The 281,720-nt window shown below is 46.5% G+C and overlaps 19 protein-coding genes, 2 long non-coding RNA genes and 19 other non-coding genes across 41 annotated transcripts; 19 read left to right on the forward strand and 21 right to left on the reverse strand.

Annotated features, from left to right (window-relative positions):
* Window positions 1-5,623: 5,623 nt before the first annotated feature.
* On the forward strand, window positions 5,624-5,730 carry TRNAL-CAA (transfer RNA leucine (anticodon CAA)). The gene is made up of 2 exons: window positions 5,624-5,661; window positions 5,685-5,730. It is a non-coding gene; the product is annotated as a tRNA-Leu (tRNA).
* A 1,737-nt stretch (window positions 5,731-7,467) lies between these two features.
* TRNAL-CAA (transfer RNA leucine (anticodon CAA)) lies at window positions 7,468-7,574 on the reverse strand. The gene is made up of 2 exons: window positions 7,537-7,574; window positions 7,468-7,513 (listed from the first exon to the last, which is right to left on the reverse strand). It is a non-coding gene; the product is annotated as a tRNA-Leu (tRNA).
* A 7,662-nt stretch (window positions 7,575-15,236) lies between these two features.
* Window positions 15,237-15,309, forward strand: TRNAT-CGU (transfer RNA threonine (anticodon CGU)). Its single transcript has one exon. It is a non-coding gene; the product is annotated as a tRNA-Thr (tRNA).
* Window positions 15,310-34,286: 18,977 nt separating this feature from the next.
* On the forward strand, window positions 34,287-34,380 carry TRNAI-UAU (transfer RNA isoleucine (anticodon UAU)). Its single transcript has 2 exons — window positions 34,287-34,324; window positions 34,345-34,380. It is a non-coding gene; the product is annotated as a tRNA-Ile (tRNA).
* Window positions 34,381-44,679: 10,299 nt separating this feature from the next.
* On the forward strand, window positions 44,680-44,752 carry TRNAF-GAA (transfer RNA phenylalanine (anticodon GAA)). Its single transcript has one exon. It is a non-coding gene; the product is annotated as a tRNA-Phe (tRNA).
* A 2,412-nt stretch (window positions 44,753-47,164) lies between these two features.
* On the forward strand, window positions 47,165-47,238 carry TRNAI-AAU (transfer RNA isoleucine (anticodon AAU)). The gene has a single exon. It is a non-coding gene; the product is annotated as a tRNA-Ile (tRNA).
* A 1,361-nt stretch (window positions 47,239-48,599) lies between these two features.
* On the reverse strand, window positions 48,600-48,672 carry TRNAR-ACG (transfer RNA arginine (anticodon ACG)). The gene has a single exon. It is a non-coding gene; the product is annotated as a tRNA-Arg (tRNA).
* An 816-nt stretch (window positions 48,673-49,488) lies between these two features.
* On the reverse strand, window positions 49,489-49,570 carry TRNAS-CGA (transfer RNA serine (anticodon CGA)). Its single transcript has one exon. It is a non-coding gene; the product is annotated as a tRNA-Ser (tRNA).
* A 1,591-nt stretch (window positions 49,571-51,161) lies between these two features.
* On the reverse strand, window positions 51,162-51,234 carry TRNAV-AAC (transfer RNA valine (anticodon AAC)). The gene has a single exon. It is a non-coding gene; the product is annotated as a tRNA-Val (tRNA).
* Window positions 51,235-54,671: 3,437 nt separating this feature from the next.
* Window positions 54,672-54,745, reverse strand: TRNAT-AGU (transfer RNA threonine (anticodon AGU)). Its single transcript has one exon. It is a non-coding gene; the product is annotated as a tRNA-Thr (tRNA).
* A 2,073-nt stretch (window positions 54,746-56,818) lies between these two features.
* On the forward strand, window positions 56,819-56,892 carry TRNAI-AAU (transfer RNA isoleucine (anticodon AAU)). Its single transcript has one exon. It is a non-coding gene; the product is annotated as a tRNA-Ile (tRNA).
* A 3,176-nt stretch (window positions 56,893-60,068) lies between these two features.
* On the forward strand, window positions 60,069-65,427 carry LOC128315792 (uncharacterized). Its single transcript, XM_053223412.1, has 4 exons — window positions 60,069-60,084; window positions 61,898-62,275; window positions 62,807-62,955; window positions 64,255-65,427. The coding sequence occupies exons 1-4, from the start codon at window positions 60,069-60,071 to the stop codon at window positions 64,357-64,359; spliced, it is 648 nt and encodes a 215-aa protein (XP_053079387.1). The 3' UTR covers window positions 64,360-65,427.
* Window positions 65,428-75,288: 9,861 nt separating this feature from the next.
* Window positions 75,289-76,639, forward strand: LOC106976333 (uncharacterized). The gene is made up of 2 exons (XR_003414217.2): window positions 75,289-75,521; window positions 75,752-76,639. It is a non-coding gene; the product is annotated as an uncharacterized LOC106976333 (long non-coding RNA).
* A 4,838-nt stretch (window positions 76,640-81,477) lies between these two features.
* TRNAL-UAA (transfer RNA leucine (anticodon UAA)) lies at window positions 81,478-81,560 on the reverse strand. The gene has a single exon. It is a non-coding gene; the product is annotated as a tRNA-Leu (tRNA).
* Window positions 81,561-85,134: 3,574 nt separating this feature from the next.
* On the forward strand, window positions 85,135-85,208 carry TRNAT-AGU (transfer RNA threonine (anticodon AGU)). The gene has a single exon. It is a non-coding gene; the product is annotated as a tRNA-Thr (tRNA).
* Window positions 85,209-86,597: 1,389 nt separating this feature from the next.
* TRNAV-CAC (transfer RNA valine (anticodon CAC)) lies at window positions 86,598-86,670 on the reverse strand. Its single transcript has one exon. It is a non-coding gene; the product is annotated as a tRNA-Val (tRNA).
* A 20,847-nt stretch (window positions 86,671-107,517) lies between these two features.
* Window positions 107,518-107,589, forward strand: TRNAM-CAU (transfer RNA methionine (anticodon CAU)). Its single transcript has one exon. It is a non-coding gene; the product is annotated as a tRNA-Met (tRNA).
* A 4,912-nt stretch (window positions 107,590-112,501) lies between these two features.
* Window positions 112,502-112,573, reverse strand: TRNAQ-CUG (transfer RNA glutamine (anticodon CUG)). Its single transcript has one exon. It is a non-coding gene; the product is annotated as a tRNA-Gln (tRNA).
* A 3,049-nt stretch (window positions 112,574-115,622) lies between these two features.
* Window positions 115,623-115,694, reverse strand: TRNAQ-UUG (transfer RNA glutamine (anticodon UUG)). Its single transcript has one exon. It is a non-coding gene; the product is annotated as a tRNA-Gln (tRNA).
* Window positions 115,695-121,532: 5,838 nt separating this feature from the next.
* On the reverse strand, window positions 121,533-122,857 carry LOC113597270 (histone H2B type 1-C/E/F/G/I). The gene has a single exon (XM_027053026.2). It carries the CDS (start codon window positions 122,801-122,803, stop codon window positions 122,423-122,425), a length of 381 nt encoding a protein of 126 aa, XP_026908827.2. The 5' UTR covers window positions 122,804-122,857; the 3' UTR covers window positions 121,533-122,422.
* Window positions 122,858-123,085: 228 nt separating this feature from the next.
* LOC106976318 (histone H2A type 1-E-like) lies at window positions 123,086-123,559 on the forward strand. Its single transcript, XM_015073743.3, has one exon. The coding sequence runs from the start codon at window positions 123,126-123,128 to the stop codon at window positions 123,510-123,512; it is 387 nt and encodes a 128-aa protein (XP_014929229.2). The 5' UTR covers window positions 123,086-123,125; the 3' UTR covers window positions 123,513-123,559.
* Window positions 123,560-126,487: 2,928 nt separating this feature from the next.
* On the reverse strand, window positions 126,488-126,974 carry LOC128315746 (histone H3.1). The gene has a single exon (XM_053223314.1). It carries the CDS (start codon window positions 126,945-126,947, stop codon window positions 126,537-126,539), a length of 411 nt encoding a protein of 136 aa, XP_053079289.1. The 5' UTR covers window positions 126,948-126,974; the 3' UTR covers window positions 126,488-126,536.
* Window positions 126,975-128,009: 1,035 nt separating this feature from the next.
* LOC128315747 (histone H2A type 1-E) lies at window positions 128,010-128,508 on the reverse strand. Its single transcript, XM_053223315.1, has one exon. It carries the CDS (start codon window positions 128,465-128,467, stop codon window positions 128,075-128,077), a length of 393 nt encoding a protein of 130 aa, XP_053079290.1. The 5' UTR covers window positions 128,468-128,508; the 3' UTR covers window positions 128,010-128,074.
* Window positions 128,509-128,743: 235 nt separating this feature from the next.
* Window positions 128,744-129,247, forward strand: LOC128315748 (histone H2B type 1-C/E/F/G/I). Its single transcript, XM_053223317.1, has one exon. The coding sequence runs from the start codon at window positions 128,790-128,792 to the stop codon at window positions 129,168-129,170; it is 381 nt and encodes a 126-aa protein (XP_053079292.1). The 5' UTR covers window positions 128,744-128,789; the 3' UTR covers window positions 129,171-129,247.
* A 4,260-nt stretch (window positions 129,248-133,507) lies between these two features.
* Window positions 133,508-133,909, forward strand: LOC106976329 (histone H4). Its single transcript, XM_015073752.3, has one exon. It carries the CDS (start codon window positions 133,533-133,535, stop codon window positions 133,842-133,844), a length of 312 nt encoding a protein of 103 aa, XP_014929238.1. The 5' UTR covers window positions 133,508-133,532; the 3' UTR covers window positions 133,845-133,909.
* A 4,912-nt stretch (window positions 133,910-138,821) lies between these two features.
* LOC113593854 (uncharacterized) lies at window positions 138,822-170,127 on the reverse strand. The gene is given in 4 exon segments (XM_027040121.2): window positions 138,822-139,195; window positions 140,379-140,388; window positions 168,720-169,155; window positions 169,823-170,127. Coding segments are annotated over 4 exon segments (1,050 nt in total). The 5' UTR covers window positions 170,109-170,127; the 3' UTR covers window positions 138,822-138,877.
* LOC106976324 (histone H2A type 1-J) lies at window positions 145,199-146,373 on the reverse strand. Its single transcript, XM_015073748.3, has one exon. The coding sequence runs from the start codon at window positions 146,326-146,328 to the stop codon at window positions 145,936-145,938; it is 393 nt and encodes a 130-aa protein (XP_014929234.2). The 5' UTR covers window positions 146,329-146,373; the 3' UTR covers window positions 145,199-145,935.
* LOC106976313 (histone H2B type 1-K) lies at window positions 146,553-150,622 on the forward strand. The gene is made up of 2 exons (XM_053223316.1): window positions 146,553-147,053; window positions 150,604-150,622. Exon 1 carries the CDS (start codon window positions 146,650-146,652, stop codon window positions 147,028-147,030), a length of 381 nt encoding a protein of 126 aa, XP_053079291.1. The 5' UTR covers window positions 146,553-146,649; the 3' UTR covers window positions 147,031-147,053; window positions 150,604-150,622.
* Window positions 157,715-163,728, reverse strand: LOC128315749 (uncharacterized). Its single transcript, XR_008298817.1, has 2 exons — window positions 163,222-163,728; window positions 157,715-161,777 (listed from the first exon to the last, which is right to left on the reverse strand). It is a non-coding gene; the product is annotated as an uncharacterized LOC128315749 (long non-coding RNA).
* LOC106976326 (histone H2A type 1-E) lies at window positions 163,780-164,245 on the forward strand. The gene has a single exon (XM_027040126.2). It carries the CDS (start codon window positions 163,814-163,816, stop codon window positions 164,204-164,206), a length of 393 nt encoding a protein of 130 aa, XP_026895927.1. The 5' UTR covers window positions 163,780-163,813; the 3' UTR covers window positions 164,207-164,245.
* H1-5 (H1.5 linker histone, cluster member) lies at window positions 164,664-165,470 on the reverse strand. The gene has a single exon (XM_027040114.2). The coding sequence runs from the start codon at window positions 165,402-165,404 to the stop codon at window positions 164,724-164,726; it is 681 nt and encodes a 226-aa protein (XP_026895915.2). The 5' UTR covers window positions 165,405-165,470; the 3' UTR covers window positions 164,664-164,723.
* Window positions 170,128-183,080: 12,953 nt separating the features above from the next.
* Window positions 183,081-183,576, reverse strand: LOC113593970 (histone H3.1). Its single transcript, XM_027040460.2, has one exon. It carries the CDS (start codon window positions 183,550-183,552, stop codon window positions 183,142-183,144), a length of 411 nt encoding a protein of 136 aa, XP_026896261.1. The 5' UTR covers window positions 183,553-183,576; the 3' UTR covers window positions 183,081-183,141.
* An 835-nt stretch (window positions 183,577-184,411) lies between these two features.
* Window positions 184,412-185,031, reverse strand: LOC106976312 (histone H2A type 1-E). The gene has a single exon (XM_027040461.2). It carries the CDS (start codon window positions 184,993-184,995, stop codon window positions 184,603-184,605), a length of 393 nt encoding a protein of 130 aa, XP_026896262.1. The 5' UTR covers window positions 184,996-185,031; the 3' UTR covers window positions 184,412-184,602.
* Window positions 185,032-185,285: 254 nt separating this feature from the next.
* Window positions 185,286-185,751, forward strand: LOC113593971 (histone H2B type 1-C/E/F/G/I). The gene has a single exon (XM_027040462.2). The coding sequence runs from the start codon at window positions 185,323-185,325 to the stop codon at window positions 185,701-185,703; it is 381 nt and encodes a 126-aa protein (XP_026896263.1). The 5' UTR covers window positions 185,286-185,322; the 3' UTR covers window positions 185,704-185,751.
* A 4,659-nt stretch (window positions 185,752-190,410) lies between these two features.
* Window positions 190,411-190,482, reverse strand: TRNAM-CAU (transfer RNA methionine (anticodon CAU)). Its single transcript has one exon. It is a non-coding gene; the product is annotated as a tRNA-Met (tRNA).
* Window positions 190,483-190,870: 388 nt separating this feature from the next.
* TRNAG-GCC (transfer RNA glycine (anticodon GCC)) lies at window positions 190,871-190,941 on the reverse strand. The gene has a single exon. It is a non-coding gene; the product is annotated as a tRNA-Gly (tRNA).
* Window positions 190,942-200,633: 9,692 nt separating this feature from the next.
* On the reverse strand, window positions 200,634-201,575 carry LOC106976323 (olfactory receptor 2B2-like). Its single transcript, XM_015073747.1, has one exon. The coding sequence runs from the start codon at window positions 201,573-201,575 to the stop codon at window positions 200,634-200,636; it is 942 nt and encodes a 313-aa protein (XP_014929233.1).
* Window positions 201,576-230,884: 29,309 nt separating this feature from the next.
* Window positions 230,885-232,084, forward strand: LOC106976322 (olfactory receptor 2B6-like). 2 transcript variants are annotated; one of them, XM_015073745.2, is made up of 2 exons: window positions 230,885-231,803; window positions 232,035-232,084. In XM_015073745.2, exons 1-2 carry the CDS (start codon window positions 230,885-230,887, stop codon window positions 232,082-232,084), a joined length of 969 nt encoding a protein of 322 aa, XP_014929231.1. The 2 variants fall into 2 exon arrangements, with proteins under 2 accessions (XP_014929231.1, XP_014929232.1); XM_015073746.2 differs by lacking the exon at window positions 232,035-232,084 and having other exon boundaries at window positions 230,885-231,826.
* A 17,363-nt stretch (window positions 232,085-249,447) lies between these two features.
* LOC106976311 (putative olfactory receptor 2W6) lies at window positions 249,448-250,377 on the forward strand. Its single transcript, XM_015073736.3, has one exon. The coding sequence runs from the start codon at window positions 249,448-249,450 to the stop codon at window positions 250,375-250,377; it is 930 nt and encodes a 309-aa protein (XP_014929222.2).
* Window positions 250,378-260,146: 9,769 nt separating this feature from the next.
* LOC106976321 (peptidyl-prolyl cis-trans isomerase A-like) lies at window positions 260,147-260,763 on the forward strand. The gene has a single exon (XM_053223313.1). The coding sequence runs from the start codon at window positions 260,147-260,149 to the stop codon at window positions 260,627-260,629; it is 483 nt and encodes a 160-aa protein (XP_053079288.1). The 3' UTR covers window positions 260,630-260,763.
* Window positions 260,764-281,720: the final 20,957 nt, after the last annotated feature.

Here is a 281,720-nt window from a genome sequence, read left to right on the forward strand (position 1 = left end):
CAGAAATATACGAATAAAGAGAGAAAAACTAGACTAAATCTAAGTGAATATTCTGGAAGCAGTATGACAGAGTTTAAGAGGTGGAAAATATGAAAGACTAATAAAGAGGCATGGAAAACAGATTAAAAGGTTCAAACAAGAAAGAGAACAGCTGTGCTTTGATTGTAGAACCAGCCAGTGATGGTTTAATGTTAGTCGACAGATCCTGAGATTAAAATATTTCATAATAGGTGTTCTTTCTGTTAGCATAAGAAGATAGCACGATGCCTCTTAAAAGAAAGAAAAAAATATAATCTCCAGAAAGTTACATATTAAAAGCTAAAAGTGAAATAGGACGTGAGTATGTTAACGTAATTTTATGCAACAAAAAGACAAGATAATGAAAGGAAGAATAGTAGAATTACAAGCCAGTGAAATTTTGCCTCCAATTACCATAAAGCAAACTTTCTTTGGCACTGGAGGTATTATTTATATTTCATCGTGGTAATTGTTTTTTTTTTTTTAAGTTTTTTATTCATGTTGAGAGAGACAGAGACAGCACAAGTGAGGAAGGGGCAGATACTGCGGGTGGTTGTTTTAATCAACAAACATTCAATAAGTACAACAGGGGAAAATGTCTTGAGTCAACGGAAAACCGCATTCTCTCAAAGAATCCCCTCTGGGTTATCTAATTCTGATTCACTCGACAATTCGGAAGTAATTGCGAATACCTGGGAGCAATGGAAAATAATTCTTGTCTATAGACATACAAACTCTGTCTTGGACAGTAGAGGTTCAGATGACTTCCCTTCCCTGCTGTGCCAAAAGCTGGGGTCACATTTTCACATTTATTTCAGTATTCCTGAGCTATAAATATACCTACTCTTTGGATTATCTTTTAAACTGATAAAATATGCTGGATTCCTGTATTATGAGTTAAGTAAAGCCTTTAACGTACGGTGGTTCTTATATCTGTATGAGTTATGGCTTTACTTTTATTGAAACTCATCTTTTCGCTACTATGTGCCAGACACAGTTCTAAGCAGTGAGAATAAGAAACTAAACTTTTGTCTTCAGAGAGCTTATTTTCTAGTGACACATAAAGTAAGTGTTGAACAATGATTCTGCAAAGACCTTTTACATCAATGAAGATATTTATTGTCTCAGTATTGAATTAGCCTATTAACCTTAAAAACAAAAACTGCCTATTATTTTTACCAGCGAAAGATGGGTTTATTTGGGAATAAAAGAGAATTGCAATCTGGCAAAACCATAGGCAAGTCCAGGGAACAAAGGAGAAATGTGCTCTTTTAAGCAGTAAAGGGGTGAGCTGGGAAGGCAGTGCCAAACCAATGGTTTGTTGGAGCACACCGGAAGTTGAAGCATGGTGGCTTCTCATTGGCTGGGCTGGGGTGGGGGGGTGGACAGGAAGAACGTGTCTTCCCGGGGCTGGAATAGTAGAGTGGTGTCCATTTGCAAGGTCGAGTCTGTGCAAGGTTAAGTCCCTGTCTTCCTGTTGGGGCTGCAGTTGGCATGGTTGGGCTGAAAGTGGTCCCGGGTAGACTGGGGAGCCCATCCCCAGGACGTCCCCGAAGGCTCTCGGTCTTGTCACAAGAAAGCATTCAAGGACAGACCAGACACAACGGTTGAGGGGTGCAAATAGGAAGTTCATTAAAGTGGGAGCACACTAGAGGTTGAGAGCGAGTGAGCTCAGGGGAGAGCCACCGTCAGGGGCTGGGTGTCTAGCTTTTACTGACAGTTGTTAACTAGGGGATGGAATATGTAGGATCTTTTTGGTGGGGGGTAGGGCTTGGGGGGCCTTTTCTCCCTTATTTGGTGAGGGTTTCTGGCCTGTCTGGTGCCATCTGGCTTCTCGTGGCTTTGTTTCGGAGTGTGACCAGGACCGGCCTCTGACTTCCTTGCTGCTGGCCTCCAGACATCCTGTTAGAACCTAACTGACTGCTTACTCTACCAGTATGGAGTTAGTTCGTCAGTCAAATCGTGGAGTCTTTCATGACCTTGGCCATATCTCTGGTCTGCTAGGTTTTGACTGTTTCAGTTGACTTGTACATTGTATTGGGCTTGAGAAACAAATATTACATGCTGATTTTGAATTCCCTTCACACTGATGGGGGAATGTGGGGCAAGCTGAGGGCAAAGTACAGGCTGGCACACCCCCGCCCCCAGGTGGGATATGGGTGATGTTCCCAGGACACTCCCGGCTACTCAAGAACAAAGGAAAGGGGTGTAAGTGCTGGCCACGGTGATGTGGGAAACTAAGGCAGATGAAAAATTAAATTCCCTTACTGCCTACAGCCCACTAACATTCCTTGAAACTGGCAGAGTGACCTCCTGCTAGGAGCTCAGCTGCCTCGATGATGACACTTTGCTGGGGGCAAAAGAGAACCTTAGCTTAACATTATCCCAACCTCTAGGATCCTGTAAGTCTACTTCCTTGATCTCAACTGCCCCTAGATAGATGCTGGCAATCAGACTCCAAGCTTATGGCCCCTGGTATACATCTGAAGGGTCTCATGACTGAGGTTTTATTAAACGGCAGTTAGTGGCATTTCCTTAGCAACAGCCAGTCCCTCAAAGTCCTAGAAACCTTGCTTCCAAAATTCCTTAGAGACTTAACCTATCCCTGATCCCCTCCCAGCCTGAGGGTATATAATGAGTTACCTGTCACAACCCCATGCAGCTCTTCCTGCCCATGGGTCCTGTCCCCATGCTTGAATAAAATCACCTTTTTTTGCACCAAGGATGTGTCTTCAAGAGTTTTTTCTTGATTGTCGGCTCCGGACCACCCCACCATCACCCCAAAATGTCATCAACACTACATACATCTGATAGTTTAAATAATCAAATAGGGACGGATAGGAAAAAAAAAGATGCAGAACAAAAGAAGAAGAATATATTTGTTTTTATTAATTTTGGGAACACACGAGTCCATTAGAAAGTGTAGGGAAGGAAAAATTTTCCTTCTATCCTCTAGGTTCTTTTGGCTGGTCTGTTAATTAAATTGACATAGGACAGATCAATAGGAGAAAACACACTTAATTTCATACATATGGGAGCCCCAAAGACAAGAGACTCGGGGGCAAGTTGATTTATATGCCATTCTGAGCTAAGGAATGGGACAGGGGTTGGGGCTTCAACAAGAAGGAAGACGACTCACAGGAAGATGGGCAGAGCAAACGTTTGGAAAACAAATATCTGTCATGTGGTGCAAAGACAATGGGACACAGGAAGGACTTAGAACAAACAGGCCCTGTGAGCTCCCCCCAGCTCACCACCCCTGTTCCACACTTTTTACAGTCTTTTCTGCTAATTGCTCTCTTCCTGGGCCAGGCCTTCTATCTACATTTTTCAGGCAGTTGAGTCAAATGCCAAAGTGGCACACCCTGGGGTGGTCTATTCTGCTTCCCTGGAAAAGCATGTAAACTAAGGAAAGCATAAAAGATTTTAAAGTGTTCTGCCTGACCACAGTACTGAAATTAAATACATATATCCCATTTTATACATAGGTAAACTGAGACAAGAGTCAGAGCACAGTGACCTGATCAAACATGTCTCCCTCTCCACTCTCCTAATTAGCTTACTGTTAATCAGCTTGTATAAGATTTCGCATGCGTCAAAAAATCATCAGAGACGTAAAAATGGACAACAGAAATTGTTGGGTCCTTGCCTTAGTGAAGTGCTGGGCATGGTCTAGCAGACCCTCTGGGAATTATCCAGTTTTATAGGAATGGGCACCTTGGGCTGACTTTCTATTCACGAGGCTATTCTAGAACTCTATGGTGGTAGAGGTTAACTTATTAAAACAAACAATTTTGCAAGTGCTTCTTGTCTACATCACTGCAAAGGATTTTGCACGCTTGGAATACAATTCTGTCCAGGAGAAGAGAGGACCCCAAACACTGAGCTTTATTGTGCTATAGGATATTAACCAGTTTTGCACCTGTTAGAATTGACTTCAGCCTTTCTGATTGTGTGTGGTCTGTTCTTCTCATTCTCCTTTGAAACATTTCTAACTGTTTACTCATTAACTAGTGAGACATAGGAAACCTTTGACATTGTGTTCATATTATATGTTTAAAAGTCAAGTTTTCAGGTTTTTAAAAAAGGACTTTATTTGCCAAGTAACCTCCACACCCCACATCGGGCTCAAACCCACAACCTCAAGATCATGAGTCACAGGCTCTACCGACTGAGCCAGCCTGGCACCCCAAGGCCTTGCCTTTTCATCTGATTGATAACACCAATATATTGGGAGAGTTTCCAAGACAGAAGGAGGAAGAAGTCCTGACTGAGATGTCAAGGGCATCTTGAGAGAGCACACCGCCCAAGGTGGGCAGGCGAAGTCTGAAAACAAGTTCATTGGCAGAAAGGAGGACTCGGAGCACATTTTCTAAGTGTTTGGAAGATAGAACACCACAGTTCAGAAAGGGCAATGGAGCAGGGGATTGGAGTTGTTGCTGCACCAGCCACGTTAGCCAATAGAAAAGTGAAGGTGACCGGCGTCTTGAGCAGCGGCCACTTGTCACATGGTTTGCTGGGGTGGGGTGGGGCCCTACATGAAGTCTCCTTAATCCCTGGAGGATCTCGAGGGAGGACTTGTTCCCTAAATGTAGGGATGGAGGACACGTTCACAGATGGCCCGAGTCATGCAGAGCGATCCCACACCACACTTTTGTGAGTCACGGGGCTTCAGGCACACACATCTGATTCAAGACCTTCACGTTTTCCACTACTTTGCGTTGCCTTGGAGACAGTATTTGGGGTGCTCTCTGTGAAGACCGACACCAACCCAAACCAGACAACTATCCCCCCCACCCCCCCGCCCCGGCCCCCCACGGCCGTGCGCACAGACTAGGATCCTGGCACAGCTGTCTGCGAGTCGGGGCCTGCATGTTTCGGGGGTCCTCGTGGGAAACGAAAGGTTTCTGCAGGCCATTAACTGAGGGAACTGACCAAGAACGCTCCTATGGGGCAGCAGGAAAAGGGAACATTGATCGAGGCAGGAGGGATTTAAAAGACAACGTCTTTTTCAACTCAGGAGAGATTGTGAAGCCAGTCGTCCGTCCGTGCCCTCCTACTTCTCTCATTCTGCGCCCTATGATGAGGCGCGCCCCGCATCACATCCCTTTTCGCCCTGCAGGCCGAAGGAATGGAAGGGGAGAGGAGAGGGGAGCCAGGAGGTGGCGCCGGGGGACCCTGGGGAGGGAACCCGAGGGCCGCGCAGGGACGTTCAAGGCCCCCGCGCGCCCTGGCCGGAGCCGGTGAGACGCGAAAACACCGCTGCGCCCCGGGGCCGGCTCCCCGCGGGAAAGCTCGTGCAGATGAAGGCGCGGGAGGGTCCGTGACCGTCCAGGGAAGCCCCCGAGGCACGGCGGGCGCACCCCGGCCCCGGTGGCACCTGCAGCCGCACCCCACGCCCTAGACGGGTCCTGCAGGCAGGCCCCCCGGGACGCGCGCCTTCACTCCGCCGCCAGCGTGCAACTCCCCGCAACGCTCGTCCGCTTGTGCCTTCGGGTTTGCGGGTGCTTCGCCCCCGTACCTTCTGGAAACAGAACCCCGCCCCCTTCCTGCACGGAAGGGCCTCGGTCATTAATGGTACTTACCCCCCAAGACTGCACGGTTCGTCAGGATGGCCGAGTGGTCTAAGGCGCCAGACTCAAGCTTCTGCTTCCCGCGATCGGGGCTTCTGGTCTCCGCGTGGAGGCGTGGGTTCGAATCCCACTCCTGACAGCGCTCGTTTTGGTTCTTGCCTCACTCATCACCCATTGGTCCCAGGGCTCACTCAGAATGGAAGGAAAATTTTGCAAGCCGTGTATTGGGGTTAATATTCAAAGTTTGTAAAGAATTCATACAACTTAATAACAAAGTAGCAACCGATCTGATTTAAAAATGGGCGGAGGAACTAAATAGACATTTGCCCAAAGACGACGTCCGAATGGACAACAGGCAAATGAAAAGGTTCTCAACATCACTAGCTGTCAGGGAAATGCGAATCCAACCCACAATGAGATATCACCTCACACCTGTTAGAATAGCCAGCCTCAGGAAGAGGCTGTTGAAGGAAGGATGTGGAGAAAAGGGGGCCCTGGCTCACTGCCGGTGGGGGTGCAAACGGGGACAGCCGCTGCCCGAAACAGGGTGGAGTTTCCTCAAAAAAAGAAATAAATAAAAATAGAACTCTCATATGACACAGAAATGCCACTTCTGGGTATTTATTCAAAGGAAATAAAAACAGCATTGAAGAGACATAGGCACTCCCATGTTTAGTGCAGTATTATGCATAATAGCCCAGATATGGAAGTGACCTTTGTCTGTCAATGCATGAATGGATCAAGATGTGAGAGATACATATCTATACGTATATAATAGAAGAGTATTCAGCCAGGAGAAAATAGGGAAGTTCTGCCATTTGAATCAACATGGATAGACCCTGAGTATATTATGCTAAGTGACATGAGTCAGAGAGAGAAAGACAAATACTACATATGGGAGGTATGTGGAATTAAAAACAAAATTGTGACAGCAGAGAGTGGAGTGGTGGAATCCAGGAGCTGGGGGTGGGGGTGGGTGGGAGAGATACTCTAGGGTGTATATTTGCAACTAGTAGATAAATGAGTCCTGGAACCCTAAAAGAACCCTAAAAGACAGCACAGTGACAACAACAAAACTGTGTTATGAACATTAAACTTGTCAAGAACCGAGATGCTGATTGTTGTCAGCACTAGAAGAAATGATAATTATGTGGCCAGCTAAGAACTCTGTTGTACACCTTAAGTGTTACACGATATTGAGCTTACACAATATTGTGTGTCAGGTATCTCTCTATTTTGAACACAGAAAAAAAACGACTACAATGACTTTCCTAGGCAAGGCCAGCGGTGGAGCTGAGCTGGAATCCCACCGAGACACATCCCTGCCGGAGAAGTTGCTGGATAGTAATTCAGTAACAGGGGGACAAACTCGTATTCAATAGCAAAGCTGCAAACATCTAAGATCTGAAGTTTCCGACCAAGATGTTAGCCTACGCAGAACTTCATAGAATGCATTTTTTTTTTACCTTCAAAAAATGAATCACATAAATCACATAACCCTGAGATAAAATCTCAGAGGGAGCTCTTACTGTTAGTGAGCGTATTTGCACAGCGAGGCCACTTCTCCGCCATTGCTGACTTAAAGGTTTTCGCTCTCAGAGTTCACAGGCGGCACTGCAGACTTCGGGACGGAACTTTGGAACGGGTGCTTTTCCGCTCGCAGGTTCCGTAATTCTCTCCTCAGTAAAAACCCCTCGCGCCTGCGGATGACTCGCCCACCCGCGCACGCGGTTCCAGTTTCTGGGAAGAGGGAAGGGGTTGCGTCCAAATGTCCGTGAAAACACCCCCGTACTCTCTTTGTGGCCGGTTAGTTAGTCAGTCGCAGGCGGTTACGGGGGAGAATTTTGAATCCACGGAGAGAGGAACAAAACGGAAGTGTCAGAAGTGGGATTCGAACCCACGCCTCCACGCGGAGACCAGAAGCCCCGATCGCGGGAAGCGGAAGCTTGAGTCTGGCGCCTTAGACCACTCGGCCATCCTGACACCGCGGCGCGATGTCTGCCGAATCTGCTACTTGAGGTGCTTCCGCGCGTGCCCCGGGGCTCAGCGCCCGCGGCGTCTCGCGGAGAGACTGGGCGAGGCCCGGGTTCGGAACCCAGAGACGCGACCGCGGCGGAGTACGGCGCCCGAGCCGCCCTTAACCTTTCATCTCGCGGCGCATCACTCACCAGCGCTGTCTTCCGCCCTGCGGGGTCGCTTGGGCGCTGCAGGACAGTCCTGCCCCCCCTTTCTCCACGGCTCTCGGGTGCTTTTCAGTAAAAATGACCCACCTTGGGCGGCAGCAGCTCGTCTGAAACATGTTTGCCTTCGGTGGCTGGAAAAACACCAGCTGACGGTGAAAATGAAATAGCCAAGAAGGAAACGAAGTAACCTTGGTGCAACTACCGTTCTGGGACGAAGCCGTGAAAGAGAGAAGCACTTTAAAATTTTTAAAATTCCGACAAACAGGAGTATCGACAGGTTCCTGTAATCAGACCGCAAGGGTCTAGATCCATACAGCACATTTAAATTTGTCAGACATCACTTGTAAATCTGTGATTTCTTCATCTATTACTCTAAAGCTGCGTGGGAAATACCTTTTTTAAAAGGTGGGTTATTATTTGTAGATTTGACTCCTTTTAATGTGATTATGTTTCAGCACGGCAGTGACAACAGTATCGAAAATTAAGTGCATATCTTAATGTATGCATATGTTGAATTTTTGCACTCGGCCTATACCGGCTTGAGGTCTATGTATATATTTTCTGTGGAATGAAAACTTCTGCATACAGGTTTAAAATATCAGAGATACTTGAAAGTAGATATTATTTTGAATGTCCCGTCCTATGGAATTGCAGCAGAAAATATGCCATAATCCAACTGTCTTTCATAGATGGATTCCTCACAGCACAGTCAGTATGTCGTGAACTCGTGGATGGTACATTTCCTGACACCTCTCTGTTACATTGTATTTTACCCATTGTTTCCTTACCAGTTCAGGGGAAATTGCATAAGTGAAATCTGAAATAGTAGAGGCTTCTGAGTGCAGCCGTAAGAACGCCTGTGACAGATGGTATTTTCCAAAGATGGCCCTGCGGAGAGATGGCATGCCACGGGTTCTTCCTTTAATGCGATTTTGACACATTTCCGCCCGAGGGTGGGGGACTGTGTTGCATCGCATTGGATCTAGGTAGATCTGCGATGCTTGGAACCGATGCTGCTGGGCTCCCAGTGTTAGCTCACCACCGCTTCCAACAGGCTTCTCTCAGGACATTTGTCCTCAGAACCCAGCCACCACGCTGCCAGGAAGCCCGACCTGGGCCACAGGAGACCCTGCAGGGGGGAACTGAGGTCTCCAGCCCGCACCGGCAGCGGCTGCCTGACACGTGGGGAAATGGTCCTTCGCATGATTTCCTGCCCCCAGCCTCACAGTCCTCCAGTGGGGTCTCCAGAAACCAGGAGCAGAGACAAGCCATGTCCTCGGCGTTCTGCCCAGATTCCCAACCAAGTCTGGGAGAGAATAAATGAGAGCTGTTGTGTCAGTTAAGTCATCACGTTTCAATGTGATTTTTTACGTGGCAATAGGTCGGGGGCATCCGTCCAATCAGGAGAGAGACACCGTGCAGTAATTTGACAGGAAAAGGTGTTTGGTGGTTTATTTACTTATTTTTCACGTTGTATTGAGATATGATTGAGCTAGAACACTGTAAGCTTAAGATGGGCAACGTAAGGATCTGATATAGGAACGTGTTGCAAAACGATCACCACAGCAACCTGAGCCAACATCTGTCACCTCGCATTGTGACAATTTTTTCCTTGTGATGAAGACTTTTAAGATCCACTCTCTCAGCAATTTTCAAGTACATATTTCAGTAGTGCTAACTATGGTTGCCATGTTTCACACGATATCCCCAGAACTTGTTTATCTTATAACGAACAGGGCAAGTTGTAATGTCAAGAATTGGTAACTAAAGGGAGGGTCGGAGGAACAAGGAGTTGGCTAGGAACAAGTAAAGAGAACTGGGAAGACTTTAAGAAGAGCGACCCAGGGAGCAGTCAGCACCCCTAGGGCTGAGAAAGCACGGCCGGAAGAGAGGGCCGAGATAAAGCCTGGAAGGGTGAGCCCTCTGCCCCTCTGCACCCCTAGCTAAGATCCAGCCTTGCTGTGGGGGACACAGCCGTGGCTCACTAAAGACCAGAGAAATCACGTGGTGTTGTGATTGAACTTGCGATTCTGTTGCCAGAACTTGTGATCCCAGAGTCAGGGACGTTTCAAGGAGGGTGAGGAAAAAATGAGCCCGGAGAAGGCGCCCGGCTGGCACACTCAGTAAAGCACGTGAGTTTTGGTCTCAGGGTTGCAAGTTCAAGCCCCACATTGGCTGTAGATTTTAATGCAATCCTTTTTGCAAAGGCTGGAGGAAAGGAGAGCATTATTATCTAATGGCAGAAAGCTTAGCAGGACTGTTACTATGGTAAAGGTGAAAACATAGAAAATGCACCTAATGAATTTGGAGATTCAGCGAAAGACGTTTCCGGGCAATGTTCTGAAGGTGTCGCCTGGCTTTTCCTAGATGCCTACGGTAAAATGAGACACGAGAGGGACACACTACGAGAGACAGACACACTAAGGGAAGAATGGTTAATTATAAAGGAGCCAGGACTTGGTGAATATTCAGCAGTAAAACTGTTCCCCATTGCCAGCTTCTCCAGATGACAGACGATGTTACAATTAAGAAAAGTCTTCTGGGAAAACATGGTCTAAAGAGAAAGCCAAGGATGCAATTGTGAAGCCTCGGGTCAGATCCCAGAAAGATCTCTGCTGAGCCGCACGCAGGTGGACCTGCGTATCAGGGCCCTACACAAATTACATATATGTATTTTTAAGTCAAAACCCATGTCATACTTGTTTTAAGCCCTTGATTTGAGGGGTAATTTGTTCTGTAGCCATGATAACTGAAACAATAGCAAATGCAATCATAGGACAATTAAAGGAACAAGACAAAAAGGAAAAGACAAGAAATCCAGATAATGGAGCTCCCACCGCAGAGCAGACTTTGAGAGCTGGTATTTACCTGTATTTGACATTCCGTAGTGTATTCTATTCTGGGATCAGGGAACCAGCCCCGGGAGCCAAATCCCGCCCGAGGCCCGTTTGTACAGGGCCTGTGAGCTAAAACTGACATTTTAGAGTAGTTGAAAACGTCAAGGGAATATTTCATGACCTGTGAACATTGTATGAAATTCTAATTTCAGTGTTGTGAATGAAGTGCTGTAAGAACACAGCCCCGCTTCCTCGCTTATGTATTATTTATCTGAGATGAGTTTTGAGCCACAGTCTGGAGCTGAGTAGTGGCGACAGAGACCATATGCCCGCAAAGCCTACAATGTTTACCGTCTGGCCCTTTCCAGGAAGAGTTTGCCGACTCTCTCGCGAATCTGTTGTTCCGTGGTTTTTATTCTGAGTGCACTGGCAACTCTGGGCTCTTTGTTGTTCTTCTGGGGGAAGGTTAGGGCCTCCGTTTCTTTTCTGTTATCTGTTGTTCACGTCCTTTCAGAGGAGTGGCCCGACTCCAGGCTTCGAGGGCTAACAATTTCTCTCTACTCTAGATTAGCTGCCGCTTAGGGACACGCGTGACCTAGGGTGGGTGGGGGGTATGTCTGGGGTGCAGAGGTTTGCGAAAGGCAGAGACGTAGGCACGTTCCTTCCCCCGGTCTCGTGCTGGCGTCACCATCACCTTCTCCGCACTGGAGTGTGCTTTATCCCCTTTCTCCACTGCAGAGAGCGAAAAATCTAGCTCTACATTCCCCATACAGGTGGGCTGGGTGGACCAGATACGCTCTTCTGTTCTGTCTCTTCCCGGAACCAGAACAGGGTGTCTCATTTATGGAGCCCCCGACATTCTTGCCCGTGACCTTCTCTCCCAGGCCTCTTTGGGACCCAGTGACACTTATTTATGCCTAGCTAGACATGTGTGTGTACCTTCTTGGCTCCTGCTGCCCCCTTTCTCACCCTGTAAAAGAGGAGGCAAGAGCCTTTGTCTCACTAAATCTTACCCATGAGGGATTCCAAAGGCCAACAGAAGCCACACTGGGTATTAGTTGTAAGGAAAGGTGTTACGGATCCCAGTTGAGTCCTGTTGGCTGGAAAGGAGCTATTGCAAAACCAGGATCTTCTCTCTGCTTGTGTCCAATGGAACTAACCAGCTACCCATCAGCCCAACGGCACACAAAGGTGTGTGGATACTGTCTGCGGAGAGTCTGTTGAGGGCAAGTGACAAGAAGGACATAAAACCGAACACAGCCACTCAACGTACGGTCGGCAGACCACCACAGTCCATAAATTGTCTACCACCAGTCTTCTCTGTTCCAAGATAGGGAGCTCGTGCCAGAAAGAAATCAGTTGTATTGGTGAGCATCTTGTTTAATTCTGTTGATGGATTGTTTGTAGTGAAAGTTCCTCAGGGAAGGTAGGAGTGCATTTAATTACATTCTGGAACAAGCTTACCTCTCTGTGGACCAGAAACGGATGTTTCCTGACCAGCAACTTTGCACATTCCTGGTATTAGGGGAGTGTTCCAACACTCAAGTGTAGGGCAGGATCGTGCGTTTTAAAAAGATAATCCATGCTACCGGTATAATCAGAACGAGATTTCCAAAACATTATTTATGTAGCTCATGGGGTCCCCAAGAGAAACAGACTTGACCGCCTCTCGAGCAGGAGATATGACTGCAGCCTTAGGTGGTGTTTGGAATGAAACCAGAAGCCCCATGGCATGTTCTCCAGAACCAGCCTTATTTCACAGGAGAGCTGCCTTTCGCAGACCAGTCTCCCTGGGAGGCGTCTGCCAGAAAGGACTAGACTTCCTGCCTTCCTCCTCACCCGATGGCAGTGAGTGGCCAACATACTGCAATGGCTGTACTCCCAATATGGGCCAATTCAAGCTGTTTAGAAGTAAATATTATGTATCCACTGCTCAAGCGTCAACCTACCCTATTACCCAAGGTCCATCCAAGAATTTCACGACTCGACCAACCCTACCCTAACCCTATCATTGCAGTTACATTAGGGTGCTGCTCATCCTTCCTTTGCTCATCCAGACCCATTCTCTGGCCTGCGTTTCTTCCCTGGAAGGCTGTATCCCGTTGGGCTCTCCTGCCCCGCGACCTCCTATGTGGATTCAGCCCGTGGAAGCTACCGGCAGATGTGAGATGCCAAGAGAGAAGTAGAGGTCCCCGATTTCCTCTCTTGAACCTAACCCTAAATTTGGAGATCAATCCAATGCTCTCCGAAAACACCCGTTAAAACAAATTCTAGGGGTGCCTGGGTGGCTCAGTCGGTTAAGGATCTGACCCTTGGTTTCGGCCCAGGTCATGATCTCACGGTTCATGAGGTCAGGCCCCATGTCCGGCTCTGTGCTGACAGTGCAGAGCCTGGTTGGGATTCTCTCTCTCCCTCTCTCTCTCCCTCTGTCCCTCCCCTGTTCATGCTCTTTCTCTCTCTCTGTCTCTCAAAATAAGTAAATAAACTTAAAAAACGAAAACCAAATTCCAGTTAGGCAAAGATTTCCTACATCAGAAGGAGGTAAAAATTAATAACAACAGTAGGGAAAAGTGAATTGTCAAGGTTAGCATCACAGAATCAAAGGGCTGGGTCCTACATTTATGGAATTCTGAATCCTTTGGCTCCACAAATCACATTTACCGTAAGTAAGGCTCAACCAAACACAGAGAAATATTACTCAAGTATCTTTTAATTTGTATGATTGAACAAGCATTACAAGCTAATTATAGAGGGCTTTACACATAAATAAATTCAAAAGCCAACGGAGAGTCCCCACTGTGCTGACTTATTTCCTTCTAAGTCAAGGTGCAAGGCGTTTAGAATAAAACTGTGATCGTATCATGTAGTTTTGCACTCAGCCTTTTTCACTTACTGGTATTTTATGGCCTTTCCCCATATTGATATAGTTTTCTTCTAAAAATCTGTAAGAGCCACCTGATATCCTGTGTGGCTATATAGTACCTTAGTGCGGTGTTAGTGGAAGTGGACCAAAATTCAGAGTCCCACCTGGAGACTCGGGCCTGGGAGAGGGGTGGTTCAGGACCCCTTGGGAGTATTGGCAACAGATCTGGGGACTTGATGGAGGCGGGTGTCTATCTCCTACTTCCGTCCTTCCCGTCTCCCTCCCGACTGTGTTCTCTGCTTCCTTTCCCGTTTTCTTAAAGAGAGTTCTTTAATTCTTATGAGGGGGCCATGCCTCCATGATCAGAGCCTGGAGCCGTCTGTCTTCCTGCCCCTGAGGTCTTGAGTTCCAGGCAAGGCTTAGCTGACTTTTGGAGACTCGAGCTGGGAGAAGAGTGCTATCTGGGCTCGTCCCCTTCGAGAACTGTGGTTTCTTGCAGGCCTTCGCAGAGCTGCAAAAACGCTCTCAATATAACTGTATCTGCAGGTGAAACAGTCTGTCACACACACCGCGTGGTCGAGATTGGCACGCACGCCGCGCGGTCTCTACCTACTGAGGACTTGCCGAAAGACAAGGAGCCTGCACAGAATCCAGCCCAAGGGCTCATCGAATGAATGCATTTCAGCCTTTGTCTCTGCAGACAGGGAAGGGCAGAGAGCCCACTGAGATAACTTAAGATCATTAAAAAATAAAACACCCCCCCCCCCCAAAAAAAAAGTTCAAGTGATTTCTCTGGCCCTAACAGGCCTGTTTCACTGACGTTATACATTTCTTTAGGTGCTAGAAGCAGGAAGTGAACATTGTACACAAACCTGCAAATCACAGGCCGGCTGGGGACTTTCTGACCCTCCTCGGGCCTGCACCCCCTTCTCCGATACTCGGGCGTCGACGCCAAGCTTCGGAAGACAGGGCCCTTCCGCGCAGGCAAGTCGAGGATTTTGGAGAATGTGAACACACTGGCCGCTCCCGGAGCCGGGGGCGGACCTCTAATCCTAGCGGGGTCAGCACGGCGCGGAAGAGTAAGTGGTAACATTGAACCCCCTCCACTGACCTCGCTCTCACCTTCATGGACATGCCCACCCCTTGTTAGGTTTCCGGTCGCGTGCGTTCGTGAGGCCCCAGGGCACACAGGCAGTGCTGCGCCTGCGCACGGTGGTTGTCCCAGCTTGTGGGTCCCTCTGCCCGGCTGGCCGCCGGCCCTGCAGGCAAGGGACGCACGGCCTCTCCCCTGCCGCGTGGAGCGCGCATTCCGGAGTCCCGGGCGGAAGCGCCGCGCGGCCCCCCGCTTCCCAGCGCCGGAATCTTGCTTTTCCGGGTCGTTTTCATGACTCCTTTGGCCTGGCCAGCAGTCGAGGTGTGTTTGGGTTTGGTTCCTCCTGTTTCCGTGTAAGCCAGCGACCGAGCCGCGAGAGTACGGAGGGAAGCGGTCCCTGCCAGCTCCAGGCGCACCTGCTGCGGGCTTGGCTCGGGGGCCCGCGGCTTCCGGGCGCGTTTCCTCCCTGACCCCGGTCTCGTTACTTTGAGGCGCTGCTGGTCCGAGCCCGGTCCCCAGACAGCCCTTCTGATGTTGAAACTGTCACGGAGAAAGTAGGAAAGGGGATGAGGGTGGAACAAGGAATTCCCAGAACCTTAAAAAACGGGAACCCAGACATTTGAATATATAATCAACCTTAGGACAAGGAGTCAGAAGGGGACTCACCAAGGCTCCGTAGCTCAGGGGTTAGAGCACTGGTCTCGTAAACCAGGGGTCGTGAGTTCGAATCTCACTGGGGCCTCCAGTAGCTGGCTTTTTTTTTTTTTTCTTCATCTTTGGTAGATGATTTCAAAAGGAATGTTTCATTGACACCGGAATCAAGAACTAGAAATGAACCGACTGCATCTCTATTCTGTATTCTCAGAAAATTGCTGCGAACAAAAGGAGACGATTCTGAGATTGAAATTTCTCCTGATAAATGGAAATTGAGCCGCTGCGCCACCTGCATTACTGGTAACACCTGAAATTCAGGTGCAGAAAAAACCTGAAGAGCCACAAGTGTCACTACTGCCGATATAAGCCAGTGGGGAAGCTGATTTGTATGGAGCTTCAACCCCACCCTGGGGTCCTGCCTCGTTCAGCCACTGGAGGCCTAAAGGAATTGTGTTATAATCATGGATCTTATCGCACTTACCCAGTGGGCGCTAAACTCCCCCACAGACAGGAGTCACATCCGATTTACTCTTGTATCTCAGAGCCTGGCCAAGTGGGGACCCTAGTGTGTGCTCAGCAAAGGTTTGCTGAGTGAAGCCCAGCTAAAGACTGTACCCATAGTGCCGCGACTCTGCAAATACCTTAGGAGGCATAAAAACGATCTGAAGGTCAAGGAGCCAAGGGCAGCAAACCGAGAAGACCAAAGAGCAACTCAGCCCTGATAACGATTCTACCAAATCTGGGACTCCTCCTTCTGGCCTCATTTTGTTGTCTCATGATTGGAATTGGCTGCCCCCAACGTGAACACTGGATATCAGCTGAATGGCTTCCGTATGTTGCTAAAACCAATAATCCACACCAGAGATTCAGCTGATGGAATCTCCCTACACCACGCTTGTATTAAATAATTAATAATATAGTAATTATAAGTATATAAGCCACAGACATATTTCTCCAGAAAGTACTTTGAAGTTTTGAAAACAATCCAACACACCTCCCTTTGCAAGGTGTTTGGAAAGGGTACTGTAAACTCTGAAAGACACATTTGATTCATTTTCGTTAAAATCGGTCAGCTTTCTGCTGCTCCCAGCTAAGGACTCTGGCTGTTCCTCAGAGTCTCCAGGGTTCGTTGTGCTCTCGTGACTTTGTGGACGCTGCTCTCTCTGCTCGAAATACACCCCCAACCACCCCCAACCCTTGTTCTGGCAAAGTCCTCCCCATCTTTCAGGATTTGGCTCGTGAGTCGCTTTACCCTCAATCTAGGCGAGCGCTGCTTTTTCTAACACCATTTCTACACCTTTATTACAGCATATGTATAAGGTCCACTAAATAACTGATGGCTTTTTTTCTCTTTTTCTTACTAAAATGGCACTTTTTGGTAGTAGATAGGAAATTCCGTGTCCGTAGTTATCAGTCCTAAGGAAACTATTATAATTCAGCACTTTAGGGGAAAAAGCAACACTTTTTTGCTAAATATAACAAGCACTATTAATGATCTTTAACTTCTCTGTCGAAAATAATACGCCAGTGCGTTTCTTTCCCGATTCAGAAATAGCCTCTGTTCCAAAGTTGCTTGGTAAATGGGAAGCTACACTTTGCTGGCTGGGCCTCAGAGCGCTCTGGCGGTCTCCTGAGGGACCTGGGGGAGCAGAGGGAAGGGGCAGAAAGGAGAGCAGAGGGTGACAAGAAAAACTGCTCGTCAGAATAAGAAAAAGACCTAAAACACGGCTTCTCATTACGATTCTGAAACTCCAATCCATCTCACTTGGCACAGAACTAGAGAGAAATGAAGTGAGCCTCCAAAAAACATCTCTGGTGGAATGATAGCCCAGAAATCCAAATGAAAGACTGAACTTTTCTTTTTTCACATGAATTCCTTTTAGCCTCTGTGTGTATGAAGCAGACGATTTGAGGGCGTCTCGTTTTAGTCCCCAAGGTTACTGTTTCCCCTCGTTTTGGATTATATAAGCCAACGGCTTCCACTGTTTGGTGTGTGTGTGTGTGTGTGTGTGTGTGTGTAGCCAGGGTCAAGGCCCAAGAAATTGCAAGATAAAATTTGTAACCTCATGCACGGTCAATCAAGGTGTGAAGAAGTGTGAAAGATAATGAGGCCAAAAGAACAGACTTTGGAGACACGTCCACTGGCCAAATCTGGATGTCGCAATACCCACCCCTACTTCGTGGTGCTTGAGGCCAAATGTAAAATCCGTTACTCTGATGATTCCCTGACTTCTAGAATCCACCTCACAACACGCTCTTACTCGTGGGGCTGATGAAAGTGAAACTATAAAAACTAAATAGGCTGAGGGGCGTCTGGTGGCTCAGTCGGTTGAGAGACTTTGGCTCAGGTCACGATCTCACAGTTCGCGAGTTCGAGCCCCGCATCGGGCTCTGTGCTGACTGCTTGCTCAGAGCCTGGAGCCTGCTTCAGATTCTGTGTTTCCTCTGTCTGCCCCTCCCCCACTCATGCTCTGTCTCACTCTTTCTCAAAAGTAAATAAATGTAAATTTAAAAAAATTAAAAAAAACCTAAATCGACTGAAAGGAGGCTGACCTCTGTAGACGGAACACACATGTCACGTCTCCTTAAACCGTCCACTGAGCACAGCTAAGAATCCCAGGCGTTAGGTGTAAACCAAATGTAAGGAGACCCTGAAAGGTGTGGAGAAGAAAGAAGAGAACTTGGGACCCGAAGAATGGCATGATGGTGAATTCCCTGGGTTTTCATTATGGGGTGTCGTATTTTCGAGATTGGGTACAGTAGAGGCCTGCTGTGTGATATTTCATATACAGTACAGCATTATATACAAAGAGAGAGAGAGAGAGTTGACCTTGAACAATGTGGGAGATTAGGGCCCGGATCCCCATGCAGTCAAAGATCCAGAGATAACTTTTGATTCCCCCCAAACTTAACTACTAATAGCCTATTGTTGACCGGAACCCTTATCTATAAGAATTGACACCATTTTGTATACTGTATTCTTCTAACGAAGTAAGCTAAAGAAATGTTATTAAGAAAATCCCAGGGACTGACTGGCTCAGTGAGGAGGGCATTGACTCTGAAGCTCCCCGTGGGGCACAGAGATCACTTAAAACAAAAAAAAAAAAAAACAAAAAAAAAAAGGAAAAAAGAAAGAAATCACAAGGAAGGAAAGATACATTTACAACACCGTGCTATAGTTACTGAAAAATCTGCATATGAATGGACCCAACAGTTTAGACCGTGCTGTTCAGTTTAGACTGTGTGTGGGTACACAGCGGCCTCTGTCCCCGGTTCCTGGCACAGAGCTCCCAAGTCCCTTGTAGTTTCCCCAAGTGACAAGAGCACTAGGAGCGTCTTTTGTTCTAAACTCGGTCTTTGACCTCAGTTCCTGGTGCAGAGCTGCTAAACCCTTTGGAATGTCCTCGGTGACAGGGGCGTCTTTTGTTCCAAAGGGGCGACTCCGCGTGGGGTCCTGGGTGGGGGCTGGTCACCGGAAGACGGAGCCACCATCAGGAGCTTGGAATGTTCGGCTGCCCCCACCCCCATCCTCCAGGAAGGGAAGAGGGACTAGAGATTGAGTTACTGAGCCTCAGGCCTATGTGATGAGTCTCCCTAAAAATCCCAGAAGGACAGGGTTCAGAAAACTTCTGGGTTTATGGCTAAAAACATCTAGAAGCGCGAGCCTGAGTGGCTGCTCTGATGGCTGAGTGCGGAGGGAGGGACAGAGAGGGTGAGCCATTCTTCCGTGGATCTCAGAAAAAGGCGGGTGTTTCTTGGTGATGGGTATGTGTCTCCTCCTCTAAGGGACTGAGGCTTCTTTCCTGTAGGGAGGGGTGCCTGGGGGGACGTGTGCTGTAGGGAGGGGTGCCGGGTGGGGGGCTTGGAAGACACAGCCCAACCTCACAGCAGCCAGTCCGGGCGGCGTGAGTGAGGAGGGAGAGTTCAGGAGACCAAACGTACCTCCTTGCCCGCTGCAGCGTCAGCATCGTGAAAAGGCCCGAGCCGGGAAAGGAGAAAGCTTTATGCTGGGTGAGAATTTTAAGAGTTGATATCACGCTATACCGGAAAACGAGAGTGTTCCTTAGCATTGGTACAGAGAACTTATTCCGACGCTTGTCGGTGACATGGGGAGACCGGAGGGCCTCTCTTTCAGAACGGCGCAGTCCTGCTGTTTCTCGGCTAGGCCCCGCGTACTCCTGTTCTGTTCACCTGCCTGGGAGTAAACCAAAGAGGTTCTGTGCCCATTCCGAGGGGGGAGGCGAGAAAGTCAGTCTTTCTCTGAGTTTCCTCCTAGGCCCCCCGGACACCGGATCCCGAGCGTGTTCGGGACACTGGCTTCCAGCAAACCCGGCTGGTGCTGCGTCAGTACCCCTTACCCACGGTGATCTGTGAAATAACACTTCCTGTCCACCTGTCGCTCGCCCTGGATTGGCCCCTGCCCCGGATTCCTTAAGGACAAGGACTCTGGACCTCCCTCCGATATAAACTCTTAACTGCAGGCGACAAGACTCACTCTCCTTCCCTTCCCGAGTCTTCCAGACTCTGCGTCTGCGACACTCTTACCACTTACACTATTCAACTATTCACCGAACTGGTTTCGCTTCCTTCTGGCTTCTGTTTGATTTCGATCCTGCTCGAAGCCAAAGACCCTCTTGGCTGGTCCTCTGGGAGCCCCTGTGGGTCCTCCCACCCAACCTGCCTCCATCATTAAAAAATGGTGAGATTTTACTCAAGACCATTGTCATGGGGAGAGGGACTGAACCCAACTCCAAACACAGCGCAGATCGTTGGAGAGTTACCGCCCTGAGGATGGCTAAGAGGAGAGACTTCCGACACTGGGATTCTTGTGAAAGACAGGGCCACAGCTCAAGGGTAGAGGCCGAGGAATCTGATCCCATGTCACAGCTGGGAGAATTCTTATGCAGCGGACTTTGCAGGATTCTTGCTAAACTGGGCGAGACAGGGGTGCCTGGGTGGCTCAGTCCCTTAAGCCAAGGACTTTTTTTTTTAATTTTAACTTGTTTTATTTTTTATTTTTTTAAAATTTACATTCAAATTAGTTAGCATATAGTGCAACAATGATTTCAGGAGTAGATTCCTTAGTGCCCCTGAAGACTCTTGATCTCGGCTCAGGTCACGATCTCACGGTTTCCTGAGTTCGAGCCCCGCATCAGGTTCTGTGCTGACAGCATGGAGCCTGCTTAGGATTCTCTCTATCCTACCCTGCCCCTCCTCTGCTTACACTGTCTCTGTCTGGGTCAAAAATAAATAAACTTCAAATAAAAGGAAAAAATAAACGGGGTGGGGGGGCGGGGAAGCAAGCCCCCGGGGGCCAAGGCCTCCCTGGAGTCTTTGTCGGCCTGAGCAAGAATCCAGAAAAGCTGGATCTACTGGAATTTTCACTGAGAAGTGAGGAGAAAGGTCTGCAGAGCCGGCTGAAAGAGGCAGTTGAGAGAGAGTGAAGTTTCTTCCTGCTCGTTCCCTACGAGCTGAGCTCAGCTCAGCCAGTAAATCTGGCATGCGGGGTTGCCCTGGTGCTTAATGCATGGATGGTATTTTCCTGTAAAGTCAGTGTTTGTCTGAAGGAATTTTGTAAACCAGAGTTAGGGGTTGCAAAAATCAGAAGCTGCTCTAGTTAGTTTAAGATGGAATGGAATGGAATGGAATGGAATGGAATGGAATGTATGTATGTATGTATTTAGGGAGCACGTGAGCAGAGCAGGGGCAGAGAGAGTCCCAGGTAGGCTCTGAGGGGCTTAAACTCATGAGCCATGAGATCATGACCTGAGCCAAAATCAGGAGTCAGATTCTCAACCAACTGAGCCGCCAAGGTGTCCCTGAAATGGAATTTATTTTTAAAGTTGAGGAACACCTGGGCGGCTCAGCCGGTTGAGCGTCTGACTTCGCTCAGGTCATGATCTTACCGTTCATGGGTTCAAGCCCCTCATTGGGCTCTGTGCTGACAGCTCAGAGCCTGGAGCCTGCTTCGGATTCTGTGTTTCCCTCTCTCCCTCTCTCTGCCTGTCCCCTGCTCACGCTCTGTCTCTGTCTCCCTCTCAAAAGTAAATAAACATTAAAAATTTTTTTTTCACTGAACAACTTGTGGGCACCTGGGTGGTGCAGTCGCTTAAGGATCCAAGTCTTGATTTCAACTCAGGTCATGATCTCACGGTTCCAACGTTCGAGCTCCGCGTAGGGTTCTGTGCTAACAGCTCAGAGCCTGGAGCCATTTGGGGATTCTGTCTCTCCTTCTTTCTGCCCCTTCCCCACGTGTATGTGTGCGCGCCCGCGTGCTCTCTCTCTTCCTGAGAATAAATCAATAAACTTATTTTTTTTAACTGAGCATCTCATAGGAGATTTTAAGATGGGCCAAAGGGACTTGTGGGTTCCCCTTCAATGGGATGCTGGGGCCTCTGGGGATTTGCTGATCCTAGAGAGGGTTGGCCTGTGGGTGAACTCTTACAACTGTCGAGAAGGAAGCTAACCCGTAGAAAACTGACAGTGTGCGAATCCTGAGTGTGGAGAGTCCAAATTACGGCGGGTGCAACGCCAGGCCGGTCAGCTGCAGTGCTCGCCGGCTGTGGGGCTGGCATTGGGTTGTAAAGTCATTTCTGTATTTCTCACCCGACTACGTATGTGCGTTGCTTTGAATTCTCTTTTGAACCAACGATAATATCTTACTGATTAGCTAACGTTTCCCTTGTAAATTACTGAGCTTATTAAAATACTTGAAATGATAGGATTCCGAAAACTTTGCCCCAAAATGCGGCACCTTGACATATTGACTGTCTTAAGCTGACGGAACTGGAGAAGATCCAGAAGCAGGAAGGTCACGCTGACCTGCCCTTGCCCTCCTTCCCTGAAGCAGGTCGCAAAATCCCGTGTAGCAGGTCTGTGCCGGGAGGATGAAGACATTCTTACCCCCACGGGGTGGGCAACGGGGGGCCAAGAGATCTGTGCAAACAAATCTTGTTAAACTAACCATTTACCACCCCCACCCCAAACCCCCTCGTATTGTCAATTCCTCGCAAATTATTGTCCCTTTGTCCCAACGGCATACAAGCTTCCTGGTCTGGTCACTTCTTGGAGTCTTCGTGCTCTGGTGCAGACTTCTGCGTACACGTAAAAATCCGGTAGGGTCTGTATGCTTTTCTCCCCTCAGTCTCTGCCAGTTTAATTTTCAGACCCGGCCAAGGACCCCCAGGGGAGCAAGGAGAACTTTTTTCCCCTCTACAGACACATGTTCACGTCATGGTTATACGAGAGCCAATTCGTCCTTTAATGCTCCACAATTCTTCTCCGATGTTCCAAATACACGGATGTCCAGAGAGTCGGGCCCGGAGACGATGTCCAAGCCAGGGGGCTGCGGACGCAGACAGCCGGGTACCAGTGCACCGGGCGTCCCTGCCACCTCCTCTGCTAAACCCGATGGAGCACCTGCTGTTCCCGAGCCACGTGGCTGCCCGGAGACCTGGGGTGACCCCAGGCCCCGAGGCCCCACCCCAGCCCGCCCCGAAGATGTCGCTGAAGGCTCTTGGTCTCCTCAAGAGAAAACATTCAAGGACACACGATGCGGTGTGCAGTGACCCAAGCAGCAAAGTTTATTAAAGTGAAAGTACGTTCTTTAGATGTGAGAGCAGGTGAGCCAGAGAGAGAGCTGGTGCCCTGGGGTCGAGTTTCCCTCTGTTACTGACGGTTGTGAACTAGGGGACAGAATGTTCATTGCTTGGGGCTGGTCTCCCACTTGTCCTCCTCACTTGCTCGGGGGCTTGCCGTAGTGGCCATCTGGGCCAACCGGTGTGGGTGTGACCCGGTTTCTCGGGAGTGCGGCCCACACAGGCCTCTGACCTTCCCTGAAGCTGGGCACAGCCTCCTCCGTGCTGGCCTCCGGGCTTCCTCTTAGAGCCTAACTCACCGCCCACTCTAACAACCAATGTGTCTCCACTGACAGCCTCAAAACGGCCACAAAGCCTGTCCAATGCTTCTTCCGCACATTAGTCTCTTCTAAATCTATTCCCGTATGGGTGTGTCTATTGGAGAAAAATCTAGGTCTGTCTCTGCACTCTGGATTCCAGGGAGACTACAAAATGGAGTTTCTAACTTCTGCCTTGAGATAAGTGGGGCTGTTGATAGCATAGATGGGCTACTCAAAAGAAGTGTTCAAAATATACACAATATTTTATTTGATTTTTTGGCAATTCACAATGTGTTGCTCACGTTAATCCATTTCATTAAATAATCTGCTATATTGTTGCTGTCACCATCAGCATTGTCATTGCTATTTCTCATTTGAGAGGACCAGGCTTTTAAAAAATCCAGGGGGCTCCTGGGGGGCTCAGTCAATAGACCAACTTCGGCTCAGGTCAGGATCTCGCGGTCCGTGGGTTCGAGCCCCGCGTCGAGCTCTGTGCTGACAGCTCAGAGCCTGAAGAGCTGCCTCGGATTCTGAGTCTGCCTCTTCCTCTGCCACTCGTGCCCTGTCTCTCTCTCCAAAACAAATAAACGCTAAAAATTTTTTTAAAAATCTGGTTGGACTCCATGATGGTTAACTCCATGATTAAAAATCTTTTTCCTTACCAAGAGGCAACCCCTTAATCACAAGAGAAACGGGAAAGACTAAGATGTAGTTGTAGAAATTGGTCTCCACCAGAAGCAGTTCACAGTCAGGACAATCTGTAAAAATCTTGTACTTTACTTGGGTCTTTTTTGTTTGTTTGTTTGTTTGTTTGTTTGTTTGTTTCGAGGAGGGGGCTGTCTGTCATAAGATAACACGCCTGACTGCATCACAGAAGGAAAAGAAGGTATAGTCCCTAGAGAACAAGGCAGGTGGTCCTCCAGTTTCCTAATGGCTCCTTGGTGACAGAGTCATTCTGCCAAGGTCAGGGGACAGCATCGATGTCCCTCCTGCCCTAACCAATCAGCGGTAAAAACGTCTAATCAGGTGAATGAAGGGGGCGGGCCTCTAGCTCAGGAATGCGTGTGTGAGGAAAGCCCGAGCCGGAGGGACACGTTGCAGAGTCCGGAGAAGGTCACTAAAGCAGGCCCACAAGTGTGCAAATGGCCCAGGTTTCCTACCTGGGGACCCATAGACACGTACCAGTCAGGGCGGCCCTGCGCTTCTCTCGGACAACAGGATACCCCGAGTGGGCCGTGTTTTCATGTAACAGCCGGAAAGATACTGAACAGGTAGAAAGTTAAATGAGAATTCTCGCCCTTTGTTCAGAAACGCAGACGGGACCCCCGGGTGCAAGGCAATGGGACAGGTGCCGGGGAGAAACAAAACAAAGCTGTCTAAGATGCGATCCTGAGGGGGGAGCAGTGTCCCCACACCCCTGCACGCCAGAGGGCCGTGTCCCCGGGTCTGGCCGGCGGGAGCAGGGCAGACACCTCGCAGCCCTCTGCTGGTGTCGCTCCGCGTGTCCTTCGTGCGTCTGTTCCCGCTTGGCCTGGCCCCTCCCGCCCGCCTGCTGATCTTCCTACTTTCCCCGTGGGTGAGAGATGGAAGTCCGAGGGCATAAGATCCTGCCTCACAGGTGCCTAGCGTGTGTGGGAGTGATGTGTCGCGAAATGTCCCTCGGCCTTGTTTCGGAAACGTGGAAAACATCGGGGGAAAGGAGAGCTTGAAAATGGGGTGGTTCGGACAAGGTGTTTCAGTCCGAAGGTGGGAGCAAAATTATACCAACAAGAAACCTCAGTGCACGGCTTACACCAGACGATGGAAAGGGCACCCACCGCAGTGCCGCGGGGCCCAGGAAGGTAGTGGGAAACCCTCCACCAAGCCGGTCAGTCTGCAGAATCCGGAAGCTCAACGGCTTTCCCACCGTCGAGTCAGCTCGACCAGAGCATATGAGAGAATCCTGAATGACTAGAGCATCTCACATTTCTGGAAGATACAAAGATCGAGTAAACTCAACACCCCCAAACCCCAGCGAAGATGAATGTCAAAGTGTAGAGGAAGCTTCTGGCAACTGTCGTCTGGAAGTGTGTCTTTGGCGTTTTGCTCTGCAAGCCACCAAACGGAGAGAGAGAGGCTGTCACAAACAGGAAAATTTGTAGGAACCAGAGTGTTTGAGCCGGACCGTTCCTGATGCCTCTAAGACTCGCACAAAACCATGGCATAGGAGGACCGTCCCACGGGAATCAGCCAGGCAAGGCAATACCCGTTGGGGCCCAGGGGCCCCAGGCTCTGCGAAGGGACACTCCGAGGCCAGAAGATACCCCAACGCGGCATCACATCCCCCAGGACGCGAGACAGGGCCCTCTGCTGGGCGCCTACGTGATATTTCAGTCACGGATCGTTCCGGAGCGAGAATCTCCTGTCCCCTTCAAGGTCCTCCAAGCTGGACGAAGACTCAAATGCACATGAACTAGATTAGCAGAGAAAATAAAATTTAAAGCCTGTGTCTGGGGAATCCACACAGACAGGGAAATTCCAAAGACAGTCAGGCAAAGACAGATGAGGCACACACATCCTCATCAACCTTGGGGGTCGGGGTCTGGGACTTCAAATGGAAGGAATGGAATCCTCAGGAAGATAGAAACGAGTAAACGTCTGGTAAACAAATGTTTGCTGGGCCACCCAGAAACGGTGGGACGCAGGGAGGACATTCGTCCAACAGGCCTTGCCGGGTCTCCCCCCCCACCCCCCCGTGTGCCCTGCCTAGTTCACCCCGGAGTGTCGTCGTCCATGGTGACCGCTCTCTTCCTGGAGCAGGTTCTCAATCTAAATTCTTTTTAGACAGTCGAGGGGGAGGTAAAGAGCTTTTCCTGGATCTGCTCAGTTTTGATAGCTTTTAACACAAAATAATCTTTATGCCAAAGGGACCCATCTTGGGGCGGCCTGCCCTGGGCCCCGACATAGCCATGCCTAAGTATTGAGAGCGTATTTTTATTAGGGAAAGTGTGCCGAATTTATGTACTTCCTATTTGGCCTACTCAAGATTATGTCATTTTTTTTTTATTTGACCTATAGTTGGTGAATTACATTCATTAATTATGTAGTACGGAACCAACTTTAAATTGTTTAAATGACCACCTTCTGTTTTTTGCAAGTACGCTTAAAACGGGTACTGCTCGATTCTGTTCGTGAACACCTTCCGCAGTGGTGTTAGTTAGCTGAAGATCGGACTGTTCCACCCCACAGTGTGCCTGTTCGCCATAAGGGTTGTTTTGAGCTGATTAGTTCTGAGAAAAAGCAGACACAGAAGAGGCTCTAAAAACAGAGAAGTTACCCGTTTGTAAGGGCAGTTTATAAAGGAACTCTCTATGGGCGAGGCCTTCCTTCTCTGTACTCTAAATCACAAGAGCATCTTTTTGTAACAGCCCTCCAGTCTGTCTTTTTTTTTTTTTTTTTAATTTTTAGACGTTTGCTTATTTTTGAGAGACAGAGAGAGGCAGAGCATGAGCAGGAGAGGGGCAGAGAGAGAGGGAGACACAAAATCCAAAGCAGGCTCCAGACTGTCAGCACAGAGCCCAGTGTGGGGCTCGAACCCTCAAACTGCAAGACCATGACCTGAGCTGGAGTCTGAGCCTCAACCCACTGAGCCACCCCGGGACCCCCCCTCTGGTCAGTCTTAAGGGTTCACTTGCTTCAAGCTAACACACCCCTCACTTGCTGTCCCAAGGCCCTTCACTGTAACAGAACTAATGTGCTCTCTCTGAGATTTGCAGAGCACTGGCCTTGAGGAGTGAAGGACCAGAATGTTCCCAGGCCACGGAGGCCAGCAAGCGGGTTTAAAGCCACCTTAGCTTTTCGATTAGCCTAGCAATTTTTTAGCAAAATGGTTTTCTTTTTCAGGTCACACAAATGATTTTACTAATCTCCCTGTGGGTGTCTGCAGACCGTGTCCTCCTTTGCAGAAAGAACGGAGTCCTCCTACGTACCATGAAACAGGAACCCAACTCCCTCACACATCCCAGCACTGAGACAATGGGGTCTGCGCATAATCAAGAAATGTTGCAGGCCCCTTTACTTCCTTTGCCGATTAACCCCCTAAGTCCCTTTAAAAACCCCTGGGCCGGACAGAAACCTGGGAGTTGGCTTTTGGACAAGAGTCCGCCTTCTCCTCAGTTTGCTGGGCTCCAGAATAAAGGTCAATTCCTTTCCAGTCAAAACTTGAGTCTGGGTCTTTCAGTCGATGACGCTCAGCTAAACTTGGGTTTGGTAATATCATCAATGGAAAAGGCTCTGACTTTACGCTGCATGACAAACATTACCTGTGTTTACCTTGCTTTTCCTGATAACATCAAAACTGGCGCCCCCATACCTTTCTCTTCTTCGTCTTTAACTAGGATGGTATTTCAGTTGGAGTTGGAAGTCACTTTGAAGAGTTACTCATTTTCCCCTGGGCGTCTTGCATATGTACCGGAGGTTCCATGTTAGTGAGCTTCTGTGTTTTTGTTTTGCTAATTGTTCACGACAGGGATCTCAGGCAAGAACCCAGAGGGACAGAGGGCAAATTATTTTTCCTACTCTGCAAAGCAAAATGAATCGGTGTTCGTTTTTTTAATTAGCAAGCTTTATTTTTTAGAATAGATTTTCAGAAAAATGAGCAGAAAGTACAGAGAATTCCTGTACTGGAGCTCTTTAATTGTGTTACTTTTATTTGTTGCTGGTATCGGAGTAATGCTGGTGTTATAAAATCAAAAATAGTCACTTCTTCCTACACTATGCTATTTTCAATAGTTAAATATTAAAAAGGTTCAAAGCATTCCACTCCAAAATATGCCGCTTTGGGAAAGGCATTATTTTTAGGCAACGGAAGACCAGCAGAGACAAGCTCTTTACTGCCCCCCACCCCAGCTGCTTAAATACCTAAAATACAGTGTATTTTGAAAAGGAATTTTGTAAAGGAATTTGCCAGCTGCTTAAATGTCTAAAATACAGTGTATTTTGTAAAGGAATTTTGTAAAGGAATTTGTAAGTTCCTGTAAATTTTGTAAAGGAATTTACATTTATAAGGGAAACCTCCACTAGAAAAAGCATCTGTACCAAGAAGAGAGCTATTCCCAGAGACAAATTTATCCAGGGGACACTCTTAGCTGCACAGAAAGGCAACTTTATTTACCATGCATTTCCTCTTTTACCTTCCCATAAGTTGCCTCTTCCAACTCAGAAGCTCCACATCTCGATTCCTGTGCGTCTCCCAGGATGGCACGGAGGTCTCGATCATCTGTGAGATGCCTGCGTGTACATACGTAATTAATATAGCTTTTTTCCTCCTGTCAATGTTTTATGTCAACTTAATTCTTGTGCCAGTCGCAGAACCCAGTCAGTGTCCCTCTCCTGCAATGTCATCACACACCTGGCTTTGCTCTGACAAGTCACTTTACTGTCTCCGTGGGTATTAGCCACATTAGTAATGCCCGTTGTCCTGGAAAATCACCAATTTTGTCCAGGTTCTCATTTTTTTTGGTTGAGGTGTACAAAATACTCTTTTAAAATTATATTTGTACATTTCTTCTGCATCCTCGCTGTAATTCCCAATTTTATGTTCCTGTTTTTAATAACCTCATTATTATCTATTTTATTTCTCTTCATGTTATCTATATATTTTTCCCTTTTGTTTTTTTCCTAAAAATAATCTTTGGGGTCCTGCTTTTTTCCCTTTAGCTTTTTAAATTAATTTCTTATGCTTCCCTTGGATCTTTAATTGTTCCTTTCCCACTATCATGTCTCAAACACTTACTTCTTTATTCTTGTTTAATGATGTGAAGGTTTTAGGCTCTGAGCCCACATTGAGCTGTACCTAAACGTTCTCAAAACACACGTGCAAGAAACACACTGCGTACACACACACACACACACACACACACACACACACACACGAAGGATATCTAGAATAATGTCTCCCTTACCTCATACTTGACTTTATTTAATCTATGCAGTACAAACCATGAAAGCACGTTGAAAAACATGACATGGCCCACCTAGCTATAGTTTCTTTATTCTGGGACGATCATCTCCCCGCATGGGCCAACCGTCACCTTGTTCCTGGTTTTACCCTTTAGCCAGTTACTTGGCCCAAAGGGGATGCTCAGTAGATTTACTGTGAAGGTGATAACTTTTCAAGCTGTTGGATGCCCGCTTGCACTGCCAGGCTCCGTGGGACCCAAGCAAGGTGCTCCTAAGGTTATGATGCGTTTTAATCGCACTTAACATCGCCGGAGACACGTGACCTGATGTCCCTCCCTTTGTAGGTCATTTGCTGTCTTTCCGTTTATGAAGTTTGGTAACAATGACAAGATATCTCAGTTTTGATGGATTCAATATTTGTTTTTCCTGGAAGACGACTTTCTTTATAAATATTTGCAAACATTTTTGTTGACGTTTTATTTCTTGCTTCACTTCATCTTTCTCTACTTCAGACACCGGCCACCAGATTGTTTAGATCTCCGTCGTGTTTCGGTAAAACCTACGTGATTCTGTTTCCGTGTTTGTCATTTTCCTTTGAATTTCATGAAATGTTCCCTAATCTTGTTTTGTCACAGACTCAGTTCGTTAGGGTTACTCGCTGTTTCTACTTTGTAAATGCTGTAGCGCATTTTATTTGCTCTTCAGTCTCTGTTTTCATTCAGTTCTGACGCCTTTAAAGTCATTTTGCTTCGCAGCCAGAGCATAAGCGTATGACCCAGCTGCCACCGGCCCCCCGACCCGCGTCAGGCTTCGGTTCAGGCGCTGTGGACATGGAAAAGCAGGTAGTGCGAGCATCGGCTCCGCCGAGAGGGGCAGAAGATGTGTTCATTTTTCAGAAGAACCTTGCACCACTGCTTGGTGCTGCGGCTGCGTTGGGGGGGGGTGGTGGTGGGTGGATGGGGCGTTATTGCTGGTTGCACAGCGTCTACGCCTGGTCCTCTGGCCTCCTCAGGAATTCTGGTGGATTTCGTACCCACTTGTTGCACAGTTGGGTTGGCCATATACAGGTAAGAACTCTGATTGGTACGATGAGTCTTTGAAACGTTGTTTAAAGGGCCATAAGAGACACATTCTAACATGTCAGTTTTGGATAGTTCTTCTGATTTGGGTGAAAGCGTTGGTTTGAGGTTATCAGAGAAAGTGAGCCTTCGGACCATAGACCTCCACTAATCCTATCTCTCCCTACCCCCATCCTCACTGCCCTTCTGGGGAAAGAGAGAGAGGGGTGGGGAGAGAGAGAGGGGGACACACAGAAAGAAACAGAGACAGAGACAGAGAGAGAGGGGACAGAGGGAGAGAGGGGGGAAGAGAGAGAGAGGAATTGAGATGGGGAGATAGAGAGAGAAAAAGACACACACACACACACACACACACACACACACACAGAATCTCAGGGTTCTTTGGGTCTTGTACACGATGCCGATTTCTCCACAGGGCTGGAGGGGGCTACGGGCCTTTTGGGCATCTTTTCAGTAATCGACCCATTTTTCCACATTAATTTCCTTCGTTCCTTTGTGACCTGCCAAGACATGGTTTATTCTTGGAGGTTAGTCATTCTGGATAATTCTTCCTCGAAGACTCTCCTAATGTCATCCTACAGGGAAGACACCAACAGACTGAGGTTTGGCACTTCTTTCATCTTGAGGGACGTTCCCCTGATCGGTGTTGGGGGAGGTGAGTTTTCGGTCTGGAAGGATGTTGTGCAACCTTTGCCCAGGTTGCAGCCCCCACCTCCCACCGACAATCTACATGTTTCCACATTGGAGGATACGACTGTTTGCTTTCAGCTCTTACGTAACTGATTCATTCTGTGAAGTACCTGGGAGTGTGTACAGAGAACCTGCTCAGTTCTCTTCTTTTAGATTGGTGCTCATAACTGTTCATTCTTCGGGTGACCTTTAAAAAATGGACATATAACTTTAGCCTTTTCTCTGCTCTGAATACTTGCTAGGGATCCAAACACTTTCTCTTATTTTTATTTATTTTCTTAGATTTAGAGACAGGGAGGGTTTATAATTATTAGGATCAACTGGGAGCTTTTTAAAAATGTTGATTTTGGGGATCTATCCCAAACCAATAAACTCAGTCTCTGAGGGTGAGGACTGTTCGCGGGTATGGTGCTAGGCAATTTTGCAGTTCCTTCAGGGGGAGGAATCACTATTCTAAAAATACAGATTCAGAGGGGTTGGAATGTTTTGTGCCCCCAAAGCACATAGCAGCCAGGCTCTGAGGTGTTTCAAATGCTATTTCAACATTTCCGCATTACTAATATGGTCTTAAAGACTTGTGAAGAGAAGATACACCCAAAGGTAAATGGCATTTTCCCCGGGTTATAAAAAGACACCACTTTTCTCAAATGGCAAATGAAGTCCAGCCACATCTGCCTCTTGCAGACGCAGAATAATGAGGACCTTGAATCATGGACTCTATAGAATCATCTTTTTGAGACAGAATTTGAGTATTTCCTAGAGTTACTGGCTGAGATGACTTTAATGGGACATTTCAGTTGCTACCATATGTCCATTGTCTTCTTGAAAAGTGGGTTAAAGACCCAGTGGTTGCCCTTTATTTGTATTGCTATTATGCAAGGGAGGGAAAAAGGTTTTCCTTGACCCTCGTAGGGTCCCTGGCCGGGTCTCAAAATTAAACCGACAAAGGCAGATTCACAGGAGGAAAGCACACAAGTTTATTTGACATAAGGTGTACATGACCCGGGAGCCTTCATGAGGAAATAAGACCTGAAGACAGGGTTTTAAGCCTAATTATTTTTACGCCGAGCTTGATGAAGAATGGACGAGCCTAAACCGGGAGACATTGTTTGGATTCTTCCCGGGGTCCCGGGGTCCCTTTGTCTTTGGAGATAAGGATGCTGTTTTCCTCAGGGTACCTCTGACACAGGAGTTTTATGACCTGCTTCGGGGCAGACGGGCAGGGGGCGGGTCAGAGTGACCTTCCTGCTTCTCACATTTTCTCAAGCTCCTTCCGCTTGAAATAGTTGATTTGCCAACTTGCCATATTTTGGGCTAGCGTGTTCTGAACCCCATCAATCACAACAATATGCCTATTTCCACCTTGGTGCCCTCCCCCCCCATTCAAAACATAATATCACACACTACCTCCCAAACCCCGGCCAGTCATTCCGAACACTGCCAGTTATATCACGGCTCCTATCACCCAGGAACTCAGGTGCGGAGGGGACCTTCACAATGGATAGTCTTAGAAGGGGTTCATAAACAGGCTATTTGACAAAGGTGTGGGCAGGTTGAGGGGAAGGACAGAGAACACAGCTACTGCTGTCGGGTGGTTAGCATTCCTAGGGCCTGAAGCAGCAGGGAAGAAGCCATAATTGGAGATGAAGGAAAGGTCCACTTGGATGAGCTAGACGGAGGTGAGGCCCAGAAAGGAGTGCAGAGAGATAGATACCCCCACCTCCGTGTCCTCTCTGACCTCCCGCTGGTGCCCCCACTGTGAAACTGCAGCTGATGTCAGCGGCTGGTGGGGAGCCCATGATGTCGTCCAGACGGGCCAGCCTTCCACACGACAGAAGGTGGAGATCAGAAGACGGTTATTATTATTTTTTTACCATTAACGATTCCAAGCATTTAGCTTCCTGCTTTTCCCCACGCACACGATTTTATGCTTTAAGGCCTATGTTGTGTCACAGATTTGGCTTCTCTGATGAAAATCAGCTTAAGATCCGGTGGCGCCCCAAGTCTTGTGAGTTTCCACCTCTTAAGAACAGTAATTCCCAAGATGCGGGCTCTTCTCTGGATCCGGATCCGGGACACGGCCCCATGGACGCTGCCCTGGGATTTACACGCGGCCGTAGAACAGTGCCTGCCGACGGCTGCTGTTCAGATGGGATGGTCTCTAGATGTCAGGCCAACTGGGTCTCTGGAGGCGATGGAGGAGGTGGGGGGGGGGGGGGCGGGGGAGGACTTCTCCGGTTGAGGGTCATCTACCGAAGATCTAGTGTTGCTTCTCACCTCTCGTGTTCAGGTGTCACACACGTGGAATGACAGCGGCCCAGCGATGGTCTGCCCTCCCCTCCCCCGCTGTGCGTGTGTCTGGGAGGAGGAACCTGGTCACCGGTCTATTCCTCTCAGCCCCGACTGTGAGGCAGTGTGTGGTCAAGAATACTGGGCAGGCTATTCTCCTCTTTAAACGATTCCGCTTCTTCTGCACAGGAATTATTCCATAAAAGCAAAAAGGCCTCGTATCTCGTGTGTACTTACACTTTAATGGTTGCAATTTCCGCGGGCCCAAATCAAACGAATAAGCCAGCAGACCAATGCACAGGGGCTTTTATGATTAAAGGCCACATGGAGGGGACGAGGGTTGTGGGTGGGCAGACATCACAAACAGCCAGGCAAACAGCCAGGAACCTGCAAGACCCAGCGGGGTGGAGGGGGGGGGTGGGGGGTGGAGGAATGCGGGTGGGGAGTGGAGTAGAGTGGGGTGGAGGAGAGGGAGGTGGGGGGTAGAAGGGGGTATGGGGGGGTGGAGGGGGGTGGAGGAGAGGGAGGTGGGGAGGTGGAGGGGTTTGGGGGTGTGGAGGTGCGGTGGGGTTGGGGTGTTGAAGCGGGTGTTGAGGTGGGGGGGGTGGAGGGGTGGGGGGGAGGAGCAGGGTGAGGATGGGGGTGGGAGTGTGAAGGAAGGGTGGTGGAGGGAGGTGGGTGGAGGAGGGGGGTGGAGGGATGGGGTGGGGGTGTGGACCCGGCCTTGGCCGCCGTGAGGCGCAGCACGAGCGAGGAGGGGTCTCGACTCCAGCGGTTCCCGCGGGGGCTGCCGGAGCGGCGGGCTGGGACCCGGGCTCGCGAGGAGCCGGCGGGCGCGGACTCCAGGGGGCGCGCGGAGCCGGGGCCGGGGACGCGGCTCGTCGGCGCCCCGGGCGCGGTGGGAGCCTCTGGGAGCTGCGGGCGGGGCGGCCCCACGGCTCCCGCCCGCGGACACCCGCCCCGCCCCGCGGGGGAGGTTGGGGCGGGGAGGGGGCGGAGCCGGGAGGGCGGAGCGCGCGCCCGTCCCGGGAGGGCGGGGCAGGCGTCGGGACGGCGGCGTGCGTCGGCTCGCAGCGGGGCGGCGGGTGCGGGCGGGTCCCCGCGCGTCCGCGTGCCCGCGCGCCGGCCCCAGGCTCTGTAGAGCGCGCGCTGGCGGTGCGGGGAAAGCATGCTCCAGTGGCGCAATCGGTTAGCGCGCGGTACTTATACAGCAGTATATGTGCGGGTGATGCCGAGGTTGTGAGTTCGAGCCTCACCTGGAGCATGTTTTCTTCCCTTTGCGGTTTCACACTCCTTTTCTTCGGGTGCGTTTCCCCCTCCTCCTCCGGACAAAGCGCTGGAGGGAGCCTGTGTTCTTTTCCGCGGCGAGACCGCGGATATGGAGGGCATTTGGTGGTTTTCGAACGGGACGAAACCGCACACCAGAAGGAGGCAAATTGAATTTGTCCAGGCAAAGGCGCTTCTCCCGGGTCAGGGGACCTCACAGCCATTGCATATCGGCGGAGGAGGCCCCATCCTTTCCCCGCTCCTTTCCTTAAAGGATTCCGCAGCTCTTTGGGAAGTGGGCGGGGGAGCGGATGGGGCCTGGCGTGCTGTCTGCTGTCAGCTCGGGGGGTGCGGATGGGAGCAGGGGGGGGCGCTCCCGCATCTTAGTTCTGCAGCCGCAGGGCGCCGTCTGGTGGCCGGATTCCACCTGTGAAATCTTCGTGGGATCTGTAGTCGCCTAGGCCGGCCTCTAGCAGTGAGGCACCGGGCACAGGTGGCTGGGTACGTACTTCTTCCTAATTTCATCAGAAAATAAACAGACCAGGCCTGTTTGCAGAGCTGCTGTCATTCTGACGCTGTGTCTGAAATAAATGATTCAAGGTTGCCTGTTTTTTTTGTCCAGGCTCTCCTGGATTTATTCTGTCTCAGGGCCTCCTCCTCTTCTCTTCCTTAAATACGACATTCCCTACAGTTCCGTCCTCCGCTTTCCTCTCGGCTAAGGATATATGCATTCTTTGTGTGGCATTCGTTCCCTTGTTTACAGCCTCTCCATAAGAACCGAGGTCTACCCTTTCTGTCGCACCCAGCCCTCTCCTTTGAACCCAGAGCCCAGCATCCTGCTGACCTCTGCGCTGTTCTGACATTAACCCCGTCGGGTCTGTAACATCGACACGTGGGAAAATTATCAACCTTAAACCCACTCCCTCCCCTGGGCTCTTTACTTCAAAGGCGGTCATTTAACAAATATGGAATGCCTGCGGTTTTACCGGGTCCGTGCCTCGTGCTGAGGTTACCCACTGAAGTAAAAAGATGAAGCTTCTGTGCTCTGGATCCTGAGTTCTAGGAGGGAGGAATCCGCAGTGACCAATTAAAAATAAACATCCAAGTAGACAGAGTGGCGGAGTGTTTCCTGGAGAAAAACAAAGACAGGCGACAAGGGACAGGAGGCACCAGAGTATGTGCTGGGAGTGCTGTATCGTGTAGGGTTGTGACCAGAAGGCTCGCTAAGCCAGTGGCCTGGATGCAGAGGCCTGAAGGAAGCAAGGAAGCAAGTCTCAGGTCTCCACCGCGGAAGTCCTGCCCAGGCCCAGGGAAGAACAAACACGCGGCCTAGCTGTGGGAAGTCCCCAGAAGCTCACTGCCGTGTATTTTTCCACAGAAGAGCCTCTTCGATAATTTTTGAAAAGCTGATACGTGACGTGATGTTTTATACGGTACCAGTTAGGACCGAGGCCAAAGGATGTTCGAGGAGACGGTGTGGAAGCAGAATCCCAGAGGCACAGAGCAGTGTCCCCAGGGCTTTCCCGCGTGCTGTCCGAGGCTGGGCTGTCCCTGGCTTCCGAGGCTTGATTTTAGAGCACTGCCACGGGTTGTTCAAAACAGAAGACAGCCATGCAGTTTTCTAGCATCTCCTTTGTCGTGAGATTCTCACCAACTTAGTGGCTTAAGAGAGCGCAGGATCATTGCGTTGCAGCTCCTTAGGCCGCGAGTCCACGGTGGCTCTCACTGCCCTGAGATCAGGCTGCTGGCCAGGCTGGGACCTCCTGGAAGTTCTGGGGGAGCATCCTTCTTCTTGCCTGCTCGGCCTTCGGCCTTCTAGAGCCCGCCGGCGCCTTGGCCCTGGAACATTCCATCTCCAGAGCCAGCCACGGAATGACCCTGATCGCTGCTTCTGTGGTCACCTCTCCTTTCCCGACTCTAATGTTTCTCCTCTTCCATCTTTTAAGGACCCTTATGATTGTATAGGAGCCCCTGGATAATCCAGGATAATCTCCCTATTTTAAGATCCTGAATTTAGGCACATCTGCAAAATTCCGTTTGCCGTGTGAGGCAGCACATTCCCAGGATCTGGGGGTGGTGGTGTGGACATCTTCACGGAGGCCTTACTCTGCCCAGCAGGATGATCGTATCTCAGGGGTAAACTCCACCACCGTCGACGGGGAGCAGCGCCTTCCCCCGGCATCTCCTCCTTCCCTGGTGTAGCCTACTTCCCCTGCGCGCCCCCCTGGCCACCACTCACCTGCTCTCCACTGCCATCCGGTTGCCTTTTCTAGAATTTCGTGTAAGTGAGATCATACAACTTGTGGGGTTTTGGTTCAACCTCTTCTACTTGGCATCGTGCTGTGCTGATGTCTGTGGCCGAGACTCACGTTTGATTCCTCGTATTTGTCTGTTACGCGGTCTTCTTGATTCCACCTTACCTCCTAACGTCTCTGTCTATTCCCCTGTTCGTAGTCCGTGCTCCCACAGACCACTGTGCCTTGATAAGTACCCTCGTTGTGTCCTGGCTCTTTTTTCTTCCTTTGCATCCATGTGTCTGCTGGTGACCACACTCCCGTACCTCCCCGGTGTCCACGGTGCACTGCCCTGTGAGCCTCCCCTGCTCTGCCGGGCCCCGGGTGGATTAGCTCAGGCTTCTCTTTGCTTCCCTCCCTCACTCCGTGGGTCATAAGCTCCTGGGGGGACAAGGACTGTATTTTAGCTGCTCTGGTTTCTTTAGCACCCGCTCAACTCCTGACTCTGAGTAGAGTGTCCCCCTAGGTAAGCTTTCTGCACCTGTGGTGTCTCAGAGGGCTCTGCACCTTTGCCCCCTCTGTCTCCCCCCTTAACCCCTTATGGTGAGACTTTATTTTGTTTTATTGATATAATTTATTTATTTCAGCAAGATAAACGTTAAAACGCAGACACTGAGAAATGAACAATATTAACAAGGGAGTTTTGTTTTGTCTTGCAGTGTCTTTCACTGAAGAATGTGGAGTCAAAGGTCAGAGCAGGGATGTGCCTGCTCAGGTAAAAAAAAAAAAAAAAAAAAAAAAAAAAGCAGTGATGACCACGGCCTGTTTGAGTCCTTTCTCTGCCTACGAGATTCTCTTCATCTGGTCCACGTGCCAGATTCCTGCTCCTTCTTCGTGGCCCGGAAACAGACCCGATGGTTTCTTCCCTCTTCCTAATAGATAATTTGTAGTGTTAAATTCACATTTATCTCATGGTAAAAACGATGTGTTTACATACACAGCCGTCTTTCCTACGAGTTTGCTTATTAAGGGCAATTACCATGACTTTTTGCTCAAAAATGCTCAAAATGCTCAAAAATATCTATAGAGTCTCAAAATGGTACAGGAGAAGAATGCAGAACTTTGAAGAGAAGAGGAAGATAAAAAAGGAAGGAGGAAAAAGTAAGGTGGTTTGGATGGGAATGATGAGAAGGAAAACAAAAAAAGGGTTTCTGTTGGCTGTTCCAGGTGAAAATATCAGATATTTTAAACACTGTAACTCGAGGTTTTTCTAGAGTTGACACACACTTCCACCAAATGAGGATTGATTTACACGCTTGGCTGAGAAATAGAACTGGTAATGAGTTTGTTTTAGCCACCGTGAGACCTCGTGTGCCATCAGAAAAGGCCACATAGGGGCGCCTGGGTGGCTCAGTCGATTGAGTGTCCGACTCTTCATTTGGGCTCAGGTCATGATCCTGGGGTCGTGGGATCCAGCCCGTGTTGGGCCCCATGTTGGGTTCCACACTGGGCACTGGGCGTGGAGGCTGCTTAAGATTCTCTCTCTCCCTCTGCCCCTTTCCCCAGCCTGTGTGCACTCTCTCTAAAATTAAAAAGAAGGCGGGAGAGGAGGAGGAGGAGGAGGAGGAGGAGGAGGAGGAGGAGGGAAGAAGAAGAAGAAGAAGAGGAAACAGCCAAATATCCTACTTCAAAAATTTCCCTCTTCATTGTGTCCAGTAAAATTTTGTGACTATTTATAGAGTGATAGAATTTTAAATAGTTGAACAAGAAACTTTCTCACAATTTTGACCTGTGGGTCTCTTTACTATTGGCTTATTTCTCCCCAGTTTCCATTTCTATTTCTGGTGCAAACTGAAAAGATCCATATCCTTAAAAAGCCCTGTAAGTGATTTTATCCATAACTTAAATATGGCCCACTCTTGCGTCTTCTGTCACATCCAAGTTATGGTTCATGTAACAATTTTGTGAATTTTTATTTATTTATTTATTTTGCCTAGATAACACATTTCCTTGGCTCTGAATATTCGTGAGTATCAAGGTCCTCCCTGGTTCTATCTCCCCGCCCCCAGGTCCCCGAGCACAGGCTGTTGCTTTACGTTGTGGACGCAAATTGAATAAGCTTTTTAAAAATCTTTAAAGAGAAAGGAAAAGAGTTTCATTTGAGCACAAGTTAGTTCAGGTGCCTGGGCTACACAAACTTTGCAAAGAAGAGAGAGCTCTTAGGAAGGAACATTTGGTGCAGTTATATATGTTTTTTACATTTTAAAAAGTTATGGGGGCGCCTGGGTGGCTCATTCAGTTAAGCGCCAGACTTTGGCTCAGGTCAGGGTCTCGTGGTTCATGGATTCAAGCCCTGTCAGGTTCTGGGCTGACAGCTCAGAGCCTGGGGCCTGCTTCAGATTCTGTGTCTCCCTCTCTCTCTGCCCCTCCCCTACTCATGCTCTGTCTCTTTCTCTCAAAAATAAATAAACATTAAAAAAAATTTTAACGTTACAAATCATCATGATGAAGAACACTCTAGAAAGTTAGACTTTATCTTACATTTTTAGTATGTGCAACGCTGCATGACTTTAATCTTACAGGAACCAGGGAGGTTTTGAAACTTTTCTTATCTTTATGTTAGGAATGCTCCTTTTTGGTTATTATTATTTTTTTAAATAAAGCAGATGTACCGTGTGTGTTCAAGGCAGAAATAGAGCCCCTGCTTTGAGGTTTTGCTGAGTCATTTTGACCTTGGTAAATGTTAAAGCATGGCTTCCCTGGGAGCCCAGAAGCAGGGCCCATAAACACGAAAAGTTGACAATTTTCTTTGTTTTACCAATGTTGTTAGTTTCTTCAAAAACTGGAGTGACTTACATTCTCTTCTTTGCCAGATACCATTTGAGGTGAACATGTGGAGAGGACCCCACCCCTTCCCAGGTAGTGAAAACGGCCAGAGAGGTCTGTCCTTTGCTTCAGATATTGGAAGCTAATCTATGTCATACCCGATAGTAGCAGTGAAACCTTGGTCTGTGAGCCTAATTCGTTTCAGAAACATGCTTGTGATCTAAAGCACTTCATTGCAAATATATCCAATGTGTATTTGTATATTCAAGCGAATTTCAAAACCATTGGCTCAGTTGTGATCACCTGACGTTCGGCGATACGTACGACTCGTTTTGCAAGACATCGCTCATGTATCAAGTGAAAATTTATCAGAAACGTTTGCTTGTCTTGTGAAATGTTTGCGGAACAAGATACTTGCAATCCCAGGTTTTACTGTATATATATTTTAGGATGGGTCTGGTCACATAACAGCTATGTCAGAAAGACCAACCATGTGATCTAGGGTGGGGGCTTTAGGTCATGCTCTCAGGCAGCCTGGAGAGTGAGTTCAAGCACATGCGTAATCGATCACTTATGCCTGTACAATGAAGCCCGGTAAAAACTCTGGGCACAGAAACTCTGGTGAATTTCCTGAGCTAACAATAAATACTCTGTGCATTGTCACATGTCGATGCAGAATGATCGCTTATCCTGAGGATGACAGCAGTTTCATTTGGAACTCTGCCAGAGTCTGCTGGATGTGTGTCTCCTTTGGCTGATTTTAATTTGTGTCCTCTCCCTTTAATACACTGTAACCAACGAGTATAATAGCTCTGATGAGCTCCGGGACCCCTTTTAGCAAATTATCGAGCCCAATGGTGTTTTGCAGAAAGAAAACTTGCAAATACGTGTCAGAAGTGAGAGAAGCCTAGGGACTGTGCCCTCACACTTTGCTGTTTGGCCAACTCCAGGTAGAGGAGTCAGGTAGAAATCTCCCCCGATCTGACAGTGCTTCCCATGAAATGGATCAATAGTAACATAGGGAATAAGCTTAATTATTTCTAACACCCTCTTTTTACAATATTAAGGAGCAAATCGTGGCTGATTCTCTAGGAGCCCTCTGGGAAATCTCAGTCAGTGTTAGGTGCAAACTGCGTCAGGAGTTAAAGCGAGGACAAAAAAATGTCAAAAGTTTCCAGGTAGTAACACCTAATTAAATAGGTTCGCAAGTTAATACTTGGCTACCCATTTAACCAAGTGACAGTAAGATCTTAAAGGTAAACACAGGGGACTTTCAGTTTCTGCTCCAACGTGTAAACAGTTTGGGAGCCATCACTCTGATCCTCACCACAAGAGAAAAGCTGAAAATCAATAATTCTCCCTAGATGTATCAGGATATTGAGGTCACAGGGCGACCTGGTAACCCAAAACCTGGAGAGGAAGGAGAGCGGCAGAGGGAATTCACGGTCACTGATCACAGTCCGTGAGAATCACAGAAGGTGGAATCACAGCCAATGCTCAAGGAAGCCCCAGAAGGTGGAAACGGAGCGGGAGACAACTAACAAAACAAAGAACAAGGGAAATGAATGGAAAACGTTTACAAATACGGATGTCCTTGACTTGCAGTGGGGTTACGTCCTGCTAAACCCATCATAAATGGAAAATATAAGTTACAAATGCATTTAACGCACTTCCTACAGGACATCAGTTTCGCTCGCCTCAGATGTGTTCAGAATGCTCCCATCAGCCTACAGTTGGGCAAAATCATCTAACACCCAGGTTATTTTATACTAAAGTGTTGAATGTCTCATGTAATTCACTCAATGCCGTGCTGAAAGTGACCAGCAGAACGGGGTCAGAATGGTCGTGATGCTTCCCAGCATCACGAGAGAGGACCCCACCCACGTCACAGCCTGGAAAAAGATCGAAATCCAAAGTCCGCTTCCTCCTGAATGTGTATGGCTCTTGCACCGACGTAAACGGAACCATCATAAATGGGGACTGTCTGTGCGGTAATCCCTCCGTACGCGTGGTTCCACTTTTGACAGTTTCCGCTGCCCGTGGTCAGCTGAGGTCTGGAGGCAGACGACCCTCCTTGTGACATGTCATCAGAAGGTCAAGAGCAGCCTAACGCCTCCATCGCAGTGGCTGCGTCATTCAACCACTGCATGTTTCAAAACGTATGGGCCTGTACAACACAAAGAGTAAATCCTAGGAAACTGTGGACCTCGGATGCCAACAATGTATCACTCTTGGTTTATCCATTGTAACAAATGTATCATACTAATGCAAGATGCTACTAAGAGAAGAAACTCTGAATTTGGGGGAATAGGGAATCTGGGAACTCCCTGAACTTTCTGCACAATTTTTTTTTTTTGTAAACCTAGAAATGCTCTGAAGAATAGCCTATTTTAAAAAGTCAACATAGAAGGTAATGTCATTATAAATAACCGTAGCTGTGTCAAAGGTGGGAAGACTTTGTTATCTTACATAATCAAGGGCATACTAAAAACAGATAGTTGTAGGAGTTAAATTCTGCCATTTGGGGGAGGAAATGAACTGAACTGTCACCGTTGTGCCAAAGCATGTAATGGCGGGAGCTTTTGAAGGGGGCTTGGGGTGCATTTAGAGTTACCCATAGTATCAAGGTGAAAAGCCAGAGCGAAATAACTGTCAAACAAAGAAGCAAAATTACATCCTCACCGAGCTGCCCCAGACGAATGTCTGGAGCACCTGTATCAGCAGGTGGTCTCACTGGGATCGATCCCAGAGCCACCGTCAGGAAAGGACGACAGCAGGCTGGGAGCCCCGAGCGTCTGGGTGGATGAGACGGGTGTCCCAGGTGGGCTATTACTCCCGTGTGACCCAGGACACCAAACGGCCAAAGACAAAAGCCAGAGAGATGAGGACACCGACTTTCTTTAGGCCCTCGTGATCGGGAGAGTGCCCCACAATGCGGGATCGCGGCGTTCTCTGCAGGGTGGTTTGCCTTAGACGGTTATAGGGAATATACACAGCGTCCACATGAGGTTGTGTGGAATCGTTTAGCAATTGGGGAAGTTTCAATCAGATGAGTGGGAAGTGTTCAGTTGTGTGTCTGGCTACTTTCAAGGGGATTGTACGGAGTTCACACAGCAGGCCTGGGGCTGCTGTCCTTAGAAGGGCCTGCTTGCAGGATGGGCCTGTGGCTGGCATCTGGGAACTTGGATTTTAAGTGATTCCGACCGTTTCCCAAATGGCGGGAGCGCCTCACTGTGCCTGAGCTGTTCATGCAACGCATACAGTTCTGCCGAACACCTGCCTTCTTCTGGGTCTGCAGTTTCGATATACGCTAGGCAGTCTCCCCCCACCCCCAAGTACTTGGGCACCGGGTCTCTGACGAACTTCCCTGGTGGACATTTTCCGTGTCTTGTCACAATTTTCGGCTGTGGGAATTAAGCCTGTCCTCTGTGACTCGCCCCTGGTATCCCCCCGACTTTGCGCCTGGTGCCTTTTTCCTTTGCTGTGATAAATCATAGCTATGAGGACACCTATATGCTGAGTCCCGTGAGTCTTTCTCGAATCATTGAACGGGGGGTGGGGGTGGGGCCACAGAGGGACAAACAGTTCTCATCTTGGTCGATCACTCATGTCACAAAGGACAAGAACTTGGCGAGGAGTGACAAGGGAAGGGTCTGTGTTTGGTCTTACCAGCAGGTTTGGGCAAAAGAGGGAAGATTTGTGTTTGGGCTTGTCCGCGCTTAAAGACTATGATGATGTTTTGCATTATATAGGAGGTGGGGTTTGTTGACTGCAAGTTGCTCGTATAATTTTTGATACAGGGTATGCTAAATTATTATTTTTTTCAGTTATCCAAATAACAGATACCCGCATAGGGTAACTATTTTAAACAATACAGAGAAACACCAAAAACATCTTATTCTCCCCTCTGTTAATAATTAATATCATTAGTCATCAAAAAAAAAAAATACAAGTGAAAATCACAAAGAAACTGCACGACATCCTGGCCTGAATAGCCAACATTAGAATGGCTGACAATATCCAGTACTGGCTGGCCTATGAAGTAACCAGAAGCCTCACACATCGCTGTTAAGAGTGTACACACTTAATACGTGCATTTTGGAAAACTGTTTAGCAACATCTAATAAAGTTAAACATACATATATTCTGTGACCCAGCAATTTCATATTCTATCTGTGTATTTATGTATCTAGGTATTTATCTATGTATCTATCCATATACCTTTGTATCTATCTATGTGTCTATCTGTGTATGTATCTATCTATTTATATGATGAATGAGTGCTCATGTTCACCTGAAACCATGCACAAGATGGTTCAGTGGCTTTTGTAGCCTAGAACTGGAAACCAAATGCCATCATCAGCATTAGAATGAACCAGTGAGTTGTGGTGTAACCAAATGGAAGTTGATGTAAAGGAACAAACTGTCGTCACAGATAAAAACACAGATGAATCTCAAAGACAATATTGAGTGAAAGAAACCGGACATAAGAATGCAGATTCAATTTGTTTTAATGTGTATGAAGACACAGTAAAGGACAGCACATACAGTGAGAGCCCGGACCAGGGGCTGACTTTGGGAGGACAGCAAATGAGAGGGAGTCTGACAGTGCTCAGGTGCTTACACAGGGTGTGTAAAAATCATCAAGCTGTGCACTTAAGATTTGCATACTTTACGCTATGTAATTTATACTTGCATAAAATGAAAGGGGAAAGGAATAAAAACAACTGAAAGAATAAAAAAATTTGGGGGGCCCAAACTAGAAATTACCCCAAATGGTGTTTTCTTGAATCCTTCCAGCAGGAAGCTTTGAATCCCTACACTCCCACGGCTATCTTATTCATACATTAGAAACCCTGTACAAAATTTTCTTTATCACCTTTTTTTTTTGTTCTTCCTACAATACTCAGGAAACCTTGAATATGTTCACACATTGTGTAAATTTGTTTAACTTTTTTTTTTGTATAGTTAACATACGGTATTGTATTAGTTTCAGGTGTACAATATAGTGACCCTCCCCCCCGGTGTGATTTCTATGTCCGTAGGATTAGTTTTGAAATGGGCAAAATGCAACATTTTCAGAAGATTATTTTTGAGTTACATTTTCAGAAAACAACACAAAAAATTCACTGACTTTCCTGAGACGTATCATCCTAAAAAGCAAATAGGCTGTTCAGAAAAGCTTATTTAAGGAGTAATTGACAAGAAATGCTCTCAGGGCTCGCCGAGATCGCTCAGCCGAGATAGCTCAGTTGGGAGAGCGTTAGACTGAAGATCTAAAGGTCCCTGGTTCGATCCCGGGTCTCGGCAGGCGTCCCGTGCCCCTTTTGCAAATGTTGACTTTCCTATTATTGATGGGCCTCGGAAACCGTGAACCCATAGCAAATGTCAGTCACCCTCAAATAAGTTCAGTCCACAGCACCGTTTATGTGGAAAGGAATCGCGTACATTCACCCTTACTTTATTGCAAAGGGCTTTTGCAAACTCTGGCAAAACGCAGTTCTACATCTATACACTAAGTTCCTCCGGTTCCTTCAGGTAAAGAGAGCTCAGGGCCTTTTTCAGAGCACTGGGGTGTTTCTAAATGCATCTATAGGAATCAGGGCATGAGCACTTTGAGTTCTTCACTTAATTACCTCTGTTTCTGCTTTCACTTAGGGTCCTTACACGGTCAGCACTTTGAATCCCGTAAGAAGTTTTGCTTACTTTATACAGCATTTTGGTTTTCAGCTCTAGGGACAGTCCTAGTGCGTCATTTTGCTGTGCAGAAAGGCGAGAATGATAGTTTAAGCGTAAATTGAATTTTATTTATTTTTAAAGAACCTCTGGTTTATTCTTTTAAATATAATTTATTGTCCAATTGGCTTCGGCACAACGCCCAGTGCTCATGCCAACAAGTGCCCTCCTCCATGCCCATCACCCACTTTCCCCTCCCCCCCCCCCCGGACATGAACTGAATTTTACTAGTATTTATTAAGATTATACGTGACTATATATATATTATAAAATATCACAGGAATTGTGAACATTGATCTATCATTTTTCCCAAGACACTGCTGGATACTTAACGGAATCTAATCTGGAACATAACGCGCATCGTGTGAAATTCTCTTACAAGACATTTGCTGCACACGCTACAGCATATGGCCGAGGGTGTAGGTGGGGACGTTAAAGGAACGCTTGACTAGGGGTAGGATATTTGGGGGGGGGGAAAGGAAGCAGACGAGCGCTCTGGTGGTCTCCGAGGACGATCTGAGGGTGGAGTCTAGGATCCATGGATTCGTTCTATACCATCATGTTAAAGGACGGGTCTTTTCACGAGCCCCTCTTCTGATCCGGAATCGCTACGTTCACACGCAATATTTCACTTACAAGCAGGCACGGAAAAATACAGTTGTGGGCGTGGGACCTTCGGTCCACGTGGGCAGGTGACTGAGGTGGGGTGAGGACAGCTGACCCACACCCTAGGTTTCCCCAGCTGGGAGGGGCTGGGTCTGCAGGGGAGCGAGTGCGGGGCCCGCGGTGGTCCCGGAGACCCTAGGGCGGGGTCGGAAAAGTCAGGGGGCCGGGCGGCCCTGGAAACTCCGTTCTTCCCGGAGGAAGGAGTCCAGGGTAATCCCTTCGGCGTTTCAAGGCCCGGAAACCAGCGACGTGCGTCGCGGCGGCTTTGCCTGCCGAGCCGGGAGCCCGGGACGCGGTCGGGGGGCGCGGCTGCCGTGAGGACCCCGGGGTCAGGTCGCGGTGGGGCGCGCGGCACCCCGCGACGACGAGGAGGACGCAGACCGCGGAGGCCACCTCGGGGACTCGGAAGGCCTGGGCCCCCAGTCTCTATCCGTCGACCCTGGACACTTCCAGAGCGGACCCTGGAGGCGCGTGCTTCTGTCCTGCGCCAGCGTCGGCTTTGAACCCAACAGTCGTCATCACCTGTTGATTCTCTTCGCTCTAAATAAAAGTATTCTCGGAAAAGTATTCTCAGCACGAAAGTTCGACAAATACGTGGGGACTAACTCACGCCGGGAACACCTTCAACCTGTCTTCGGGGGACCGGCCAGGAGGCTCGCGGGACGCCCAGCGCGCAGCTGGCTGACTCCGGGGGTCCCCCCGCTCGCACGCCGCGATCCGAGGGACACCCAGCAGGTGCCGTCGGCGGAGAATTAACAGCCGGGGGCCGCCTGCCCCTCGCCCTCTGCAAACCTCCGCGGCCCTGCTCTCCCGCCCCCAAGCAGGACAACTCACGGTGGTGACCCGTGCTGCTGGGGGCCGCCGTCCCGGCTCATGACGTCGGGGCAGGTGTCTGCGGGGCTTCAGAGACCCCGGGGCACAGCGCCTTCCCTGCCTCGCGTTCGTCTGCGTTTCCTTGCCTGGAACCGACCCGAACTGGACGCGTCACTAAGGTACAAGTCCTGGGAGAGAAGTTTGCGACGTGTGATCCGGAGCTACCGACTCGCCTCTAAAAAGGGGACACTCCCTTCACCACAACCGAAAATCCCGTCCCGGTGCTCTCTCCACAAATAGGCTGGACCCAGCGTCTGCACAAGTCTCTCCGTGGATTTCCTAGTCCAAATCCGAAGAACTGAGAGTGTAGACTTCTCATTACAGGCTATGGATACGGTTCAAAACGGTCCTTAGAAGCGAGAGAAGAAAAAGAAGACATCCCCCTTCGTTTAGGGCAAACAAAACTGTAGATGAACTTATGCTTTTAGAAAGCGCCCCCCGTCGGGTGGCCGGTTAGCTCAGTTGGTTAGAGCGTGGTGCTAATAACGCCAAGGTCGCGGGTTCGATCCCCGTACGGGCCACGCCGCGTGACCTTTTTTGGCCTTCCCGCCGCGTGGACTCGACGGACCCCAAATCGCCGCTAATCAGAATCAGAAGTTCGGACCTTCCTCTTGCCGACAAGAAGGCTATGTATTTTCGCTTCGCTTCGCTTGTTCTTAATTAAAAGTAACCACACCCGCTGCGAAGTTTCCTGAAGCAACCCGAGGGAGTGGTGTGGGAACGAGGCGGCTGTGTTTTAGGAAAGGGGGGCGTCAAGGACCGTTGTAGCAACGTGCCTGCTCGGTTTTTGGTGAAACTCCAGGAGACGGTATTATCCGGGCGCGTAAGAGAAGCTGCTAGAGAGAAAAGGAGGCAGGCGGAGGCTGGCGGTGGCTCGGTTGGCTGGGGCAGCGACACACGGGCTTTGCTCCGGTCGGGTCTCCGCCCCTGCACCTGCGGGCCCCCGGCCAGGCTGCACCTGCTTTCTTCGGTTCCATCCCCGCCCGCCAAGGCGCACGCGCTGACCGCAATTCACCTGCCTTGCCGAGCGAGGAGACAAGCTACACATTCGGAAATCGGTCCACGTACGAGGATGATCTTCTGGGCTGGTTTGAAGAATTTCCCCCACTTGGCAGTGATTTCCCCCCCAGCCTCTATGCTAGGCCCCGACGCACAGGGAGGAGGCAGGTCTGTTGAGAGCCCCCTCCCCACCCCACCCCCACCCCCGGGAGCTGCCACCTCCCAGGTCTTCCTCATCTTCTCCCGCTGTTTACTTTTGTAAAAGAAGGGATTCCTGTCGGCTCTTTGTCCCTCGGGGGCAGCGGCGTCTGTCCCCACGATGGCCTGGCCGGGCACGTGGGGACATGTCGGGGAGGAGTGGCGACTGAGGCCGGCCGTCGGGGCCAAGCTCTAAGGGGCCCCACTGAGGCAAAGAGCCGCTCGCCCCCGTGTCCCCACAGCCCAACCTTCCTTGAGGGGTTCCCCAGGAGGGGTTCCCTTTCTTGGCTGGTAGCCTGGGAGGAAGCAGCTCGCAGGAGAGACCTCTGGGGTGAGGACCCTTCCCACGGGGAAAAATGTGGGTGGAGAAGATACTGGAAGAACAGCTTTTATTTTTTAGAGCTTCTTTGATTTTAAAACCTTCCTTCTAACGGTCTTTTTTGGCCAATCTCCTGTCTCAAGTTCAAGAGATGAAGGAAGAAAAAGCTTAGAGGATCGTTCCTTCGATGCTTCTGACGCGTCTCTTTCAGACCCAACCCACAGCCGATGTGGGATAGCATCGCCAGGGTGAAGGATCAAGTTCCAGGAAAATGTGTTCGGAGGACTTTGAGGATTGTTTCAATCTTTCTTTTTTCTTTTTTTTTATGGGTACCTAGAGAGCGTGAAGAGAAAAAAGCGAGCCCGACGAGCCAGCCAGGAGTCGAACCTAGAATCTTCTGATCCGTAGTCAGACGCGTTATCCATTGCGCCACTGGCCCGCGCTTGCTCAGGCAGCCTCAGTGTTAGTATTTTCATTACTTTACACAATTCACACCAGACGAGGAAGTGGTTGACTAGGAACAAAATCTGTACCAATTCTGGGAAAGCATAATTGATTTTATGACTTGCTTGCACAACACATTTACATAAAATGTTTTCATTGAAGACAGAGGGCGACCTGCACTTGTCTGACTGTCCCCATGGGACACTTGTTTGGTGCTTCGGGGCTGTTTGCTTTGCTTCGTTTTGGTTTGGCTTTTGCTTGAACAAATCGCCACGGACGCAGGGTTCACGTTCCCTCTGGACTCTGTCTTCACTCCAGCTTATCCTGGTGCCTGGCTTTGGGGCTCTTCCTCACCGCCCCGCCCGCAGACGTCGCCCACAAACTGCAAGAAACACCAGATGCAATAAGGAGGCGAGAATTCAGTGGAAGTATACATTTTAAGATTCGCATTTGATGGAGAAACTTGGAAACCAGGAACTCATTTACTAACAAACACAAAATTGGCTTAAATTGTACTTGGCTCTTCGAGGGAGGCAGAATAGTCGCCAGCATGAGCAGGCGTTCGTCAGATTTCACAGCCTCACGGTCAGGCAGCCGGTGTTTTTGAGCTCTCCAGGGCCGGATCTCGGCGTGGACGGTGGAGACGCGGAAATCTGGAGGTTCTCAGGCGCCCTAGGCGCCCAGACCAGGGAAGGGGAGGGTGGAAGTCAGACCGGGCTGGTGGCTCAGGCACCTCAAACATTCAGGGTTATAAATTAGGACCGTGGCTGAAGGGAGGGGGCCGGTTGGGACCCTCACCAAAAAGCTGCAACGCTGTGAGCAGGATTTGAACCTGCGCAGGGAGACCCCATTGGATTTCGAGTCCAACGCCTTAACCACTCGGCCATCACAGCCCCCATGGAGAAGGCCTCACTCGCTGGACTGAAGACAAGTGTCTGTCGTTGACCGGGCGGCGTGGCAGAAGAGATAGGGGTGGCTGATGCCGGAGGGTCCCCTCAAAACCTTCTTCAACTTCATGGCTCTTTCAACTTTTCAGATATTTAGGCAAAAATCTTGTCAACACGCTTGACTTCAATTATTCTTTCATTCCACACAGGTGCGGGAATTCTCTTTCCCTCTGCCCTCAGAAGCATCTAGATCCGAAAACGCTCTCACCACCCAGCTGCTAGCAGCCTGGTGCATAGCACCTGCATGTCTAACTCGGAATATGCTGCAAGCATCTCCTAACGGGTCCCGCATCCGGCCTTTCCAGCCCTCACCAAACACTCCACCATGAGCAGCCAGGGGATCTTTCTGAACCTACTCCACTTGATGGCCCAGCTGTGCTCACAACCCAGTGGCGTCTCCTCCTTTCATCGGAGTAAGCGCCCAAGTCCCCACCTGGGTTTCTGGGCCCCTGAAGACCTCGGGTGTCACCCTGCACCCCTGCTCACCCGGCTGCAGTCGCTGTCAGCCTTGTTCTTCGCTGTAAGCATCAGGCTCCTCGCTGTCCCGTGCTTTGCCCTGCCCGGTCCCAGCCCCTTACCTACTGCAGGTGTTTCCTCAAATAACACCTGAAACTCACACCTGAAACTTTCACCTCCCCTCTTTCCAGTGCTTCTCCTCATTCTCTGCTTTATTTTCCCCCATGTCACTCATAATCACTGTAACACACTGTGTAACTTATTTATTTTGGGTGGGACCATGTGAGTTAGTTCATGGGACCATGGGACCGTGTGTTGAAATGTGAGCACTCCTGGCTCCCCATTACACGCTTATTCCTTCACATCCTTTTGGATATGCGTGTATTTTCTTCAAATTCCCAAGGCCCCGATGTTCACAATTTCCATATGTAGGGAAGAAGAATGTTCCCTCTCTTCTCTTAGGCTGGGGGCTGGGGCCTACGAATGCAACTGACAAAAGACAGACGAACCGGAGAAAAGGTTTACAAAGTTTGTTGATGTTTTTTTTTTTTCTTATTTTAATTTTACAGGCGTGAAGGCTTCACGTAAAAGAAGTGAGAACCCAAAGAAGCAGTTAGACTGGAAAGCTTTTATGCCATTTTAGCAAAGGGTGATACATTGTAGGGAAGCGGGTAGACCAAGAAAAGGGGAGCGTGGGCTCCAAGGGGCAACAGTTGTGGGAAGGAAAACAGCGGGGAAAGAATGGAAGACCGGGTTGGTTCGCAGTTTATTTCCTCAGGCTCCTCTTGGCGCTGACTTCCTACCTCCAGTCATCGGGGTGGTTCTCTCTCTGGCAGGACATGGGGGGTGGGGGGAACCTTCACCAAGGGACACTTATGTCCTGTTTCAGGCACACAGGAGGACAGAGGGCTCTTCCTGTCTGCTTTTTCTCAGTTGCTCTCAGCTCAAGATCATCCTTATACTAAACTGAAGTATTTGGGCGTAGCAAATGTTTGCGTGTGTTTGTAAGTCTGAGACCCCAGAAAGGAAGTGCAGGTTCACGTCTAAATGTAGGCTTAGGAGCAAAACAAGGGCCAGCGGCTGTTTCCGCCCGGTTTCGAACCGGGGACCTTTCGCGTGTTAGGCGAACGTGATAACCACTACACTACGGAAACCCCGTAATGGGAGAGCCTCGTAAAAGTAAGTATTTCTTGATGCCCCCAGATCTTTTTCGTAGGGGAATTTCCCCTTTACACATTTAACAATGTCCAATCCCAGGAGAAATGCGTTCACCAAATGTATCTACCATAATATTCAGAGAAGCCTGTTTAGCCAAAAAAATTGGAAACTACCCCATGAAGGCTTTCTACAGAAAATGACCCTTGATCTGAGACTTCATAGATGAAAAGACTATGAAGCATGATGCAGAGACGTCAGAAAGGGGGGTCTCGTCATTGGGAACTGAGTGGAGTGGGCATGATCTTGGGAGGCGGGGGAATGGTGGGTGGGCGGGGATGGAGGCGTGGCGGGGGGGGGGGGAAACGTCAGGAGGCAGGTCGGTGGATATCCAAGGATTTGAAAGAGGGCATGGAAAGAAATGAGATTAAATGGGAATATGTGGGCCAGACCAGAGAAGATGAGGTGTGTGCCTTCCACAGAGGGGAAGGTATAATTTAATCTGAATGTGATGAGACAGGTTGGAGCCTAAGCTTTAATTCTTGGAGTGTAGATGTCATCAGTGAAGATTTCCTTAAAAAAAAAAAAAAAAAACAAAACAAAAAACAAGGTGTATTTTACACTATTAGAATGCACTAATCTTAAGGATACAGCTCAATGAAAAAATAAAAGTCACATCACCTCATTGATTCAAGAAGCCCAGCAAATGACAGCCAGGATAATCATAAGGGAAATCATAACCACCTAAATTATATTGAAATGCTTGGAAACCAAAGATTTAAAAAATCTTAAAAAGGAGGTGGAGAGAAAAGATAATACATTTTAGGTTAAACAAAGGTTAAATGGAATAATAACTATTCATTCAAAGAAACACAGAAAAAGAGGAACATAAAAAGGGGGGACAAATGGACAAAAAAATAACTTGACGATGGACTTAAATCCAAATATAAATAACTTCATATCATCTAAGTGGGATAAACACGTAATTAAGTGGCAGAGATCGGCTGGCAGAATAGCAAAATAGGAAAAACCGGAGCCAACTGTTCCCTGCTTACAAGAGACGCGCAAGATGACTAATGATGACAGGTTGAAGGTAGAGTGACGAGGAAAGCTTACCTTGAAATCACTAGGCATTAGAAAGCTGGTGTGGCCATATGAATATCAGACAGAGTAGACCTGAAGGTAAAAAGCAAGACCAAGGTTAAAGAGAAACATTCAACAACAATTAAATGATCAATTCACCAAGGACACTTATTAATTCTTGGATGAAGCGAAACTGAGAAAATTAAAATAAGAAATAGAACAACCACGACTATGGTTGGTGATTTAAAAGACCCCTTGGAGTAGCTGGTGAGAAGCTGAAAGAAAAGGGGAAATAAGTAGGATATAGAAGATTTAGGCCATGGCTAGTAACTTAGCAATTTAACCTAATTAGTACTTTTAAGACACTACGCCTAACTCTTGCAGAATAGACATTATTTTCAGGTGCACCTGAAAAATTCACCAAAACAGGGCCATCGAACAAGTCCCCCAAATTTTTAAAGGACTAAAATAAACCTTCAGATATTTTCTGACAACAGAATTAAACAGGAAGTCAGTAACAAAAAAGTAGAAAATGCCCAGATATAGGGAAACTTCAGCATGACACTTCTATATAAGCCACAAGTCAAAGTCAAAGTATAATGGAAACCAGAAGGTAATTCTAACTAAAAGCAACTAGAACAATACTTAGTGGAAAATATACAGGTTTACATGCATATATTAGAAAAAGAAGAGAGGGTTAAAATTGGGAAATCTTAAGAAGGAAGTGATGTCTTGTAATTTAAGACAGAGACTTTGGTGTGTCGAGAATGGCTTTCGATGGCCAATCTGGAAGACAGGGACAGCTAAGAGATGTTGAAGACCCAAAGAGGGACCAATAGAAGGACAGATGGCAAGGACATCTTACGTGTGTTGAAGGCACAATCAACAAGACTTTGTGGTGACTTCATGGTGGGAAAGGCAGTGGGAGGAATCGAGGTTAATTTTAACCACAGGTTTCCAATGGGATTGACGTCAGTTGAGTTTAGGGTGTACTGTGCTAATAGCGCCTATGTGAAATCTAAGTGCAGATGGAAATAATGAGTTTCAAGCTTGGGCGAGATCTGTTTTGGATGTGGATATTTGGGAAGATCACCTCCAGGCAGGCCGCCAAGATGCTTAGAGTTGATGAAGAAATTCTAAAGGATGAAGGATCAACTCCAGAGATTCTGCAATGGGTCAGCGCTGGGGACATCAGCCCTGGAAAGCGCCAAGGTGCTTGAGATTTTTTCCAGGTGTAATCATGGTGTGGGTACAAGGCTCAAGAACTTAAAACTTAACCATCTGAGAGTGTTTGACACTCCTAAGTTTGATGTGCTGTTTATGTGGAATTGTAGACACAGACTCAGCATTAAACAATACCAACACAGAGAAGAAAGTGTGACAACAGGGAACAGGGACAGATGAATCCAGAAGATCTCAGCTGAGTCTGCTGAGTAATGATTTGTGCAAGTAATTATCTACAGGGTGGTCATTATCGCATTCATTTCACACCTAAGCTTTCCTGGTGAAAGCTGGACATCCTTCCCAATCATTTCCCTTTCTCCAACACTTTTCATCATCACCATACTTTACCTTTCACCTTTTAATGGACATTTCATTCAGATGAATTCACCAACCTCTCCAGTGCCCAATTTTAGCAACGAATACCTGAACACGAAGAAGAAAGAAGCACACAGCTGACGGAAAACAACACCACGCCTCCTGTAAGAGCACAGAAGAGAGCTGTCTGTTTGAGGATCCCAAGCCAGGGAACATTTAATAGGGGAGGAGGTTTGAATAAAGAATAACTTATGTCAGGAAATAAATGGTATTTAGTTAGAACTCTCTTCAGCAAAGACACAATTTTGAATGTTCGGGACTTGATTAAAATTATCTTATAGAGGAACTACTTTTTATTTTCTAGTCCTGTTAACCACTCAACTCTTACGGAGTCCATTAGATTCAAATCCACTTTAAGGAGTTTTAATAAAATATTAGTCTTCTAACACCTTTGCATTTCCTGATGCTCAAAAATCAACAAGAAAGTAATCAATCCTTTCTTAGTCATCAGTAATTTCTTAGTAATACAAAGAATATCTGAAAGGGTGTTTTCACAGTGGTTGAATCTCTGTCACTTGATCTCAAATGGCAGGGCAGAGGGGCAAACCTCACCTAGGCTGGGTGAGGCTCCTTGCCTTTTCCTGATATATCACCCCTAGAACAGATATTCTGAGTCTTTAAATTACCCTTACGATGTACAGGATATGCGTCTCAAGGGCGTGAGTATTCCCCAGGTAAATTCAAGTTGGTACCTACCCACCCGGAGAAAACACGGGAGGTTAAATCACAAAAGCCAGAAAGAAAGCTGAGGCACAGGCCCCGCTGGGATTCGAACCCAGGATCTCCTGTTTACTAGACAGGCGCTTTAACCAGCTAAGCCACGGAGCCAGGTACAGTGGGCCCCTAAATTACATATTATTTCAGTATGATTTCACACACCTCAACTGTAATGAACTTACTAACTAGTTCACCAGATGTTTCAGAAACGAAAGAACAGACATGTCTCAGTCAAAACCAAAGAAGAATGTTCTCTTGGAAGGATGAACAGAGGGCCTGGATTGAAATGATTGTCTCTTTGTGGATCGTTGTTTCAAGGTGGACGCCACTAGACCCACTGAAGTCTGTTGGGGACACAGACCTTTGTTGAACCCTAAAGGAAAAATGAGTTGACTTTCTACTAATCATCCTTTTCTCTTAACCACACCTGCTCTCTCCTCTATTAGTGTGGAAACAGAGAGGTCGCTGGTCAAAGATTAGCACGTGTCTGAAACATGGCTCTGAAAGAACTGTGAGGATTTGTTTGCGCCTGTCGGACGGCCCTCCAAAATGGTGGGACTCCTTTCTCCACTCACAGATGTTGACCGCCCATGGTTCACTCACGGCTGGGTTGGTCTCTGGGAACTTCCTCCACAGAAGAGGCACCTTGCTCAAAGTTACACCCACCTTCGAGGGGTGCTCACATCCAAGACTGGGTGATGTCAGAGTACAAATCTTCCCCTCACCCTCCTCCGCCTCAACGCAGGGCATTCCTGAAGCGCCATTCCAAGCTCAAATCCCCCTGAGACATCAGCTTGACGCCTCTGTTAAACTACACACAGCTCAGCTTCTGCCTCTTCCCAATGCCACTTCCCTCACCCTCTCGTATTTACTGATTCTGAGAGCGTTCCCCATGAACTCAGAGCGTTTCCCAGGGAACTGACCCTTGACAAAAGGCAAGTAATGACTGATGCATACTTTGGTCTCTAGAGGTCAAAGTGAAGTCTGAATGGGGTCCAGACTTTCAGAAATCATTTACCATAGCAAGTGCCCCGGGAAAACAAGAATGATAATAATATTAATCTTCTACTCTACAAACTTTCAGAGTTCTCACCACAGAATGACAACAAACATATGAAGATACCTGCTGGTTGCTTCAAACGGTATACAAAGTTGCCAAAAGAGTGCTAAATGGCCAGAAGAATGATTTATAGGTATGATATTAAACGCAAATACTTGAAATGGAAAGTTAGGAAATAAAAGGCAAAGTTAGCTGGTCAAAGAATATGGTTCTCATTTCCAGGGAGAAATAGCGCATATCAAGTCCTAAACACCTTACATACTATAGTGCATATCCGAGAGAAGCCCATATAATACATACACGTGCTCACAAGTACTTATAAATGGAGGGGAAAGAAGGCTTTGAGAATGTGCACAGACCGGTGAACTTCTGAAAATAAGCCAGTAACCCTGGCTTAGAAAGCGCCGTGGTGGGAAGCCAGGGGGAAGCGGGACCTAGCAGAGAGCGGAGGATGGCAGGACTCCGCGCCCCGCGCCCCCTGCCGGCCCCTCCCGCGTGGGCGCGTCCCGGCAGGTGCTTCAGGCCGTGCTGGGAAGGGCGCACCTGCTCCGAGGTTTCCCTCCTTCCTCCGGAGTCGCCCGACGGGGGCCTCGGCTCCTCCTCCGGTTTCAGTCCCGGCGCTGCTCCCGGGCCCAGGACGCGCCCCGCCTCCCCCTTCCCTCCGGCTGGGTTCGGGAGCTCGGGTCGCGCTCCGGGTCCCGGTGGGTCCGCAGCCCCGCAGACCCCAGCCCGGCTCTCGGGCGCCACCACGCGTCCGGGAGCCACACTGCAGCTCCAGCTCGGCGACACTGAGGGGCGGACTCGGCGCGGCGCTGCGCGGGCTCCGAGGTGCGGCGTCCCCAGGGTCCGGGCGGAGCCGGCCTGTCTCGACGGTCCCCGGGAGCGCCGAGGCGCCTGGATCCCGCTCCCTGACCTTGGCCTGAATCTTCTCGGGTTTTCCCGGAAGAAGCCCGATCCCTTGAGGCCGAATATGGAGCTTTCCCCCTCCCTTCTCCCCCCTCGGCCCCTCCAGACGGGAAGGACGCGAGGAACAGGAGCGATCCTCTCTTCTTCCCGAGATTAGCCTCGAGGAAGCAATGCTGTTTGAGTGCCGTTTACCGTGGGAAAAAGCCCGCACGTGTCCTGGCCGGTTAGCTCAGTTGGTTAGAGCGTGGTGCTAATAACGCCAAGGTCGCGGGTTCGATCCCCGTACGGGCCAACTTTTGCGCTACACGTGGAGGGTACCCGCGGGCCTGCACACCCTCTGGGTGCGGGCTTTGCTGGGTGAGTAGTCTCCGAACTTCTTTGCTGCGGTGCTGGCCCCCAAGGTGGGCACAGTCCCCGCCCCCAGCTTGCCGGCGCCCTGCACCTGTCTCGGCCCCCAGCGCTCTCGCACACTAGCGGGGGCGACAGAGCAGAGGGCTTTGTTTTCCTGTGACGAAACCCTTCTGGAAGGAGAAAAACCTGAATTATTTGTTTGCTCTGAAAACCAGTTGTGGAATCGCCCTTCCTACCACTCACCGTGGGTCATTCTGCATCCCCCGGTTCAGTCTAAAAGACAGAAAGGACTACAAAATGAGAAAAATTTTCCAAAACTTTAATAGTAAGGATTGACAAAGATCTCTGTTTCCTACGCTCTCACACTTATTCTGACATGAAAGGGTTACATAACTTGAAACGTTATTTGAGGTTTCTGTTTTTGCGTTAATGATACATACATTGATGGTTTTGAAGAAAGAAACTTTAAAAAGATAAATGCAAACGTTTCCCTTTCAGCGGTATTCTTCCTTAGCCCACTTCTCACCATCACCTTCTGTAGGTCAACTCTGTTCTTAACTTCTCATTTATCCTTATTGTTTTTCATATATACATATATACAAATAAATATTTGTATTTATTATTATTTTTGCTTCTTTTCCCCGCAAAAGATTCATAATCATTTACCCAATGTTTGCCCTTGCACTTTTCTCTTAGTATATCTTGAGTGTTTCTAATTGCACTTTCCACTTTGTACACAGTCAAAAATTAAAGCTTATTTTCAAATGAGTTGGTCCTGCCAGCCAGGAGTTGAATCTAGAAATTTCTCAACATCATACAAAGTGTCGGGTTTTCCAACACAGGGAAGGAGGTAGTGGAAATGATATCCTTAATTTTCTCTAATGTGAACAAAGCGCTTTCTTTCTCAAGCCATATCACATTTAGAGACTTGAATAGGCACTCCTAAGCTGCTCAATTATCGAACAAAATTACAATTTTGACAAACGTGTATCGATCTTTCACTCTTCAGTATGGCACTGTGTTGTCCTTCATGAAAAGAGGTGACGGAAATATGAAGTGACAGACTGGAGTCCGAAAGACTGTGTGTGCATGACTATGATCTCTTTAAAACTATCCTGCGACTAACTCTCATGTGGTTTGGGGGGAAATGGGTAACGTAAGACAAGGGGCAAACGTGGGAAATGTGTTCCCAATTGTTGAAATTGGATGAAGAGTATATAGGAGTTCTTTGTATTACTTTTGCTTTTTTTTTTCTGTAAGTGTGACATATATGTTTTTTAAAACTTTAAAACTAAAGAATCAATAAGAATGTTTCACACATGTCTCAGGACATTATTAAATGTGCTAAATAGTCATTCCCTTTAGATGGTGGAGTTATGAACTATGTTTAGTTTTTTCTTTTTGCTTAGCCACATTTTCTGCAATGAGCCCCTATATATACTTATATAATGTAAAACAAACAATAACAAAAAAATTTAGAAAAAAACAAAGAAAGAGAAAAAAAAGAATCATCAATCTGTAGGATGTTTACACTCATTATACTTCTTTTCCTTATTGGGAAACTAAATAAAAGGAAGTAACCTACTAAGTAATTAAAGTGAAATTCCCAGAAAGAATCCCCATGCCAATAGTGCAGGGTACATGGCTCACACATGCTCAGAGTTTCTTATGTAGACAGGAGTTTTCAAGTCCACAGTTCATATTCAGTAGTAATGATGAGATTAATATTAATTTAAAATTGGAGCAATTAATATTCTAAGGTACAATTCAAGATGCTGTGAACTTGGTTATTTGAATAGGACGATTCCTTGGGATATGATCATCCACTGACAAAATGACAAACGTGCCTTTGAGAAACAGCATAGTGACTTCGTTAAAAGGAAGTTCTGTAGAGCTATCTGATCAGAATGCTGACTCAGTTTTTTATCTGTAAAATGAGCATGATTATAATATCTACCTCATAGGTTTGTTGTTATGTTTCAATATGTTAACTCATTTAAAACACATAAATAGTGCTTGATACATAATAACTGTTATATAAGACTTTAGTTACAACTGTTATTTTAAACTGCAAGATACTGAAAGACTGGGGCTGAAGTATACTGTAGCAACTCTGGGATCAACCCAAAACTGCTGGTCCATTTTATTCCTGTAACACTGTGTAGGATCAGAAAAATGTTTGCCTTCTTCCCATCTCGGTTCTTTGGCTGGTCTAGTAATTAAATTGAGATAAGACTGATCCACAGGAGGAAGATAAATTTAATTTTATACATGTGAGAACCCCATAAAGAAAGGAAACTCAAAAATGTGACCAAAGCAGGAAGCTTTCCTACCGTGTAGGCAAATAAACAATCAATTTGTGAAGAACTGACAGCACAAAGGGGTTTGGACTTGGGATAATTAACGGTGGAGAAATGACAAGGTTTATTTGTACAGGCTTCTCAAACAGAATCTTGTAGACCCCGGATCGTCATCTCTAGTGCTAAGGATGTCCTCCACCTTTCTGGTACAGGGAGGGGACCCTTCACATGGGAGACTTCGCTCCTGCTCTTGGCAGGACAAAGGAGGGTCAGAGTGTTGTTCGTGCATGAATTGTTTCTCAAACACCTTTAGTTACAAATAACCAGTATGTTAAAATGGCATATTTTGGGGTGTGATATTCTGCTCACCTTCAACCGCATTCGCTTCCAAATTCAATTTATGTTCTTCTCTACCTGTCCTCAGAATCACTGGTTGTTTCATCTCAGATCTGACTTCCCCGTTTGCTCGCACAAAGTTTTGTCCATTCCTATTTCCTGGGTTCTTTTAAAAAACTTTTCATGTTAACTTTTTTTCTAGCTCAGGTGCATTATCGTAGTCATGTGTCTCTTGTTTATCATTGACATTTGATTTGCATTATTTCCTTGTGGAAGGAAGCTTTTAATTTTGCTCATTATTGGGCCCCCATATGTACGTAATTAAACTTTGGGGTTTCTCCTCCTGTTGATCTGTCTCATGTAAACTTAATTCTTAGACCAGCTAGAAGAAACTTGAAGGGTAGAGGAAATTCTTCCCCTCCATCAGCACAGCAACTCAAAGGCCATGAAACCAAGTGAATAGGCCGTACCGTAGAGCCAGATGACCAGTGTGGCTGGTGAGGGAAAGGGTCTGGGTCTCTGGCCTGCCCTGCCCATTCCAGTCTCTGCTCGATCTCTAGCTTCGGGTGGTCCAGCTGAAGATTCTCCTTTTGTGAGGTAGGTTGGCTGATCTATGGGCTTTGGCATTAGGAAATAAGGAAGAAGCTGGTGAAGGGTGGCAGACAATGCCAGCCAGAAACATGCCCCTGGGGCGCAATGGTCATTTTGAGCGAAACGCTTTTGAAAAGCAGCAGATGCAAGAAAAACACTCCAGCCTTTCTTCTTATTCTTTAAAGTAGGAGATAAAATTCTCCTGTGAAAGATGTCTTTAAATATTGCTTTAAAATATTATCTCGATTGGTAATTATCTTGATTCTTTTTACCAAGAGAAGAGTAACATTCTGATTCTCAAGGATAGAAAGTTGAGGCTGAGGGAAATCCGTACAAACAAACCTCGTTAAATTCACCCTTATCTTCTGGTCACTTCACCCAGTTAACTCCCTAGCCCCTGCCACCTTGCCCCATCACATTTTCTTAATTTTACTGCTCTTTGTCCAATTTCGTGTAAGCGTGTGCAACTCTAACTTTGGGACATCCCCTGTGAGGCCTCCCGTGTCACATAAATCATGTTAAATAAAGTGTGTTGTTAATTGTCTTTACATTATAGGGGCCCACATCGAGAACTCAGAAGGGCAGAAGGAAAGATTATTTTCCTTCTCTTCATTGAAGTGAGAGACTGGTTTTCTGATGTGTGCATTCTTAAAAGTCCTTGGGAAACAAAACCCAGACTGGAAAACCTCAAGTTTCTTCTACAAATAAAAGGGGGGAGAGAGAGAGAAACTATAGATTCAAAGAACTGAAGAGACATATATGTCCAATCACTTGTTTTTTAAAATGTGTATGTGTATCTTATATACATGCTTCTTATAGTCTATATTATATAGAATATTATAATTTTCATACCTCTATATAATTATATTATACAACACATTTATAAGATATATCAAACGTGGCAAAATTGGAACCATAATTGAATGCTTGATCTTATTTTTGTTATATTTAGATGTGGTCATTATACTGTGATTATGTTTTTTAAGAGTCCTTATCTTTTAGAGATACATAAGGATTAGCCTTGTGCCAGTCATAGTGGAGCCTGAGACAAAAGGAAAATCAGTAATACTGATTCTCTATTAAGAATTTTGATATTGTATTCATTATGGATCTTTTGCATTAATTTTGATTTTTAAAATATTGCTTTAAAATATTATCTCGATTGGTAAGCTTTTTGGTAGCCTTGCAAATTTTGTGCCCAAGGCAGAGCTCACTTGCCTCACCCTAGCCCCGGCTGTGCTAAATTTATGGAAGATTCAGGTCTGAGATTTACTGCAAAGTGTTGGGGGAATGAGGGTTGGGGGTATAGATTACTAAAATTGCCATCAATTGATAATTATTGAAAGGGTTAGATATGGTTATCGGATTCATTATACGATTCTCTCTTTGTATGCATACGTCTGAAGTTTTCCAAACAATTTCTGGCAAATCCAACCCCTCCGGGCCCAGGTTGAAGGTAAGGAGGAGAGAGAAAGGCAGGCGGAGCAACTAACCATAGAGGCGCAGACTCCTCCCAGGTTCCTAGAGCGGACCGGAAGTGACGCCGTAGAGGGAAGCCTAGCCGTCCCGCTCGGCGGTGGACTCGGAGGTGGCTGTGCGGCGGGGAGCTCCAGCGCAGTTGGACGCCAGTTCTTCGATCCCGGGGCCCCAGCAGGACCCCCCTCCGCGCTTCGAGGCTGTTCGAGGAGGGCCGGGCTTCGCAGCCTACAACCTGACGAGGGCGGGACGTGGGGGCAACTGTCGTGGACGTGGGTCTGGGACACGAGCTGGCCCCCACGGTCCCTTTCCTCGCTTGGGAAGCGGCCGGCGCGGGGCAAGGCACGGAAGGGCCTCTCCTCGGCCTTTGGGAGGGAACCGAGTGCGCGGATGACCGGGCCGAGAGGCGACTCTGGCCCGGGAGCCGAAGGCACCTCCCCGCCCCACCAGGGGAGGCCCCTCCGGAGCAGTGTGGCCTTTTCCCTGCGGAGGAGGTTCGGGGTCTTGAGCGGCAGGTGCTGGAGTTTACTGCCCCAGATAACAGCATCTTCTGGAAGAGTATTCCGTGGGAGGCGGAAATGTGGCTGCGTTCAGGGACCGACGATTCTGGGCATCGGATGAGTACGAGATGGTAGTTAGGGGGCGGGGGTTGGGGGGGCAGATGGTCATCACGATTGCAGCCCCTCTGTCTCAACAGCCGGCCTCGACCTTGAGATCATCTGAAGTGTCCATGTGCGGACGGTGGTGGTCACCCCTGGCTGCTGTCCGAGCCCCCTCTTTATTCCGGGCAGAAGCCCTTTCTTTGACGCGGTGCCTGGTGGAGACATTGTGGCTTAACCGGCACTTAATCCGTTGGCCCAGGGAAATTTACCAGCACCGTACTGAGTCACAAACTTGGGTCATACGAGCAACGAGTAGAGGGAAAGAATCTTACCTCTTTTTATCGAATTTGAAGAACGCCGCGATATTTTTCTCGGTTTAAGCAGAGTTTTCTTCAGCAAAGGTGGAATCCGTATAAGGATTTCCTGGCACTGTTAGGAGCTCGGTGATGGAATTTTAGTATCTTTTCTGTCAGGAGTTAATGTGGAAATCCAGCGATGTTCTTGAAAGCTCTAGTGATTGCGGGAAAACATGACCTTTGTTCTGTTGCAGTAATTACAACAACAGGTGGAGGAATTGTATGCCAGCTGCTGCTGAACCGGTTTACACGTGTGTTCCTTCATCCTCACAACCCTGAGCGAGAGATGCTTTTGTTAAATCCATTTTCACGCTGGTGTAGCCAAGGCCCAGAGTTTAACTCGGTGAGTAGTTCAAGATCCCATCGCTAGTAAGTGGCAGAACCAAGGGTTTGAATTCATGTCCGTCTGACATCAAAGCCTGTGTTTTTTTACTGTTAAGCCAGCGGGGTGCTTCTGCTATAGGCTCTCATTTTTTTTTTTTTTAATTTTTTAAACGTTTTTTTAAAATTTCTTTTTTGAGAGGGACAGAGAGAGAGGGAGTCACAGAATGTGAAGCAGGCTCCAGGCTCTGAGCTGTCAGCACAGAGCCCGACGCGGAGCTGGAACTCACGAACCGTGAGATCATGACCTGAGCCGAAGTCGGACGCTCAACCGACTGAGCCACAGGCGCCCCTGATGTATTTGTTTTTGAAAACCCAATTTATTCATGTGTTTCAAAGAAGGTACACGGTGAAGTCTCACTCCTACCCTCCCTCCCATCCACGCCACTCCCTTCCCCGGCACAGCAAACAGGGAACCGTTGTTGTTAGCGTTTTTAGTTGTCTCTCCAGAATTCCTTTGTGGAAATACAAGCAAATACAAAGATATGTTATTTTCACTCTTTCTTATGTGTTATGTGACGCTCGCTTTTTTCCACTTAACGTTATATCTTAGAGATTTCCATATTAGTAAAGACAGTTTATTTATTCATGAATAAACTATTATGATACATTAGGTATATATTTTGGTCTTCCTCCATGGTTCTTGGCTCGTAGCTCCAAAAACCTTTGTCATTTCCTAAGAGACTAGAGTAAGAGGGGCATCTTTGGTTATAATATTTGGTGTTACACTTGGTTCCTGAAATAGCTTTTGAGTGCTAAATGTGAAAAGAGTGTCTTTTATTATTCATCACGAACTTCTTTCAGCCACACCTGAGCCTATGTTAATGAAGTGACTTTTTTGGGAAGCTCTAGGAACCGGATTTTGAGATTAGAGTATTGGAACTTTCAGCTCTACCCCCTGACCTCCAGGAAGGGAATGGGGCTGGAAGTTGAATCAACCACCAGTGGCCAACGCCTACATGCCGTGCTGTCTGTCTTGTATCCAAATTTGTTTCTCCTTTGGTTTCCGCCACCGTAACAGCTAGAGAGCCAGAAAGTCTTTCCTTCCCCAACTCCCTTGTAGTTGGAGTAGCTGGCATGTGACCTGGGTCTGACCGTTGAGATTCAAGTGGAAATCACTTGTGAGGGGCTTCTGGAAACACTTCTTTAAAGGGAGTGACTTCTCTAAAGAGAGTGAAGTCTTTGCAAAGGTGGAGGGTGACTTGGCCGTCATGCTCCATCACCTCCTTAGCCTGTGCTTCGCTCTCTATCTGGAATGCAGACAGGATTCCGGGAGGAACAGAAGTGCTCACGGGTCTGTGACGACGAAAGCCACAGGACGACGGCGGTTAAGCAAGAAGACAGAAGGTGGTTGGGAACTTCGTGACTCTCTTGAACAGTGGTGCCAGCCCTAGATGATTTACCTGAGGACTTCTTGATAAATGACATACTTACCCCAGAGAAAAACTAGACTTTTCTGTTGCGGCGAGTCCCGTCCTAACTGACCACCCGGCGGGTAAGTAGCAGCCCCTGCTGTGTGCCACTGCACTTGTCACCACGTCACGTACTAGCCCCGAAAGTCCTCGTAATGATCGCATGAGATAGACCAGACGTTCTCCAAGCGTGGTCCCCGAGCCAACAGCGTTAGCATGACCTGGAAACTCGCTGGAGATACTAATTTGGGTGCCTGACCCCAGACCTTCTGAATCAGACTCTGGGAGCAAGGGTCCAGCAATCTGTTTTAACAAGCCTTCCAGGTGATTCTAATGCATGCTGAAGTTCGACAGATTCATCTCTGTGGATAGAGTACTGTCCCTATTTTACACATAAGTAGACGGAGCCGAACTTAAGTGACTTGCCAGTGTCCTAAAACTAGTAAGACGAACTACTAGTGTTTCTATAATGACCACATTACATCCCATGTTAAGAACTCCTATTCTAGAGAAGTGATCTCCAGAATTTGAAAGCATACCCCTTTGAGAGATAACAGATAGTGCACCCCCTTGAACATTTTTACCTTGACATATAAAATTCTCCATCACAAGTTTAAACGATGGTAAAGAATTTGATTGCCAGTAGATTGTAAATGATGACATTTTAGAATGTGTTCCGACACTCTCCTAAATTAAAAAAAAATTTTTTTTTAATGTTTACTTATTTTTGAGAGAGAGAGAGAGAGGGAGACAGAGCACAAGTGGGGGAGGGCAGAGAGAGGGAGACACAGAAGCAGAAGCAGGCTCCAGGCTCTGAGCTGTCAGCACAGAGCCCGACGCAGGGCTCGAACTCACAAGCCGCGAGATCATGACCTGAGCCGAAGTCGGACGCTTAACCGACTGAGCCACCCAGGCGCCCCTAACACTCTCCTAAATTTATCCAGTGGAATCTAAATACCATAGTGGTGATTAGTTTAAATGAACTATCATCCATTTATTTATTTATTTAAGTTTATATATTTTGCTAGCACCAGCGGGGGAGGGGGAGAGAGAATCCCAAGTAGGCTCCACGCTCTCAGTGTAGAGGCGACTTGGGCTGAGCCCATGAACCATGAGATCGTGACCTGAGAAGAGTCAAGAGTCAGATGCCACCCAGGCGCCCCAGCTGTCATCCATTAAAAAAAATAATTTCCTTTAACATCTGAAATTTTACATCCTCGTCTTTTGTGCCTGAGCTTGTATTTTCATTTGCCACCCCACAAAAATAAATTCTACTGTAACATGGCTGTTTTTGGTCTACCTGTCTTCTCTGCAACAAAATAGTATAAACAGTGAACTTAATTTTTTTTAAAAGTTCCATTGACCATAATAACTTTAAGAGTTCATTTGCTCTCAGCATTAAGTTACAATTTTTATTAGTGTAAAATCAAGTCATTGTGGATATATTTGATTATTAACTTACTTGATAGGTTAATAAAGTAAAATTGAGTTGCAAATTCACTCTTAATGAGATGGATGTGGCTAAGATTTTCTAATTAATGGATGTATCTGTGGATGAATATTCCTCATTGCGAGAATGGGACAAGTTCAGTATCAATTTTATGTCTATTTTCATTACTGTAGATGAGAGACTATATCAGTTTACAAGAATCAGTAGGTAGGAATTCAAGGATTTTGAAGTAGGGATGCTATTCTAATTTTTCCGACACTTGCATTACATGCCCAAATCACATTATGCGTCATAAAAATGTTTGTTACTCTGATTCTGACAGCTGGGTTAGACCCTCCTCACTTCTGTGCAAAGCAAATAGAGTAGAAACCATTTTGTTACAAGTCATGTAAGGCTCACTTGCTCACTGACCGTTATCTCAGGGTCCTCTCACGAGATGTCTTGAGGCTGTGCCTCTTGGGTCAGTGTGAAGGGTGTGACTTGGGACGGCTGGGTGGAGAGGGCTGTGACGAAAGGGAAGGTGGGAAAGCAGCAGGTTGCGGGCAGATCGGTCACGAGTCTCGGGGGGAATCCACGGTCACAAGCTGGTTCCTTTACAGTGTCTGCGTCCACGTGTTCCCAGGGGGGCACGTGCGTCCGGGTTTGACAACTACGGGAGCTGAGAGATAGCTCTCGGAATCATCGCTGTTATGTTCTACAGAGTTTAAACGGATAGATCCCTTCAGGTTTGATGTCTCACTTGGGAAGTATGCGTTTCTGCAAAGAACAACACGGAGCCAGCCTGCAAATCGCAAATTGTACTCAGGCGTCAATACACTGCTGAGAGGTGATTGTTCTCATTTGAGTATCTCGGGGGCATCTTTAACCTTCACATATTTTAGGTAAATATTCAAATGGTCTGAATACGTCCTAAATTCTGCAGACCTCTTGTCCCGGTAGCAGCAGTCACAGACCAATTCTTGAGTTCTGAGGGAGTAACCTTCACGTCACTTAGGACTTCTGGCCTCCCCTCCGAAGGCGGTTTCTGTGGACTCAGCATGAGGGGAAGTGAGTTGAGAATCCCAGGTGTTGAGCCTGTTTCATTCTTTGCTGGCCCCACGCCCTCCTGTAGTTTCTCCTGTGTCTGTACGAACTTGCTTTTCTCTCATCCGTCACTACACTGATTCATTTCTCTTTTTTTATTGTGGAAAGAACACTTAACGTGAACTCTACCCTCTTAAACGTACAATAGGTGGTCGTTGGCCGGAGGTCCGTGTTGCACAGCGCATTTCCGGAGCTTGATATCTTCCTTGACTGGAACCGTGTCTGTGGTAACTCCGTATGACCCCCGGCAGCCCCTGTTCCACTCTGATTCTGTGAATTTGACCACACTATATTCCTCAAATCGCGGAATCATGCAGTATTTGTCCTGAAGTGGCTTATTTCACTTGGAATGCTACCCTCAGGGTTCATCCGTGTGGTGGAATAGTGCGCAATGCCACTGTTTTAGGGCTGGATAACCTCGCATTGTCTGCAGAGACCAGGTTTTCTTTATCTGCTTGAAAGTCTAGGCGGTGTTCACATCTGGGCTACTCTGATCATTGTTGCAGTGGACACGGGAGTGCTAATCTCTCTTCCAGACCCTGATTTCGTCTCTTTCGGAGAAATCCCAGAAGTGGGGTGGCTACCGCATGATAGTTCTGCTTCTAATATTTTGAGACGACGCCTTCCTGTTTTCATAGCAGCTGCATCATTTCCTTCCTACCAACAGGGTGCGGGTGTTCTGTTTTCCCCACATCTTCACCAGCACCGTTGTCCTTTTTTTTTGTCTTGTTTTTTTGATGATAGCCATCCTCACAGGTATGAGGTAGCATCTCATTGTGGTTGTGTGTGTGTGTGTCTGTGTGTGCGGTTTCGATTTGCATTCCCCTGATGATTAATGCCATTGAGCATCTTTTCATATACTTGTGGGCCATTTATATATCTTCTTTGGAGAAATGTCTTTTCAAGTCTTCAGCCCATTTTTTAATTGGACTACTAGTTTTTTGTTTTATTTATTGCTATTGAGCTGTAGCAGTTCCTTACGTATTTGGAGAATTACCTCTTGTCAGATACATGGTTTGCAAATGTTTTCTCCCATTCTGTAGGTTGTCTTTTTGCTGTGTTGGTTGTTTCCTTTGCTGTACAGGGCATTTTAAGTTGATGTAGTCCCACTTGTCAGCTTTGGCTTTTGTTGCCTGAGCCTTTGGTGCCTTATCGATGAAATCCTTGCCAAAACCAATGTCATGAAGCTTTCCCCCGTGTTTTTTTTGTAGCAGTTTTAAAATCTCAGGCCTTACATACAGGTTTTTACTGTATGTTGTTTGTTTTTTATATGTGGTGTAAGGTAAGGGTCCAGTTTCATTCTTTTGCATGTGAATATTCAGTTTTCCATCACCATTTGTCGAAGAGACTATACTATCCTTTCTCCATCTTGTATTCTTGCTGAAGATCGGCTGACCATAGATGCATGGCTTTATTCCTGGATTCCCCGCTCTGTTCTTTGGTCTATGTGTCTGTTTTTATGCCATTACTGTACTCTTGATGACTGTATCTCTGTAGTATTTTTGAAACCAGGAAGTGCGATGCCTCTGGCTTTGTTCTTCTCAAGATCGGTCTGACTCTTTAGGGTCCTTTGTGCTTCTGTATGAATTATAGAATTGTTTTTTCAGTTTCTGTGAAAAATGCCTTTGGGATTTTGATAGGGATTACATCGATTCTGTAGATCTCTTAGGAAGTGTGGACATTGGAACAATATTAAGGTTTCCACCCAATAGGAAGTCTGTTTGTAAGTTCTTTGTTTCATCTTTGTTTTATAGTTTTCAGTGTACAGGTGTTTTATCTCCTTAGTTAATTTTTTTCCTGAGTATTCTTTTTTGTAATAAGTGGGATTGTTTACCTAATTTCCTTTTTGTAGAGTTTGTTATTCGTGTCTAGTAGCACAGATGAGTTTTGTGGGCTGATATCATATCCTGTAATTTTATTGAACTCATCTGTTCTAACAGTTTAAAGTTTTTTTAATGTTTATTCATTTTTGAGAGAGAGAGCATGGGGGAGCGGCAGAGAGAGGGAGGGAGGGAGACACAGAATCTGAAGCAGGCTCCAGGCTCTGAGCTGTCAGCCCAGAGCCTGACGTGGGGCTCAAACCCACAAACCGTGAGATCGTGACCTGAGCCGAAGTCGGACACTTAACTTACTGAGCCACCCAGGGGCCCCTATTCTAACACTTTTTAAAATGGAGTCTTTAAAATTTTTCTCTATATTAGATCATGTCTGCTGTAAACAGGGATCATTTTACTTCTTCGTTTCTGATCCGTATGCCTTTTCTTTCTCTTTCTTGCCTAATGGCTCTGACTGGGGCTTCCAGTACTGTGATGAGCAGAGGTGGCAAGAGTGGCCATCCTTGCCCTGTTCCTGATCTTAGAGGGAATCTTTCATTTATTCACCTTTGAGAATGATGTTAGCTGTGGGCTCATATTTGATCTTTATTACGTTTAGGCACATCCTTCTAAACCTAGTTTGTCGAGAGGTTTTATCATGAGAGGTTGTTGAGTCTTGTCAGATGCTTTTTCTGCACCTCTTAATTAGTCCTTTATTCGGTTAACGTGGTGTATCAGGTATTCACTGACTCCGGTCTGTCGACGATGATGAATATCCTTGCAAACCCAGCAAGAGTGTGTCCCAAATCTACCAGTTTTGGTGAGTCGAGTCCTGGGTTCCCCTAGGATGAAGAAACCTTTTAGATTTTGATTTCTTAAAAAGGGAATTTGGTGGGGTGTGGGGGGTGGGGACTCAGTCGACTGTCCAACTCTTGATTTTGGCTTAGGTCATGATCCCAGCCGGGGATGGCGGATCGAGCCCCACGCAGGTCTGTGCACTGAGCATGGGGCCTGCATGAGATGCTCTCTCTCCCTCTGCCCTCCTCCACTCACTCATGCTCTCTCAAAAGAGAAAGTCGGGGGCGGCGGGGGGGGTTGTCCTTGCATTGTCGCTAGTTGGTGGGTTTGTGGGGAGAAGGAGATCCAGGGTTTCTTGCTCCAGAAACACCATCTTTCTTCGTGTGCCTTGACCAAGTCAGCCAGCTCCTGGAGTGCGGCCCAGGTGCTCGTGGTGGACTTTTATCCCCGCTGGCCACCTAGCTCCAGGGACCGCCCCCTGCTAGTGCCGTGGCCATCCCAGAAGCTCAGCTAGTTCCTTGCAAAGGAGCTCTGCCTCTCGACGGGTCCAGTTTTGGCGATCCCACTTGTGATTTATCATTTCTGAGCGCTGGTGCAGTCATTCTGTGACGGGCTCGTTCATTCACCCGGTATTACAGGTGACTGCGTGCCAGACTGTTCTAGGCGAGGGGGGACCCAGACGAGGTCCCTGCACCCGGTGACCTTACGGGCTGGTGGGAGGAAACAAAAAGTAACCTTTCCGCTGGAAAAGAGCCATGAAGCAACATAAAGTGGAGTCAGCAGACGGAGGAGGAGGAAGGACGGCAAAGGGCCCTGAGCAAAGGACTGAATGTCAATCAAACAACACTCACATGAAAGTGCTAATGCGGGGAGGTGGGCACTTAAGAGACTCCATCACTGCCTTGGCCTTTTATTTTGGAGGCCTGGATCTCAGTTGCTTAGTGGGGACAGAGAAGCCAGGAAGGGTGGCGGGGGGGGGGGGGGGGGGGGAGGGGGGAGGGGTCCAGAAGTCTTCCCTGTGCTCGGGTGTTGTGACACCTCCCCCGCCCCCAGCCCCGAATCTGTCAGCTGCTCGCCACTTACTCAGTGACCCTGACGTCGCTCTCAGTCGCGTCTGGACTTGTTCACAAGCGTGGGGTCTCTTCCTCCTTCCAGAGCAGAAAAAGGGACACTGACAAAGGATGGCTTTGTGTTGAGCGAGTGCCCAAGAAAAAGAACATGAGAACATGCACTGTGCTGGCAGAGGCAGGTTAGATCATAATGCTGGGTCCGTAAGGATTTCCCCACTTTATGATGTCACCCCGTGGGCCACCAATGAGCAGGCACAGTGGCCTGTGTTCTCAGTCTCCGACTGGTCCTTCTGTCCACTTCCTCGCCAGAGCCGGGTTCTCTCCTGGTGACCCCGCTCCCCCTGCTGGCTCCTCCCCAGTGTGTTAGCCCCTTGCTCCTCCTCACCTCTTCCAGACTGTTCTCTCCCCCTCCGTAAAAACTCCTAGCCTGGAAGCTTTTCCCCAGGACTTGGCCACACCTTCTCCTTACATTTGCTGTCATCTACAGCCTGTTGGGATAAGTCCTCCCATTTTTTGAAAATGTAAGCCCTTGGAGTACTCTCACTCTGATATGACCCCTCGCGTGATTCTTGGTGAGGTTAGTACCCGGGAAGGCCGTTCCCAGTACTCCTGGCCTCCCAGCTCCCTGGTCGCTCATCCCGTGATCTTGTCTCCGCCCCTTCCTCGCAGCCCCTCATACGGCCCAGGCTCAGACCAGGGCTTTCCAACCTGCACCTCGGCTCACGGCCATAAATCTGTCTTGCGTGCAGACTGTACGTGTGCGTGTGTATAGTTTGGACGTTTTGTATTCCACTACTTGCCTTTGCTACTTACAAGTAAAAGGTAGAAAGTACCAAATGTGTGTTTACTCATATTTAAATAAATTTTAAAAACTCCAAAACGAACAACGGAAGCACAAAGAAAGGTTCGTTGTGACCTCCAGAGCCGATCTGTCCGTCCACAGTGTCTTGCTGCTGAGAGCTGCAGGTTTAAAACTGCCTTAGACATGGTTAGACCCTCAAGCGTCTCGCTCTGTCCGTGACCTCTTCCCACTCATCCCCTCTCAGGCCTCAGCTCTATCAGCCCCCTGACCCCAGGGCACCTGTGTCCACTCCCCCCTCCCCCCGTGTTGCCCACCCCCCTTGTCACGTCCTCACTTCCCTCCTTACCTGACGCCATTAGAGCCACCCTCTTGCACACCCCCTCAACCCACCTGCCTCATCAACACTCGTATGCAATGCCAACCCATCAAAAATCTGCATTTCTGTTTATTCACTGCCTACACCCATACAGTGAATGAAACTGGAAAAAAGCAGGCTGACTTGTCCAGTTGTAAACTCATGACCATAAACCTTGAGTGAGCCCTTCGTGCTGCCCCGCGATCCCACACCATTCCCCAGCCCTTTCTTCTAGGTAACTGCTCACCTGTCACCGTCTCCAGAACCTCCTGCCCCGTGCTCACCTCGGCCAGGACCTTGCTGTCTCCTCCTCTGAGAAAATAGAAGACGTTTTCCACACAGTCTCATGACCTCATCTATGACCTCACGGGTGTGTGTTCTGCCTTTCTTCCTAGTTACCCTGGGTAATTTGCTCATCCTCTCATCTGGGGCTAGCCTCGGGAATATTGCCGTCTCCCTCAGGTTACCGGGGTCTCTCTTCTGCGTGTTAAAAACAAAAGACCTTTTGATCCCACAAGCTCTTCAAAGACTTGTCTATTGTTATCGTGTCCGTCCATCCTCTGTCCGTTCTTCCAGGGGGCCTCCTCTTCCATCCGTCTTTCTGATGAGCTCTGTCGTTCCATTCAAACAGCGTCTGTCAAGGTCGCAATGACCTTTTCATTGATGAATTGAGGATCCGTTTTCATTCCTCACCTTACTTGTCTTATCGATGGCATTTGGCACAGACATTTCCTCCTTGAAACATTTTCTTATGGCTTCAGGGACACCTCTCTCATTTGGTCTCTTCCTATTCCACTGGCTACTTCTTCCCAGTCGTCTTTGTTGGGTACTTCTGTCCCTGGGTCTCTAACTCCTGGAAAGCCTTGGAGCTCAGTCCTAGGATCACTTCTCTCCTTGGGCCACACTGAAACTCACTTACTCGCGATGGTTTTAATTCCCACGTCTCCTGGGGCCCCTGGGTGGCTCAGTTGGTTAAGCGGCCGACTTCGGCTCAGGTCATGATTTCACAGTCCGTGAGTTCGAGCCCCGCGTCGGGCTCTGTGCTGACAGCTCAGAGCCTGGAACCTGTTTCAGATACTGTGTCTCCCTCTCTCTGACCCTCCCCTGTTCATGCTGTCTCTCTCTCTGTCTCAAAAATAAATAAACGTTAAAAAAAAATTTTATAAAAAAAAAATTCCCACGTCTCCTGACATTTCTCAGATTTAAATCCCTGTGTCTCTAGCCTGGACCTCCTTCTTAATCCCCATGCGAGTATATACCATCACCTAACATCCTTGGACGTCTAAAAGGTATATCTGATGTAACATGTCCGAAATCAAACTGCTTCTCACCCCCTTGTGCCTGCAACTTGATCTCACCCATATCAGCAAAAAGCAACGTGGTCCTTACGGATCTGAATCCAAAACCTTGAGCTCATTCCTGACTCACATGTCTAATCCATCACTAAGCCCAGTGGCTCTACCTGCCAAGTAAACCCAGTGGGAGACTGGCAGCGCCCTCCTCAATAAGCACATGCTCCAAACCTCCATGATGTCATATGGTGTCACTCTTGCAGTAGCTCCCTGAGTCCCTTGCTTAAACCTTGCCCAGTAGTCTAATCATAAAACAGCAACTGAGTGAATCCATAGAAATGTGAGTCCGACCTTATTTCTCTGCTGCAATGGCTTCTCGGAATAAAAACCAAATTTTTTAATGTTACTGCTGGATCCTCCAGTCTGGCCCTCATCACCTTGGTGATGTACTCTCTGTCTCCACTCCAGCCGCATGCTGGCCTCCTTGCTGGAAGTGATACATGACTTCATTGTCATATGTATTCACACAGGCTGCACACAGTTTGGACATTGGGGTTGGGTAAGCTTCCAACCGAAGCTTGGGCCCTGAAGGATAGATTCACACTGGCTGATGAGGGAAGAGAAGCAGGGGGACCGGGTAGATGGGGACGAGCAGAGCCCAGGGGCTGCACCACTCTTGGGAGATCTCCCTATGGTAACCATATTTGTTTGCAGACCAATACCAGGCATCTGGAACAGTGTAGGCACCGCAGTGGGTAGTCAAGACATATCCGCTTACTAAGTGAATGAGTTACTTGGATGGTACTTAGTGGGCAATGGGACAGAAGGTTTAAATGGAGCCCATACCGGGAACTCTTGCCTATGCAGGATTTGGGAAACAGTATGGTGAACTTTTTTTGGCAGAGAGGTTGAGTTTTTGGAGGAAGTAGACAGAAATAAAGCTGGAAAGATAGGGTGAAGCTAGATTAAGGAAGGGCTTAGATGCTACTCAAAGGATTATATCACATGTGCTGGGGAGATTTTAGGAGCCCTCTAAGCAGAAGGACCTGATAAAGTTATGGGGGGAGAGGCTGTTAGTCTGCAGTCTGGATTGGTGGGGATGACAGCCGACCCGGGAGAGGTGTTAGAAGGCAGTATTACAGAATGTCGGGCATGACATGGGCATACGGTATTTGTCAAATAAGGAATTAAACTGTGGAAGGGTTATTGGGGCCAGGATGGGAGATTCAAGAAAGTTTTAGGAATGAGGGATCATTAGGAATTGTTTTTGAAGGGTAAGGAGTTAATCTGGAGAGTCTGGGGAAACTCCCCCCTGCCCCTTCCCTTTCTTAGGTGATGCCTTTCCAGCGGTGGTTTAGCATGAAGACACCGAGCAGAGACATGGTCCTCAGCTGTCATTTCCTGGCCACCTCCTTGGTGTGGTGGTCTTTCCTGGTGTCCTGGGTGGAAATAGAGCTGCCTGGAAATAGAGCCTTGTCAGCACGCTCTTCGAAGTCTGGGCGCCCGGCACAAGCCAGGTGAGACGAGGTTCGACCTGCAGCCTCAAGTCCCCTCCTCCCCAGCTCCCCCACAGCCGCTTCTGCCCGCCGGACACCCACCCGCATTCACAGGCTCCCCTCACCTGGGGCCTGGACAGCCGGGGAGTGGGTCCTAGAGAGGGAGGGCTTCTCAGACTCTGCCATTCGTCCCTGGTTCTAGCCTCCTTAACACTGGGTGGGATTTTCATGGTCAGCGCCCTTCTCGGCTCGCTCGTTCTGCTTGAACTTTCTGTTGCTGGTTATTCCCTGAGGCCCAGAAACGGTGTTTCCTATGCGTTTATCTTCACCGTCAGGGGTAAGGACAGGCAGGAGCGAACTCTGAACATCTTGCCCTTGGGTTAGAGGGAAGATTTTAGCTTGATGAGCTTTTTAAAAAAACGTTGAGGAGGGGAGCCTGGGTGGCTCAGTCGGTTAAGCGTCCGACTTCAGCTCAGGTCACGATCTCACGGTCCATGAGTTCGAGCCCCGCGTCGGGCTCTGGGCTGATGGCTCAGAGCCTGGAGCCTGCTTCGGATTCTGTGTCTCCCTCTCTCTCTGCCCCTCCCCCGTTCATGCTCTGTCTCTCTCTGTCTCAAAAATAAATAAACGTTAAAAAAAAAAAAATTAAAAAAAAAACCAAAAAACGTTGAGGAGAGTGCCAAGGAAAAGAAAAATCTAGGAGAAAACAGTGGTCTCGCAGTATGGAGGACGGTTTGGCTCACGGATCATGTTTCTGCAGTGGAGCCGTGAAGTGTCAGCACAGGCTGATCAGAAGGTCTGTCTCTCTAGTGTCTTGGGTTGGTGCGGGCTCTTGTGTTCCTCTCAGTATCTACGCACTGTCCGCAAACTTTGGAAGTGGCTCGGGGACCTGATCTGCCAGAAATCACCAAAAGTGTCCTTACACCTGTCCGGCTCGGCCATCTTTCTCCTGTCTGGTGAGTGGTCATCGGGTTCTGATTGAGGAAGGTCAGTCAGCCTCCCGGGAAGTGGATAAAGCTTGTTTCTTTGGTCTTCCTTTTCCTTAGTCTCAAGTTCCATCAGTAGTCACTTTCCTTACTTTCTCCTTTTCCTCTTTGGTTCTGAGCATTAGTGTCCCGTATGGTGCTTGCCCACGATTTCGGGATGTATGTTAAAAATTTTGTTCTTACTTGATTTCTTCCTGCAGTTCGGTTTCGCAGTATAAACCCCGGAAGTGGGATCAAGAAGCACTCTCTGCACCAAACCCACTTTGGACAAGGGGTAGAATGCAGAATACGGGGAAGAATTACTTCCTTTTCTTGACAGCAGAGTGTAGAACATAACACGTAGGACCAGCTACATACTTTGTGAGGCTCAGTGCAAAATGCAGCTGTGGGGTCTCTTGGCCGAAGGTCATCAACCATTTCAAGATAGCGACAGCAGAGCAGGAGGCCCCTCTGGGTGCAGGGCCCTGTGTCTCCGTGCCAGTCACACAGCTGGACGCTGTCAGCTTGGACGTTGTGTTACGGGGTGATCACAGAACCACACCTTAGTCTCTGGGCCTGTTCCACTCCTTGAAAATTAGAGACTGTCTCCACCAGAGTCATCAGTACAGTTGTTTTCTTAGGAGCCCTCTGCCTTCACAGTTCCCAGGGTTTGGGAGCTGTTGGAGTTTTAAAATCTCAACCAAGCCACATGGACACCGTCTCATCAGAAGACCCAAAACTGAGCCGAAAACCAGCAGAGAGAGTGAACTGAACGAAGAGGGCTCCCTACCCGCAGCTGGCGATTTCTCAGCCACCCACCCCAAAGGCAGTGTCCCCGACTCTCCCCCTTGTTCTGTTCAGGTGTCTTTCTAGAGCCCTGGATCAGAGGTGTGTTTCATGGCGGAGGAAGTGAAGGGGTAGAATTGCGTGTGAAGAAGCAGAGAGGCAGTCTTGTATTTTGGTTCCTAAATTACACAGATGCCTCTTCTCCATTTTCTCTACAAGTGTGCACTTACTGGGCTGTTTCGTAACAGTATTTCCTTGTCTTTAACCAAGCTCTTCCTCCATCTGTGAAGCTGAAGTTTTAATAAAAATCTTCCTCCCTCTGGGAGCGTTGTGACTGATCATTTTTCCCCACAGTGTCGTTTCGGCAAATGCTGCTGGCAGGCACAGCGTCTGCGGCTGGTGGAGCCGTCTCCCTCAGTCTGGTGGAAGGGCAGTGACCGTTTGGCCCTACTCACGACACCGCTGCTGTGGGACCGCAGAGGGTCCTGGAGACTGCAGTCAGATGGCCAGGCCGGAGGCTCGCGGCCAGGCCCAGGGTGATGTGTTGGGAACACCTGACTCAGGTGTTCGGCCTATAAAAGTGTGGATGAGATGACAGCGTTAGAGAAGTGAGAAGTGAACGTCTAGAATGTTTTAAAAGCTACAGAAATCAATCAGGAACATTGTCATCAGGACAGCTTATCAAGGAAGGGAATGGTTTTCTCTTATGGGGCACAGGAACTAGTGATTACTGAGCACTCCCTACTTGCTGTGCTACACGCAGTGTGTGTGTGTGTGTGTCCTCACAACTCGGTGATGTAGGGGTTATTCTCTCCACTGGAATCGTGAGACACTGTGGCTGGGGGGATACGTGGTGGAGGCAGAAGTGGGAGACAAGATCGCTCTTCTGCGGTGTCCACGTGTCTTCTCAGGGTCTCAGTAAGGGGTCGGCTTCTCTAGATCTGGGGAATCTGCTCCGAAGTCTTCCTTCCGAACTAGTCTACTCCATGGTCTCTTAAAAGCACATTTATCTTTTGATCAGGGAGTGACCACCTTTGTAGGAATCCCCTGATCTAGATAACTGAATTCATACTGGAATCCTGATAACCAACAAGAGTGTTCACTGTTCTAAGTTTCTATCGTTTCAACCTTCCTCATCACTAACCCTGATACAGACTGTAGGTCAGACGACTCCCATCCTGGGTAAGGAACCCTGAGCGTCCACCTTACACTGTCAGGACAAAAGATTCTTCATAAAGTTTTATTTTTTTTAAGTATTTCATCCTTTCTCCACGTATAAAGATCCAAAGGATTGGTTGTTGTTGTTGTTGTTTTCACTATTTCTGCATTTACTTTTCTCCTTTTTAATTATACAAGTATTACGGAGGATTGTTGCCAAAACACATAAAAAATATGGCTACAAAAATATACATATATATTCCCACATTAAGTAAACACTTAAGCACATTTTATAGTATAGATACTGCTGGACATTATATACATACGTATACATACATCCATTTTTTAAAAGGATTATCCATTTTTTAACTTAATGCTATTTCTTAAGCCTCTTTGCTAAAAAATAATAGCTATTACATTCTGAAGAGTGAAGGTTAATAAATATTTCTTGGATGAATATATAATTTCCCTTGATAACTAGCTGCTTCGAAACCCCTACCTCAGGTATCTTTGAACACTATATTGCGTCAGACAAAAAGTATTTTGTCCCTAAGGACAAAACAAAAAGTAATAGGGATCTCATTTTCTCCTCCTCCCTTCTAGCTCCTACACTTTGCTTTCATTCCCTTCTCTAGAGGTGCAGTGGGAAAGAAATTTTCAGATCCAACTCCTTCCTGGTTGGATAAACTCATCTGAAAAAAAGCCACACTTGGGCCATGTGCAAAACGGGAAGTGTTATTGGTAAGCCAAGTACTGATGAAATCGAGATCTCATTGTTCCATTACCTGAAAATTGGAGCTGCAGAACAGTGGGTAAATATTTTCTCTTTTATGTAGAAAGTTAGGTAAGATAAGACTACGTTCATATTTGCAAGTATCATTAAGAAAAGGAAGGTTGTATAAGAAACTGAGGTAAAGGTGTTGGTGAGACCCGCAGAGATGGGGAAGGAGGGACCACAGACTTCAGGAACCTTCTAATACCCTCTCATTTTTCGGCCAAGTGAATATATTACTCGTGCAAAAACTATATATACTGCATTGTTTCTTAAATTCTTACTGTGCTGAGATTAGTGCAAATTGTCCTTCCTTGTTTTTTAATCATGGTTTTGCTTACACTGAACTGGTGTGATGGTTAATTTTATGGGTCAACTTGACTGGGCCATGGGGTTCCCAGATACTTGGTCACATATTCTGGATGTTTCCATGAGGGTGTTTTGGGGTGAGTGTAACATTTAAATCAGTAGACAGTAAACCACCTTGCCCCCCCCAATGTGGGTGGGCCTCCTTCAATCAGTTGAAGGTCTGAATAGAAAAAATGGGCCTCCCTCCCCTGAAGAAGATGGAACTCCTCTTGCCAGACGGCCTTTGAGCCGGGACGGCCGTTTCTTCCTGCCCTCGGACTCAGTCTGAAACACGGGCTCTTCCTGAATCCCAAGGCTGCTGGTCTTTGGACCGGAACCACACCATTGGCTCTCCTGGGCCTCCCACTTGCTGCCTGCAGATCTGATGACTTCTCAGCCTCTATATCCACAGGAGCCAACCTATATATTCCACCCTACTCGTTCTGTTTCTCTGGAGAAGGCTGGCACAAGCAGTAAAGAGAGGATGGCCCAGGGTGAGGTGATAGGAGTGTGGCTGGCTTGACGATTTCTGTCCAAAGACAAAACCGATCCAGAAAGCCTCAGTTTCCTCCTCGGATCAGTTTCCTGTTGAAAATAAAAGCCAGCTGTGTGTCTCTTCCTTTACCCAGAAAGCCTGGGTGGGAGGGAGGAAACTTAGTTTGTTTTTCCCTCAGTGTTGCATTCCCAATATCAAGATGCATGTTGCAATATATATATATATATATATATATATATATATATATATATACACACACACCATATATATATATACGCACCATATATATATGGTGTATATATATATATATACACACCATATATATATATATACACACCATATATATATATACACCACATATATATGTACCATATATGGTATATATATATATTTATAAACTATGTATATAAACTAGTTTAAGGGATGAATTGGTAGCTATTAATTACGTATTAGATGAAAGACTAGTATCTGTGAAGGATTGTACAGGCTTATACACTGTGGGAGGGCAACTTGGAGGCCATCACGGAATTCTGCCTGCCTCGAGGAACAACAGGAGAGGTTGGGGCTGCGTGGAAGTTGCCGGCATCACTGATGATCGGGAGGAAGTTAATACAGTCAAGTGCCTGACACAACGGGTTCAGATCTTCCTGGTGGCAGAGAGGGGTTTGGGATGGTAATTTTAGAGGAGTTGACTCTCTGGTGGGGAGATGTGACATAAGAGAACTTGTGCAGTGACAGAACCTGGACGTCGGTGTCATTGGGCGCCAGTCTGCACGACATCGCTAACCGACCACTGAGAGACTGCTGTGTTTTCTCTTTAGCAGATTTCAGTTGGGGTAAAATCTTTGCCATCTGGAATCTCATTTCAGAAAAAAATAAATCTTCCACTTCCACCTGTCCTCTCTCTACCTCATTCACGGGAAAGAAAAAAGATGACAGAAACCACCTTTGGTAGGGAGGAGTCTTGCCTCTCCATGGAACGTTAGTCTTTCTCAAACCGACTTATTTCTGACTGTGAAGACACAGGAAGTTCCTTCCTTCTGCCGGGGATGGCCAGGAGCAAACGGGAAACTCAACGTTCACACTTGAAATTCAAGGCCGCTCATGAAAATGATGCACTGAGCTGCCCCAGGATCAGAGAACGTTCAAATGTGGAATCTCGATGTTTGATCTCAAAACATAGAAGCAATTTAGCCATCGGGACAAATTTCATCTGATGTTAAATCTGATTTCGGGGTTTCTGGTAAGGACTGCTACAAAGGAAGTGTGTGAGTTTCTTCTTAGGGGAAAGATGACTAATCTCTACAGAGGCAGAGAGACTTCTTAAGTCAGCAGGCATTTACATGAGATAAGGGCTATTGTCTCCATTTAACAAAGGAAGAAACCAAGGCTCAGAGAGGCCATGGGAAAGCCAGAATTAGAACACTGGTTGTTGAGTTCCAAGGTTCATGGCCTTTCAGATCATCTGGTCCTATGCATTTTAGAGAACGGAATTTAGTAGTCCGGCATTTCAACGGATGGGGAGAATATGGACATTCAGTAATATGGTGTTGAGATTACTGGTAATCCTCTGGAAATAAGGTAGAGTTAGATCTGTATCTCGCATATTAAAACACAGGGAAAAATCAGATCCCTCAGAGATCTAGATACAAAAATCATGAACATTGTAGAAGAAATGGCGTTCCTCTGTCACTCTCGCTCTTGTAGCAGGAAAAGGCACATCCACGTCAGACATTGAACCAGAAGGCTGATCACTGTGGGGTCACACAGTCCAAAGTGTCCGCCTCCAAAATCCCTGCCAAGTTCCAAGGCAAATAAACCTGTGACATACCGACAGAAGGCCCCACGGACTCCTGTTTCCCCCAAGAGGAAGACCTGACAGGGAAGGAGAGAAATGAGTACAGGATATAACAAGTTCACACGAGAGGAGACCCAGGGGGTTCATCCACTTGAAAAGATGCCCAACAACACTGACCGGAAGGCAAGCTAACACCCCCCCCCTGCGGGAGCGTCTGTCCATGTGCAGACACCCACCTTCCGCTGGCTGGAGCGGAGTCAGCCGTGTTTCGGAGCCAGCCGCAGGGGGTGAGGGGCACCTGGCGGGTGGTCGTCCGGCCGGGCCCCAGGCCTCCGTCCCCCTTGCAACGGAGAGGCCCGCAGGAGGAGCGTCTCCTTAGGAAGACTGTGGACTTGGGGCGGCGCGTGGGGGGGGAGGGGGGAGGAGGGCCTCACGCGGCCCTCTGAGGGGGTCCGAGCAAAAATCGTTACGGTTCGGTTACCGCAGGTGCTTCCGCTTGAGGACAGCGTAGGGGGGACAAGAAAAGCAGGCGCGGGGTCAGGCCGCGTTCGCCGCCCCAGGGGGGCCTCCAGTCTTCAGAAACTCGCCCTACCGGGAGTGGGGTTCGAACCCACGCGGGCACCTGCCCATTGGATCTTAAGTCCAACGCCTTAACCACTCGGCCATCCCGGTGGCTGGGCTTCTGCCCCCGGCAACTGTTTTTTTGTTGCAAGCACGGTATTCGCGCCGCGCAGGAAGGAAGCCCCGGGTTTCTGATTTTGGGGGTTGCATCGGACGTGAGGCGGGTCTTCGCAGAGGAAGCAGCCCGCCGCCTGCTTTCGGGGAGCGCCCACGCCCCCCCCCCCCCCCCCCCCCGCCCCGAGCTCACTGCCTGGGCCTCAGAGAAGTAGCTCTTTCTGTGTGGTACGAAAAGAAAAACGAACGGGGGAGGGACGGAGAGCAAGAGCCCCCGCCCTCCCCCTTCCCCGGTGCACCTGCTCCCTCCGCTCCCCGCCGCCGCCATCCGGACTCGCTTGAGAGGCCGCGGTTTTCCTGAGCTCGTACCCATCCCCCCCTCCCCCCCCCCCCCCCCCCCGTCCCAGACCTCCCGTCCCCCTCCCTCTCCCGTCCCTCCCGTCCCCCTCCCCCCTCCCCAACCCGGGTCTGGGCAGCGGGGCCGGGGCCCAAGGGACGTGAGGTTAAACGAGCTCGCCCTGGCGGTGGATTTGGAAATCCCTAGCGGACACAGTTCACATGCGCGACTCCGATTTTAATGGCAAGGGGCTGTAACTGCCAGCCCAGTGTGTCCCCGAAGGAGCGGAGGGTGGGACCCCGCACCTCCGGTATAGGGTGGGCCCCAAGAATGCCAACCCCACCGGGCACACTCGGGTGACCACCGCCCTCCGTCTGCGGACCACACTCCGCCAAGGGCGCTACAAGTCATCGCGGGGAATGTATGCATCCGATGGGACATTTGGGGTCTCCTGAGCTGAAATGAGATCTGGAGGGCGCTACCCAACACCTAGCGTGTGACACGGCCCTCAGGGAACAGAAGGGAGGCACCACAGTGTGAGGGGGTCATGTCTGCCCTACCGGACAAGCAGAGATGACTCTTCCAGAATGTCCGTTGATGGACCCAACCCTCGTTTTGAATGTTCAGACTGACCGGATCCACATTCAGATCTTTCTCTCTGGCTGATAAATTCACCCACAAGGAGTGGCCCCCTCAAGTCCTCCGGTTGGCCGGCTCTGGGTTCTGTCTCCGGCCAGATCAAGGTTCAACTCCTAGAAAGGAGACAGGGCCCAAGGGTCCTGCACTGAACAAGCCCAGAAGGAAACCCAGACGTCTCAGCGCTGGGGTGAGAACTGGGCTGAGGCTGGGGTTGGACACGACTGCCGCTTCCACAAAAAAAAAAACAGATCAGAGATAGCATCCTACAGGTATGGACAGACACAAAGGTTCCCAGAACATTCCATTACTGTTGTTCTGAACACGGGCTACACAGTAGAATCAGCTAGTAAGTTTAGTTGCCAAATGTAAAAGTAAAAAATAAAGCTACCAGAAGTCCATGAGGAGAAGAACTTTAAACCCCTTCAAGAGCACAGTCGATAAAGACATAAGACTCTAGCATTTGCTTCCATTACAACGGAGAATGTGTAAAATAAAGGACATGAGAGAAATATAAATAGATAAATGGGATGATGGGTGACTGTATTTAAGTTGTCCCAAAGTAGCAAGGGCCAGATAGATAGATGATACCGCAGCAAAAAGCCACGAACGGCAGCAAGGTCAGAAGGAAGTGGGCAAGTAGGACGACAGGGACGCAGGCTTCCGCCTCCACCCGTGAAGGATGCGTGCCTGTAGGAGCCGCGCTTCCCTCGTGGGCAACAAGGAGGCCGGACAGGAATTGTGACATTTGCTGTCAGTGCAGGGCCCCCATCCCCGGCAGCGGGGGGGACGGAAGAGGTGAGTCTCACAAAGGTTTTAGCTTAGGGCCTAGAGGCAGCTTCTAGCCCCAGCACGGCAGAGGGCAAGGGCGGAGGGCGATTCAGAGCCAAGCGGGGTCCCCGCATTGGGAGCACAAACAGCATCTCGAGGAGGCCAAAGCGGTCAGGATACAGGGGGCACAGGACACCGGAGAGGAGAAAGCCGCGCACGGAGAGGGCTCCCGGGCTGGCTGTGCCTTCGGGGCGGAATATTGATTCACGCTCAAGGGGAGGTTAAAACTCCAGGAGGCTGGGAAAGGAGCCCCTGGAAAAGAATAAGCTGCTTACAAAGCCCTGAAAGTGGTTCCCACCAGCTCTCCTGAGGAGACATCCTAACTTATGGGGCATCAGGTGGGGTCCATACCAAGGCATAACCTTAGGTTTGGATCCCCCCCCCCACCCATAAAATATCCACAGGAGGCACAAATGGATCCCGAGGAAAATATTACTTGAAGCTGGAGGAAAAGGGATTCCTCGTGAAGCAGTTGGGGATTTACAAACGCCAGGGCCTGCAGTGTCATGGAATGGAAACCAGTTCGACGGACCCGTTTAGCTAGAGAGATTTCCAGGCGGAACTGCGAAGGCGCTGCTCAGGTTTCAGTGAAGGGGAGGACTGTCAAACACAAACGAGCCACAACTCAGAGGGCTTGAAAGACAAGCTGTTCGTCATGCCCAGCGGCTCCACGGTGAAAAGTGATGCCGACGTTAAGAAAGAAATGACTTTCAGGCAAGAATTAAATCCAGAGCACTGTCAGAAAATGTGGCCTCGAGATGAAGCCACAGGCGTGATTGTAAAATCTTTCGTTGGCACTCCAAAGGGAGTGAAGGCGGTATCTCAGCAGGAAAACCTCTGAGCCTCTTAAGGAGGACTTGCCCCGCCCGTCCCATCCACAAAGGCACAACTCTTGCGGGTGTGATGCCACGGCAGCTCGACTGGAAGCCAAGGCAAGCAAGGGCTTGTTTGCATGAGGTCTGCGAATGTGGCTTTTTTTTTTAATACAGAGGTTGGCCAACTTTTTCTTCAACGGGCCGGTGGAGCATACAGTCAGCGTCTGTCGAAGCTACTCAAATCTGCTGTTGTAAGCAGGAAAGTGGCCGCAGAGGATGTGAAAAGAATACGTGTGGCCGTGTTCCAATAAAACTTGACAAGAACAGGTAGCTGGCCAGATTTGTCCTGTGGGTCACAGTTTGCCAACTCCCACTATACAAGGATAAACTCCAACAACGTTCACGAGATCGCAGGTCTTTAAAGAGCAGGGTGGTTGAACGCAGCTTGAACTAAAGGGACAGAGGACCTGGAAAAACGAAAAGAAAAAGAAAATGAAGAGAGGGCCCGGAACCTCCCACACTACAGGCAGGAGGTCGGCTAAGGCGACTCTTCAGCTGCAAGTAGGAGAAAATTCCTGCCAGTGGGATGGCTGATCCCGAGGGCGCAGCCAAGGGTCCGGGAGACCGATTCCCAGACAGCACCGCTGAGTCCTAATCAGGAAGCGTCATGTGCCCACCGGCGCCTAGGATCGCCGTGGACCCGTGTGCCTCCTGTTTTGTTCCTTTTGCACGCGAGTGTGCACACAGCGTGCCCCGTGCCTCCTGTGCCCGTCTGCTGGGAGGCAGGGAGCTCCCAAGGTGCATAGGTGTTCGAGTTAAGGACAATCCTACTCGAGGATTCCTCCCCGAGGAAGGAGCTTTCCCTGGTGTCGATGACCCCATCCTGGGCTCCACGTAGATTAAGGTGTGACATTTCACAAAACAATATGCGTCAGGAAGGGATGGGACATCAGGCTCCGTGGCTTAGTTGGTTAAAGCGCCTGTCTAGTAAACAGGAGATCCTGGGTTCGAATCCCAGCGGGGCCTTCCTCTTTGAGGTTTTACAAAGCGAAATTGTCCAAGGCAAATACAGGCAATGGGTAAAAAATAAGCAAAACAAATCAGAGTTTGGGTTTTATACCTGACGGAAGCCTCAGATGTCGAGTCTACCTGTCTGAGGCGTTTTTGTAGAAGACTGAGAAGATTATTCACCACGAATTGGCAAAGCTATGCTGTGAACTAGGCGCGAGCTGTAATTTTCTAATTTTAAACCTCTATAGCTACGCTCCACATTTCCCAAAGAAGCTCGCAGTCTCAGCATTTTGCTTTTAAAGCAATCCACAAAGAAGGCAAGAAAAAGAGACAAACCGTGCACGTTGTGCAAACCGAGTGCCGCGATAACCACCCCTCCTTGTCCCGTGATTGTGGATTCTAGGACGCCACAGAATATTTTGAAAAGTCCAGTGACGTGATGGAATCTTGGAAGAGTAAGAAGAATGGCGATGGAACCAACCAAAACAGAAAACAAGAAGGTCTAACAGGCGACTGGAGGCAGCTGGGACTGGAAGTATTTAGATCAAAATAAAACGCTGGGGAAAAAAAAAATCAAATCCTAGAATAGAATTCTAATGTTTTAGCCGATCCTTTCCTTTTGATGTGCGAGGATGCCTCTTAAGGCGGTCCAGTCTGCAGAGGCACCCCCTCCTCCACACAACATTCGTCGTCAAGCAGCGGGTGGCACTGTTCTCAGCTGCTTGCCCCTCCCCGGAAGGACCAGGGAGGTGGCGCGACCGCCCCTTTTGTGAGCTTTCGGGAGGACGCGTGACAGGATTTGTGGGCCCAGCGTGAAACGAAAACGCAGGGCTTTCCGTTGAAAAGTTATTGAGAATTTCAGAGCAGGAGTAGGTAGAACATCAAGTCGGGCGTGCGGTTTGCCAGCCGTGACGCTGGCCCTCTTTGGGAGTCTGGTTTTTTTGCCCAAAGACTGGATTTTAAAGGACTCCTGAAAGTGGAGTGCAGGCCAAGGTGACGGTCAATGAGACCCAGTGCTTTTAGAAGCCCCGGGAGCTGGAGGGTACTGACTGCAGAACGTGGCACTCGAGAAAACCGTCGCGCTGTAAGAACTGTGAAAACAAACTCGGTGAGAGGGCCTTCTCTCCACCTGACGTATTTTTCTGGCTTATGTTCTTTTCCCAAACAACTCCTCCTTCCAGGTCCCCGTCAGTGTCCCCTGGCCTGGTGACCGGGCGCACAAAACAGACACCCTGTCTCGGGGTGTCCCCACGACTCTCTAACTCGGGAGAGGAAGGGACGGAGCTGTGCACAGGAGACCATAGATAAAGCGAATAGAAGGCTGGGTCAGAAGGGTGACAGGCGTCTATGTGACACACGGCATTGGCTTGTTGGAAGAGAAAAGCGTTTACTCGGCCGTGCGTGTGTTTCTGCCTGGTTTCGAACCAGGGACCTTTCGCGTGTGAGGCGAATGTGATAACCGCTACACCACAGAAACCCCCGCATGTGGGCTGGGCCGGTGGCGCTCACCTAGGTTTCCTGCGTTCATCAGCGTTGGTTCCTAAAAGTCCGGGGTCTTCTCTCTACTCACGTTTGCGTAGTCAGTGTCCACAACCGCATTTTAAACTTGATCCAAAACAAGCACCACGCTGAGGTTAGGAGGTATCCCATTCCCAGGCATTTTTAAGTGTTTAAATTCTATGAGCCTTATGCTAAAACCATGACCACGATCAGAATGATCTCGTTCTTCCCCACCCTCCACATGCTCCCGGGCGTGGCTCTCAATCTATTCCCTGCCCAGCTTGAAATTCAAAACTTCACTCCCTTTCACACAATTCCACACACATTAACCATTTTCTTTTCTAATATACGCATTTATTATTTTTCAATAGACTTGTTAAAGAGCAGTTTAGGGTTCACAGCAAAACTGAGTAGAAGGTAGAGACGTTGACCGAGAGTTCCTATCACGAAAGGGAGTTGGATTTTGTCACAGGCTTTTTCTGCAGCTACCGATCTGATCACGCGCGTTTTCTCTCTTAGCCTGTTGGTGTGATGGATTACATTAAGTGATTTTGGATCTTGAACCAGCCTTACACACCTGGAATAAATCCCACTGGGTCATGGTGTATAATTCTTTTGATACGTTGTTAGATTCAATTTGCTAGTATTTTGCTGAGGATTCTTGCATCTGTGTTCATAAAGATGACAGTCTGTGGTTTTCCTTTCCGGCCGTGTCTTTGTTTGATCCTGATGTTAGGATGATGCTCGCCCCACTAAGTTTGGAAGCGTTTCCTCTGCTTCTGTCTTTTGAAAGAGATTGTAGAGAAGTGGTATTATTTCTTCCTTAGATCTTTGGCAGAATTCACTGTGAACTTCCCTGGGCCTGAAATTTCTGTTTTGGAATAGTATTTCTTATTGATTCAATTTCTTTAACATGTGGAAGCCTATTGAGGGTCATTGTTTCTTCTTGTGTGAATTTTGGCAAATTCTGTCCTCACAACTTCAATCGGTCCATTTCGTCTAGGTTATCTGAATTGTGGGTATAAAGATTGTGCATAACATCCCTTTATTGTCCTTGGGATCTATCGTTTTGTCCCTTCTTTCATTTCTGCTATCACGAATCTGTGTCCCTTCCCTTGTTTTTCTTAGTCTAGTGAGAGGCTGATCGATTTTTACTGATTTTATTGATCTTTTCAAAGCACCAGCTTTTAGTTTCATTGATTTCCTGTCTTTAATTTCTGTTCTAATTTTTATTATTCTTTTCTGCTTGCTTTGGATAATTAGGTCTTCTTTTTCTACTCTCCTCGGATGGAATCTTAGATGATTTACTTCCGATCTTTTTTTTTGCAAATAATATGCATCCGATGCTCTAAATTTCTCTAAGCACTTCTTTTACTGTATGAAACAGTGTGTTTTCATGTCATTCAGTTCAAGATGTTTTTCACTTTTTCCCGAGACATTTTCTCTGCCCCATGTGTCATTGAGAAGTGTGTTGTTTAGTCTCCGGGTTTTGGGGGGATTTTCTAGCTATCTTTCTGCTATCGATTGCTAGTTCAATTCTGTTGGCGCCCGAGAGCAGACGTTGTCTGACTTCAACGCTTTCAGATGTGGTAAGGTGTGTTGTATGGCCCAGAATGTGGTCCCGTGTGACCTTGAGAGGAGCGAGTGTTCTGCTGTTGTCGGGTAAGCTGTCTGTAGATGTAGATGATATCCATTTGCTTGATGGCGTTGTTCAGCTTGGCTGTGTCCTCACTGATCTCCTGCCTGCTGGACCATTTCCGACAGGAAGTCTCCAAACATGATCCTGGATTCACCTGTTCCTCTTTGCAATTCTCTTACATTCTGTCCCAGGTGGTTTGATGATCTGTGAGGCATGTTCACACTAAGCATTGACCCCTTTTGTCAAGGGAGAATCAAACCCCTTGTCATTCTATGAAGCTCCCTTCTATCTCTGGTGGTGTCCTTGCTCTGAGGTCGGCTCCGTCTGACTTGAACACATTCCTCCTGCTCCCTTTGTTCCAACGTTGGCTGGTGTGTCTGTGTCCATTCACTTACCTTTAGTCGATATGTGTCTTTATGTTGCGAGTGGGTTTCTTGTAGACAACATATAGTTTAGTCTTGTCTCTTGGTCCACTCTGACAACCTCTGTCTTTTAATTGGTGCATTTAGACCATTGATATGTGGGCTGATTCCTGGTATAGTGGGATTAATATTTTGCACAGCCGTTACTACTTTCTGTTTGGTGCCTTTGTTTTTTCTTCCTGTGTTTGTCTTCCACTCTTTTTCTGTCTTTTGTGGCTTTAACTGAGCACTTCACATTATTGTATTATATTATATTATTTTATTTTCTCTCCTTTCTTAGCATATCAGTTATACTTCTTTTGTTACTTTTTTTTTTACTGGTCACCCTAGAGTTTGCAATATATATTTGCAACTACCCCAAGCCCGCTTTCAAATAACACTGTGTCAGGGGCGCCCGGCGGGCTCAGTCGGTTAAGCGTCCGACTTCGGCTCAGGTCTTGATCTCATGGTTTGTGGGTTCGGGTCCCACGTCGGGCTCTGTGCTGACAGCTCAGAGCCTGGGGCCTGGCTTCGGATTCTGTGTCTTCCTCCCTCTCTGCCCCTCCCACGTTCTGTCTCTTTCTAACAAAACAAAACAAAACAAAACAAAACAAAACAAAACACTGTGTCACTTTACAGGAAGTGTGAGTACCTTATAACAGCAAAATAATCCTAATTCTTCCCTCCTGTTCCTTGTATCCTTGTTGTCATTTGTTTCACACATACATAAGCAAATATATGTATATACACACATAGATATACAACATACATAATCTAGTATGTTGTGGGTATTATTATGTTGAACACCCTGTTATCAGTCAGGTCAATTTAGAGTAAGAAATATGAAAGTTTTTATTTTACCTTCATGTATTTCTTCTCTGATGGTCTTTCTCACATAGATCCGAGTTTCTGATCTGTATCATTCCTTTCTTCTGAAGAATTTCTCTTAACGTTTCTTGCTAGATGGGTCGCTGGCCACGAATGCTCTCAATATTTTCTCTGGGGAAATCTTTATATCTTCTCCACTCTTTAGGGATGACTTCACAGGGTGCAGAATTCTAGATAAATGTGTTTATCTCTAGCACGAAATATTTCACTCCGCTCTTTTTGCTTGCACATTTCCTGAGGGGGAAGCGGCTGTAATCCTCATCTTTGCTCCTCTGTAGGTAATTTTTCCCTGTAGCGGCTCTCGGGAATTTTTTTCTCTATCTCTGTGTTTCTGTAGTTTGAAAACGTTGCCTCTGTGTGTAGACTTGTGGGCATTTATCCCGGTCGGTGCTCCCTGACTATCGTGGGTGACGCTGCTGTGAACACCGATGCACAGAGAAGGCCTTCCTCTGCCCACCGAGATTTTCGTGAAGCCTGGCAGCACATTTGAAATCAGGACTGAACAACCCGCCGTTTCCCACTTCCTGAGGGCGGCTGCTGGGATTGCGAAGGGGGCCGGCAGACAGCCTCCGGTCAGAAGAGCGGACAGCTTTCCAGAAGGAGCGAACCTAGAAACGGGCAGGTGCCATGAGGCGACCCCGGTCCTCACACTCCGGGGACTCGAGGGGACCCGCTGGAAGAGCCGTGCCAAAGGAGAGGGAGGAGGTGACGCCAATCTGATGACTATTTCCCCCACTTTAAAGGAAGTATTTTTCCATGTATGACAGTCTCAAGGGATCAAGTCTAAATCAACATCCTTTGTCATCTCCACAACCCCCCTCCGGCCGCCAAAAGTACATTTCTAAATTTTTTTTTTAACGTTTATTTATTTTTGAGACAGAGAGACAAAGCATGAAGGGGGGAGGGTCAGAGAGAGGGAGACACAGAATCTGAAACAGGCTCCAGGCTCTGAGCTGTCAGCACAGAGCCCGACGCGGGGCTCGAACTCACAGACTTCGAGATCATGACCCGAGCCGAGCCGAAGTCGGCCGCTTAACCGACTGAACCACCCAGGCACCCCAACCGCCAAAAGTACATTTCTAAACGTTTGGTGGCATTCCTCCGTGAAACCATCTGGGGTGGCTTTTCTTTGTTGTGATGGTTTGGATTCCTGCTTCAGTATCTCAGCAGTTACGGGTCTGTTCACGTTTGTTGCTTCATGTTTTCTATTTGGCCGATTGGATGTTTCTAGACGTCCGTCCCCTTAATCTAGCTTTACCCAGTATGCTTTTTCGGAGTACTCTCTTGCAATTGCTTTTATTTCTATAAAATCTGTAATAACGTCCCCACTTTCACTTCTCATTTTCATCGTTTGCGTCTCCTCTCTTTGTTTTTCTCAGTCAATGTAGCTAAACACTGGTCAGTTTTGTTGAAACTTTCAAAGAACCGACTTTCTGTTTCATCTATACTTTTAATTCCGTTGCCAGCCTCTCTTCCTGCTGGCCCGCCTTATCTGAGTGCCTGCCCTACGGATTTACAAATTGCTTAGCCAGTCCCCGTAATTGGCATAAGCCAAGTCCTTCCATAAACCTTCACCCCCGCCCCCCCCCCCCCGCCCTGCCACCCCTCCCAAAACGAATCCTCTTTTGTGTCTCTTTTCTTTTGGTCAACGGGTCTGTGAAGTTCATTCATGGAAGTTGTAGATTATTCATTCTACGTTCTGCGTTACGTATTTTTTCATGTGAACATGTCCACGTGACTGCAGGTGGGCACTTGGGAAGTTTCCAGTCTTGACTACCATGAACAGATGGCTGGGCGTGCTGGTGATTCTACTGGCTGGATTTACATCCCAGCATCCGCTAGACAAGTATCGACCGTCAGGACATGGTATCGTTGATTACAAGGAATGAAAAGTCTGAGATCTAGGACAGGACACAATGAACGAAAGATCTCTTGAATTGAAAACGTTTCCAGGCCTGGATACCTTCTTCTAGTCGACCACTTCACACACGTGGTGTTCTGGAATGTGGTGGTGAGCACCTTCCCTCGACATTTGAAAGGTTCCCTGGCTTGGAAAATAAGGTCTTCGTTCCTAATCCTAAATTTTGCTTCCTAGCGTCTCCATTTGGCCAGATAGAATCACTGTTTATCTTCAAACAGAGGAAGCTTCTTGCTCCTCGCGGACTCCCTAAGCCACGTTGCTGGCACCCTGCGCCCCCATCCCAGCCACCTGCCCCAGTGGCTCTGAGTCTCCGGGTTGTTAGGGGGCCCCTGCGGTGCCAGCCCCCGGAAGCAGCCTCAGCAAAGGATACCGCCTGCGACACCTTGATGAGGTGCTGGCCCGGACAGTCGTGTTCATCCTTTAACAGGTCTCCTTATCGGAAACAGTCTGAGCCCAACGAAGAGCGCCCACGTTTGGCTCTGACCACGGGTCTTACTCAGATGCTGAGTCCCCAGGGGCTGTCGCAGAGCCTCACAACGGGGGGGCCCGCACCCAGTGAGCCTTCTGGCTTCGGTCACTCAGGAGGCCATCCCCCTTCAGGGACAGCTCGTCCCCTCCTGCCGATCTGATGGTCTTAGCCTCACCCGAGCTGGGCGCTCCTTTGGAACAGGTGCGCCGTTCGTTTCCCTTAAGGGCCCCAGGAGGGACACCGCGTGTGACTGACGCACTCCCTTCCGGAGTTCCCTGTGTCTCAGCAGAATGGTGTGCTGCCTCTGCGGGATCGGAGCCGGGAGCAGCCAGGGGTGCAGAGAGCTGGGGCCGGGAGCCCAAGGCGCGCAGACCTGAGGGCTCAGTCGGGTGCCGGCTCCCCGCAGGGCTCCCGGCTTCCCACGAACGCGAGGACGCGCGTTGGCCGTGTGGAAACATCTCGAGTGGAGGAGACGCAGGTACCCGGGGGTCTTCCTGGGGTTCCCGCCAGGACGCGGCTGAGGGACGGACAGCCTCAGAGGCCGGGTCGGAGGCCTCTGCTGGACAAACCCTGCTGAGAACCGGAGCCTTCTTCCCCGCTTCCCCTCAACACGCCTGTGAAGGTTAATTGTTTGTGTCGGCGTGACTGGGCTCAGGGCTGCAGACAGGCTGCGAAACCATGATGGCCGGGTGTCCGGACTCCTCGGGAAGCCCCGTCACCCCAGACGGGCCCAAGGGGGTGGCGCCATGACAGGAGCCCCGGAGCAAACGAGGAAGGGAAGGCGCCAAACCTCCCGCCCCAAGTCACGAATATCCCGTCCTCTAGTGAACAGCTGCTCCCAAGACAGAAACCTGAGCGCCTGGGAGGAAGAGCTGGCCACACTCTGGCTCGCTCGGTGGGTGGGTGCCTGCGGCCTGTGCCCTCTCTCTCCCTCCCCTGCGTCACCACCCGCCGTGCTGTGAGTTGTGTGTCTGACCTTGAGTCCTTTCTCGTGATGAGGCCAAGAGCGTTCAGTGACACCTTTGGGACGGAAGGGGTCAGGGCCCCGGGCCCCGGGTCTCCCCAGTTCACCCGGCACCAAATGCACAAGGAGGGTCAGAACTGGACTGAACCTCGGGACACGTAGCGGGTCGGTGTCCGGAGAGCTGGGGAACCGGCGGGTGTGGGGGGGGGGGGGAGGTGCAGCACATTTGTTGTCAGAAGTAGACCACAATCGCGGGGAGAAACCACTCAGAGCTGCTGCGGAGCCCAGGGCCCAGGACCGGGAGAGGCCTGGCCGCGATGGGGGAGTCTTCATGTCCACAGTAGACAGTGTTTGCTGGGAGGTACCGAGCGGGACTTCTCTAGCCGCTTGGGATTAGGGACGGGGGCGGGGGGGTGGTCTATCCCAAAGCAAGACTTATTCAAGTCTCCACATTCCGAAAAGAGCCACCAAAAATGAGGCCATCGCCTCCCTCAGTGGAGCAGGATATTCCTGCACAGGGAGTAGAGTCGTGACAGTGAGGCTTTTTTTTTTTTTTTTTTTTTTTTCCAGGAAGCAACTTAATTCCTTCTGACACTGCTCAGTTGGGTTCGCACTCGAGGAACTGAGCCCCGGACGCCACGTGGTGTAGCTTTTAATCTATTTTCCACTTCTTTGTCTCCCGTATATGGTGACGCACAAACGTGCAGTCTGATTAAGTGGTTTCACGTTACAAGGTCGTGAGGGATGTGGGCACGTACACGTATAGTCAGGTTGCCTTGAGGGTTTTTTTATTTCTTTCCTTAGGGAGGAGACCCTACCACATTCCCCCCTTTGAGGCTTGGACCCCTCTGTCTGGGTCTAAGAGCATCATCTTGGTTGAGAGGTTTATATTTCTATAATATCACTACATGAGTGGCCGTCTGTTGTTTTTAACCACGGCCTCGATGAGACTGGAGGCAGACAGTACAACCAGGGGAGCTAGGCAGGGTAGGATTAAGCACCCTCCCAGAATTAGGAGGATAATTTTTATGAGAGTTTTGAATCCCCTGAAAGCTGAAAACCATTTTTCAAATAACTCCCTGGGGTTTCAACCATTCCAGGTCTGGACAGGGACATGAGCAATCCTTTGTATTTGACCCGTGATCTCCTCTATGACTTTCCCTCATCATCGGTCTGCAGGCGGCAGGCGCTCAGGCTAAACTTTCCTTCCACAAACACCTCCCTCAGAAGCAAGCAGGTAATCTAAGGCCAAGCGGTTTTGATAGATGGCATGGCGCGCTTCGGTTTGCTGCTCGGCTAGTAAGTTAAGAGCTCTGACTGCATTGATTGTCGCATTGTAATTTCTACAACTGCTTGCAGTCTGATTATGCGGTTTAGCATGTAGATGGGGGTGTGGTGGCCCCAGGACCCGTCCTCTGTCCAGCTGGCAGGGCCATAAGGGCCATAAGATCGGATTACACGCTCGGGAGGCCATTTATTACCTTTTTAGTCGCCAATTTGTAAGGCACGCTGCTTCCTTTGAGTCTCCCCGCCCCCATACGCTTGGGCTCCCAAATGTTCCCCTCTGGCAAGCGGGAGCAGGAAGAAAGATGGACGGAGAGTTCCCAGCATACGTGACCCTGACCAGGCCGAGGGAAGTCCTGTAGGGGCCGTCCTTCCCCATATCCAGTGAAGTCCACCTGGGACCCGCCATTTGATGGCCGTGTTGACATTGTCTCAGGCCTCTCGGAGATGAGAGCAGTTAGACCAGGGGTGCGGATCCGGCTCAAGGTGATCTGGGGTCTCCCACCACTGGGTTTTCCGGGTGGTTGAGTGATGAGATCTTTGGCCTAGGCATGTTAAGTTTTTAACGAGACGACGATGAACTTTTTCCCACCAGGCAAGGCAGTTTTTCCCAATAGCTGAGCTTTTGAGAACCCAAACCCCGGTAGTAGGGCTGCGGCATTTTGTTTTACTATAAGGTTTGTGGGACCTAATTTTCTGGTGTCTCACGGCCATCGATCCCCACGTTGGTACCAACGAAGAATCCTGTCCTCAAAAGGAAGGTGAGGGTTCACAGAAACCTGTTACCACATTTTTAGTCAGTTGGCCAATTACAGTGAGAATTACCGTAACAGTGAGAAACAAGGCGTGACAGTGCGTCACAGCAAGGAAACATATAGAAAATAAGGACGGTCTTCTGTTTCACCAGCCCGTCGGTTCCTCGAGCTTCTGCCGTGCGTAGATCAGTCAGCTTCCGGAGTGACTAAAGCAGGGCTGCAGATTCCCGGGCCTCTGGAGTGGCAGAACCTTCCGTGCGGTCAGCTTGCGCGGCGTGGATGGATCCGGAAGGCACTCCCAGTTTCGAGATGCCGGCTTCACTCTGTTGTAGCGAATGCAGGGACCCGCCTCGGCTACCTTTCCTGCAGTAGGGGTGGACACAATGACAGTGAACGGGCCCCTCCAGAGGGGTTTCAGGGGTTGGACGTTCCACTCCTTCCTGCACACAGCACCTCCTGGTTAGAGGGGTGAGGGTCTGCGGTCAGACTCACAGGTGATCGCTCCCTGACCCAGTGGTATAAGGTGGTTAGGGTAGAGGCAAGGGCTCACATCTGTTGTCTTAGGGTTAGATTGATTGCGTGTCTCATCTAGATCCTCCTCTTATGCCCTTGATAATGGGGCAAGGGTGCCCATAAAGGATTTCGAAAGGGGAGAACCCCGTCTGCTGCTTCAGCCTCCCACCTGCGGCTGCAGTCTGCCTCCCTGAAGGTCCCTGATCTCTCCCTGCCTCATGTTAACCCTTCCCTATTCATTCCTCCCCTGGAACAGGGCCCGTGTCGGCTGTCAGGGAACAGGGACGCTGCCCGTTCTGGCTTCTTCAAGCTGATAGGGGACAGTGTAGGGGTACAGCCGTCGGAGTGTGCCCCAGGGTCGCTGGAGTGGCCCGCAGTGTGGTTCTACGGGAAGGTTGGCAGGCAGGAGGTTGCATAGAAGTCAGCAGACACGAAGAGAAAAACACCAAGTGAAGAGGATACTGACCAACAAGATGGCATCTGTCAAACCATCTCGGGGAGACCCTGGCTTTGGGAGCAACGTGTGTTGGGGAACCTCTCGTAACCCAGGTGACAGAGCAAGTAACCGATGGCGGGGGGGGGGGGGGCTCTATTTTCAAGAGTTTGGCCCTCAGCTCATTAAAACAAATTTTTAAGCATCTAATGCTTGCGAGGTGTTATTTAGAGTTTTGCTGAGTCTAAGCAGACGGGTTGCTTCATTTTGAGGTGTAAAACTTTTCCAAGAGACAGGAGTTCGACTGGAGGAAGAGGCAAGGCAGCCATTTCCCGTTATGAATTTGCAAATGTTTAGGGGAGCCACACCCGGGTATTATTTGATAAAGCAGAACTTTCCTGACTTTGTGTGCCTTTTCTGTCCTGTAGGGGGAGGCCTTTACTCAATTAGTAAAAGTATCAATCCGCACCCACAGGCGTTGGAATTCCTTTGGCCTTGGCAGATGAGGGAAACCTAATCGTTAGTCTTTCCTGGATAGTCTCTGGTTCCTTGATGGTCTGGGGGAGCAAGTCCGTGGTTGGAAGGATTGCTTCTAAGACACTTTACAGGCTGTTACTACTCGCAGAACTGTCCTTGACGCCTTTTTTTTTTAGTAAACATCCTTTGGGCCATTTGATAAGTTTTGTCCCTCCCTAAATGAAAAGCCTGATGCTGTGTTTTAATGATCTTTTAGCTCTGTGAGCCCGGTAATAGTAAATGCCCTGCTCTGTTTGCAACCATTCCAAGGCCTGGAGTCAGACCCCAGTTTATTTTTTCGAGGGGGTGGGGTAGAGTAGGTGGGACTGAGTCTCATTTAATCATTGATATAGCAGGCAAACTATTTTCCCGAACCCTGGTATCTACAGCCTACACTATCCAGTAATTTCCAAACGCGCACACAATTGTTCATTTGTTCTGGAGTCAGTAGTGTGTAGTCTCTAATTCGGTTACAATATGCCTTCCTAGCAAGGGAGGAAGGCCGTCTGGTTTTACCAAGAAAGAAGGAGCAGAAATTAGTTTTCCCCATAGGTATCCCAGGGGCTGAGAGAAAAACTTAGGTGTAAGCTTTCCAGAGATGTTTCTAATTGTTCTCCTGCGTGTGGACGGTTGGCCTGGAGCGGAAAGGAGGACGGAGAAGGTCGCTCCGGTGTCAAGAAGGACATCAACCAGTTTTCCTTCCGTGTTGAGAGTCACTCGAGGCTCTGGGTTTCTGATGGACAGTTGGTTGAGGGGAGCCACCGTGAAGAGCCCCAGGCCCTGGTCAGTCCCTCCCAGGGACACTGGTTTTCTGAGCCCTCACAGAGAGAGGCCCCGAGGGCCTTGAGATCTCCAGCGGTTGTCTCCGCGCGAAGGGCCTGGCTTATGGGGTTTTCATTTTGGTTGTCCCCTCTGAGGACAGTCTCACTTCAGTGCTCTGAACGGCCGTATAAATGGCACTTGGTGCCAGGACCTCGGGAAGTCCGGTCTGACCTAGTACGTAAGGCCACCACTAAGGCCTCGGATTCTTTTTTTTTTTTTTTTTTTTTAAGCCTCCTTTTCTGTTTTTTTTTTTAAATTTATTTTAATTTTTTTATTTTTTATTCTTCTCTTGATCTTGGTTGTAATATGCCCAGTTGGCAGCTCGTAAGAGCTCCTCCAGGCTCCCTTCCAGACCAACAGTCAGGTTTTACAGTTTTCTCTGAATATCTGGGGCCGATCGAGTGACAAATTTGTCTTTTAGGATTGTCTCAGCCTCAGGGGTGTCAGGGGAGATAGGTCAGTGTCATCAGCCTCACAGACCGTAGATTTGGGGCGAGTGGTGGCTCAGAGGTGCACCTGCACGGAAGTTGTGCAAGCCAGTCCTTGTGAGCCCGAGAAGCAGCACCCACAACAGGCAGAGGCCTTGGGCAGCAGCCAGTCATGTGAGGAGACAAAGGTCTCTCTCCCTCCTTTGCTCCCCAGTCAATGGATGAGCCAGGCCTGGCAGTGGAGAGGGGATGTCTGACCCTGCGTCTGACCCTGCACCCTCCTGCGTCCTCGGAAGACAGAGCACCTGCCCCCTCTGTCTATCCGCCATCTTCCTTACTTCCCTTTCCTCTCTGCCCCCAGCCCTACAGTGGGGACACTGAAATAAATGTGTCCTCAAACTTATGGAATTGGCCCACAGGATGGAAAGAGAGGTTTAACAAGACCAGTCTGAAGGCAGCGGTTGGAGGAAAATTAAGTCGTCTCATGTTGCAATGTCATGGGGTTGAGACTCCTCGTGGCTTTGTGGGCCATCACCCTGCCGAGGACATGACCCCTGGGCACGGTCTGACTGAGACGCATGCCGTCTTCACGAGGAGAGGGACCTGGGCGGGGGGACGCAGAGATGGAACCCGCGTCCCCCCCTGGCTGCACCTGACCGTGGTCCTGGCCGTGCAGCGGGAGTAAAGTCCATGCTGTCTCTGGTCCTGCCCTGAAGAGGTGCTTCCTTCAGATCCTGATCACTGGGAAGAGTTTTCGAAGGAGGACAAAGCTTATTAACACAGCAGCGCACCCTCCTCCAACCAAGGCATGAAAACAAGACCCGAGGCCCAGGAAGCGAAAAGCACAGGCAACTACAGTCATTTCTCAGGACCTGGTGTGGGCGCCTCGCCCCTGAGGACGCTACCCCGGATCGGTCCAGCCGGCAGAGGCCCGTGGCGCTGTGTCTGCCCTGCGGCTCAAGCTGATGCTGGTGTTTGTGTCTCTCACAGGGGTGGAGGCTCCTTGAGGACAGACCCGTGCTTCCTGCCACCCCGCTGCTTGTGGAGGGCCAGCATATTGTGGGGCCCGCAAAGAATTGGGGATTGCAGGGGAGAGGCAACCTCTTACCCCCAGTGAAAGGACTGAGGGTCCCTGAATCCTCAGGTTCCACGGTGGTTCACACCCTCCCTGGAACTTAGCATAAGGCCTATCAGCAGTCAAGGACTCTCTCAGCTGGTCCTGTGGGGCCCCTCTGGGTCCTGGGGCCCACATCAGTTTCAGGAGGCCCAACGTCCACTTCTGGTGAAGGGGTCTTACATTGGGCTGCTCTCGTAGGCCTGGCCCATTTCCTTGACCAGTCTTGACCATCAACACCCTCCCTCCGTGCCCTTTGCCCTGAGAACCTACTGAATCCAGATGGAAATCATGAATTAAGTTATTCCTAAACAATGTAGATGGGCAGACACGTACTGCTCAGAAACCACTCAGGGCCTCATGACGATTCATTCACTGGGTTCATTAATTCCGGAGTGTTGCCAAAGGTCACTACCGTGGAGGCAGAAATGGCTGACGACCACCCATGCCAGGCACGTATCTGATCAAACAGAAGCATTTCAAAGCCAATTGGAGGACCTCCTGTTTCCCATCCAGCATATGAGGAGTTTACAAGTTGCCAGTCTTATCCTCATGGCGAGAAAAACACGAAACAGACTGAAAATTTGCAAATCTTCTTCCAGTCTTCACAGAACCGAGCTCAGCAGGGCAAACCACCGCCTCCCAAACTGGAGCGACAGGCGGGCCGGAGGCTCGAAGCTCACGGTGCCGGAGGCCGGGAGGAGAAACCAAGGCTGGAGCGCCACACAGGGGGAAGCTCGGCCGAGGAATGGAGCCTCCTGCAGACAAGCGTGAAGTTACAAACTCGAGGGGGTCCAGTCTCCGGGAAGCCCCTGCACTTTCGCGGAGCCCTACCAGGTTCTGGAGGAAAATCCCCCCACGCCTCCTCAAGGGGAGGAGAACCATAGCCATTCAAAAATACCCTCGTTCTCTTGTCCCCAACAAGGCCTGAGCACAGGGGACCGAGCCAGACAGACCTGGGGGGTGAGAGACACCCAGCTCCCAGCCTCCTCCAGCCTCTTCTGCTCACCTAAGGGGGGGAGGGGCTAACACAGAGGAAGGTCACAGCCCAGGGCCCAGGTTCACCGACAGACAGACGGGCCTAGGCACAGAATGCTTCCGTCCCCTCACACGGTGAATTACCAGGGAAAGAACTGTACATCTCAGACCTTATGTAAGAAGTCTCTGAGGAAAGCCACGACATGTCTGATTTTCTCCTTCTCATTCCCCCCTCTTGATTCTCAAGCGGACTTAGAGAACATCAAAGTTTTATATTAGCAGTGAAGGGAGTCCTGGCATTGTAACAGGAAGGCAGTGACCCCTCTGGTACTTCTGCTGAGTGGGGGCACAGAGGTTGTGCAGTTAGGAGTTCCCTCCCCCCCCCCCCCCCACTTGTCCAAGGGGCTGTAATCGTAGTTAGGGCTTCTGGTTCCCGCCACCGTCTGAAGCCTTACTGTCTCTACCCAAGAGGAAACAAAGTGGGTTATCACATTGAGAACACAGGGGCCAAACAGGAGGGCTATCAAAAGCGTTAGGAGGGGATCAACTAAGGGCAGAATCCAAGGGCCCCGTTTCCGTATGTCATTCCAGAACCCCCAGGATTCTGACAGCTCTCGCCTTCTGTCCGAGACCCCTTCCTTCAGCTGTTGGACCGTATTTCTGACTAATTCCTCCTTGGTTTGCATAGAAGCAACCTTCCTCATTTAGGAAGAGGCGTATTGCCCCCCTTCTCAGCCCTGGACAGGTCGAACCCTCTTCTATTTTGTCATACCCCTGCTGCTGAGGAGTCCACCAGGGACTTTGCAACCTGTTCTACGTCATCTGTCGGATCTTGGGATAGGTTTTGGTGAAAGGAAATCGATGAGGCTACTCCCCCAACTCCAGTACTTACTCCGGCAGGGAGTCCCAACCCGATTAGTAGAGGCGTAGCTTGGATAGCTCGGTTGGACCGGGTATGTGCAGCCCAGGGAACGGTAAGAGATTGGTTGTCGGAGAGAATACTCGCTTGGGGGGTTAGGAGTGCAAAGGCGCAAATTCCCATCCGGCCAGCAGGCAGGCACAAATCAGCATTCGTTCCACAAACAAAGAATGTTCCTGCGGGCCAAGAACCATTTGTCCTAGCCCTTGCAATGGTTTATGGACCTCTAAGTTTCCCCATTCCTTGATGTCCCCTTGGAGTTGAATCAAGGGGGGTGGTCTCCCGTACAGTATCCCGAAGGGGGAGAACCCTACTTTTGCTGAGGGGTGCAGCGTACTTGCGGCAGGCCCAGAGGCGGTATTTCAGCCCAGGGCAGACTAGTTTCTTGACTGAGTTCTGCTGGAGCTCATTTGAGGGCCCGGTTCACACGATCCACTTTCCCTGAACTCTGGGGCCGGTAGGCCGTGTGTAAGTCCCACTGGATACCCGGGTCCTGGCTACTTGTTGCACTGCCTCGGCCAAGAAAGCCGGACGTCGTCTGAGCCTATGGTTAGGGGCGTTCCGTGTCTGGGAATGATATCCCTTAGCAGGGCCTTGGTTACCCCTCTTGCGTGTTCGGAGCGTGTGGGGGAGGCCTCCGCCCAGCCTGGGAACGTGGAGATGAATACCGGGAGGTATTTGTATCCTCTCCTGGGTCTACCTCCAAATCCTCGAAGGGTGCCTGACCACAGCGTTGGGTTCCCTTGGGCCCGGTAGGGCTTTGTTTGGCGCTATTTTGAGCACCGAGGAGGCAGTGTTGAGAGGCCGAGGCACGGGGGGACGGGAGCCAATTACATAGTAACGGCTCCGTAAGGCCTCAGAGGCAGGTTTTCCCAGGTGGGTGAGCTCAGGCTGTCGGAGAACCACCAGGCCGGCTAGCGGGTCCGGTACGGAGACTCTTTGGTCTGGAAGCACCCACCATCCTTCTGTCTGGCCTCCTGTTCCCTGCTGTGCCCGTTTTGTCTCTTGGATCGTGCACCTCGGGGCGGTGGGCTGTTCCAGGGCCAGCGTGACTTTTGGGGGCGTTGTTCGTTCTTCCGCTGCTTGTCGGGCTGAGGCGTCTGCCCGGCCGTTACCTTCTGACACTGAGTCAGTCCTTTCCTCTTTGGTGTCCCTTGCAGCGGGTGACTGCTACCTCCCTGGGTTCTCAGACTGCCCTTAATAGTTGTGGGATTTCTTCCCGGGTTTTGATTTCGCTTCCTCCTGCCGCCGCAAGTCCTCTCTCCTTGTATAGGGCCCCGCGTGCGCGTGCAGTGGCGAAGGCGTGGCGCGAGTCAGTGTCCGTGTCGGCCCTTTTGTCCTTCCCGAGTTCTTGTGCTCTGAGGAGGGCCCACAGCTCCGTTCTTTGGGCCGACCGTCCTTGCGGCAGGGCCTCTGTTTCTACGACCTCACAATCAGAGACTAGCGCGGAGACTAGCCAGACGCTGTGTCTGGCCTTCGTTCGTGAAGCTGCCGCCATCGGTGCGCAGGATGAGGTCAGGATTGTGTAAGGGCCTGTCTGATAGGTCGGCTCGGCCAGAACAGACTTCGTCCAGTGCCTCCGGACAATCATGCCCTGCGGGCAAGAAAGAGGCGGGGTTTAGGGTTTTTCCGGCTTCCGGTCTTACTCGTTGGTTCTCACTTAGCCGTCCCTGGTACCGGGTCACCCGAGCGCACGGTGGCCGGTGTTGCCCGCCGGCAGCCATCAAGGAAATAACAGAATGGGAAACCTAATGTTTAGGTTTGGTCGCCACGGGCATTTGTCCGCATCCTTGATTAGAAGTGCGGTGGCTCCCAGTGCCCTCAGGATGGCCGTCCTGCAGCAACTGAGTCAGTCTGCTTTGAAAGGTACGCCACCAGTCTTCGCCAAGGCCTAAATCGCTGGGTGAGAACCCCCAGGGCCGCCCCATTCTTCTCATGTACGAACAGGTTGGAATCTCGCGATACATCTGGGAGCCCCAAGGCCGGTGCCTCTGTGAGTTTTGTTTGTACGGTGGCGAAGGCCTTTTCTTTTCCCTGTCGTGTCTCGTGTGGCGGCCTGGCCAACTCAGCACCCTGGCATCCATATCCGACAGAATCCTGCCGCTCCCGGGAACTCTTGGACCTGCCGGCGGGTAGGGGGAGCCGGGGTGGCACAGGCTGCCTGTTTCCTTTCCGCTCCCGGCATCCGTTGGCCTTGGGTGATTTTGAAGTACAGATATTTAACCTTCCTGTTGGCAGATCCGTGCCTTTTTCTTTGACACCCGGTATCCCGCCTCTGCCAGTAGCCTGAGTGGGGCCCTGGTTCCCTCCCAGCATTGGGTCCGCGTGGGACTGGCCGGCAGGAGATCGTCCACGTTGGAGGAGGACACGTCCTAGGTCTTGTTCCGGAAACCTGGCTAAGTCAGATGCCAGCGCCCCACTGAATAAGATGGGTGGATTTTTGAAGCCTTGCAGCAGTCTAGTCCAAGTGAATTGCCCCTTTGCCCCCGTGGCAGGGTTTTCGCTCAAAGGCGAATAAGGGTTGACGATTAGGCGCCGACTGGAGACAGAAGGCATCTTTTAAACCGAGGCCTGTGAACCATCCTGCTTCCAAGGACGTGAGTCCTCGTAGAGCGTATGGGTTAGGCAACGCTGAATGAGGCATGATGACTGCTTCATTAATGGCTCTTGGGTCCTGTACAGGATGGTAATCATTTGTCCCAGGCTTTTTTATGGGCAGCAGAGGAGTATTCTACGGGGACTGCATCGCTTCAGAAATCCCCATTTGAGTAGCCTGTCCAAGTGTGTCTGGATCCCCAGGCGTGCCTCCCGTGGGACCCCATCTTGGTGTATTTTAACAGGTCGGGCCCCAGGCTTTAGGTCAATTAGTATCAGGCGGTGGTTTTTTGGCAGACCAGGGCGGTTCCTTCCGCCCAAACTGAAGGGAGTTCGGCTTCTAGCTCGGGGGCCGCTGTTGGCTCACTGGGAGGGCAAGCACATAATCTCTGTTCCTCTTCCCGTGGATTCATCAGGGACAAAACCATGGGTTGGGCCTCTTCGTTTAGGTGCCGTTGCGTCTGTCCATCCGAGGTGAAGGTTATTTCTGCTCTCAACTTGGCCAGGAGGTCTCACCTAACAGTGACAGCGGGCAGTCGTGTAGCTACAGGAATTCATGAACCTCCTGGTGACCCCCAGCCGGCACTGTTGGGGACTGCGCAATGGCCTTCGGGTTTGCGGCCCAGTGGCTCCTACGATGGTGACTTGTGACCCGACAGAGGTGCCACCTGTGTGTCACCAGAGTGTTCGGCTCCGGTGTCGACCATGAAGTCTATTGTCTGGCCCTCTACCTTCATTTTGACCATGGGCTCGTGGGGGCCCAGCTGGAGAGAGCCTGGTCGTTCCTAATCAGGGTCCACTCGCGCCGGTCCAATCAGGTCGGCCTCGGGTGGGTCCGGCTGGTAGCTGGGTGGGGAAGTTTTCGTTTTTCCCTTTTGGCGGTTGGGACGTTCATTTTTCCAGGGTCCACATTCCTTGCAGAAGGCACACTGATCCTGGGTCAGTGGCGCCCTTCTCTTTTGTTCTTGCATTTCTCAGGGTGTCCGTGGGGGCCCGTCCGGCGGGGGTGGCGCCCCAAGGCCACGGCCAGGAGAGCTGCCGGTTGTTCCATTCTTCGGTCCGTCTCCTTTCTGGCAGCTTGGTCCCGATTTACAAAAACCCTGTTGGCGATTTCCAATAGTTTGGTGGCGTTCTTTCCAGTGAATCCTTCCCGGTTTTGGGGCTTCTGTCTAATGTCACACTGGGCCTGTCCCACGAAGGCAGCAATGACCATGCGCTGGTTTGGGGGGCTTCTGGGCCAAATGGAGAGTAAACTCCGTAGGTCTCACATAATCTGTCATAGAAGTCAGCTGGACTCTCTTCTGGCTTTTGTAGAACCTCGGATACTTTTGCCATGCGGGTGGGCTTTCTGGCCCTGCTTTTACCCCTTGGAGGAAGGTGAGTTGGTATCTCTGTAACCGGGCCCTTCCCTCCTCCGTGTCGGGGTCCCGGCGGGGCTCCTCTTCGGGCGCAGCCTCCCGTGCCCAAGCCTCAACATCTAGTTGTCCACCTGGTGCCTGGGTCTGGAGCCATTTTCTGGCTTCAATGACAATTCGTGGGCGCTCTTCCGTGTTGAAAAGGGCGAGCAAGAGGCTGCTTACCGTCGACCCGGGCAGGACGGGGGGTCTGGACCAGGGACTCTAGGAGTTCGCCTGCGGTCTCTCAGATCGGGCGGGTGTGGTGTTTGCAGTTGATGAGGTCAGCAGAGAACGGTCGGTAGCAGAAAACCGATCCTCCCTCTTTTGGGGTCTTAACGGGACCTATATTCTCTGTGGACCCCTTGTTTCCTGTAACAGCAACTGCATTGCCGTTGGGGGTCCTGGACCTTGAGCCACAGACCCAAGCACCGGTTCGGGTGACCCTGGGAGGGGTGGGCTAGCCGCTGGTGGAGGCGAAACCGACGGAGGAGGACTGTCGGGCAGGTGAGGTTCCCCTCTCTTGAGCGGTGGGGCATAGAGGGCATATGGTGGTGGAAATGGAAGGGCTTCTGGATTTTCGGGGGGGATGGGGGCGTTTTTTCCTGCTGTGAGGTCTTCTTCTCGGCCTGTGCCACCAAGACCCTACATTGTCCCTTACTATTAATGCAGAACCGGACCCAAGGAGGCTGGACTTGGGCTGTTTCCAGCCACTGATCAATGTATGGGAATTGATCCGAGGGGCCAGGGTCTCCAGTAACTACTTTATAAACAGCTCGGACCGTGGGGACATCTAGGGTGCCCTCAGAGGCCAGCCTGCACCGAACGTGGGCCATCCTAATTCACAGACCGTGCAGAATTTCCCAGGGATCAGTCTTATCCCATAGTCTCCCGAGAACGCCTTCTTGATCACGCAATCCAGTATAGTCGGCTTTGGGGAGCCGGCTCCCATGATGGTCTCCGGGGAGGCGGTCTGGACCCTCCCAGGTACAGTGTCACAAGACAGGAGGATACTGTCCCTTCGTCCGCCTGGCTGCTCCCCTCGCTGGGATTTGGGCGCCTCTTAGCTTTGGCAGGTCAGTATCTTGGATCAGGGGTGTCGGGAGGGACAGCGTCCCCTGGGCCCTGATGCTGCCTTCAGCCGGAGGAAATGGAAAGAGGTCTCCAGGGAACCGCGGGTTAGGACTCATGCAATCAGCGCGGGGGAAATGTTTAAAGCGTTGAGAGAAAAAACTACCGGTGTGGGATTCCGTATGCGGTGAAACTATCCTCCGGAGCGAAGAAGGGATTTCTCCGGCAGAAGTAGAAGGAATCCCGTGTCATAGACGGGCCTTGCAAGAAATGTGAAAAAGAAGTAAGGCAGAGAGAAGGCGAACGAGGAGGTGAGGAAACTGAAATCAAGGTAGACTGAGGGAGGCTGTGTTCCGGTGCCCGGTGGGCACCCTCTGGGGCTCTGGAGGCTTGGGTGGGGGTGGGGGCAGGGAGAGGTCCAGTGACCGCGTGGGCCTCAGGGAACGGGGCTGGGGAGGAAGACCAGAGGCTTCCTCCCTAGAGGCCAAGGGCCCAGACTCCAAATCTTGTGGGCCCGGTCCTGTGCTGGGGGCACGGATCTGTTTTGCCGGGATCCACGTCGTGCACATCAATCGGTCACCTTCCTCCTCTGCAGCGTCTTCCTACCCTCGGTCTAGCTGCCCAGGGGCTCAGCCTGCCTCCGAGAGAAGGAAAGACTCCGATGCAGTGGCTGGAATGAAGGCTGGCGGAACAGGCCACTGTGGCATAAGGATTGTTTTGAGCGGAAGGCAGTGGAGAAGCCGCAGATACAAGAGGCTCTCTGCACCGCCCCCCCTTCTCCCCCTCCCCCACCCCCCATCCACCCCCATGTGCCTAAAAGCCGGGCAGAAGTTTACAGAGTTGTCCGTCTTCCCCTCCGTGCTGGGAAACACAAAAGGTGTCGACCCTTGTCAGGGAGAAGGCACGGACAGAGCTGTGTCCCAAACGTCCGCTGGCTTACCGTGCGCGACCCGGTCACCTCCCCTGCCGCCCCTCCCCCCCCCCCAACTCTTTTCTCGCATCTTCAGCGGGCGGGGGGGATTGGGATTTGGGCGGAGCTCCTCGTCCTGCGGGTACGCGTGAGGCGCGCACGTTAGTAAACGATTTCTTTTGCGCTGCTGTTGTTACTGAGTTACTGAGACCGGAGGGCTGGAGAGAGAATTACTTCTCCTCCCCGGCAAGGGTGATGGCCCCCACGCCCTGCGCGTCCCGGAGCCGGGAAAGCAGTTTCCGAGAGGCCGGCGCGGGATCTGGTGCCACACGCCGCGCGAGGACAGCCGCGCAGGGGCCGCGGGAACCGGGCGCAGGGGACAGCGGGAGGCGGGGCGCAGGGGACACCTGTTGCGGCCACCACCGCGCAAGCCAGCAGGAGCCGGGCGCAGGGGACAGCGGCCACCACCGCGCGGGCAGCGGGAGCGGGGCGCAGGGGGGGTACCCGGCTCACCCCGGTTGCCAGGCGAAGGGGCGGCGCGCGGGCGGGGCGGTCAGCCCGGCGTCCGTGTGCCTTCCTCCCCCCGCCAGCGGGCGGCCGAGCCCAGAGCAGCTCCCGGGTGCGCGTCCGCGCTCCCGCTGCCGAGCAAGCCGCTCGGGCCGCCGCGCCACCTGCTTCCCGGAGAAGGCGGCCCGGCAGCGACCGAGGCGGGGGGTGGGGGGGGACAGGGGCGGGAGAGGCGAGGGGCAGCCGGGCGAAGGGGCTGCTCCTTCACGTGACAAAACATAAGAGCCGGGACGTCTCCCGCGAAGCAGAGTGGCGCAGCGGAAGCGTGCTGGGCCCATAACCCAGAGGTCGATGGATCGAAACCATCCTCTGCTAACTGGACCATTTTGGTGGAAAATGTGCATTCGGGCTCATAGTAGTCACCTCTGACATAGTACCTGATTTCTAGAAACGTGTGGTATGTTCATCCTTTCTCCTTCAAATGATAGCATGACTCTCTCATGGCTGTTTCAGAGCAGAGGCAAATCTTCCTCGAGGAGGGGAAGGTGACAGGGGCCGAGCTTCCTTCCTTCCGGCAGGCGGTCAGCGCACCTTGAGGGGGCATGTGACCCTTGTCGCGCAGTTTTCTTACACCTCAAGGAGAAGCATTACTTACTTTTGCCCAGGCCGCTGGTTACTGCAAACCTGCCTTTTTACTTGGGTGGGGTTCTGCTTCTTTCACTCGCGTGTCTCTTCCTGCGCACGATTTTATGACACTCATTTCGAGTGCATCGTAATGGGCTGCAAATTCTTCTCTGAAGCAACGTTATGTGCCGGAACCGGGAAGGTGTCTTTTATAGCCTCTCCTTGTCCATACGTGCGCAAACTAGATTCACGGAAACGTTAGGAGAAACACAAGAAGCAAAGAAGTTAGATGTGAAATGGTAGAAAACACTGGAATGCACTAGCATAAAACATTCCAAATGGACACCAAATTCCATGGACAAACGAGGAAGCAAAATAGTCCTTCTGACACATTTGCAGAAGACAAATTTTACAAAGAAAATTACTAATCGAAATACTTTTTAATGTGTGCCTGGGTTGTGACAAGGGGACAGAGACTCTTCTGAACAGCGGGACCCCCACAGGGCAAGACAGCGGAAGGGAAAGTTCGAGTAATCATGTTCATGCAGGAGTTTAGTGGTGAAGACGTTCCTGTTGGGCAAGACCAGTCCTCTTCGACGTATTCTGCTTGTTTGGCCCCTAAAAGCATTTTCACCTTAAATGTCCAGCCAGAGTGAGGAACACGTACACACGCAGTGTTAGTCACAGATGGCCAGGGAAGCTGGTGATGTAAAAGGGTAGAACTGGGCATAAAGGAATATGGAAGAACGTTTCTCTGAGTGTACTTTCTGGTAAGCCTTTACCTTTCGAAAGCTACATTTGTGAAGGTTCTACAGTTTCAAAAATTAATATGAAATCAACAAGAATGGGAAGGGGAGGGATGAAAACCCAAAACTGAAAGCCAATGAGCTGAATTCTTTTTTTTTTTTTTAAATATTTTTCATGTTTACTTATTTTTGAAAGAGAGAGAGAGAGAGAGAGAGACAGAGGGGCAAAGAGAGAGGGAGACACAGAATGTGAAGAGGCTCCAGGCTCTGAGCCGGCAGCACAGAGCCCCCACGCGGGGCTCGCACCCACGAACCGGGAGATCGTGACCTGAGCTGCAGTCGATGCCTAACGACTGAGCCCCCCCCCCCCCCACGGGCGACCCCGGAAGACTCTTGTTTAAAATAGAATATTTGACACTGTGATGCGGCCTCGGCTGCTGCTGCTGCCGGCACCTCGTGCTGGTCTCCAGGCGCCAGCTGTGGAGAAATCCTTTCCCCCCCCACGCTCCTCATTTTCCTTCCCCCCCATCCCGCCCCGCCTCAGCTCTGCACCTGCCGCTCACACCTCTGCCCGCCGCTCACACCTGTGCCCAACGCTCACCCCTGCGCCCACCACTCGCACCTGCGCCCCCTCCCCCGCTCACACCTGCGCCCACCACTCGCACCTGCGCCCCCTCCCCCGCTCACACCTCCGCCCCCTCACACCTGTGCTCTCCACGCTCGTCTCCACCCACCGCTCACACCTGTGCCCAACGCTCACCCCTGCGCCCACCACTCGCACCTGCGCCCCCTCCCCCGCTCACACCTGCGCCCCCTCACACCTGTGCTCTCCACGCTCGTCTCCACCCACCGCTCACCCCTGCGCCCACCACTCGCACCTGCGCCCCCTCCCCCGCTCACACCTGCGCCCCCTCACACCTGTGCTCTCCACGCTCGTCTCCACCCACCGCTCACCCCTGCGCCCACCACTCGCACCTGCGCCCCCTCCCCCGCTCACACCTCCGCCCCCTCACACCTGTGCTCTCCACGCTCGTCTCCACCCACCGCTCACACCTGCGCCCCTCCCCCGCTCACACCTGTGCCCACCTCTCATCTGCGCCTGCTGCTCATCCCTCCGCCTGGGCGTCACGGTTCTTCCCGAGGCTTCTTCCGCTGCCTTGATCCGGGCTTCGGCTTCGCTGCTCCCAGTAGGTTTCCTCGGCACCCCAATTGCCCCCATCGGACCCGCACATAGTTTGCTCCCTTAGCAGCATCCTCCCTCCCGCCCGCCAGCAAGCTCCCAGCGCGGGACCGTCTTGCCGCCTTGCGCTCCGTGGGGTCCCCGCCGCCGTCCAGCGCAGCGTCCAGGTCAGCTGTGCCCGGAGCAGGAGCCGCAGCGCACCCTGTCCCCATCCTCACCGGAGCCGGGTGGCTCACCCCCCTTGTGTCCCAAAGCTGCTGTGTGTCTTCCCGAATGTCTCCTTAATCCGCCCCCCCCATCCCATCTGACCCCCAACGTCCTTGCTCCTGAGGGCTGGGCTGTGATTAAAGGCAGACGAGGTCCTGGTTTGCGTGGCCGCGACCGAGTTCACCTGCAGAAAAGGTCCAGCTCGCTGCACTCCCGGCGCTTGGCCTCATCCGCGCTCGTCTTCCCGGACTCAGCGATACACTTTCGGCGGACGCTGTGGGGCCCCCGCCCTCGGCTGCCGTGGCCGCACCTTGAACGAGTCCCTGTCTGTGGAAACGGGCCGAGCGTTTTGGGAGCTCAGCCGCAGGAAGCAAGGCTGCGCGCTGAACTTGCTGGAGGTTCTCCGGCCCTTCCAGCCCCGGGCTCCGCTTCCGGTGCCTCCAGCTCAGAGTGAACCTTCCCGGATTCCCCACGTAAATCCTTTGATTCACGCGAATTACACCCACCCTCGTGTGATGCCAGGATGTGGAGCTGCCACCCAGTTTGTAAGTCTCTTGCTGCTACCGGGCGAGGTAAGTGCGGTCCTGCTGAAGCGACAGGGCGCGGTCAGACCGTCGATGCAGTTTCCCAGGCACCGCAGAAAGAGCGCAGACAACGCTCTGGTTTATTTTGCAAGTAGCCAGAGAAGAGTGGGGGGAATCAGAAGAAGGAACAGGGAACAGTGGAGCAGAGAAAAACAGGGTCAGACTGTCCTTGGGGTGCAGATCGTGTCCCCAGAGACGGAGCCCTGGGCCCGATTCGTGCAGACTGTGAGCTGTATCGTTCCAGACGCCCTCAGACAAATGCTCCAGACTTTGACGACCGCCGTCGTTATTTTCTGCATCCCTTCAAAGCCTGCCAGGCTCGCCAAGGAGACCCTGTTGTGTTCACGGGCACCGGTGTCTTTGCTCTGAGGTAGGTAATGAGGCAGAGACCCACAGGACTTGGGACCCAGCTCCCGAGGCCTCTCTCCAGGCTGATGAGCTCATGTCTATGTTCACCAGAAGCGACTTAGCCCTCAGCTCTTTACCAGAAGCTGGAAATTAAAAATGAAACATTATTGGAATCTCCAGCCCTCCTCCCCCCCTTTATCTTCCTATTCCCCTGTACCTGGAAATTTCAATAACCTAAGGGAAGAATGCTCTAAGGGAATTAAAATGTATTAACAGAAACTCAAAACAGAAAATTTTTAGCATTGTCAGAAGTATACAGAGAGGGAAATAGATACACTTAAAAATGGATACAAGGCAATTAACATACAACAAAGCTAATATTTCCATCCAGCAAGTGAAGGCGATTTTAAAACAAATTGTGATGGTGTAACTAACTTGACCTATGGAAGAAAACAAAGATGGACATTTACTCTCAACCGTGTTAAAAATCAAGTTCCAGATAGACTCGTGACTTAGATACAAAATATAAATTAATAAAATACGTAGTTGCAATTAATAAGAGAACTCAGAAAAAAATTTACTTGGAAACTATTGGATATTTAAGCGACGAAGGTTTAAAACGATACTCTTCAATAAAAGTTTACGAAATCATAATAAAACACCTTAACTCAAATGTACACAAACAGAAGGGGAAATCCACCTGAAAACTAGCAATGAACCAGTCAGAGATGATGTAAAAGGGCTGCTTTAGTCTATGACTTCATTGTTTGAACCAAGAACAGTTGCAAACAATTTTAATTCTGTATTTTTGTGCTTTCACACGTTTTCCAGCGCTCTTCTAAAATATTTCCTCATAAATTTAAATCACTCCCAAGAATGTAACTTCTAGCATATGGTAAAATTAAGAAAGAATCCAATCAATGATCGAATACTGTTCATTGGAAACTAAAAGCTTTAACGATCTACATGCACTAAGATTCTCTAAAAATATACTTGGTGAAATAAGTAAGACAGAGAAAGACAAATACCTTATGATCTCATTTATATGTGAGATCTAAAACAAACCTGAAACTAATATAATGTTATATATTATTTATACCTCAATTCAAAAAATATGGCATGCTTTTGAGAGTTGAAAGTGCTCATGAATTCTCTTTTAAAAATATTTCTGTTCTATATCTGCTACAGAATTTTATCCCAATATATTACATTTTTACGCTTAAAGGCTGTGATTAATGACTCAATTATCCTAGTCTAAAACAAAATCATATAAAAATTGAGGTATGATTTTTAGTTATTTCAGGTGTGTAAGTCTCTCTACTTTAAATGTTTTTCTTGTTTGAGCAGCCATTAAACGTAATAGCATGCAACCAAACATTAAACATACTTTTTCATAAGTACAGGATATGAAAAATAATATTATACTGGAACTTAATGAAAGTGATGGGACTTCCTTCCCTTCCCTCCCCCTCTTACAGTCACGTGTCTGCGGATGAAATGGAATGGAACGGAGCGGAATAGAAACGGTTTGGAAAAGATAGTAAAACGACCAGTAGTTTATAGAAAGGTGGGGATCAAATTGAAAAAGGAAACCCCTAAGGTCCCACCGAGATTTGAACTCGGATCGCTGGATTCAGAGTCCAGAGTGCTGACCATTACACCATGGGGCCCACCTACCACCTTCCCCCCTAATTTGGTGACATAGTTCTTCTTGCCCAAGTCCCCTGATCTATAAGCACAGGTGACTTTTCCTCCTCTGGGATGGAGTCGTGGACGTTCACCTGTCGCACATCTCCTACCCCAGGGTCTTACTGGAAAACACCGGCTTCCAAACGTCAGGAACCCTCCCCCCGCCCTTTTACCTGCGTATTCCCCCCAAGCGGTTCCGGAACGGGGTGCTCCGGGCCCCTAAATAGGAGCACAGGTGAGGTCGTGACCCGGGCCGAGCCGTCACCGAGGTTCAGGTTTTGTGACAGGTGTTTGTATTGTTACCTCACGTGAGGCTCACACGCGCCCTGGGAGGTGGGGACACCTGAGGCCGAGGCCTGCGGTCTTTCACTCCGCTTGCTTATCAAGGCTGATTTCCTTCTGCGGGCCCTGCACCTGCGCGGGGGACCGGGGACAGGACTGGAGGAGGGTCCCTGCAGCCCTGGGGCACCTGTGTGTGTGTGTGTGGGGGGGTGGGGACCGGTGACGGGGAGGGAGGAGGGTCCCTGCGGCACCTCTTTGGGGGTGGACTGGGGACGGGGAGGGAGGAGGGTCCCTGCGACCCTGGAGCACCCGTGTGTGTGGGGTCCGGTGGCGGGAGGGAGGTCCCTGCGGCTCCGGCACCAGCCCCGCGCCCTCCAGTCCTCTCCCCGACGGAAAGCGGGTGTGAGAGGCCACCGAACGCACGTGACTCGGGGAATGCGTGTCGTGGGGCGCACCCTGGACATAGCGGAGTAGCGTACGGACCTGGCACCTGCTGGAGCGACACGGGGGCCTCCCGCCCGCCGCCGCCCTTTCGTTGGCTGCGTGCGCGCTCTGGGTGCTTTCCCAGGATGCGGAGCCTGTGGGCGCGGGACAGCCCGGCCGGGCTGCCCCGCGGGCTTTCAGGATCCGGAGCCCGTGGGCGCTGGGCCGCCGGGCCGGGCCGCCTCCCCAGATTAAAGGATTTTGCGGCGAAGCGCTGCGAGGACGGCGCGCCCCCTGGTGGACGCAGCCGGCAAAGCGCAACAAAGCGCCGCGAAACCAGGCCGCCCCCACCAACCCAACCCCGGAGGACCGAACCCCGCAACGCGCCGTTCTCCCTGTAAATACCGGGCTTCTTGCGGGGTCCGCTCGCAGAGCGAGTTTTGCAGGGTGGCTCTTTCTGGAAAGCGGGGCTGGGAATTTTCCTGAAGCCTAGAACAGGTGCAGGTCGTATTCGCGCAGAGTGCGTAGGAACTCCTCGGGACGGAGGGTGCAAATCCTCCGCGGGTCCTTCAATCCGCCAAGACCCGGCGCAGATGAGGAAAAGGTCCTGCCAAAGAACACTGCGCCGGGAAAGCCCCGACATTTCTCATCCCTCCACGAAGCCAGCCAGAGGTGAACACGCAAGTTCCATCACAGTTTCCGACGCCAAAGGAAAAAAAGAATCCCAACGACCTTGACCTTGGGAGGTTCAGGGAGGGCCCCTGACTTGAGCAGCAGCGGCTCCCCGTTTATCAGCACGTCTGTGCTCCTGCTGGGCGCCTCCTGGGGGCTTCCCTCCGCCCGCAGGTGAGCCGGCTGAGAGCCCGGGTGTGACCTGAGCGGGCGCCCAGCAAGGGCACCGTCCAGGAGCCTATGTCTCCGTCCTGCGCCCTCGGAGACGAGATCGGAGCACCCTCAGCCCAAGTCCGCTTCCCGTGCCCACTCCGAAGTCTTCAGCGAACGCACGATTAGTGCGCTCCGGAGGCGGGCCTCGGGGGCTGGGCAGGAATGCAGGGAAAGGGGCCTTTCTTCCCTGAAGTGAGTTCTGGCCCAAAACAGGCGAAAAACGGTGGTCCGACCCCCTCCTCCTCCCTTTAGCCACTGAGTGGCCTCATTAAGACCACTCGTTGTGGACATTCATCTCCAGGGAGACTTCTGCTCCGGTCTGGGGGCAAATCTCGTTCTTAGCGGGTGTAGACTCGGGATCATGGAAGGAAAAGGCGTGAGAAGGCACCAGGTATGGGTTCTGGGATGGCTGAGTCAGTCCGGGAGCACGGCCACGACCAGGGCCCGTGGGACCCAGACCTGAAAGGTGAGCGGGCGTCAGGGCTGACCCCTCCCCCTCGCGCAGGAGGGAGGGTTCCTTGCACGAGGAATTGAAACCCGAGGCCGGATGAGAAGGGGAACGCGGAGGAGGCACTGACGCCCGGGGCCAGGGAGCCAGCGGCGGCCCCAGGGAGAGGGGCCGCAGGGTGCAAGTTGGTTTTTGGAGAACACGAGGGCAGAGGGGGAGGGCGAAGACACTGAGTGGGTAGAAAACGGGAAGAGACGGGGGAAGAACGGAAAGAACAGAAATACTTTTACCCCGGCTGGTGACTAGAAGCTGACGCGGGAGCCTGCGAGGGGCAGGAACAGTGACAGGCGGACGAGGCAGGAGATGCGGGCAGCTTAGGGCCGCGATCGTGCTGCGGCGAGAATTCTGCAAGCGACCAGCACGGCCGTCCACGCAGCACGACTCACGTGCAAGAAGGAATCTCGGAGGCGTGCAGCTCGCCGAGGGGAGGGGGTGGGGCGAGGGGGCCTGCAAGGGCTGGGGGCCGCGGGCAGGGGACCGTTCGCTCTGCGGGCCTGGGCTTGGTGAGAGCGTCCGATGGAGGAGGCCAAGCGCGGGGAGGGCGGACCCGCTCAGACCGCGTATTGATCCCTTCTCAGCTCAGATCCCTTTTCCAGCCTCACAGTAACCTGGCCATTCCTCGTAAGACGGAAGTCCTTCTGTGTGCACAACCTCCTCTGTAGGAATCCAGCCAAGGGCACACGTGGGAGACACGAGTCCCGCCCCCCCCCCCCCCCCCATCTGGATCTGGGAGCAGTTTACAGGATTGGAGACTGCTTCTTGTGCGCGTTCCTCCGCGGGGTCTAGCTGGAGCGGGCGGGCTCTGGCTTCCGGTAATATTATTGGTCGTTAGGGCTTCGTAAGGGCTGCCTTACAGGGGGAGAGGGTCGTTTTAAGAGAGATCACGGCAAGAAAAATAGAAAAAAAAAAAAATTGGCAAAGAGAAGCCCGGAAGGTCCCACCGAGATTTGAACTCGGATCGCTGGATTCAAAGTCCAGAGTGCTAACCATTACACCATGGGGCCGGCGGGTGCCATTGCGTAGCAGGTATCCCTTGTGATAAATATTCATCACTGAGGCGCTGCATCCTAATCCCCAGATTTTCATTTTTTTCCTCCTCCTTCTTTCCCCCCCAGTAAAGCTGTACCGCCCCCTGCAGGCACATTTTGGAAATGTGTGAGTGCTTTGGCTGTCTCCATGGCTGGGGGCACGAATGGCTGTTACAGGTCACGACCGGAGAGGCCGAAGGCCTGACCTACTCAGGACAGTCTTCTACAAAGACTGGTCCTTAGGACTGCGCGGCTTCGGTGGCACCACCTTCTATGCCCTTCATCCGGTTTTCAGGCGCCTTTTCTAACTGAAATTCCTGCTCCCACCTTTGCACCCGTCTGTCCATAGTGAATCGTCTCGTGGACATCTGGCAGGACGCTGTCGGACTTCGTTAGCGTTTTGAGGTTAATTCTGACGTGGGAAGTCACAGTTTCTGGTCGGGGGTGTTGGGAGACTCACGGTTGGAATCCTAAGTCACCACAGGAGAAGTCTGACCGCTGTGAGGCCGCCCTACTGTTAAGTAGCCCGGACCCGCGTCAGTGTACTGGCCCACAGTGTCAACGCACAGGCGTGGGAATAAAGATGCCGTCAGGTGATTGTCGCCCTCCGCAGCTATGCCGAGAGTCACCCCAAGTCGGTGAACTCCCATCTGAGCTCCAGACATCTTGGAGCACATCCTGACCACAGAATCCACGAATATAACGAAATGTTTCTTATGGTACCAGATTTTGGGCTGGCTTCCTATGCAGTAACGGTAACCAGAAAAACTTCTAGAAACAGGAATTTTCCCTGTCTACTCCCTCAGTATTGCCCGGTAGGACTGTCCTCAATTTGTCGTCACCATAAGTAATATGTTAATGAACATCAGCGTTCGTGTCTTCTTATGGGCCTATTTAAGAACTTGCGATAGGCCTCCCAACATGATGATTGTTTACAAAATTGTTGGCCCTGGGGTCTGCAAGAGTGGGATGTAATTTGAAAAGTTAAAAATATGAAATAGATGATTAAGGCTAAGAAGAACCCCCCCCCCAAAGATGCCCTCTAAGCGCCATGTATTGTTATATGAAGCGAAAAAAGACATTTGTGGGTCATCACTCACGCAGTGTCGTTCCAGAGTCTGCCTGGTGCTGGGGGTATGGCGGAGAACAGGATTCCTCTGTTAGAAGTCACCTCTTTAGGGAGAGTTTTACAAGAATACCCTTCGCTGCCCTGGATCCAGATCCTAGCGCACGTGAGGCCATCGGCTCTCATTTTGCAGCGCTAATTTTCAACAGCTGTCTAGAGAACCTTCGGGTTTGTGAGGTTCTATGCAGGAAGCAAGTTGCACTACGAGGAAGAGGCAGACGTGGGAACCTCAAAACTTCTCCCCCCATGGCTCCCTTTGCTGTGCCCACACCAGCCTCTCTGGTTGTTCCAGAAGGTGCTAAGCAGGGAGCTGACTTGGGTACTTTGCACAGGTCCCTTCCACCTGGAGTAGCTTCCCCTAGATGGTGTTTCTCTCTCCAGTTGATGTCAGTGATGTCCACCGTCCCTGTCCGCCTACCCTCCTTCACATCGTGCGTCTGGGTGGCTCCGTCAGTGAAGCATTTGACCTTGACTCAGGTCACGATCTCACGGTTTGTGGGGTCGGGCTCTCCGCTGTCAGTGCTGTTAGTGAGGAACCTGCCTCAGGTCCTCTGACTCTCTGCCCCTCCCTTGCTCACTCTCGCTTTCTCTCTCAAAGAGAGACAAACATTGAAAAATTTTTGAAAAAAAAACTTGTGACTCCCAACTCCCTAGCCACTTCCTTGCTTTATTTTATACAAACTACTCAGCCAGGAGCTGACGTAGAACAGATTTAATTAATTAGTTAATTTGTCTGGCTCGCTCCTCCCCTCCATGTGCCACTTACACAGTAACTTCCACAGCCTTCTTTTCCCAGTGTTTCTCCAATGCCAGACTAGTGGCTTCCATACAAGAGAACGCTCTTATTTTATGATTAAATTAATTTTCTTTACACTGGCTGATTGGATCACACAGAGGTCAAATTACTGGCTCTCCGATGATTTGTCTGACTTATAATTGGGATTTGCAACAATGCGTATACTTTTCTTATTCCCCTAGTGCACGATGCTTAATGATTTTCCTGTTACACACGTGGCCTGAAGCTCCACGGACTATTCGGACCTTTGTCACAGCTGCTGTTGTTATGCCCAGCATTCGTGATCCCCAAAGACCACCAGGGAGCCGAGTCCGATGCAAAAGCAAAGAGCCTTTATTCGAGCTAGCTCGAGCTCAATCCCCTACCCGCACGGACACAGCGGTGAGATACCCCAGAGAGAGCGGGTTTCAGAAGCACAAAGGTTTTATAGGGATCATGGCCTTAGCCGATTGGCTGCCAAAGTGTGGTCCCAGATCAGCAATCATCAGCATCACCTGGAACTTGTTAAAAATGCAAATGTTGGGCCTGGTGGTCACAGACCCACTGAATCAGACACTCTGGGGGTGGGGCTCAGCAATCTGTGTTTGAACAAGTCTTCCAGGAGATTCTGATGCACCTGAAGTGTAAGAACCACTGTGTCTGAGGCTAACATGTTTGGCCTCAGTGTATACAGAACGTTTCTCACTGGTCACCTATTAACCATTGGCTGTGAGCCTTGCTGTGCTGTGTAAATACCTAGCACCAAACACCATCCCCAGAGACTCTGATTTAATTGGTTTGGGGAGGGGTAAAATGCTCCCAGGTCATTCTAAGCCTGGACAGGGTTGAGGGCTCTGGCCTCTGGCCCCTACCTGAGAGAAGCCCTCCCTCTTCTACTCACACTTTCCACGCCTCTCACACTCCCCTTCCTCCCACCTTAGACTTCGGAAGAATGCATCATTCGGTAGCCTGCTTTCTTAGAAAACATAAGTTACTCAAGGAGAGGAGGCGTGGTCTGAGGTTTGAGCGGGAACTTCTTTCTGCAGCCACGTCGGGGACACAGTCACTGGTCGGCCGGCCTAGGTCTGCTCTTTCACTGTCTTATCTCTTGTTAACGTGAGCTGCGACAGACTGAAGCGGAAGTTCTTGTAGGAAAATGTGAGGTTAAAGGAAACCGATTTAGAAAAAAACTTGCACGAAAGAAGATGGGGACTGTTTCTATACTAAACACCAAAAAATAAAAACCGAAGAATTCTCTTCCTCCTGGCAATGGCCAATTAGAAAGAAGGACCTCCTGGATGGTAGAAGATAAGGCCCACTTCTCTCATATGAAATAAAACCCTCTTCAACTTCTTTTCTATTTCTTCACGTAGAATATAAAGTCAAGCCTGCCCAGTGAGGCCCTGTCTGCACACCGTACTGCGTCCCCTATGGAGCTCTGGGCCAGTGTTCAAAGCTGCTACCCAGCAGTTTGTTTGCGGGTGATAAACACAGAGGAGTGTCATTAGATTTGTAAGGGGGTCTCCTAGGACCTCAGAACACGAGGCATTGTTGCACAGCCTTCCAGCATTTATCTCCAAAGCGGGCACTTCTCATCCATTGGCTTCTTTGATCATAGGCTACAGAGGCAACAATGTTGTATATGAAATCTTTCCTTTAAGCCGGTCATAAATTCTTCTGAGCTTCTTCTACTGGTTCCAAAATAGTGACACTTTCTTTTTCTCCTTCATGCTCATGGAGCAACGAGATCCTATGAATGCTGGACTAATTTAGTAAGTAATTTGAGAGCCCGCTTCACTCAAATAGCCATCCAGTTATATTGGCGTGTAGAATTTTGCATATTTCGGAATCTTGCTTGATAAGCCCTTCACAATTCGTATTAGCTGCTTTATCCCGAAGGCCTGCCATTTTCAGAAGACTGCACAGAGTACAGAATGAAGCCTTTGGTATAACATTCCATCAGACTAATGGCTCGGGCCCATGGACTGCTCCCTTCTGCCTCCCCTTGTAGACTTTAGTCCCACCAACGACTACTGATTCCTTGAATGTGATACCCACTTTCCTACTTCTTCTGCCTAGAATGTTGTTTTGTATGATCCCCACCCCGACTGGTAATATCACCTGTCCTGTGCTCCTTGGGTTTTCCATACACATCTCTGCCAAGGCATTTATTATGTGTGTTTTATCTGTATTTGAGCAGGGGGATTCTTAGATTTATTTATGTTGCGTTCATTCATTCATTTATGGGCAGTGCACGCCTGATTTAAAATTCGAAGAGCATAAAAGGGTTACAGTTGAAAAGATCCTCCCTGAATCGTTGGCAGTTTATCTAGTAACCTTCTAGAGGCATTTTACAATCATACAAACATACGTATACAAAATTCTCTGCACGCTATCCTGTGCCTTACTTTTTGCACTAGCCAGTAATGGAGACCTTCACATATCGATACCTGGAGAAGCCTAATAGTACCCAGTGGTTACAAATGTGGATTCTGAAGCTAGATTCTTTAAAAAGTATGTTTGCATTACTTATTGGCTGTGCAACCTCAGGCCGTTTACTCAACCTCTCTGAATCCCCACTTTATAATCTATAAAACAGGCATAGTAGTAATTTCACTCATAAGGTTATTATAAAGATTAAAGGATGGAATTTACGTGAGGGATCTTTTAGGACCTCGTCTGGCACGTGGTAAGCAATACATATTAGCTACTGTTATGAAAAAGAGCATTTTTATTTGTTTTTACCATCAGAATAACGCACTGTAACTTATCGCTTTGTTTTTGATCACTCAGGTTGCTTCTAGTCTCTTGTACTATAAACCGGGCTGCTGAAAAACTCTGTACATATATGTCATTTTGCACATTTTCACGAACAATACAATCCCAGTGGTGGTTTCTGGGCGTAAAAATAGATGCATTGTTTTGAAAGAGATTGTCAAATTTTCTTCCATGAAAGGATTACCAATTTTCAGGGCCCCCAGTGGTGACTGAGAATTAAGATCATGGAGTCTTACTCAGGAATTTCCATTTCTAACCCAACATACAATGACTGGCTTGTAGTGAGTATTAAAGGCGAAATAAAATGTTAGTTTAACTGGTTGGAAGGATTGGGAAATACAGTGGGGTTTTGGTGGCGGCAAGAAAGCATTTTAAAATCTGCTTTGGCATCTTTTTATCCTAGCAAAGTCACAAGACTACTGGCAAGGAGGTGGACACAGAAGACTTTTATTTGTCACTTTTGCGTTGGCCTATTACTACAGAGATTTCTTTCAGAAACTGGAAAGAGGAATAGATAAAAATTACTGAAGTTTCATTACTACCTTAATACAACAGGGTGGCGGGGGACCATAAGTAGCAACTGGCCGGAGTGCAATTGATTTACTGGCTTTCCGGTAGCAAAATGCTTTACTACTGCCATAACGTGTTTTCACGTTGGTTATTCCACGTGACTCTAACACAGACAAAGATACTGGCAAGAAGACAAAGGAACATTGAGTGACTAAAAGCTGCAACCTTCCTTTAGACCTCTCATTGTCATCTCCGAGTTATTCCCATTTTACAGAGGAAGACGTGGAGATCTGTACCTTATGCAATTTGCTGCAAGACACAGCAAGAACTGGCCCGATGGGGCCAAGAGCCCAGCATGGTGCTAGGAACATAGTTAATGCCCAATAAATCTGAAGAAATGAGGCGTTACTGTAGAAGGATGATAAAAGCAAAGGCCAAAGACCTTCTCATCAGGGCAGGGATTATGCCCTAAAAGAGGCAGCCAATCCTACCAAAAGCGAGGACTCAAATTTGGCAGCTTAAATTCCATTCACGTTATTATTATTATTATTATTATTATTAATATTATTTGGCTGTGTGGCCTTGGGTGAGTTGTTTTGCTTTACTTGAGAAAGGGAGGTGACCGTGCCCACTTCACAGAGCTGTTCTGAGGAGTTAACATGCACTGAGCACTGTACCTGCCATATTGGATGCCGTGCACCTGCTGGCGGTGTGTCCATCGTGCAGATCAGTACTCAGAGCCGTGCAAGGGGTGGAGCTGGAGCGAGAGCCCGGAGTTTCCGCTCCTATCCAGGGAGCCCAAGAACTTCGCTGCACCTTGTGCCCACATGTGCAGAATGGCGAATAGCACGTGGAGGCCCACATTCACTGACTAATCTCCTTTTCTTGCTTTAAATATCTAAAGCCGAGCCCTTAGGGCTCTTTAGTCCCTGCGAGGGCACCACGAAGACTGCCTTACCTCCGCCCAAGACCACCTCGGAGACTCAACGTAAGCTTTAGCACCCACCTCCCCCTCCTCCACCTTTGGAACGAGTTAGTGGGATGAATTGTGAGGCTTTCCCGCCCGTGTTCCTCTAGTTTCCACTTGGTCCGCAGAATTCAAGCAAAAGGCTGGCCTCACTCCACTCTCCTTTCCCTTCAGTGCTTCAGGTTGTGACTTTTGTCCTTGGGGTTTCCGCTTATACGGCCATTATCAGGTGTAGACATGGCAAGCGCAGGAACGCACGGGGAAGGGTGGTGCTAAGCGCCACCACAACGCTGCAGTCACGTCCAGGGCACCACCAAGCCCGTCACCCAGTCAACATGGCAGCGTCAAACCCACCTCCAGCCTCCTGGACGAGAAGACCCGAAGGGTGCTTAAGGTGTCCCTGGAAAACGTGATCCGGGACGCTGTCACCTACCCAGAACAACACCCGTTTCCCTAATAACGACAGCGCACCAGCTCTTCCTTAGCAAGTTTAAGTGGCTCTGAAAAGAGCCTTTGGGATTGGTTAACAGCACGCTTACTTGGCAAGTCTACTTGGAGCTGGTGTACTTGGTGACGGCCTTGGTGCCCTCGGACACGGCGTGCTTGGCCAGCTCCCCGGGCAGCAGCAGGCGCACGGCCGTCTGGATCTCCCGGGACGTGATGGTCGAGCGCTTGTTGTAATGCGCCAGGCGCGACGCCTCGCCCGCGATGCGCTCGAAGATGTCGTTGACGAACGAGTTCATGATGCCCATGGCCTTGGACGAGATGCCCGTGTCGGGGTGCACCTGCTTCAGCACCTTGTACACGTACACCGAGTAGCTCTCCTTGCGGCTGCGCTTGCGCTTCTTGCCGTCCTTCTTCTGCGCTTTGGTCACCGCCTTCTTCGAGCCCTTCTTCGGGGCCGGAGCGGACTTGGCTGGCTCAGGCATGGCCCGGACGACACAGGACGCGCTCAGAAAAAACGAAACTGTAGGGCGGGTAAGACGCAACTTGTCCGGTTTATATAGAAACCCTTATGCAAATAAGGTGTAAGTTACAGTCCTGGGTCTGATTGGTGGCTAGTCAACATGACGTCACTAGTTAGCTCTGCCCAATCACAACGCGACACTCCCAAAACTGCATTCTCGTTGGAGAAAATAAAGCCACAAGCTTAGCCAATGCAAAGCCTTCTTTTTCGCGCCCAATCAGGGCTATAAAAAGTGCTGGTTGTGTGCTCGTCTTGCCAAGTGCCACTAGAGTGTTCAGGTGGTCATGTCCGGACGCGGGAAGCAGGGCGGCAAGGCTCGCGCCAAGGCCAAGACGCGCTCGTCGCGGGCCGGGCTGCAGTTCCCGGTGGGCCGCGTGCACCGCCTGCTCCGCAAGGGCAACTACGCCGAGCGGGTGGGGGCCGGCGCGCCGGTGTACCTGGCGGCCGTGCTGGAGTACCTGACGGCCGAGATCCTGGAGCTGGCGGGCAACGCGGCCCGCGACAACAAGAAGACGCGCATCATCCCGCGCCACCTGCAGCTGGCCATCCGCAACGACGAGGAGCTCAACAAGCTGCTGGGCCGCGTGACCATCGCGCAGGGCGGCGTCCTGCCCAACATCCAGGCCGTGCTGCTGCCCAAGAAGACCGAGAGCCACCACAAGGCCAAGTGAGAAAGAAGCTTGGAAACCACTGAAAAACAAAAGGCTCTTTTCAGAGCCACTTCTATAGTCCTAAAAAGGTGACACGACTTGTTTTTTTCTCACGTTATGCTTTCGTTCAGGATGATTGAAGTGCAATTTCTAGTTGGGCTTTAGCTTCCTGTTCACACTTAAGAATTGGTATTGTAGTGGCCAAGGAGGGCAGTCTGCCCCCAGGTTACCACATTGGCATATTACTCTGAACTAAATACACTTGGGAAACCTCCACTGTGTAAAGACATTCAGACTCCTGCTGTTTCTCTGAAAGCTGGATCACCAGAGATAGGAACTCTAAAGACTCGGGAGCTGCAGTTTCTACTAGTCTGCTTTTGTTCAACTTGTTCAGTCCAGGATCTCAAACATGTTTTCTGTATTTTGCCAAATCCTCAGGTTTTTGTCTAAAAAGTAAAAACTTACGCCTTGGTCATTGATTTGGGGTCGGAAACTTCAGTGGGCCTCTACATGTAATAAAACGCACTTTTTTGTTACTCTAGTTCTTAAACCAGGTTAGGAGTGGGTACAATGAAGGGAGAATTTTTTTCCCTTTCCTACAGTGTTTAGGATACTTTGCTAACAAGTTAACATTTGTGAACTAAATAGACTAATTTCAAAGTCACTTATTTGAATGTACAAGGACATTAAGTTGATTCAAGGTGACTACCTAGGTCAGTATCTGAAAGTTTGTTGTAGGTGACAATTTTACTATCAAGGTAACTGGGCAGGATGCAGGAGTGGTTTCCATATATGGTACACAAAACCACTAGGGTGTCAGGAAGATGGTAATTTTGAATTAAAAAATTGCCTTTAAAGAATAATTTGGTTTTCATGATCTGTTTACTAAAAGTATTCAAATACAGTTTATAGTATTATAATTATTCATGTGTATATTCACGTATATGAGTATATACATATATTACCACATGGCCAAACGTGTAGATGTCCAACATAGCGGTACAATCTTGGTCGTAACAAGGATGGCACCGAATGCTAAGAACTGGAGTCCAAGTTTTCATGATGGAGACCCAGTTTGAAAGAATAGAAACGCTTCTGAAAAGCCAAAGGCCCGTTTGAGAATAGTGAGTTCAAAGATCCTGGTCCGTTGTCCATATTTCTACATAGGCAAAGCAAGACCCTTGTATACTAGTCCTTGGAAAAGACTGGAATATTTATGCCACTTACTAGTTTTGCAATCTCAAGAAATGGATGCACAAAGACTATTTTTTCTGTGGCCTCATTTATTGAATTGTAATGTACTTATACTTTCCGCGAGTTTCCGTTTCATATTCAGGTACTATACATTAAGGACACAATAAAACCCTGCCTGTCCAAAAGAAACTCATTCTAATGGGATAAAACCCAAAAGTAAATAATCAAAACACAAGATAGCAAGAGAAATAAGCACAGGACTTTGGGAGGACTAAGACGGAAGGATAAGGAAGGAGAGGGAGCAACTCATCTGAAGGTTGGAGGAAACTGGGAATTAGAGGAAAGGGTGGGGATCTCAGCAGAGAATGAGCAGCACCAGATTCATGGCTTGTGATATTTCAGGAAATGACACGAAGTTCGATACTGGCCACAGAGCAGATTGCAAGAGACAGGAAGAAGCCAGAAGGGATCTGTAGGCCACTTGCTTGGTTTTAAAGACTTTTATATACTGATGACTCCCAAACCTTACTTTTTATGTACTAATGACTCCCAAACCTTTATGTCCATCCCAGACTTACCTCCTGAGTTAAGACGTACATATTCACGTACATTCTGAAATTCCTGCAGATCTCTAGCAAAGTGAAAATGCACACCCCAGACTGATCAGACCATCCCTCCTCCTTCAGTGAGCCTTAGAAGATGGCATCACATTCGACACGTTAGCATGAGCCAAAATGATCTGGGGTCACTGAGCATGCATTTTTGCGTGCCATTCCTATAGCAAAACTCAATTCCTCTTATGGGGTGATGAAAGCACACCTTGAAGGCCCAGAAAGAGCTGAGGTAGGTCACGAGATAATCAGTTTAGCACATGGAGTGGTTTCAGAGACTTGGACTATCCACTTTAGACCCACAGATCTAAAAATGACCAGGTCCACACAACTAGAACTACTCACTGCCCCTGAATAAGTCTTCATATAATCAGAATGGAAAGACTAACGTGGAGAATTGTACTTTTTGCATACTCTGCCCAACCAGCAAGAGTATTGGTCAGGGTGGACAGGGCCCTTCTTAATAGCTGTTTCCCAGCCCAGGGGTAAGGAAAGCTTCACTTACACTCAATACCAATCTGTTTTGGATCAGCACGGCCTCGTGTGTGTGTGTGTGGGCGCATGTGTGTGTGTGCGCGCGCATGTGTGTGTGTGTCTGTGTGTGTGTAGGGGAGGGTAAATTGAGAGGGCACTGCTTTCCTCCAAATATACCTTCCCTTCCAGAGGAAGGCAGATTACGGAGAGGATATTTATAATACATTGTTTTGCTGGTAGAGGCTAGTAGGGCATTTTTAATCGGTAAAATACTGGCATTATCTAAAACTCTGGATGTGGAAATCACAGGCACTACTTAACCATGAACCCACTCACCTGAAGGCAATTAACACAATCAAGATGTTTTAAGTTAGCAGTTGTGACCTTGGAACCCAGCTTCAAGAGTACAAAGTAACAAAAATTTCTTCCCACCTGCCTCAAAGTTGAGAAGGGACAGGGAGAACAAGAAAGGGAGAACATGTGCGGGTAGCTTCCTTGTTGTCTACCGAGAAAAAGGGTTTAATGAACCCCAGACCAGAGTGGTTAAACAGGACTAAAAGTACAAATCGGAGCGCAAGCAGGCCAGTAGCTAAGTGCACTTGTGAGGGTCTTTACTAACTTCCCAACACTGTAAAGCGCCCGGAAATGGTCGTTGTTCGCCGGTGAAACCAACCCATCAATAACCGTTACAGGGAAACAGTCCTTTTCAGCGTACATGTGGTGGCTCTGAAAAGAGCCTTTGGGAAGGAGTGACAGACCTTGTGGCTCAGGCCCGCTCCCCGCGGATGCGGCGCGCCAGCTGGATGTCCTTGGGCATGATGGTGACGCGCTTGGCGTGGATGGCGCACAGGTTGGTGTCCTCGAAGAGCCCCACCAGGTAGGCCTCGCACGCCTCCTGCAGCGCCATCACGGCCGAGCTCTGGAAGCGCAGGTCGGTCTTGAAGTCCTGCGCGATCTCGCGCACCAGCCGCTGGAACGGCAGCTTGCGGATCAGCAGCTCGGTGGACTTCTGGTAGCGGCGGATCTCGCGCAGGGCCACCGTGCCGGGCCGGTAGCGGTGCGGCTTCTTGACGCCGCCGGTGGCCGGCGCGCTCTTGCGGGCCGCCTTGGTGGCCAGCTGCTTGCGCGGGGCCTTGCCGCCCGTCGACTTGCGCGCCGTCTGCTTCGTGCGAGCCATGGCTTGGACGTTGGATGCCAGTAAGAAAGGAAAGCCGGTTCCGTTTTATTTATAGTGAGAGTCAGAAGCTGATTGGACAAAAGGGGACCAGCCTACACAACCGGTAACCGGATTGGTTAAAGACTCGAAACTTTTATGGAGCGCCGAGTGTGCTGATGGTCTTGTCCACGACCTCAATATGTATTTTTTGTCCACTTTATATTAGCGATTTCCCGTAGAAATAAATGCAAGCTACATAAGAAACATATTTTCACATTATATCCACATTAGAACAAAATAAAAAAACAAATTATTTTAAATATTTTGTTTAACCTAGTATTTCCAAAATCATTTCAACATGTAATCAGCAACTGTTAGATATTTTACATTCCTTTCTCCAAACTGCGGAATCCAGTGTGCATTTTACACGTACAGCACTTCTTAATTCAGACTAGCCACACGTCCCGTGATCACTAGACACACCTGGCTACCATTCTGAACAGCTCAATTCTATACCATCTCCCCTCAAGTTTTTATACTTTTTACATTTTGGGATTTGTTATTTTTCAACAAGGAAATTCTAACTTGCATGCAAACAATCCACAGACTAGAAACTTCATAGGGAAACATTGTTCCACGAACTTCTCATTTTCAGAGAATACAAACCAATTCCATTGCAGAATATTTTTCTAACTTGGAAATTCAAAATTACGATACCTGCCTTGTTTTACTAACGGGGGAGGAGAGACTGGCTTTGCAAAGGACATGAAGCATGGTGTGTAATTTAGCAGAATTACTCGTATTCCTGTCTTAAGGATTATCTACTTCCCCACCACCAGTAACCTATGGTGGGTCTACCCATCTGCATGTACATCCAGAAACTCTCACTCCAAAGTGGCAAGTCCATACGATAGGTTCTTTGCATGACATGAAAAGTTAGAGGACGGATTTGAAAATTTTAGGACTAGGAAGTCGAACTTTTTACTCCATTGCTTTTCTTAGCGCATTAAGTTGCGAGATTGATGACGTTTCAGAATTCTCAGAAACAAAAGGTACTTCGTGTACAGTTCTTCACAGGAAATTGTAGGTGGCTCTTAAAAGAGCCTTTGGTTTATGCGGGAGGCGTTGTAGCAACTTAATCCAGGATTCTATTTCCCCTTGGCCTTGTGGTGGCTCTCGGTCTTCTTGGGCAGCAGCACGGCCTGGATGTTGGGCAGGACGCCGCCCTGCGCGATGGTCACGCGGCCCAGCAGCTTGTTGAGCTCCTCGTCGTTGCGGATGGCCAGCTGCAGGTGGCGCGGGATGATGCGCGTCTTCTTGTTGTCGCGGGCCGCGTTGCCCGCCAGCTCCAGGATCTCGGCCGTCAGGTACTCCAGCACGGCCGCCAGGTACACCGGCGCGCCGGCCCCCACCCGCTCGGCGTAGTTGCCCTTGCGGAGCAGGCGGTGCACGCGGCCCACCGGGAACTGCAGCCCGGCCCGCGACGAGCGCGTCTTGGCCTTGGCGCGAGCCTTGCCGCCCTGCTTCCCGCGTCCGGACATGACCACCTGAACACTCTAGTGGCACTTGGCAAGACGAGCACACAACCAGCACTTTTTATAGCCCTGATTGGGCGCGAAAAAGAAGGCTTTGCATTGGCTAAGCTTGTGGCTTTATTTTCTCCAACGAGAATGCAGTTTTGGGAGTGTCGCGTTGTGATTGGGCAGAGCTAACTAGTGACGTCATGTTGACTAGCCACCAATCAGACCCAGGACTGTAACTTACACCTTATTTGCATAAGGGTTTCTATATAAACCGGACAAGTTGCGTCTTACCCGCCGTACAGTTTCGTTTTTTCTGAGCGCGTCCTGTGTCGTCTGGGCCATGCCTGAGCCAGCCAAGTCCGCTCCGGCCCCGAAGAAGGGCTCCAAGAAGGCGGTGACCAAGGCGCAGAAGAAGGACGGCAAGAAGCGCAAGCGCAGCCGCAAGGAGAGCTACTCGGTGTACGTGTACAAGGTGCTGAAGCAGGTGCACCCCGACACGGGCATCTCGTCCAAGGCCATGGGCATCATGAACTCGTTCGTCAACGACATCTTCGAGCGCATCGCGGGCGAGGCGTCGCGCCTGGCGCATTACAACAAGCGCTCGACCATCACGTCCCGGGAGATCCAGACGGCCGTGCGCCTGCTGCTGCCCGGGGAGCTGGCCAAGCACGCCGTGTCCGAGGGCACCAAGGCCGTCACCAAGTACACCAGCTCCAAGTAAACTGGCTTTTCTCAGGAAGATCGGATTCTCCAGACCCATGCCCCAAAGGCTCTTTTTAGAGCCATCCACGCTTTCTAAAAAAGAGCTTGTTCGCTGTTAGCTTTGTTTAATGTAGAATTGGGCGTTGTATATTCTCTTAGAAGTAAATAATTTATGAGAAACGGACATTCTTAGCAGGATTTGCCTCGAGCATTTTAGCGTTAAATTTGAGGTTGCTTTTTAGTATGAAATTTTGTGTACTACGAAAAAGCCAAAGAAGTTATCACCTCGACTCTGTAAATTGGGCTGCAATACTATTCAGAGGTTCCTGTGGTAAACTATGTAGAACATAGTGGTTTCTGGCTTCGACTTAATCTGCGCGTAGACCTACACTAGTTTTCTCCGGAGTAAGAGGGTAAGACAGGATCATGGGGTGTGGGTCTTCGTTGATACGGCTGGTGCCATCTACGTGCCCCCGGGCTCCCGTGATTCTACCTCCTGCTCCATCTTTTACTGCTTTATAGTTGGAAGGTAATGTTAATGTCAGGACAGCAGCGCTGATTGAAAACTTGGTGGCTTCACGTCACCAGACAGCGTAGTTCAGACTATTCTATTCTCTACTTCCTCACCTGGTCACCTCTGTCAGTTTACCCCACGAAGGCGTCCATACCGTGCCTCCCCCCCACCCCCTCGTAAAAGTATAAGCATTATTAAAGGGCTTTCAGTAAAGGTGTAACAAATACAGTTTGAAAAATTAATCTGAGCCCTTTCCCATCAGGCTAAATGAAGACTTGGAGAAGTTTCTTTCTTTTCCTTCTCCGCCTCTTCAATTCTCTTTAATATTCCCAGTAACTAACTCAGTCTTTTTATTTGTATCAAGTCCACCGTTCTTCACTCCTCCATGTATGCAGCAAATTGGTCTCCAGTGCCTAGTAGGTGCTAAGACACTTTCCTGCAATGAGAAAGTCCCAGCATCTCCAGAGGAAACAGAAGAAAATGCGGACTGTGCAAATAAGCTGGGAAGTGAGCTAAGTGGAGCCTGCTGGGTGGGTAAGACCCTGTAGCGGGGAGAGAAGGCTGCTCCAGGCAGGTTGGTCTGAGCACCTAGCACACCCTTAGAGACTTTGGAAGCTACTTTAGAGTGGCTGGAGGCTGGGATGCCTGGAGATGAAGGTGGAAAGGCCAGCCGAAGGTGGGGCAGAAAACCTTAGATACTGTGAAGCCCTGCACACCTTGTCAAGAAATATAATGTTTATCTACTGGGAGAATCCAGACTGCAGAAATTGAAAATGTTGCAAGATGTAGGATTCTGAATCATTTTCCCGGTGGCCTGGGTGAGAACAGATTGAAAGGGAGTGAGATCCGGGTCAAAACGTTGGAAATACCAGCCAGGGGTGAGGTCGGGACTAAGGAGGCAGCAGTCAGAAGAGGAGGGCGGACGGGGAAAAGGAAGCAGAAAGGTCAGGCCTTGCTGCACACGGAGGGACTGACAGAAGGTGGCGGAGCACAGGCTGACGTCCAGCTTTCAGCTGGAGCAACGTCAGTGCTCAAGAAAGGGGGCTCAGAAAGGGGACTTGGGAGGAGGAGAGGCTCGCCACGCTCATTCTGATCGGGTTCCAGACTCGCTGCCCCCAAATACGGCACCTTGGCCCTTGGCATATATTAATATCTTGAGCTTGAAAGAGTTTGAGAAACAAAAGCTGGAAGGTCGCTTGGACCCCCCTCCCCCCACCCCCCACCCCGCTCCGCCCTTTGACCCTGAGGCGGGAGAAGAGCCTCCCCAGGGAAAGGTGCCCTCCCTGCACCCAGGGGAAGGGAGGCCTTCTTGTCACCGGAGACAGGGGAATTGGGGGCCAAAAGGCCATTTGAAAAAACCTTATTATTTCTTCAATTGACTACCCCAAGCCCAAAGCCCTGTGTCTTGTCAATTCCTCACAAATTCATCTTTTTTCTAAAAGATATGGAGGTTCCCCTGCGAGAGTCACTTTGAGACGTCCTGCTCTCGTGAAGGCTCTCGTGTAGCATGGAAAAATTCAGTAAGATTTGGACCCTTTTTTTCCCCGTTGGTCTGTCTCATGTTGGTTTAATTCTTAGCCAGAGATCCGAAGAGGATTGAGAATTCTCTATTTCCCTACATTTCACTCAGCAAATATTTATTGCCCCCATACTAGGAGTCAGGCCCCGTTCTAAGCCCAGCAATGTGACAGTGACCTGGTTCAGAACAAGTCTCAAAATGCCCCTTGGACAAGTGGACTATTTGGCACAAGAACTAAAGCCAATCAACAACTTCACAGGCCAAGAAAAACTTTTGCCCCTCCCTTAACTGCATTAAAGGATTTCGATAAGGGGTTGATAACAGAGGGAGAGCTATTACCAGACAGAACATTTAATGTGGAAAGATGTTTCGAGGCCGGGCAAACATCTGATTAACCAAACAGCCGCTCTTATCTTCCTGTGATTGGCCCTCCTCCCCTTTTCAGCCCCAGGTCCCCATCCCATCCCTCAGCCAGGGAGGGGGACTCAGCCTCGACTGCCTGACTGCCTTGGAGTCTCTTATTTTTTACAGGGCTTCTGTACTTATGAAATCAAATTTGGTTTTTTCCCCCGTTAATCTGTTTTATGTCATTTCAATTAGTGGACCAGCCAATGAACCATGAAAGGAATAAAGGGAAAATTTCCAGTTCCTACAATGTACAAAATGACGAGATCTTTCTTTTAAAGATGTCAATTTTTCTGCCCCAGTTAATAAGTGCAATGCAGTGATGTGAAAACTTCCAAAAGGGGTTCATTTTTCCTTTAAACCTGAAACAAGATCCAGTATTTTGCAGGGGAGCAGAATATACCACCTCAAACTATGTCGCTTTGGTATTTTATCAGTGATGGTAAACTCACATGCACAACAGTTATCGCTGGCACAGGTGAATGTGATAAGAATTTTGTGGAAAGTGTAGTAATATTAATCAAATACCACAAAATCTACATCCTTTCTGACAAAGCATTTCAACTCTAGGTTATCCTCAGATTTATGTATAAATCTCCTTTAAAATTGAAAAAAAAAAAGCACATTAAGTACTAGAACATTTGTTTAAAATGTATCATAGAAACTGCTTATGATGGAATATTACACAGATATAAAAATAATCACTTTTTTCACCTTCAGTCATGTAACTTTTCCAAAGTTCCAAGTGAAAATAGATTTCCTTTGGCAAAGGAAACTGATTAAAATATAGAACAGAATAGACTTTTTGATAATAGTTCTGCCAGGGAGGGAGAATATCCTGTCCGTTTCTAGGTCCTTCTAGCTAGGCTAAGAATCAAATTGACATGAAACAGATTAACAGGAGAAAATCAAATATAATAGTGTATGTACAGGGAATCCACACAGACATGACATTTCAAAGACAGTCCAGCAAAATGGGGCATATGTCAGGCTGAACTAAGGAGGGGGCAGGGGTCTGGGACTTCAAAGGGAAGGAATGCACTTCTGAAGAGTTTGGTTAACCAATGTCTGCCGGGCCACTCAGTGGGGCATAGAGAGGACTCTGATCAAACAGGCCTTGCCTGGTCCCTGCCCATCTTCTATACGTAGTTCATAATATAGTTACCAACTGTGAAAGCTCGCTTCCTGGAGCAGGTCCTCTATGCAATTTCTTTTTATTTAGTTGTGGAGGAGGTAAAAAGCTTTCCTGAATTTGCTGGATTTTAATAACCTTCACGCCAAACTGGCCCATCTTAGTGGCCTGCCCTTGCCCCCACAGTTCCAAGTATGAGTCACTGTTAAAAGTGACACATCGATCAGTGGGGAAAAGAATTCATTTAAACATCTGGTTTATTAAGGACTTACTAGAGAATTGGTTAAAGTGTACTATAGAGAATTCTTAAGGAAGAATACCACGTGGATATTAAAAACGTCTTTTTCTCTTTAGAGGGAGGAAATTGACTAAAAATATAATCAGCATAAAGAAGTTCCACAATCCCTATGCACGGCACTGTGTAAATTTTCTTTGAAAAAAATACGTGCATATGTCTTCACCAAAATATCAAAGTAGCCAGTAGTTGTAAGTGCTCTCTGTATCCTGGGGTAAGAGCTTGCTAATTTATTGCTTGCCCCCCCCATTATTATTTTTTTTTTTTGCATTTTTCATAACATTCAAAAGCAATTTTTAAAGTTTTAACACGTGGTCACAAAAGGTACTAGGTATAGGACAAAACAGCACAAGGAAACCGAAGGCTTTTTTTTTTTTTTTTTTTGGTCAGACTTCCCTCCCCCACTGGGTGGCACTTCGCGGCTTCCTTAGGTTCTCAGTTCGGTCCGCCAGCGGATCTATAAAAGCCCGCAGCTCTGGGGACGCGCCATGGCTTTGTGGAGTCTCCCTTGTCGGCATGTCTGGTCGCGGCAAGGGCGGGAAGGGCCTGGGCAAGGGGGGCGCCAAGCGCCACCGCAAGGTGCTGCGCGACAACATCCAGGGCATCACCAAGCCCGCCATCCGGCGGCTGGCCCGGCGCGGCGGCGTCAAGCGCATCTCCGGCCTCATCTACGAGGAGACCCGCGGGGTGCTCAAGGTGTTCCTGGAGAACGTGATCCGGGACGCCGTCACCTACACGGAGCACGCCAAGCGCAAGACGGTCACGGCCATGGACGTGGTGTACGCGCTCAAGCGCCAGGGCCGCACCCTCTATGGCTTCGGGGGCTGAGCTCCAGGTTCCCGGCTTCCGGGGCTCTGCGCATCCCCGTCCTGCCCTGGCTACAAACAAAAGGCCCTTTTCAGGGCTCCCCCCACTCACAGAGGAGCCGTTACGCTAGTTTGACGCTCGCTGGTCCGCGTCCCGCACGGGTCGCTCCCTCTCCTGTTGCAAACCTTTCCGCCCGGCTTGGAGTCTTGTTAGCTGCGAATTCGCTCGAAGCAGGTCGTGTGAAGAGGCTTCTGAGGCCTGCGGTGGACACAACTTCCTTTTTGAGGCTTAACTGTGGGCCTGCTGGGGAGACCCCCTCCTGTGATCGGCCCCTTGCCAGAAGTCCTGCAGAGTCTGCTTGGCAGAGTTGAAAAAGTTTTCAGACTTAGTTAGGGAAGTTTTTATTCTAAGAAAGGTGGCAATCTATTTTTAAGTTTGTAATTGAGGGCTCCGCCCCCTGTAAATGTCACCTGTCAATCAGGTCAGTGTTGTCTAAGTCTGGAGGGGCCACTAATGTCCTATTGTTCGCCATCACTTCCCACGAAGAGTAGACAGCTTTTAAAAGTTAACGCTAAATATGTTTTTGTATGTTTTAAGGGCAAGGATCCTAATCGGCGCTCGTTCAGCGTTAATTTATGACGTACAAATGGTGGATGTAACACATGGAAAATGTACTTTCAACTCGTGGGAAAATGTCAGCTTTGGCACCAGCGAGTGGACCCACGTGAACTTTGGACATAAAAACGAATCTCTTAAGCATGTAAAACAAAATATTGTGAAAGTTAAGACGTAAATGTCCTATTGTATAACTTTGCTTACTGAAGTGATGCGAGGTGGTGAAACGTCTAAACAGAGTCGTTATAGAAGCGTTACTTGGTTGTGAGAGCAGGTTCAGTTCTAACTCTTTCCTGGGCCTCAGTTTTTTCACCTACACGGTTAGGAGGAGGAAGCGGAGGAGGAGGAGGAAGAGGAGACCTCACTCAAAGGATTATTTTGAGGATTGAGTTGCTAATGACAAGTGCTTGAATCCTGCCTGCCGTACAGTGCTGTGTGAAGCACTTATCATTTACGTTCCGCCACTAATTGTATCTCATTTTGTGACCGGGTGTGAGCAACTTTTCTTGAACAACCACATTCCAGTAGAGATCCAGCCACATTAATAGGAGATACTATAGTCTCTTAGGGAGCCGTGCATAATACTCCGGTGTATGTTTTTTTCCAAACAACTTTGCAAATGTCGGAGATATTCTATTTATTTATTTATTTATTTATTTATTTACGGAGTAGAATTTCGTGTTTCATTACTTACATGTAATACCCAGTGCTCATCCCAACAAGTGTCCTCCTTAATGCCCATCATCCATCTCACCCATCCCCCACCCAATGGAGGTATTCTCTTGATTATTCTTACAATGTATACTTGTGCATTTGTACTCATTCTGGGTTTATGCCTTGCTGGCCTCAAAATACACCACCAGACAAGCTGTCCTGTGGCCCAGAAAGACTCAGACCAAATTTAAATGCTGGGGATGCTTGTTTGTGTGTGTGTGTGTGTGTGTGTGTGTGTGTGTGTTTTGTTTGTTTGTTTTTAATACATTTGAGTACATAGCCTGAGACAGGGGGAAAGACGTGTGGTAAGTTAAGGCTTGGGTAAGGGCATGAGGAGATAGATGGACCACAGCAGCTGAATCATTGGTCATGTATTTAGTTAACTTTCTCTCTGCCACATACAGCCTTTCTTCTTGAAGACTACAGCCCAAGTTGGGACAAGTAGTTCCTCAAATGGAAGGCGCCCGGGGCCAATGACAGGGAGCTAGTCTATGGAAGACAGACGGTTATTCCTGGTCACAGCTGTTGCTTACTAGTTCACCTGCCTAATGGGCATGTGCTTGATTTGCATATCTTAGGCAAAGGACCTGTGGGGCCAGGATGGACATCACCAGAGGGTGACTGAATCAAGGTACTACGTGTTCCAAGTCTATTTAGTGTATCACAAATATTTAGTGCCTCACGTATCTCATGCATATTTAGTGTCTGGTGTTTCAAGTATAAAAGTGCCTCATGAATATTACATGTCTCTTGGTCCTTTACCCCTTCTTTATATCCTTAATACATACACACTCCACTTTCTAGGTATTTACCTATACTTAAGACAGAAGTTTCATCCATCACATTTGTTTCTCTAGCAGTATTGAATATCTGCAAATAGTAGAGAAATATACACTTTGAAATGTTTAGGGAACCAACATCAAGGCTTTTTATCAACTGTGATACTTCATCTTATGATGAAGTATTTTAAATTTTATCTTTTGTCTTACTTGGTCTGTTTTAATGATGGTTTGAAAAGGGGATAAAGGAAAGGCCTACTTGTTTTAAGAAGAAGGATCAATTAGTTCCAAGCCTATACCAACCACATTATAATAACCGCATTCCTTGGATTCCTTGGATTCCTAGCATTTTGCATGAAATCCAACCATTATTCTGTGAAGTTTTGTAGATGGAGCCAATCAATATATAACCTGTTTTCAACAGAGTCGATAGTTTTGAGATTCCTGACAATTTACCAGGAGTTCTTTTAATAGAATATTTTTTTAAAATTTGAGGAACCCATTTGAAAAAGACAACCATTACAAGTATAAGAGGACTTTAGTAAGGGAATTTTAGCCACAACCAAATCAGTTCATTCAGTCCTAACTAATTAACTCTTGCTTTGCTGGTCTTGGGTTAAGTACCCTGCTTCTAATACGGCTTGGAAAATCTTAAATCAGTCCCAGGGTAGAGTCTGACAGGTATCTGGTACAATTATTTATTAAAGTTCTTTTGATGCTTCTTCTGTATGACTCAGTTTCAGATATGTATTTTGTAGCATGGGCCTGTAAAGGACCGCATAAGGAAAAATAGTAACCATCCGTTGATGACTAGAGAATGTCTGGTTAATTTACTATATTAATCAGTGTTACCATTATGGAATAGGAGAGGATCTATTTAGGTATGATACTGCGAATACGGAGATTGATAAACCTCCAGGAGCCTTCTGATATTTCCCGGAAAGTATTTGTTATTTTTTTTGCCATGGCGTTGATATCTAGGAACAAAGTCTGTTGGTAGTTTTGTGTGGTTATTGTGTATAAATATAAATATGTTCTATCCAACTTAAGTAAAATTGTTAAACATTTATATTAAAAATATTTCATCTGGTTAACTTAGGAATGTATAGTTTTTTTTTTGATTTGCCCTCTTTTTTCCTATTACACGATATATAAGAAAAGAGTTCTCACAATTGTATATTGCTAGTTACAAAGTACATCTTTTCTCATAAAATGAGAAAATATGTGTGGCTTCCTGGCCACGTGGGAAACTACAAGAGGAGTTTAGATACAAGTAATACCTTCAGAGTTTCATTATTCAAAATTTGGGGCCTGGATTTATGAAAGGTAATATCAAGAAATTTTGAATGTTTCTTTAAATCAGGCTATGAACATAAGCCATGGATTTCTGAAGACAAGTACTAGAATATTAACTATAAAAATAACAAATAATGTACAGAATACTTAAGGATTTTTTTTTAGTTGTTTATTTTTAAGAACTGAGAGACTGTTACCAGAATTATTCAAGAAATCAGTGGAAAGCCGCAAACAGGTAATAGACCTTCAGAAGGTGTTGGGGAAATACAATCAAAACCAAATTCTCCCGACAGACAATCTCCTACAGGAATAGCAAAGACAAAAGGAAATCCCATTCAAAACACTGTGGGTTTTGCAATTTAGAGTCATATGTTAGCTGAAGTTAGCGCAAGTATTCCCAGGAAAATGAGAGATCACAATCATTAAGAAAGACCGCACTGTATTTCCGAGATGCATCCAGGGTCCTGAGTTGGGAGAAGGTCAGGTGCATATTTAGTATTTGACCTTTCAAAGGTTAACTCTTGGTGAAGCACAGGCAAATGTTTAAAGTTTTTAATTTCAGCTTTAGGGGGAAAAATATCTATCTATCTATCTATCTATCATTTATCTATATCTATATCTAATATCTCGATCACTGTTTACTTTTTTTATACACCTGTGGGAATTACTACTTCGGCCTGTGTATATGCACTGGCCAAGCTTTCTACCAACATCCAGATTTTCACCTTTGACTTTGGGTTTCTTTCTCTACTTGCTAAGATCTGGTCTGGAGGAATATTAAGCCTACTTTGAATTTAGGTCTGGGTTCATGTCCTAACCCCTTGTTTGATTCCTTTTCCACTCTTCCACTCCCAAGATCCCTGCAGTAGCTCCTCTGGGTTTAGGGTCTGCCTTGTCTTGTCACCCTAACATTTCTGTAATGCAACCTTGTTTCCCTTGTTACTTAGTTGAGATGCCTTCCAATTGCGTCCCACCCTCAGCACCGCTCTGTGGGGGATTAGCCTGCAAGTCTTCTACCACCTACGGGTCTCCACACTGGGTGGAAACCAGGATCCTAGCCAGGGGGCCAACCACGTGCTGCACGCATCAGAAAGGGGGCAAGGAAGGACGGCTCGTCACTACTACTGCTCTCCAGTCCCCTTAGCACGCACTGGTTTCTTGAGCAGAGGACATAGGTCAGCACAATAAAGGCCACTAAACAGGAACTAAACTTGAAAGCGTCGAGAATACTAAACGCACCAAGTCACGAATTCAGCGCGGAGACGCGGAGTCCGTCTCGTCTGTCTCAACCTCACATGTACACCTTCCGGACAGAAAAAATCGTCCCATTTCTTCAACTGCGGCCATACCGAAGCTCCTAGTGCAGCATTAAAACCCCAAACGCCAGACTTTTTAAGTTAAACAGAGAACACCAAGCATGTTTGCTAAATACACTGATGCCCAAGGAAAATGCACGAAAACGTGGGCAGTTGGCAGTAAGACTGTCCTAGTCTGGACACGTAAGGAATAGGAGTGCAAAGGCCAGAATAGGAGTTAACAAAGCCAGAGAACACAAAGCTAAACCAGCGTCACGGCTCCTTCGCTGAGAGGATGGGGGCCCTGAAAAGGGCCTTTTCTGTGCTTGGGGAGGTCGTAGTGGGTCCCGGGCGCTCAGCCCCCGAAGCCGTAGAGGGTGCGGCCCTGGCGCTTGAGCGCGTACACCACGTCCATGGCCGTGACCGTCTTGCGCTTGGCGTGCTCCGTGTAGGTGACGGCGTCCCGGATCACGTTCTCCAGGAACACCTTGAGCACCCCGCGGGTCTCCTCGTAGATGAGGCCGGAGATGCGCTTGACGCCGCCGCGCCGGGCCAGCCGCCGGATGGCGGGCTTGGTGATGCCCTGGATGTTGTCGCGCAGCACCTTGCGGTGGCGCTTGGCGCCCCCCTTGCCCAGACCCTTCCCGCCTTTGCCGCGACCAGACATAGCTGCCTAAATGCGCTGTGTAAGTCTCAACGATGGCTCCACTGGCCCGCCCGGCGTTTTTATAAGCAGTCGTCGGACCTGATTGAGAACCGAACGCGCGGGCGGGAACCGAGGCGCCGCGACCGCACGCCGGGCTCCGCCCCTCTCTGGGCTGAGAGCCAATGGCGGTGTGGGGGAGGGAACGGAGTGAGGCGTTTCACTTTTAAGCTCTAGATTTTTCTGAAACCGTTGATATTTGTATCTGAAATTATATCTTCCCGTGAGAATGTTCACAGGGGCTCATTTTTTTTTATAAGCAAGTGCTGTCCTTTCTCCTTCAGAAGGGGATGATTGGGAAGGGTACCCTAGGACGCCACCCCAAAATAGGAGTGGGGAGCTCAGACACACCTTCCCCAAACATGCCCCGTGCGTGTGAACGGTACGGTATACGCCGCCCGCACATAGGCCTGTCTGACATAAGGGCTATTTTTGAGCAGTTTAGAGAAATACCAGACGCAGGAGAATCTCTAAAACCAGAGGAGAACTCACCCTTTCTTAAGGGGAATTTCACATTTATGAAGGAGATCTCAGTCGGTGTCTCCCTCTCTGCGCCAGAAAGAGAAGGACGACTAGATCAGCACAGAATCTTGTCCATGGAGAAAGCCCGGCCTTGATTCTGCAGAACAACCTTGCTTTGCTTGCCATCCTTTCCCTGGGAGCCCATAACCAGCGCCCTGTGCACGCCCCTCCCGCGTGACATCTTTTGTCTTTAGTGGAAGACGGTATGTAAAGGGGGTGGCTTGGGCCTTTTCAGGTGTTCTCCTCAGTTTTTCACACTATCTTCCAGGAATACATGACGTGCATGTCATTACACTTCTGCTTGTTTTCTCTGGTTACTCAGCCTTTGCTATGGCAGGGGGCGTGGGGGGCCGGGGGGGGGGGGGACGTACAGAACCTAGCAGGGTAGAGGGTTAGTTATTTTTCCTCCCCTACAGTGTTCTTTTGTATTACATCAATGTTTTACGTTGCAGTTGCATTAGAGGGCCTAATTTGCCATGACAGGTCTCATGGTTTCTTTTCAAAAATTTCTGATCCAGTCTCACAAGGTTCCTTTCATGGGCAACTTTAGAATCATTGTAGCAGTTTCGGGGGGAAAAATCCCTTTAAGATTTTGATCACAATTGCATTAACTGTAAATTCACTGGAGTACAATTAAAGCCCTACAAAAATGACGTACTTATATCCATAAACTTACCGATGGCAGTTTCTTTTAAGCCTTTTAATTTTCAACGACTAAAATGAAAATTTGGTTTTCATATAAGACTTAAAATAGAATATTCTTCGCGTACGTTGGATTTTATTTCTTAAAAACAAATACAAGATCATACTCTGAAATTTTGACACCAATATAATTTTGTAAACTACTGTAACTAACGTCACCCATTGTCCAAGTGTGTGTTTTAGGAACCGGTTAATAGCTGAAAAAAAAAACAAAAAATAAAACTGCGGTTTGAAATTGTATCTTCTCTACTGATTGGGTTTTGGTCACTTGCTTATGGTTTCTAAATCTTTGTTCATGTACAGAATGGGATTGGGATAGTAACAGTAATCACCTCAAAAACAGTGTAAGAATTAATGAAGATAATTTATGTAAAATACTGCATATACATGGCATGCTTCTATTTAATATAACAAGTAATTTTTATTTTTAGTACTAAATTTAAAATATTTTATATTTACTTTATACTTTAAAATAGTTTCACCTTAATACACATGAATTTAAAACATTGTATATGATGTACACAATGTTAAATAACTAACATTTATTTTTACTACATATTATGTTATTAACAGAGCCTATGTTTATTTTAATATGTATTATATTATGTGGGGGAAGGGCGAAATAGTTCCTTTCTTCCTTTGCTAATCTAATGATTAAATTGATATGAGACAGATTAACAGGAATGAAACAAACCATATGTATGGGAGTCTCATAAAAATACAGCCCCCACAGGCGCCTGGGTAGCTCAGTCTGTTAAGTGTCCGACTTCGGCTCTGGTCGTCATCTCACGGTTTGTGGGTTCGAGCCCCGCGTCGGGCTCTGTGCTGACAGCTCAGAGCATGGAGCCTGCTTCCATTCAGTGTCTCCCTCTCTCTCTGCCCCTCTACTGCTCACACTCTCTCTCTCTCAAAAATAAATAAACACACACACACACACACACACACACACACACACATAGAGCACCCAGGAAATGAGGCTTATACAACATATTGAACTAAGGAAAAGAGAAAGGGTCTGTCTGGAGGTTTAAAAGGAAGGAAGACCATTCACAGGAAGGAGAGAGAAGGTGTTTGGAAAATAAAGGTTGCCCTGTCATGCAGATACATTTCCCAGGATAAAAATATCTCTCAAAAAATAAAATAAAATAATAAAAGGTATCTCTGGTAGTACCTTTTCCTGGTACAGGCCCCCTTTCCAATGTAAATTTAGGCAGGTAAGGGGGAACATAAGAGGTTTTCCTGAATCTGCTAGGTTTTGATTGCTGTTAGCTCAAAATAATCCTTAGGCCAAAGAGATATATTTTGGGCTGGAGAAATCTGCTGTCCCTCAATAGATTTTTTTATGGACATTTATTTTGGTCAAAATGTATTTTTAATAGTTATTACCCTAAACAAAATGAACATGTTACTTTTTTCCTCTGTTTTCATTTCTATATATGTATGTACATCTTCATCAAGTATTGTTTTGAAATAACTTCTTTTTAAAAATTTTTTTAATGTTTATTTTTAAGAGAGAGAGAGAGAGAGAGAGAGAGAGAGAGAGAGCATGAGTGGGGGAGGGCCAGAGAGAGAGGGAGACACAGAATCCGAAGCAGGCTCCAGGCTCTGAGCCGTCAACACAGAGCCCGATGCGGGGCTCGAACCCACGAGCTGTGAGCTCATGACCTGAGCCGAAGTCGGATGCTTAACCGAGTCACCCAGGTGCCCCTGTTTTGAACTAACTTCTAATCAGTGTTTTAACAGCTAAAAATGTAAGTGAAGGATGATCGCAGCAGAGGGTCCATTGCTACTCCCTCTTCACCAAAGCCCTGTCTCTTGAGATACTACCACTGCACCAGGAAAACCAATATTTTCATGTAGACAACTTCAATAGTAAGCATATAGAAAAATCTGGAAGCCGAGAGATTTATAAAAACCACACAAAAGCAACCCTAGGGGAAAGTCACTGAAGCCTCAGAAGTTTGTACTGGTTGGGGGATCCCTAATTCTCTGCCCTTGGTGTTTGCACCCCGGCCTGCATCCCTGCCTTCCTCCAAGCTGCTGGGGCCCCTGATCACTTGAGCTGTTTTATTATTCAACCAGGTAACTCATATTCATCGACAGAAGTAGCATTTATTTAAATGTGAGATTGTTGGTAGATTGGGGGAGGAGGCAGGAGGCCGATCAAATTAAGGTCATCAAGCACAGCCTCTTTCCAGATAAATACCATGAACTGAAAAAGGCAATTTACGTCTTTCCGACTGGTCTTTGCTCCTTGGACCCGTCTTATCTTTACGCTGCCTCCCCTTAGATTGACTCCAGTTCCTCCATGGGATCTCTTTTTTAATTACCCTTCCATCTCTCTCTCTTTTTTTTTGTTTTTTTTTGTTTTTTGCTTTTATTTTATACCACGTACCTCTGTTATAAGGATTTTTATTATTATAAAATTGACACAATTTATTGACTATATTTTGTGGGGTTGTCATTGTGTCATTTGTGTTTAGGAAGACACAAATATGAATAAAATCCAGTCTCCACTCTAAGGGACTTTGTAAACTGATGGGTGAGATACACGGGAAATCTAACATGGGAAGAGGTGCTTTCAGAATCTGCAGAGATGGAAATTAATGGAGAGACCAACGCCAGAAAGAAAGCTTAAACACTGCTTTCCTCTGTGTCAATTATACTTCAATTGTTTAATAAAATGTTCTGCCACTAAAATTGAACTTTACCTCCTATGAAAATGATTTTACAGTATAAACTATGAAGTTGTCATCAGTCCTTCTGGATCTGAATGCAATTACAAATATCTGAATTATTTCATCAAGAGTTTTTCAAGGTTTTGTTCTATTTTTTAAAAAGAAGTTTTTATTTATTTATTTTTTTGATTATATAAGTAATAATAGTGATGAAGTTTTTTTGGGGGGGGGTTGTGACATCCAGAGACGATGGCCAAGAAAATGTTGAAGACGTCTTGGGTGCAAAAAGGTGATTTTATTAAAGCACGGGGACAGGACCCTGGGCAGGAAGAGCTGTCCTGACAGGTAGAGTAAGTCTCTAAGGTATTTTGGAAGCCAAGTTTCCAGGACCTTGAGGGGGTAGCTGTTGCTAAGGGAACACCATTTATTATCATTTAGTAAAACCTCAGTCATGAGACCCTTTAGATGTATGGGGGTCTCTTATGGGGGGCCATAAGCTTGGAGTAGGATTACCAGCATATATCTTGGGGCAGTTGAGATAAAGGAAGTAGACTGACAAGATCCTTAAAGTTGGGATAATGTAAAGCCAAGGTTCCCTTTTGCTCCCAGCAAAGTGCCATCATGGAGGCAGCTGACCTCCTAGAGGGAGGTCACTCTGCCGGTTTCAAGGACTTGCCAATGGCTGTAGGCAGTAAAGGAATTTAATTTTCCATTTGCCTTAGTTTCCCACAGCACCATGGCCAGCACTTAAACCCCTTTCCTTCGTTCTTGGGCGGTCAGGGGTGTCCGAGGAATATCACACATGTCCCACCTGGGGCGGGGGTGTGTGCCAGCTTGTGCTTTGCCCCTCAGTCGGCCTCATGCTCCCTCATCAATAGTACGCACTTTATCCAATGACCTTGGAGCTATAGGCAACTAACAAAAAACTCAGTTAACATGGAATTATAAGCGATAGTGTATCACGCTTGAATATATTTTACTTAAAACAAAAATGTGTATTTATTTGCCAATTGTTTGATTATGGGTTCATTGGTTTGATAAATCAAAACCATGCGAATAACATAATTTTAATAACAATTTAACAATGTAGTCGTTCTTGTGAGAAATACAAACAATGCAAGAAAGCAATTATTAGCGATTTGATCTGTTAAGGGCGGACAAAACTTGTCCTTTCTTTCCTTCTAGGTGCTCTGGCTGGTCTAACAATGAAGTTGACAGAGGACAGATGAACAAGAGGAAAACATTTAATTTTGTACATGCAGGAGTCCCACCAAGACTGGTGAGGCTCTCCCACAGTCAGGCAGTTGAGGCTTGAATGCTACTGAGCTAAGAAGGGGGCAGAGGTCTGGGCTTCAAAGGGAAGACTGTTCACAGGAACATGGGGAGAGGATGTTCAGTAAACAAAAGTTTGCCAGGCCTTGTGGAGACAAGGAGACAGGGAGAAATTTGATCAGGTCCTGTGAGCTCCCCACAGATCATTGCACCTAGCTCACACTTCGTACTTACCTCTGGTGATAGCTCTCTTCCTGGCCCAGGCCCAGTCACATCCTTGTAGGCAGTAGAGGGGGTGGTAAAAAGTCTACCTGAGTATTTTGGGCCTAATTGTCTTCAGCTCATAAAACTCCACTCGTCAAAGTGTCTCATGCTGGGATTTGTTCTGAACCTTGTCACAAAAGCCACATCAATCATCAAAACAGCGTATTTTATGATTAAACATGGAAAGAACTCCTAGGCCTTCCTTGGAGCTGTGTTAACTTATTCTATTTGACGTTCCAATGCTAAGAGAAATAGCTGTTCAAAATTTACGGATTTGATTAATGCAGGTGACTTTTTAAGAGGAAACAAAACTGAATAATCAGATTCACTGAAATCAGGATGTGGGTCCTTTGACATCGAATAATCGTAACTTTGAAAGAAACGTTTTTAAAGGTGACATTTCCCTCCTATCTGGGATTGCTGTGTTCACGGATTCTAGGGGGTTTTTGCCTGTGACTGAAGTTCAGATTTCACGATAGGACATACAAACCTTTGAAGAGACCCAGGAAATAAACTAATTCACATAGACTAGACGTGGCATCGAAACTTAATTTTATTAGAAGATCTTCGTGAGGAAAAACTAAACATTGGCGGAGGTGTACTTCCGTGGAGAGGAATGGAAGATGCCCTCCAGCTTCTGACTTGGTGATAAGGGTGTGCTGGTGGCCGAGAACAGTCAGAATAGGCACTGGGACTCATTGGGTGCCAGTATAGTTTAGGTGAAAATCTGACTTACAACGTCCACCTCTCACGTCTGTTGCAAAGGCACATGGTCTCCCCGATGTTTTCCCTGCCGTCTTTACTTCACCTGTGTACAATTATGAAATGCATTGTCTGCCTGAACTTATTTCAAACAAGGAGTCCACCGGCCTGCAGGACTAAGGCAGGACATATAGGAGGGGGGAGTCTTTTTCAGGAGGATTCCATTGAATTAGAAGAGGTAAGGCTAGGCCAAAGTCACAGGCTGCCAAGTTTGGGTTCCACATGGACATTCGATCCTGCGGGAAGAATCAAGGACACCCAAGTTTTCCTCTTATGGGTTCCTTAGGGCAAAGGTTTGTCTTTTTTGGCAAGGGGACTTCTTTTAATTCAAGGACTCTTGGGTCGATGGACAGGCCTATAAATTTTTTTAACAGGGTTTGCCACTATTCAACACCTGCTATCCCAATGACAGAACGTGAGGCACAGCTCTTTTCCTTGATTAAGTGGATGGCTCTAAAAAGAGCCTTTTGGTTTGGACAGGAGACTTGAGCTCCAGACTAGGCCAAATTTCTACTTGCCCTTGGTCTTGTGGTGGCTCTCGGTCTTCTTGGGCAGCAGCACGGCCTGGATGTTGGGCAGGACGCCGCCCTGCGCGATGGTCACGCGGCCCAGCAGCTTGTTGAGCTCCTCGTCGTTGCGGATGGCCAGCTGCAGGTGGCGCGGGATGATGCGCGTCTTCTTGTTGTCGCGGGCCGCGTTGCCCGCCAGCTCCAGGATCTCGGCCGTCAGGTACTCCAGCACGGCCGCCAGGTACACCGGCGCGCCGGCCCCCACCCGCTCGGCGTAGTTGCCCTTGCGGAGCAGGCGGTGCACGCGGCCCACCGGGAACTGCAGCCCGGCCCGCGACGAGCGCGTCTTGGCCTTGGCGCGAGCCTTGCCGCCCTGCTTCCCGCGTCCGGACATGACGGAGAAAATATCACAAACCTGAGTAGGCTCAGTACGGGCTGAGCCAGAGATACCCTATTTATAGTCTCTAATGGGCGCAAAAACAAAACTATCCCATTGGCTAAAATTACAGTTTCGCTGCAACCAATGGGATGCTGGTTTTCAAATACACTTGCTTTGATTGAACGAAATTAATACGTGACGTTTGCAGAACTCGCCAATTAGCTACAGGATTTCGTCCAGTGCCTCCTTTGTTTAAGAAGCTGTGGATAAAAAGGACACTTAGAGCCTCGTACTCGTTCTTTCTGTTTTCAAGTCCTTTAATAGTGATTCCCGATCATGCCTGAGCCAGCCAAGTCCGCCCCGGCCCCGAAGAAGGGCTCCAAGAAGGCGGTGACCAAGGCGCAGAAGAAGGACGGCAAGAAGCGCAAGCGCAGCCGCAAGGAGAGCTACTCGGTGTACGTGTACAAGGTGCTGAAGCAGGTGCACCCCGACACGGGCATCTCGTCCAAGGCCATGGGCATCATGAACTCGTTCGTCAACGACATCTTCGAGCGCATCGCGGGCGAGGCGTCGCGCCTGGCGCATTACAACAAGCGCTCGACCATCACGTCCCGGGAGATCCAGACGGCCGTGCGCCTGCTGCTGCCCGGGGAGCTGGCCAAGCACGCCGTGTCCGAGGGCACCAAGGCCGTCACCAAGTACACCAGCGCAAAGTGAGCCCGCCGGCTGCAGAGCAATCGGTAAGGCTCGGTCCACACCCCAAAGGCTCTTTTCAGAGCCACTCAGTCTTCTAAAGGGAACTGGCACTTATTTACACTGGGTCTTTGTTTTCTGTAAAGAAACCGTATCTGAGTCTCGTGTTTTCGTCTCGCTAGAAGTTACAGTGTACAGCAAGTTGAAATAACTCCAGAGACGTATTTCTATGGGTTTCGGTCAGGAAGGATCACATTCGTGATCAGACAAGCCTACTGAAAGAAAGCACCCTTTGTCTCAAACAAAACCTGGTCAGCTTTGAACACGTCAGCCTGGCAGGAGATTCCATGACCACAAAGCTCTGTCCTTAGCTCCCAGGCGCACCTTACAGCGAAGCCCCTGGGCACGTGCTGAGAAGCGCACACATCCTTTTATTCACTACTGTTTCTTTTGGGGATGGTGCCAGCTCTGCTCCCCCAGGTTTGGATTCGCCACTCGCAAGTTAGAAAGGCAGCAGAAGGAAATGGAAGATCCCCGTTCATCGGTCGCCACGTTGGTCTGGGCAGCCAACCAGGGCGCAGCGCGCGGAGTTTAAATTTTACCGCCGGCTGCCCGGTGGTAGTCTGTCCTCACTGGGGTGATTCTGGGCCGTGTGGCTTGGCGTGAGGAACCGCTGCTGGACTCACTCCCTCGTTTCTCTGAGTGAAATTCCTCTTTAGGGGAGGGATTGGGTTCTGTTCCCTGCCTTTCCTGTCGGAGAATCCATCCCATGTTTTCTTTCTCTCTGTGCGCCTTGCATTTCCTGTTTCTATGGGAAGACGTTTGGAAAGAAAATGAGAAAAGTCAGAGAAGGCTGTTCCTTCACCCCCGATTCAGGGAGTACAAATCCTTCTCTCCGCTTTAAGCCTTAGGAATGGCATATTTAAAAATATTTTGGTCTTGGCAGGGGGTGGTGGAAACACTTCTACATTTGAGTTGGGTTTGCTGAACTTTTTGATAATGCCCTTTGTCCAATGTCAGTACTCCAGTGACTCAGTTCCACCCACAGGTGTCTGCGTGAGAATATTCTGCACACATTGAACAGGAGACACAAGAGTGGAGCAGCGGGCTCCATTCTTAGTGGCAAAATAGTAGATGCAGCCACATACTCATGGCCAAAAAGACTAAACAGGTATATTGCGGTACATTCACTCGCTAGGAGTCCACATAGCAGGAAAAAGATTAAGATACACAGCAGTGCTTGGTTAAATTTCAGAAACCTAAATCTCAGGAGGTTCATTTATGATAGCACTCTATAGAACTCGAAAATAATTATCTAAGCCTCTATAGAAGCACGTGTAAGTGTAGGATTCAAAAAACTTTAAGAGCTCCATGTGCGAGTTTTTAAAAATCAGGAAGTGCACACCTCAGTGACTGAGGTAAATAACTTGTTATCAACATTCCAGATTTAGTGCTAGAAGTTCATCATGGGTGTTTGATACTTGTTTTACACTTAAGATGTATGTTACACATACTCCCTTTATGTAGCAAATGCTATACTGAAAAATATAATAGGGAAAGAATCTTGCATAAAAATCAAGGTCCCATCATCTCATGTGTCCTAGAGGAAACCTTATGAATGAGAATTAAATACAGTACAGGGTTTCTGTAGATAGAATTAGTTTCTTTGAGGGTGTAGGAGAAAAAGACTGACAGGCTATTAAAAAGGCCGATGATGGGGCGCCTGGGTGGCGCAGTCGGTTAAGCATCCGACTTCAGCCAGGTCTCGATCTCGTGGTCCCTGAGTTCGAGCCCGGCGTCCGGCTCTGGGCTGATGGCTCAGAGCCTGGAGCCTGTTTCCGATTCTGTCTCTCCCTCTCTCTCTGACCCTCCCCCGTTCATGCTCTGTCTCTCTCTGTCCCAAAAATAAATAAACGTTGAAAAAAAAAATTAAAAAAAAAAAAAGGCCGATGAATTCAGAAAACTCAAGATGTGGGCTACAATTCAGCCAGAACCCACCTCCAGCTCCTGTAAACTTTTCTGTCTACTCAGCTTCTCAAAATCTTTGGGACAGGTCTCTGGCCTATACATGTGTGTGTGTGTGCATGTGTGTGTGTGTGCATGTGTGTGTGTGTGTGTTCTGTATATGTTTTATGTATTCATGTGTATGTATGTGTGTATATCCCTTCCTCAATTCTGTTAGAAAAGAAATATTTTTAAGTCTATGTATCATTTCTCCTTCCATCGCCCTTCGAGACAGTTGATGACAGGGGCGCCTGGGTGGCTTGGTTGGTTAAGCGTCCGACTTTGGCTCAGGTCATGATCTTGTGGTTCATGGGTGTGAGCCCTAACGTTGGGCTTCAGATTCTGTGTCACCCTCTCTGGGCCTCCCCCACTCACGCTCTCTCTCTCTCAAAAATAAGTAAACATGAAAAAAAATGAAAAAAAGATAGTTGGTGACAGTGAATTTACCATATATTTGGTTATTTTCATCACTACTTTCAGACCACATATGCCTTTGGTCCTGTCCATTAATCCATTAGTGCAGATAATTGGCAGTAAACTCTGGTATTTCTGTTTTACAGCATGAGGGACTCGGCAGATAAAACCCAGGGGAGGAAATGAGAGGATTTAGAGGGATTAAGTTATCTACCACATAGATCCTCGGCCTGGGGAACGTGTGTGTGTAGAGATGGGTGTGGATGGCATAGGTACGGGTACAGGTATAGGAATAGGTAGATATGACTTGCACCTGTCAGCAGGAAAGATGTTTTGAAGAACCCGGGAAGGAGGATTCTGAAATCTGCGCAGAATGGACAGGAGCACACAGAAGGCATTTGTGGTCCCTCTGTACAGGGTTCACACATCGGGTCCATTGCACTTCAGCATTTAGAAACTTGAAATTCCTGAAAGGAGAGAAAAATAAAGAACCCAATGCTAGATTTTGTGGGTTATTTGCACTTTGGTGATCCAGGCCTCTAACCCTTCGTTGTTCAAAGTATCTTGATTAATTTATGGCACTGCTGATCAGTCTTGGGGAAATTGACTTGAGCTCATCCCAATCTGAATGTCACTTCACTGTCTTACACCAGACTAGCTGGTATCTTCAGTGATCCACGTGATGTGCCCCAAGTAATACTTTTTATCATCTTGTCTCTAAAGAACAACTTTTAGAGCACAAAGGGACAGATTGGAACATAAAAAACAGATGAGAGAATCTTATCCTAAAGGAGAGGCTTTTCCCCAAGTTACATTACCTGAAAATGGCCTTTGTCCAGCCTAGAGAAATTCATGTTTTCTTCATTGAAAACTTCCTTCCAGGTTGAACAAAATGTACTGACAAAAGCTTAACCCTTTTTTTTTTTTTTTTTCTCACTCCTTCCTAGATTTCATGCAGTTTACCAGCCCTCAGTTAGGACATTGTATCGGGCACATGACATTAATTTGACCACAACTTCCCTTAGGCACCTGTTAGGTTCCTGGATATGGAAGCATCTCCTCACCCACAACTGTCCAAACCCCTTTAAATGTGTATTGTTTCTGCAGATGGCTCGTTTATCTGCTTCCTAATACCTTTTCTTTTAAGGCTTATTTTTTTACATTTATTTATTTATTTAGAGAGAGAAAGAAAGAGCGTGCAAGCGGGGAAAGGGCAGAGAGAGAGAGAGCGAGAATCCCAAGCAGGCTCCGCACTGTCATCTCAGAGCCCAACTCGAGGCTGGATCCCACGAACAGCGAGATCATGACCTGAACGGAAACCAAGTCAGATGTTCAACCGACTGAGCCATCCAGGTGCCCCGGCTGCTTCCTAATTGCTTTCAACTTCTATTGAGCTTCTGTTTCAGAAGCTCGCCTTTTCTGATGTCACCTATTCTGCCTCTTGGGAGGTTTCACGAGAAAAGCAGACATGCGGTATTAAAACACAAAACAAGTTAACAAAACGCACAAGGAAATTATTTTCCAGACTTGAATAGGGTTAAGAACTTTCTCTCAACTCCTACAGCGTTGAACATACGTGTAAGTATTCCTGGCATCACGACTGACTAGGACTGCTTCAGCTTAAACGAGTTGACTGAGGGCCTAACAAGTACTAGGAAGGGGGTCGGGTAGACTACGGGACGAGGACCCCACCCCTGCAGGTGTGCAAGAATCCCAGTGACAGAAAGAAGAACCAAATAAGTGCCTCAGCCAAAGGTCTGTGCTTACATCATTTTGAGGGAGAAATTATGAAAAGCTGTAAGGGAACACTGGAATCCCAAGGATATTAATTTGGGGAGAACCTCATATGTATAGATATTTATTTGTTTTTGAGGAAAAGAATGTGAGCAGGGGAGGGGCAGAAAGAGGGGACAGAAGCAGGCTCTGTGCTGAGAGCAGAGAGCCCCAAACATACGGGGCTTGAACTCACGAACCGTGAGATCACGACCTGAGCCAAAGTCGGACACTTAATGGACTGAGCCACCCCTGGGGAGAACCTTTAAATTTCAAGGCACCAGGGCAGAGACTCCAGGCCAGGGCTGCTGAGGCCAGGGGGAGGAGAGGATGCGCACGCCGTGAGGTCTGGGCTCGTGTAGCTTAATAAACAGGTTACATTTCCTGGACTTCATTTATGAAAGGCAGTGGTTCTCATGTGTGTCATTCCCCGGGCTCCCCTTTTATATCTATTTTTAGTGGCCCCTTTTTCCAGCCTAAAGTTAAATTCTTAGGTAATAACACTTAAACGCATGCATAATTTCTAAAGGTCATGAAACAGTGTAACTATTATATAAAAATGAAATAAAAGACAGTTATTTTAACAATAAAGGAGATGACTTCAACATGAATGCTTGCGTCCTACACAAAAACACATAGAGAAGTAGTTGAGTATTTGCACCTGTACTGGTGAGCAGTGAAACCAGTAGGATGGATGTGTATATATATTAAGACGTTTCTTACAAGGACCCGGCTCCTGTGACTGGGGAGGCTGACAAGGCCCGAGAGCTGCCGGGTGAGTCAGGAACTGGGAGACCCAGGGAGGCCATGCTGTTCCAGCCTGAAGACCCGCAGGTTTGACACCCAGGCAGAGCCCATGTTTCAGTCTGAGTCCAAAGGCAGGAAGAAGCCAATATCCCAGCTCAAAAGCAGCCAGACATGAGTAATTCTTAGTCAAGGGAGGGACAGCCTTTTTGTTCCTTTTCCTGATTTCAACTGATTGAATGTGGCCCACCCACATCAGGGAGAACAATCTGTTTACAAATTAAGTCTACCAATTTATTTTTAATTTTTCTAATGGTTTATTATTCATTTTTGAGAGACAGAGTGCTAGCAGGGGAGGGGCAGAGAGAGAGAGAGAGAGAGGGAGACACACAATCTGAAGGAGGCTCCGGGTTGGGGCGCCTGGGTGGCGCAGTTGGTTAAGCGTCCGACTTCAGCCAGGTCACGATCTCGCGGTCCGTGAGTTCGAGCCCCGCGTCAGGCTCTGGGCTGATGGCTCGGAGCCTGGAGCCTGTTTCCGATTCTGTGTCTCCCTCTCTCTCTGGCCCTCCCCCGTTCATGCTCTGTCTCTCTCTGTCCCAAAAATAAATTAAAAACGTTGAAAAAAAATTAAAAAAAAAAAAAAATGAAGGAGGCTCCGGGCTCCGAGCTGTCAGCACAGAGCTGGACGCTGAGCTCAAATGCATGAACCGCGAGATCATGACCTGAGCCGAAGTCGGATGCTTAACCGACTGAGTCACCCAGGAGCCCCTTAAGTCTACCAATTTAAATGTTGCTGTCATCCAAAACCCCCTTGACAGAAATACCCAGAATAATGTCTGATCCAGTATCTGGGTAGTGCACGGCCCTGTCAGGTTGACACAACAGTCCTCACAGAACCTGTGTGTAGAATCATCCTGGAGCCACAAAGACCTTGTAGGGTTGACTCGGGTGTTCAAACACTGAAAAGAGACTTAACTCTCAGTGAGGCGACTTTTTTTTTTCTTTTTGTAAACACCAATGATTCTTGGGGGACATGAGCATGTGAAAGGAACAACACAATCCGGATTTGTCGGAAACTTCAGTGTCCCCTAAACTACACACAAACACGTGGGCAAAGACCTCGTGCTTCCGGGTTCTGGGCTTGATCCACAACAGGTCCCGAACCTTCAGATTTCCGGAGACACTTGGAAGTCTCGTGTCCCCTGACTCCGTTCTTCATAGGACACCCAGCAGCCCGTCCGCTCCTGTCAGGGGTGCACCTCCCCCCAGTCACTGGGACAGCCTAAATCCGGTCTGCCTCGTTCCTAGCGTGCTCCCGAAGGGCCACTACTGCTCTGCGGGAATGCAGACCCTGGTGACTTTGATCGCACAGGCTACAGCATGGCAATGTTAAAGGAGAGAGCTGCTGGGAGGCTTCCGAGATGCTAGGGTACCCCCAGAAACAGTCGGCAGTGCTGATAGATCGGTTCGCAGAAGACCTGGAGAGGCGTCAGCCCTGGGTAAGCCAGAAGGTCCACGTGTCTAGCTGAATGGTTCCCAGAAGCTGACCCTGGACATGGGAGTAAGCACAAGCGTGAGACGAGGTGGACAGCTTTGTCTGTGGGTGCGCCAGCCCGCCGGCTTTGAACGAAGGCAGCAGCACTGACACTGACATTCAGCTTCAGCCGGAAGAGAATAAACAAGCGGGACACTGAAACACAGGTGGGGGGCCACCTGTGCGGGGCCCACTGTGATACTGGAGCTCCTCTATGTACCCTCGACCCTAAGAACATACAGGAACTCAGCTCTCCTCGAAATGTGGCGCAGAGGCATGGTGACCCCGGAGGGAATGGACTCCCCACAGCCGCCTCCTGGGTTGGCCTTTACAACAGTCACCTCCTTGTAGATGCCTCAGAAGCCTCCCTCCCCTGGCCACCTGATACGTATGCACCCGATAGGTCAGCAAGTCGTCTCTCTGTAAAATCTGTCAGAGACGCTGAGGGAGCCCCCCCTACCTTGCTGGAAGCATAATAGACATCGAGTGAGAACACGCTCTGGGAAAGACGAGGCACATGGGAGCTGCTGGTGCTGGGACAGCGATCCCCAAACCTCAGACTTGACTTGGTTTTCTCGTCCTTCTCACAGACGTGTTGTACAAGCCTAGAAGGAAAGAAATGAAAATAAATGTGTGTGTCTTTGGGGGGCAAAGAGAACTGAAGAGAGAAAGGGGTCCCCCTTTGGAGAAAGAGGATCAATTATTATTGTGTCCTTGGAGAAGCAGGTGATAAAAAAAAAAACAACACACCATCAGGGGCGTCTGGGTGGCTCAGTCAGTTAAGCATCTGACTCTTGACTTCAGCTCAGGGCATGGTCTCTCAGTGTGTGAGTTTGAGCCCCATGTCAGTCTCTGCGCTGACAGTGTGGAGCCTGCTTGGGATTCGCTCCCTCTCTGCCTCTCCCCTGCTTGCATGGTCTCTCTCAAAATAAATAAACTTAAAAAAAAAACAAAAGCAAAAACATGGTCACTGTCCTAAAGGACAGAGATCATGATGTACAACAACAGAAGGAGCTTTATACGTGAGCTATCTGATTCCCGAATCATGATCTGGTATGGTGTGTTCTAAGGGAGGTGGAACAGAATGGGCAAATTCTTCAAAGCAAACCCCAGCATTCAGGGCTCAAGCCACACGGTCCCAAGGATAACTAGTCTGGATTCATTTGTGTAGAAATAAGCATTATTGTGAAAAGCGTTATTAACGAGGCAAGTGACATTTTAGAGAGGTCTACTCCGGCGGAAGTGTGCAGAGGGAGAAGACTGGGGAGGAAGGCCCCCTCCGCCGTGACTGAGGGATGAACGGAAGCAGACCCCGAGTCCCTCACTCTGCCCCCTCCACCATCCTATTCCACGCCCCACCTCCTCTGTCCTGGCCACTGAAGAGCTTCCACCTGCTGAATGCTCCCAGCCCCTGGCCCCTGCATCCCCCCAGCAGCCCAGAGATCCCTGGGACTTCGTCAGGTCAGCTTCAACACTTCCGAGCCCTTACCCTGGTCTCTGAGGGGTCAGGTGCTCCGGCCCAGGGCTGCCTCGGGCCTCCGATCCCCAGTGTCCAGCTGGCCTCCTCTGCCCCAGCCTCCCTGGCCCCTCCAGCCTTCGCACTACCTCTCCCTCTGCCCGGAATGCTCCCGCACGTTCCTTCTTGCCGCCTCCCTCCCAATGACCCCCCTCCGTGGCTAGGACCGGGCAGTCTCACTGGTATCAGGCAAGAAATTACCTCGAGGTCCCGGCGATCTCCCATGGAGGGCACGGCACAGAAAGACTCAGACTGCGTTTCAGCGCTCTCACCACAGTGCCTTACTTAAATCAGTTAGAAACCCAGCAAGCAGCAGAGGGGAAGAGAGAGGTTCAGTGTACGAGTGGGCCGAGCCAGCTACCTGATTCAAGTGTGTGTGACTCTCGTCTGTCTGTTCTCTCCGAGCATCAGCCCGCGGGGCAGATGCAGGGCCGGCGCCTGGCCCCACGGAAGCTCGCCCAGGAGTCTGCTCAACAGCCACAGGCTTTATTTTTGTTCCCAGACTCCTGGTGTCCCCAGAGTGGGGCTGACTTCAGGCCTCATGATTACCGACTGACACGAGTCTGGTGTGCGTGAGTTCCAAGTATCTAGCATCTCATATATTTAGTGCAAGAATAGCTCTGGACTCTTTCGCCCCTACGATCTCTACTGAACATCGTATGCCCTGTTTCCTATTTACCCATTCTTATGACATCTTAAAGGTTTTTGCCTCTATGTTACTAATTAAAAGCATACTTGTCTTTTATAATAAAATTACTAATTTTTAAAAGTAAATGTGTGTTACAATCCATGTCATTTGTGGGCGTAATCCCTGGCATATAACGGTAAATACATGCCGGATGGATGAGTCATGCTTTCTTTCCTCTCCAGCTCGTGCTTTTCCTGAATCGTCTGTGCACACATGCCCGCACACACACACACGCACACACGCACAGGCACTGGAAAGGAATCCCACAGACCTGAGTTCTGGCGTGCTAGAGGGCTTGCCATTTGACCTGTCTCGTTTCCGATTGCTCAACTGTAAATTAGAGGAGGGTTTAACAAGACGATCTTTAAGTTTCCCTCCGGCATGTAGGGCGTCATCAATAATGTGTGTCTCTGCTCCAGGTTTCTTTGTGCTGTGGCTTCACCTTAGTCCATCAAATACATTTCAACAAAATCAAAAGCCTTCTGTCTTTTGACAAGATTGTTAGGAACATTACCGCTAAGATCCAGAAGCAGAGGAAAATTTTCCTATATAACATCCGTGAATTTTGCATAAAGGAATCCGTAAGAGGAGAAATTAAATTTTAGAGCCTTTTCAAGCAGTATAAAGTCAGTAGAATAACAGATTTACAGACAAGCCTGGGAAACTTTGCAGAGCTTTATAAAAAAAAAAAAACAAAACATCTGAGGGGCACCTGGGTGGCTCAGTTGGTCGAGCGTCCAACTCTTAGTTTAGGTTCAGGTCGTGATTTCGTGGTTGGGAGATCGAGCCCCGTATCAGGCTCTGTGCTCCCTCTCTCTCTGCCCCTCCCTTGCTTGCACTCTCTCAAAAAAGAAATTACTTTTGATTATTTGAAAACTAGAGTAAACTTCTCATGAAAGTAGTAACAATGAAGTAACGTTATAGATTACCATCACTATAAAAAAGTTAGGGGCACCCGGGTGGTACAGTTGCTTAAATGTCTGACTCTTGATTTCAGCTCATGATTTCACGGTTTGTTAGTTTGAGCCCCGAGCTGGACTCTGTGCTGATTGATAGCACAGAGCTTGCTTGGGACTCTCTCTCTCCCTCTCTCTCTGCCCCTCCCCCATTCGTGCTCTCTTTCTCTCTCTCTCAAAATAAATTGCTGGAAGCCAAGCTAACCCAGTCTGAGTGGCAGGGCCCGGGCTGTGGACGGATTGGTGACTGCAGGGCGGCCCTGCCGACAGTGAAGCTTCTTGTACTCCCGCTTTTAGGTAATTTGGCCTTAAAACTACCTGGGGTATTGTCTGTCGGGGAATTGCCCTCAGCAGGCCCCCTGGGAAAAGAACCATTAGGGAAGAAAATAAGGTTCCGCAAGAAATTGCGGGGCCTTACGTTTAGCCCTCGCCATTCCCTATGGAGACTCCTCTTCGTACCGGAAGGATAGCCTCATACGTTTGCCGGCAAAGAGGGCCTGTGAAGGAGAGACATATGGATTTGAAAGCCCCACTCCGGCAACTAAGGAGTGTATCTCTGGGCACAGGTGACTTCAACCCCTAGGCCCACCTGGCCCCCTCCGGAGGCATTCCAGATGATGACTGAACCTAGTCGGTTCATTGGTTCCTAGGTGCATTGTCTCTCTGAGAATGTATGAGGCATGGGTTTCTAAGGCTTTTTCGGCCCCTTTCTGGCACCTCGGACCGAGGCAGACACATTGTTCTTCTGGACTCATGTGGTTAGGAGGTCATGTCCCTGTAACTGTTCCACTTGAGGTGTTGAGAAATGGAGGGCCTTTCACGAGAACAGCAAAGCGAATGCTTTGTAGATTATAGATAAACGCAGATGCATAACGGAATAATGTAAGAAATTAATCTATACTCAAAGGGTATGCGGGAAAGTTAGGGGAAAATCACCATGTTATTTCTTAAAGGCCCTTTATACATAGGAACATTTTCAAAATTAGGTAATGTTAGATAGATGACGTATGCTACCAGGAAATCACTAGCAAACATAATGCCACGTTTACTACAAAAAATGGGCCAGTTCAACACACTGCTGTTGTCTGTGTCCATTTTTATTTTAGTTTTTTATTTTTATTTCTATTTTAGTTTTATTTTCACTTTTTCGCCGACGCCGTTCATCCTTCGGGAACCCCTGGACCTGCCGGAGCTGGACTCCGGCAAAAAAAGAAATAAAAACTTAAAAAAATAAAAGGCAAAGATAACACCACCGCACAGCAATTAGAAAGGTCAAAATCTGGAACGCTGAGAACACCAAATGCTGACAAGGACGTGGAGCAAGGTGAACCGTCGGTCGCTGCTGGTGGGAGTGCAAAATGGAAAAGGGTCTTCCATCCCGGAAGAGAGTTTGGTCAAGTCTTACAAAACCATACATACGCTTTCCACATAATCCTGCAATCGCCTTCTTTGGTATTTACCCAAAGGAGTTGAAAACGTGTCACACAAAACCTGCACTCAGGCGCATGTAGCAGCAGCTTTCTTCAGAACTGGCAAAACTCGGAAGCAACCGAGACGTCCTTTGGTAAGTGACTGGATGAGCAAACTGGTGCAGCCAGACAACGCTATCACTCAGCGCTAAAAGGAAATGAGCTGACGAGCCGGGAAAAGACGTGCAGGGACCTAAAATGCATATTACGGAGTGAAAGAAGCCAATACAGCGTTACGGAAAAGGTAAAATTATAAAGATAGTAAAATGATCACTGGTTTCCAGGGGCTGAGGGGAGGGAAGGGATGAGTATGTGGAGGGAGCACAGAGGATTTTGAGGGCAGTGAAAACACTGTGTGCCATAATGATGGATACATACCATTATCCACTGAGAGTGAAACTGATGTAAACTGTGGACTTTGAGGGGCGCCTGGCTGACTCAGGCGGTTGAGGGTCCGACTTCGGCTCAGGTCACGATCTTGGGATTCGTGGGTTGCAGCCCCGCGTCGGGCTCTGTGCCGACAGCTCAGAGCCCGGAGCCCGCTTCGGATTCTGTGTCGCCCTCTCTCTCTGCCCCTCCCCCGCTCATGCTCTGTCTCTCTTTGTCTCTCAAACATAAATGTGAAAAGAAAAACCTTTTTTTTTAAATAATAAAAAAATAAAAACAAAAAGTCAAAGATAAAGTAACATAGAAGTTGTGGACGTACTTCTTGTATATTTATAAGCTTGTCACTCAAGGACAGAAAAAAAAATACTATTCTGCCGATTGATCACTTGAGGCAAAATTTCCCATCTGTTCAAATTGCCTATGAAAATATAGAGACAATTTAATATGATTAATTTGGAATATGCCAAGAAATAAATGACTGACCAGCCATGAGAAGTCTCTCAAAGGCGATGGCCTTGAGATGGGTGAAAAGAGAAGCTAGTCTGAATCTTTGCCTGAGACCTCACATTCAAAGTTGAATAGCTTCAGACATCTTTTTGGAAACCATATTATAATACCTTTGCTAGATGACTTACAATTTCAGATTTCTGAATTTTTATACTAGTGGTGACTTTAAAAGAAAAATTTTAATGCACTGGAACAAAACATAAGAGACAAAATAATTCCCAGAGATTTCCTGAGATGCTTAGAATGAAGAAAAATATCCACCAGTGTTTTTTGAGTGTTTTAATTTTTTTTAAATGATTTTTGGGGTGCCTGGGTGGCTCAGTTGGTTAAGTATCTGACTCTTGATTTGGGCTCAGATCATGATCTCACAGTTTGTGAGATGGGGCCCTGTGTAGGGCTCTGTGCTCAGCGTGGAACCTGCTTGAGATTCTCTTTCTCTCTCTGCCCCTCCCCCACTCATGCGTGCATGCTCTCTCAGAATAAACATTAAAAAAAAAAATAAAACTTTATATCACATCTGCTTTAATTGTGAAAATAATACAGAACAAACAATTGAGAATATAGGCATGGACTTTTCATGCAAATATTCGGGTGTTGCACAAAAATGTTCAATAATGGTAACTTTTGAAAGTTCCTGCATTTATGTATGAGAAAAACAAATATGAAGTACACCCCAATTAATATTAGAAATACGTGCATATGATGTGAATATGGAGTTGTACCTAAAACATGTTCTAATCCAAACATACTAGTGTTTTTTACTAGTTGGTTCTTGTGAATGTATTTTGAGAACATGGAACTATAAAAAATTATTGCACTCAAATTTGAGGGGTAGCATTGTATAAATGTAACACTGGATTTTTAAAATTAATTCTTGGGGCACCTGGGTGGCTCAGTTGGTTAAGAGTCCGACTTGGCTCAGGTCACCATCTCATTGTTCCTGAGTTCAAGACCCGCGTCGGGCTCTGTGCTGACAGCTCAGAGCCTGGAGCCTGCTTTGGATTCTGAGTCTCCCTCTCTCTCTGCCCCTCCCCTTCTCACACTCTGTCTCTCTCTTCATCTCAAAAATAAGTAAACATTAAACAAAATTAAAAAACAATTCTTGATATTAATGTGATTGTTCTGTAGCTTTTTAATTTAATTCCACCACCAACATGTTAAACTCACATCTTGAAAATAAAGTAATAGAACGTTAAGGTATCCTGCAAGTGTTAATACATTTGTATTTGGCCAAATACAATTATTCATATTTGTCTCCAAGCAACTGAAACTTAATACTGCGTGCAACTAAAATAATTATACCATGAGTGTGTGTACATGTATATGTATATATGTATTTGTTCATGTATGTCACATACATGAATGTATTATTTATACACATGCTAAAGTAAATTCTATTTTAATTTCTCCAATGCTTTTACTCCAAGGGGATTCCAAAAAATTCAAAAGCGTTGGCTATCTGGTTTTTGATTATTTCATGCTCCCAGCACAGAACAGCAGTGAGATGGAAAATACAGATAGATGCAATCCTGACATCTTAGCTATATACTCTGTAAGCCCAAATACACTATACACATACATATATACGTACACACCCTAAAACAAAATTATACATAACACATTTTTATATTTTTTCATTTATATTGTATCTAATGGAATTAATGGAATAATCAGAAACTGGACAATTGCTGACCCCTTATTTTTTTAGTACTCTCTTGGGGTAAGAATGTTAGAAAAATTAAAACTTCGTATTCTTTTCAAAGAAGTGGCATGGAGCTGATAATGACTGGGAGAACCATTTGGGGCTACATGTGCAGAGAGAGCACACGGATAGCATCCTCATATTTATTCTGTGGACTATATTAATTCTTTCAGAAGTTCAAGGTGGAATATTAAAATTACTAATTTATTATGAGTATTCTTTACAAAACTTTGTCTATGTTTATTTATTTTTGAGAGCCAGAGAGACAGAGCACGGGCAGGGGAGGGGCAGAGAGAGAGGGAGACACGGAATCTGAAGCAGGCTCCAGGTTCTGAGCTGTCAGCACGGTGCTCGAACTCAGACCGTGAGATCATGACCTGAGTCAAAGTCCGATGCTCAACCATCTGAGCACCCAGGCGCCCCATGAGTATTTTAACACATACCTGGATAGGAGTCCATTGTGTCTTTTCTAAAATTTGTAATTATATTGTTTTTTGAAACTCTTTATTTAGATTGAGACCCCAAATCTGGTAAATTAACCTTGATAAGGTGATGTCTTATATTGGCAGAGAAGAATGAAGCAATTAGCTCAGGAAGAAAAGTGAGTTAGAGTTAAAAAAAAAAAAACAAATTCTGGACCAAGATAAAGGACTGTCAGAGAAGAGTGTAATATGCACTTGGCCTTTGAAAACAGCATCTGCCACTGAAGTGTTCTTGAGGCTCTGGAGTCAGGCAGGTGCGCCAGTGGTCACAGAGAACTAACCACCCAACGTAAGCCCTAGAGTGGAGATTTTGGTCTCTCTTTATTCACCAGAAGCCCTGGAAGAGGTAGTGATTACAAGTTTTGAGTTAATGCGTCCAAGACATTACTGACTGAAAGTAAGGCCGATCTTAGATGTCTGGACTAACAGTAACAGTAAAAAGAGAGGGGAGGCAAGAAAGTATGAAAGAATCATGTTTAAACCGTGCTAATTGGAGAATTAAAATTAAACAAACTGGCACCTGGCTCACTCAGTTGGTACAGCATGTGACTCAATCTCAGGGTCAGGAGTTCAAGCCCCGCAATGGGCGTGGAGCCTAGTTAAGGAAAAAATGAAAACGCTGTACAGATCAAGGCTAAAAAAAGAGCTCCCTGCCTTTTTATTCACTGAAATTTCATTTCAGGAGAGCGGATTTCATTTTAATGACAGCCATCATTGGGCATGCAGACCGATTCACAAGGCCTTCTCAAATTATTCTGTGTATCAGCTGCTGCCAAGGGTATCCCCAATGCTACCGCCAACAGGACGGTTATGAAATAAACAAATGAAATGTCTTCTTGTCTTAAAGGCAGTGATTCTCAAAATATGATCTGGGGACACACGGGGGTCTCTGAGACCCTTCTGGTGGGTGTGTGAGACTAAATTTACTTGTGTAATACTGAAACTTACTTAACTTTTCCACTCTCATTTTCATTTGACAATCATATTGCAATGGATTGACTGCAGAAACAAATACTGTACATGAATCTAGCTGTCTTCTATTAAGCCAGAAATGAAAGATATTTCCAAAATGTAAACACAATTCCACTCTTCTTCCTGAATTTTGTTATTCTGGAAAACTATAACTATTTCTCATAAAATATGTATGTTGCCGTAAAATGGGAGTTGCCTACGTGAAAATCACAACGAACAGACACGGGTTCCAGAAAAGAGGGCATTACAATGTGAGATAAAGGAGGCAGGCTCAGTATGCACCTTTCTGGAACTTCACTAGGAAAAATGGGGTGGAGTAAGGTGTTCCTTGGAAGGTATACCCAGGAAAACATGCAAAAAGTGACCCCTAGAAAAATTCAAGTCTGAAAGTAGTGCCTGGATTAGCAATCCTCATCCTTAAGGGGGGAACGGAGGTGATTAATTTAGGTTCTCATTTTCCTCTCTGTCCCCATCTTTATCCCAACACCATTTAGGTTACTTGGTGAAAACGTAGGCCTACAATGAGAGGTAGCAGAAAGGTCCGTACTCAGCATTGACCGTAAGGAATGTTAAAGGGACTGTCACTTGGTAAGTTTCCTTTAAACCAATTTATGTGATTCAGAGCCTTCCAATGGGAAGGGTGAGGGGGGACAGGGGAGATACTGATAAACGGTGGTATTCCGTAAGGGGAGAGAAATAGATGTTCAGCCAGTTAAGATTTTCACTAGAAGCTGAAAGATATTCTTTCTTCTCGTCATAATTTAAAATTTTCTCACTAATTAACCGAACGAGTGATTCTTGGTGTGAGAATTTAGATGTTAAGTGAAATACAATGAAATCATTTTGGGGTGTCTGATGTTTGTGAGAATAAAAAAACAACAACTTTAGATCTTATTGGAAACACAAAGCCAAAATGTAGCTTTTGCACAAATTAAGAAGCACGGACCAAAGCCTTCAGATTAAAAATTGCATTTGCCTACCTCTAAATCGGGATAAAATGGGCACTAGTGGTTTTGGAAAGCGTAGATGGCTGTGAAAGAAAGCCCGTGGGGGCGTCTGACCCCTACCTTGGAGGCACCTTGTACACGTACACGGGGCGGGGGCGGGGGCGGGGGGCGCGATCTCCCGGCGGCTGCGCTTGCGCCTCTTGCTGTCCTTCGGCGCCTTGGTCACCGCCTCCTTGGAGCCCTCCTTCGGGGCGGGAGCGGACTTGGCTGGCTCAGGCAGGGCCGGGAGTAGTTGCTGAAGGGCTTGAGAATAAGAGAGAAAATGAGAAGGGGGCTCTACGTGCCTCTGTTCACAGCTTGTTAGCCTTGACTGGTCTTGTTACGCAGCACAGGAACCACCCCCGCCCCCCAAGCCGAAAGACTGGAGAAAAACTGAGGGTCTCTAGGTTCTCTTTATGCACAGCTTCTCACGCGAAGAAAATTAAACAAACTGGGTGTCTAATTGGTGGTAAATTCTAGAGGGCATCATGTGGTTGTATCCAATCAAAATAAGTGTATTTGAAAAGCCAGGATTCCATTGGCTAAAATAAGACTGGAATTTTAGCCAATGGGACAGCTTTATTTTGGCGCCGCGTGAGGACTATAAGTAGTGAAGCTGTGTCCCATCCTGCACACCCACTTTCTAGTCCCTGGTGAATTGCTTCTTGTCGTTATGTCCGGACGCGGGAAGCAGGGCGGCAAGGCTCGCGCCAAGGCCAAGACGCGCTCGTCGCGGGCCGGGCTGCAGTTCCCGGTGGGCCGCGTGCACCGCCTGCTCCGCAAGGGCAACTACGCCGAGCGGGTGGGGGCCGGCGCGCCGGTGTACCTGGCGGCCGTGCTGGAGTACCTGACGGCCGAGATCCTGGAGCTGGCGGGCAACGCGGCCCGCGACAACAAGAAGACGCGCATCATCCCGCGCCACCTGCAGCTGGCCATCCGCAACGACGAGGAGCTCAACAAGCTGCTGGGCCGCGTGACCATCGCGCAGGGCGGCGTCCTGCCCAACATCCAGGCCGTGCTGCTGCCCAAGAAGACCGAGAGCCACCACAAGGCCAAGGGCAAATAAGGTCTCCCTAGCAACTTGCAAACAAACCAAAGGCTCTTTTCAGAGCCACTCACTATTTCCGGGAAAGAGCTGGGACAGTAGTTAAGGGTCTGAACTTTATTTAAAGCCCAGCCCATCTGCGCTCAATACGTGTACCAATCAAGATCCTCCTGCCTGCAAGGATAACCAGGAAAAGAACCAATTAGGGATGTTGCGCGGGCTTTTTAAAAAGGCAAACCTACTTTCCTTTTGTAACATTTTTAGACGCTGCAAGTACAGCCCCTACGGGCGATCCATTAAGTAATCCACACAAGGGCCTGAATGAAATTCAGTCCCCCACTCGTTCTTTGCAAGTGAAATCGAGAAACTGAAAAGGGAAAAGGGGAGCAGATGCAGGGTTTAACTTAACCCGCAGTGTTGGCTGACGCTATTGTTCAAGAATAAGGGTTCGACCTGAGCGTACAGCTGTTTTCAGAAATCTCTGGGTGGCTCTGAAAAGAGCCTTTGGGGTTTTGCTGCCTTCTCAAAAGCCAACTTCCTACTTCTTTTTCGGGGCCGCTTTCTTCGCCTTGGCAGCCTTGGGCTTCGCTGCCTTGGGCTTGGCGGCTTTGGGCTTGGCCGCCTTCGGCTTCACAGCCTTGGGCTTGGCTGGGCTCTTCGCCGCCTTCTTGGGCTTGGCGGCGGCCTTGGCCTTCTTGGGGCTCTTGGCCACCTTCTTGACCCCGGCAGCCGCGGGCTTCTTCGCCTTCTTCGGAGTTTTCTTCACCGCCTTCTTGGCTCCCGCAGCCTTCTTTGGCTTCTTGGGGGTGGCCCCAGAGGGCTTCTTGGCCTTCGCCGCGCCCGCCTTCTTGGCTTTAGGCTTGGCCTCCCCGGAGGCCGCCTTCTTGTTGAGCTTGAACGAGCCCGAGGCGCCGGTGCCCTTGGTCTGCACCAGGGTGCCCTTGCTCACCAGGCTCTTGAGGCCCAGCTTGATGCGGCTGTTGTTCTTCTCCACGTCGTAGCCGGCGGCCGCCAGCGCCTTCTTGAGCGCGGCCAGGGAGAGGCCGTTGCGCTCCTTGGAGGCGGCGACCGCCTTGGTGATCAGCTCTGACACCGGGGGGCCGGTGGCCTTGCGTTTCGCCGCGCCACCGCCCGCAGCTTTCTTGGTCGCCTTCTTCTTGGCAGGTGACTTCTCCACCGGCGCCGGGGCAGCCGTCTCGGCAGGCGCGGTTTCCGACATGGCCAGAGGCAGGAACTGCGAGAGGAAGAGAGACTCAAAATCCAAAGAGCAAGTCGTGCAATGCCGCCCGACTCCGGCCAGGCGCTTATATAAGCCGGTGGCGCTCTGTGATTGGTGGAGCGTCCAATCCACTGCCCTCAGGCAGCCGCCCTTCGCGGTTGGACTCCAGAACTGTGTTTGTTAGCCCCCCAAATTTGATTAAATGCTGAAAATAATTGTACAGTATTTGACGCTTTGAAGCTGTAAAGGAGGAAAGCAGCCTCCAGGTTCACATGCTGGCTTGTGTTTTCAGGAGTCCTGCGCAACAGATGAAAGATATTTTTAAAAATCTTTTCAGCTTTTCACGTATATTCACTGGGTTTAAGGCATTGTGCTAGTTTGTTGCAAGTTGCAATAAGTTTCTAGGAACTATCAAGTGGAGATTTTTTCAAAAGCTTTGTCCCTAGGTTCGGCCTTTGATTTTTTGCTAGAGGAAGACCCAGGTTTCCTTGGTTTGGACATAAACTTTGTTTCCAACTGTAGCAAGTAACACAGGGGCAGCGCAGACAGTTGCCTGCAGCCCCAAATTCACCACATACACCCCACACACCCCACTTTCAAAACCAGTTCTGCTTCCTAGGATTTTGCAGGTGACAATATCTCTAGAGAATGCCTTTTGCAGCTTGGAGATGTTCAGTAGCCAGAATGACGTCTACCTTGCAGCGGGAGGAAGAGGAATGACTTTGGCTTCAGGATCCAATGACCTGGATTCAAATTCAAACTTAAATTGAGTGTGTTTTGTTTTGTTTTGTTTTTTTATCGAGATCCTTTCTCTCTTTAGTATTAGGCAAATCCATGATAATAAGTACAAAAATTGCCTTGCCCGGATAATGTGCTTTAGGAAAAACTCAAACCTGCTGAAAATATTCAAGGGGTTCCAGTAGTCCTCAAAAGTACAGACTGTGTAGATGACATGGGACTTTGTCCGGTTTCCAAGGTGCTCTCCCCAGTGCTCTCATTCAAACCCCATATCTCCATCAACATTTAATAAAGTACACTGTCAGGAATACCCTCTTCTGTAAGCAGCCAGGAGACATCAATGTGGGCATTTTTGTGTGTTTGAGCAAAGGCAGACCTGTATTTCAGAGAAATTGTTGACTATCAACTATGAGAAGGGTGGGAATTGAGGGACTGCAAGTTATAGAGGTTCAGAAGAATTCAGGAATACATTAGCATCCAAGAGAACTGAGGCAGTAACCTTGAGGTTGGAACGGAGGGAGGATATGTTTGCTTATTTGTTTGGGAGGAGGGTGAGGTGGGGAATGGATAGGATTTTGTGACTGGCCTGGATGAGAAGGGAGGTCTAATGATTAGAATCTCTACTGCAATCAACACTCACCTAGTTCTTCCCTGTGACAAACTTTAGGGAAGTTTAAAGTTGCCAACGTATTTCTCCCCAAAGAGCTCCTGGAGTTGAACCTGTAGCCAACTTAAGGCCAAATCGGGACCGTGTCGTTTTCTGTTGCTCTCAAGTTAAGAGTGCTTTTTAGATTTTTTAATTGTGTTAAGAAAAAAAAAAAAAGCCGGAGACAATATTTGGCCTGAAAAGGCCAGAATATTTGCTATCTGGCCATTTTGCTATGTTTTGGACTCATCCACACAGACACAGATTATGGGATATTGCTACAAGCCTGCCTTTTTTCAGAACAATGCACATCAAGAACTAAAGAAGGGATATTAACAAAAATGTTTTAAGCAAGCATTTTCCACCACTTCAACCACAAAACTTTCAGAAGATCTAGGGTGGGGGAAACCCAAACCTCTATGCTTAAGAGAGGCGTAATTAACAAGGGCTAACATTCACTGAGCATTCACTAAGTGCCAGGAAGTAATCTAAGATTGCTCTACAGTCTTATTTGCCACAGTTTACAGCTATAGAGACCCAGGGCAAGGATGAGTACCTGCCAGAAGTTATATGGCTAGTCATTGGCAGTTTTAAGGTTTGAACCTGGACCACAAGCTCTGTAAGCAATATATGTCCTCAGCTCTATTATGATGGGAAAAATCCTAGAAAGGGTGAGGAGAAATCAATCTTTGACGCTTGTAAGAGATAACATCAAGTAGTCTCTAAAACTAAGAGCCACGAAAGAATTTCTAAACTCCTCTGGCCCGCAGGTCAGAATGGCCTTTTTCTTTTTCCTTTTTTTTTTTTTTTTTTTTCAGAACGGTCTTTCTCGTCAATTCCCCGACATTCCAAAAAGTTTTAGGAGCCTGTAGCTGGGATGTCAGCCTCTCTGGAAGGGCAAACCCCAAATACGGGAAAGAATATAAGGCCCAGATGGCTGACCAGTCTGAGAACACTCGAGAAGAACTGCAACCTCATGGGAATTAGGATTTGTAATCAAAACAAACAATTATAGTCCTATGTGAAAAGCACAAGGTCTTTTAAAAAACAAAGTAATTGGACAAATTTAATAGACACAACAAATTTATTAGGAAACCCATTATTTTTGTGGAAACTAGTAACAGCTTTAAAATCTTAGTTACGTCTGATTCCTTTTGAAAAAAAACCCCAAAAATCCTCACAACCCAACTTCACACGGAGAAGCACAATTTTAAAACAAGGAAATACCTTATGCTTTTTAGAGCTCCTGAGAACTCAGGACAGCCTCCAGGTCAGAATATGTAGGTCATTGTCGGCCCATTTTCCACAATCACATACATGGGTAAAACCGAAGAGACTATTCTTGTCAAACATCACGTTGAAACCTTTTTAAGCACGGAGGGTACTACATGTTCTGTGTCTCCGAGTAAGAGAAGCAAATTGAGGCCCATTCCTGATGTAAAAGCACTGGGGGTCACTTGGCAAAAGTAAATAAGCGGTTCTTGCCAACTGCACAATGCACAGAAACCTGAACTCAACTTTAAAACTTTCTTTCCTTCAATCACTTCACGTGGCCCAGAACAGCTCATTTCTAGGATGGCTGGTTCGTTTCAATATATTCAAACAGCTCCTTTGTGCTAAATACCAGGAGGGGTCAGCCAGTGCGAAACCTCCCGATGCACAGCACAGCCACCTCCTGCAGTCTTCGGGTGCACACGCCTGGTGTGGCCCAGGAGCTATTGGAAAGCGCCCCGTGTTGTTCCGAGCCTACCGTATATCCCCTACAAGTTTAACAGCTCTTTTCTGGTGAGAATGAAGGGGCTCTGAAAAGAGCCTTTGGGGGAGGGTGTACGGAGAACGCTACAAAGCTTTATGCCCGCTCCCCACGGATGCGGCGCGCCAGCTGGATGTCCTTGGGCATGATGGTGACGCGCTTGGCGTGGATGGCGCACAGGTTGGTGTCCTCGAAAAGCCCCACCAGGTAGGCCTCGCACGCCTCCTGCAGCGCCATCACGGCCGAGCTCTGGAAGCGCAGGTCGGTCTTGAAGTCCTGCGCGATCTCGCGCACCAGCCGCTGGAACGGCAGCTTGCGGATCAGCAGCTCGGTGGACTTCTGGTAGCGGCGGATCTCGCGCAGGGCCACCGTGCCGGGCCGGTAGCGGTGCGGCTTCTTGACGCCGCCGGTGGCCGGCGCGCTCTTGCGGGCCGCCTTGGTGGCCAGCTGCTTGCGCGGGGCCTTGCCGCCCGTCGACTTGCGCGCCGTCTGCTTCGTGCGAGCCATGACAACTAGGTCTAGCTACTCAGCACTGCGGGATCAAGAACACGGGTCCCAGTACTTATAGCGACCCTCGAATCCTGATTGGACAGTAGGCGCCCGCCCCGCCCAGCCTCGTCCCGCCTCCAGAATTCACTTGGTTCAATCCATTGAGGACCGGAAGCGTCTTCCCGCCTCGCCCGCCGATCTCTGTGATGATGCACAAAGAAAATGTCGGCCTTTTCAAAAAACTTCTAGGTTGCATGAGCATCCCTTACCATGTTGTATTGAGAATCCCAAAGTGCATTTCACGAATTTAAAAAGCGTCATGATTGCATTCCTGGTAAAAATGCATCTACTTTAAATGAAGTCAATTGGCGGGACTGACGTGGTTTGCACGTCCTGGCAATGCGTTCTAAGCCAGAACTCCCAGACGAAGAGAATCGCCGTTTACCACGATCGTCCAGTTGCCCCTCGGACGATGTATGGTAAATTAGTTCGGCTTTCAGTACAAACCTGCTTTTGACAGTAAAGACTCGGCATGACCGGACGCTTAGCCACTTTGTGATGGACACACCGGGGACCGAGTGCAGAGACGCGCGGATATTTCAGGCACACTTTAGTTTCAGGTCTGATGGGTCCTAACCCAAGCTAAGGGCATTCATGGTACGGCGCTCAGTTAAGTCAATAAAGGGGTCTACAGCTCCTTAACAGATTTCGTGGGTGGCCCTTAGAAGGGCCTTTTGAACAATAGGTGCGACGATTTAAGGTCATCTTAGCCCCCGAAGCCATAGAGGGTGCGGCCCTGGCGCTTGAGCGCGTACACCACGTCCATGGCCGTGACCGTCTTGCGCTTGGCGTGCTCCGTGTAGGTGACGGCGTCCCGGATCACGTTCTCCAGGAACACCTTGAGCACCCCGCGGGTCTCCTCGTAGATGAGGCCGGAGATGCGCTTCACGCCGCCGCGCCGGGCCAGCCGCCGGATGGCGGGCTTGGTGATGCCCTGGATGTTGTCGCGCAGCACCTTGCGGTGGCGCTTGGCGCCCCCCTTGCCTAGGCCCTTCCCGCCCTTGCCGCGTCCAGACATGTTTCCGGAACAAACACTATTACTCGCCGAGGTAGGAGTTTATATACTCCTCTGTCGGACCTGTTTGGGAACACCGCCGACCCATAGTATCCGCCCGTTGAGCTCTCCGACCGAGCCCAGCCGGAGTTTTCAGCATCAATGCGAGGGGCGGTGCTTACAGTCCTTGGTTAAAAAAAGGAGCCTAATGGAAAGTTCCTGCGGTTCTCTGCGCTTGCCTGGGCCTCGGTGGCCGGGTGAAGTCTTGCTGTTGTTTCTGTCGCTCAGCACTGGTCGAGGTGGCGACTCGTGGCGGGGCAGCTGAGCTCGCGTGGAACTCTCCTGAGCTGCGATTGCAGGCATTTGGGGGCGTTTGTGAAACCGCGTCGGGCGCCGGGTCCTCTCTCCGTGACCCGTCGGGCGGCCCGCGTCAGCGCCTCCTGGCTACAGGTCAAGGTGCGGTTTTTACCTCCCCGTTTCCTTTCTTTACGTATTGCTTATTGTCTTCTTTCCCTTCCCCTTCGCTGCCACATATTTTGGGGGAAGTGATTTACTCTCTTCATCTGGGTTGGAATCACTAGGTTTCTTAAGTTGTTGAGGAAGGTGACCTTTTACTCATGCCTTGCAGAGCGCAGGAGCAGGCGGCAAAGCTTTTCCAAGCTCCCCGTCGCCCACCAAGTCCTTTGATGAACTGGGAAACCGACTGCACCCAGAAACCGTCTGCCTTTCATTTACAAACAAAAGGCAGAATGAAGAGACTAGGGAAGACTTTATTCCAGGGAAAAAACCTTGGAAAGGCGGCGCTGTGGTGGTTTCCCTGATCGGGCTGTATGGAACGGCCTCTCTCGGGCGCTGGCTTGTCTCCCAGATAATGAATCGTTTCTCCCTGGAAACCTGCTCGTCCACACCCACGCTTCTCTTTCCCCCAGCCTCTGTTAGGTTTACACTTCCTGTTTCAAAAGTGTGTGATTATTTACTCCTTGAACAAATACCTAATTTTATTCCAGGAATCAGCCACTGGGTGTATCCTAAACTGTACTTCCCGTAAGTTAAAAACACTACTTGCCTGTGTTGTATTCGTGAACATTTCTTACTGAGCGTCGAGTCCCGCCTCTTTTTCCATCCCTGTTTAAAAATGGAATCTGCGTGCTTAACCTTGAGGAAGTAAAAGGTGTATCTGCTGATGAATAAGGGCACTCTTTCCCCTGCACCTATAGAGAAACGGGCAGCATTCTGCTTCAATATATACCAGCTGTTCTTGGAAATATTATTTGGAGACCAGTCTTTTCAAGACAAGTCTTGCAGCACAGAAAAGTTATGAGTGTTCCTTTGGTGAAGGTAACATACCTTGAAAGGCGTGTAATTTGATTTGATTGCATTGCCAGTGCTCTGTCCTGAAACATTCACGGTCTCTGTTTCCTGAAGGTGTAATTCCCTGTTAAATTCGAGACTCTTCATTCTCTTTTCCCCCTGGCATGGAGGGAGCAAACAGACGGGCCTGCAGATTTTTTAGCTACATCTGCTGGCACTCTGTTCCCTGCATGCAAGGGGGAGAAGAGAATTTAAAAAGTCCCCAGTATTTTAAGAGCTTAAGGTTCTCATTTCCTTTCAATTAAATACTATTAAAATTCTATTTTGTGTCTCGGCATGTAATTATGCTAATTGACGTGAGCTGTCCAATAATTTCTTGGTGAATAATTGGGATACATGCAGGGATTCCCCCCCCCCCCCCACCGCCACACACACACATTAGGAGATAGTATTTTCCAAGAGAAATATTGACAATGTTTTAAGTTCTGTGAAACTTAATTAGGCCCTTAATTAGGCGAAATTAAGGCCTTAAAAGGCCTAATTAAGGCCCTTGCCCCTTAATGAGGCGAAAGTTGTTTGCTGATCCACATGTCCCTGGTTGACAATTTTTTAATATTATTAGTTCCAAGTGTTTGGCTCAATCCTTTTCAACATTGTCGTGTTTTCAATTTAATTTGCACATCCTTATTTCCTTGTCACCTGATTTTGTTTTGTTTGTTCTGGTTAAGGCTTTGGAAGTGGCTGGGAGATTGTTTTCCTTATCTTTGACTTTTTTGTTGCTGTCTTCCACTCAAAGTTAGCTTCCCTACTAGTCATTACTCCCTCTCCCAAATCTCATTTCTCCTGTCCCCCGCATGCTTGCACACTCACTTATACGTGCACACAGACATACCGGTCCAAAACGCCACTAACTTTTTGGAGTCTTTTCCACTCCATGAACTTAGGCTCTCAAGTCCTTTCTCCCACTTTGGTAGTATCTTACTTCCACACAGAGCAGCCTTTCACCAGCTCAGAATCTTAACTGTGAGACCCGGAAGCAGGGAGTTTCCTTTTCTTGCCCTCACCTCAGAGCAGTCACCACTGCTGCTGGCATCTGTAAAGCTTCCTTCAGCTTCTAACTCCTTCCATGTGTTGGTAAGACCAATGGAAGGGGGCGCCTAGTCTAGGTGGCTCAGTTGGTTAAACGCCAGACTTTGGTTCAGGTCATGATCTAACAGTTCGTGGGTTCCAGCCCCACGACGGGCTCTGCTGACCCTGTGGAGCCTGCTTGGGATTCTCTCTCCCTCTCTCTCTGTCCCCTCACCCCCATCAGTAAATAAACCTAAAAAAAAGGGGGGGGGTAATTGAAGCGAGATGCACTGCTCCCTACTTCGGCCTCTTCCTCTCTTCATCTTACCCGTCCTCTTTCCTAGGGTCATTGTGTCATTTTCTTGTCCGTTAATGGCTAGAAAAGTGATTTTCAAAACTTACTGATCAGTGGCAACTCTTGCTTTGTTCTGAAACTCTAAAGACTCAAGTGTATTCTCCAACATAGGAGGCATTTCATGCCTGACATTGCCTCATTTTATCGAATGTCCTACCTTGTTTTTGCAATTTCTTACTATCACGTGATCCATGATGGTCTTAATATTGTTTTCTAAGCTTCTCTTAATTTAGCTAATTTTCATGCCTGAAATCTATCCGACAACGTTGCCGGGAAATGCTGTTCATCTTACCTTACTAATATCTCCAGGGTTGGCTAGTGAGAACATAAAAACCACAGTGAAGCTGAGGGCCCTGGTGTAGAGGCCCCCTTAGCCATCCTGGCTTCCAAAGAAGGGGGAGAGGCCAAGAACGCAGTTCCTAAGCTTCTACTCTTCGAAAATGAACTGGTTGCTGTAGACTGAATGTGTGTGTCCATTCAGAATTCATAACGTTGAAACCTGAACCCTAATGTGATGGGCCTTGGAAGTGGGGATACTGACAGGCGCTGAAGTCCTAAGTGCAGAGGCCTCCCGGATGCTGTTAGTGCCTCTGTAAGAGAGACCCCAGTGATCCACTGTTGTCTCCCACGGTGTGAGGACCCAGTGACATGACCGTCTGTGAACCAGGAAGTAACTTCTCAGTACACACTGAATTTTTTTATAAAAATTTTTTTTTTTCCTTCAACGTTTATTTATTTTTGGGACAGAGAGAGACAGAGCATGAACAGGGGAGGGGCAGAGAGAGAAGAGACAGAATCAGAAACAGGCTCTGAGCCATCAGCCCAGAGCTTGACGCGGGGCTCGAACTCACGGACCGTGAGATCATAACCTGGCTGAAATCGGACGCTTAACCGACTGCGCCACCAGGGCTCCCCATCAGTACACACTGAATTTGACCAAAGCCTTTGTCTTTGACTTCCCAGCCTCCCGAACTCGGAAATAAATTTCTGTTGTTTGTAAGCCACGCAGCCTGGCAGCCGGAACAGACCAAGACACTGGTGTCCTGTAAATCAGGTTTAAAACGTACTCAAGATTCAGATGAACGTAGGGGAAGGGAAGGAAACGTGAGATAAAAATAAAAGGAGGCAAACTGTGAGAGACTCTTAAATACCAAGAACAAGCGGGAGGGGAGGGGAGGGGAGGGGGTAGCTGGGGGATGGGCGTTGAGGAGGGCACTTGTGATGAGCCCCGGGTGTCATTGTAAGAGATGAATCACTGGGTTCTACTCCTGAGGCCGAGACTACACTGTATGTTAACTAACTAGAATTTAAATAAATAAAGAAGAAAGGGGGGAAAAAAAAAAAAAGGACTCAGAACTGGTGCCTTTGGTTTTGGTGGTTATTCCAGGTCATTTGTGAGTAAACCCAGAAAATTCTGTTGAAGATCATGGCCCAAGAGTCCAGGTATGAACTGAATGAGGATGAGCAGGGATGAGCGTTTGGTTCAGCTTTTTGATATGCCCAAATTCGGGTGACCCCCCCCCCCCCCCCCCCCCCCGAGAACAAACCACCAGAGTCCAGAGTCAAAGCCAAGTGGCAAGGGTCGTTTATTGCAGGTTCGAACCCGGACCTCCGCGCACTCGTTGCCGGTGACGCTAAGAGGCCCGAGCGAGGTTTTTACAGCGTTTTTATAGACAGGCCCAAACAAGTTAAGGGGAAGTTAGAGGCTTTCCATGGTTACAGAGCTGTTATTGGTTGACATTTAAATTTGAACACAAAACTTGAGTGGATCCCACCTTTAGGTCAGACCACAACTGGGCATGCCTTGGCTAGTTCCAGGAACGTCGGGGGGGGGGGGGTCTTTTGTTTTGTGGTTATGGGTACACCTGGTATTTTTCTTTAGTCTCTCATTCCCCCTTCTTTGGTGCCTCAAGAGCCAATCTTGGGTCTTATGTGTCTGATTCAAATGTTTTGGTAACGATAGGTTGGTATTGGGTCCTAAGGACCATCAGTTGGACCGTGTTAACCCGGTCTTTGATAATGGCAACTAGTTTATTAATAATATAAGGCTCGAAGGTGAGGAGGAGAAGGAGGAGTATAAGGGGTCCAGCTAGAGCTGAAAGCAGGGTGGCTAGCCATGGGGACTGATTGAACCAAGACTCAAACCAGCCTTGTTGTTCTCGCCCACGCCTCCATTTGGCCAGGCCTTCTCTAACTTTAGCCATGGACTCTCAGACTACTTTGGTGTGGTCAGCATAAAAACAACATTCTTCTCTTAAGGCTGCACATAAACCTCCTTGTTGGAGGAAGACTAGATCTAGCCCCCTTCGGTTCTGTAGGACTACTTCAGAAAGGGAGGTCAGAGATTTTTCGAGGTGCGAGATTGAGTCCTCAACTCTGGCTGTATCTTCATCAATGGCTGCCCTTAGGCTGTTGAACCCCCGGTGCTGGATGGCTAGTGATGAGATCCCTGTTCCTGCCCCTATGGTACCGAGGCCACATAAGGTGGACAAAGTTATGGCCGTAAAGGGTTCCTGTTTTGTTCTTATTGACTCTCTTGCTTCCGTCCCTTCTGTCCACAGGTCATATACGACATTTTCTTGGTGGTAAATAACCTTTGGAAACACTAATACCATGATACAATATTCTGTTGACGAATTAAAGACATTCCTGCTAACACATGGGGTGAGCCCTGTCTTAGAACAAACCCACCAACCGTCAGGAGCTGGAATTATCCATTTAGATTCATTTATAGAGTAATTAGTCGGGGCACAGAGCTGGATATGGCTAGAGGGGACCTTTCCTATACAAGTCCCATTGCCAGTGACCGCTTGCAGTGTGAGGCCGGGGCTCTTTCAATTCCACCGGCAAGCTGCTGGTGACTCTTCTCCTGATTGTGAAAAAGGGGCAGCTAGACCTACGGCTTCGTAGAAGGGGGGTTTTATATCATAACATAACCAGCAGGCCCTTGTCGCCTCAGGGTCCGACCGGTTTAAGGCCTCATATGCTGCTGTTAGCAATTTCCATAGGGAGTCTATGCCTTCTGGGTTCTGATTTTCTTGGACAGCTTGTGCTTTTACTCCTGGGGTAAGGATGGGGGTCCTGCCGGAGGGAGTAGTGGAGATCTGCCCGGGGATAGGCTTATCTCTTTTTTTCCCCTAATACCTGATTTGGCCCCACTGGTTGTACAAGAGGGGAGACTTTTAATTTTATTTGAATGGCAGTCCCAAAGAGGGGATATTGATAGAAGTAGAGTCCCCAAGTGAGTCTGAGACCCACCGCCTGTCCTTTTTCCCCTCCTCTGTAAATCTTACACGAATAAGGTTACAGTTCTCATCATACCTGGTGTGGGTACATGGTTGGACACAGGTCATTTCAATAAATTGGGGTTTCACTTCCCACTTCCATTCCCCATCATTGGAGGTGACACAACTCCAGGCTGCGCAGTAGAGGGTTTTGATCCCTCCACATGTGTGCTTCATCACCCCCGTCCTAAATCCCGGACATGCATAAAATCCATTTCTACTTATTGACACCCTCCTTTGCAGCTGCCTCCATTTACCTCCTTCCATTTCTTCTAATGGACTAACTTTTTCTAAATTGAAATATAAATCTGGCCACCAGGTATTTAATGGGGCAGTTCCTAGGGTTTTGTTGTAGATTTCATGAGTCTCTAAGTTAGTAATTTCCCAGGTCAAATTATAGGGGTTGCGGGGATTTGGATCTACAGACAGAATTTGCAGAACAATCAGGAGGAGGGCAAGTACCATAGTTACGGCTCAGTCCGTTGGCGGCGTAGGGTCAATTTTAAAGGATTGTCCTTAGTCCGGTCAACAGTCCAGGTTGTCTTTGAGGGTCCGATGAGGTCTGAGAACGGGTCCACCAGTTTGGCGTGGGTGCACTGGATCCAGGTGGCGATTCCGTCTACTTTGATGGCAGTCGGTGTTGTCTGGATGACCTGGAAGGGTCCCTTCCACCTGGGTTCCAGAGTCCCCTGCCAATGACGTTTGACGAGGACCCAATCCCCGGGGCGGAATTGATGAGGAATAGGCGGGGGTCCAGTCTCATAAAGTTCTTTTAATTTGGGCCATACATCTTCATGGACCCTCTGCAAGGCTTGTAGGGAGAACAAGAGTTCAAGACCATTATCGTTCTCAGTTTTGACAAGGTTATCTTTTAGGTTAGGGATGATGGGGGGGTGGCCTACCATGTATTATTTCATAGGGTGTGAGTCCCAGTTTGTATGGGGAATTACGCACCCTGAACAGAGCGTAGGGGAGAAGGACCACCCAATTAGCGCCAGTCTCCATGGTCAATTTGGTTAGGGTCTCTTTTAATGTTCTGTTCATTCTTTCTACCTGTCCTGAGCTTTGGGGTCGGTCTCTCTTCTGGGGCGTCCCTGTTGTTGTAGACCCATTGTGCTATACGGAGCAGATCCTGGATCTGTTTACCTTCTAAATCCTCTAGTCTTTGGAGTTTTTTCTTAGTGTCAGGAGCTGCTTGATTTACAAAGGACATAACGACAGCAGCCTGGTTCTCAGGGACTTCTGGATCCATGGGGGTAAACTGTCTAAAGGCTTCCATTAGTCTAAGTAAGCAGCTGGACTCTGTCTTTCCCTGTACGACCGAATATACCTTAGCCAAATTGGTGGGCTTGCGAGCTGCAGCCCGGAGACCCGCCATCAGAGTCTGGCGATAAATGAGTAGCCTTCCCCTACCTTCTGCCGTGTTGTAGTCCCATTCGTCCTGTGGAGGTCTGGTTAGGGAGAAAGCTGCATTAATGAAGTCAGGGTTAGATGTTGGCTGACCGTCGTCTCCGGGAACCAGCTTTCTTGCTTCTAATTGGATCCTCTCTCGCTCCTCTGTAGTGAACAGGATGCGGAGGAGCTGCTGACAGTCGTCCCAGGTGGGCTGGTGGGTGAACATGACACTGTCTAAAAGAGGTATTAGGTCTTTAGGGTTATCAGAGAATCGAGCGTTCTGTGTTTTCCAGTTGTAAAGGTCACTGGTGGAAAAGGGCCAATACTGGAGCCGGGGGTTGCCTGTCTCATCTGGGGGTCCTATTTCCCGCAAGGGTAGGGCCACAGGGGAGTCGGGGAGGCGAGGGTTTGGCTCACGCTGGGTGCGCCCGCGGGTTCGGCCGGCTGGCCCCTCGAGGTCGGTTTCGTTTTCAATGGGGCCCGGCGCAGCTATAGCCTCCCGTCCTCCTGGTTCCGGCGCAGCTGCCGCTTCCCGTCTTCCCGGTTCCCCTAGGGGGGCAACTAGCGGGGCGGAGAGAGCCAGAAACGAACAGAGCCGGCTCACTTACCGATCGGTCTCAGGGACGACCCGTTGACTTGGGGTCTGGTGGGCTTGGGGGTATCCCGGAGGAGCCCCCAAATGATATGCCCAAATTCGGGTGACCCCCGAGAACAAACCACCAGAGTCCAGAGTCAAAGCCAAGCGGCAAAGGTTTATTGCAGGTTCGAACCCGGATCTCTGCGCACTCGTTGCCGGTGACGCTAAGAGGCCCCAGCGAGGTTTTTTACAGCATTTTTATAGACAGGCCCAAACAAGTTAAGGGGAAGTTAGGGGCTTACCATGGTTACAGAGCTGTTATTGGTTGACATTTAAATTTGAACACTCAGCCGAACTTGATTGGTTTCCGCCTTTAGGTCAGACCACAACCGGGCATGCCTTGGCTAGTTCCAGAACGGCGGCGGGGGGGGGGGGGGGGGGGCGGGGGGGTTGTTTTGTGGTTATGGGTACACCTGGTATTTTTCTTTAGTCTCTCACTTTTGTTTTTGCCATTTACTTGTTTCTTGATCTTAGAAGAAAGAGCACCTCTTGGAATGCAGCCACTATATTTTCCTTATTCATGCCCTTAATTTATCTCTACCCTTTTGCTTTCACAAATAGCAGTTTGATGAATATTCGCGATATGTCCTTTTATGGGTCTGTAGGAGAATTTCCTTTGGGCATAGACCTGGGCATACCCAGTTCTACGAAGTAAATTAGATAATTGTTCAAAATGTATTGCGTAAAACCACCATCAGCAAACCACCACAGGAAAGTAAGTTTCTCCACCTCGCATGCCACGTGTGATTTTTACCCAGTATTTCATTATTTTAACTTGCATTAATCTGATTACCTAGTGAAGTACAAAAATTCTTCATATAATTGTTAGCTATTCAACTGTCTCCATTTAAAGTCAGATTTTTTTTTCTTTAAGATAGTCAATAAACTAATATACTCAAGGCGTATTTTCTTCCACAGGACTATCATTCCTATAAACCCTGTTTCAGGCCATTTATGTAGGTGAAAATTTTTAAGTGCACTTGGTACCAGTTTCCATCTCAGAAATACATTATTTCGAATCTTATCCAGATAAGAAACCTTATTACTGGTAGAGATATATTTAGAAATGCATTTTTTTCACTTAAGAATCTCTTTCATAATGAGAACCGTGTCAGTGGGGGACACTTCCGGCAGCATAGCCCGCTGCAGAGTGAGCACTCCCCATGCTTCCTTCGTAAAGAATCTTTGGCCGGGTGCCTGGGTGGCTCAGTCAGTTGAGCATCGGACTCTTGGTTTCAGTTCAGGTCATGATCACACGTTTTGTGACTTCAAGCCCCTGCATCAGGCTCTGCGCTGACAGTGGGGTTCCTGCTTGGGATTCTCTCCCCCAATCTGTTCCTCCCCTGCTTGTGCTGTCTCTCAAAATAAATAAACTTTAAAAAATATACATAATGAATTCTTGGTGACTTTGCTTGCTTCCCTGCTTGATGGCCTCTCAGGGCTTCTCCCCTCTGGAGAGCCTGTGGGCAGTTCTAAAACCGTCTGTTCTCATCTAATTATCTCAGCATCTCCCCTGCCTCCTAAACACTGGTGTTCCCAGGGAACAAGTACTACCCGGAATTGGAAGACAAGTTTGGAGAATCCCACCTTGTGAGACAGAAACTTCAAAGAAATAAGAATCTTCAAAGAAATAAGATTGGCCACTAGCAGAAGTGAAATCCTTTTTACGAGTTGCTGAGTATTACTGATCAAATTAGATTGTTTTCCAAATATCAACCAATGACAATAGTGACCGACTCCTGCATGTAATCTTATAAGAAGATTTGGGTTTATTTCCTCAATGTTACAAGAGACACACCACACTAGGAATTCTAGATGAAATTAGGTTTACTGGGTCTTACTGTGCACTTAACATCTCCTCTGGAGGGGGGGGGTGGGTACTCGCCTACAGTCTCATATATTACCACATTTATCTTTAAAGCAATCTCTTGAAAGCAAGGATCCATTTCATCATTAAGGAAAACGCCATCTAAAATAACTTCTAATCTGGGCATCTGGGTGGCTCAGTTAAGTGTTCGACTTTGGCGCAGGTCATGATCTCCCGGTTCGTGGGTTCGAGCCCAGCATCGGGCTCTTTGCTGACAGCTCACAGCCTGGATCCTGCTTCGGATTCTGTGTCTCCCTCTCTCTCTGCCCCTCCCCCACTCATGCTCTGTCTCTCTGTGTCTCTCTCGAAAATAAATAAAACATTAACAAAAAAATTTAAAATAACTTATAATCTACATGTTTGCTAGTCTATACTGGTATGGGATCTGGGAAAAGGAGAGTCACAGAATAATGATTTGTAATGGTTTATTTAACAAGTATGTATCTCTGACCATTAGAAATGGTACTTCTGGGGGCGCCTGGCTGGCTAAGTCTGTGGAGCGTGCAACTTCTGATCTCCGGGTCATGAGTTCAAGCTCCACGTTGGGTGTAGAGATCACTTAAGTAAATAAGTAAATTTAAAAGAGAGAGAGTACCTTCAACAGGTAAATTTCCAAAAAGAGAGAGAGAAAGCACTGCTGAGAGCGAGAAAGAACTCAGCTGTAGTCTCTAGCCCAGCCTGCATGAACACCACACTTCCCATGCCCTCTAAAGTCTGCAGCTGGAGGTGACCATACCAGGTACATACCTTCAAAGCAGCCCTACCTGAGGAACCAAAGACTTCATCTTCCTTCTGAATCTTTTGGGGCACAAAGCTGGTCTCCAGCCTCTCTGGACAACAGCAAAAGAAAATCCTGCTGCCAACAGGGCAGTGGCTATGGCGCAGAGCTGTGGGGTGTGGTCATCTCGTCTAGACTGATGGAGTCCATTGGGTGACCACTAACTCTTCTGGTTTTTTTTTTCCCCATTGCGTTGGTTATTCACTGTTGTGTAATGAATTACCCCCAAAACTTAACAAAAAATGTATTATTTCACACAGTTTCTGGAGGTCAGAAAACAGTGGTTTAGCTGGGTGGTCTGGTTCAGGGTCTCTCAAGAAGAGTCAAGCTGTCCACAGGGGCCATGGTCACTTGAGGCTTGACTGGGGCCGGAGATGGCTGGGGCTCCCATGGCTGTTGGGAGTTGTTCATGGAATGTTGGAGAAGGCGTCAGTTTCGTGGGCTGCCTGCATGTCCTCCCAACACGGCAGCCAGGGTCCCCCAGGGCAAGTGACGGGAGAGAGAGCAAGGAGGACAGGACCTGCTGTGACCTCGTCTCCAAATAGCTCCCCATTACTTTGGCTTCATGCCTTTGCTTTATCCCATTCACTAGAAGCCAGTCCCTAACCAAATCCAGTCCAAACTCAAGGGGAGAGGAATTAGGCTCCATTTTTTGAAGGTAAGAGTATCAAAGAATTTTTGAACGTGTCCTAAAACCACCTTTTCTATGCCCAAACTTAGCCTTCCAACAGAATATTCCTCACTGTTCCATAGACACTCTTCCATAGACACCCCCACCCCCACCCTCCGATCCCAGCAGGTGTCCTGTCTGAGGACCTGGAAGATATGAAAACAACCTGACTTCTGCCCTGAGCCTTTTTGCCTAAAGGAAAATAGGCTTTCCTGCCCCTAGCTTTGCTTTTCTTTTTTTAAAATTAATTCTTTATTTTCCTACAGCCATTGGAGGCTTATCCAGATCTTCCATCCTAGGGTTTATTGAAAGACTCTTAAACAGATCTACCAGCTTTGCCCCCTAATACTTGGGTACTTATGGAAAAGGTAAACGTTTCTAGAGCTAGTGAAGCAGTAGTTAGTGATAGGCCCTGTCCACACCCCAGCTACAGTCAGGTTCACATCCAAAAAGATATGCAAAGATACTTTGGACACTGTCAAGCTTTCTATAGTTGTCAGTATTTTATCTACGCACCGTGGGAATCACAATAGTGGTGATTCCACGCAGCATGACAGGTGCAATGCCGGTGGCGGTGAGCACGGTAACCGCCTAGGGCTGAATGGAGCTATCTTGGGTGGAAAAGACAGCAAAATCAACAATACATTCGTTCAACGAGGATTTAATTAGCACCTGCCGTGTATCAGGCTTTTACTATTCCAGGGATAGGACAGTAAACAGAAAAGACTCTGGCCTCGTGACATGTATGGTTTATGGGGAGAGAAGAGTGGGGTGGTTGGCCTCCGGTGCCAGGCCCCCAGAAGCTGGCAGAGGAGGCCCAGAGGGCCAATGCGCTGAACTTAGAATATCTTTTCTTAGCATGTGTGTGGAGGAGAGTAAACATTCCTGAGCTTTATCCTATACAGTTACCAGATGTTAGTGCTAAGCAGTGAGAAATGCCATGAGAATGGTCTGAACACGAAGCTCATTTGTTTGGCAAACAGAACTACGGCGTCAGCCAAATTCCGGCTTTTTGCTTTTTTGGAATTGTATAAAGGGAATGGAATATCGGTAAGTAAACGTGAGGCCTGCACGCCTGCTAGGTTCTAGGCAAAACACTAGCAGTGCCCGATTTTAACCTGGCGGCACCCGCCACGTCCTGGGAACCTGGACAACTCAAATCTTTCAACTCCATGGAAGAACTTCAACGTGCAAGTTAAGTTGTCCTCCCGCGTGCAGTGGATACACCGAAGTTGCACCGAACTCCACTGCTGGATTGTAGGAGATGGGGCGGGAGGTACCGTATCTATGCTGAAGCTTGCTTTACTTGGTGGCAAAGTTCCTTTCTTGAAGGTTTTCTATTTTTACATCTGGAGTACTTAAAGGATCAAACGGTAACTTTGTCTCTGCAGTCTTTTTAGATAAACCGTCTATTAAGGAACAGCTTTCATTAAGTATTTAATAGAAGACGAACCCAGTAGGCAAGGCCTCCGCCACTAAACGTTTTTAGCGTAAGGCGAAGCGACACTAGCTGCTGGAGAAAACCTGCGGTAGGCCGACCCCACTTCCCTCTCTTCCACGACGTCTGTACTTTTAAGTCAGTAGCAGGCCGGAGTACACAGCTTCTCTCCGTGAGAACAGAAGTGGCTCTGAAAAGAGCCTTTGGGGGAGGGTGGAGGAAGCGAGGGCGGCCGGACCAGCTTCGGGAGAAGTTTACGCCCGCTCCCCGCGGATGCGGCGCGCCAGCTGGATGTCCTTGGGCATGATGGTGACGCGCTTGGCGTGGATGGCGCACAGGTTGGTGTCCTCGAAGAGCCCCACCAGGTAGGCCTCGCACGCCTCCTGCAGCGCCATCACGGCCGAGCTCTGGAAGCGCAGGTCGGTCTTGAAGTCCTGCGCGATCTCGCGCACCAGCCGCTGGAACGGCAGCTTGCGGATCAGCAGCTCGGTGGACTTCTGGTAGCGGCGGATCTCGCGCAGGGCCACCGTGCCGGGCCGGTAGCGGTGCGGCTTCTTGACGCCGCCGGTGGCCGGCGCGCTCTTGCGGGCCGCCTTGGTGGCCAGCTGCTTGCGCGGGGCCTTGCCGCCCGTCGACTTGCGCGCCGTCTGCTTCGTGCGAGCCATGACAGTGAAGCTCGCGCTGCGAAAACCAGCGACTGAAGTCCGCGCCGGGACCAGACTTTATACTGATGATACGATCCTGATTGGCCAGGACTGTCGCGGGAGTAACCTGATTGGTTTTTCCTTCAATCCTCATCTGAGTCCTAAAATCTCTGAAACCGTTTTGTTTTCCATGCTACTGATTTTATTTCCTATTACAGGAACAAAATCATTGCTGTACTCCATCCTAAGTTTACTGTTTTCAACCAAAACGTTAAGATTCCACCAGTGAAACAGAATCGGACCTGGAATTTGTGGAAGTCAGCGCCTAAATTATCTCTACCAAAATGCATTTTTATTTCAGCTTCTTCCCCTTTTCAAATATGGCGGGGTGTGGGGGAGCGGGAATTACACCAGAATAATGTATTCGTTAGTCTCATTTTAAATAAGTTCCGCTTCGTGACTGCATCATTTATATCTGCTTTTAATGACAGTACCAAGACCTGGAATAAAGGTTTTACACTAAGACAGTGGCTCTTTGGAACAACCAAACTGCCCTATGTGGTGTGGGGAGGGGAGCTGGCTGTCAGTCCAGGTTATCAGTGTTATCTGACACCTTCACTAACCGATTTTGATGAAATCAAGTGCCTTTTTGGATTAACTCCTAAATTGTATGCTAAATTTAACCAGGGTGTGGAGTGGTGAGATTCAGCGGTCAACACTTAGAGCTTTTTCAAATAGTTCTGAAAGTGTTAGGACGCTTTAATTGACCAGTGGACCGTCAGGTTCTGCTAGTAAAACTCGGGGTGGGGGCTGGAGGACAAAATAGGCTTAATATTTAGAGTAGTTGCTGGAACTGTGCTCGTGGGGAGGTGACCAAGAGGTATTTTAATGGCTTTATTGAGCAAACCACACAGAGTCAAAAGGAACTTGGGCAAACCAAAGGAGACTTTTCACTTTGGGTTCCTCGAACTTACAGGGTTCAGAAAACTGCGTGTTCAGCTCTTCCACAGAAATGGTGGGTGGCTCTGAAAAGAGCCTTTGATCTCAAACTGAAATGTGGGAATTCAAACTTTATTTCCCCTTGGCCTTGTGGTGGCTCTCGGTCTTCTTGGGCAGCAGCACGGCCTGGATGTTGGGCAGGACGCCGCCCTGCGCGATGGTCACGCGGCCCAGCAGCTTGTTGAGCTCCTCGTCGTTGCGGATGGCCAGCTGCAGGTGGCGCGGGATGATGCGCGTCTTCTTGTTGTCGCGGGCCGCGTTGCCCGCCAGCTCCAGGATCTCGGCCGTCAGGTACTCCAGCACGGCCGCCAGGTACACCGGCGCGCCGGCCCCCACCCGCTCGGCGTAGTTGCCCTTGCGGAGCAGGCGGTGCACGCGGCCCACCGGGAACTGCAGCCCGGCCCGCGACGAGCGCGTCTTGGCCTTGGCGCGAGCCTTGCCGCCCTGCTTTCCGCGTCCAGACATGACCACCTAAACACCCTACAGACACTTGCAAAACGAGGGCAAAACCAGCACTTTTTATAGCCCTGATTGGGCGCGAAAAAGAAGGCTTTGCATTGGCTAAACTTGTGGCTTTATTTTCTCCAACGAGAATGCAGTTTTGGGAGTGTCGCGTTGTGATTGGACAGAACTAACCACTGACGTCATGTTGACTAGTCACCAATCAGGCCCAGGACTGTAACTTACACCTTAGTTGCATAAAGGCTTCTATATAAAAAGGACAAGGAGGGATTACTGTCTACAGTGCGTTTTTCTCCTTTTCTCCTGATTGTCTTGCGCGTCCTCCCCGCCATGCCTGAGCCAGCCAAGTCCGCCCCGGCCCCGAAGAAGGGCTCGAAGAAGGCGGTGACCAAGGCGCAGAAGAAGGACGGCAAGAAGCGCAAGCGCAGCCGCAAGGAGAGCTACTCGGTGTACGTGTACAAGGTGCTGAAGCAGGTGCACCCCGACACGGGCATCTCGTCCAAGGCCATGGGCATCATGAACTCGTTCGTCAACGACATCTTCGAGCGCATCGCGGGCGAGGCGTCGCGCCTGGCGCATTACAACAAGCGCTCGACCATCACGTCCCGGGAGATCCAGACGGCCGTGCGCCTGCTGCTGCCCGGGGAGCTGGCCAAGCACGCCGTGTCCGAGGGCACCAAGGCCGTCACCAAGTACACCAGCTCCAAGTGAGTGCTGGGAGACACGATCCAACCCAAAGGCTCTTTTCAGAGCCATTTACATTTTCCAAGAAAGCAGCTGGCTTATTTTGTCTCGTTTCCTTTAGAAGTGTTTGGGGCTGGGTTCGGACTGGGAAAGAGCGGGGAAGAGCAGTAGGAGGCTAAGCCCCCCGCAAGAGCGGTTGGGTAAGCATTTAAGCTCATTGTCCTTAAACTTTCGTGTGGTTTCTTAGGCGCTCTTTGGAAGGTGGCCTTGTCCTCTGCTCCGGCAGCCGAAATTTCGCCTTTAGTTATTTTATCAGTGGAGCCCTCGGCATTAATCCTTGGTTGCCTGCAGAGCCCGCCGATAAGCTACGCTACTTCCTGGGGAGGAGCTCCCTAATTTTACCACGTTCCTGAATTCGTGGGCATCATTTTCATCTCCTTTTTCCTCTTTGCTCTTTCCGAGACTGGTTTTTTGTCTCCATCCTTGGAGGCCTTAGGGTGGCGCGTTAGGCTTCCTTGTCCTCTTCTGCCACCTTGTGGCAAAAAAGCGGAGGCACGGATCTAAGGCTTCCCGAGGACAACCAATTTGGAGGGTAGGTAGAGTTACGGTTCGTCTCTTTACCCGCTGGATTTGATGAGTTTCCTTGACAGTCACTCGTGCGCATGATAGAAAGTCGTGGAGAGTATTGCCGTCTGGTTAAAGCTGTCAAAAGAAAAAACAAAACAACAAAAAGCAAAATACTCTGCACCCTAAAATAAGTTTTAAAGAAATAAGAGTTGTAGGGTCCTGCGCTCTCTATTTCTGGTCCTCAAAGTAACAAGCGCTTTGTTTCCTGTGAACCTAAACACCGTACAGAACCCTCAAACCCCTGATTTTGCTGGCTGCTCTTTGAAGGCATGTCAGGATTTAGGAATATGATTACGTGTAAGTAAGTTGCACCTTTTCCACCATGAAGGGGCCAGTATAGACTTGGTAACCCCAATTTTGCAGGTCCCTCCGCGCTTTTAAATATGTGTTTCCCCCAAAGTCTGACTCTTCCCCTCTTTGCAGGTAGACCTTTTCTTTCTAGATATTTCTGTCTCGTGCTCCTCCATGGATACTTCTACTGGCTAATTAAGTCCCAACATTCTACTAAAATGCTTGCAATAGTCTTCTGGTGTTGCCACAACAAAATACCATTTATTGTGTGGTTTAAGCAACATATATTTATTTTCTCACGGTTCTGGAGGCTATGAGTCCAAGATCAAGGTGTGAGCAGGGTTAGCTTCCCTCTGCTTACACCTGTGTCCTCGTGTGGGCTTTTTTCTGTGTTTGCACACCTCTGGTGTCTCTCCTTCCTGTAAGAACCTCAGTCCTATTGGATCAGGACCTTCCTTATGACTTCATCTAACCTTAATTACCTCTTAAAGGCTGTGTGTCCAAATACAGTCACACTGGGGTTTGAGAGAACGCAATTTAATCCATAACAGCACATAAAGCCATTTTCCATGCTTTGCTGTCAACCTTCCAGTCCAAATTGTCTTTCATAAAACATCTACACTTAGCTTACAGTGCCGCTAACAAGACAGCTGTGCTGTTCCCTACGTCGGGGGTTTCAAATTAGATGCTCACAAAGGCCCAGCCCGTAAGAGCCAAACTGGCTGGATATTAGAAACCACGCCTCATCTGCACAAAAAAACAGTCTTCGCTCTTTTTCTTCTTTTTTAAATGTTTATTTATTTTTGAGACAGAGAGAGACAGAGCATGAACAGGGGAGGAGCAGAGAGAGAGAGGGAGACACAGAATCCAAAGCAGGCTCCAGGCTCTGAGCTGTGGGCACAGAGCCTGACGCGGGGCTCGAACTCACGGACCATGAGATCATGACCTGAGCCGAAGTTGGACCCTTAACCGACTGAGCCGCCCAGGGGCCCCTCTTTGCTCTTTTTCTTGAAGCACATGGACTTTCCATACCAAATGTCATTTTCCCGGTTTTAATGGCACATTTCGCTGTTCTCTTGTGGATGCTATAATGCCAGCTAGCATCTGCCCATGAAGGGGACCAGCGGGAACTTCAGAGACCTGAAGAACGTGAGGCCTATGCGGTAGATTTCACCTACTTGTTGCCCTGCAGGGGCTGCGAGCCCTGGACAGCGAGTCTCTCCAAATTTCAAGAGGATATGAGATGCATTTGAATATGGAATATTCTAAAATTTCAATACGGGCAACTAATAAAAAATGCGTAACATGGTGTGCGTGAAACAAAAAAAACGTCTTAAAGCTCACAACGCTTAAGCTCACAGTTGGAGATCTCTGGGCATTAGCAGAGATTCCTGTGCCCATGACAAGCTGTCCCTTATACATCCCCTGCTACCAAAGCCGAGATCCAGTTCCCAGATCTCCCCAGCTTCTTATATCCTCCACAGAAAAGAATCCATTCCTCACCTGGAAGGTGTGGGCAGAGCACAGGGTCTTGCACACTGCAGGCTTTCAACAGCTGCTCTCTGCCGATTAAATAAATGGATAAAAAGCTAACAGATTTTTTAATTCTTTAAGCTTGCTACCAGCAATGAAATAAAAGCGGTGAAAGGTGGAGTTATTTATTGCGGATTTGATAGTTACCTGGTTAAATAAACCCATTCATATTGGATTATGTTATGTTTGTCTTATTGTGATATATTCTCCTGTATCTACTTTTCTTTGGTCCAGTCTTTTCTTTAGTGACTGTCCCCGCCTCTCCTGTCTTATGAGGAATGAAAGGGAAGGACTGAAGGCGCCACCGGGAATCCGAACCGGAGCTCCACCTCTCCCCTTCCTAGTGTGAATCCCTTCCATAAAGGGCCCACCCTTGTTCCCCTGAACCGAGCTCGTCTTTCTCGTTTAGTCCCTTACTTCCTGCTGTTCGTTGAAGTGAGACACAGACTCTCACATTCCGTTTAATTCAACTATCTAGTGAGTCACCAATTTTACTTTATGTTTTTATTTTACTTTACCTTCATGCCTATGGGAGAAATAAGAACCAAACTGTCTTCTGATCAAACAAAGATATATCACAAAGGGAAAGGTCTTGGGGCGACAAGGAGATTCAGTCTAGCATCTTATTACCGGGGCAGCACATTGTTAAAAAGACAATCATTGGCAGACTTAGAATTTAAATGTTACTTTCACAGGTCATAGGAACGATCTGAAGTCCACGTCTTTGAAAACCTTTCATCAGAAACGTTGGTGGCCAGGTCCATTGATGAAGTCTTACAGGATCCATCCCTGTCTGTAGCAAAGAAGGGGCTTTCTCTCTCCCGCACCAAAAAGGGTATGTTTCTTAAAGTCTAGGTGCTGGTATTCCACTAATTGGTACCTCCTGATAAAAGCAGGCCTGCGAATGAAATGTTGACGTGGAGAAGTAAAAAGGGAAAGGGGATTATTAATAAAATTATTATGAGCTGTCAGAATAAATTACCAGCTACCTGGAAGTGGATGAAGGGGACACCAGGGTGGCCTTTCAGTGGCGCACTGTGGCAGCCTCCAGGTCATGTGGCCGCTAGAGGGTGCATCTTCGATTGCCTTTGAATGATTAGGCTATTTAACAACTTGATAGAGATAGACTGTCAGTTGTAGACATTAATAAAATGCACATGATTCCGGGTGATGAACGTGGAAAGGAAGGTGGGAAAAAGTGAGCTGGTCCCAGTCTCTTGTCTTCCCCCAAAGCTCATCAAATGGACACTCAGCTCCACAAGAAGAATCTGGCTCCACACAAGGAAATTCTGCAGTTTGGAAATCTCTGTAATCTGCCTTAAAAGCCATCCAGTGAAGACGACGATTGAAGACCAGCACTTTGAGGAATCAGAAGGCTTGAGTCCCATCCACCATTCATCCCAGCAGCAACAGCCACACCTTTCTGGGTGTTTTACCAGATTGATCTTTTAAAATAAGCATTGTGCTATTTAAATAAAAGCCTTCATATGAGTCGTCCCCAGACTCTTTGCAAATAAAGATTATTTATTTTAAAAAAATGGGAGAGATGCACATCAAATTCATGTAGCCTTGCCCAGAGTAAGAGGATAGTAGGATTGAGGTGAAGTTAGAGTGCTTCAGTTTTGTGTGGGCTTCGCCCCCTCCCCTTAAATATAAAAGAGATTTCTAGTGAACATACCACAATGTTAAATAATAGATCGATTTTGTGTGGTCATTTTCGTATTCCATAATTTTTTAAAAGGTAAGAGAAGGTGAAGAAAAACGTCACATATTGGTGTTTGGTGTATTAGAAATTGTAGCTTTTCACATATTCACCAAATCACCAAAACAGACAAAAATCTCCATTCTTGTGCACTTAGATCCCAGGAGGGAGAAAACATATACTATAAAATACACGGCATGCCACGTGCTGAGGAGGAAAACAGTGGGGGAGAGATTGTTGGGACAGTTGTCATTTTAAATACCCCAAACTGTCCTTAACTAAATCTCCAAAACTGAAAATAGCTCTTTACGGTTCTTTTGAAATCGAAACCTAAAGTCTTGTGGTCTTACCACATGGTAGTCGGTAGATATGCGACCTTACAGATGATGGTTAAAATGAATTCTCTCCTCTCTGACCTGGGGCACCTGACATTGCTTAATTAGAAACTTTTTGATTTGTAGATTATTTTCGTCTCCAAAATTATTCCCCTGCCAAAACCTGCCAAAGCTTTCATTAGAGATGGTGGGGAATTATGTTCTCTGCTTTTTGTGGGTGTTTTTTTTTAATAAAAAAATGCCAGTTAGCAGAGGATGGTTTCGATCCATCGACCTCTGGGTTATGGGCCCAGCACGCTTCCGCTGCGCCACTCTGCTCGGCACGACACGAAAAGCTTTAGGAAGGTCTTTTATTATATTTTCCTCCAAAGGCTGCCACCAGCTTTTGCATTCTGTTTTTGAGATAATTGTGTTTTTTCCTTTAAAGCTCACTCATTATTCATGCTTCCGAAAGGACAATGAGCCCAGGGTGCACTGACCCCAAATATTCTGAATGCAAAACATTTCATGATTCCGCCGGGAAAAACAGTCGCGCCCCGCCTGCCCCGCTGATCTGAGCGGGAGCGAGTCTGCACCTCACAGTCCCACCCTGTACGAGTAGCCCCCCAAAATCCAGCGTGGGAGGCATCCTACGTTTGCACGCACGGGAGCGATTTAAAAATAATTAGAAAGGATCCAAGAGGCAAAAACAACCCTAAGGGCCCCTTGCATTGGCCGGGAATCGAACCCGGGCCTCCCGCGTGGCAGGCGAGAATTCTACCACTGAACCACCAATGCCCGGTAACAAAAGGCGAACGCCAGCGCTAGAAATGGCCGCGGCGCCGCAACACCGACAACCGTGTATTTCTTTTCCTTGGCTCGTGTTCTGTTCTTATTGACTAGAACCCGGTGATGCCCCTTCTTCCCCTCTTTTCAGGAAAACCTCACTTTCGTTGCAAGTTCCGCGACCGGGAGGCTGGCCGGGCGGGGGCGGAGCGGTGGGACCTCCGGCCACTGGGTGGGACCCTCGGGACGCGGTGGGGGCAGCGAGGTCGGGCCCCCGGGGACGCGGTGGGGGCAGCGAGGTCGCGTCCCCGGCAGGCGGTGCGGGCAGCGCGGTGGGCCTCCCGGAAGGCGGTGGGGATGGCCCAGTGGCGCCCTCTGCTGGCCGCCACGGAGAAAAGCAACGCGGGGCTTGGGCGTCCTTCGGTTGCCATAGAAACCCCTTCAGTGTCTAGGGCACAGAGGTGTCCATGAAATGTAATTCCCAAAAACCAAAAAACAAACAAAAAGACCAGGTGAAATCATAACTGTCATACGAATATAAAACTTTTGAAAGGTTTTTTTTTTTTAAGATTTCATTTAGCTCCTTCCTGAGATAACTGATGAGGGGTTACTACCCGTTCAGAGAAGTCAAAGAAGGGATGCCATTTACAGGTGAGGAACAGTGACCCGAATGTGACCCGAATGTGTCGGCGGGGTCAACACCGGCTTTTCGGCGGTGGGAGTGGGCAGGGGGAGCGGACTGGGGAGAAGGAAAATGTCCCGTCACCAGACAGAATCCATCCCGTGTCCACAGACGCGACTTGTTTTCTACTGCTACCTGTCCCCGACAGTTACAGAGTTGTAAAATAGGATCAGAATCACGTGACACAGACGGGTGTGCCGAAGTTCTCCTCTGAAGCAGATTTTCCTGCAGCTTTTTCCTTTTTCTGGGAGATTCGGCCAACTCCGAGTACGAACTTAAGGGCCCAACTCGCAAGGTAAACACACCTTTGTGTTAAGAGCCCTGGGTTACTGTTCCTGACCATCTTTCCTTACAGTCTACAGTCACAGACCCCTGTAGGAACGCCGTGAAACATGTGAACATTCTCCCTGGAGGCCTGTGCACACTCACATGCACTTGAGATTGAGTTCAGGTATTGGGCCTAGGATGAGCTCTCTTTTACCTGGAAGGGGGTCCTTCTTAGGGAACATACCGCTCAGGCATTCATTTCCACCCCTACCCTCTCCAGGTTTCTGCTCAGGGCCTCAGCTTGGACGGGGGGCAAGGGGCAAAGAGATATTTGTAACCGGGTATAGATAAACCTGAATTCCTTAAAATCAAGCAAGAGACCCACGGGGGCAGGAAGAGCGGCCCTGGGATTTTGCCCTTGATGAGGGAGCGCGGGGCCACCTGAGGGCAGGGTGCAGCCTCCGGGCACCCCCACCCTCAAGGTGGGATCTGTGTGATAGTCCCTGGACACTCCAGGCCACCCCAAAACAGGAAAGGACAAAAAACCAAACGGTTAAACTGATAAGAGTCTCCACCAGTTTACGAGAAAAAGGCAACCCCATCCATAGCCTGAAGTCCGGGAAGTCCCTACTGTCTTATGTTAATGCTCTGCTAGAGGGAGAAAACCTTAGCTTGACCATAGCTGGGCCTCCATAAGTCTTGAGCTTGCGAAAGCCTCTTTGGAAACTCCCTCTGGACTCTTCCCCGGGCTCCATAAAGCGGTCACCCCCCCCACCACTCCAGTGCCGCCCTCCCTGCCTGCAGGTCCTGTCCCCGCGCTGTAATCAAATCACCTCTTTGCACCAAAGAGGTCTTCAAGAATTCTTTCTCGGCCATCGGCTCTGGACGCCATGAACCCCCCATCACCCCAAAACTTCATCACCCTCAGCTTGCCTCATGCTCCCTCATCACCCCTGGCTATACTGTCTTTGGTCCAAATGGGCACATATTCATGTTGACCTGGTCACCTTGAAAGCAAGAACTTCCACTGAAGTGAAAGAGCAAGCCAGGTGTAGGTGGGGGTACATTTCCCTCCTTACCTCACCGGCTCTTTAGCTGCCCTCATAATTAGATTGACATAAGACAGATGCCCCGAAGGCAAAAAAGTTAATTTTATACATAAAATTGTAAGATAAATTAAATATATAAAATATAAGACCATAAAGATATAAGACTCAAATAAGTGACCAAAGCAGGCAGCTTTTATGCCTTTCAGGCAAAGAAACAATAAATTTGTGAATCACTGACAAGACAAAGTTAGCAAGCATGTCACATTATTAATTATTGTATTAATTATGTTATATATCAGCATATAATATTTATTAATAATAATTGTATTAATTACTAATTATTACGTATTCATCTTCCCTATTGATGAAGACTGTGTAGGGGTCTTTCCTCTGTAGGGAAAAATAACCTTCCCTCTACCCTTCATTGCTCGTGGCTGAGGACCAGCCCCCACATAAAAGAGATGAACAAGAGAAGAACAAACACGTTTCACAACAGGTGTACCTTATGCACACGTGGGAGAGACCGTCCTGGGAAAACTCCCCGGAATGGCCCGGAGCCACCTCCTTCCGCTAAAAACAAAGATGTGGGCGTGAGGGTGGGAGAGGGGCAGTTACAGGAGGGAACTAGGCAACCCACAGGAAGGTGGTTGTCCAGATTTAATCTGGTGCCTTCCCCACCGCGTTTCCGGTGATTTAGAGTCACCTTTCTCTTCCAGGTGCAGACAGGGAGTTGCCCTTAGGACGACTCGTATCGACGACGAGTCCCCTTACGACGAATCTCCAAATGGAGATTTCTGTTATAAATGTAAATTGCCTCGACAAAAGGATATCTTCTCTGCTTTTAGAGCTTCTGGGTCTGCTTTTTCTCAAAAAAAAAAAAAAAATCATTTTATTTTGGGATGGATTATTCTGCTATCCTTCAACCATGGTTTTCTTACAGCCCTAAATTCCGTTTCTGGTGATAAGGATGCCTTCCGCTCTACAGGGATGGCACCTGTCACATGGGGGACTTGTCTCCTGTTTACAGGGAGAGAGGCAGATTCAGAGAGAGCTTTTTGTACTACCTGGTCCTCAGGTACCTTTAATTTAAAAATATCAGTGTGTCAAAGTGGCATATTTTGACATGGCCCATTCTGTTGCCCCTCCCCGTGACTCCCACAGACGTGAGAAAAGGGTATCTGGAAACGAATGATGTGTCACTCCTCTCTCTTACAGGCCGTGTCGAATCTATCAGTAAACAGTATCAGCTCTCTTCAAAGTATCCTGTTAAAATGGAAAAACAATCTTACCCAGTCAGTCAGGAATTTTCTGGAGAGCACCAGTGAGGTCATCTCCATCACCAGCCTGCAAAGCAAAAGGAGGTAATTTGTAAAGGACAAAGTAAAAGGACAGGACCTTGCCCCCTAAGGGAAAGTGACCTTGCCAGAAACAATCTTTTCTTTTGTCAATAACTTACTTGCCCCACCCCCTCCTTTCTGTAAAAGCCTCCCATTTTGTTCACCTCCTCAGAGCCCCCTCTACTTGCTGGGTAACATGCTGTCCAATTTATGAATCACTTAATATAAGAGCCAATTACATTGTTTGAAAAACCACCACCACCACGAGGCCCCAAATGGCATCACTTAGTTTTTTGGGGTTTTTGGGTTTTTGGCATCACTTAGTTTAAAGCCCCGAGTCAGGAGACCAAGACTTAATAATCCCTAACCTAAGCGCAAGTTTCACTCCCCAAGAATATAATCTTTGACCAGTCAACATGGAATTTTCTGGTCAGAACTAGGGAATTTACTGAGAGACCACTCCCCCTGAGGAGGGCAACCTTGCCTAAACAACGCATTCTTTGCTAATCAATACCTTTCTTTCTTTCTTTTTGTTTTATGCCCTCTCTCTGCCTTTAAAAACTTGTATTGGGCACTTGGGTGGCTCTGTCGGTTGAGCCTCCGATTTCAAGTCATGAGCTCCCGGTTGGTGAGTTCGAGCCCCGCGTGGGGCTCACTGCTGTCAGCCCGTCGGTGCAGAGCCCGTTATGGTTCCTCTGCCCCTCCCCTGCTTGTTCTCTCCCCAGAATAAATAAATATTGAAAAAACAAACAAAAAACCTTTTATTTAGCTCAGTGGAGCTCCCCTGTACCTGCTAGCTGGGACGCTACCCAATTCATGAATCATTTCCTAAAACCAATTAGATCTTTTAATTTATTCAGCTGAAATTTGATCGCTGAACACCCAGAATCTCACCACTGCTCACCACCTCTGTCCTTCCACTCTGGTCCCTGCTACCAACATCTCTTCCCTAAGTCATTGCCAATGCTACTAACTGCTCTCCCTGCTTCTGTCTTGTTTGTATTATAGTCGATTTTGTCCCTCCTCCATTCAAACCCTCTCACCCACCATAAAAGACAAACCCTACAGTGACCCATCCTTCCTTAGGGGAGGACAAAACTTTTCCTCTACCCTTTTAGGTTCAGTAGCTGGGATGTGCCAATTAAGCTGACAAAAGACATTAGCAGGTGAAAAGTCATACAGGTTTTACTTTCAACCTTATGTGTGTGGGGGTTCCACAGAAAAGAAACGAAAATGCCAAGGAAGCAGTTCGGCTTGGCAGCTGACATTCCGTTGTAACAAAGGGTGAAAAATTGTAGAGAAATGACCTGACCGAGGGAAGAGGGGTTTGGCTTCTAGGAGAGGTAAATTGCAGGAAGGAAATATATGGGGAAATTGATATTAGATAAGGGTTATTTTAGTAAAGTTCGTTTTATGCGCACTCATCTGGGTGCTGACCTTCCTTCTTCCTCATGGCTGTCAAATTCCCCCGGAGAAGGGATTTCCGATAGTCCTCATTTCTCAGAATTTTCTGCGTTTAGTCAGAGCAGGGAGCTCCACGAAGGTTTCTTTCTGCCTCTGTCAAGTCTCATTTGCCTTCAGCTCAAAATAATCCATATGCTAATCTGGCAAACTTTGGGGTGACACGCGCTGATCCCCCCCACACCTCTACTTGCAATCTGTCTCCCACCCCTCTCTCCCTCACCCACTTCACCTCACCCCTTTCGGTCACAGGTGTAGCAGAGGAAAAATACGTTTCCCCCTGTTAACCTTAAAAATAAAACTGCCAGTTGTTTTGCCGGCAAAAATGGGTTCACGTGGCAATAGCCAGAGACTTGCAATCTGGGACAATGAAGGCCATGAGCAAGTCCAGAGAGCAAAGGAGAACACACTGTTTTCTAGAAGACAGGGGGGACTTGGGAAGGTTGTTATAAACGAAACGTCCATTGGAGCAGTGAGGTTCGAAAGCGTACAGGCTCTTCGTTGGCTGGGTTGTGACGGTCCCCTCGGCCGGGCTGCTGGGGGTGGGGGGTGGGGAAGGGTTTTTTCCTCTTGCTGGGATCCCAAAGCAGGATCCAACCTCCAGGTCGGTCTCTTCCCGTTTTGGCTGCAGTTGGCCGCGGGCTGGGCGCGCTCCCTCTGCCGGCCTCTGTCTCCATTCAAAACAGATCTTTCATTAATTTTCACAGCCTCTGTCTTCCTAGGCTCTTGGTGGAGACGTCCGCATAATAAAAAGATTAGCCGGAGAAAAACGAACAAGTATAATAATGTGTGTACCACCTGTATCTTGGGAGACACCCAGGAAAACGGACTAACTCCCCAAATGGCTCAAGCCACCACCTTAAATACCTGTCCACCTGGGGCCCTAAGCCATGTTGGGGATGCGGAGGGAGGCCAGTGAGGGCAGATTTTTCAGGCCAAGTACAGTAAGCAAGGGCATGGTTATGGGGCAGACTGCAGTCGGTACTTTCCCCACTGATGTTTCTAGAGATTAGGCATCAGGCTCTTCAAGGTACCAGAGGGAGACATACTTACAAAATGCAGGTTTCCCTTCTGAATGTGAGTGTCTCTTACAAAAGGGTAACTTTTACTCAGTTTTCAGAGCTTCTCCTGAGGCTGCACTTTCTTAAAAATCACTACCTCGCGGGCCGCCTGGATGGCTCAGTTGGTTAAGCCTCTGACTCTTGATCTCAGCTCAGGTCATGATCTCACGGTTTTGTGGGATCAAGCCCCGCAGCATTGGGCTCTGCGTGGACGCCCAGGAACCTGCTTGGGATCCTCTCTGTCTCTGACCCCCTCTCCCCCACTTGTGCTGTCTCTCTCAAACTAGATACACTTCAAAGAGAAAAAAATTGTTTTCTTCAAAAACCCAGCTCAGTATAATCCTTATGCCTGAGAGGCATGTTTTGGGGCGGCAAATACCGCTCCCCTCTGACACCAAACACACCCTAGCTTCTGGCATCTACAGTCCGGACCAACCCCCTCCCTCCCCCACCCGACTCCCACCATCCGCCCCCGGCCTCATGGCCCCCCGGCTGAAATGTCCCATTCTCAGGAATGCCTGAAAAGTGCGCCACCTCCCTACGCTTTTTCCTGTTTTTTTTTTCTTTAACCTGTCACACACTTACCTTGTTTATTTTTGTCTCTCTCCCCTTTCCAAATTACACACACAAATCTTACCTCCCCGAGGTTTTTGGTTTCTCTTGGCTGTGTGAGGGAGCAAAATTTGCCACCCTCAAAAGTGTCTCTTTGGCATGTGGATTATTTTAGACTGGTTATTTTTAAATTTATAAAAAATTTTTGTTAATGTTTTTATTTATTTTTGAGACACAGAGAGACAGAGCATGAGCAGGGGTAGGGGCAGAGAGGGAGGGAGACACAGAATCCGAAGCAGGTTCCAAGCTCGGAGCTGGCAGCAGAGAGCCCCACGCAGGGCTCGAACTCACAGACTGTGAGATCATGACCTGAGCCGAAGTCGGAAGCTTAACCGACTGAGCCACCCAGGTGCCCCATAGACTGATTATTTTTGAGAAACAGAAGGTTCAGGAAGAATCTTTCACCTTCCTTTCGTTGCCTAAAACGATTGAGATAGAGCAACTGTTGCAGGAAGGAGCTCTCACCTCCCCCCCACCCCAAGCTGACCGAGCTGCATGCAAACAGGCTGGTGACACGACCCACCCTGAAAGGGCCACAGGCCCCAGCTAACCTATGGGCTGGTTAGACCAGGCAGTTACCAAAAAAGGGGAAAGCCCCCTCAGGCCCCAAGCTCCCGGACTGTGGCCCCTCACCAACGCCTCGGGGCACACAGCCTCCGCTCTGCTGTCCTGCCCACAGCTCCCCTGCAGGGTACCCCGTAAGCTTCTGTGCCTTTTCTTCTGCCTTAAGCGCATCTTTTCACTGCCCCGGCCACGCCCCCATCCATCCGGTCACCCCGCGGACAATCCTGTCTCCCCACGGACAGTCCCGTCACCCCACGGACAACCCGGTCACCCCACGGACAGTCCCGTCACCCCACGGACAACCCGGTCACCCCACGGACGATCCCATCGCCCCACGGACAATCCCGTCACCCCCAGACAGTCCCGTCACCCCACGGACAACCCGGTCATCCCACAGACAAGAGCAGATAGAATTGCTGTACCACCTTGGTCATCACTGCTCCATATTATGCAATACTATGGGAAGTGTGCACATTCTACTCAGAAATGGAGATCGGTGACACACATCTAACATTCCCTAACAATAGATACAGGTAGTCTAGTATTTGCTATGCTAAATAAATCCAGAATGGATTCTACTTATTTATAATATATATTTTAAGTCATACACTAAATACATTAAAAAATATACTGAATACATTGAATACTATATTACATTAAAAATAATACACTACATAAGATAATATATTAAATAATCAAAATAAGTATACCATACATTAACAAGTAATATTAATAATTATTTATATAGCATATCCTTTTATTAGCATGTCATATATTTATCATATATTTATATTAATATGTATTTAATATATAATATATACTTTTAAAATAATCACAAAAACGATAGTGAAATATTTGTAGAATTTTGTTATAAATCACGTTAAAACCATTATATCACGTATTGAATCAATCACTGGCTCAGTTTTAAAAATGTGAAATACCTCAATTTCCATCCCTGGTTTCACTGCTATTTCCTGATCATTCTTAAAGGTTACTGACACTGACTTTGGGATCATATCAAAATTAATCTCTGGTAGTCCAGTATATTATTTATTTGGACTTCAAAATATGAATGCGTTTCACTGGGGAATGTCTTCTCATACTTCAATCTATTCTCTTAGTGTTTTGCTTCCGTTTTCCCTTTTAATTATAGTTCTCACTGATGGCGATAAAAGATAGGAACTCAGCAAAACATCTTCACTTTAGATATTAGCCCAGCAGTCTCTAAAGTGTGGTCCCCTGGTAGTCCTTACCTAGGCAATCATTAGACATGCACATTTCCAGGCCCCGCTCTCCCCCAGACCTTAGAAAATCTGGCAGCTGGGTGTGTCCCCCCACCAGGGGGATTTTAAAGCCCTCCAGGCGGTGCTGATACTTGTGGAAGCTTTAAGAACCACTGCGTTGTGTTGGAATGACACTGAGACACAAATGGATGCTGTTATTGGGAGCTCTTAAGAAATGTGCTAATTGTGTTTCTTGGTTGTCTTTTCTCTTTGTATGGTATACGTGGTGGAAGAAAAAAATTGGAAAAGAAGGATAGTGAGGAAGCAATTCAAATGACGGCAGTATGACAATCATGAGATTGTCACGCTGTATTATAACCAAATAACCACCTCACAGGGTCTAAGTATTTTCCTCAGCACTGTGGTGATCTCTGAGGGCCGTATGGAATTAGCACAGATTACAGCCACCTCAAGGGAACTAACATGGAATTCATAAGCTTTGCTTCCTGCTTGAGGAAAAGTGCATCAAATAAGTCATGAATGTTATTACATGCTGTGCTATTTTTATTTTCATGATTTAGTCTATAAGTGCCTTAGGGTTTAAAAAGAGAAAGATCATATAGATAGTAGGATGATCATGAAAAAACTTTTCATCAAAAAACATTTGCTTCAGGTGTAAAATGTAGCTACAGTTGACAGAATAGAGTAGGACACTTCAGAAGGGGTGAGTGTAGAAGCAGGGGAGTAGAAGGTGCAGTAAAACTGGAAGGAATATCATCGAGCATTTTAGGATTATGTTGATGTGGGAAGAGTGTTAATAATTTAAGCTAGGGCTATGAACCTTATATCTACAGTTAAGAGGAGAGGGCTTTGAATGGTTTTATGGACTTCTGTTAAATTTCCTGTGAAGCATGGGTTGAGTGTGGGTGGGTGTATTCTGGCTGAGTGTGGGTTGAGTGGGGGAGCTGAGTGTGTATGAAGGTATTTGCATGTGTATAAAAATGTTTTGTTTACTAAGCTTTTATTCTAGTCTCTCAGAAGTCTAATTCTTCCCCAAGCATACAAACCAGGGGTATCAAGCTTAGGGTGTTAAATATTTTAAGGTTATGCTACTTTAGGGGACCATAACAGACCAGTTAGTGGCACTTGTACAGTGAATATATATAAAAAGTACAACATAAATGCAATTTTCTATCTATGACATTGTATTTGAGGGAGAGCACCATAATAGTTCTAAGAGCAGTGAGAATAAAGCAATTTAGAGACAATTAAATTATTAAAATTCATAAACCTCAAGTCTTTAAGAAGGCCTACCATTTGAGGGGCACCCGGGTGGCTCAGTTGGTTAAGCATCTGACTCTTGATCTCAGCTCGGGTCATGATCTCGGCGTCATGAGTTCAAGCCCCGCATTGAGAACAATCCAGGAAGGCTTATCATTCGGGCATTCCTATTTCTTGATTAAGAAGACCCACACAATCACCCTCTTAAATGCTCCCTTTACATCTTTATTCCTAAGTGTGTATATAAGGGGGTTCAGCATGGGTGCGATGATCCCATAGAAGAGGGACACCATCTTGCCCCGGTCCTTGGAGTTGGGGGATGGTGGTTGCAGGTACATGGAGATAGCAGTGCCATAGAAGAGTGACACCACAATTAGATGGGAGCCACATGTCCCAAATGCCTTTCTCCGGCCTTCGGCCGACTGGATTCTCAACACTGCTCGGGCAATAAAAGCATACGATACAAGGATGAGGGTCAGGGGTAGTAAAAGAAATAGCACACTGATAAAGAATAGTTCAGCCTCGTTTGCTGTTGTGTCCACACAGGACAACTTGAGCAGAGCAGGGACTTCACAGAAGAAGTGATCCACTTCTTTACGGCCACAGAGCGGCAGCTGAAGGGTCAAGGTGGACTGCAACACTGAGTTGCCAAAGCCGCTAATCCAGGATGCGGCCGCCAGCTGGAGGCACAGCCTCTGGTGCATGACGACTGAGTAACGGAGAGGCCGACAAATAGCGACAAACCTATCCAAGGACATGACGGCCAGGAGAAGGCATTCAGTGGCCCCCAAAGCTAGAAACATGAAAAGCTGGGCCACACAGCCGCCATAACTAATTACCTTCCTGGTGCTGCATAAATTGACCAGCATTTGTGGAACTGTACTTGTGGTGTAGCAAAGGTCCAGGAGTGACAGATTGGTAAGAAAAAAGTACATGGGGGTGTGGAGTTTGGGGTCCAGATGAGACACGGCAATTATCGCCAGATTGCCAAAGATAGTCAAGACATAGGAAACCAGGAACACCACAAAGAGTGGGAGCTCCAGCCACGGTCGATCTGAGAAACCCAAGAGGATGAACTCCCGGGGGGTGCTCGCGTTTACCCCCTTCATGATCGGTGGTTCAGCTCTTGGTTCCCTGCAGTAGAAACAGTCATGAAGGTAATAATTACACACTTATTTGCTGTCGATTGGTCATAATTACTTTGCTAATAATCTGCCTACGTTACAGACTGATAGCATCCATAATGTGAAAAAGTACTGATAAAAATATAAATATCTTCCCAAGTATTTCAAAAGTGTTTTTATATTTGTAACAGCCTATTAGCAGAATGAATTTCAAGACTTTTTATAGCATATCATCAGTTTCCACGTTTGCAGAGTTTATCCTTCGACCTTTTATCACTTTGCAAGTTCATTATTCTCAGTTCTTTCTGCCTAGGTACCTACTATTAGGTAGAACTTGGCATAGTTTCTGCCACTGGAATGTATTCTAATTTCTCCTTAATGCCACGACATTCCCTGTTAGTACGAAGTAGTCAAAATTGTTTAAATCTCACCCCTCCTACCCTAAAAAAAAAAAAAAAAAAAAAAAAAAAAATAGACCGTACCTAGCAACTTATCAGACTCAATTTAAGGAATTATATCCTTTTACTTTTAGAAGGTCAGAATTCGTATAGGAGTTTTTAATAATGAGGAACTTGAAGTCCAACAGGTGTGGTGGGATCATACCTTGTCCAGTCACATTACCCTGGGAATGTTTCTGATCCTCTGATCTTCAGTCTCTTCGTGTCTACAGTGAAAATAAGAATGCTTGTCTAGGTTGTCTCGATGTGAGACATAGCTGCACACAACTGTCTCAACACCGGCCCCAGAAACAGAGCAGTGCAGATGAAGGGCGCTTTCACGACTCAAGGTCTCCGAGGTGCTCAGAGAGGAATTACATATGATTTGCCCAAACTTCCTTGGGTTGCCAATGAGAAATGGCTCTGTCCATTGAAAAGTCACCTTCCCATTTCCTCCTTAACTCCCAAAACATCAGCCTGAGACACAGGGGTCATTGTAACCATCGGCTACGAAGTAACGTGTCACTTTTAGTGTCAGCTGCCTGGCGCATGTCTGGTCCACCCAAACACAGCCACCACGTTCAGGAGAGGGTGACAGTGACACAGGAAGCCTGAGGTGCTCTGGGCAGAAGCTCCATAGAGCCCTGCGTGACCTATAGGTGTGACCAAGCCCGTTCTACCTGCCAAAAATCTCAACAGAACACGCGAAATTATTTGGCTACTTTAGCAATACCAGAATGTAAACTTTTCATGTTATTCTTGTTCATCAAAATGTTAGCAATGTGTATTTTAACTTTGCTTTATGTATTTTATAGACAATTAACCCACCCCAAAATATCCCCTCTCTTGCTCTCATCTGCTAAATCGAGATGCATTGGCACAGATATAGATGTGAAATGATGTTCAGTATCTTTAAGTGACAAAAAGTTGATTATTGAACATTTGTGGAGCAGGATCCCATCGATTTAAAAAAGAAATAGTAGATAGACATAGGGACACCTGGGTGGTTCAGTTGGTTGAATGCCTGGCTCTCGATTTCGGCTCAGGTCATGGTCCCAGGGTTGTGGAATCAGGCCCCACATCGGGTTCTGTGATGAGCATGAATGCTGCTTAAGTTTCTCTCTCTCTCTCTCTCTCTCTCTCCCTTGGCCCCTTTCCCCCAACTCACGCTTTCTCTCTGTCTAAAAAATAAATGAATGAATGAATGAATGAATGAAACAAATAAGTAAATCAATCAGTCAGTAAATAAAATTTACTCTCTGTCTTTTACTCTCAGATTGACCTTCCTTTCGTGGAAGACTTTGATCCCCCTGAGGGCACAGCTGGTTCCTCCTCAAAAAAGACAGGTGTATCATGTCAGGGCAACCAGATGCGGCCGACAGCGGGTGTCAGGATAAATTACATGTCAGTTGTTATTATTGCTTTGGATTTTCAGATTTCTATTTCTATTCTATTATTTCATGTTTGTTTGTAGTAGCCCTTTCGGATTTCATCCACGTGAGACTCTGAGGAGCACAGTGAATCAGTGGACTTTCTTCCAGGCCGGCTCTGTTCAACCCCAACCCAAGCTGCGAAAGTTCCATCAGTATGTCTCGGGAAGGAAAATGTATGCAGTTGTTTGCCTCGTGTCAAACAGCTTCAGCAGCCAATGTGATTTTCCTTTTAAGTCTTACCATCCTTCTTCCCTGTATGGGTTCTAGATAAATAGTTTTAAAGGATGCTAAAGCATCAAGAACACAAAACAGACATGAGCTGAGTGACTAGTGTGGAAAGTTTAGAAAGCAGCACGGGGGAGGGGGAGCTCTTCAGAGCTTGCCCCCCCTCCCTCCCCCCCCCCCCCCAGCTGCCCAGAGCACAGATCTATTCCCTCACAAAGTGCTGCAGCTGGTGCCTCCTTCTTCCTCTTCTTCAATGTGGAACACACTTTCAGATGTATTTAGAATTTTCAACAAACTATGTGTTTGTTTCTTTGTTTTTTTCTGTAAGCACACCCAGTGAAGGGGCCCAAGGTGGGGAGGGAGGGAGGGGTGCTTGAACTCCAGACCGTGAAATCAAGACCTTGGCTGAGATCAAGAGTTAGATGCTTCACCCACTGAGCGCCCCAGGAGTCCCTCCAAGGACTGTTGTGGATGGTGGTGCTGCATCTTTTGTTTTCGGCTGTCATAATCAAAGCCCATTATCTTGCAATTAATGGTATTTTAGAATTAGGAAAAGACGGTAAACATGCGATTTTCGGGTTTCTTGCCTGAAACCTTTTGACTCCCAGGTCAACTTTGCCTGTTCTCTTGTGTTCTGTTTGTTACTGTTACATGGAAACATTCTACTTTTGTTTCTAAAGGTATGGGAAACAATGGTGAACTCCAGTTTAACTAAAAGATTCTTCTTTAGGGGCGCCTGGGTGTCTCCGTGGGATAAGATTTAGGGCTTCGGTTCAGCTCGTGGTCTCACATTTTGTGAGTTTCCAGCCAAGTCACACTCTGTGCTGACAGCTCAGAGCCTGGAGGCTGAAAGGGATTCTGTGTCTCCCTGTCCCTGCCCCTCTTCCACCCCCTCTCACTCTCTCTTAAAAAAAAAAAAGTTAAAAAATGTTTAAAAGATTTTTCTTGAAAAACATTTGTGAATGACGTTGTAAAGAGACAAAGAAGAATGTTATTTCCGGGATTATTCTCTTGGGTTATTTCATAAAGTGAGGGCCTTTTGAGTAAAATAAAAGAACTTCAGTTTACCTTTGCTTTTTACATATTTCCAACCACATAGAATCGAATTGTATAAAAGTGCACCGCACGGTCTCAGGAGTGCTTCTGATGAAATTAGCTGATACAGGCACAACCTGAAAGCTGAGAGCTGGACACAGAGTTGGCTGGCTAGTTATCCTTCAACTGCAATGTATTTAAATACGCGAGTCATTTGTAAATGCCCAGTGTTTTCTTTGCTACAGTCCCATGTCAACATTCCATTAACGAGTCTTATTACCTTGGTTTAGATATTTAGTGAGAAAGACTCAAGTCAATCCTTACGGTAGCAAAAGGTGGATTCCTTTAGGGAGGAATTATTTAAAAATATATAACTATAATATATTTCATGTTGGATCAGCAAATTTATTTTTGGACATTTGGACTGTGATGTGAGGGGCCGGTGTGTGTGTATGCGTGTGTGTGACAGGAGAGAGCCGGTGAGCGAGCTCTGGGGTATTAGCGTTTTCCCCATCAATAGAAGCCGTAAAGAGCAAACATACAACAATTCCAAGCTGAACCTCATGAACCGAATCAAACTTTTGCAGTAGGGGCCGTTCAGCCACAGGAAATCAGTGCAGGGAGTGTGTCAACAACAAACAAGAAAACTGGCTCGAAATAGCACAACTTGTAGCAAGCATATACTTTCTGAAGTGCTTGGGTAATTAAATGAAAACAAAAGTCGCGCTGTGCATGAAGCTTGTCCAGCTTTCAAAAAATGGAAGGATGCAGAACAAAAGTACAATTCTGCCCGTGGCTTTGAGCGTGCACGTTATAAGCTGTTCTAGCCCATCCACGTCGTAAAGCTGAACGTAAATTTTAACTCACGGGATTTTCACTTAATGCCGTGTTTTTATTGCTTGTTTTTTTTTTTTTAAGTTAATATGAAGTCTTATGGCATACCTGCTAAAATTTTAGAATGTCTTCATTCTTAAAAAATGTCTTTTGCCCTCCTTTGCTCTAATGTAGATCACACCTTAGGAAACCTGGTAGCTATGTGTCAAGGCTACTGTGTATTTGACTTGTAATATACTTTTATCGTCTCAAAATCCATCCATTAGTTTTCTGCCCACACATCCCCAACCTCAATCTCACAGACTTTCCCCCCACATGGAGCAATCTCCTTGGTGCTGCTGTACCCAAATTTCCCCCAGAAACACCCCCTTCTCTCAAATGTCACCTCCATCTGACCTCAGCTGACTATTCCTCCCAGAGGCTTTCCGTGATTCCAATTCCGCTTCATGTTCTCAGTGTTAGGATCGCACTATTTGCCAACAAGTAGAACAGACAGACAAAAACCTAGGAAGTTCTTATCTGCATCTCTGCAATTGTATCAGATTTGCTCCCGATTGTTGACACACAAGCCAGGAGCTTGTGGTTGTGGCTGGTACCTTAAAGGCCACTGGGCAGATTCCCCTGGTCTGGAGTGAAGCTGCATGGACAGCATCTCAAGCTAATGCTATTCTCCCTGTGAGTAACAAGCATTCAACAGGGCAGCAAAGTAAAGTATTTTGATTATGCGAGCTACCAAGGGGATCAGAAAAGAGCACATCTGGGTTGAAGCAGAAGTTAATGGAAGGAGAATTTTAGAAGCTGCTGAGGGGATGCTGGCAAACTTTATCTGTGATCCTCTTAGAATGCCTGAACCCGGAGTCGGGAGCACTTGCCCAGATGAATACGCATGATCATCTCTTTGTAAACCTGTACATTGGTTGACCTCATATTGGTCATCTCACTGTGGAATTCTCTCCTCCCGTATCTGAGCTCAAACATTCAAAAAGATAAGGTTTGACAGAGTCTTGGAAGCATCTCTACGAGCTACAGAATGGGCAGAGGATCAAGACAAGAGAGGTAACAAGAGTTTTCCTTCCCAATCTGCCAGTAAGTCGTCCTACAGTTGGGGAAGTGAGTTAATTGCTTCAGATGTTAGTTTTATCCTTTGTAACATTGTGGGGTCGGTATTTCCTTCGGGCATAAAAGCTGTTTACTTTTAAGGTTTCTCAAATCATCTCATATGCCTAAGAGATAGGCTTCCAAATATCACACAGATTCCATCTTCTTGCTGGAGTGTAAGGATGAACACCGGGATTAATTTTCACACAGCTAATGCATTATAGTTTGGCTTAGCATAATTGACAAAGAAGTTTGCTAAATTTTTCTCCTGTTTAGGAAAGATTACTTTTGCAGGCAGAAAATGAACTTAGATGCTCAGAGATGTTCCTTGCCCAAGGTCTTAGAGCTAGCAAGCAGCAAACTGAAGATTAGAGCCAGGATTGACGTGCTCTAAAGTTCTTATTTCCCATAGAGATTACAAATGTATTCAAAATAACATCCTATATAAACGTTCATAGAAGCTGAAGCAGAATGAATTATATTCTTCCTAGCACATCGTTTGGTCTCAGCTGAGATGTGAAATGTAAACAGTCCATGAAATGGGGTGCTTAGAACACTCACATTTTACCAAGTATAAGTAATATGATACTCAGTGTGTAAGGATATGATAGTATTACAACATAGTAAGCGTGTGTATATTACGAAGTAATACTCCGTGAGCTTAGGAATTTTTTGATCTGTATTCTACTTACCTCCATTTTAAGCATTGGAGACAGAGCAATCTATTTTTGTGACCAAGACGGCTTGCATCCAAGTAGAATTCAAGTTCACAGGTGTGTTACTGAGCTGTGTAGCCGATTCGATGAAATTCATTCAACTTCTTTTAGTTACGCTTCATGTAGGTCATGAGGTTTCCGTTCAGAATGAGCTGGAAGATGAGGACTCACAATCACAGATGACCAGAATGTGGTGTTGTGGCATCACACCGTTTGGAATTAGGGCATCAACTGGTATTTTCAGATCATTTTTTTCTAACCGGTTTTGCAAGAAACAGATAGAAGTATGGCCGTACTTCCTCTCTCAATATTGGTGCTTGTTTTGGTCTCTGGTAGAAATCTCAAACACTGAATTGCAAACTCTTCCCCCACAGTTTATAGTATTCAACCGCATACCCAATGGGAAGAGAGAGAGAGGAGATCTCTGTGCTCTTGATTTGCTCAGCAAACTTCCTCTAGGGACAAAATCCTCAACTTTTTCTAAGACAGAAGTAATGACAATGGGGACTAAAGTTTGTTATCAAAGTTTGATGTTGTGCTGTGGAACTAAGATTTCTTTTCTTTTGTTAACTCTTCATGAGTTCTCTAAAGGCATGCAGAAAGGAATTCTTTATTCCACATGTAAATTCTCTAAATGGACCTCTATTTGTCTTAAGAACACTGCTTTATTAACTTCTTTTGTAATACATTTTACATAAAGTAGTTTTAAAAATTAACACAGAGTCAATGAACATAGAGTCAATATATCCCTCATCTTTCATGGATTTGAAATTTTCTAGGCTTAATTACTAAGCTCTTCTTTGACTCAAGATTGCATAGATGTTCTTGTAAGATTTAATTTTTTTAAATTGCAGTATTTACTCTAGCCAGAATATATATTTACAGAATATATATTTTACTTTTGAGAAGAGCTGGAAGATAATATGTAGGCTCATGTCAATTTCCTTTCCAGATGAATAGATTTGACAAACATATATTTATAATTCTGAAAAAAATATTTGGATCTATTAAGTAGAAAAAAACCACAAGCTTTTAACAAATTTGAGGACCCACCCCATAGCTCAATAGGAAAAGGACAAATTATAGGAATTAACAATATAGAGACTAAGCAAATCCAAATGACCAATATAAGAAAATATGACCAAATTCTCAAATAGAGAAGTATATATTAAAATAGCGATGATAAAACTCTTCATACTCATCAGACTGCAAGCAAACAGAGAATTGAAGGCTACTGCTGATGGGAAAGAAGGAAAAAGGTTACTCACAGATTACTGGAGGAAATGCAAAGTGTTACAGTCTTTCTGGGGGAAAATATGGCAATGACCTCTAAATACTACAAATTCTCAACCTTGCGCTGTCCGTCCTTGGTCCTTGGAATCTCTCTCATAGAAATCTAACGGGGCACCTGGGTGGCTCAGTCAGTTAAGTGTCTGCCTCTTGATTTGGGCTCAGGTCATGATCTCACGGTTTGTGAGTTTAAGTGCTGCATCGGGGCTCTTCGCTGACAGCATGGAGCCTTCTTGGGATTCTCTCTCCCTCTTTCCCTGCCCCTCCCTTGTGTTCTCTCTCTCTCTCTTTCAAAATAAATAAATAAACTTCTAAAAAAAAAAAAAGGAGAGAAATCTAATTGTATATAAGGACAAATGGAAAATAATGCTTGATGTAGAAATATTTTAATGGCCGGAGATGGAGAAAAATACAGAGTATTTTACAATAGTAAACTCACTAAATAATTAACATAGTCACAGAATGGGAAATATTCATCCATCTAGAATAAGCAATGATGGCTCTAACAAATGGTTTGGAGATGTTTTCCTGAGATATTGCTGAATGAGCAAACAAAATGCAGAAAAATGCACATAACCTGGTCATAATTTTGTAAAATAATGATTTAAAACACCCTGAACATGATTTTTTTAAATGTATTGTTGGTATGAGAGTTGATGAGAAAATATGTTTGTTTTTCTCTGGAATAATAGCAAAGGCTACTTCTTAGGTAATTAACATGAATAACCTGGAGATAGAGGAAAATAGCCACAGAGAGAAAAGGAGGAAAGGTATGAAGAAAAACTGGAAAAGAAAAGAAAAGAAGATTTTGTGTACATTGAAACATTTTTTGAAATTAATAGCAGTGATTGCTTCTGGACAGAACAGAAGTAAGGACGGGGATGGTCAGGGCAAAATTGTACTACCGCATGCATTTTTTTTTTTTTTTTTACACTGTTTCTTAACAGGCTATAACTTATTTATCTTCAACAGGTTGTAATTTAAATGAACGAAATTACAGTTTAAAAGAAAGTAAGCGAGGCCTAAAGGAAATATAAATAAAAATAAATATTTATTCTGCAGAATGGATCAAGTGTAGATAAACTGAAATTGTTTCACAAGTCCTGAAACGTAGAAATTACCAAGCAATGCCCACTTCTCTCGTCCTGAAATGGGGAAGAGTCTGCTGAATTTATTATCCGGACAGATGCCCTGCTGTCCTTTGAAAGGATTATTTCCTCAATAATCCTGATTATCTCTATTGCCCTATGAGAGCGAGCCATTATCTCCACAGATATGTAGCTGGTGAACCGGGCTTGGAGAGGTTCAAACAGAATGTGTTAGGAAACTGGCTGATTCATATGGATGTCCTACCCTCGTCCATGTTTGTTTTATTTTTCCTCTGTTACCCAGAGTCATGAGTCTCCCTTCTTACCACAAGGACTCATTTTCTAGAAATCTACTTATTAGCATAGCTCTAATGCTAATGCTAATAGCATTAGAAGATGTATTATTGTACAGTTGATCTGGGAACAATGCTGGAGGTTAGGGGTGCCGGCATGTGCAGTCAAAAATTCACCCATAACTTTTGACTCCCCTGAAATTTTACTAATAGCCTATAAAATGTGAAATAGTATATGGATAAGGTTTCCTCCCGCTGGAAGCCTTATTGATAACATAAAGAATCCATTCACATTTTTTATTTTATATGTTATATATATTATACACTGTATTTTTTTTTTTTAATGTTTTAAACATTTATTTATTTTTGAGAGACAGAGCATGAGTGGGGGAGGGGCAGAGAGAGAGAGGGAGACACAGAATCCGAAGCAGGCTCCAGGCCCGGAGCGGTCAGCACGGAACCCGATGCGGGACTCCAACTCGGGAACCGTGAGATCATGACCTGAGCCAAAGTCAAACACTTAACTGACTGAGCCACCCAGGTGCCCCTTTATTCCATGGACTATTACACTGAACACGTATTTTTTGTGTTTGTTCCTTCGGTAGCTCTCTGATATTTTACACAAATGATTTGTTGTATTTCTTGTGGCTTTTCTAGCTCTCGACTCCTGAAAACTATTCTGTCTTGCCTGGAATCAGAAATCTCGAATCAGATTTGAGCTGAATTTGTCATAAACAGCACATTTTTTGTTGGTGTGGGTGGCTTCAGGGGAACATCAGAGGTGGATTTACCATGAAACTGATCATTCGCAATCCTCATATCCATCACTGACACACAGGCACCTTCAAAGACCCTGGAAGGGGGACACCTGGGTGGCTCAGTCAGTTGAGCCTCTGACTTCAGCTCAGGTCATGATCTCAAGGCTTGTGAGTTCAAGCCCCATGTCGGGGTCTGTGCTGACAGCTCAGAGCCTGGAGCTTGCTTCTGATTCTGTCTCCCTCTCTCTCTGCTCCTCCCCTGTTCACTCTCTCTCTCTCAAAAATGAATAAACATTAAAAAAAAATTTTTTTTTAAAAGACCCTGGGAGGGATCCCAGCAATGTGTACACATGAACATATGTTTTTGTAAAATTTCCAAAAAATAATTTATCCATAATTAGTTAAGGCCACACTCTCTTTCCCACTCTCCTAGGGAGACAAGCTGACCAAAGTAAAGCCATTTTGGTTTTATGCTGATCCTTAACATAAAAGTCAACAGGTCATATAAAGAGTCCCCAGGTCCGACTCAGGGAGAAGCTCAAGACCCCACTCCCTCAGGCAGTAAAAGCCACAAAGGCTGGACATTCTTGCAACTGCTCTTGTGGGTCATTCCACAACCGCGAGACAATAGAAAAACTAACCGCCCCATTGAAGTGATAAACCGGAGTTAAAGAGTAAGCCCCTCCCTATACTTTAGCTAATTGAAGAAATCTTATAAAACCCTTTGTTGGAGGCAAAGGGGGGGGGGGTCCTCTTCCCCATCTGGGAGGAAAGATCGCTGCTTACTTCTATACTTAAATCGTTGTCCCTTTCTTTACGTGGCTTGTTCTTGAATTCTTTCTCGCACAAAACCAAGAACTCTCTGGGCCGTGGCCTCCTGGTGTAGAGACGGCTTCTGGCCCTGCTGCCTGCCTCACCCGTGTCGTGATGTCCGCGTGGAGCAGGGCAGGATGTGAAGACGCCCGACGATGCCAGAACCCACGGCATGTGCGGAGAGGAGCCGTGACCCAGCTGCTCAAGCCTCGGAACACGAGCTCGTGATCACTGGCAGGACCCCAGTTGATGAAGGGTCGTATTTTCAGAGACATAAAAGAGAATCTCAACACAAAGCTAATAGAACTCAAGTCTACTTTGGAAAGGTGTTTCGCACTGGTCAAGAAAAACAAGTGAGAAGTCATAGATCTCTGATGTGCATCAACACAGAGTATCATCCATTGTCATCATTGAATTTGTTGATTAGAAAACAATTACAGAAAATCCGTCAGGCAAATTAATTAATGACATCTGAGGGAAAAAAAGCTGGGTGCGTGAATCATTGAAATTGTACTTTCTTCAGATAAAATCTGAATAGAAATATGAACAGGATCTTGGATTTGTTTTTAATATTCCCATTAACAAAGAGGCGTGAATCAAAGAGCATCTTTGAAAGTGATTTGCATTCTTAATATCTGAAGAAAATATTAACGTCAATGAAGGTAACAGAAAAGTAGTAAAATGTAGTAGTAAAAAGTAGTAAAAAGTAGTAAAATGTCACTCTAATATTTGCATGAAGCATGATTAATGAAATGCTATTATGTCATTAACTGTTTCACAAGAAAACTTGCAATCCCTCCCCCCCCCCCCCCAATTCTTACACAACATGTAAAAATGGAAATGACCACAGGTTTTCCCCAAATGTGAAACAACAGTAAGGATTTACAAGCCTTCTTGATAATGAGTTGTGAAGGCAACAGGAAACTTCTAAACTATTTCTGTTAACTTATAACAAGTAAAATTTGATCAGCCACGCCACACTAAAGCAGAGATTCAATTATCTTTCTATTCTGTCTATAGAAACTTGCAACCTGAAATTACTTTTACGTTAAAAAAAATGGAAAATTAACTAAGGAGTTTCCATCCCTAAAACAGAGAGCATAGACGTGTATCAGGCGGTTAATTTTAAAATGATATATTATTTTTTAGATTCTGTGATGTCACGGAGGAAAATATTTTCCTCTACCCTCTTAAGTTCTGTAATTGAGGGCATATAAATTAAAATAACAAAAGACAGATTAACGGGAAAAAAGGCATACAATTTTTATTAATATTTTAGTGCATAGGAGTTCACAGAAAAGAGGTGAAACTCTAGGAAGCAGCTAGACCCAGGGGCTTATACATTATTTTAACAAAGGAAAGGGAGTTTGGGCTTCAAGGGATAATAAACTGTGGAGATGTGACTAGGAAGTATATAGAGGAAACAGATGGAAACTAAGGGCTGTTTTAATAAAAAGGTTGGTTTATGTAGACTCATCTCAAGGCTCAGTCTGTCCCGGTGATAAGAGCCCTCCCTCTTCCTGTTATGGAAGAGGGGATACCTTCACCAAGGGAAATTTATGTCCCGATTTTAGGCAGAAGAGGGGAGGGCAGAGGACTCTGTGCATCTGCTGAATCTCAGTTGTCTTCAGCTAAAAATAATCCTTGGGCCAAACTGACACATTTTAGAGTGGCTTATCCTGACCGCCTTCAGTGGTGATAAGGGCATTTGTCTCCTTTCAGAAATAGGTAATTTGTGTGATTTCTTTTCTAATGCTAAGTACATATTGATTATTATATCTACTTTTTATTTTTTATTCTGTATTTATTTTACTAAAGTGAACCTCCAGGATTGTGTAAGCTCCAGGCTTCCCCAAGCTTGGATCAGCTCCTCCATAGTACAGACTCAGGACTGGAAGTCAGAGCGGTTTTCCAATTACAGTAGAGGGAAATGATTCTAGAATTTTCTAGTTGCTTTGGCACCAGTTCCCGGGCCCCAGAATCTTTCTGACTCAGGTGAGGCAGGGTGAGGGAGCACAGACAGATCCCTTGCCGGTTCAGTTCTGCATCATGGTTCTGGGAGTTGTTTCTGGAAGCTCAACATAAAGCACACTCATGAGCTTGTGAAATTCCCGGTACTTCCCGAGAACTCCTTTATTTAAGCGAACCAAGAGGAATTATTTTGTGAGCAATTGGGAAGCCTTCTAGATATGGGAACTGGTACCACTAATGAAGTTGTGGGGTGATGGTGGGGTGGTCCAGAGCTGACGGACAAGAAAGAATTCTTGAAGACATCTTTGGTGCAAAAAGATGATTCTATCAAAACACGGAGACAGGACCCGCGGGCAGGAAGAGCTGCATGGGGTAGCTCATTATATATCCTCAGGTTGGGAGGGGGTCAGGGATTGAGTAAGTCTCTAAGGAATTTTGGAAGCAAGGTTTTTCCGGGACCTTGAGGGGCTAGCTGTTGCTACAGAAACACCATTTATCACCGTTTAGTAAAACCTCAGTCGTGGGACCCTTCAGATATATATCAGGGGCCATAAGCTTAGAGTATGATTGCCAGCATATACTTGGGGCAGTTGAGATCAAGGAAGCTTCCAAAGGAATTTTTATAGGTTCAAGTAGACTTACAGGATCCTGGGGGTTGGGATAATGTTAAGCTAAGGCTCTCTTTTGTCCCCAACAAAGTGCCATCATCGAGGCACCTGAGCTCTTAGAGGGAGTTTTCTCTGCTGGTTTCAAGGACTTGTCCATGGCTGTAGTCAGTAAGGGAATTTAATTTTTCATTTGCCTTAGTTTCCCACATCACCGTGGCCAGCACTTAAACCTCTTTCATTATTGGGTGGCCAGGAGTGTCTGAGGAATATCACACATGTCCCACCTGGGTGAGGAAGGGGGGGCGGTGCTGTAACCTGTACTTTGCCCTCAGCTTGCCCCAGCTCTCCCATCATTAAGTTACCTCCTGTGGTATCTGGAATGAAGCTTTGCATTCAAGGCTTGTCCCTCTAGATCTCCAGGGCCGGCACAAGGGCACGAAGCCTGGAGTTGGGGAAAGCTTCTTGAAGTGTGTGGGAGAGTTTGAAGAAATAATACTACAAACTCAAGCCTTCAAATTATCAGCTCAAATCAGGATCAGAGGACCAGGATTTTTTTTTTTTTTTTTTTAATAAAAGATTGTCCTCAGCCAACCTTTTATTTCTTGTCATTGTCGGGCTAAATATAAAAAAATAAGTTGCAGAGAATGATCCTGTGGGTTTCTGAATCAAATTCTAAATCAGATTCATAGCCCTGTGATATATTGTACTATAAGAAATGGATATTTAATCCTAGTCCCTGGTTCCTGGCATAAAAACTCCTAAAACCCTAGGAATTTCCTGAGTGATGGGAATGAAGAGTCTTTTGTTATTCATAATAAACTCCTTTCCATCCCCCCCGGGTTTATTATGCTAACGAGGGGACTCTGGGTGGGGCCCAGGAGCTTCCAGAAGGGTGCTGGTTGCCGGAGGAAGCGGCCACAGGATTAGGGGGTCGGAAGTCTCAGCTGCACGTCCTGACTGTCTGGAGAGATTGAGCTGGTCACCAGCGGCTCGTGATCTAGTCAACCACGCCTAAATGACCGAGGTTTGGAGAGCTTCTGGGTTGGTGAGCACACGGACCGGCAGGCAGGAGGCACACCCAGGGGCCTCGCCCTCTGGATTTCCTCCAGTTGGCTGTTCCTGAGCTGCGTCTTTTACGCTAAGCCAGTAATGGTAGCTTAGCTGCTTTTCTGAGTTCTGTGAGCCATTCTAGCAAATGATCAAACCTGAGGAGGGGGTTGTGGGAGCCCCTGAATTGATAGTCAGTCGGTCCTCGTCCTGTCGGAGTTGAAGCGGAAACCCCTATGCACTCGCTGTCAGAAGCAACGAGAGTAAAAGTGGTTCCGACGTGGTTGGAGTAAAAACAGCTCCGAACCCTGCGTGATTTATTTTTGATGAAACGTTGGACGTTATTTGGAAAGAATGGGACCCCAGGGATTGGAACGGGGACCTTTGGTGGTTTTAGACGATCCTGCGTATCTAAACCCTTAACGTCCACGGGGATTTCCAAGACAGAGCGAGACTCCTTTTCTCTAGTGAAGCGGTCAGCTGAGCGGATCTTGACCAAAGCAGTTCCTTCGCAAGAGGACAGTTCTCGTCAGTCCCTACTCCTAAGCGGAGCACCCGATCACCGTGTGCCCTGGGGACGCAATTGTAAGTGAAACCTTGGAGGGAACTGCTTTCACACTACAAGAACTGCAGGCATTTGCTTTAGTTTTTGTCACCAGAAACTCGGTGAATGTGTGTGGGAATGGTTTCTGGGGGTGACACCAGGGAGGGAGAATGTTTTACATGGAGATGGTTTTATCAACCTGGAATTACCAACAGATTTGGAATTAATGTCTGAGTTTGAACAGCTGCTAATGTTTTCATGTTTGGCTGTTTTACAATTGGGGCTAAATGATGGGCTGCGGTGAGTGCAGTTGATTTGCTAGAAGTTCATTAGAATATAAATGGATTTATCTTGTGCAGCTGGATCACTCACATCCTGAATGTGAGATGGCCCAGAGGACGTTACGTTTATCATGGAATTAACAGTTGGCATGGAGAAGAACACGGGTGAGGGTGCCAGCATCCTGAAAAAGTGTCCTGTAAGACCACAGATCCTTACTGTTCGCATTTCACCTATATTTCTCCAGTGGTGCCTCCAGCCATTTATCTGAGTAATTGGGTACTTGGGAAAGGAATTCCTTTCTGGGATTATTGGACCTTAGCTCTCAGCTGATCTTTTCCCCCCTGGAGACTCTGACTACTTAGTCAACCATTAAGTATTGAGATTTGCAGCAGTTAAAGGACATTTACTGTTTTCATTCAGGCTTACCTTATGGAGGTCCAGAAGACCCACAAATCCAATTTGTAGTCATTTTCCCTGATTCTGGGTGTATGGACCACACCGTACTCAACAACTGAGCAATCCACGTTGATTCTTTGACCCGCAGAGCAATTGGCATTATGACTGGAGGGCAAAGCGGAAGTTCTGAAAATGGTTGATTACTGAAAATAATAGTTACCCCAAATCTGTACCACTTCCTGGGAGGACTGCAGAGAATAATACTTCCACGAAACACCTGGGGGGCTCAGTTGGTTAAGTGTCCAACTCGGTTTTGGCTCAAGTCATGATCTCGTGGTTCATATGTTCAAGCCCCATATCGGGCTCTGTGCTAACACTGTGGAGTCTGCTTGGGATTCTCTCTCTCTCTCTCTCTCTCTCTCTCTCTCTCTCTCTCTTCCTCTCTCCCTCCCCCCATTCATATTGTCTCTTTCAAAATAAATAAATAAACTTAAAAAAAAAAGACTTGGAAGATCGTCTTCGATCGTACTTAATATTTTTGGTTTGGCCTGTGCATAGACAGATGAACCCAGTGAATGAAATGGATTATTGTACACTTAATCAAGTGGCAATTTTAATTGCAATTGGTCTTGGCAATTGGTCTTGAAGTTGTGGCCTTTTTACTGTGAGAATGAATCCAGCCTCTGGTTCCTGGCGTGTACCTACAGCCAATAACAGTTATTGCCATGAGCCAATAACACCAAGGGGAGGAGCACAAGGTACCTTCATCGGTTTCCCCAGGCAGCTCCCAAGCTCCATGTCACAACTATAGGACCCTTGCTTGTCTTGTCATCTGACAGGATTTCATGGCATTTCCCCAACATTTAGCAATGTCGAAGATATTTTCATGAGATGTCAGTTATATTTTCTACTCATTTTCAAATTGTTTCTATAGTTGAATTTTTTTTTTTTTTTTTGAGAGTGAGAGAGACAAGGCGAGAGCAAGGGAGGGAGGGGCAGAGAGAGAGAGAGAAGCAGGGGAGGGGTTGGGGAGGGGCAGAGAGAGACAGAGGGAGACACCAAATCCAAAGCAGCCTCCAGACTCTGAGCTGTCAGCCCAGAGCCCGATGTGGGGCTCGAACTCACAAACCGCGAGATCATGACCTGAGCCAAAGTCCGACACTTAACCGACTGAGCCACCCAGGCTCCCCTCTATAGTTGGGTTTTAACTGTTGTTTATATATTCTAGTTGTGAATCTTTTGTCGGATATATGGCTTGCAAATAACAGGGACTTTCACAAAGCAGATGTTTCCAATTTTGATGAAGTCCAATTTATTGATTTTTTTTCTTTCATGAACCATGCTTTCGGTTGCATGTCTAAGAAAATAAAACTTTATGCAGTTTTTTTCAGATTCTGTGTCTCCCTCTCTCTCTGCCCCTCCCCCATTCATGCTCTGTCTCTCTCTGTCTCAAAAATAAATAAACGTTAAAAATTAAAAAAAAACTTTATGCAGTTTTATTTTTTGGTTTATCTTAGAGTTTCTGAAATTTTTGAATATGTTAGTTAATGTTTGTTATTGGAAATCTAAACAATCATCTTTTCGTATTTTGCTTCTGCCCTATTCTTTTTCACTTCTTTTCATGCCTAATTAATAATTTGCATCTGAAACCATTTGTGTATGACATGTATGTGGTTATGTTCATAATTTGTTTTCACTTTTTTCTTGGTGTTACAGTTGTTGTTGGGTGTCTTCTGTTTCTAGTCACTGCTTCTACGTTACGATGTTGAACTCAGGCTGAAATTTTTCAGTTATTTTACTTTTCATTTCTAGAATGTACATTCTATTTTTTGCGTTTCAAGTCTCTAGTGAAACTCACAGGAGTCTGTGTGTGTGTGTGTGTGTGTGTGTGTGTTGGTCCATATTTTTCAACAAACTAATCACAGTTGTGTTAAAATATTCATCTACTGATTTCATGATCTGGGTTATCTAGAGATCTCTTTCTATGGCCTTTTTTTTTTTAAATATTGATTACTGATTATATGGTCTTGCCTCTTTTCATGTCTAATAATTTTTATTGCATACTCGACTTTATGTAAATGCACAATAAAGGCATTAGATGATGTGATTTCCCACCAAAGGGGTTTCCCATGATGTCCTTGGAATAGGTCGGGTGAAGGGCTCTTTTTCTCCCACTTTACCATCTTCTTCCCCTGCTACCTTGTCCCCTTACATACAACCTCAACAAGTGTCTCACGTCTTTCATTTTGCCAAATTCCTCTAAATTTTCCCTTCTCACTCTATTGTATCCTCTTAACCAAGAATTTACTCCCTAATCATCTGCCTCTTTAGGTTTTCTTTAAAATAACTAAAATCCAATGTAGAGTATAGTAAGTGCAGTACAAGCAAAATAGAATCGTGAATAAAGAGCTTCCGGAACTTATAGCTTCTGGCTGTAAGAGAATAGCCAGAAAACCAAAGAGCCATGAGAATATTTTCTAGGAAGCGTCTTTTGGCTAGCCTTGATGATTTCAGTATTACATTTAATAGAATGAACTCTCCCATCTGAGAGAACATCAAAGGCAAGGAGAGATATAGTGAGGAGAAATCACCATTATCCAAGATCGACTTTGTGTCAGGGACAAGGCTAGATAGTGTTTCTTACCTCCTGTAACTTTCACGGAAACCCTCGAGAGTAATTTTTCTCCTTCGTGATGGTGAATGAGGTTTCTAGTTTTCAAGCCTGCGACGATTGTTTCCGAGCTGGAGCCGGAGCCATTTTGTCTTGAAAGGCTATCCTCCTTCCCCTTCATTCCAAGTTATTTTCCAGGGATGACTCAGTTTGTCGTTGCTTAAGGGAAATGGTGAGTAACTTGATGCATTTCAAGTGTAAACTCAACAGAAGCTCTTGTGGGGAGAGCTGGAAACGGAGGCCGGTCCAGAACCAACATTAACCCTGAGGAATAAATGTGTATTTCCGTGGGCGATCAGGGTCCCTTCAGGACTTTAAGTCCCTATATTTCAGAAGGGCTCCTTTTGTAGCAAAGCGAAAGATAATTCTAAGCAGCGAGACTCCAGAGAGTCACTAACTAATGAACAAACCAAGTAAGAGCTAATGATATACTGGCGAGGGCCAGAGAAGCGAAAAGGGAAAAGAAGAGGTAGGTGTGAAAGAGATGTTATGGGTAGCCTTAAAAACTGAATGGATATGAGCATTCAGGGAGAGAGATGGCTCAGGAAAACTGTCATAGTTTAAAACTTGGTGACTGGACAAATCGCAATGAGGTAAATAAAAATCAAGAAAAGCAGGCTTGGGAAATACGGTTCAAAGAAATGGTGGACGCTTGACATGAAATTTTATGAACGCCTGTGATAACAGTTTTATAAATCATCTGCTTACTTCCACAAAAGCTGCAGGGCTAACAGATTAGATTAAGTTCCAATAAAAGAGGTTTGTGTAAAGGTAATTGCCTTTGATGGAAGTGACTGACGTAGACTTAGAGGCTGCATTCGGTGGCGTCCCGTGACAACATATTACGTCAAATGGCAATATGCTGGGAAGCATCTCCGGTAGCCATTTATAGAACCTTGGATTGTATTCTTTTATTTCACAGAAAAGGGCTTTCCTTAACTATAACATTTCCAACAGATACAAATTTAAATGTATTTGTCATGGTGAAGGGTACTGAAGAGCCAAGTGTGAGGAAAAGGGGTAAAAGTGACGAGGCAAAAAAAATTTAAACGTTGCATCTAAAATTTCCTCCTTGGCTCACAATGTCACGTCCCCCGCGGAGTCAGGTACCCTATGAGGCCCTCCTCTCCTCCGTTTCTCAGAGGGACTCATTATCTCGGGTAGGAAATTCTGGACAGCATCAAAGTCCCCTGATACTTCTCTCTCACTTCCACGAGAAAATCTTTGGCTGAGATAGTACAAACTAATAACTCAATCTAGAGATAGGAAGCAACTGTCAGGAGGCAACTCGTCTCACGGTGCCAAGAACTTTGCTCAAATACAAATCTAATACTGATCAGGTCTGATTGCTCATCTATGTATTTCAATATTTGTTGACAGAAGAAAATCATTGTATGCCGTTTGTTTATGTTAACAGAGATAGTAATGTTATCATTATATCTACCTAATATATTCCATCTCTACCAATATAAGTAGTGGTGTTAAGATTATACTATAAGACTTTAATAATGTTTATATTTATTTTATTAAATTTTTTTTAATGTTTATTTATTTTTGAGACAGAGAAAGACAGGGCTTGAGTGGGGGAGGGACAGACAGAGGGAGACACAGAATCTGAAGCAGGCTCCAGGCCCCGGGCTGTCAGCACAGAGCCCGATGTGGGACTCAAACTCGTGAACTGTGAGATCATAACCTGAGCTGAAGTCCGACGCTTAACTGACTGAGCCACTCAAGCACCCCTCTCTTTGATTTTAAAACCAGTAGCAGCAGGGGTGCACAGGGTTCCATTGTGATAGAAGACTCACAGGACCCAACATAACAGTGCTTGGGAACCTAAGGTTATTTTAAGAAAAGGATATAAAATAACAACAGCGTTGAAGGAAAGGCTGCTTCACAGTTAGAAGTTTGGAGAAGCCAGGCATGAACACCAACTCTCTTTTCGCTGTAGAAACCGTATGGATGTGCTTTCTGTCTCAGATCAAAAGTCCTGATATGCGCACGGAACGCTCTAGAACAGGGAATACAAAAGGGAGTCTCACATGGGGCTTCTTAGACCCTGCTGGTCCTGCACACAGACTCTTGCTGCGAATCAGACCTAACAGAGCCCTCCTGGGGTTTCCCTGAGACTCATCAGTGTCACGCTCATCGGTGACCAACGCCGACAGGCCGGTGCAAACCTTTCTGCAGCTCCTCTTACAACAGTCACACAGCGACAGTCCTCACCCACCCACGTCCTGTCCCGGCCGGGGTCGGCGCGTTCAGTACGTCCCTTATTTCGGTGAAATAGTTCAAGCCAATTCTGGATAGGCCGGAAGTCACCCTCAACTTCCCAACCCCCCTGTCATTCGGCTGTCGCCTTCTGTAGGAGTGGAGGAAAGATCAGCTGACACACCCGAGAGATCTTGAGCAGATGCTTCGTGCTGGTCACCAGAATCACGGGATAAGCAATTCCCGGGAGAAAGATTTACACACCCCTCTTCACGTGGTAAAGACGTTCCTAAGCTCCTTCTAGTTAATCCTCTCCTATCCCAATGGGCCACGTCCGGTAACAAGCAGTCAGCACTGGTCATTGCCGACGTCCTGGATGGCTGGTTCCCACACGGCCACGGCCCCGCCCTGGGCCGTGGTCGCACTTGCGGCCGTAGCCTACCCAGCGCTCAGATCGTCCCCATCTGGGACAAGGAATATACACATTCTCACACGTTTGCTGCCCCTCGGGGGTCCCTTTCCCTCCAATCTGGTACGCGTAGGTCAGAGATAAAGTTAGCTCTGAGGCCCTATGCGTTTCACGGAGACCAGGGCCAAGTGTCCCAGAGCAGGGACCTCTTGAATGAATGGGATCCCGGCCCCACCTTGGCCTCCGCCTCTCTGTAGTTTCTTCACGTGTGAAATGTGGGTGATGACATTCCCAAAGGGCTATTTGGATTTCAAATGAGGTAAGACTCGCATTGGGAACAGTTCCTGGCGTGTAGTAAGCAGTAAGCGTTTGTTGTCTTGTCACCTATACGATACAGGAAAGAAAGCCCATTGGGAGTGTCAGCTGAAACAAGCTGATACTAAATTCACATGGAAAAACAAAAATGCAAGAAAAGCTGGGAAGATGCTGAAAAATGAAAACGATGAAGGGTCACTGGACTACTGGACATTGATACCACAAAGCTCTAGAATTGAAACTACGCGGTATTAGCGTGTGACTAGACGCTTGGGTAGAATAGAAAGTTTGGACTTAGACCCAAACGTCCGTGGTAATTTAGTGTGTGACAAAGATGGAATCTTAAGTTACTGAGAAAAGATGGATTTTTTTTTTTTTAATGTGGTGAAAGCTGATCTCTGGGAAATGTGTCTTTTCTTTCTGAATAAGGACCAGGTCGGTAGCACATCGCAGGGTCCACCACAGGCCACTTTCCTGCTGCTTGGATGCTCCTCATGGAGGTTCTTGGAAGAGCTCGTCTGGGATTGCACAGGGGTCTCTTTTCCCAGGGAAAACTTAGGGGGGTGAGGTGAACTCCCGCTTCCGCCACTGGGCCGGTTTGGAGGCCACAACGAACACCCGCTGGATCCCTCCATCATCCGTTCCAGACCTCCCTCACCTTCAGCCGGTCTGGGGCTCAGATCTTGATTCCTGAGGGCACTCAGCCTCTGGTCACCTCGCTCCTTTAGAGCTGGGCTTGCCACATGGGTCCGTTTGCTGTCGCAACTGAGCAAGGATTTTCCTAGAGGAGTCCAAGTGGATAACCCAAGTGCCAGAAATATCACCTCCAGGCCCTATTGTTCAACCTTAGCTCCCCTCCCCCAGGGGATTGGGGTAAGTTTCCCCTGCCCAGGTGGTGACTCTGCATCCTACCTGCTGGTCTTTCAGGTCAAGAAGCCCGAGAAGTTGGATTCTAGCTGTGTTCTCTGGTGGAAGTTTTCTCCTTTGGGGAACCAGGAGCTCCGAACCCACAAACCCCAGGATTGTGGCATTGAGGAGCACAAGTTCCTCAAGCGGATCATAGAGAGTCATGGAAAGTGTAGCCCTTCCTGCCTCCATGTTTTGGAATAGAATACTGTTTCTAAGTCCATTAAACTCTGTAAGGTTCTCAATCTCATGCCACCTCCAAATTTTTCTCTGCGTTCTTGAATCTCTACTCTTTGGAGGCCTAGCTAGACCCTGCCCGTAACCCTAATACACCCAATGTCCTGAGAGAAGATGCCAGGATTGATTACATGAATGAACATACCTAGGGGCAGCTGGGTGGCTGAATTGGTTAAGCGTCCGACTCTTGGTTTTGGCTCAGGTCATGATCTCTCAGTTCGTGGGTTCAAGCCCCACATTGGGCTCTGTCCTGGTGGCACAGAGTCTGCTTGGGATTCTGTCTCCCTCTCTCTCTGTCCCTCTCAAAAATAAATAAATAAACATTAAAAAAAAAAGAAGAAGAAGAAAAAAGAAAACACCTAGACCTTTCCAGAGCCACACCAACAGTAACTCAGTAATTAATATTTGCTGGGTCATAGCGTTAGTTCATGGAGCCCATCTAGCGCAAAGGCATTTCAAGTTCAGTCTGAGCCTTTTACATGCTGAACCTGACGTCATCCCAAGACCTTTCCATCTTAAACAAGGAACTATAAACTAAAAAAGAGGTTTGGATTCCCTACTACGATTTGTACTTTAGTCCCTGCCATCCGCGTGCATGTTCTCAGCCCCATGAATTCGAACACAAGCCCACGCACTCTGTGGCACCATTCCAGAACCTTCAGGTTTTTCTCTCATGCTGCTCTTCAGATTCCATAGTCACCTGGCAATGAGCTTAGAGCTTATGACCTCTAAGTTCGAAATTGCCTCTGACCCATGCTTGGTGCTTCCGAAGGTCCTGTTGAAGGTTTGCTATTCTTGGTGCTTGGGTCCTCCTAACAAAGTAGGCTCTTCCTGGGATCAGCACTCAGGGATCCAACCCACATGCCTCTCTCCCAAATATCCCTGTGCCCATGCCCGCTCCCGTCCAGACAGAGTAATTGGTTAGACGGTCAGAAATGAATATTATAGCGTTCCAGGAGCTCTTCCCTTACAAAGAGAGAGGGAGAGGGAGAGGGAGACGGAGAGGAGAGAGGAGAGAGGAGAGAGAAACTATGCCATTAAGCAGCCCTCTGAGAAACAGAGGTGAGAAAAGGTGGGGAGAGACACTGGCACTAGCTAAGAAGAGAAATGAAATGTAAATGAACCAGAGCGTATATTTCGTAGTTTCTGTCTTCTTTCCTAACAGATATATCGGTGACTTTGGGGAAATCTGTTTAACTTCTCTGAGCCTGTTTCCACATCAACACACTAAGTTAAAAGTGGACCTGTTCTAGAGGGTTTGGGGGAGGACAGTGAGCCCGATCAGATACTATTCCCACTATTAGTAAAGTCTGCAGGTTCTTATTTCCAGGTCGTTGGTAACTAGGCATTATTTCCTAATTTTTCACTTGAAGGACTACTGACATTTTTGAGATTATCAACCTTGGTCTATCCTATAAACTAAAGATTTGGTTATTCATATTTTCTTACTGGTTTAGCCTTTCATTTTCTTTAAAATACTATTTTCTTTATTTATATTGCCTAACTAGTGTAAGGTCTTGTGGGAAAAAAGGAAATCCTACATTACAAGCATCATTTTTCCCCAAATGATCCCACCCTCATGCCCGTTCTCACTTTCAGAGGTAATGCTATTAGTTTGGGTGGTTAAAATATTATGCATTAGTTTTGGAGGATTAAGTCTTAGTTTTTTTTTCCTTTTCTATTTTTACCTGATGCCCCTTCCACATAAAGAAGGAATTCTCACTCTCAGGTAATCCCCTACCGGCATATGATACATAAATTTATATTTAGAGCATTTTAGTCATGGGTTTATATAGTTAAGAGCATGTTAGCTATTCTTTCTTGTATCTTGAGCTCCTCACTCAGAAGCATCGGAGGCAAATACTTCTAGTACAGATTAATTATTAGTCAATTTTCTGTTGAGGGACTAAAATTTTCTGCATCTTTGGTGACTACAAACATGGCAACAATACAAGTTCTTGTTCCTATGCCTTTATAAACTGACAATTTGATTTCATTGGGTCAATTTCCATGAATAATATTGCTAGGCTGATAAATATATGTGTATTTTCAAAATTAACTGTCTTATTTATTTCTAAAAATCTAATAGTGCTTTACATTTCTACCCATAATTTGTGAGAGTAGCCTTTTCCCTTCAGCAAGATTAGGAACATGAGTTACTTCTGGCTATACTTTTTTTTTTTTTTTTGTCAATCCGGTAAGTGACTTATTATCACTTCAACATATTTTTCTCATTGGGAATTTAAAATCTTCTCATATAGATTTGCTACTCTGAGTTGTACATTCAAATTATTTGGTGTTCTTTCTACTGTGTTACTTGTATGTTTTCATGGTCTTTGTAAAAATTTTTATATTATAAATACTCAACTTTTCATAATTATGAATATGTTTTAATAATGTGTCTACTCATATGAAAAATTGATATGGAACTACCTAGAAGAACATACAACAATAAATCCTGGATAGAAGAAACTATAGGAAAATAGAAATCGTTTTTTAACCTTGCAAAAACAATTCTAGAAAACCATATTAAAGAAAGGGAGAGTTTCTTCACTAAGCCCAGAAATGTAAAAGTCTGTGAAAGAAATATTTGGGTATATGATAAATAAAACTGCTTTATGTAAATCGAGGTAATAAAATATTTCTGTGGTAAATTAAGTAGAAATCTGTTTATTGTCTAGAAATTGATCTCAGAATTTCACAACAAATGGACATTTTCTTTCCCATGTGGCTTCACAGAACTCCATAGTTTACAAAAGGAAATTAACTCCCAGTTTGAGGGCACAAAACTCAAGCCTTATTTGATGAGTTCTTTTAGTCCCTATTGTCATTCCCTTTTGTCTTAGAAAAAGCTGAGGAGACAGTCTCTGGAGAGGGGGTAATGGTGGAGCAAACCTAAGCTAAACTTGGAACTGGCTTCATAGAGATCTCCCTCTGTGCCCATTGGCTATCCTGGTCAATTACCATTAAACACAGAACAGTGTTACCTTCCCTTATAAACCAGAACACGCGCCAACATGACTTTGAAAAAAACCCTCTCTGTCCTCATTTATGTTGCAAATGTGGTGAGGAGAATACTGAAAACAGCAGTTAATGCCTCAATACTTTGCATTGTGGGGGTACCTGGGTGGCTCAGGTGGTCGAGCGTCCAACTCTTGATTTCAGATCAAGTCATGAACCCGGGGTCCTGGGATGGAGCCCTGCCTCTGGCCCCATGCTGAGTGTGGAATCTTAAGATTCTCTCTCTCCACCCCTTTCCCCTGCTCGTGCTCTGTCTCTCTCTCTCTAAAAAAACAAAACAAAACAAAAAAACCCCAAAAAACTTTAACCGTGAATCCAGAAAAGGACATTCTGGGTGTCTGCAAGATTTCATTCCCATTCTTATATTTTCTAGTGAATCCTGAATGGAGATCTCATTTGCCACCGGCAAAGGGGAGTAAGGACTCGAAGAACTTCATCGCATCGCAAGAGCTTGAATCGGCGTGCTTCTACCCAGTCGTACCGGAAAGCTTCTCACACAAGCGCACACCCGCATCATCCTATCTCTAGTGCTTCAGAGGTAAATTATTCTACAAAACATGCTGAAATTCAGGTGTTCTGAGAACTCACCTTATGGATTGGTCATCATTATATTGCAAAAATCTGACGGAGGCTCAATGCCTTCATTCCATTTATTTGTTCATCGTGCTCCGTTGCATATATTTGTTATCTCTACCAAAAATCAAAACTTTGGAGCAGAGCAGTCCTGGGTGCTAATTTCCAGTCTGCTATGTACTAGCTTTGGCAAAGAACCCCTCTGAGCCTTGCAGTTCAGGTTTTTCCCTGAGTCGATCTTTCATGAAATAAGGGGGGAAAGGGCAGGGCAAACTTTCCTCTCTAGTCTAAGCCAAAGTGCAGTGTTGGGTGGATAGATTACTTCTGTTACTTATCCGTAACATTCACGGAGACGTGAGTGCTTGAGGAAACTGGGAACCAATTTTATCTTCTATGGAAAACAGAAAATCCTGGTGTTACGGACTGAATCGCTTTCCCAAACCACCGAGCGGGTGGCCCAGCTGTGCAGTGACTTTGCGGCCTGACCAGAGCTCTAACTCTTGCCACCTTTCTTAGTTCAATGCTCTTTCCGTAGTCACAGCTTAAAAAGAGGTTTCCAAGACTTTGTTGGGCCTCTTCATTCCGAATCCCTGAATGTCAGTCACAGAGTGAGAAAATCCAGTATGTAGCTGGGCATGTAACGTCAGCCAGTTCACAGCCAAGCAGGTGGTAGGAACTCATAGTATCTCGACAAAATAAACGGAAATATCCTGAATTACATATAGATAAAGACTCAACAATCCAAACAGCTCCTTTCAACTGCTACTTTCAAAAAAGCCTCATTTTTTCCTTACCTGTGGTTGATCTCTCTTGTGTCTCGCATTGTTACAATATGTTCCTATGTTGGGGCGCCTGGGTGGCTCCGTCGGTTGAGCGCCAGACTCTTGGTTTCCGCTGAGGTCACGATCTCATGGTTCGTGGGTTCGAGCCCCTGTCAGGCTCTAACTGCAGCTCTTGCTTGGGATTTCTCTCTCCCTCTCTCTGTCTCTTCCTGGCTTCCTCTCTCTCTCTCAAAATAAATACATGTTAAAAAATATATGTGTCCCTGTGTTGACCAAGGGAACACTGGTTACTCGAAATGGGAGTCGTGTCCTCTGAAGATGGCAGGTGAAGAACCCCACCCAGGAGCAGAGAAGCGGATTGTGCAGTTTTGGGAGGCCTCAGCCACGAGTAGGAATCACCTGCGCCGTGAGGTAAAGAGCCCCCCGCCAGGATTTCAGTGACACAGGTGACGACTCCCTAGGTTGCTTCCATTGTTAACAAATCCTTCCAACCTAATGTTAGTGATGAGAGTAATGATTCACATTACTGAACTTTTAGTACAAAATGATATTTCAACTTTTTAATAGAAAGGTCTCCTTTTTAGAGTGGATATATTTTGAGGTTACGGGCAGTTGGAAAGATGGGTGAAACTTTGTCCCCACAATGACGAAAGGGCGAGAAGTTAGTTGGGCCCCCCCTCTGCTATGATCCTCAGCGATGGCTTCTGGGAGAGGCCATCTCCTGGCTGAGTTCCAGGAGAGGATGTGAGATCCACAATGCCATCTGGACTGGAGGAGGAAACACGCGGCGTCCTCAGTGAGATTCCTCCTGAAGAACACAGCGAAGTTCGTGTCACTCTTCCACGCACAGCTGGGAAGGCCCTGTAACTTATCCTCCAGATAAAAACTCTTCTGAGTGTGGAAGGGGCCTCTCGGCAATCGTGCGGGGACAGAAACTTCCGCAACAGCCGCGAGGACACAAGCGCAGAAGCTCGCCATGATTATGTGGACTTGACATTTTTTCAACACTTGAGGAACCCAAGGAAATCGTGAAATCTCTCTTGATGCCATTTGCCCTGCTTTTCAGAATCCCTTTAACAGGGACACCTTTTTCTTTTCCTCTTTTTTTTTTTGGCAGTGAGATGCCCAGTGTCCCCAGACTCCAGCCTTTAGGAAATCTTCATATGGAGCCCAAGTCAGACTCAGTTTCAAGGATCTATTAACAGATACAAGATTAAATTCATGTAGGATTTTTTTATGGTATTTAAGTCTAAAGCAATGCTGGTCCTTATAGTAAAATGCAGAGTATAAGTAAGACATTTAAAGTTATTATATGATGCATGTATTATGTTACATGCATATATATACATATTATACATATATACAATACATATAGATGTTATATATTATATATTATATAATGCAGATATTATATTACATGCATATATATACATATTATACATAATACATATACATGTTATATACACTATATAATACATATGTTAGATTACATACATATATAATACATATATTATATTAATAAGTGTAGTAATCTACTTGCTTACTGAAAATTAGAATGAGCAGGCGTAAAGGTAAATATTAAAGTCTGATTTACTCTCTCTCCATCCCCACTCCCCAGAGGTAACAATCTCTAACACTTGTGTATACTTTCCAGGTAATTTTTGCACACATGCGAATACTAACAGACATAATGTGATGTTGCCGTATGTAAATAAACACACGGAAGCATGTTCAGGTACTTGTCTGTCCCCCTCGAGGATTTGAGCGGTTTTGCACATTTGTGTCTTCATCTGGATTTATGTCTATATCTCATACCTCATCTCACTGACAGCTGTGTAGCAACGGAAACTTTCCGAGTATCTCTGAGACTTCCCCACCACTGTACTGAGAGCTAGAGAAGGAGTGAGCAAAATTAAAGCGCACATTGACGAATAATTTAAAAATTATGTTCCTATCATTAAATTCACATTAAAATTTTTTTTAATGTTTGTTTATTTTTGAGAGAGACAGAGTGCGAGCAGGGGAGGGGCAGAGAGAGAGGGACACACAGAATCTGAAACAGGCTCCCGGCTCTGAGCCGTCAGCACGGAGCCCGATGCGGGGCTCGAACCCACAAACTGTGAGATCATGACCTGAGCCGAAGTCGGACGCTTAACCGACTGAGCCACCCAGGCGCCCCAGATTTGCATTTCTAAACCAACAGGATCATAAGCAAAGAATAGAGGGAAGTATTAGTAAGGCAGCAGACTCTGGGGCGGACACATCCTCGACAGGTGGCCTTAGCTCATTTCCTCCAGCGAACTGAGGACTCAGTTCTGCTGTCTGAAGTCAGAGTTGCTGCCTCACTGTGATGCTTTGTTCACAGGCTGCGCGGCTCGGTGCCCAGCAACTTGCCCGGAAGGTCACGTTTATCCTTTATATCAGAGAGCCACCATCGCATCTGTTGGTGAGGTGGGAGTGGAGGGGACCAGAAGGTAAACTGTCGACTCACAGAGTCGCGCACCTCGGACTCTTTGGGGTCCAACGGTCACAGTCAGCTTCCTCTACGAACACGGCAGAGGCCTGCGGTCACTACGGTGCGTTTCCGTCGCACTCACGCTGTCGCACCGGGAAGGCATTGTTATGCCCATTTTATAGACGGGGAGCCTGAAGTTCAAGAGGATAAGATGTACATTCCCAGGATGATTTAACCAATGACTTTATTTAGTAGAGACTTGAACCCAGGCTTGTCTGGCTCCAAATTCCATGCTACCGACATCTCTTTATCCTGATTCTGGGAGATCTTAAAAGGCAAGAGACATGTTCTTTTGAAATGTGTCTGGTCGCTTGCTAGCACCTACCTACATGGTTTCAGGAGGTGGTCTGAATAATTTTAGCTGTTTCGGATGAAAAGGCCATCTCCACGGCAATGAGGAGAAATGAGAGTGAAAAAGGACTATGGCAGGGATTGTAACCGAATCGTCCTAAAAATGGCAATCTGGGTGGAAGGTAGTGTAAATAAAGATCAACGAAATGACCAAAATTATCAAGGAATGCACTTTGTTAAAGTCGTTTAAATCAAGTATTTGCTTTTTAAATTTTGGCCTTTGTTTTTGAAATGCCAATACAGACAGAAGAAAGATCACATTACAGAGATACCTAAGTATCCGTGAATATTTCCAACTCCGTATTGGCAATCTCCATTCTGTAAATAGCTTCAGGCGGGTAGCAAAGTGATTATAAATCATTGAAATCGCCCATAACCCTGCATTCACCGACTTCCTGAATTTTTGTGTTTCAGGAACGACGAGCTGAGACACCAATCATGAAGGGGGTAAACGCGAGCGCCCCCTGGGAGTTCACCCTCTTAGGTTTCTCAGATCGACCGCGGCTGGAGCTCCCACTCTTTGTGGTGTTCTTCATTTCTTACGTGGCCACTATCTTTGGGAATCTGACCATTATTCTAGTGTCACGCCTGGACCCCAAACTCCACACCCCCATGTACTTTTTTCTTACCAATCTGTCACTCCTGGACCTTTGCTACACCACAAGTACAGTTCCACAAATGCTGGTCAATTTATGCAGCACCAGGAAGGTAATTAGTTATGGTGGCTGTGTGGCCCAGCTTTTCATGTTTCTAGCTTTGGGGGCCACTGAATGCCTTCTCCTGGCCGTCATGTCCTTGGATAGGTTTGTCGCTATTTGTCGGCCTCTCCGTTACTCAGTCGTCATGCACCAGAGGCTGTGCCTCCAGCTGGCGGCCGCGTCCTGGATTACGGGTTTCAGCAACTCAGTGTGGTTGTCCGCCCTGACCCTTCAGCTGCCGCTCTGTGGCCATAAAGAAGTGGATCACTTCCTCTGTGAAGTCCCTGCTCTGCTCAAGTTGTCCTGTGTAGACACAACGGCAAACGAGGCTGAACTATTCTTTGGGAGCGTGCTGTTCCATCTAATACCCCTGACCCTCATCCTTGTATCGTATGCTTTTATTGCCCGAGCAGTGTTGAGAATCCAGTCTGCGGAAGGTAGACGAAAGGCATTTGGGACATGTGGCTCCCATCTAATTGTGGTGTCACTCTTCTATGGCACTGCTATCTCCGTGTACCTGCAACCACCATCCCGCAACTCCAAGCACCGGGGCAAGATGGTGTCCCTCTTCTATGGGATCATCGCACCCATGTTGAACCCCCTTATATACACACTTAAGAATAAAGAGGTAAAGGAGGCCTTTAAAAGGTCAGTTGCAAGAGCCGCCTTAATCAAGAAATGAATGGGGTGACTGCGTGGCTCAGTCAGTTGAGTGTCCGACTTTGGCTCAGGTCATGATCTCGCAGTCTGTGAGTTCGAGCCCCGTGTCGGGCTCTGTGCTGATGGCTCAGAGCCTGGAGCCTGCTTCCGATTCTGTGTCCCCATCTCTCTCTGCCCCTCCCCCACCCATGCTCTGTCTCTCTCTGTCTCAGAAATAAATAAACATTAAGAAAAATTAAAAAAAAAAGAAATGAAGGATATGCAAATGATAAGCTTTTAAGCACTTAATGTTTACTTGGCTTACTAACTTCTCAGGCTGCCCTCTTTTCATCATTCCTACAGAGAATGTTCTGTTGGCCAAACACACTCATTGAATCAGTACCCAGAGCTCGTCTTCCAGTTGACCAGAAACTGTGTAACTTCAACATCTTCAAGCTTTACCCCAATGTTTGTGTAATTTGGTGAACTTAGACCTTTCTGAGAATGCGATAAAAGCCAGAAATCCTTGCTGTGGTAATATCACAAGAACACACACACATATTTTTGCACATAAAGGAGATTTAATGAAACCATGAAAAACAACCACTTTAAAGTTGGATCTGAGGTTAACAACCCCAGCTTTAATTTTCAATACCACTCCTGCATGAGCAGGCTAATAGAAATCACAGTAATTTTTCTTCTAGAATTGCACCTGGATTTGCCACAGTTGTGTACTCATGTTTTCCTCCTAAATGAAAGATTCCATTTTAATTCCTTTATAGATCAAATCCTAGGTTTTAGAAGGCCTACCTAATTTCCACAGTTCTCCCAATTATCAATATTATTATCATCTCAACCCCCAAACACTTACAGCCTAGATTTTAAACTAGTGTGCCCTGTCATGATTTCTAATGATTTCTCGTTTCATACATTTTGCTTGCACGACAGACATCTCATTGCATGTTGGTCTCCTTGAGAGGACACAGCCTGGGTATATATTTTGTAATGTTTCCTTTAGAAGTTGTCAAACTTCTAGGGAAGTAGCATGTGCTTTATCACCGGGTTGTTTAGGTTGAGTGACTCATTCACGTTATAGTTATTTAATTGTGTTGCTTTCCCCCCCTTGTTTTCTCCTACCAAACTGTACGTATAGGAAATACAATAACTAAAAAACTACATCTGCCCTGTTTCCTCTTAAAATCTGCAGGAACACCATGTATTTTTGTCATAACATAATGCTCACCGCTAAGAGAAATAAATCTGATTTGCCAAGTTCCAATTTCAGTTCTTTCCTATTAGATGTGAAAAGGGTAAATGGGGGGGGGGGCTCTTGGGTGGCTCAGTCGGTTAAGCATCCGACTCTTGATTTTGGCTCAGGTCATGATCTTGTGGCTCATGAGTTTTGAGTCCCGCATCCGACTCTGCACTGGTGGCACGGAGCCTGCTTGGGATTCTCTTTCTCTCTTCCTCGCTTTCTGCCCCTCCCCTGCTCGCGTTCTCTCTCTCTCTCTCTCTCTCTCTCTCTCTCTCTCTCTGTCCTTCTCTCTAAATAAATAAACTTACACAAAAAAAGAGTAAGTGGAAGCAAAACACTAATAGAGTATATTGGAAACAAAATACTATCATCACTGAAAATAAATAAAATAAATTGCTAAAGGACCTAATAAATGATATATTAAATATCTAGAAGCAAATGTGTGTTTTAAAGCCAATGTTAGTGAAACTTGGTAAATTATGAGGACATAGAAAAGAAATCAAATTGAGGTCTTTCATCCATTTTGAGTTTATTTTTGTGAATGGTGTAAGAAAGTGGTCTAGTTTCTTTCTTCTGCAAGTTGCTGTCCAGTTTTCCAGCACCATTTGCTAAAGAGACTGTCTTTTCTCCATTGGATGCTCTTTGCTGCTTTGTCAAAAATTAGTCGCCCATATGTTTGTGGGTCCAGGCAGGCAACAACCTCTTTGACCTCAGCTGCTGTAATTTCTTGCTCGACACATCTCCAAAGGCAAGGGAATTACAAGCAAAAATGAACTATTGGGACTTCATCAAGATTAAAAAGCTTCTGCACTGCAAGGGAAACAATCAACAAAACTAAAAAGCAACCGACAGAATGGGAAAATATATTTGCAAATGACATATCAGATAAAGGGTTAGTATCCAAAATCTATAAAGAACTTACCAAACTCAACACCCAAAAAACACCCAAAAACACCCAAAAAACAAATTGCCCAGTGAAGAAATGGGCAGAAGACATGAAGAGACACTTTCACAAAGAAGACACCCAGATCCTCATCAGGGAAATACAAGTCAAAGCCACACTGAGACACCACCTCACACCTGTCAGAGTGGCTCAAATGAACAAGTCAGGAGACTATAGATGCTGGCGAGGATGTGGAGAAATGGGAACCCTCTTGCACTGTTGGTGGGAATGCAAACTGGTGCAGCCGCTCTGGAAAACAGTGTGGAGGCTCCTCAAAAAATTGCAAATAGAACTACTCTATCACCCAGCAATAGCACTAGTAGGAATTTACCCAAGGAGTAAATTGAGATACAGGAGTGCTGATGCGTAGGGGCACGTGTACCCCAATGTTTATAGCAGCGTTTTCAACAATAGCCAAATTATGGAAAGAGCCTAAGTGTCCATCAACTGATGAATGGATAAAGAAATTGTGGTTTATATATACAATGGAATACTACTTGGCAATGAGAAAGAATGAAATCTGCCCATTTGTAGCAACGTGGATAGAACTGGAGAGTATTATGTTAAGTGAAAGACGTCAGGCAGATAAAGACAGATACCATATGTTTTCACTCATGTGGATCTTGAGAAACTTAACAGAAGACCATGGGGAGGGGAAGGGGAAAAAATAGTTACAAACAGAGAGGGAGGGTGGCAAACCACAAGAGACTCCTAAATACAGAGGACAAACTGAGGGTGGATGGGGGGTGGGGGAGAGGGGAAAATGGGTGATGGGCATGGAGGAGGGCACTTGTTGGGATGAGCACCGGGTATTGTATGGAAGCCAATTTGACAATATATTAAAAGAAATCAAAATTGAGATATGTTTAAATTTTTAAATGAAGGATTTAATACATTGATTCAATTCATTTTATACTGGTCGATTTGATTTTATACTGGTATATAATTTTATATTGGTATACAATTTTATACTGGTAGAAAATGATTTACAGATACATTCTATTAGCTATTATTAGTTACCTTGTGACTATTAAAAATATATATATAACCTTTTATATGTATTCATTTAGAATACAGATGCATTTAGAATAAGACATATCCATCTAACTTTATGTCTTCTGTTTGCAATTCTGAGAAATTAATTTTTTTAATCCAAACCATTTTTAAGGAAAATATTTTGTTTTCTGTTTTCTTTTGTCTTCTTTTTTGAGTCTAGTTGACACACAATGGTACATTAGTTTCAGGTGTACAATTTAGTGATTTGACAAGTTTATACATTACACTGTGTTTACCACAAGTATAGCTATTGTCTGTCCCATTACATCCTTTTATAATATCATGGACTGTATTCCTTATGTTCTGCTTTTTATTCCTGTCACTTATTCCGTAACTGGAGGCCACATCTCCCCCTCTCCTTCACCCATTTTGCCCGTCCCCCACTCTCCTCCCCTCTGGCCGCCATCAGCTTGTTCTCTGCACTTACAGTTCTCATTCTGCTTTTTTATTTGTTCATTTTTTAGACTCCATTTGTGAGTGAGTGAACTTGTATGGTATTTGTCTTTCTCAAACTGATCCATTTCATCAAGCATAATACCCTCTGGGTCCATCCATGTAGTCTCAAATGGCAAGACCTCATCCTTTTTTATGATTGTGTAATAATCCATTGTATTCATACGTATACACCACATCTTCCTTATCCATTCATCTATATAGATGGGCATTTAGGTTGCTTCCAGAATTTGGCTACTATACATAACACTGCAATGAACATAGGGTGCATATATTTTTTTGAGTGAGAGTTTTCATTTCCCCTGGCTAAATACCCAAAAGTGGAATTATTGGATCAGGTTATTTGTATTTTTGATTTTTTGAGGAACCTCCATCCTGTTTTCAACAGTGGCTGCACCAGTTTGCATTCCCACCAGCAGTGCAAGAGGGTTTCCGTTTCCCACATCCTCGCCAGCATCTATAGGCTCCTGATTTGTTCAGTTGAGCCACTCTGACTTGCGTGAGGTGGTATCTCACTGTGGTTTTGATTTGAATTTCCCTGATAAGAAGTGACGTGGAACATCTTTTCGTGCGTCTGTTGGCCATCCGGATGTCTTCTTTGGAGAAGTGTCTCTTCAGGTCATCTGCCCATTTTAAAATCAGATTTTGTTTTGTTTTGTTTTTTTGGTTTTGAGTTGTACGAGTTCTTTATGTGTTTTGGATATCAACTCTTTATCAGATATATCATTTGCAAATATTTCTCCCATTAATTAGATTGTCTTTTTGTTTTGTGGATGGTTTCCTTTGCTGTACAAAAGGTTTTTATTTTCATGTAGTCCCAATAGTTTATTTTTGCTGTTGTTTCCCTGCCTCAGGAGACATATCTAGAAAAATACTGCTGTGGTCGATTTCAGAGAAACTACTGTAATTGTCTCTTCTAGGATTTTTATGCTTTCAGGTCTCACGTTTAAGTCATTAATTCATTAAGTCATTAATTCATTTTGAGTTTTTGAATATGGTATTAGAAAGTGGTCTAGTTTCATTCTTTTACATGTAACTGTCCAGTTTCCCCAGCACCATTTATCGAAAAGACTGTTTCCCATCGTATATTGACTCCTTTGCCACAGATTAATTAACCATATAAATGGGGGTTTATTTCTGGGGTGTTATCCTTTTCTATTGATCTATGTATCTATTTTTGTGCCACTACCATACTGTTTTGATGACCACAGCTTTGTATCCCAAAATATATATCCCAAAATCTGGAATTGTAGTACCTTGAAATTTGCTCCTTTTTTCGCAGGATTCTTTAGCTATTCGGGTCTTCTGTGGTTCCATACAAATTTTAGTATTGTGTCTAGTTTTGTGGAAAATATTGTTGGTATTTTGATAGGGATTGCATTGAATCTGTAGATAGCTTTGGGTAGTATGGACGTTTTGACAATATTAATTCTTCCAATCCACAAGCATGGACTATCTTCCCATTTGTTTGTGTCATCTTCATTCCTTTCGTCACTCTTTTATAGTTTTCAGAGTACGGGCCTTTGATCTCCTTGGTTAAGCTTATTCCTTTGATGATATGTGGAGTGTTAAAGTCCCCTACTGTTATTGTATTACCATCACTTTCTCTATGTCTGTTAATATTTGCTTTATGTATTTAGGTGCTCCAGTGTTGGGTGTGTAGATAATTTACAATTGTTATATCCTCTTTCTTTCTTTCTTTTTTTTTTTTCGTTTACTTATTTTTGAAAGACAGAGACAGAGCCCAAGCAGGGGACGAGCAGAGAGAGAGACACACACAGGATCTGAAGCAGGCTCCAGGCTCTAAGCTGTCAGCACAGCGCCCGATGAGGGGCTCAAACTCACGAACTTTGAGATCATGACTGAGCCGAAGTTGATGCTTAACCGACTGAGCCACCCAGGCATCCCGTGTTGTATCCTCTTTTTGGACTGATCCCTTTATCATTATGTAAGGCCCTTCTTTGCCATAGTCTTTGTTTTAGAGTCTATTTTGTCTGATGTAAGTATTGTTACCCTGGCTTTTTTTCTTTTTTTTTTTTTTTGCTTCCATTTGTATGGTGAATGTTTTTCCATCCCTTCACTTTTAGTCTGTAGGCATCTTTAGGTGTGAGGTGAGCCTTTCGTAGGAGGCATATAGATGAGTCTCTTTTTTTTTTTTGTAATCCATTCTGCCACTCCGTGTCTTTTGATTGGAACATTTAATACATTTATGCTTAATTATTGATAAGTATGTACGTTTTGCCATTTAAAAGATTTGTTTTCTGGTTGTTTTTGTAGTTCTTTGTTCCTTTTTTCAGCTCTTGCTCTCTTTCTTATGACGGACGAGTATAGTGTTTTGTTTGGCTTTCTTTCTCTTTATTTTTTTGTGTGTATTTGTCATAGGTTTTGGGTTTGTCATTTATCATGATGTTCATATACAACATCCTAAGTAAATAGTAGTCCGTATTGATTTGATGGTCATTTAAATTCAAACACATTCTTTTTTTTTTTTTTTTAATTTTTTTTTTTCTCAACGTTTATTTATTTTTGGGACAGAGAGAGACAGAGCATGAACGGGGGAGGGGCAGAGAGAGAGGGAGACACAGAATCGGAAACAGGCTCCAGGATCTGAGCCATCAGCCCAGAGCCTGATGCGGGGCTCGAACTCACAGACCGCGAGATCGTGACCTGGCTGAAGTCGGACACTTAACCGACTGCGCCACCCAGGCGCCCCTCAAACACATTCTAAAAGAAAAAAAAAACAGAAAAAGAAAACATCTTGAACCAGAACTGAACCAGGAAGTGTATTTTAGATGTTGTTTTCTGACATTGTGGCAATATATGCATCACACAAAATTTGAGTGTACCCTTCGGTGGCGTGAAATGCAATCAAATTTTTGTGCAACCTTCACCACCGTTTCTCTCCAGAATATTTCCATCTTCCCAACCTGAAACTCTCAGTTTGGTATTAAACAATAGCAAGCCCAGAGGAGAGAGACAGTGTGCTCAGTTCGTCCTCTTGAAAAGAACCAATCATTTTCTTATGACTCAAATGGTTTCAAAAACCTATGATTCTTCCCAGCTTACCTGCAGAGAGATCAACATTCTAGTGATGATACTTATGTGTTTCGTTCTCCGGGGCCAACAAAGATGTGTGGTCGGTTTTTCACAGTCTTCCCCCAGCCCACCAAAATACCCATTCTGCAATCCACCTACTTAGGGCTGTGCTCTATTTGTCCCGGAGCGATCAGCTGCAGATTACTTTATGCCAAACAACCATTGAGAGATATTGTCTTGTAAGCAGAAATTACTTTAGAATGCTTCATTATGAATTAGGCTCAATAAAAGGACTAAATGTATTCTCCGTGTTCACTGTCAGCTCCATGAAGCCAGGCGTTTATGTTCTAACAACTGTATCTGTTTCTCATAACAGTACCCGAAAGCCTTTTGCTTCAATAATTTTTTTTTTTTTTTAATTTAATGGCTGTAAGAATGAGTGAAGTACGCAAGCTTAAGGGCATGGAACTCTATGTAAATGGTGGAGCTGGTAATGATGTTGATGATTTGATGGCAGCCATGATGGAAAAGCCAATTGATAAAGAAGATTATATACATAGATATCTTCAGTCCAGGTTTCTTTTTCTTAATTTCACACCTGTAGATATTTCTTCTTCTTTTTGTATTGAGGTATCATTGACTCGGGTGTATGTTTCAGGTGTTCACCGTATTGATTTGCCATTTGTATCCAGTGCAAAGTGATCAGCACGATAAATCTAGTGAACAGGTGTCATCACACAAAGTTACAAATTCTTTTTTCTTAGGATAAGAACTTTTGAGATCTTTTCTCTCGGAGAACTTGCAAGTATGCAATACAGTAATATTCACTTTAGTCACCATGTTGTACATTATGCCCCCAGGACTTATTTATCTTGTAACTAGAAGCTTGTACCTTTGACTCCCTTCATTCATTTCACCTGCACCCCCCAACTCCCCCCCACCCCAACCAATCTGTTCTCTGTACCCATGAGCTCAGTGTTTTCCTTTTAAAATATTCCTACTTTGGGGCGCCTGGGTGGCTCAGTCGGTTAAACGTCCGACTTCGGCTCAGGTCATGATCTCCCGGTCTGTGAGTTCGAGCCCTGCGTCGGGCTCTGTGCTGACAGCTCAGAGCCTGGAGCCTGTTTCGGATTCTGTGTCTCCCTCTCTCTCTGACCCTCCCCCGTTCATGCTCTGTCTCTCTCTGTCTCAAAAATAAGTAAATGTTTAAAAAAAATAAAAAATAAATAAAATATTCCTACTTTTCTACTTTTGATGAACTTCAGAATATTAGATTCTATTTGTATACACTAAAAGCCCTCACATTAAGACTTTACTTGCACATCTACTTATGTTTGCTTTTTCAATTTATTTAGCAAATATTGATTGGGTTACTACCAAACCCCCATGGACTGTTATAGAATTTGAGATACAGGAGTAAACAAAATAGACAAAAATCTCTGCCTTTGCAGGGCTTGCATTCTATCAAAGACTACATAAAATAAACATTAGACCTAATAACTCTAAAAGTATATAAGGTGATCCTAATACACAAAAGAATTTATAGTGAATTTAAGAGAATTTGGGAATGCCGAGGGGGAGCATCAACATTAAATGGCAGGTTCAGGGGAAGCCTCATTTAGAAGGTGAGATTTGAGCAAAGGTCTGGAGGGGTGTCTGCCTTAGCCGAGAGCACATCGGAGGGCCAAGGGCTAGTCCGAGGGCATAGGCAGAGCAATCGCCGAGAGACCAGCATAGACGCGTAGCTCTTTGAGGAACAAGACGGGCCCGGGCGGCTGGAGGGGAGGCAGGGAGGCTGTTCCCCTCAAGGCGGTCCGTGTTGTGCTGTGATAAAGCAAAGTCACAGTGACTTAAACAGCAAAGTTTACTTGTCCTTTGTACGAGGCAGCCCGTGAAGGTCCCTCCGGGAGTCACTTGGGGACAAAACAGAGCAGACGTTTCAGGCCGCTGTGCATTCGTGATCATCACGGCAGCGGGTACCTGTTCCCTGGGTCCCAGAGCTTCTTCCTGGGAGAGACAGATGATATTTTTTCACATCTTTAAGACCAAATGGACTCACATGGTCACATCTTAATTTAAGGGGACAGGGAAATGCAATCCTAGCACATACACAGAAGGGATGAGATACGGAGACGTTTGATAAACAGCACTTCCAGGGACTGTGGTCCACTCGTGTCGTCACCAGCCACTATTTTTTTCCTTCCTGCACACATGCAAAAATGCGCTCAACCCCCCTGAGAAAGAGGCAGCTTCGGAGTGACTGCCTCTGCCGGCAGCCACTCCAAAGTGTAGGAACTCCGTGTGGTACGGACTCGTGTGTCTTAGATCCTCGTGATCTAGAGAAATAGCCAGCTGTAGACAGTGTGAGAAGGCGAGAGAGGACACTGGGTCAAGCAGGATGAGGGTTAAAACCCACTGTCACATTTGGGAAACTGGAGGCAATTTGGAACACGACGAAAGCTGTTTCTGTACAGGGAGGGGGTCAAATGCCAGACTAGAGCGGGTTTAACCAAGAATGAGAGACATAGAGCTTCTTTCTGAGAAATTTATCTGCGAAGAGGCATCATTTCAAATTATATAAAAATGAACCTGGTGGGGAGAGGGGTTGGCAACGTTTTTTTCTTTTTTTCTTTTTTTTTTTTTAAGGTGTCAGAATTCATGGTATATTTGTGTCCTCCTGGGAATGAGGTCGTAAAACGTGAGCGCTTGATAACACGGAAGGATGGGCACATTTCTAGAGACGAGGCAGAATGGACCAGAGCGGGGTAACGGAGGGGCTGGCTCTGCTCTGAGGCAGAGGTTCATCTGTGAAAACGGGCAGGAGGGCAGCGGGGACTTCAGGGCCGCGACGTGGGCAGGTGGCAGAGGTCGTCGCTGAAGAGGAGTCTGGAAAGTTCTGTTTGCCTCTCTTCTTGGGCAGACTCGTTGCACCGCTCATGCCCTGACGATGACGGTCAGTCGGGAGGTGCCGGTGGCTTAAGGAGATGGACGACGTGCCCCTGGGAAGGTGCAGGGGTGAGGAAGTATGGGAAGCCCTGGGGTTTACGTGGAGTCTGTGGCTGCGGCTTGGAAACGAAATTGTTTTCTCCGGTCCTGCTCGGCTGCATTAGGTGCGTATGTGGTTGATAGAGACTTGAACTTCACCAAAGTTGTGATAGTGCAAATTTGGGCGAAGGAGGAAAGCGGATAGGAAGGAAGAGAAACATGGTAGACCCAATGGGTTGGAGGGGTTGAAGGGTAGTTAGAATCAAATTTCAAGATGAAGTCAGCTGGAAAAATAAGACGAGGTGTTTGTGAGAGAGAGTTTGAAACTGAGACGACAGAGAGCATTCAGTTGGTCAAAATGGAATTTCAAGCAGCCTTTGTCTCACCGTTTGCGTGCAGTAAATAATCCTGTCAGTTTATCGTCTTCAATATCTCCATATTTCTTGAATTTGTTTTTACTTCCTACTTCTATCACTCACCTGTGTTACTGCAACAGTTTCTTAATTTTTCTCTTGGCTTCTAACCTTGTTCCCCTCAAATTTATTCCCATATCAGTGGGAATGCTTGTACTAAAACATGTTTGTTAATGACATACTTTATTTTTTTTTAATTTTATCTATATCTATCTATCTATCTACCTATCTAGTTTAAAGTTTATTTATTTACTTTTGAGGCAGAGAGCATTGATGTGAGCAGGGAAGGCACAGAGAGAGAGGGAGAGAGAATCCCAGGCAGGCTCCGTGCTGTCAGCGCAGAGCCCGATGTGGGGCTCGATCCCATGAACCATGAGATCATGACCTGAGCTGAAACGAAGAGTCTGACTCTTAACCAACTGAGCCATCCAGGCGCCCCTATTTATTTATTTTTAAGTGTTTTTTTTTGAAAGTTTTTATTTAAATTCCAGTTAGTCAACATACAGTGTAATGTTAGTTTCAGGTGTACAACACAGTGATTCAGTGATTCCATACATCACCCTGTGCTCATCACCACCTACTGAACCAATGCCCCTCCCTTCCCCTCTGGTGACCACCAGTTTGTTCTCTATAGTTAAGAGTCTATTTCTTGGTTTGCCCTCTTTTTTTTCCCCTATGCTCATTTGTTTCGTTTTTTAAATTCCACATATGAGTGAAATCATATGGTATTTGTCTTTTCTCTGATACATTTCGCTTAGCGTAATACTCTCTAGATCCATCCATATGGTTGCAAATGGCAAGATTTCATTCTTTGTATGGCCGAGTAATATTCCATTGTATATATGTGTATATATACACACCATGTTTTCTTTATATATGAATGGCATCCTTTAGTTAAAACTGTGGCACTGTCTCACTCCTGCCCCAAACCCTCATGGCCATTATTGCAAAGCTTAAACTGTTAACATGGCTTATAATTCCCTGCGTGATCACTTCAACCACTGCAAAACTTTCTTTACTTTCATTTAATGTAATGTGAGATTCATCCATTTTGATTCATTGTCTGTACTGCAGTGTATTCCTTTGTATAAATGGTCCACAATGTATTAATCTCCAGCTGACATCGATTTAGGTGCTTTCCAATTTTCTGCTACTACAAATAAAGCTGTTATCAACATAGTTGTTTCTATCTCTTGGGCATATGTGCAAGTTTTTCTATAGGTATGGAATTTCCGGGACGTTGTTATATACGAATCTTCAATTTTACTATGTAATTACCTGGTTCCACTTATTATTTTTATTATTTAACTACATGTACATAGTTGTCAGTAAACTGAGAAATAGTTACTTACGGTAAATGGAGATGCATGAAGAAGACATAAGATAGAGATGTCACTATTTTGAATCTACTCTATTGAAAATTACCTGTGCTTTTTTTTGTTGTTGCAAAATGTTCCTTGGAAAAGCAGCAAGCCTTCAACATGTCATATTTACTATCACTTTATAGATTAACTGATATATACTTACATATTATTGGGTTACTAGTATGTGCTAACACTTGGTAGGCATTGGGAATGCAGCAGCGAATACAATACCTAAAAGGAGGAGAAATACAGACTGGGGAAAATAATGAATTATTATTGCATTCTCAATAGAATCAATAAACCAATGTTTGCCTTTTTTCAATGTTTTGAATACAGTAGTAATTTTGGCACAATGTTGGAACTTCCTCATTCTTATCTTCCTCTGGATTGAGAGATCCTTAAGGGCAGATGCATAAAATTTGTTTATATACCACGAATCTTTCACAATGCCTGCAAATGTGTTTGATGAGTAAAAGCTTATTGCGTTCCCAGAGTAATTCTGCATTGGAAGTTTTTATGGGAAGTTTTTATGGGAATTATTGCTGAGGAGAACGTATAGAACAATAACAAAAAAGTCGCTGATAGAGAATGGCTCTCCTAGAGACCCCCCCCCCCAATTCCCTGCTCAGCAAAATGCCATCCACAAGTGACGACATGCTTATGCCAGTTACGCTGGAAGAGTGGAGATTTGGTGTTTTGTTTGAAAGTTCAGGTGTGAATAACATTGTTGAGCAGATCTCCAGGGTTCCTGAGGAGCGACTGCAGAGCTGAGGGAACCCCACAGGGAACCCCACAGGGAACCCCGCAACTCTCACTGCAGAGCTGAGGGAGCCCCACGGTGACAGGGGCTGACGCGAGTTCATGAGTTCACTCTCCGCAGCCGTCAGTTCTTAATTGAATGTTTCTCCTCCAAGGCAGACAACCCTCGAGACTGCTCTGCGTCGTGAATTATAATGAAACTCATTGGAAACTTTTTAATAGCTACGGCAATCAGTGGTACTCTCCCAGATCCCTGTGGACGCAGAGAAGCCAAGGTCGTTGTCACCAGAGCCCTTTTCTAAGCTGCCTTGTAATGAGCTCTCCAGGGTCTTGTACTTCCTTCTAACTTTTATAAAAAACTGCAGAAGTTGAAAATTGCCCTCCCGCCTGTTCTAGTTTTAAATGTTGCTCATTGACCTCATCGTCCAGAATCCCTTAAGATTCTCCAGAGGGAATCCCATGAGGAAATGGAGCCATATTTCAATTTTACCAACAAGCAGAAATGGCCCAGGAAAAACTGCTTTTTTCAACAAATCCGAACATTTCTCATTCTCTGGGTTTTTTTTCAGCCTATAACTTCATCTTTCTCTGTCATCTCCTTTAGAACACAACTTGCAGGGTGAATAAGTCACGTGTCTGGTGAAATAATAGGAGGTTATATTTTCTTTTCATTTAAAAGACGAGAAAAACAGAAAAAAATAAACCCCAAAGACTCAAAACCTTGCATTTTCTTCTTAGTTATGTAGATTCATTCGTTTTATGTTCACACTGTAAAGCATTTAAAGGTGGAAAACAAGGTATTATTATCTCTTGTTTCTTCTGTACTTACTCTTCCATACGTATTCACACCACCATCTTGAAAAAAAGAAGAAAATCGAGCCAATTTGTTTTCTTTTTTAAACTAGTAGTTTGTACAAAAATACTTATGGTCGCACCACGTTTACAGGTTCCATCTGAGCCCAGAGAATCAGAGTGAGGTTTAATTGAGAGGGATTGGGCGCATGGCTAGTGGAAACCGCCCATTTCGTCAACTGAGCTATGACTTGGTCTCGGTGCTACAAGTCGAAATTTTTCCTGCTGTGATCTTGAAAAGTACTTGTTTTCTCTACTTAAATGTCAATCTGTGAACGAGGCAAAATAATTTATTTCCTACCAAATTCCTGGGTGGTGTGAGGAAATAATGAATGTAATTATACACCTACGTCAATGTGGGTCAGAAGACCAAGCATCTGGAGAGCTCTGGGGCAGTGTGATCCTGTGTCACAGAGATGGAGTCACGGGCTGGGCGCCTGGGGGGGCTCAGTCGGGTGGGCTTCTGACTTCTGCTCAGGTCACGATCTCACGGTTGGTGAGTTCAAGCCCTGCATCAGGCTCTGTGCTGTCATCACAGGGCCCACTTGGGATCCTCTGTCTCCCTCTCTCTCCGCCCCTTCCCCGCTTGCCCATGCACATGCATGCACACTCTCTCTGTCAAAAATAAACATTTTAAAAAAAAGCTGGATCATGGGCTCTATAGAATCTGCATGCAGCCACTCGCAGTGATGTTCGTGCCTTGGCAATGAGATGCAAAGATCTGCGCTCTTTGTGAGCTAGAGATTGTGCTGGGGTCGAACCTAAATGTTAAACTCAAAGCAAATTATTTGTATTCCCTTCCAAAGTTTTATTTCTGTTAAATGTTTCAAGCAACATAATCATGGTTATATGTTACATTTTTATATGGTTATACGTTAATTTTTTTTTTAATTTGGAAAAATGGAAACAAAATCTTTCTCCTCCAAACACCCATTATCTTTGCATATTTATGTAAACATGGAAAATAAAAATTATATTTAATTTTATTAATTTCAACATGTTTTAAAATAGAAATTACATTTAATATAATTTTAATATGTACGATATACTTAATAGATATATTTAATATATAATATACTTAAAATATGCTTTCTATATTTCATTTTTGTTTCCATATCAATTTCATATCAATTTTTTTCGTTTAGTTTTTTAAATGTTTTATTTATTTTTGAGAGAGACAGAGTCAGAATGCGAGCAGGGAGGGCACAGAGAGAGGGAGGCACAGAATCCAAAGCAGGCTCCAGGCTCTGAGCTGTCAGCACACAGCCTGACGCGGGGCTCGAACCCACGAGCTGTGAGATCATGGCCTGAGCCAAAATCGGCTGCTTAACCAGCTGAGCCACCCAGGTGCTCCTCAATTCTTTACAAACACCAATATCAATACACATTACATTGTTTGTGCTTTTTATGTTATTTATCTTACAACTGTGTAAACATTTATTATTCAGTTAATGGACATTTAGTCTGTTTCCTTTTTTAGCCACAATGTAACTGTGATATCCATATAGGTATATAGATATAAAGATACACATATATCTTTACACACCTATGGAAGCAATCCTAATAATGAATTCAAGGAATTGGAATTAGTGGGTCAAAGATTTGTGCATTTGCCAAATTTAAATTTGGTAAAACCATCCTCCAAAATTGTAAACCTGATTGACATTCCCACAGGCAGTGTATGAGTGCCATTCTCTCATATCCTCACGGATTGGATATTACCAAACTGAAAAGATTGCAGTGTTTTAATTTGTATTTATTTAATTATAAATAATTATAAATCATAAATGAGGTTGAAAAAGTTTTATGTATTTTGGGATCTTATGAATTACTATTTCGCTACATTTCATCTTGTTATCCACTGCCCATTTGTTTGATTATAATGTAAAGAACACCAATCGATCAAATTCCAAGTATTTGCTTTATGTTTACTATATTCTAGAAACTTCGCCAACCTAAGTGAAAATAAAAGTTAAAAATCAAGTTACAAAGAGAACCTTTATTTACTCTTTTGCATTAGCCTTTTGAAAATTATATTAAAATGGAAAGAAATTTGACTTTAAGATTGTTTCCTTAGAAAACAGACTAAATCTCACTTCAAGGACAAAGAGGTGCTTGGAAGATGTTCCTATTTGTGCTATATTGCCAAACTTGAACTTTTTTGTCCCACCAAACACCAGAAATAGTTAACTGCCCCCCACCCCCGCCACACACATCAAAATTTGAGACTATGGCCCCAGGTAGAAACCAAGAATCTAAGAGTGCTGATGCCCAATCATCTTGGTGTTATTCCAAGATTTCCCCGAAGAATTTGCACCTCTAGTTTCTTCTGTAGCCCTGCTAATTACCCAAAGGAGTGCACAGTCCCTGCAATCTCAACAAGGAAACATGCTGTCAACATCTAGGTACCATTTTGATGCTAAGAAATTAGTCCTCCATTTATTCTATGAGCATCTATAAGAGCTTCCACGCCTGCACTGGTTATCTTCTGGGGTCAGCAGGAAGTCTTTGCCTCACCTTGGGGTTTGGGTGGACGGCTCCTAGAAGGCTCCTGAAGGCTGGCTATTCGGCCCAAATGGCAGGCAGACAGGGGAGGAACAGCTAACCCTATTTTCCATGACAGTTGCCTTTTTTTCTCTATAATTTAACTGCCCTACAGCAATTACTCTATTTTACTTTTCCTCTGAGGTAGCAACACACCATTACTCTATCACGTTAGTCAAATTATTAGAGAAATCACACAGCTTTTACAACTCTTATCTTCAGGAAGAAACTAGAATCTAATGCACACAAGTCAGCTCAGGGCTTGTATGTCATACCCTTTCTGGACAAGCTGAGATCTTTGTAACTGCTTCTATATGATTTCTGGTGCATTAGTCTCACATCACCCTATCGTTATTTTCTACTTACGTTAACTGCACAATCTCCCACAAAATCCCAGGTAACAAATCCCAACGTGAGGAAAAAACATTACTATGTGTTATCCCTAAATCCTTTGGGAAAGTTGAAGTCAGGTAAGCCTAAATGATTAGAGAAAATTAAGAAAACTTTCTTTCTTTCACTTTGGTATATTCTATTTTGCTGTGGAAAATAAATTTATTTTATTTAAGTATTTATTTATTTATTCAATATTCAAAATATTTATATTTTGAATATATATATCAAATAAATATATTTGAATATAAATATTCAAAATATTTATTAAGAACTTTGAAGCTGAGCAGTTATCAGCAAAGATACGGTTTTCTAATTTGAAAATTAAAATACTTGTGACAACTTGTGTTCTACTCTGCCTTCATTTGTCCCACCTTGCTAGTTGAACATATTATCATAATCGAAGCAGCCCTCGATCCTCTAGATCACACAGCAGAGTAGATATTTTATAATGGCCATTTAATAATTGTAGTCATTATTTTGGCTTCGGTTCCCACAGAATCAACATGGCAGATGGTCTGAGGTACTTTTCCTTCTGTACCTGCTTTTCTGCTGTTGTCACACTTTTCTCCCTTTCTTTGTGAGGGTCGTTATTATCCTGGCGTCCTCGATTCCAAGTATACACCTGTCTTTTTATGAAGCCAGCTCTCTTTATTCTTTTGAGCCTTTATTCTTTTGAGCCTTATGAGCCTCAATCTTTTTCCATCTACTTTTTAAATCACTCTCTTTACCACAGTCTCTTTCCTTCTCTCTCCCTTCATCCCCCTGGCCATGCACCTCTCGTCCACAAGCTGATTACGCTGTTTCCGTGTTTCTGAAAGACGACCAGAAGACCAATGTGCCCAAAGTTGCCATTTTATTAGTGGACGTGGTATCTCCCTTGATCCTCACAATTCTACACTAGGGAAGTCTTTTTCTTTCAGAGAAACGAATGAAAGAGATTTGACTTGACAGCATTTCACAGGAATCAGTAAATATTTGGCAGATTCAATTATAACCTAAATAAAAAGGTGACGTTGACCCCATGAAGTAATTGTACGCTTATTCCCTCTTAATAAGGATCTAATCTCCAGGTCATGTTAGTTTCTCTTTACCTTGTGTTTTTCCAATCATATCTGGGATACTGAACTCAGCCCTGGCTGTCACATTTCCGGAAGGTCATGGCCAACATTGAGGGTACGTGGAAGATGGTTGCAAGGTGATCATAGACTTGATACCCTTGTTATAGGGAGAATCATTAAGGGAAATTGAATGTCTTGACCTAAAGAAAATTTAGTTTAGTTCAAAACATTTAAATGGCTGTCATATGAAGAGAGATTAGATATGAAGTATATTCAATGAAGTTGAAATTCTTTTTCTCATGAATTAGGAAAAAAATTCCTCCTTAATAAATGGATGATGATTAGAAGCTGGAATTTTCCAACAATGGAATAATTTGCATTACGTGTTTGAACAAATGATGAATGGCTTCTATAGCTGGGCAGAAGCTATTCTGATATTGGACTTGGTGGCTTACCTGTTCCTTAAAGGTCCCGACATTCAGGGGCTTTAGAAAATATCGATTCGGTGTTTGTTTTATTCTTACAGGTATACAGATGATGTGAAAGGAAGACCATGGAAAAATCCAATGACAGCTCAGAGTATGGTTTTATCTTAGTGGGCTTCTCTGATCGTCCGAGGCTGGAGCTGGTACTCTTCATGGTCAATTTCACTCTGTATTCAGTGGCTGTGTTGGGAAACTCAACCATAATCCTTGTGTGTATTTTAGACCCTCGACTTCATACCCCAATGTACTTCTTTCTGGCCAATCTCTCCTTTCTAGATCTCTGCTTCAGTACGAGCTGTATCCCGCAGATGCTGGTGAATCTCTGGGGCCCTGACAAGACCATCAGCTACGCTGGCTGTGCGGTCCAGCTCTTCTCCTTCCTCTGTGTGGGGAGCGTGGAGTGCATCCTCCTGGCCGTGATGGCCTATGACCGCTTCGCCGCGGTCTGCAGGCCTCTGCACTATCTGGTCATTGTGCACCCCCAGCTGTGTTTGCGACTGGTGGCCGTGGCCTGGGGGAGTGGACTGGTCAATGCCATCGTCATGTCCCCGCTCGCAATGACTCTGTCCAGATGTGGCCGGCGCAGGGTCAACCACTTCCTCTGTGAAATGCCAGCACTGATCAAGATGGCTTGTGTGGACGCCCGCGCCGTGGAAATGCTGGCCTTCACCTTCGCCATCCTCATCGTCCTCCTGCCCCTCGCTCTCATTCTCGTGTCCTACGGCCACATCGCGGCAGCCGTGCTGAAGATCCAGTCGGCCGCTGGGCGCCGCAAGGCATTCAACACCTGCAGCTCCCACCTGACCGTGGTCTCTCTGTTCTACGGGAGCATCATCTACATGTACATGCAGCCCGGGAACAGCGCTTCCCAAGACCAGGGCAAGTTTCTCACCCTCTTCTACAACCTGGTCACCCCCATGCTGAACCCACTCATATACACCTTAAGGAACAAGGAGGTAAAAGGAGCGCTGAAAAGGGTCTTGGGGAGGCAACCATGAGCAGGAGCGACCATGTGCTGAGTTATGAAGCCGTAGGTGAAACATTGCTTTCCAAACACTGCCATTTACTTTGTGCTTGCGATCAATTCAGCCCGTGCGTCACACACTTGGATTTTTAAAAATATGGGTAAATACTGGGGTGCCTGGGTGGCTCAGGCGGTTGAGCGTCCGACTTCAGCTCAGGTCATGATCTCACACTCCATGAGTTCGCGCCCCGCGTCGGGAACTGTGTCGACAGCTCAGAGCCTGGAGCCTGCTTCGGATTCTGTGTCTCCCTCTCTCTCTGACCCTCCCCTGCTCATGCTCTGTCTCTCTCTGTCTCAAAAATAAATAAAAACATTAAAAAAATTTTAAAAAAATATGGGTAAATACCCTGAAGTGTATCCAGAGCCAGTAGCAATCAACCAGAGCCACACATAGTATGCAGCTACCTTAGCAAAATAATGTTTAGTAGAAAGAATGAAGTCTTGGAAGAGAGGTGAAAAGATTTTATTCAATTAATGAAGGAATCAGGCAAACATAGTGACCAATTTAAAAAAAAAAGTCAAAAAGCACAAATTGGTAGGAAGAAGTGAAGGAGTGTCGGGGCACCTGGGTGGCTCGAGCCTTGATGTTGGCTCGGGTAGTGAGCTCACGGTCGTGAGGTTGTGAGATCGGGTCCTGTGTTGGGGTCCACGCCTAAGAGCCTGCTTAAGATTCTCTCTCCCTCTCCCTTTGCCCCTCCCCCATGTTCTATCTCTCTAAAATAAATAAATAAATATATACAAATAAAAGGGAAGCAATGTTGAAATGAATGTACAAATGGAGACAAAACATTGCTGTGGGGAGAGAAGCCAGTTCAGCTTCTGCCTGACAGGACTGAATTCGCTTGTCACCAGCAAGGGTTACTTTGCACTGTTGTGAGTTCGCCATAATTTACAACGTTGCGGAACACCGGCCACAGAATCAGAATCCAGTAAGCTCTAGAATCGGGACAATGCATAATTTTCTACAGAAGCATACATTTTTCCCTACAAAATAAACCTTGTATCTTATTTACCTTGTAAAGCTAAGTATGCGGTCTCAAGCCTCCTATGAAAGCACGTAGGTGTTTTCATCCTGATTGTTTTCAGACGACAAAACTATGGTTTATAGATCCTGTGTGAATTAGCCCAGGTCACACGGGGGATACGTGGCATTCAGAAGCGGTGTGTATAAGTCTGCACCTCTGCTGTCGTCTACCGAATGACACTGCTTTTGCTACACAGTGTAGACTGTGTGTACAGCACCCCCCCCCCCATCCCTGTGCTTGCACAGTCGCACCAGCATGCTGGATACCCCACCCACCCTCCAAGAGAATTCTACCATTTCTCCCCCTTTCCCCATGCAAATGCCCCATCCAAATCTTCCCCATGCGCCAGTGGTCAGCTCGAATTAGCATCACATTTGTACAGTTATCTGAGTTCCTTGGATTTAAGAATGCCCTGGCCCTTCTTTTGACCTTCTGCATTTTTACACCTGGAAATACAGTTTTTCTAGTTAATACTATTATATTTATATGTCTCCTATTAGGCTGTCAATTCCCTGATTGTAAGGCTATTTTTTTAATCCTTCTTGACATCATTCCAAGTATCAGGTTGTTATTAAAATGCCCTGCAGATAGTAAGCGATCAGAAATAGCTTGGGATGATTTTTCATCTTAGCTGATTAATCACATCCAGAAATAATTCCTTCACTGTATTAAAAAAATTTTTTTTCAAGTTTTATTTATTTATTTTGAGAGAGAGAGCACGAGCAGGGGAGGGGCTCTGTCAGTGCAGAGTCTGATGCGGGGCTGAAACTCACGAACAGTGAGATCATGACCTGAGCCGAAATCAGGAGTTGGATGCTTAACCAGTGGAGCCACCCAGGCGCCCCAATCCTTCACTTTTTTTTAAAATTTTTTTAATGTTTATTTATTTATTTTGAGAGACAGAGACAGAGCATGAACAGGGGAGGAGCAGAGAGAGAGACACACAGAATCCGAAACAGCCTCCAGGCTCTGAGCTGTCAGCACAGAGCCCGACGCGGGGCTCGAACTCACAAACCGTGAGATCATGACCTGAGCCGAAGTCGGACGCTCAACCAACTGAGCCACCCAGGCGCCCCCCTAATCCTTCACTTTAATTGATACACCATTCTTCAAGATTATAAGTGGATCTGTCTCAGCAGACTGAGTTTACATCTGCTGTCAAATGTTTTATGCTGTTTTTCTCAATTCAGTATAAATTCTATGATGAGAGAGAAAATAATCCGTTGAGCAATTTCTACATATATCAAAAGTCATCCCCAACTTTTAGGTAACAAAACTTTTTTTTTTTTTAATTTCCCCCTACATGGGAATCGTTAACTCAAGATTACCATGAATTCTGCCTTGGTCTAGAGGCTGTTTGGATGGTAACAACAGTGCAGATGATAAACTTCTTCAGATTGACCTAAGAAAGCTATTTCTCCCCTCCTCATTAAAATTAGTCTCCCTTACAGTGCTCTCCCATTTCATTATTCCTTATTTGTTACTCATGTCCCATTATTAATCAATTAGTGAGACCAGTGCCTCGTGTTTTTAAAAAAGCTTCTGTAAATGTAAGCGCAACCACATATGTTCACAAGTTGTACATCTGTTGGAAAGTTAGAGGACCACCTTCGCGAATGCCGTGGGAAGGATCATATTTACATAATGCTGAGTTTTACACTGAAAGTGGCAATTACTTTTAATCAAGGTACTGTAAGGGGTAGGTAAAAAACAAAACAAAACAAAAACGCCTTCAATAAGCATCCATGTTGCCTTTGGTGCCGAGGTGTAAACGCCACTTCTCAAGACACGAGAGACTGAGTTGGGGAACACCTAGAAGTCTACTCTTGTGACGGCACGGCTGCCCATGACGGGCGTTGCAGATCTGGTGGTTGACAGAAGAGCCTGCATTTCTATGCTGCTTTTTCTTCTGTGTATCAGAAAACATCGATGGTAGCTTAATATCTTAACATCTGTATATCAGAAAACACCGATGGCACACTTATTTTGCATAATCTGTATTTTACAGACTATTTGCCTTGACTTTGTTTATTGGGAGTGTACTTAAGACAGAATCAAAAAGAAAAAGGGTTATTTTGCTAGGAGAGGTCTAACATTGGTTAAAATAGTTCTTAGAGGTTATAACAGAGCAAATGTGAATGTGGGATGAGTGTCAAACACCCATTATAAAATAAATTCTATGGATTTTTCATGATGTAGGATCTCCCTTTATTACAGACATATTCCCTGGAGACATGCCCAGGGTTTTTCACAACCAACAACTTACTTTGTCTCTTACTGTGGCACCAAAGCAATTCTTCTGTTGGACTTCCAAAGTTTTTACTATCTTTAGAAGTGCTGTAAAAACAAAACTAAACAAAACAAAACAAAAAGATAAACAAATTCAAGCTTCTTTTCACTGAAGTACTTTATTGTATTAGGGGATCAGGTTTTTTAAACTGCCACTCAAAGGAATGAATCCATAATATGAGAAAATCATTCATCATTATGAAGTTTATTAAAATAATATTTACCAACTTGCAAAGAAAGGAGGGCTCACAAAACTCCACAAAGACATAGGTATTCACATCCCTTTTGTGTGAAATTAAATATCACAGTTGCAATTGATAGGAAAATTTAAATTAAAAGGCATATTTACTTTTTAAGTATAACAAATAACTTCCTGATTTCTTGTTAAAAATGCCCACATTTTCTTCTTTATGATTCTGAAGACAAATAAAAATTTTATTTTGCTTTGTGTAATTGATAATTTGCAAAATTCCAGGATTGACTGGCTATCTGAAAAGCAAAAATCTACCTCTATCATAATTTTTCTACCATATTTTTTCTGCCATAATTAAAAAAAAAACCACAAAGTTTACTTATTTACTTTGAGAGAGAGAGAGAGAGAGCAAGCAGGGGAGGTGCAGGGAGAAGGAGAAAGAAAAAAAAATCTCCACAAGTGGTCTCCACACTGTGAGCACAGAGTCTGATGCAGGGCTCGAACCCACAACTGAGAGATCATGATCTGAGCCAAAACCAAGAGTTGGACGCTTATCTGACTGAGCCACCCAGGCGCCCCTCTGCCATAATTTTTAGTGCATTTCCTACTGTTATTGCCATGCAAACTATGCCCTATGTTAGGAGAGTACGGCAGGCTTCTTAAAAAAGTCTTATGTGAAGAGCTCTAGTAAAGACAGAAGAGTAAAATGAGGAATTTCATTATTCTATGGCATCAAACATGCACTTCCCCAAGATAACAAAGATGTCGAGTTCTTCTAAAAATTAAAAAAAAAATTTTTTTAAGGTTTATTTTTGAGAGAAAGAGACAGAGCATGAGGGGGAGAGGGACCGAGAGAGAGGAAGACACAGAATTGGAAGCAGGCTCCAGGCTCTGAGTTGTCAGCACAGAGCCTAATGCGGGGCTCAAACTCACGAACCGTGAGATCATGACCTGAGCCGACGTCGGACGCTCAACCGACTGAGCCACCCAGGCGCCCCTAAAAATTTTTAGTCAGATGATTTCTTAGGGACTTCCTGCAGGCGTCTTCGTGAAAGTTCTAGATGGTCACCAGGCACCAGAAAATGTGCCCACCGAGGTCTGCCATTTCTTCTGACAAATGTTGTGGGAAAGGGGGTGCTGCTGTGCGGGTTTGAAGGTGCCACATGGCGGAGGCCCTTCCTGTCCCCGGGGACTGCCTGCTGGGACTTTCTGTGGTGAAAACAAGCTGCGACTATATTCTTGGGACAGTTTTCTGACAAAGGTGACCTGTGACATCGGTATCAATCAGGTCAAGGTGGTTGATAGTGTCCAGAACATACGTGTCTTCACTGGTTTATTTTTTGCCTACTTCTAACACTTGCTGAGGAGGCACCAATATGTGTGTTATAATTTCCAGCCGTGACTATGAAATTGTCTATACCTCCCTTTAGTACTTAAAACAATGACACAGAGGATATGTTTATTCTTGAACAGGTGAATAACAACGTCGCATGACGGATTTTGGCAAAACAGCATAAATTTATTGCACTCAGTTGCTTATAACAGCAAATCACGTATATTTGAAATGCGTTGTGCTGGTAGCATCCTGAACCCCGTGTAAAATATTACCTCTAGCCCGAATTCTTTCGAGCCTGACCAAATTAAATGCATCGAGGGAGGAATTATCTATCTGTTTGGATACACAGATGAAAATTTCTGGCCACGTTGGTGCAGAAATCCTTTAAGACTGTGAAGAAACAATACAGTTGACTGTTGAAGAGTGTGAGGCTTAGGAGCACTGAGCCCCTGACGGAGTTGAAAATCTGCATATAACTTTTGACTCCCCACCAAAGCTGACTGCTAACAGTCTGCTATTGACCAGAGGCTTGCCAATAACACAAACAGTCCATTAACGCATATTTTGTATCTTAGGTGTATTGTGTACTTATCCTCACAATAAAGTCAGTGAGAGAAAAGAAAGTGTGATTAAGGAAATCATAAGGAAGAGAAAACACATTTGCAGGACTGTCCTGTATTTATTGAAAAAAATGAACCCACACAATTCAAACCTGTGTTGTTCAGGGGTCCCTGTATAAAGATTTCATCATTCTAGCATTTTCTGACTTAGAAGTGTAATCTGCACATTATGCCTCAAAATGATATTCAGGTCACTGCAAATGATCAGTCCAGATGGAATTAGCCTTAAATTTGATTTAAACATCTTTTTAAAAACATTTTTTAAGGTTTATTTTTATTCATTTATTTATTTTTGAGAGAGAGAGAGAGACAGAGCCTGAGCAGGTGAGGGGCAGAGAGAGAGGGAGACACAGAATCCAAAGCAGACTCCAGGCTCTGAGCTGGCAGCACAGAGCCCAGCACGGGACTCAAACCCAGGAACCGTGAGATCGTGACCTGAGCCGAAGTCGGACGCTTAGCCATCTGAGCCACCCAGGCGCCCCTGATTTAAACATCTTTCGATTAAACTGTCTAAACGCTTCAGTTTATTATTTTTTTTACATTTTTATTTTAATTCCAATTAATTAACATACAGTAAACACCTCAGTGTGATTCTTTGTTTGTATGCAGTGATTTCCTTTTCATATAATATCCATGAAATTATCAAATGCCCCAGAAATTAAGAAAACTTTTTTCCTTCTGAATAGACTCTTGTCATTAATTTCTCATGGGGTATACAATCATTGTTAGCATCCAGATTTAGCCCTGGTTTCAGAAAATACCCCTTTTCTTTCCATTCTAGCCCTGAACTTTTATTTTCCTTCAATTGGGAGCAGTGGACAGAGCATAGACCATTTCGTTCCTGCAAGTCAGGATGGAGCCCCAGCCCTGTCATGTTATAAGTGTGAGTCCTTGTCTATACCACTTAACCTGTTTGATTCCTGGGTTGTTTAGCTGTAAGATAGGAATTGTCACAGAAGTCTAATGGCATCGTTTACATAGTTGTTAATACCGTGTTTTATTAATGTACTAGTTTGCTTTAACTATTAGAAGGCAAGATGGTTGTGTGGATGTTTGAAAGCGAATGTGATTGAGAAAAGCAGCCGGGGAGGGAGGCTTCTGTGTCGTGGGCAGGGGACGGTGGACCAGCCCTGGGATGGGTGGGGGCGTTGGGGGGGGGGTGTGCTGCCTGCTGGCCCACCGCCCCTGGGTGTAGTCAGTTGGCCTCACGGTCAGAATGCATCCTTAGATCAAGGAAATACACAGCTTCCTTCCGCTGAGTAAGAGTGACTCCCAGATTTTGACTCTTCCTCCTTAAGTCATCAAAGCTCCAAACAAAAGGTTGAATTGCCCTAAAATGGTTCCAGAAAGGTTCAACAGCACTGCCAAATTATGTCCACTGTGAGCCTATGCTCTAGTCCATGAACTTTACTAATATTATTTAATTTAATAGTCATCCCTTTGGCTAATCTGGTTTTCCTGTCTTCTCAACATAAAAATTGAGGTAGGTAGAAAGCACAGTCAGACCAAATTAATCATGAGAAATATTTGAGCCCTAAAAACCTCCTGAGTCATTTGTGGGAGGAACTGTACACCTTTGAGGAAAGTCTTCTTTTCTGAAAGCTCATCTATATTCTCTTTATTAGTGTCATATCAGTTCTGTGATAAAAGCTAGAAGTACCAGACTTTGTAAATCCAGCGGGAGAGACAAAATGGGCCCTGTCTTCATTTTCCCTCGGGTTCAACGAGAACATAGTAACCAGTATCAAAGGTGGTAGCACTGATGATCCAGTAATAACCACCCTAAATGCAATACCGCTCTGGAGAGTAGACCCGGGCTACAGCCACTTGTCAGCGTTGGTTCAGAGAGGACTTCCAGGAACAACCATTTCTGCTCTAGGACGTCTGGGGCCTCAGCTAGGATGGCTTAGGAGACTGAAAATGGCTGTCACAGCTCAGATGGGGCCATGTATCTGGGGCCTCATTTCTTCACATAGCACCTTTTGCAAATAAAATATTCGATGTGCTCTTTCACTTACATGCCTGGTGCTTCATCTGTGATGGTGAAATAGCTGGGAGGTTAATGGGAGCACTCCTCCAGCAAGTAATCTCAGGGTAGTTAGACATGCTTGCTGGCTGCCTCTTGTGTGAGTGTTCTGATAGACCGCGGTGGAAACCTTAAAGGTTTTTATGACCAAACCTCCAAAGTTCCAGAATGTCTACTTTCACAACATTCTGTTGGTCAAGTGAGTCACGAGGCCAGCCAGTCCGGCTTCCAAGGGAAAGGAAGAATACATTGTTTCTATCATTAGGGGAATGGCATTATGCGTGCAGAGGGAAGAAATTGGTGAACCTCATGGAGACAATCTACCACAAGCTTGAAAAAGGGAACACAGAAAAATGTCTTCATGGCCTTGGTAAATGAAGACTTCAAAAGGACACAAAAAGGGGCACCTGGGTGGCTCATTGGGTTTAGCATCCAACTTTGGCTCAGGTCATGATCTCACAGCTTGCGAGTTTGAGTCTCACGTTGGGCTCTGTGCTGACAGCTCAGAGCCTGAGGCCTGCTTCAGATTCTGTGTCCCTCTCTCGCTCTGCCCCTCCCTCACTTATGCTGAGTCTCTTTCTCTCTCTCAAGAATAAATAAAACATTAAAAAAATCTTTTGACAAAAAAAAGGACACAAAAAGTACTGACAATATATGGAAAAAAAAAGTTAGAATTCATCAAAATTTAAAACCGCTGATCATCAAAAGACACCGTTGTGAACATCAAAAGGCAGACCACTGAGTATTGGAGAAAACACTTACCTTACACATAGCTGATAGAAAGACTCATCTCCTGAACTTATAAAGAACTCCAACATGAATACTAAAAAATACTTTAAAAATGGGCAAGCAACTTGAACAAGAACTTAAAAAAAAAAGAGATCCAAATGGCTAATAAACATATGAAAAGATGCTCAACTCAGTACTCATTCAAAAAAGTGTGATAAGGTCTTCCTTACTGTGAATAGTGGCTAAAAACACAAGGAGGACAATACCAAGTGTCGGTGAGGATGTGGAACAACTTGAACTCTTATCCTTTCTTGGTGGGAGTGTTAAAATGGTGCAGCCACTTTGGAGAGCTGTTTGGCAGTTTCCATTAAAGTTAATAAACACCATATCAGTTACCTATTGTCCCATTAACTAACCATCTCAAGGTTCAGGGGCATCAAACAATACATCTTTAATTTGTTTGTGATTCTCTGGATCAGCAACTTGGACTTAGTTCAACCAGATGGTTCTCCCACTAGTCTTGCTCAGGGAAGACAAGACCGGGCAATGCATTATGGCTTGTCTGGGACCGGATAAAACGACTTCACTCTTATGTTCGGTGATGGCTGTTGGTTCCCTGTCTTCAGGAAGCTAACTCAGGCTTCTTCACATGGCAATAGTGTTCCAAGAGGACATACACTTTTCAGATTTCTGAACATTATGTCACGTTCGCTGATAAGCTATTGGCCAAAGCTACTCACATAACTAATGTGTGTGGGAGCTAGAAAAAGACATGGATATAGGGAGGAGGCCACTACTTGACAATATATTCCATATTCTTATTCTATGACCTCAAGGTTCACTCCTAGGCATATAGTCAACGAGAATGAATGTACGTGTCCACCAAAAACTTACAGTGTATCTACTGTCAAGACCCCCAAAGACCACCATATCAGCTAGTGATCAAGCAGAGCTGAGTTTATTGAACCCACCGCAGAAATGCAAAATACTCTCTTGACAGTCCATTGGTATCTCAAAAAGGGAAAATTAGGATATTTATAAGGTTTTCTGACCTGGCATGAACGATTATGAGGTGAGCCTTGCAAAACAAAGAATTGGTTGAGTTTGGGCAGAGCTTAAAAATAGTAGCTTTATGGGGCGCCTGGGTGGCTCAGTCTGTTGAGCATCTGACTCTTGACTTCGGCTCAGGTCATGATCTCACGGTTCGTGACACTGAACCCTGCATCAGGCTCTGCGCTGACAGCACGGAGCCTGCTTGGGATTCTGTCTCCCTCTCTCTCTGCCCCTTTTCTGCTTGCTCTCTATCTCTGTCTCAAAATGAATAAAACAAACAAACAAACAAAAACTTAAAAAAAATAGTAGCTTGGTGGGTACAACAAGGTGAAGGTGTTGAAGGAAAGCTTGATAAGTGAGCTGTTCAGTTGGTATTTCCTGGAGCAAGATATTAAGTTATTATTACTTGGTCTCAGTGTTTAAAGTGGGGATTGGAGCTTTGCGGATGCCAGAGCCCAGGAGCCGCCCACTCATGATCCACCCCACTGTCTTCTTCAACATCACCCTGGACAGCAAACCCTTTGGCCATGTCTCCTTTGATCTGTTTGCAGACAAAGTTCCAAAGACAACGGAAAATTGTTGTGTTCTGTGCACTGGGGAGAATGGATTTGGTTATAAAGTTTCCTGCTTTCACGGGATTGGTTCACGATTAATGTGCCAAGGTGGTGACTTCACACGCTATAATGGCGCTGGCAGCAAGCCCACTTATGGGGAGAAACTTGATGAGAATGTCATTCTGAAGCATAGGGATCCTGGCATCTCATCCGTGGTCGGCTGGACCCAACACGAATGGTTCCCAGGTTTCGTCTGCGCTGCCAGCACTGAGTGTGATGGTGAGCAGGTGGTCTTTGGCAAGACGAAAGAGGGCACGGATGTTGTGGAAGCCAGGGAACACTTTGGGTCCAGGAATGGCAAGAGCAGCAAGATCACCGTTGCCGACTGCGGACAAATCTAGTGCATTTGACTCGCGTTACATCTAAACTGCCAGGCTGTTCCTTCTGTCGCTCAGGGGAGCAGTCCTTCACCCCCATCTGCTTGAAACATCCTACAATCTTTGTGCTCTGGCTGCAGTTCCGTGGGTCCCCTAGTTTCCTGATTCCCCTCCAAGTCTAGCTGGATTGCAGAGCTACGTTTATGATTACGAAATAAAAGCTGAACAACAACAAAATAAAAAAAATAATAAAATAGGGATTGGAAAGTGTGTCTGGGCCCAGTTCAACACAGGGACAGAAAATTATGGCTTCAGTCCTCCTCACGCGATCAAACAGTTTGGTGTTCCAATATTAGTGAGAGTGAGAATGTAAAGCAGCTTGATATTGATTGGTGGGTTTCTTCTGGGTCTTTTGTGTTGTATGTATGCATATATGTATGTATGTATTTGAGAGAGCACAACTGGGGGAGAGGGGCAGAGGGAGGGAGAGAATCCCAAGCAGGCTCCCCACCTAGCATGGAGCGCAACACAGGGCTCAATCCCATGATCTGAGCTGAAATCAAGAGTCAGATGCTCAGTAACTGAGGCCCCCAGGCACCCCTCTTCGGTGTCTTTGTTAACAGTGTCTCTCTAAATCTCATATGTGTTTCTGCTTGTAAGAAGGAATCAGTCCTGGTAAGTGGGAATTTAAAAAAATTTTTTTAAAATATTTATCTATTTTTGAGACAGAGAGACAGAGCATGTGCAGAGGAGGGGCAGAGAGAGAGGGAGACACAGAATCTGAAGCAGGCTCCAGGCTCTGAGCTGTCAGCACAGAGCCTGATGCGGGGCTTGAACTCGTCAATTGCCAGATCATGACCTGAGCAGAAGTCGGACGCTCAACCGAGTGAGCCACCCAGGCGCCCCTTAAATGGGAATTTTTTTAAGTCTACATTTCACATTAACAATTTTTTTTTTACATTTATTTAATTTTGAGAGACAGAGAGAGACAGAGCACAAGTGGAGGAGGGGCAGAGAGAGAGGGAGACACAGAATCTGAAGCAGGCTCCAGGCTCTGAGCTGTCAGCACAGAGCCTGATGCGGGGCTTGAACTCGTCAATTGCCAGATCATGACCTGAGCAGAAGTCGGACGCTCAACCGAGTGAGCCACCCAGGCGCCCCTTAAATGGGAATTTTTTTAAGTCTACATTTCACATTAACAATTTTTTTTTTACATTTATTTAATTTTGAGAGACAGAGAGAGACAGAGCACAAGTGGAGGAGGGGCAGAGAGAGAGGGAGACACAGAATCTGAAGCAGGCTCCAGGCTCTGAGCTGTCAGCACAGAGCCTGATGCGGGGCTTGAACTCGTCAATTGCCAGATCATGACCTGAGCAGAAGTCGGACGCTCAACCGAGTGAGCCACCCAGGCGCCCCTTAAATGGGAATTTTTTTAAGTCTACATTTCACATTAACAATTTTTTTTTTACATTTATTTAATTTTGAGAGACAGAGAGAGACAGAGCACAAGTGGAGGAGGGGCAGAGAGAGAGGGAGACACAGAATCTGAAGCAGGCTCCAGACTCCTAGCTGTCAGCACAGAGCCCGACATGGGGCACGATCCCACAAACCATGAGATCATGACCTGAGCCGAAGTCGGACGCTCAACTGACTGAGCCCCCCAGGAGCCCCTACATTTCGCATTTTAAAGCCACATCGTATTTACTCCCAATTCCCTTGCAGTTTCTGAAGTGGCAGGAAAATCACGCTCAGCCGTAAGGGGTAGGACTCTACCCGCTCTGTTCTCCTGAAAAGTACTGACCGTGTTCGTCCTTCCGCTTTAATAGCTGAAAGCAAGTGTATAACTAAGAACTCTTAACCAAATTGAATAAATCATTTGGTGTTGAGGAGAAAAAGCCCCAGTAGTGTCATCCTGCTCACTGTCCACCACTTTTCGCCTCACCTAGTCTCTTAAATGTTACCTTGCAGGACATTAACTGACTTTGGAAAGCCAAAATCAGTTCACGATTTTCATGTTAAGTAATTTAGCAGATGTTAATTTATTAGACACTGGTAGAAACACAGGGGAGAGCAATCATCATACTGTCCGCTCCCTCGGAACTACTAGATTCAGTGGGGAGGAAGCAATAGGCCCAAGTTCACATGCAAATGCATAGGGACAATTGCCGTAACGACAATATCCTAAAAGCTACCATACGAGTGTACTGCATGCCAGGAACTGTTCTGAGCTCTTCATAAACTGAATTATTGAATCCTCCCCCAAAATAAACACTTCACTTCCCGTTGTTATTTTTACAGATGAAGCAACCGTGGCACAGAAAGGTCACATGAGCTATGATCCCACAGTTAGGCGGCAGAGTTGCGTCTGACCCCAGGCCACCTGGATCCAGAGTCCACATTCCCAAACACCACCCTGCCCTCATTCTGTGAGTTCTCTTCATAAGTCTTGCGACTGCTCAATATAAAAGCTATGACCACAAAGTATAAGATGTTGTAGTAAGGTACAGGTATGGGCTGAAGGGAGACATTATGATTAAGGGAATTAAATTGTCGATTTAAAGGATGAAGTGGCATTATTCAGCGAAAGAAGCAGAGAGAAAATGAGTACCGTTTTAGAGAATGACACATTCCAAGAACAGGAGGTGGAAAATCGGTTTACCGTTCAAGAACTTGGACCAGGGCAGTGTGGGTGCAGTAGGGAGAGAGGTGACACTGGAGGAGTAGGTAGGAGTCATGTCACACGGGACTCTGCAGACATGTTAAGGAGCTTATATTTCAATTATAACACAAAGCCAAAGCCATGAGATGTTTTATGCACAGGGATAACATGATAATAATGCATCTGTAAGTCTCACTCCACTTGCCCTGTGGATGTGGGTTCCTCTACATTTATATCTGGGTATTACAGAGTAGAGTTGCCATCTTTTCAGGATCTGCTCTAGGGGTCTCTAGACTACTTTCTCATTTTGCTGACTTCCAGGGAGAAAGCCCTCAATGGACCCTGACCTGGATGTCTCAGAGAGCCTCAAGTCTCATGCAAGCCATCAGTCTGCTTATTCCAACCATTAGTTCTGGCAGGCAAAGGGGATATTTTGAGGGTAAGAGCAGAGATGAAATGTTAAATTAGTAACTCTCCAAGAATCCTCTGTAGACATTAAATGGTTTCAAAGGCACATCAAATATATGCTAATAATAATAATAATAATAATAATAGAGACTTCAAATATAGTTTCAGACAAGTTTAAGATTCTAAACATTAAACAAGATAACAAAGGACATTGTAACAATGGGGTTTTCTCTATACAAGAAAGATGTGCCATGAAATCATTTAGCATCAGTCTTTACAAGGTACAGTACGAGAATTTAAAAGAGGAAGTCATATGAAAACATTCTCAGTAGGAAAATTCACCTAAACCTGCACAGCCATTGGCCAATTAAGCATACAAAACTAATAATTTAAAATGCGGATCCAGGGGCACCTGGGTGGCTCAGTCAGTTAAGTATACGACTCTTGATTTTGGCTCAGGCCATGATCTCACTGTTTTGTGAGTTCAAGCCCTGCATCCAGCTCTGCGCTGACAGTTGGAGCCTGCTTGGGATTCTCCCTCTCTCTCTGCCCCTCCCCGTTCATGCTCTGTCTCTCTCAAAATAAATAAATACACTTAAAAAAATAAAAAATAAAATATGGATCCAGTTTATAAGCTTAAATATTTATAGGCTAAAAGCAAGCAGCAGAAAAGAAAAATTATAGAGTACAAATCAAGGAAATAAAACACAAGAAAACAATCAAGAAAAATTAATGAAATCAAAGGCTGAATCAATAAAATTGATGAACTTCTAGCCAGACTAGACAGAGAGAGAGGACACAAGTTACCAAAACCGTAAATGAAAGAGGGGTCATCAGCACTGACCTCGGGGACCTTAAACTGATAATAAGGGGATACTATGAACAAGTCTATGACCATGAATTTGATAAACTAGATGAAATGCACCGATTCCTTAAAAAAACAAACTAATAAAAGTCAAATGTGGAGAAATAGATAATCTGAATAACAATTTCCATTAAATAAATTGTCGATAATTAACACTTTCTTAAATAATAAAGCACCTGGCTACACTGGTAAATTCTAAAAAACATATACCCATCTTCCACAACCTCCTCTAGAAAATTACAAGAAGCAGAAAAATTTCCTAACTTATTCTATGAGGCCAGCTTTACCCTAACACCAAAACTGACAATAACACACATATATTTGCTCTCTCAACTGACAGGGTCTAGAAGCATCGATGTCCCAAGAACTGTGAGCAAACCTCACAGTCAGGTCTTGATTTCTTTAAAAAAAATTTTTTTTCAACGTTTATTTATTTCTGGGACAGAGAGAGACAGAGCATGAACGGGGGAGGGGCAGAGAGAGAGGGAGACACAGAATCGGAAACAGGCTCCAGGCTCTGAGCCATCAGCCCAGAGCCTGACGCGGGGCTCGAACTCCCGGACCGCGAGATCGTGACCTGGCTGAAGTCGGACGTTTAACCGACTGCGCCACCCAGGCGCCCCAACGGGTCTTGATTTCTAATGCCAATCTCCAATAAAGGAACCTGGGCTTTCTGAAGAAATGATTGATTTTAGGACTAAGGAAGGGAATATACAAGATAATACTGGAGCATTTTATTGGACTGGAAAGTAAGGAAGTGGTCAAAGTGACATGGCAGGCAAGGGAAAAACCTCCCAGAGGCCAAAGTGGTAGCAATTTGAGTGAAACAAAATAAATAAATTGTATTGAGCTACACCCAAAGTATAAAATAAATATCTGTGATCCATATTGATATAAATAAATGAACATTAAATAAATGGGAGAAATAGACATAAGTCTCATGCAGAAAAATTCTACATAATTTATGCAAATACTCCACCCTCAAGGAATTGGAGCCACAACTCTTAGTGACTATGGTACATGCGTAGTGATCTACTCTCAAGGTATACGGGATGTACGCAAAGGGGGAAATGGGTAAGTTGACCGTGGAGAAATCTGGCAAATCCACCTCAGCCAGCTGTCCAGAGCAACACGGACAGGATGAGTCATGTTGATGGCGTGTGTCCTCGATAGGATTTTATGAGAATGGCACTTTATCTGTATGTGTTTCCTCCCAGAAACATAATCTCAGTCTATTTATAAGAGAAAAAGTCCAACAAGTGTCAGCGGAGGGACAGAACTCCTCCAAACTGTGGACGTCATCCAAAACAAGGAAAGTCTGAGAAACTCAAAGCCAAGAAAAGTTTAAGGCGCCATGATGACTATATATAAACATATCACTAAATAAGGTGATATGCTGGATAAGATCGTGGAACAGAAAAGGGACATTAGGTAAAACTAAGGAAAATATGGACTTAGTTAATAGCAATGTATTAATATTGGCTTATTAGTTGTGACAAATGTACCATACTGATATGTTTGGAATAGAGGAAACTGGGTATTAGTGATATGGACATTCTCTGTACCATCTTTACAATATTTCTGCAAACTTAAAATTGTTCTAAACGAAAATTTATTTTAAAATTTTCAAGTTAAAGGGTACCTGAGTGGCTCAGTTGGTTAAGCGAATGACTCTTGATCTCAGCTCAGGTTTTGATCTCTAGGTCGTGAGTTCAAGCCCCGTGTTGGGCTCCAGGCTGGGTTTGAAGCTTGCTTAAAAAAAGAAATAAATAAAAATTAAAACTTACAGGTTAAAACAGAATACACATTTGTCTTAAATTCCTATGGAGGATTTGCCAAAAGTTCCCATGTATTAGACTGCAAAGAACATTTCAATTAATCCTAAAAAAACAAAACTGTTAGAGGCATCATTTTCTTTTTTTTGTATTTTTTTTAATATTTATTTTTGAGAGAAAGAGAGTACAAGTGGGGGAGGGGTTGAGAGAGGGGGACAGAGGATCTGAAGCGGGCTCAGTGCTGACCACAGAGAGCCCAATGCAGGGCCCAAACTCATGAACCCTGAGGTGATGAACCATGAGGTCACCAACCATGAGGTCATGACCTGAGCTGAAGTCGAAGTTCAACGGACTGAGCCACGCGGGTGCCCCATGAGGCATCGTTTTCTAATCACAATAAGAAGTAAAACCTAATAAAATCTTGAAAGCAAACAGACATAATTCAAACTTAGAATTGTTTACAAAGGCTATGAATGTATTCATTTTATCAATTATAAAATGTTTAGAAAATACTGACAAAATACTGCATATTATTTTCTGAGATTTTACTAAGTCAGTGCTTCCATGAAATTCATAGCCTCAAATAGTTAAGGCAGAAAATGATAAAATTGTATCTTATTCTTCATTTCTAGGATTATTCTATTCTTTTATTTTTTAATTTACTTTTTTGGTTTTGTCAACTCTCATTTGACATCTTCCTGGGCTTTTTTAAAGTGTGCATACAGTTTTCTTTTCAGTTTCAACCGAATAACTTTTCCCTATACTTCTCTAAAGTTTATTTAAGCCCATTTATTATGTCTTCCATGTAGAGTATCATGAGATGTTACTTCTCTTTTGGATGAATACACTCTGCTCCTATATTACTGCAAGTTAACCATTGAACAACTGAATTAGACCTTGGAGAACAGCATTTCTTTTATTCTGTAACAATTAACTAATTATTCTGTCTTCTCTATTCCACACACACACCAAGCATTTTCAGTTACATTGTTGGAGTATCTCTTAAACTGTCTCTTTTCCTTTAATCCCATTCTATTGATTGCTTCATACCCTCTGTCAACAGAAAAACTGAACTCTGCCTCCCACATGGTATTAATATATAATTCCTTCTAACACGTACCCCACAGTGCCACCGCAATTCATCTGATAGGTGAAATATGGTAAATTATTGTTTGAATTTGCATCACAATGATTACCATTGAATTTCAGAATCTTCTTGTATTTTATTGGCTAATAGAATTTTCTCCTCTATGAATCACACAATCTATTTTTCCATTTCCATTGATGTTTGTTTCGATCCTACTGAATTGTATGGTTACTTTGCATACTTTACATTCTTTCTAAACTCCGTACAGTCTATTTTACTGTATTTTCTCCTACTATTGTTCCTTTTAAAGCTTTAATTAATAAAGTATTTTTGTATTGAGTTTATAAAGCAATGTGAGGATATTTATTAATGTGCTACTGTAATATAATACAAAGTATATATTTTTTGATCTTCGTCCCTGGCTTCTGGCCAAAGCTCCCTAAACTTTTGTAATTTCCTAAGCGATAGGGGTACAAAGAATATCTTTTATTTATTTATTTTAATGTTTATTTTTGAGAGAGACAGAGAGTGTGAGTGGGGAAGGGGCAGAGGGAGCCGGGGACAGCAGATCCGAATCTGAAGCAAGCTCCAGGATCGTGCTGAGAGCAGAGAGCCCCACGCGGGGGTCGAACTCATGAGCCGTGAGATCATGACCTGAGCCGATGTCTGACGCTTAACTGACTGAACCACCCAGGTGCCCTGAGAATGTCTTTTATTCTAATGCTTGGTCTTTGAACCTAGTTCCTGACACAGAGCTCCAAATCCTTTGGAATTTCCTGGGTCTTCAGTTCTAATGTGGTGAGTCTTGCTGGGTTCCTGGGTAGCTTCAGGATGGGGGCTGGCCACCAGAAATACCACGCAATGACTACGAGCTTGGAACTTTTCAGCCTCTCCACCCATCCTCCAGGGAGGGGAGAGGGGCTGGAGATTGAGTTAGTAATTAATTATACCCACATGAGGAAGCCCCCATAAAGATCACTTGTGCACCCCAAGTCCATAGGGACAGATGCTCACTAGTGAGGTGGGGCACTTCTGGACTTTGCCTGATGTATCTCTCCATCCGGTTGTTTATCTGTGTCCTTTGTCATGTCCTTTATTATGTAATAAACTCGTAAACATAGTGTTTCCCTAAGTTCTGTGAGTCATTCTAGCAAATTATGGAACATGAGGAGGGGGCTATGGGAACCCTGATTTATAGCCAGTCAGTGGGGCTGGTGGGACTGAGCCCTTAACAGGTGGAATCCAAGCCCAACTCCAGGTAGATAGTGTCAGATCAGACTGAATTATAGGACACACAGCTGGTGTTGGAGAGCTGGTTAGTGTGGGGAAAAACACCACACATCTGGTCACAGAAGTGTTCGGAGTGAAGTGAGTAGGAAAAACATTTCCTTTAGTTGGTGTAGAGGGATTTTCCTTTACAACTGCCCGTTTTCTTTATGACTTTTGTTTTTTGCATTTTTGTTTAATAAAGCCTTACTTCCTCTAAAATTACGGAGATATTCTGCTGTATGTTCCCCTAAAGTTTTATAGGTTAAAAACTGAATTATAAAACCATCTGAAATTTTCTGAGTATTGAAAGATACATTTCTAAATGTACTTTATTTTCCAAAACAGCCAATTTCTTCAAATGCAGATTATTGAATAACTGCTACTAAAATCGACATAACACTTGTCAGTGTGGACACTTGATTGTGCTCTGTTGATCTGCTTGCCTCTTTTTATGTTAATATCACAATTTAAATATTATACATGAAATGTATTCCAAGTCCCTTTTTTATTCTTTCAAGTGTGGTTAGTCAATATTATGTCATTACTTTTTAAATACAGTTTAAGTTTAGTTTGTTAAGGATTTTGAAAGGTCAAAAAGTACATTAGGTAGAAATGAAGGCAATGTGAATAAAGTATGGACTTTAGTCAATAATAATGTAAATGCATTGGTTCGTTGTGATCGATATTCCATATTAACGTAAGGTATTAATAACAGAGGAAACTGGATGTGGGTTATATGGGAGCTCTCTGTACTATCTTTGTAATTTTTCTATAAATTTAAAACAATTCCAAAATAAAACATTTATTACAAAGTTAGGTTTTCAGGTTTATTAAAATAGCCTATACTGATTTTTTTACTGAAACTTCCATATATAGTTTAAAATTAGTTTGTCAGGATGATTTTAAAATCTTATAGTAATGATTTATTGGGATGGAAAGAGATTTATAAATTCATTTGAGAGAAATTGATGTTAAACTAGTAAGACTTCCAAAAATACAGTACATTTCTGTAGTTACTCAAGACTTTGCTAAAGATATTTTTCTTCATTATTTTCATCTTTTTAATATTATTTTCTTATTTAGTGTCCAGTGGTTATTTTTGGTATACAGGCACAAAGAAGGTTTGTCACTGATTTTTCACGTTGATGAATTTATCTTACCAAATATGCACCAGTTGTCGCGGTCTGAGTGCTAAACTTCTTGGGGTTTCAGGTATATCACCATAACATTAAGCAATATTTTTATTACCTCAAGTATTTTGATTGTCTTATCCGTCACTTACCCATTTGCGTGTCCTCAAAGGACACATACGGCCAGGAGTGGCTGGTGTCCTAGTGAGACCTGAGGAGAGGAGACGTGCCAGGGGATGAAAGTGTTATCTAAGAGATAATGAAACAGAAATATGGACAAAGTTTGGGTTTTGTGATAACATTGTTGACCTCCTTCACCAAACCTTAACTATAGTTTTGCACATGAGGTAATCATCTGATTGTTTCAGTCACTCTACTTGGGTTTTCTCGCAGCTTCCCTGTGACTGTGCTCCTAAATCATGGACCATATGTTCTGGGTACTGATCATTGATGGATATTAAATTTAACAGAATGTTTTTTGGTATCTATGTGGTCACTTTATATCCTTTTAAGCCTTTTGAATTATATACCAAGTATGAACGTACTTACATAGAAAGAGGAGGGGAGCGGAGGGGAGCCCGGGTGGTTCAGTCAGTTGAGCGACTGACTCGATTTCAGCTCAGGTCATGAGCTCAGGGTGGTGAGGTTGAGCCCTGTGGTGGGCTACACACTGAGCATGAAGCCTGCTTGGGATTCTTTCTCTCTCCCTCTGCCCTACTCGCTCACGCACTCTCTGTCTACAATAAAAAAAGAAAGAAAAAGAAGGGGTGAGAGATAAGAGGTAAATCTTTTCATATTTCTGTGAAAAGTATTCTGTTGGTGGGAAATATCTATCCCATGATTTTTTTTTCACTTTAAGCTGTAGACGTGGTAAATTATATTTTTAGATTTCATAATATTAAGCCTTCTTTGCTTTGTTGGAGTAAACTCTATGTGTTCCTATTATAAATTTATTTTTCTTCATACTGATTCCATTTACTAAAATTTTATTTGGAATGTTCCCTTCTATGCCCACAACTCAGCCTGACTTTTTTTTCCTTTTACTATCAGTCTGATGACGATATCAGGATGATTCTTGCCTTTTCAAGGACTTGGGAGTTTTTCATATTTTTTGAAATGTTTGGGGAAATTCTCTGTTCTTTGAAAGTTTGACAACATCATTCATAAAACCATCTGTGTGTCTTTGAGAAATAGATATTTTTTTATATTTCCAATTATTTTTATGGAATTCTGTATTGAATATTAATATTTTCTCACTGGGAGCCAATTTTGGTACATTGACTTCACAGAATATTGCTCATATTATCTAGTACATCACTGATAAGGAGTTCAACAATATTCTCTAATACTTGTTTTATAATCTTTGTGTACCCTGTTTTCATTCTCCTAATTTTCATTTGTGCTGCTTTGTTAATTCTTTTTTCAAGTCATACTAATCAATTACTTATTTTATGCATCCTTTGAATGGAAAATATTAATTATATGGATTAACTACTTTTCATTTTTACCTTATTTCATCAATTTCTCCTTGAGTCTTCTTTATTCTAGTCTTTCTTCTTTCATTTAACTTTCTGTTGTTTTCTTTCCATTTTGAATTGAAACTTTAATTCATTTTTCCCCATTTTGTTTCTGTCAAAAGATTTAATGCTATAAATATTTCCTCTGTGCATTCCTTTGGCCCTCAACTCTAGATATTCATATATAATGACTTCTTTGTCTTTCAGCTTTAAAGATATTATAACTTTAATTTTTATCTTCAAGCAACATTTATCCAAAAGTGTGTTTCTAATTCTTTTGGGTCCATGACTTCACAGCAGCAATCACTAGCTCATTGTTGGTGACAGGGAGCCCCTATTGGGCCCATACATGGTGATACTTCTTACCCCTTCTGTAGCTGATGATTTCTTGGATGGTCATCAACATGTGATAGAGATGTATACCGTGTGGCCCCTCTGACAGATCCATTCATGTATTTATTTACTCCTCAGACCTCCTTGTCCACAAATTCCCAATCCTGTTCCTTCCAGGTCCCTGATAAACCAGCCAAACCAACTCACCCCTGCCTAGGAATATACTAGATACCTACGTTCGACTTAGGTTTTCTTGATATGAAGTGGAGGACGAGGTGGTTGGCCTGAAGCTCTGCCCATTGGGAGGATTTCCTCTCACAAGTGTCTTCTTGAGACACCCTGAGTGGGGGTATAAATCAGCAGTAGTCTAAAATATTGGCAGGGGGACCTGGGTGGCTCAGTAGGTTAGGCGTCTGACTTCAGCTCAGATCATGATCTCACAGTCTGTGAGTTTGAGCCCCGTGTCAGGCTCTGTGCTGACAGCTCAGAGCCTGGAGCCTGTTTCAGATTCTATGTTTCCCTCATTCTCTGCCCCTTCCCTGCTCGCACTCTGTCTCAAAAAGAAATAAACATTTAAAAAAAAGTTTAAAATATTGGCTTTCACCAAAATACCAAGATGACTCATCTGTTAACCAGGTCTGTGTTTTTCCTCTTGTCCCAGGTGGTCCTAGTAAACTCCCTCTTCCCCCCACCTTAGTATATTGGTGTGAGTCAAGAGAGAGGCATTGGTAAAACTAAGGTAAATGACACAGCAGTCTGGACCACCTATCCCCAGACCACTTAAAAATGTCATTGTTGAAAAAGAAAACCAAAGCAGGAGGCATCACAATCCTGGACTGTAGCCTCTACTACAAAGCTGTAATCATCAAGACAGTATGGTATTGGCACAAGAACAGACACATAGAACAATGGAATAGAATAGAAAAAGCAGAATTGGACCCACAAACGTATGGCCAACTAATCTTTGACAAAGCAGGAAAGAATATCCAATGGAATAAAGACAGTCTCTTTAGCAAATGGTGCTGGGAGAACAGGATAGCGACATGCAGAAGAATGAACCTGGACCACTTTCTTACACCAGACACAAAAATCAACTCAAAATGGATGAAAGACCTAAATGTCAGACAGGAAACCATCAAAACCCTAGAGGAGAAAACAGGCAATAACCTCTTTGGCCTCAGCCACAGCAACTTCTTACTCAACATGTCTCCGAAGGCAAGGGAAATAAAAGCGAAAATGAACTATTGGGAGCTCATCAAGATATAAAAGCTTCTGTACAGCAACCAAAACAATCAATAAAACTAAAAGGCAACCAATGGAATAGGAGAAGATATTTGCAAATGACATATCAGATCAAGAGTTAGTATCCAATATCTATAAAGAACTTACCAGACTCGACACCCAAAAAACAACTAATCCAGTGAAGAAATGGGCAGAAGACACAGACACTTTTCCAAAGAGGACACCCAGATGGCCAACAGACACATGAAAAGATGCTCAGCATCACTCATCATCAGAGAAATACAAATCAAAACCACATTGAGATACCACCTCACACTGGTCAGAGTGGCGAAAATTAACAACTCAGGAAACAACAGATGTTCGTGAGGATGTGGAGAAACAGGAACCCTCTTGCACTGTTGGTGGGAATGCAAACTGGAGCAGCCGCTCTGGAAAATAGTGTGGAGGTTCCTCAAAAAATGAAAAATAGATCTACCTTATGACCCAGCAATAGCACTGCTAGGAATTTACCCAAGGGATACAGGAGTGCTGATGCACAGGGGCACTTGTACCCCAATGTTTATAGCAGCACTCTCAACAATAGCCAAATTATGGAAAGAGCCTAAATGTCCATCAACTGATGAATGGATAAAGAAGATGTGGTTTATATATACAATGGAATGTTACGTGGCAATGAGAAAGAATGAAATCTTAACATTTGCAACAACATGGATGGAACTGGAGGGTATTATGCTAAGTAAATAAGTCAGTCAGAGAAAGACAGATAAATGTTTTCACTCATATGTGGAACTTGAGAAACTTCATGGAGGACCATGGGGGAAGGGAAGGGGAAAAAATACTTTTAAACGGAGAGGGAGGCAAACCATAAGAGACTCTTAAATACGGAGAACTGAGGGTTGATGGGGGTGGGGGAGAGGGAAATGGGTGATGGGTATTGAGGAGGGCACTTGTTGGGATGAACTCTGGGTGTTGTATGCAAGCGATGAATCACAGGAATCTATCCCCAAAACCAAGAGCATACTGTATACACTTATGTTGGATAACTTGACAATAAATTATATATATATATATATATATATATATATATATATATATATATATAATGTCATTAATGTGATAGAACTCTAAATCTTATAGAGTTTATCTCCCATTCTCTGCAGTACATGTATCCTAAAGGGAAATCGAGAGTAGTGGTCACTTCCTGCTGACCAGGCCAATTAACGTAATGTCATCAACATAGTGAAGAGTATGACATTCTTCACAATGTCCAGATGACCAAGGTCCTTTCAGGCTCTACTGTCAGTGAGGACAAAAAAGTCAACGTTATCTCTAAAACCCATATCCAATCTAATTGTCCTTATTGTTGGGTGTTGATCTTCTTCTTATCAAGAAGATCAATGAGTGCATAATAATGGCCAGTGTGTGTGTGTGTGTGTGTGTGTGTGTGTGTGTGTGTGTGTCTGTTTTATTAAAGATGCTCTATCCAACCGCACAGGGGCAATGGTGCTGCCATTTGGTGAGTTTGTAGTAAGCCGCTGTCACCCACCGCAATCCATCTGATGTTTGCAGGAGCCAGACTGGTGAATGGAATGGGGATATGATGGAAACCGCTATCCCTATACCTTTAAGTCTTTGAGGGTAGCATTAATCTGCCACTTTAGCCATAATGTGGTATTGATTCTGATACACTATTGTGGCTGGGAACTTGGGGCAGCTTAATGGGCCTTTTAGCCTTTTAGACAATGGACCCCAGTCAACAAGTCAAGAGACACTGTGAGAAAGCTTCTCGGTTAATGAATGTGTGGAGATTTGGGGGCATTGGCGCCCCTGGAGAAGGTGTGGAAGCTCCATACCTTTTCCCAGATCCTGCCCTACACCTCTCTTCCACCTGGCCATTCCTGAGTTATATCCTTTTATAATTAACCAGTAATCTAATAAGAAAAAAAGGGACCAATGTGAAAGCTTTACCAGCTGCCAAGAATATTCTTCTCAGTTTTGCTCTGAGGCATGGCAGGTAATGACCACCACACAATCTGTGGATCCACTGAACTCTGGCAGGCACAATAACAACTCCTCAAAGATGTCACAGAATCTGTGAATGCTCCTTTATGTGACACAAGAGATTTCGAAGACATGATTAGGTTTATGGAGTTTGAGATGGGGAGGTTACCCTGAATTATCTAGATGGGGCCCAATCATGTCACAGGAGTCCTTAAGAACTGAGAGTTTGTCCCAGCTGTGATCAGAGACAGTGCAAGAACAGAAGAAAAGTCAGAAGGACAATATGAGAAAAACTCAGCCAGATGGTGGCTTTGCAGATGGAGCGAGAGGACATGAGCCAGAGGGCACAGGCCTCCTCTAGCCGGTGGACCCAGCAGGGACACACATTGTCCGCTGGAGCCTCCAGAAAGAAACAGAGCCTCACCAACACCTTGATTTCAGCCCAGTGACTCCCATGTTGGGCTTCTGACCTCCAGAACTCTCAGTTAATTAATTTGCAGTATTTTAAGCCACCAAGTTTGCAATGATTTGTTAAAGCCACAATATAAAACTAATATAGACCCATTTTGAGATGGACCTGGGCCAGGACTCCATGCATCCATTGGCCTGTATGTGTCTTCACTCTAACAGAGGGCCCACAATGGCATTTTGTGCCTCTTGGTATCAATGTTATCTCTGCCCCATAGCCCCAAATCCTTGAAAACTCTTGAGAGTTTCCTTTTGCCCATATTCAGGCAATCTGGCAGATTACCACTCAGGTAACCCTGCCATTCAAGGAGGGACCTGGGACACTGCTGCTGAAGACCAGACAGACCACAGTTCATACAAATGCCGTGGGGGGCACTGCCTTCTTCAGTGGTGAACCCATTTCTTTCTAGTCCCGTGAGCTCTCATTCTGCGTGCTGGGTCATATCCGCAAACTGGCAACTGATTGGGATTTCACCAAGTGGAGGCAAAGTGCCACTACCAGTCCCTGGGGGTTAAGGGCCCCTTGCCAAACCAGCTGAGCCCAGAGTTGGGACAAGAGAAGTATGAGTCTGGAATAATTGTGTTAAAATGCAAGAAAGTGTTGGAAGAATGATAGGGACAGGTCAAAAAGACACAGAGTGGTGGTGACGTAAAATTTTAACATTAGCGGAAGGTGGGTGAAGGCACACAAACTCTGTACTATTATACTGCACCCCTTCTCCAAATCTAAAACTTTCCAAGTAAATGTCTAGGGACGCCTGGGTGGCTCGGTTTGTTGGGCATCCAACTTTGGCCTAGGTCAGGATCTCATGGTTCGTGAGTTCGAGCCGCACGTCAGGCTTTGTGCTGACAGCTCAGAGCCTGGAGCCTGCTTCGGATTGTGTGTCTCCCTCTCTGTGTGCCCCTCCCCTGCTCACGTTCTGTCTGTCTCTCTCAGAAAAAAATCAACATTAAAAAAAAAAACAACAAAAAAAAACAAAGTAAATGTTTAAAATGGACACAGAAGCCAGGGTGGAGGAGTTCCTGCTGTACAAACCTGGGGTAATTTTAGCATTTAAGTAAATAATGACATTAACATGTTGTAACCAATTGAATAAATAGGAGTCTATATTGAATAGAAGAAAGAAAGGGGTAGGGGGGGAGAAAGATGATAGAGGGGGAGGGAAAGAGAGGGGAAAGAAAGAGAGAAAGGAATAAAGAATGACTTTTTACCTTAAGTAAAATGTCAGCTCATAACTGCTGAAAGAATAGTGGAATTAGAAAATCATAGTTGTAATTAATTCAGCCAATTATAAGTATTAAATAATAAAGTAGAGAAAGTAATGAGGAATGGGATATTTACATTTACTGTCCCATAAAATACTTCTTTTATTTATTTAAAAAAAATTTTTTTTAGAGAACCTGAGTGAGGGAGACGGGCAGAGGAAGAGAGACAGAATCTTTTAAAAATTTTTTTTAAATGTTTATTCATTTTTTGAGAGAGAGAGAGAGACAGAGCATGAGCAGGGAAGGGGCAGAGTGAGAGGGAGACACAGAACCCGAAGCAGGCTCCGGGCTCCGAGCTGTCAACACAGAGCCAAAGTGGGGATCGAACCCATGAACCATGAGATCATGACCTGAGCCAAAACCAAGAGCCAAAACCAAGAGTCAAATACTTCTTTTTTTTTTTAAGTTTATTTATTTATTTGGAGAGACCAGATGCTTCTTAAATTACAGTGAGAAAGAAGCATAACTTTACAGTGGAGAAACCTTGAACATATTACCTTAATCAAAGGATCAAAGTTCATACACCTGTTATGAGCCACACTGACACCATGTGCCTTCCTGATAAGATGCGGTGAGAACACAGCATCAGCTCTATGATATTTCTGCCAAAGATGTGTAAACTACCTCATCATAGGAAGTATCAGATAAGTCCAATGTGAGGAATTGGGGTTATTGTAAAAACTAACCTGTGTACTCCTCAAAGGTGTCAAAGCCATAGAAGTCAAGTAAAGACTGAGGAACCTTTCTGGATTGAAGGAGACTGAAGAGAAACAGGAAATAAACGCAATACACAATCCTGGATTGGATCCTTTTGCTACACACACTGCGGTTGGGACAACTGTTAACACTTGGAGTGCGTGAATTAGGTCATCGTAACGTGTAGATGTAAGCTTCATAATTTTGGTGTTTGTATCGTGGTTATGTAGGAGAATGGCCTTGTTTGTGGGAAGTACACGAAGGTTCTCAGGTGTGACGGAGCAAACCACTCTCAAATAATGCCGGAAATAAAGTTATCTACTAATCTTACAAGTCTTCGGTAAGTTCGAAATCATGACAAAACTTAAACATCTAACACCTAAAAGAGCGCTCAATGTTTTGGGATGGTCTCAGGCTTAGTTGGGTCTCTCGACCTCAGAGATGAGCTACAGGAACTTGGGATCTTGCTCAAAGTGAACACAAGGCCCCCTCCCCTCCCCCCCACGCAGAGTCTGAAGGAAGCACAGATGGGCGTTTTCTTACATGTGTCCCACTGGTCTTGCTTTCTGGACAGAACAGCAAACTCGTCTAATTGCTTCAGTGGAACTTGCATTCCCAAAGGCTTTAGTGACGAGAACAAAATATTTTTAGATCTCCAATCTGAGATATTCAGTAAGAATTTAATGTATAAATGGTCTTTATTACTTCAGAAGAGTCCTTTAGGAGTCTGAAGATGTGATCTCAGACTCCTGGCGTGAGACGGACTGAAGCCTCAGGATGGCTTCACAAATGGCAAGGGTACCGATTTAACAGGAATCCTGCAACTGTGTTTGGGCTCAACACAAGTCGAGGGTCAAAGTGACTGAGGTCAGGGTTATAGATGTAAATTGTACACTTGTCTGGGGCACAGTTGCTGTCTCACGCTGATGTCCTCGTAGAATTCATCTGCAAGTTCAGAAGTTACGAGGCAGAGTCACAAAGGGGTGAATACCTTCAAGAACAGAGCCCAGCAATCAGCTTCCTAGAACTAAAACTGATTTGCAGAAGAGAGAAAGGAATAAGAAGACAAGAATTAGAACAGAAGTAAATCCTGACAATATTTCCTCATGGATGCTTTAAGAGGAGGCAGGTAATATTTAAATTATATATTTTCTAACAGTAAATCAACGTTTTTACCCTGATCTACTTTTCTGTTAACCATAAAAATACGATTGGCAGGCACACCTACTGATTTTGTTAGCGGTCGTGTTTTCCTTTGACAAACTTGGAAAAAGGAGGGCAGTGTGGATAATTACCGGAGGAAGGAAATGATGGACCTGACTTTCATTACAGTTGATAATGTCAAGAAAACAGATAATCGTAGAAGTAGAATTCATGTAACAAATGAAGGAGTAAAAATTCACGCTTATAAAGTTCCAGACAAAGTTCAGATTTCTGGATTCTGACACAGAACTTCTACTCAAACTTCCAGAATTCTACATACTCATCAGTTGTTAATTATGATGTCAGAGATGTATAGGTCTATTTACTTAAACCCCTTAGCTTTCTTTATTTGTAGGCCATGTTTAGATATTGTTAATAATTTATAAAATTCTATCATTTTTATATAACCTGTATGGACAAAATGTTTCAAAATGTTTCCTTTACCATGGAATACTATTAAAATATTAAAAAACTTCCCATAAATAAACTTCCTATAAATAGATATTTGAAAAATCCTTCACTAATAACCAATGCATCACATTGGATTAAATTTCCATCAGTGTAAGATTTCACTAATTCAAACTACAGTGGAATCTGTTTCTTACTTGCTACTGGAAAATTCTACTGATTTTCTCGGACCTCATTATTCTTACCTCTCAACATGGGCTGGTATAAGTTTGTCCGTATCAGCCTCAGTTTTGAGAACAAGCTGACTATCTTAAACCTCTTAAATAGATTGATAATTCATGTGCCTCATGTGATCAGTGACTCTAAGTATAAACAAATGCAAAACGAAATGTTAATAAAATAAATGTTTTCCCAAGTCTTTATACCACGTTCTCTGTGCCATATTGCCTTAATTTGTGCCTGGATGGATTAGTCCCTTTAATGTATGCTAAAAACTCTGAAAATTCCCCAGAAGTTTTTTTCCAGATACACTAAATTGTATACATTATGTACATATGTATGTATGTATCATATTTGCCAGCAACTGAACGTGAGTGATTTGATAAGGTGGGGAGGTTGCAGATGTCCATCCGCCTGACGGACCAGCTCACTGTGAGGTCCAAGAAACTTCGCGCTCTCTTAGTCCCCTAATTAAACCCAGATCTCCCCCTCCCCCACTCCCCAGAAGCGCTTCCTCTCCTTCCGTACCCACCCCCCCCCCCCCCCCCCCCCCCCCCCCCCCCCAGGCAGGCACAGACTCCGCGCTCCTGTCTCCCGGCTGGATCTCTCAGGCTGGGCCGCTGTCTCTCTCCCCAGAGCAGGTGTCCCACCTGCTTCATCACCTGCGGCATCTCCGACCCCCCGCCCGCACCCCCCCCCCAGAGCCCCTCCCTCCCCGCCAATCCTCTGCTCGCAGTTCGGGAGCGCGTCTCCTTTCAATCACTCAGTGCTTCTCCTTTTTGGGTTTGCTTTTGCATAAAGCCGGATCTGGCGCAGGAGCTACAAGGCCGCGCGCGCGCACGCCGGTCTCTACTGCACCTGCAGCCCGAGCGCCGGACCCGCACCCCGCAGTCTGGGGGCTTCCCGGCTCCCCCCACGTGCGCCCCAGTCACCGTAGGGCTCTTACGTGAGGTGCCACTTCTGGGAACACAGCCCGCGTGCCCCGGGCCCCAGGGAAGCGCCCCGCCCGTGTCTACACGCCTTCCCATCACCTGAGGGTTCCCTGTTGCAGTACACTGTCCGGTGAGGACCCTCCACACCCCGCTCTGGCCCGTAAGCGGTGTGAGGGCAAGGGCCTTCCGCACCCCATCTGTCACACTGTCCCCAGAATTTCCCGCCGTGCCCCCATTCTTCACACTTTCATTCTGTGCAAGTAGGACACCAGCCGTTGGCGAACCTACCAGAGGCTTTTGAATAAAGACGAGACTGGAGAAAAGGAAGGAATTATAAAGAGGGACAAGGCTATTGATGAAAAATCAAAAAAGACAAGCAGTATCACCTACTGCAGTGGGGCAGCCAATTATAGGGAAAGGACTTTGAAGTAGACATTTTCTTCATGTCTCTACTCCCAAAATGTGTAGGCCCAAAGTCACTTACTCTAGGTACAGGGCACCGTGGACTTCACAGCTCTCTTGTCTTCCAGAATGCTGCCTGGATGAAAGATATAAACCCCACAAAAACCACATGTAAACACAACAAAGCAAACCTCCTTTAAAGGCCAGCAGTTCCTGAACCACACGTGGCCAGGAGCTCCTACAAGGAATACAACCATTGTGATAATAATAAATCTTTGAGTGAATGATGTTATTAGGCAGAATTATAAACATTTCACAAGTTAGCGTCTTTACCTTGACACCCATATAAGGGATGGTGTTGCTATTGTCACCCCACTGGACATATAAAGATCCTCATATGCACCTGACTCGGCTTGGGCCACGGACCTGCACACTAAGCTGAGCCTTCAAGCTCACATTGTTCTGACCAAGGGGGGCTCGCCCATTACTCTGTGCTGCCTTCCGGGGAACTGGGACCGTGGAGGCACATCAGCGGTGGGAGAGCATCATCAAGCAGCGTCGTCCAACCCACGCTCCCAAATTTCAGACCATATTTCGCCTCCAAATTTTCAAAATTTGTCACCAGTTCTAAGCCTGACAATTTCCCACAGCCGTAACAATCTGTTTGATAACTGAAGCTTTATCGGCCCTGGAATTGGCATGTGTCTGTGCATGTCTAGAGTCAGTCTGCTTGATAAACTAAAAAAGTCCTGGTAAATAATTCAGCAAAGTAAAAGTACACATTTATTTTCTTTGGTGTCTGTCTTCTTAACCACATATAAACAAATTAACTCATTTGATCCTTCCAACAGCTCCCTGAAGTGGGAAAGTTATTATGCCCATTTTAAAGATGATAAAGTTGAGGCACAGAGTGTTTAAATAGCTTGCACAAAGTCTCTTATACTCACTAGGGTTTACTAGGATATGTAACCATGCTCGAGCCTGGGCTCCTTGCCACTATGTTGACTCTCAACTAACTGTTGGTCACTGAAGTCAAGATATTCAGAAGTTGAAGGCACAGATCTGTATGTCAGAATAAAAATTTAAGAGCTAGTGACTTAGTAATCATCAACATATGAATGGCATGTGAGTCAAGTGTAAAGAACATATCACTCAGAATAAGTGTTTGACGTAAGTGGGGTCCAAATGAAAAGAAGTACTAACACCCACCCGACACTTGTGTTGGGCAGTATGAG

The sequence above is a fragment of the Acinonyx jubatus genome, chromosome B2 (assembly GCF_027475565.1).
Source record: "Acinonyx jubatus isolate Ajub_Pintada_27869175 chromosome B2, VMU_Ajub_asm_v1.0, whole genome shotgun sequence".
NCBI lineage: Eukaryota > Metazoa > Chordata > Mammalia > Carnivora > Felidae > Acinonyx > Acinonyx jubatus.

What these genes read in the sequence shown, in the direction of transcription:
- LOC128315792 (XM_053223412.1), top strand. An exon ending in CGATTCTGGGCATCGGATGA is followed by an intron (nt 62,276 to 62,806) that starts GTACGAGATGGT and finishes GTTCTGTTGCAG; the next exon opens with TAATTACAACAACAGGTGGA. An exon ending in AAGGCCCAGAGTTTAACTCG is followed by an intron (nt 62,956 to 64,254) that starts GTGAGTAGTTCA and finishes TCTGGAATGCAG; the next exon opens with ACAGGATTCCGGGAGGAACA.
- LOC113597270 (XM_027053026.2), bottom strand. Translation starts at nt 122,803, where the DNA reads ATGCCTGAGCCAGCCAAGTCCGCTCCGGCCCCGAAGAAGGGCTCGAAG.
- LOC106976318 (XM_015073743.3), top strand. Translation starts at nt 123,126, where the DNA reads ATGTCCGGACGCGGGAAGCAGGGCGGCAAGGCTCGCGCCAAGGCCAAG.
- LOC128315746 (XM_053223314.1), bottom strand. Translation starts at nt 126,947, where the DNA reads ATGGCTCGCACGAAGCAGACGGCGCGCAAGTCGACGGGCGGCAAGGCC.
- LOC128315747 (XM_053223315.1), bottom strand. Translation starts at nt 128,467, where the DNA reads ATGTCCGGACGCGGGAAGCAGGGCGGCAAGGCTCGCGCCAAGGCCAAG.
- LOC128315748 (XM_053223317.1), top strand. Translation starts at nt 128,790, where the DNA reads ATGCCTGAGCCAGCCAAGTCCGCTCCGGCCCCGAAGAAGGGCTCCAAG.
- LOC106976329 (XM_015073752.3), top strand. Translation starts at nt 133,533, where the DNA reads ATGTCTGGTCGCGGCAAGGGCGGGAAGGGCCTGGGCAAGGGGGGCGCC.
- LOC106976324 (XM_015073748.3), bottom strand. Translation starts at nt 146,328, where the DNA reads ATGTCCGGACGCGGGAAGCAGGGCGGCAAGGCTCGCGCCAAGGCCAAG.
- LOC106976313 (XM_053223316.1), top strand. Translation starts at nt 146,650, where the DNA reads ATGCCTGAGCCAGCCAAGTCCGCCCCGGCCCCGAAGAAGGGCTCCAAG.
- LOC106976326 (XM_027040126.2), top strand. Translation starts at nt 163,814, where the DNA reads ATGTCCGGACGCGGGAAGCAGGGCGGCAAGGCTCGCGCCAAGGCCAAG.
- H1-5 (XM_027040114.2), bottom strand. Translation starts at nt 165,404, where the DNA reads ATGTCGGAAACCGCGCCTGCCGAGACGGCTGCCCCGGCGCCGGTGGAG.
- LOC113593970 (XM_027040460.2), bottom strand. Translation starts at nt 183,552, where the DNA reads ATGGCTCGCACGAAGCAGACGGCGCGCAAGTCGACGGGCGGCAAGGCC.
- LOC106976312 (XM_027040461.2), bottom strand. Translation starts at nt 184,995, where the DNA reads ATGTCTGGACGCGGAAAGCAGGGCGGCAAGGCTCGCGCCAAGGCCAAG.
- LOC113593971 (XM_027040462.2), top strand. Translation starts at nt 185,323, where the DNA reads ATGCCTGAGCCAGCCAAGTCCGCCCCGGCCCCGAAGAAGGGCTCGAAG.
- LOC106976323 (XM_015073747.1), bottom strand. Translation starts at nt 201,575, where the DNA reads ATGAAGGGGGTAAACGCGAGCACCCCCCGGGAGTTCATCCTCTTGGGT.
- LOC106976322 (XM_015073745.2), top strand. Translation starts at nt 230,885, where the DNA reads ATGAAGGGGGTAAACGCGAGCGCCCCCTGGGAGTTCACCCTCTTAGGT. An exon ending in CTTTAAAAGGTCAGTTGCAA is followed by an intron (nt 231,804 to 232,034) that starts GAGCCGCCTTAA and finishes ATAAACATTAAG; the next exon opens with AAAAATTAAAAAAAAAAGAA.
- LOC106976311 (XM_015073736.3), top strand. Translation starts at nt 249,448, where the DNA reads ATGGAAAAATCCAATGACAGCTCAGAGTATGGTTTTATCTTAGTGGGC.
- LOC106976321 (XM_053223313.1), top strand. Translation starts at nt 260,147, where the DNA reads ATGATCCACCCCACTGTCTTCTTCAACATCACCCTGGACAGCAAACCC.